This window comes from Nelumbo lutea, chromosome 4, assembly GCF_056320005.1.
Source record: "Nelumbo lutea isolate HS-2025 chromosome 4, American lotus-T2T, whole genome shotgun sequence".
Lineage (NCBI taxonomy): Eukaryota > Viridiplantae > Streptophyta > Magnoliopsida > Proteales > Nelumbonaceae > Nelumbo > Nelumbo lutea.
The window spans coordinates 10701060-10963624 of NC_142687.1; the positions used below are offsets into that span (position 1 = coordinate 10701060).

At 40.0% G+C, this 262565-nt stretch overlaps 11 protein-coding genes and 1 non-coding gene across 26 annotated transcripts; 10 read left to right on the top strand and 2 right to left on the bottom strand.

The window, feature by feature from the left end:
• The first annotated feature begins 3016 nt into the window (after window positions 1-3016).
• LOC148853879 (ADP-ribosylation factor 2-like) lies at window positions 3017-9477 on the top strand. 3 transcript variants are annotated; one of them, XM_088982379.1, is made up of 7 exons: window positions 3017-3101; window positions 3887-4055; window positions 6121-6191; window positions 6428-6547; window positions 8459-8577; window positions 8686-8767; window positions 9140-9477. In XM_088982379.1, exons 2-7 carry the CDS (start codon window positions 3908-3910, stop codon window positions 9143-9145), a joined length of 546 nt encoding a protein of 181 aa, XP_088838505.1. In that variant the 5' UTR covers window positions 3017-3101; window positions 3887-3907; the 3' UTR covers window positions 9146-9477. The 3 variants fall into 3 exon arrangements, with proteins under 3 accessions (XP_088838505.1, XP_088838504.1, XP_088838506.1); XM_088982378.1 differs by having other exon boundaries at window positions 3898-4055; XM_088982380.1 differs by lacking the exon at window positions 3017-3101 and adding an exon at window positions 3135-3281.
• A 2368-nt stretch (window positions 9478-11845) lies between these two features.
• Window positions 11846-15316, top strand: LOC148853880 (galactinol synthase 1-like). Of its 2 annotated transcripts, XM_088982370.1 has the most exons (5): window positions 12835-13384; window positions 13480-13800; window positions 13908-14042; window positions 14254-14505; window positions 15177-15316. In XM_088982370.1, exons 1-4 carry the CDS (start codon window positions 13046-13048, stop codon window positions 14473-14475), a joined length of 1017 nt encoding a protein of 338 aa, XP_088838496.1. In that variant the 5' UTR covers window positions 12835-13045; the 3' UTR covers window positions 14476-14505; window positions 15177-15316. The 2 variants fall into 2 exon arrangements, with proteins under 2 accessions (XP_088838495.1, XP_088838496.1); XM_088982369.1 differs by lacking the exon at window positions 15177-15316 and having other exon boundaries at window positions 11846-13384; window positions 14254-14605.
• Window positions 15317-26289: 10973 nt separating this feature from the next.
• On the top strand, window positions 26290-34311 carry LOC148853881 (ADP-ribosylation factor 2-like). 2 transcript variants are annotated; one of them, XM_088982382.1, is made up of 7 exons: window positions 26290-26372; window positions 27158-27326; window positions 31007-31077; window positions 31315-31434; window positions 33344-33462; window positions 33576-33657; window positions 34026-34311. In XM_088982382.1, exons 2-7 carry the CDS (start codon window positions 27179-27181, stop codon window positions 34029-34031), a joined length of 546 nt encoding a protein of 181 aa, XP_088838508.1. In that variant the 5' UTR covers window positions 26290-26372; window positions 27158-27178; the 3' UTR covers window positions 34032-34311. The 2 variants fall into 2 exon arrangements, with proteins under 2 accessions (XP_088838508.1, XP_088838507.1); XM_088982381.1 differs by having other exon boundaries at window positions 27169-27326.
• Window positions 34312-36292: 1981 nt separating this feature from the next.
• LOC148853882 (iron-sulfur cluster assembly protein 1-like) lies at window positions 36293-48038 on the top strand. The gene is made up of 3 exons (XM_088982383.1): window positions 36293-36808; window positions 37266-37320; window positions 47688-48038. The coding sequence occupies exons 1-3, from the start codon at window positions 36514-36516 to the stop codon at window positions 47848-47850; spliced, it is 513 nt and encodes a 170-aa protein (XP_088838509.1). The 5' UTR covers window positions 36293-36513; the 3' UTR covers window positions 47851-48038.
• A 2060-nt stretch (window positions 48039-50098) lies between these two features.
• LOC148853883 (galactinol synthase 1-like) lies at window positions 50099-53718 on the top strand. Of its 2 annotated transcripts, XM_088982385.1 has the most exons (5): window positions 51088-51637; window positions 51733-52053; window positions 52161-52295; window positions 52505-52756; window positions 53428-53718. In XM_088982385.1, exons 1-4 carry the CDS (start codon window positions 51299-51301, stop codon window positions 52724-52726), a joined length of 1017 nt encoding a protein of 338 aa, XP_088838511.1. In that variant the 5' UTR covers window positions 51088-51298; the 3' UTR covers window positions 52727-52756; window positions 53428-53718. The 2 variants fall into 2 exon arrangements, with proteins under 2 accessions (XP_088838510.1, XP_088838511.1); XM_088982384.1 differs by lacking the exon at window positions 53428-53718 and having other exon boundaries at window positions 50099-51637; window positions 52505-52856.
• A 3507-nt stretch (window positions 53719-57225) lies between these two features.
• On the top strand, window positions 57226-61082 carry LOC148853884 (MYB-like transcription factor EOBII). 6 transcript variants are annotated; one of them, XM_088982388.1, is made up of 5 exons: window positions 57226-57364; window positions 57462-57589; window positions 59060-59199; window positions 59296-59425; window positions 60633-61082. In XM_088982388.1, the coding sequence occupies exons 2-5, from the start codon at window positions 57561-57563 to the stop codon at window positions 60934-60936; spliced, it is 603 nt and encodes a 200-aa protein (XP_088838514.1). In that variant the 5' UTR covers window positions 57226-57364; window positions 57462-57560; the 3' UTR covers window positions 60937-61082. The 6 variants fall into 6 exon arrangements, with proteins under 6 accessions (XP_088838514.1, XP_088838515.1, XP_088838512.1 ...); XM_088982389.1 differs by having other exon boundaries at window positions 57242-57364; window positions 57542-57589; window positions 59050-59199; XM_088982386.1 differs by having other exon boundaries at window positions 57242-57364; window positions 57542-57589.
• A 58783-nt stretch (window positions 61083-119865) lies between these two features.
• PANK2 (pantothenate kinase 2) lies at window positions 119866-212532 on the top strand. 4 transcript variants are annotated; one of them, XM_088986355.1, is made up of 25 exons: window positions 119866-120124; window positions 120219-120377; window positions 120611-120702; window positions 120849-121191; window positions 122052-122264; window positions 122520-122578; window positions 124167-124283; window positions 124384-124503; window positions 124611-124705; window positions 124801-124894; window positions 132242-132373; window positions 134971-135083; window positions 135630-135822; window positions 149635-149846; window positions 151297-151341; window positions 151459-151507; window positions 151977-152059; window positions 163942-164058; window positions 165210-165273; window positions 166391-166537; window positions 166629-166787; window positions 167287-167370; window positions 210912-211106; window positions 211302-211373; window positions 212054-212532. In XM_088986355.1, the coding sequence occupies exons 4-25, from the start codon at window positions 120918-120920 to the stop codon at window positions 212141-212143; spliced, it is 2727 nt and encodes a 908-aa protein (XP_088842481.1). In that variant the 5' UTR covers window positions 119866-120124; window positions 120219-120377; window positions 120611-120702; window positions 120849-120917; the 3' UTR covers window positions 212144-212532. The 4 variants fall into 4 exon arrangements, with proteins under 4 accessions (XP_088842481.1, XP_088842480.1, XP_088842484.1 ...); XM_088986354.1 differs by having other exon boundaries at window positions 119871-120377; XM_088986356.1 differs by having other exon boundaries at window positions 119985-120377; window positions 120844-121191.
• Window positions 212533-216585: 4053 nt separating this feature from the next.
• MDAR4 (monodehydroascorbate reductase 4) lies at window positions 216586-229578 on the top strand. Of its 2 annotated transcripts, none has more exons than XM_088941128.1 (7): window positions 216586-216952; window positions 218095-218146; window positions 219876-219956; window positions 224695-224813; window positions 224951-225170; window positions 228085-228203; window positions 228675-229578. In XM_088941128.1, exons 1-7 carry the CDS (start codon window positions 216833-216835, stop codon window positions 229398-229400), a joined length of 1437 nt encoding a protein of 478 aa, XP_088797254.1. In that variant the 5' UTR covers window positions 216586-216832; the 3' UTR covers window positions 229401-229578. The 2 variants fall into 2 exon arrangements, with proteins under 2 accessions (XP_088797254.1, XP_088797253.1); XM_088941127.1 differs by having other exon boundaries at window positions 216631-216952; window positions 219849-219956.
• Window positions 229579-231130: 1552 nt separating this feature from the next.
• Window positions 231131-231202, top strand: TRNAP-UGG (transfer RNA proline (anticodon UGG)). The gene has a single exon. It is a non-coding gene; the product is annotated as a tRNA-Pro (tRNA).
• Window positions 231203-231375: 173 nt separating this feature from the next.
• Window positions 231376-232200, top strand: RPL12-A (ribosomal protein L12-A). Its single transcript, XM_088984287.1, has one exon. The coding sequence runs from the start codon at window positions 231461-231463 to the stop codon at window positions 232028-232030; it is 570 nt and encodes a 189-aa protein (XP_088840413.1). The 5' UTR covers window positions 231376-231460; the 3' UTR covers window positions 232031-232200.
• A 1715-nt stretch (window positions 232201-233915) lies between these two features.
• On the bottom strand, window positions 233916-236193 carry LOC148853889 (putative nucleoredoxin 1). The gene is made up of 4 exons (XM_088941402.1): window positions 235880-236193; window positions 235278-235757; window positions 234675-235154; window positions 233916-234582 (listed from the first exon to the last, which is right to left on the bottom strand). The coding sequence occupies exons 1-4, from the start codon at window positions 235961-235963 to the stop codon at window positions 234133-234135; spliced, it is 1494 nt and encodes a 497-aa protein (XP_088797528.1). The 5' UTR covers window positions 235964-236193; the 3' UTR covers window positions 233916-234132.
• A 6033-nt stretch (window positions 236194-242226) lies between these two features.
• LOC148853890 (putative nucleoredoxin 1) lies at window positions 242227-245021 on the bottom strand. Its single transcript, XM_088983238.1, has 4 exons — window positions 244694-245021; window positions 243836-244315; window positions 243186-243665; window positions 242227-243088 (listed from the first exon to the last, which is right to left on the bottom strand). Exons 1-4 carry the CDS (start codon window positions 244799-244801, stop codon window positions 242423-242425), a joined length of 1734 nt encoding a protein of 577 aa, XP_088839364.1. The 5' UTR covers window positions 244802-245021; the 3' UTR covers window positions 242227-242422.
• Between the last annotated feature and the right edge of the window lie 17544 nt (window positions 245022-262565).

Sequence of the window (262565 nt, forward strand, 5' to 3'; positions counted from 1 at the left end):
CTACTGCTCCAAATTGCAGCATTTGAGCTTGAGCAAGAATTTTTATTTTAAGGAACCATCCTATCTAATATGGGGAATCTTGTGGAGCTGCAGGAATTACTGGATCTCAGTGAAAATTCACTTAGGCTGTGTTTGGTTTGAAGGAAAAAGGTAGGGTCCCTTCCTTTCTCTACCTTTTCCTTCAAACCAAACATAACCTTATTGTAGACAAATATTGTATATGTTGTCTGTTTTATAGGGAAAACAGACAGTCATGAAATAAGAAGACAAATGTAGGCGTTACAGATAATGGATATCTATCTTCTGAAGTATAGAACTGTGAACCAGATAATCACGTACAAAGATGGAACATTAACAGTTTGTGCAGTTTTCAGTAGGAATGGCAATGGGGTGGGTTCAGGGGGTGTCATATTCCTCGTCCCCAATCCCTGCTGGGGATAAAATTTGTTCTCCATCCCCGATCTTCAAGAGAATGGGTTTCCTGCGGGCTGAATCCCCAAAATTTAAATAAATAAAAAAATTTAAATTATAGATAATGTTTTAAATATATTTTGATATATATAATTGGAGTCGGAGCGAGGCAGGGACCTTAATCCCTATCTCCAACCCCAACACCGATCAAGAATTCCTATTAATCCTTATCCCCATCCCTGGCCCCGGGAAATCAGGTCCTCATCAGGGATGGGAAAAATTGCCATCCCACTAAATAAAGTGCTAAAAGAATCTTGACATTTTGAAGCTTCATGGGGTTAGGTAGTTTTCACGCCATTGATATGTCATGTCAGTTAGAAATCAATATTGATACAATGCATCTGATACACTATATCATTTTTAAAATGCTTTAGAGTTTTAATGTGTTTAATCATAAATGCCATTTGAAAATCTCGATACACATCTTTGGCTGTATTGATGCATAGATGCTTTGAGCCATGGAATCAGCCAAATTCATGAAACTACTTCTTTGAGCTTGGGGAATCCAATCCAAATCATGAAATTCGGGGAACCAATTGATATGACAAACCAAACTAGAATCATAGGTTACAGAAAAAATCTCAACTTCTAATTTTAGAGTTCACTTTTGTTACTGTCCTAGCGCGGCTCCACCAAAAAATGGCAGCAAATCAATGGTTGTGATTTACTTGTTTCAGCAAAGAGCTACCACACTGTGTCACTGTCTAGCAAATGTGAATTGCTAATTTTATGGGAGCAGAGGTTATAAAGTGAGACTCGGGCCACCGAGCTTCATAAAATGGCACACATGCCAATATAAATGGATTGTGTGGTCACGATTTTTTTTTTTTATTAACTGGAATTGTGTGGTCTCAATTCATATCATATTAACATGCGAACACAGCTTCCGACATGGTCTACGGCCACACATCCCAAATATGGACCTGATCGGATCGGAATAGAAGTCTGGGCCGGATCTGCTACACTTATGCCAAGACTTCAAGAATAAAGAATCCACTACTTAGTACCTGTTAAGGAGAGAATATCCGAAAAAGCTAATATGAACGTTCCAAACATAAGAAATAGACCGTATGTACAAACGTTTATTCAATAAACATAAATTGAATCAAATACATATATTGAGTACAGCGTTAAAAATAAGTTTCTCCAACTATGCATGCACATAAATCAAGAACAAATTTTGTGAGTATCTATACTTGTCACTATGATGGGGCTAAAATGTTGAATTGATGACATAAGTGTGTTTTAATAAATTTTTATCACAAAACGTCTATAAAAACAAAACACGAGACTGGATTTTCTCCTCACACCTAACGTCTCACACGCACATCCTATCATGCATTGGGAATACCTCCTAAGTGCAAATGTCTATTCAATAAACATAAACTGAGCCAAACACACATTGTTGAGGACAAAGTTAAAATAAGTTTCTCCAACTATGCATGCACATAAATCAAGAACAACTTTTGTGAGTATCTATAGTTATCACTATGATGGGGTCAAATGCTTAATTAATGACATAAGTGTGTTTTAATAAACTTTTATTGCAAAACGTCCATAAAAACAAAACACAAACCGGATCTGCTCGGAAATGAAAAAAGTCAACTTTAGTTTTTGAGCATGGTAGATGTTTTGTGGAAGTTATTTTTTAAAGTTTTCACAAACGACTATGCATTTTTTCACTATTATGCTAATGTGGAGCCTAGTTGTCATAAACGGTTTTAATTATTACATTTATCAGTTTTATCAGCAAATAAAGTATAAATGTTTATTCAATAAAAACACATACATTGTTGAAGATAGAGTTAAAATAAGTTTCTCCAACTATGCATGCACATAAATCAAGACAGCTTTTGTGATTATCTATAACACTACGATGGGCTAAAATGCTGAATTGATGACATAAGTGTGTTTTAATTAACTTTTATCACAAAACATCCACAAAAACAAAACACGAGGATTTGCTCCTAACACCTGGCGCCTATCATGCATTGAGAACAACTCCAGTGATTATTGGTTATTATTCATAGGAGATATTCACAAGGTGGATGTAATTGTGAGGCGCCCATTTGTGAGGAGCCCCTCTTCACTTTCTCATAAATGGGTCTTCACATACAGATCCACTGTACATTGAGAATGTCTCCCATGAATATTGACTAGAAGGTACGGGAGATGTTCCCAAACCCCAATGCATGATAGGATGTTAGGATGTGCGTGTGAGGCGCTGGAGCAGATAAAATAGATACGAAACATGGAAGACAGGTGAGAGAAAAATTCCAATATAACAGTTCTAGTTTAATCTTTAATCCCACTCATCATCAAAGACGAGATTTTGCTTCCCGCGCGAAGCAGTGGCGCATGATCAAGCATTTCTAACTTTCATTGCCCATGGCGATGGCGGGGACATTCTCGTTATTTAAATCAAAGTGAATGGATATTTTAGTACAACAATCCTTCGTCTTTTTCCTATTTGCTCTTCTCCTTTTTATTTTTTCCCACTGGAATATTTCTTTTTATATCCACATTCCTCATTTTCTGAGTCTCACCCATTCTGCGCGCTGTTGTGATCCTTCTCTCTCGCCCTCGCCCTCGCCCTCGCGAAGTCGGTCCATCTGTGAAGTTTTCGGAAGGTATATCGTCGTTGCTTATTTTGATGGCAGAAAGCTTCTTCTTTCTGTTTGATTTCTTAAGCTTAAGTGACAGATCTACTAGCTATTTGAATTTGTTTTGAGTCCTTCATGCATGCCTTAGAGCATATCAACCAATCAAGGATTCGAATGATCTCTGTTCCGATTTGAGTTTTTCTGGAGGTAGATTCAGGGATTCTAATGTGCTTTTGTACAGCCGAAGGCTTGGATTTTTTTGTATTGAGTTGATAGGGGGAGCTTTTCCCTTATTATTTAGAGATCTTTTGGATCTAATAGATGTAATTGGTCATGTCGTTTTTTCTTCACCAAACAACGTCAGAATAGGATTTGAATTCTCAAGTGAGCCCAGTGAGGTTCTTTATATCTTGTATGGAGATGGCTTAGGGCTTTGCCTGTTCTCCTTTATACGGGATCGTTCTTTTAGATTTAGATCCGTTCGAATGAACAGAATTTTTACCCAAAGTTCTGTTTCGGTTGATCATTTGGGCTTTATTTGAGACTTATAAGATGTATTTGATGACTTTTTAGCCAAGGTGTTGAGGATTTATCGTTTATTGGATTCGAATGTTCTCATATTCCAAATTCCTCTTCAGAATATTGCAATTAGCCAGTTCTGATTTCTTTTCAATTATTATTGGAATCATGTGGTTTGATTCTTTGAGAAAGCTGATGGTTCTGATAATGTTTTGGCGGTGCATCGCTTTGGTTCCCATTTTGGTTTTCTCATTGCCTGATTTCATTTTTGTTTTCTTGTCTCAACCGTGGAGGGACGTCATAGCTCAAGGAGGATGGGGCTAACTTTCACGAAGCTCTTCAGTCGGCTTTTTGCCAAGAAGGAGATGCGCATTCTGATGGTTGGGCTTGATGCTGCTGGTAAGACTACGATATTGTACAAGCTCAAGCTTGGTGAGATTGTCACAACGATTCCTACCATTGGTAAGTACTCAATGTAGGATTTAACCCAATTCAAAATTTCCATTTCTTTAAGTTTTCTTTAAAATGGTGCCTTCCTATTGGTCCCAAACGACTCTTCTATTTGTCAATATGATTCCTAACTTCTAAATGACTTTTATGCGTGCACTAAATTGTGCATAATTTTGTTGCAAATCTTGAATTGCAGTGTGGAATGTGGATTCGTCAATGTTTCTACAGATCTGTCTGTTAATAGTCTAAAAGTATCTTCCACGTTAATCACTTCCGCTCTCTCTATATAATGTAGATGTTGGATCTTAAAAGAAGCAAGTGAAGCAATGGTGAAAGTAACGATGAATTAAATTCCTTGGATCTGGTATCCGTTGTTGCATGCAAATCATCATTATGATGTCATTTTATTGTCTGGATTCAACTGCTTTTTGGTGCATGGATCTTGACACGTTTATCTTATTATCAAAAAGCTACCAAAAAGGGGAAACAAAAGAAGAAACTGTTACTGGCCCATAATTCAGATTTATTTGAAGCAATATGGGAGGGAAGCCTTCAAGAGTCCTCCATTTGTTTAAGGCCCAGAGGCTATACGATGGAACCTTCTGTTATTCCACATATTAATAGATATTTATGTTATCTTGCTTGCAATGGTAAAAGAGAAATTTTGACACATAGAGCTATGGATGTGGCTATGATGCCAAGGGTGCTAATTCATTTGCATAAAAAGACTTGTAAGTTATTTTTTTTTCCATTTATGCTTTCGCCATGTATCCATTTGTCTTTGTTTTCTACCGTTGGCAATAAGATTAAGTGAAATATTATTAGTAGATGAACTGAAAACAGTAAAATTGTCTAACCTTCTAAGAAGAGAATTTACTGACTTCTATATCCATCTGAACAAGATGTTCAGCCAGATGTCATTCCTCTACCCTTTCTGATGGGGTTTCAGGACCCTGAACACCATCAGTCAACAAATCTATGGCTACATATGTCTTCCTCTTCCTTCACCTTCTCAGGAACAACAGCTGCCGATCAACCTAAGACCCTGTGATAATGACATCATCTTTGCACAAGTGGAGTCTCATCAACCAATACCCTCTCTGATGGGGTTTCAGAACCCTGAACACCATCAGTCAACAAATCTATGGCTACATATGTCTTCCTCTTCCTTCACCTTCTCAGGAACAACAGCTGCCGATCAACCTAAGACCCTGTGATAATGACATCATCTTTGCACAAGTGGAGTCTCATCAACCTATAGGATCAGAATAGACTAAAACCTTCTAATCTGAAAGCTACCACCATGCCACAAGGTTCAAGATTTAAAATTGGGTAAAGATCTGCTGGAGTGGACACCCTGATCTTCCAACAGCTTGCTGACTCTTTAGCAAGATCAAGGGTAACAAAAAATTAGCTACTTAATAGAGCTTCTTATATGTCAGCACTTGACTGTGTTTGTACTTCTCCCTTCATTCCAAAACTTTTTGAATGTAGGGGATTTCTTTCCATTTTAATAAAATTTTCTGATTGTTGCTGTCAGAAGAAATAGGAAAATGAGCCATATCCCCCCCTCGCCCCAAATTTTGGGGACATGTTGCATATTTCTGTTTAAATCGGACAAGATGATCCATTGCAGAACTTCTCATTTCATGACAACAAACTTAGTCTAATTAGTAGCTTATGCTCTCTTTTTGATGATATCTATTGGATGTTTCATGACCTTTTTTTTTGGCACAAAGTGGCCTCTCTCAGACTCAAACCTGAATCATCTTGCTTGTCAGCCCAAGATTTACAGACCTACAACTTTTGACGTTGTTGAGCTCTTTGTACATCAATCAATTCATGGTCATACTATGTGTTTTTGATATACTCGGAGATGTATAAGGTTCAAAAAATAAAAATTGTAGGTGTAAAAGGAAGATTTATTGCTCTTGTTGTTTTTTATTACGAGAAATTTGATATCTTGCAAGTGTCTCCTGTCTTTTCCTCAATGTATTATATATTTTTATCTCTTCTCTGTTTCGGTTAGAATGTAATTGTCGGTCATTTTAGTAATACAATCTGATATCTTTTGCAGGATTCAATGTGGAGACGGTGGAATACAAGAACATTAGCTTCACCGTATGGGATGTTGGTGGCCAGGACAAGGTAAGAGCTTCTGTTCTTTGTTTTAAAGTCATATGCTGGAACTAATTGTATTTATGGAATTTGCTTCCTTCCCACATAAGCTCTTTCCATTTCCTCCTTTCTTTGTTTTCTTTTTCTTATGTTTCTGTTAATTGGTCAGCTCCAAATATGTATATGGCCTTTTATCACTAGAGAGAGTCTATGGCTGAAGTGTGGTGTCAATCTAACTAATTAACATTCTAATGTTTCTTGTATAGATTCGTCCTCTGTGGAGACACTACTTCCAAAACACTCAGGGTCTTATTTTTGTGGTGGATAGTAATGACAGAGATCGAGTTGTTGAGGCAAGGGATGAGTTACACAGGATGCTGAATGAGGTGTGTTATGATTTTAATAATTGGTGTTATATTTGTGCGCATGACATATTTATAGAAGAGGAAGGTGCTAGTTAGCTTATTGATAAAGTTTCTGGCTGGTTGTAATGGAGACCTGGGATTGAATCCTGCATTCATAAGGGTTAGGGGATTTTTGGATTTGGGAGAGGGCTACTCCCATTTTATGGCCCATTCACCTAGCCATAAAAAGCATATTTGTAAAAATGAAATACTGATAATTAAAAATAAAAAACTATCAATATGAATTTGCAGCCTTTTCTATAATAGAAAATTCTCTTAATTCAGTTATATTTCTTCATTTTGTTTTATTTATGTCGTCTACTTGATTTTGTCTTCTTGGCCATATAAGCGGAGGGGCTCGCAAAAGCTAAATTATTGTATATGAAAAATGAATTTGCAAGAGGTAAGATTTTTAATTAATAGTTTTTTGGAAAAATGATTTACTTAAAATAAATAGAAATTTATGGATAATAATATATTTAATTTAATAAAATAAACAATAAATAAATAAATAAAATTTTCAAATTTGAAGTCAGCTTAATATAAGTAAATCAATTTTGTTGTTAAATAAAGAATACATATCTTTTTTTTTCTCAATTTCTTGGCTAGGCTTTGGGTTTTATATGGGGGTCGAGCTTGGGCTTAAGATCTAGGCCCGATGGTTCGGTCATGCTCAGGCTTGAGCCTGAATATGTTCCGTTGATATAAAGTCCAAACCTAGCGTGGGCTATGAATAGGTTTAATCCTAACCCCGGGGCGGAGACAGGGGGACCCCAAGGAACCATGGCCCCCTATGGCCAAGGTTCAAAGTATCGACACATATCGGCCGATACGTATCATTTCGGGAGCTCCCCAATACGCCCGTACAGAGGGTGCATCGGGGTTCTGACCGATTCAGGGGGTGGAGGAGCCTTAAACCGCCCCCTGAACTGGTTTTGAAAAAAAAATAAAAGAAAATAAAGAAAACACTATTGTTATCGCCTGATATGCCCCTACTGGCATATCGATATTTAGATCCTTGCCTACAGTCCAACAAATCTCCACTCTTCATGTATATTTTCCCACTCCCCCACTCCCCACCCTAATAGTTGCTCCCCCATATTTATTTCTCCTACCTCAATTCACTTAGATTTTGGCACCCCTCATAAAAAAATTCCTAGCTCTGCTCCTGCCCAACCCAGACCTAACCTATTGATAGCCCTAAATTACACCCCCCCTAATCCCACTTAGATTTAGCTCCACCCCAATCCAACGCAGACCTAACCTATTGATAGCCCTAAATTATTAGGCTCGGGGAGAAAGAAATAATTTGTTAGTAAAATAAATTATTAACTAATTGAATAATTTAGTAAATTAAATAAATAAAAATCTATGGATAATAATTTACTTCATTTTGTAAAATAAATAAATCAACTATTTATTGTAATAAATAAATAACTATTCATTTATTATTGGGGCATGGGTGGTCCAAGTTATCCGGGACAATTCTGGTCAATTTTCATATTTCAAATCCCCTTCCCCCTCTTGAGCTAACACTATACTAATTATATTAGATCCTTCAGACAAGAATTCTATGGCACTGATAAGAAGCTATGCAGTGTAAACTTCAGTAAATGCAAGAATGGTAAGTTGGTCTCTAGTAAAATGTGGTTGACAGTGATGTCAATGCAATAGCAACTTAGACTTTATATATGTTGCTGAGTTGAGTTTCTAGCATCATCTTCTTCTGGTTTACTGTTTGTTTCTCTGCCAAAGCCTTTCTTTTGTTGCATAGCTTCTATAGTGATACATTCTCGCATTTCTCCTCAAGCCTGTTGGTTGTGTAGGATGGACCAAAGGGATTGATGTAGAAAAGACTTGAAAAAATGGACTGACTCAAATATCTTCTTTCAGGATGAGTTGCGAGAAGCTGTCTTGCTCGTATTTGCTAACAAACAAGATTTGCCAAATGCAATGAATGCTGCAGAGATAACTGATAAACTTGGACTTCACTCTCTCCGCCAACGCCACTGGTAAATTTCTCCATTCATTTTCTGCAGTAGTTTTATATTGAATTTGGTAATTCTCTTTTAAAAAAATCCTGCAGCTGGGTTAATATTGTTGGGCTTTTTTTTTTTCAGGTACATCCAGAGCACTTGTGCAACCTCAGGTGAGGGCCTTTATGAGGGGTTGGATTGGCTTTCCAACAACATCGCTAACAAGGTGAGTGTATGAACAAAATTTCTTGCCTAGTTTAGTAAAGAGTAATAATCAAACAATAGGATTAGAAGTTGAGAACGGCTGCCAAGGAATTTCATCTAGGCTCAGTTTGGAAGGAGTAGAAATACAAATATGTACAGTACAACTACATAGAAATAATACAAAATATAAAGTTTTGCACTCTACATATTTGTATTTGTATTCCTTCCAAACTGAGCTTTAAGTTTGTACTCTTGGAGGCAAAATTGATGATTGTTTTACTAAGTTGAGGACATACGTTCAGGTTTTTGAGCTCTTAACCTGTTTTGACTCCATTCCCCAGTTTTTAGTTACGTGTAACTCATTTGTACGTCTATTTTGTTCTCTCATTTACAGGCCTGAAATATAGGATTATGGATCGTTGGAAGGGTTTTATGGATTCAGTCATAAATATTATCTAGTTTTCTTTTGGTTTTTTTGGTGTTCCTCCTGCGATAAGTCGGCTTGTGGTTGTGGTGATGACTTAATATCGCTTTACGACTTGTTGGTGACGATGTTGTAATAGGTGGATGGATGATTGAATATACTTTTTACAAGGTTTTTTGGCCTTGGGTTTTCATGTACTTTAGCTAATCCTGTTAGCTGCAACCAAAAGAAAAAGAACTGTTGTGCTCTTGCCATATATTTTTCACTGAATAGCATTTATATTAGGCTTGTAGCCATGGTTTAAAGTATTGATACGTGTGCAATTCAACTGGGGCGATACTCATGGATTGAAATTGTTTCATCTTTGCCATTTTATGGAATGGGTATTAACCGTTGCATATGGGGATATAGAGTACTTGCATATAGCCAATGCTGTGGGCATGTGGCCTGTTGGTCTGTAGAGGTGCAGGCTCTGTCCTGTTTACAAAAAAACATTTACAAATTAAGGTTGTGTTAACATGAATGCCTTTTTTATTGTTTTTTATTTGTTTTTGGAATTGCCGTGTCGGCAAAAAAACAAAAAATATCATATTTTAAAACAAAAACAAAATTTTAAAAACAATTAAGAACATGTTTTTTTTTGTATTTTCAGTTTTGAAAAAACAATCTGTTTTCAAATATAATGGTTTTGATTTATTTTTTGGACGGAAAACAAGAAATACAATTCAAGGTGTGAAACGGGTCCAATGGTTGAGGATTCAGCTGTGGAGGACGCCGAGTTCTCTGCTATTGTTTATTTTTAGTAACCAAGTTCTCTGCAATTCTTTCTATTTATTTCTTTCGGCTACTGTCGTTAATCGTTACCATCATACGCCTCCTTAACTACGCATTGGGGGTATGGATCAAATGGGTCAAATTTTAGCGCAAAGTGGTTTGCTTTCAGGAATTGAAGTTTTCCAATAATAAGAATCCCATCTTTGTCATACGATATCACACGTTCAAATTGGTGGGTCGCACAGGGGTGTTAGTACCACCTGCACCAATCGATTAGGAGATCAGATAGGCGCCCCACAGCACCTCCCACCCTGTACTGGAACATCTTCCCATGATAAATACTGGAGATGTTCATAATGCACGGTGATATGTGCATGTGAGGCGTCCTCTGGGGCACCAACGTGATCTCGATTAGGCGTTCTTTGAATCACACCCACGGCAGCCGGTAGGATAGTCCAGTTGAGTTGGGGGATTTGACTTGAGCGAGTTTAGGGTAGGGCTACTTTTCAGCCACAATTAAAAGCTAAAACCAAACTAAAACGGAATCAATATCATCCTATCAAATTATCAATCTTGATTGGTTCTATATCCAGCCCAGCCAAATGGGAGTCCGGATCACCTGCCAACAAAACACATTCCAACTCTCTATTAACATGATCTCAATTGGATCATCTCGTTCATGGAAGATCCTATAAACACTTTTATGTTTGGGATCCAATCTCATATGAGATGTGTGGCGTTGGGCCAAGTTGGTAGAGGGTTGGAATGTATTTTGCTGGCAAAAGATCTCAAATCCCCAAATGGGCCCTGATTTTGATGCTGCACGTCGTCTACCAGAAGTTAGTAGTCCACTCCTTTTCTTCTTTAATTACCTTGTTCAAAACTCAAAAGTAATAAGAAATCTACTGAGTGTGGTTTGTGGTGGATGATCCATCCTAGTTCCTACATGTCTCTGAGTCTGGACTGTTCCAGATTCCTAGCAGGCCATAGACAAATCCCCTACCTGTCGTAGCTGTAGCCTGTAGGCGCCACTGCACCAGATATTTCATACTTTTTTTGGAGTGTTACGTTCCTTCAACAAAACCAAACCCAGAAATTACATAAAAGTTATAAACCCACCACTCACTACCCAGAATTGTGATCTCATGACTCTGCATTCAGCAACACGACACGCTTACTTGGTTTTGGTGGTATTGTCTGATATTTGGTGTGGAGAGGGATGGGTATTTTGTTATCTGTACCAATTTCAGCCTCTCATGTTTGCACGTGGCTTCTTTCAACTTCTAGTTATTGCCACTATTTTTTCTCCCATCTCGAAACCCTTACAATTAGTTTCTCTATCAGAGGAGTACCATAAACACCATTGGACCCATTATCTGTGGCTTAGCATGCGCTAAAAACTCGACAAACTCGGATGAGTTCACTCGCGACTCAACTAGGTTGTGGTTATACCCCGATACAACCAGCTATTGTTCTGGATAGTGCACATATTTTCATTCTTGCTTCACAAGTAATTCATTTAATATTAATTCAATGATGCTAAGGACTCAATATATAACGTATCTAATTACTTAAGCCACATACATCATTAATTAATGGTGTCGTAAGAGTAGGGTTTTGACTGGTTCCAAGATGATTATGTCATCGGAGAAACATAGTCTATAACCGATGATGCGTTGTCTCAACTTCCTCAACCGTGAGATATGCATGTTGAAAGTATTCAATTCATTAAAAGATTGTTAGAGTAAGCTTTGAAACATTGTTCAGTCAGTTAATCATCCTATATCCTCAAATATGTGAGATTTTGATTTGAATTTTCAATTGTTTGACTAATCCAATCCAACTCAACTAACTCTCTTAAAAAAAAGTAATGACAAAAACCAGACATGATCAACAACAGGCCTGAATGTTGAGACGCTTGTCTAACAGAGCAAACCGAGTTGCACCCAAATAATGAAACCAGGTAGATAGAAATGGATAATAATTAATGACGCTTGTCTACTACGAATTCTGCATATATTGCTCACAGCTGAACCGATGCTATATATCTTGTTGAGCGGGGAGGTAAGATTCTCCGCAGGTGGATTGTATTTTCTTGTATGCATTTCGTCGAACAGGTGTTTTAGTCCCTTTCTGGGGAGAGTATATTCGAACATTCTCTCTCCCTGGCTGCACTACTCTTCTGTTTCGCAAATGAGACAGCACTGCAGCAGTCTTTGATGAGTTTGCACGCGTCCGCTGCCGTATTCCTTGGGAAAGCAAATCCATTCGCCACCGCCAGTATAGATTACTACGATCGAGCAATAGCATCGCCATCGATCACCCCATCAGCCATCCCTGAAGAATCTCTACTTACTTTCGTAAACGTCATCGTCGCATTAGTAGCAGCAGAAGCGCCAGCCTCTCACCCGTCGCCTCCAGTGAAATTATACTCTATTCCTCCTATTACCTACACTTTAATGTATGTCCGTCAATTTGGGCAGATCAACCGCTTAAACCCTCTCGCTCTACTTCACTTGCCACGTGGTAAATCTGCCACAGGTTACACCTCTTCCTGTTAAATCTGTCCAGTTGGCAATTCAGGGCTTATCCGCCACGTGTCTTGTGTTGTGTACCACCACTAAAACGATTGGTAGTGGTAGGGTTAGCATTCCTCTTAGAATCTATTGAATGGGTTGAAGGTTGAAGCCACGGCCCAGGATTTGCATAATGTTACTTCCAGTCGATGCTACGTTGCTTCTTAACATTTTCCTCGAGAGAAAACGACGACCTCATCAAATCTTGTCCATTTATTCAGATGATAAGGCTAGATCGACGGTCGGCTGCACCACATTCCCATTCGTTCCACGTCCATTCAATAATAACATTAGAAAAATCGTAAAAGCCCAAGTGGCATAAATTTAGTCCTCATTTGAGGCTTATTTAGGGGAGCCATTGTAGAGCTCAGGAACAAAAGGCGAGTAGGTTGGCGTCCTCAGCGTTGCTGGCTTACTTTCGCAACACTCCTCACCTCACCTCAGTCTCAGGAGTCAGGACATTGTCAGCAGCTTTCCAAGTCGTCTTCTCCTCCAACTCCAACCCTTAATCGCAGAACTTGAAAGCATGGCCCCAGGAGTCCCGGTGGATGCATTCACAGGCACCGGCGGCAAGGTCGCGACTCCCAACAGGGGATACTCCAAGAGGGCCTACGTGACGTTCCTCGCCGGTAAAGGTGATTACGTGAAGGGAGGTGTTGGATTAGCCAAGGGTCTGCGCAAGGTCAAGAGTGCGTACCCTCTGGTGGTGGCCATCTTGCCCGATGTCCCCGAAGAACACCGTGAGATCTTGACGTCTCAAGGTTGCATCGTCCGAGAAATCGAGCCCATCTACCCTCCTGAGAACCAAATCCAGTTTGCCATGGCTTACTATGTCATCAACTACTCCAAGCTACGTATCTGGGATGTAAGTGAATGGTTTTGTTTACTTGTTCTTTCTTTTATTTATATATGTTAAGCCAGTTATGAAGTAGTGGGGGACGGTTGATTGTGTGATTGCAGTTTGAAGAGTACAGCAAGATGGTTTACCTGGATGCAGATATTCAGGTGTTCGACAATATAGATCACCTCTTCGATGGACCAGACGGATACTTGTACGCTGTGATGGACTGTTTTTGCGAGAAGACATGGGGTCACTCACCACAGTACTCCATTGGCTACTGCCAACAGTGCCCCGACAAGGTGACATGGCCGGCTGAGATGGGCTCACCACCTCCCTTGTACTTCAACGCTGGGATGTTCGTCTTCGAGCCTTCCCATTTAACCTATGAAAATCTTCTTCAGACTCTGCAGATTACACCGCCGACACCTTTCGCCGAGCAAGTGAGTTAATTAATTAGTCAGTTAGGACGTTGGTTCATATATAGGACTGCTTTGATCGGCCTGTGTGATTAAGGTTTTCATGCATGTTAATTTCCATGAATTGATAGGATTTCTTGAACATGTTCTTCCAAAACATGTACAAGCCCATCCCTCTGGTCTACAACTTGGTCCTGGCCATGCTCTGGCGCCACCCCGAGAACGTTGAGCTCGACAAAGTCAAGGTGGTCCACTACTGTGCAGCGGTTAGTATATATATATATATATATATATATAATGTTCTTCCTGCAAATATGCCTCACAAGACTCACAACACTTGATTCTCGACCGATCTCAATTAAGTTAATCGGTTGATCGATGATGAACTGATTCGGTTAATCCATCCAAAATACTGACTGTTTTAATATGATTGATTAAAATTCTTCTCCCTTAATTCTCCCTGTTCCTGTTAAATAGGGATCCAAGCCATGGAGGTATACCGGCAAAGAAGCCAACATGGACAGAGAGGACATTAAGATGTTGGTGGCCAAATGGTGGGATATATACAACGACGAGTCACTGGACTTCAAGGTGGAGGACTCCGTTCCGGAGGAAGAGACCTTCTCAAGGCAGTCGTCGATCATGGCAGCCATGCCCGAGCCCGAGATGGCCTACATCCCCGCACCCTCTGCGGCTTGAACAAGTTGATGTCGTGCTCAGAGAAACGCTGTAATCCCTCTATCGGCTATTATGTTTTATGTAGGCTCTTTGTTGTTACAACTTAGAATTCACAAATCAATATATAAATAATATCAAGTCGATTGATTGACGATGGTCTTCGATCGTTGGCTTTTTGTTAGCATTTGCTATGTCAAAACAGCGTATACACTAACTGCAAAGTACCTTGGTGGTAATTAAAATTTTGCGTGGCGTCAAAAAATAAATTAAAATTAATTGCAGTGTCGTCGTCGTTGTTTGGCCCCACTTAAGATCATTGTCTCTCCTAGAACAGAGCCACCTGACCTGACCTGGCTAATCAAAACCGTTTGATCCATCGCGTACCTCCGGAGTCCGGACAGTTGAAACATGAAAATGCAATCAGAACCAGATAAAGAGGGCGGATCATTGGTCGAGAGAGAATCGTCCATGCGGTGACAGTGCCAACCACCCTGCGTTTGTGCTCTAAATTCTAAGGGGTGTATATTGATTGGTGTTGCATTTTAATATTTTTATCGAAAACGTTTCGTGTTGATCAATATAAAATTATAAATTGCCGTTTCTATTTTAATTGAGGGTTAATACAAATTTGTATTGAGTTCATCAATTAATATAAATTTCTGATTTATGGTTTTTCTTTTAATTTTCGCAATTAAAATGACACATATATGATGTAATGACAGGTCATGTAGGAATAGGATTCATCCTCGGATGCCCCAGCGGAAGCACAAAGCACAAGTACTCTTGCCAAAGGAGAGTGCTGTTGGGCCATCGATAGTTATGACTCATAGATCAGAGCTCTAATTCAAGGTTTAAAAGCAGCTACAAAGAGTAATATATCTAAGTTGAAAATATAGTCTTGGAGGGATATTTAAAATTTTAAGAATTTTATATCTTTCTTTTTCTTTTTTTTGTTTTTGGTCTTTTCTCTATCTACTCCTCGTACATGTTGGTGAAGATCTCTTGTCACATATTGCTTGGGAAATAGATTGACTTGAATATATTAATAGGCTTGCTTTCCCTATGGAGAGGAAAGGACCATATCCATTATATGTATGTGAGGGGGGTTGGGGGTGTGTTTTACACATGCATACCCCAATTTGAATCATTGGATCAGGGCGAGGGTGTGGTTTATGCACACCTTCATTTGAACTTTAATTTAATTTAATTTTTAAACGTCTTCTTCCTCATCTATTTATGTCTCTTTGAATTGGTGCTTGTTCTAGTGACACAATCTCTATGTCTATTTGGGTGATTGAAAGCACTCTATAAATAAAGTCTTGGTCGACCCAATGGCATAGAACACATAGCATAATTTTCTCTTTATTGTTGTTTGTTTGTCTCTAAGCATCACTTTTGAGTGGTTCACGGAGGTCTGGTAAGCACACCTAACAATAGCCTGTGGGCTGTTTTATTTTGGCAACCGATTTGCATTCACCCAAATACACTGTAAGGGCAAATGCAATTTTAAGGAGAGTGACCAAATGGTACGACTCGTCCCTCCTATTCATTGCAATTCTCAGTTTCTCAACAACTGCTCTTCAACACTACTACAACTCGATTTTTTGAAAGTGAAAGCAGTAAGTTCCATTCTACCTAAGCAACTCACTCTGGCTGGTCGTCTTTTTACAAGACAAAAATCAACCAAAAAAATTGGATCAATCAGCTCCATTATGCTCACGTTTAAAGGCTTTTGTCTACTTTTGATCAACTTTTGTTTGTTCATATAAATAGAAACCTAAATAGAACTGCTCCTACGTTAGGATATATAGCATGCAAAGGTCAACTTAGGATATTGATGGAGGGTGATTTGACCCGATCTCCTTAGAAGGTGACACGTGGACGTGACTCTGCATAAGCAACAACTCAGCATGACAGTCTGGCTACGACTGAGTAACGAGTTCGTTAAGGTCATCGCAGGTCAGCTCGCTACATTACAGCTCACCATGGAATGAGCTCGCTACAGCGTGAGCTCAAGGACCTCGGTATGTGGAAAGGGAATACTCTAAGTCAAGTCTATCCCAGCTCGCAAGCTGGGAGAATGAGCTCGCTCCAACACTTAGGCAAGAAGACTGCCCCAAAGGCAACCTCAGGCGGAATCACCTCGAAACACATCTAGGAGCTCGCTGCAAGACAGCTCGCTATGGGATAGCTCACTACAGAGTAGCTCGCTATGGGATAGCTTGCTACAAAGCAGCTCGGTGTTAAGCGACACGGCATTCTCAGGAAGCTTCTTATTTAACGAAATCGTACCCGTCAGACTGCATCACGTCTCCTGACTAACGACGTAGTCCCTGCTAGCCCGGCAGGCTACACTCACGTTTCTTGACAAGTGGTGGTGTGTCTGTCCTTTCCGGGTCGTGTCTCTCATCCGATTGGGCAGTACTCTGCAACAGTTACCTGCGTAGCCCTGGAAAATAACGGTTGCGACAGAGGGCTAGTGGCGGTTACGCTCGATTTGACAAGAACATCTGCATTTAAAGGCCCTAGGGTCGAAGGGGCAAAGGAATTTTGAATTTTACTTATCTAGCGTTATCTGCACTCTTAACTTTCTTTGCATCATTTACAGCTCTTTCAAGTGTTCTAACTTAAGTATCGGAGTATTCCCACCGAGTGAGCTCCCCGGGAATCCTTCACCTTCCTATTCTCAGGTACCGTCCATCGCCAGCTAGGAGCCAAGCATACGCCAGCTAGGAATGCCCAGATTGCGTTGCATCAGATACCACACAACTCAGTATTATAACCGCATGTACAGTAATATCTTACTATTGCAATGAAAGGCTGCCTTTTTTCTTTAAAAAAAAGAATACTCATTTTTTCATAAATTTGTATTAACCAACAATACAACAATAATGTATCAAAAACCTTCTAAAATAGAGAAAGATTCCGTTTCTCAACTAACCACCCAAACTATGTAAATAAATAAGTAAATCTTAATTGGGCTGCACTTCAACTGAAGCCCAACCCCAAATCCAAAATATTTAGTCTTAGGTTAACCTCAAACCAGGCCCAAGTTGCAGAAATTGCGGCTAACAGTCAGGGTCTTCCTTTTCTGTATTGTCTTTTGTGCTTTTTTCCTTGGCATGTTTGAACACCAAAAATATGAATTTTTCTTATTTTTTAATCTCCCAAAGTTTATTTTATTTATTTATATTTTTGCTACGCTTATTTAATTTATTTGTGTTTGGAAGGTTCTCTACGAAAGCCCACCGAGGAACAAGATGCGGTGCAAAACTTTTTGAAAGAAATTATAGTACCAATGATAATAGATTTCACATCAAAATCAAGCGATCGCCTTCGCCACAAATGGATTAATCCTACTTCGAATCTTTTCTGTGGTTATTTGCTCCTTTTTCAACAATCACCGTCCAATGTTGTGGGGCGCTGATTCGAACGAATTCACATATGCGCTTCACAGAGGGCGCCCCACAGCATATCTCAACCGTGTATTAAGAAAATCTTTTGCCCATTGATAATTTTGGGAGATATTTTCAATACACTAATATGTGCATATGGGGCGTCGCTGCAAATTCTGACTTCACATTTCCGCCCCACAGCACATCCTGCAATGCTCCATGACAGTATCAAAATTGATGATTTCATCATCAAAAAATATTTTATGCACAGTGCAGAACTCGGGAACAGCGAGAGGTGGCATATACTCATTCGAGAGAAAACACAAATGACAATGGTTTGGTGAACTACCAAGAATAAAACACTTGGATTAATGGGCCAGAGTTCAATTAATCGCGGTTAAGATACAGTGGATTTGGAATGGTACTTGGATCGTTTTCAGCCCAATAGATATTTGCCCAAAACCAGTCCACTGAAATTGGCACTTTTGGGCAGGGTTCAGGTAAGGCGGACCTAAACTTTGTAGTAATTAGTAAACGAAGAAATAATTAGTAAACAAAGAAATAACACTGAAATTGGGAAAGTAATTAAATGTGGCCGGCCTTATCTCTACTGACTCGTTAGTTTCATATATATTATCTATGAGACTTTGAAAGAGGGGACCCTCTTTCCTATGAACCGTGGGCTTGGAGGGAGGACCAACTTAGGTGGAGCTGTAGCTTGGTCCTGACTCCTGACGTAGAAATAATCACTTGGTCTTCGTTTGTTTTGCAGTGCACTTGTGGTTAAATGGGCTGAGTGTTAATTCTGGGTTTTTAAGATCTGATTTTGTTTTGTTTGTTTTAATCAATGTTTTAAATATTAACGCGGCTTAAGAGTCATGGGTCAACGGTTTGACCATTTGAGTCAAATAGGTCAGACTGTGCCATTCCATCAAATCTTTTGTGTAAGTATGTATAATTTATATATTTTATTATTTTAAAATATAATATATGTATATAAATATTATTTTATGATTAATTTATATTTTTTATTTGTAATAAATGTTAAAAATTACAATTTAAAACCTAGAAAAGGGTTTAATTAATGGCGAAAATAACAGGGCAAAGCCCCTTGAAACACAATGATCTTAAAAACTTACTATATATATATATATATATATATATATATAAGTAGGTGTAATTCATGTATTTGAGGTAGGTATACAAATTCAACATTTCTAACAACTAGGCAACCTGAAAGATATTCCAACCATCTGGTCCAATCCACGGCTCACAACTAAGGATTACTTCAATGGGCCCAAATGGTAAGGGAACTTAGAGATAGGGGGGAAAGTCGGGCAAGATTTTGGCCAAGTTTTAATTCAACCCAAGCCCAATCCTAAGAATTGGGCCTAAAGCCAATCCTGGCCCAAGTTTGAAGTCAATCTTGAACTACCCAACCTAAGCCCAACTAGCAGCTAGCACACAAATTTGATGCACTCGGGTTGATCAAGTAGTCCATACTAAAAATCACTATACATGTATGTATATATGTATGTTTTATAACAAAAAAAAAAAAATTATGCATATATACATGCATGCATACAAATATGTGTCTATATGTGCTTATATACATGTATATAATTGGACTGGGTTCAGACTACCTCAAGGCTTGGCCATTTCCATACAAATATGGTTTACTTTTGCTTCCTAGGTATTCCCATACAAATTACTCTTTTCTGACCTCCATTGACAACATTTTATTCTCACAAACAAATATGACAAAGTCAAATCTCAAAAGCAAAAGTAAAGCAGAATTTACACCTATCATATTTGCACGTCCATGCTTTTACACCGATGCAATGCAAGCAAACTGAGCCGTGAAGTTTGCATCATTATTTATGTTGTGTTTAGTATCATTACTGTTAATGTTTAGGGTTAAGCAATATAAATGGGCATGTAATTAGTATTTGAGGTTATTTATAATTGAAATAGTCATATCTTAAAAATGTATATGTGAGAGACTTTTTCTAGAATCATCAAATTAGTGTTCCTTGCTCCAAAATGACGGTTGAAACGACAATCATACCCAAAACATTTATTGTATGTTAAAAAGTTAAAAAGAACATAGTTTGATTGGAAAAAAAAGTTTGCATCATTAGTAGATATTTTCAGGAGGTATACATTTATTGTATGTTGCCGGACTTTGGATTTCAATTAGGCAGACCAAAATATTCAATTAATATTAAAGCATCTAGAGGGACCCATTTAAAGTACATTCATGAATTAGGGCTACGAAATTTGTTAAATTTTCAATGGATCGTGATGAGGGTGAATTTGGCCCTCTAATGGTATTGTAACACATGGCACAAGCGCGAACTGGTGGCCTGGTTCTGGTGCGATCTGGCCTTGGCACAGGCGTGAACTGGCGGACTGGCATAGGTGCGAGCTGGCATCCTGGCACTGGTGCGGCCTAGCGGCCTGGCCCTGGCACGAACTAGCATCCTGGTACTGGTTCGACCTGGTGTCCTGGCCTTGATGCGAATTGGCAACCTGGCACAGGCGCGACCTGGCAGTCTGGCACTGGTGCGACCTGGCGGCCTGGCCTTGGTGCGATCCTTGGAAGTTGGCTCACATGCCGAACGATCCGGAGGGTGGTCAATGTGCATGGCGGTTTCCTCAGAGAATCTCGGACCACTAAAACGACTTCTTAGAAATATCGGATACGATGCGTGAAACCCACGCCAAACAATGCCTATATAAAGGCACCAACCCCAATGGCATGGGGGGGCAAGTAAGCATATTCTAGCTCTCATATTTTGTGATTTTTAGCTTGTAGTCTACTATGAGAGTACTGGTTTAAGCATCGGAGTGACCTCGCCGTGTTAGCCACCCTGGGTCCTTTAACATTGATTCCTTGTAGGTCTCTAAGGAACTAGGAAGCTCAATAATCAATCCAGCTCGCCACCAGGTAGCTCAACTCTCTAGTCAGCTCGACACTCTGGTCAGCTCGTTACCTAATAGGTAGCTCGACACTCTGGTCATCTCTACACCTAATAGGCAACTCGGCCCTCTGGTCAACTCGTCACCTAATAGGCAGCTTGGCACTCTGGTCAGCTAGGCACACTAGTCAGCTTGTCACCTAACCTACCTAGCTCAGCCCAGTCAACTCGGCCCAATTAACTCGACACCTAATCTGCCCCCAGCTCAGACCAAATGACGAGGTACTTAATACAAAAAATTGATACAAGACAAAAAATGGATTTATCGGACCAAAACCCTAACCATAGCCCAATGTAATTGAAATTCTTTTATATACTTATTTAGGTTGTATTTAGTTGCCGTGTAAATAAATTTACACTAATGCAAAATTATGATATTGCAAATGATATGGATGCAAATTCTGATTTATTTTTGTTCCAAAATTTACCTTATTTTGTTTAATTGCAGTAAAATGAAGTAAAAAATGTGAAACAAAATGAAATAAAATCCAAAACAAAATTAAATCAAAATTTACATTATTTTTCATTTGCACTCTTAATCTCCCATACATTTGTATAGTGCAAATAAGATCACAATCCAACCAAACGCAGCCTTAGCAGCTACCGAACTGGCGAACTGTACATCCAAAATCAGTAAATGCATGCATCAATCACTTCTTTTTCTTTTCTCATCATCTCCTGTAATTCTTCTTTCCTTTTTCATGTTCATGTCGATATGATTTTGATGATGTGGCAATTGTTTTTTTTTTTGTTTTAAGAAATAAAATCATTCTTTCATACCAATACCCCCTTATCATCAGAGTAGTCTGTAGTTGTGCATTGGGAACATCTCCCGATGATAATATGAGAAATGATGATGTCATCAAATCACCACCCTTGGATTATGACTTTTATCATGAACTTCGCTATTGAGGTTAGGCTTTAATTTTGTCTCATGGTTTTGAAAATCGGACCAGATGGTTGAACCAACGTTGATTTGATTAATAATCCATTGACTCGAATGGTCAAACCATCGAATCAGACAATGAATTTTGGCCATTTATTATTTTAAATATTTTTATATTTTATTTTTTAAATCAGAATGAGCCATTCATTCAAACCGTACAATTGGACCATTTGACCCAAAACCAGTTGCCTGACCGGTTCTATATCCGGTCCGGTTTCTAAAACTTGCTTTGTCTAAATTTGATTAAACCCAAATGTTGAGTCACACCCATTTTAGAGCTTGTTTATAAAACCCACATATGCCTTCTTTTTCATAGCATCCTCTCTCTCTCTCTCTTTTCCAACAACATCGTCGCCCACACACATAAATTAATTTAATCGCTGCATATAAGTACTTTTTTTTTTTTTTTGCAATTTCATCGTCGTTTTTTTCCCTTGTTGCTTTTATGTATGAAAGAAGCATGGATATTTGTTTTTTTTTTTCACTTTTTTTTTTTTAAATTTTGTACTACAAACCCACCACTTATATTTTTGTTTAGGCTCAGTCTGGAAACAATACAAACATATGCACAGTGCAATTGTGCAAAACCGTATTTACTCTTTCCAAACTGAGCCTTAGGTAAAGACCCATCACTGGTTGGTTTACTTTACTGTTATGCTTAGCCCTCTTTTATATCGAAAAAAAGCATATGAATTCAGGTCTTTGTTCATATAATTTCGTTTTTCTCAAATTGTTTATGGGTCAGACAAATAAATACATTATGCATTTATTTATTTATCTCAAATTCTTATTGATAATTATCGTAAGTGCAAATGTTGAGTCTTTTTGTTTACTAAATATAGTAATGAAGTACAGGGTAGGCTGAATTCGATTCTTGAAGCAGTGTAGCAGGAACACTTTAATTTCCAGTTTCTACATGCAACCATGGCCATGTGGTGAGAAGGAGCCATGGAAGTAACATCTAATAAGGCTCACTTTTTAAAGAAAAAAAAAACGCTAGTTCAAATCGTCACATATTTATTTTCCTGGTTTAAAAGCTTACCACAGTGGAGGTTGATGTAACGGTTTCTGGTCACGTATTAATTTTTTGTAATGTATCAATTTTTGGTTAAGTACCTCGTCATCTAATCTACTCCCAAGTGGCTTGTGACTCAAAGGCTGAAGTGGAGCTCCCTGGTGGCGAACTACACGTGGCGAGCTACCTAGTGGCGAATTGCCTGGTGTCGAGTTGCCTGGTGGTGAGCTACCTGGTGGTGAACTACCTTGAACTCTGTTGCTCTTTTAGAGGCCTGCAAGGAACCAGATGTCAGAGGACCAGGGTGTTTACCAGGCGATGTCACTCCGATGGCTAAGTTGACACTTAGTAAAGATAGCTTGAAGAATGATATTAGAGAATGAGAGAGTTAGAGAGCAGAGGTTATCACCTCTTCCTTCAACATCTTCGCATCCCTTTGCCCCTAGGGGGTGAGGTCTTTATATACTGGAGTCCTCGTGGGTTAGGTGGAGCAGTTTCTGGATTCTCGCTGTGATGGGACCTGTTTTCGTGTTAGGTAGGGATAAAGCCACCAACTGGTAAGGTTGCCCATTTCCGCCTGACTGGGGGAATGGGTGAGCTAATAATATCGTTACAAGTCACAATCCTGTAAAATGCGGGGTACGGTGGTGAGCTCCTCGAGGTTGTCAGGTTGGCGCTTGTGTCAGGCTACCAGGTCGGTGCCTGGGCCAGGTCGTGCCAGGGTCAAGTCGTGCCGGGGCCAAGTTGCGCCAGGGCCAAGTTGCCAGCTCGTGCCAGGGCCAGGTTGCCAGCTCATGCCAGGGCTAGGCCACTAGGTCGCGCCTGTGCCAGGCTACGCCTAGTGGGACACCATCAACTTAGCAAAGGCAAGTTATTGCCAAAGTGATACAGAGTGTCACCTAATTGTTTTGAGGTGTCAGACTACATAAGGGTGAGCTTGCTGTGGTTGCACAATTGGATCAATTGAATCATATTCTCCAACAAATATAGGAAACCCCAAACCTCTTTCTGCTCCATTTCTTGCTGAATGCAATGACAACTTCTCGATCATGGACGATCTCTGGGCTATGCCGTTACTCAATAGCGATTAAACGTATAAACTTCTATAATATGATCTATGTTCATATCTATATTCTCTGAGCACTTCCTTTATGTATGTTGGTTACTAGTCATATATGGGTTGTAATACTACAATTAAGAAAATATTTGGAGAATCAAATCATAAAAATTCTTGATCCATCCCACTCTGTTTCTCAGTTAACATGAAAGAAGAAAATCAAAGAACATACATAAAATGAAAGCCTGGGAAAGGAATTAAAGGGACGAAAGACCAAAATTGATTGCCACCCACAGACTAATGCTAATTTCTTATTTACTTTTTATAGTATAATGCATGAGTGTGATTATGTGCCTCTAAAATTTCTTATTTCTTTTAGAGTCACTTAAAAATTATTGCAAAATCTTTTGGAGGTGTTCAAATGCGCCTCTAAACTCAACTTTTAAAGGCACTTTTAACTTTTTTTTAAAAAAAGATTTTTAGCATCAGTACAATAGAGGTAATCTTTTATATATATATATATATATATATATATATATATATATATGTAAAAATCCAATTTAGAAGCGCATTTATAATCCACCTGTAATTCTCAATCAAGCGACTCTAAAATATTTGTTGTCATTATTATCAACTGGAATTGTGTGGTCTAAATTCATATCATATTAACATTTGTTGTCATTATTATTGTTTTTTAAATCTTCAACCGATGAAGAGAAAATAAAACAAGAAAGAAAGGTAAAAAAATATTTAAAAAATAGATTTTAATTATATTTCTATTATATGTATATATAAGACGTCACGGTCGGTGCAAATTATTTGGAGATCCGATCTACTGCGCACACAGCTTCCGACATGGTCTACGGCCACACATCCCAAACATGACTGCCAAGGACCTGATCGGATCGGGATAGAAGACTGGGCCGGATCTGTCACACTTATGCCAAGATTTCAGGAGTCAAGAATCCACTACTTACTACCTGTTTAGGAGAGAATATCCGGAAAAGCTAATATGGACGTTCCAAACATAAGAAACAGACCGTAATCTGTAGACGGAAGCTACTCTAAGCTACTTCATATAGCTTTGTCTGAAACACAACCACGGTTCAATTAACATCTCATCTTCAATGCAGAAACCCTCCCAAACGGGCCCTTAAAGATTCCACTGCTATTCTAGTCATTCTAAGTATATATTTAGTAGAGCTTAGGTTTAGTAATTAAATAATTGTATTTGATTTGTCTTCAAAACTAAAAAATAATAATAATATCAACTATTTATGACAAATAGGCACTACTAGGTGCCATTAGTGCCACATCATCAGAACACCGATAAACGTTAAGGGTGTTTGATTCCGTTTATGTTTATTTAGTAAACGTTTATTGGCGGTGCCACATATGCACCACGTCAGCATTTTCTCTCTCTTGCTCTTTTGTATGTATGGAAATGAAAAAAGTCAACATTGGTTTTTGTGTATGGTAGATGTTTTGTGGAAGTTATTTTTTAAAGTTTTCACAAACAATTATGCATTTTTTCACTATTACACTGATGTGGAGCCTAATTGTCATAAGCGGTTTTAATTATTGCATTTCTCAGTTTTACCAACAAATAAAATACAAACGTTTATTCAATAAACATAAACGGAACCAAACACATACATTGTTGAAGATAGCGTTAAAATAAGTTTCTCCAACTATACATGCACATAAATCAAGAACAACTTTTGTGAGTATCTATATCACTAGGATGGGCTAAAATGCTGAATTGATGACATAAGTGTGTTTTAATAAACTTTTATCACAAAACAACCATAAAAACAAAACACGAGACCGGATATGCTTCTCACACCTGGCGCCTCACACACATATCCTATCATGCATTGGGAACACCTCCCATACTTATCGGTTATTATTCACAGAAGATGTTCCCCACGCAGGGTGACTGTGCCTGTGAGGCACCCATTTGTGAGGAACTAAGGAGCCCCTCCTCACCTTCTCATAAATGGGTGCCTCACAGGCGCATCCACTATGCATTGGGAATGTCACCCATGAATATTCACTAATAAGTATGAGAGATGTTCCATGGTAGAATGTGCGTGTGAGGCACCAGGTGTGAGAAACAGATCCGGTCTCTAAATCGAGATGAAACATGGAAATACAGGTGTGAGAAAAATTCCAATCTGACAGTTACAGTTTAATCTTTATCTCACTCATCATCAAAGACGAGATTTTGCTTCCCGCGCGAAGCAGTGCGCATGATCAAGCATTTCTAACTTCCATTGCACATGGCGATGGCGGGGACATTCTCGTTATTTAAATCAAAGTGAATGGATATTTTAGTACAACGATCCTTCGTCCTTTTCCTATTTGCTCTTCTCCTTTTTTTTTTTTCCCACTGGAATATTTCTTTTTATATCCACATTCCTCATTTTCTGAGTCTCTCCCATTCTGCGCGCTGTTGTGATCCTTCTCTCTCGCCCTCGCCCTCGCCCTCGCGAAGTCGGTCCATCTGTGAAGTTTTCGGAAGGTATATCGTCGTTGCTTATTTTGATGGCAGAAGGCTTCTTCTTTCTGTTTGATTTCTTAAGCTTAAGTGACAGATCTACTAGCTATTTGAATTTGTTTTGAGTCCTTCATGCATGCCTTAAAGCATATCAACCAATCAAGGATTCGAATGATCTCTGTTCCGATTTGAGTTTTTCTGGAGGTAGATTCAGGGATTCTAATGTGCTTTTGTGCAGCCGAAGGCTTGGATTTTGTTGTATTGAGTTGATAGGGGGAGCTTTTCCCTTATTATTTAGAGATCTTTTGGATCTAATAGATGTAATTGGTCATGTCGTTTTTTCTTCTCCAAACAACGTCAGAGTAGGATCTGAATTCTCAAGTGAGCCCAGTGAGGTCCTTTATATCATGTATGGAGATGGCTTAGGGCTTTGCCTGTTGTCCTTTATACGGAATCGTTCTTTTAGATTTAGATCCGTTCGAATGAACAGCATTTTTACCCAAAATTCCGTTTCGGTTGATCATTTGGGCTTTATTTGAGATTTATAAGATGTATTTGATGACTTTTTAACCAAGGTTTTAAGGATTTATCGTTTATTGGAATCGGATGTTGTCATATTCCAAATTCCTCTTCAGAATATTGCAATCAGCCAGTTCTGATTTCTTTTCAATTATTATTTGAATCATGTGGTTTGATTCTTTGAGAAAGCTGATGGTTCTGATAATGTTGTGGCGGTGCATCGCTTTGGTTCCCATTTTGGTTTTCTCATTGCCTGATTTCATTTTTGTTTTCTTGTCTCAACCGTGGAGGGACGTCATAGCTCAAGGAGGATGGGGCTAACTTTCACGAAGCTCTTCAGTCGGCTTTTTGCCAAGAAGGAGATGCGCATTCTGATGGTTGGGCTTGATGCTGCTGGTAAGACTACGATATTGTACAAGCTCAAGCTTGGTGAGATTGTCACAACGATTCCTACCATTGGTAAGTACTCAATGTAGGATTTAACCCAATTCAAAATTTCCATTTCTTTAAGTTTTCTTTAAAATGGTGCCTTCCTATTGGTCCCAAACGACTCTTCTATTTGTCAATATGATTCCTAACTTCTAAACGACTTTTATGCATGCACTAAATTGTGCATAATTTTGTTGCAAATCTTGAATTGCAGTGTGGAATGTGGATTCGTCAATGTTTCTACAGATCTGCCTGTTAATAGTCTAAAAGTATCTTCCACGTTAATCACTTCCGCTCTCTCTATATAATGTAGATGTTGGATCTTAAAAAAAGCAAGTGCAACAATGGTGAAAGTAACGATGAATTAAATTCCTTGGATCTGGTATCAGTTGTTGCATGCAAATCATCATTATGATGTCATTTTATTGTCTGGATTCAACTGCTTTTTGGTGCATGGATCTTGACACGTTTATCTTATTATCAAAAAGCTACCAAAAAGGGGAAAAAAAAGAAGAAACTGTTACTGACACTTAATTCAGATTTACTTGAAGCAATATGGGAGGGAAGCCTTCAAGAGCCCTCCATTTGTTTAAGGCCTAGAGGCTATATGATGGAACCTTCTGTTATTCCACATATTAATAGATATTTATGTTATCTTGCTTGCAATGGTAAAAGAGAAATTTTGACACATAGAGCTATGGATGTGGCTATGATGCCAAGGGTGCTAATTAATTTGCATAAAAGGACTGGTAAGTTTTTTTTTTTTTCCATTTATGCTTTCGCCATGTATCCATTTGTTTTTTGTTTTCTACCATCGGCAATAAGATTAAGTGAAATATTATTAGTAGATGAACTGAAAATAGTAAAATTGTCTAACCTTCTAAGAAGAAAAAATAGTAAAATTGTCTAACCTTTTTTGGGAGGATATTTGGGTAGGAGACTCACCGTTAAAGGATTTGTTCCCTTCGCTTTTTTCTATTTCTTTGTACAAAAAAGAGATGGTCTCAAAATTTATCTCACCTTTGGGAACACCCTTAGATCCTACTCGGGGTTTTGGGTTTCGTAGAGGACTTAGGGATGCTGAAATTGAGTCTCTTTCTTTGTTGTTTGGGTGTCTCAATCAGGTTTGTTTGGATCCCTCCAAGCCAGATAAGAGGGTTTGGACTCCTAGACCCAATGGAACATTCACTTGTGCTTTTTTTTTCAAGTCCATCTCTCAACTTCCTACTCACCAACCCTTTCCGTCAAAAGAAATTTGGTGTAAGCCAGTCCCCCAAAAAATTATGGCTTTTTATTGGGAAGTTTTCCATGGGAAAGTAAACACATTAGACAACCTACAAAAGAGAAGACCTTTTCTCTGTATTTCTCCTAATTGGTGTATCCTCTATAGAGCTCACGGTGAGGATTGTTACCATTTATTAGTATCTTGTCCATTTTCTGCAGACCTTTGGGCTTGGCTACTTTCGTTGTTTGGGGGTAGTTGGAGTCTACCAGCAGAAGTTCACATGCTCTTCAACCATTCTACCTTTTATTAGCCTACAAAAATAGGGAGAATTATGTGGAGATGTGCTCGTGCTGCCTTGACTTGGACTCTTTGGGAGGAAAGGAATCTAAGAAATTTTCAAGATAAGGAAAGGAACAACCAAGATTTGAAAGACTGTGTGTTAAACAGGGCAATACATTGGTTGAAGACCTTGGAAATCTTTCATCAATTCTCCTTTAATGACATTTGGAGAAATTGGTAAGCAGTAGCAAGGTATTCATCTTTAAAGGCCAAATCAATTACAAGCTGGTTTCCTCCACCCAAAGGCTCAATTAAGTTGAACTTTGACGGAAGCAGCATGGGTAATCCATGATTATCCGGAGTGGGGGGTGCTTTGAGAAATGAGAAGGGAGAGATTTTGTTGCTCTACTCAGGTTGTTTGGGAATTGGGAATTCTATCAGGGCAGAACTTTTAGCTGCTGTACAAGGGGTCCAATTTGCAAACCAGCTGGGGCTACAACATCTAATAATCGAGGGGGATTCCAAAGTGGTGGTGGGTTGGTTAAAAAATTCTGAAGAAGCTATGTGGCGATACAAGAATGAAATGAAGAAATTTAGTTGGTTGACAAGGAATATGTTGGTCACTGTACAATGGGTGGGGAGATCAGCAAATACCTTGTCAGATGTGTTAGCTAAGCAAGGGGTAAATAGGGAAGAATTATTTTGGGCTCAGTTGTGATTCTTGTTTCTCTTTCCTAGTTTACTTGTAAGTTTCAAGGAGGGGCTGCAGCTTGCGCCTCTCGTTGGGATGATGTATGAACTCACTCTAATCTGCTTATGAATCAATAAACTTATTATTATTCATAAAAAAAAGAGAATTTACTGACTTCTGTATCCATCTGAACAAGATGTTCAGCCAGATGTCATTCATCTACCCTCTCTGATGGGGTTTCAGAACCCTGAACACCATCAGTCAACAAATCTATGGCTACATACGTCTTCCTCTTCCTTCACCTTATCAGGAACAACAGCTGCCGATCAACCTAAGACCCTCTAATAATGACATCATCTTTGCACAAGTGGAGTCTCATCAACCAATACCCTGATGGGGTTTTAGAACACTGAACACCATCAGTCAACAAATCTATGGCTACATATGTCTTCCTTTTCCTTCACCTACTCAGGAACAACAGCTGCCGATCAACCTAAGACCCTGTGATAATGACATCATCTTTGCACAAGTGGAGTCTCATCAACCAATAGGATAAGAATAGATTAAAACCTTATAATCTGAAAGCTACCACTATGCCAAAAGGCTCAGGATTTAAAATTGGGTTAAGATCTGCTGGAGTGGACACCCTGATCTTCCAACAGCTTGCTGACTCTTTAGCAAGATCAAGGGTAACAAAAAATTAGCTACTTAATAGCTAATAATAATAAGTTTATTGATTCATAAGCAGATTAGAGTGAGTTCATACATCATCCCAACGAGAGGCGCAAGCTGCAGCCCCTCCTTGAAACTTACAAGTAAACTAGGAAAGAGAAACAAGAATCACAACTGAGCATAAGCTACGAATTACCCTGATCTTCCAACAGCACTTGACTGTGTTTGTGCTTCTCCCTTCATTCCAAAACCTTTTGAATGTAGGGGATTTCTTTCCATTTTAATAAAATTCACTGATTGTTGCTGTCAAAGGAAATAGAAAAATGAACCATATCCCCCCCTCCCCCCAAAATTTGGGGACATGTTGCATATTGCTGTTTAAATCGGACAAGATGATCCATGCAGAACTTCTCATTTCATGACAACAAACCTAGTATAATTCGTAGCTTATGCTCTCTTCTTGATGATATCTATTGGATGTTTCATGACCTTATTTTTTTGGCACAAAGTGGCCTCTCTCAGACTCAAACCCGAGTCATCTTGCTTGTCAGCCCAAGATTTACAGACCTACAACTTTCGACGTTGTTGAGCTCTTTGTACATCAATCAATTCATGGTCATATTATGTGTTTTTGATATACTCGGAGATGTATAAGGTTAAAAAAAAATTGTAGGTGTAAAAGGTAGGTTTATTGCTCTTGTTGTTTTTTATTACGCAAATTTTGATATCTTGCAAGTGTCTCCTGTCTTTTCCTCAATGTATTATATATTTTGATCTCTTCTCTGTTTCGGTTAGAATGTAATTGTCGGTCATTTTAGTAATACAATCTGATATGTTTTGCAGGATTCAATGTGGAGACAGTGGAATACAAGAACATTAGCTTCACCGTATGGGATGTTGGTGGCCAGGACAAGGTAAGAGCTTCTGTTCTTTGTTTTAAAGTCATATGCAGGAACTAATTGTATTTATGGATTTTGCTTCCTTCCCACATAAGCTCTTTCCATTTCCTCCTTTCTTTGTTTTCTTTTTCTTATGTTTCTGTTAATTGGTCAGCTCCAAATATGTATATGGCCTTTTATCACTGGAGAGAGCCTATGGCTGAAGTGTGGTGTCAATCTAACTAATTAACATTTCTAATGCTTCTTGTATAGATTCGTCCTCTGTGGAGACACTACTTCCAAAACACTCAGGGTCTTATTTTTGTGGTGGATAGTAATGACAGAGATCGAGTTGTTGAGGCAAGGGATGAGTTACACAGGATGCTGAATGAGGTATGTTATGATTTTAATAATTGGTGTTATATTTGTGCGCATGACATATTTATAGAAGGGGAAGGTGCTAGTTAGCTTTTTGATAAGGTTTCTGTCTGGTTGTAATGGAGACCCGGGATTGAATCCTTCTTCCATAAGGGTTGGGGGATTTTTTGATTTGGGAGAGGGCTACTCCCATTTTATGGCCCATTCACCTAGCCATAAAAAGCATATTTGTAAAAATGAATTACTGATAATTAATAATAAAAAACTATCAATATGAATTTGCAGCCTCTTCTATAATAGAAATTTCTCTTAATTCAGTTATATTTCTTCATTTTGTTTTATTTATGTCGTTTGCTTGATTTTGTCTTCTTGGCCATACAAGCGGAGGGGCTTGCAAAAGCTAAATTATTGTATATGAAAATGAATTTGCAAAAGGTAAAATTTTTAATTAATAGTTTTTAGGAAAAAGGATTTACTTAAAATAAATAGAAATTTATGGATAATAATATATTTAACTTAATAAAATAAACAATAAATAAATAAATAAAATTTTCAATTTTGAAGTCAACTTAATATAAGTAAATCAATTTTGTTGTTAAATAAAGAATACATATCGTTTTTTCTCAATTTCTTGGCTGGGCTTTGGGCTTAATATGGGGGTCGAGCTTGGGCTTAAGATCTAGGCCCGATGGTCCGGTCATGCTTAGGCTTGAGCCTGAATATGTTTCGTTGATATAAAGTCCAAGCCTAGCGTGGGCTATGAATAGGTTTAATCTTAACCCCGGGGCGGAGACAGGGGGACCCCAAGGAACCATGGCCCCCTATGGCCAAGGTTCAAAGTATCGACACGTATCGGCCGATACGTATCATTTCGGGAGCTCCCCAATACGCCCATATAGAGGGTGTATTGGGGTTCTGACCGATTCAGGGGGTGGAGGAGCCTTAAACCGCCCCCTGAACCGGTTTTGAAAAAAAAAAAAAAGAAAATAAAGAAAACACTATCGATATCGCCCGATATGTCCCTACCGGCATATCGATATTTAGAACCTTGCCTACGGTCCAACAAATCTCCACTCTTCATGTATATTTTCCCACTCCCCCACTCCCCACCCTAATAGTTGCTCCCCCATATTTATTTCTCCTACCTCAATTCACTTAGATTTTGGCACCCCTCATAAAAAAATTCCTAGCTCTGCTCCTGTCCAACCCAGACCTAACCTATTGATAGCCCTAAATTACACCCCCCCCTAATCCCACTTAGATTTAGCTCCACCCCAATCCAACGCAGACCTAACCTATTGATAGCCCTAAATTATTAGGCTCGGGGAGAAAGAAATAATTTGTTAGTAAAATAAATTATTAACTAATTGAATAATTTAGTAAATTAAATAAATAAAAATCTATGGATAATAATTTACTTCATTTTGTAAAATAAATAAATCAACTATTTATTGTAATAAATAAATAACTATTCATTTATTATTGGGGCATGGGTGGTCCAAGTTATCCGGGACAATTCTGGTCAATTTTCATATTTCAAATCCCCTTCCCCCTCTTGAGCTAACACTATACTAATTATATTAGATCCTTCAGACAAGAATTCTATGGCACTGATAAGAAGCTATGCAGTGCAAACTTCAGTAAATGCAAGAATGGTAAGTTGGTCTCTAGTAAAATGTGGTTGACAGTGATGTCAATGCAATAGCAACTTAGACTTTATATATGGTGCTGAGTTGAGTTTCTAGCATCATCATCTTCTGGTTTACTGTTTGTTTCTCTGCCAAAGCCTTTCTTTTGTTGCATAGCTTCTATAGTGATACATTCTTGCATTTCTCCTCAAGCCTGTTGGTTTTGTAGGATGGACCAAAGGGATTGATGTAGAAAAGACTTGAAAAAATGGACTGACTCAAATATCTTCTTTCAGGATGAGTTGCGAGAAGCTGTCTTGCTCGTATTTGCTAACAAACAAGATTTGCCAAATGCAATGAATGCTGCAGAGATAACTGATAAACTTGGACTTCACTCTCTCCGCCAACGCCACTGGTAAATTTTTCCATTCATTTTCTGCAGTAGTTTTATATTGAATTTGGTAATTCTCTTTTAAAAAAATCCTGCAGCTGGGTTAATATTGTTGGGCGTTTTTTTTTTTCTTTCAGGTACATCCAGAGCACTTGTGCAACCTCAGGTGAGGGCCTTTATGAGGGGTTGGATTGGCTTTCCAACAACATCGCTAACAAGGTGAGTGTATGAACAAACTTTCTTGCCTAGTTTAGTAAAGAGTAATAATCAAACATAGGATTAGTTGAGAACGGCTGCCAAGGAATTTCATCTAGGCTCATTTTGGAAGGAGTAGAAATACAAATATGTACAGTACAAATACATAGAAATAATACAAAATATAAAGTTTTGCACTCTACATATTTGTATTTGTATTCCTTCCAAACCGAGCTTTAAGTTTGTACTCTTGGAGGCAAAATTGGTGATTGTTTTACTAAGTTGAGGACATGCGTTCAGGTTTTTGAGCTCTTAACCTGTTTTGACTCCATTCCCCAGTTTTTGGTTATGTGTAACTCATTTGTACGTCTATTTTGTTCTCTCATTTACAGGCCTGAAATATAGGATTGTGGATCGTTGGAAGGGTTTTATGGATTCAGTCATAAATATTATCTAGTTTTCTTTTGTTTTTTTTGGTGTTCCTCCTGCGACAAGTCGGCTTGTGGTTGTGGTGATGACTTAATATCTCTTTACGACTTGTTGGTGACGATGTTGTAATAGGTGGATGGATGATTGAATATACTTTTTACAAGGTTTTTTGGCCTTGGGTTTTCATGTACTTTAGCTAATCCTGTTAGCTGCAACCAAAAGAAAAAGAACTGTTGTGCTCTTGCCATATATTTTTCACTGAATAGCATTTATATTAGGCTTGTAGCCATGGTTTAAAGTATTGATACGTGTGCAATTCAACTGGGGCGATACTCATGGATTGAAATTGTTTCATCTTTGCCATTTTATGGAATGGGTATTAACCGTTGCATATGGGGATTTAGAGTACTTGCATATAGCCAATGCTGTGAGCATGTGGCCTGTTGGTCAGTAGAGGTGCAGGATCAGTCCAGTTTACAAAAAAAACATTTACAAATTAAGGGGGTGGTAACATGAATGTCTTTTTTATTGTTTTTTATTTGTTTTTTTGAATTGCCATGTCAGCAAAAAAACAAAAATTATTATCTTTTAAAACAATCAGATGTTAAATTATTATCTTTTAGTATACAGATTATATGATTAATGGAACATGATGTTAAATAATCAGATGAAAACATGTTTTTGGAACTAGATTCAAAGAACATGTTATTAGTTTTAGTTTTGAAAACATCTAACACATACAATAAGAACATGTTTTTTTGTATTTTCTGTTTTGAAAAAACAATCTGTTTTCATATAAGATGGTTTGTTTTGATTTATTTTTAGGACGGAAAACAAGTAATACAATTCACGTTGTAAAACGGGGCCAATGGTTGAGGATTCAGCTGTGGAGGACGCCGAGTTCTCTGCTATTCTTTTTATTTATTTCTTTCGGCTACTGGCGTTACTCGTTACCATCATACGCCTCCTTAACTACGCAGTGGGGCTATGGATCAAATGGGTCAAATTTTAGCACAAAGTGGCTTGCTTTCAGGAATTGAAGTTTTCCAATAATATGAATCCTCTGAAATGGTCGAGACATTTACAATCAAAACCTCAAAAGTCAAAACCAACCACCTTCTAGGCTTCTATAATGCCATTTTGTTTAATGATATGATTTCTTTAGAACAGAAAAAAAGAAAAAAAACATGATTCATAACCCTCCCTCGGGCCCCTTCTCCAAACAGAGAGAGAACCCTGAAAAGTCATAAAGTTCTATAAGAACCAAACCATGGAAGTCCGAAATTAATGGACTTGCATTTCATTTTTTTTTAGGACTTGGGATCTCATAAGAGCATGAGATGTTTTCATTTGTGACTGTGATCTCATGTAGGTAGGTGTGGGCAGAGTTGCCGTGGGTATTAGTATTAGAACTTGGATGGTGGCATATTTTATTATAAACATTTAGACTGTATTTGGTTTGAAGGAAAGAGAGGGAAAAGGTATGAAAACCTTTATAAACTTTGTATAGATTTTTTACTTTCTTATTACTTTTCTTACTTTTTCCTTTAAATCAAACTTAGTCTTAGATGAAGCGATGAAACATTGCTTATCCATGCCGAAAAGACTCAAATCCATCAAACTTACAAAACTACCCTGGTCATAGTATTGTTTCTTTTTTGCTGGCACGAGGAATAATAAAAGGGCAAAAAGCATCCCAAAACATATTTAATTATTTATGTTGAAATAATTTCTCAAATTTGAATCCATAATCCTTTCCACGAGTTAAGATTTTATGTAAAAAACACATTCCAACCTTCTATCAATTTGATCTAACACCGCCCATTTCATTATGAAATTAAATCCACCAGAAAAAATAGGACCTGTAGATGCGTTTTATAAGCCGGAACTGAAGTGAGACTCAACATTATTTGCCATTATAGACGAAAAAATGACGATTTAACCCACGTTCAAAATTCTTACGCACCACATACAATTGGGATAGGTATCAGCTCGACATTGATGCCAATTCGTAGATAATATAAATTAGGGGTATTTCTCTGATATTTTGAATATTTATGGGTCTGCATTCATTCTGAAATCTAAAATAGACCTATCCGTACTTTTCCGTAGAATTAGTGCGGTGTACTGATTCTATGCGGGAGAACTACCAGTACCAATGGTTGTTATTTACACCACGGTGGTCCCACCGAGCACATTCCATATAAGCCGTAATATGACACTTTTGATCAGACTCAAACAGTCATTTCATCATTGTAAATTTGGCTCCTCCTATTCCTCTAATATGGGACATTTGTCACTCACTCTACTATTTAATCGAACTTCATCTTCATCCTTATCCGGGGCCACCTCCTAATTATCGTTTCACATCCTCTCCCCCTTTTTGAAAGAATCATCATCATCAGCCATACCACCACCCTCCTTGGCAGTGGTAAGGTGGTAATAGAGAAAATGCTGAGGGCTGGTTGCAAGAGATTCGCAGGGTTGGCTAATTTTAAGAACCAGACCCAGACTCTGTCTCTGCTTCGTTTCTACCATGAGAGAGTCGTTGATCACTACAATAACCCTCGTAACGTCGGATCCTTCGATAAGAACGACCCAACCGTCGGGACCGGCCTTGTCGGTGCCCCCGCTTGCGGTGATGTCATGAAGCTCCAGATTAAGGTCGATGAGGAAACCGGCAAGATCGTCGATGCTTGCTTTAAGACCTTCGGATGCGGCTCCGCCATCGCCTCTTCTTCTGTGGGTTGGTACTCCGTATTCTTAATGCACTCTTGCTTTTGCTCCTCTCTGCTTTTCCCAGGAATGTTTAGGAATTCGGTTGCTTGCCCTTCTAGATTTTCTATTCCCCCTTTCCCTGGATTATATTTATTCCCTGATTTCTAACTTTCCCGTCACTCTTCAATTGGTTAACAAAATAAATATGAGTTCCGGAATCATCACTCTTTCTATTGGTTAATAAAATTGATTAAATAAAATTAAAAAAATGAGTTCCGGAATCATCACGGGGAGCAAATTTGACTTGTGGATATATTGAACATCGTCTATTGCACCTTGCAGGTGTGAATTAAAAAGCTTGTATGCCTTAATTTTTTTTTTCTTCTTTTAATTATATCATGGATTTAAGGATTTATGGATTGTTGTGCAAAGTGTGTGCTGCTAATGTGAATGATAGTGATCTTCTGTTAAATTCTTACTTTCAGCTACTGAATGGGTAAAGGGGAAGCAGATGGAGGAAGTCTTATCCATAAAAAATACGTAAGCTCTCCTTTTATCTCTCTGTCATTTCCTTTTGTTTGCTCCTTTCATTTCGGTCTATATTATTTGTTCTATTGTTATGCTATATTTCATCGTTATCATGCGAGAGTAGGTGTTGACTATCCATGATTTGGTTTTAGTTTGGATCCTGTAGGTAAAGTTGGGGAGTTTTGAACAACCTCTCAGAGGGTTGTTCTGTATCTTTTTTGTAAACAGGTCAGTGAATAGGGTGTCTCACACCCTGGCTCAGTGCGATTTCTGGGACAGTGGGTCTTTTTGTTTTTACTGCCCAGAGTGGCTTTCTGGTTTGGCAATATCTCATCTGATTAGTTCTGGCTGAGTTGGTGTTTTGTGACTCTGTTTTGTGTTTCTGCTTTGTCATGAACACTTTGTAGCTCTCTTTATCTGGTTTAATGAATTATTTCCCTTTGATTGAAAAAAAAAAAATCAGATTAGTTGGTTCTGCGTGATGGTACTTGGTAAGAGTTACAAATTTTGGGTTGCACTTGATATTTGTTTGACGTTAGGTTATATTTGGCTGCAGTATTATTCACTCTCTTTTGTCGAGTGGATAGTAAAGTTGCGAAAAGGAATTGTTGCCGTGGGAATACTGATAAAGAAATTATCATCGTGGAACAGAAAAATAATTAGAAAACCATTTCATTTACTGTAATGACTACTGGTAGAAAGTTTCAGTGAGTGTGACTGTTGACAATCAACCAGGAGGTGGGGGTCAGAAATCATAGGCTTAAGGTTCCTATTTTCGATAACATGAAGATTAAAGCCCTTAATTAGGGTTTTAGGCTTAAGTCTAATGAGAGAATTGTTACTTCCAGGCACTTGTAAGAATATATAGAGCTCATTCTTGGAATTAGTTGTATTTGACATATGCAATATATTAGTGCAGGGAGTTTATATATAGTACTAGTTTGACCTCTTAGTTTGATTAATATTAGTACTAGCATGTAGGTTATGAGTGGGTTGGTAGGTTTATAACTTGTTTAGTTGGTATCTTTGAATTCTTAAGAGTCTGTAATAGGTAGTTTTCTGGATACCAAAAAGTAACTACTAGTGTGAGAACTTTAGGAGAGAATGGTGCTTGTAGTTGGATTTCTTTAAAATGGCAATCAGTCCAATGGATCATGTGTTTGTTTCTTGACCTGATGCATATATATTGTATGTTATAATCAACTGAGAAGATAAAGGGTGGGTTTGGTTTACTCGGTAACTTAAGGCCTTCTATTGTTTGCTTGGTTTCTGCATAAACCCTTTTTTTTTTCTTCTACTTGTATTCTCTTATTTTCAAGATTAATGGTGATGTAGCGCGATCTAGCTGCTCCCTGCTGGAGGTGATCTGGCTTCCAGATGGACGGCGGATTGAACCTAGGATATTAGAGAACCCGGGGATGCTAACCCGGCGAGGTCGCTCCGATGCTTAAGTCAATAGGCTAGTAGCGAGCTAAAATTTCTTTTGAAAGTAGAGAGCTTGATAGCAGGAAAATCACGCATACCTTGCACCCCTGGGGGTGGAGCCTTTATATAATGGACTCCTCGCGGGTTTCGCGGAGCGGTTCCGGGATCCTCGCCACGATGAGATTCGTTTCCGCATAAGTTGGGAGATAGTGCTGCCAACTGACAGGGTTTATCGAGTCCGCCCGAATCGGTTGGGGGAGATAATGCTGGCTGTTATGCGGCATGATCCCGTGAAGTCCGGGAACCGTCAGAGGGATTTTCGGGATCCTCACAGTGGCACGTCGGTATCCCCGAGCTGACGCCTTTAAGTCCTGAACTGGACTGAGTGTCGAAGTGCCTTGGCATCGAGGTGTTCTTGTTGCGATTTGGTACCGAGGCAATCTCATTTCGAGGTGACCTTGTCTCGAGGTCACTTTAGCTCGGGGTAGATACGTACTTGAGATTGTTCTGCTGCGGGCTGGTCATGCTGAGCTGTCATCTATTAGTCAGGCCATGTCCACGTGTCCCCCTGGTACGAGGTCGGGCCAAATCACCCTTCATCAATTGCCCCCACTCCCCGAGCTAGGGGTCCTGACCTGGTGCAGGGAGTTCATGATGTGACAAGTGGATTTTACTTGAGGTCCAGGCCATTTTGTCGGATGAATCGTTGGTCGGACCAATTCGGCTACTTGGCTCAACCCAGGATAACTCGGTCGCGTTTGGTTTACGTGCGGACGTCACACGATCTACAAACTTTGCGGACGTAAAAAAATGCGCTAAACCGATTTCAACCTCAGGGGTCGCGCAACCGGTTTTCTTAGGAGCCGTCGGATCGCTTTGATCTCGACTGTTGATTCTCCGGTACAATGGCTATAAATAGGAGGACCCGAGAATCATTTTCTTCGCCGTAAGTTCATTAGCCTTCGGTCTGAGGTCGCGTTCAAGCTCCTTAGCTCGGGTCTTCCAGTTCGGTGTTTTTTCGATTCGGTCTTTCTCATTGGTGAGTCTTCCCTAGCTCTCCTCTTCAATTCAGTTTGTCTTTTTCATGTCTAGTTTCAGTTTTGATAGTCTTCTAGATGAGGCCGAGGTGGGTGCCTCGACCCAGGTTGATAGTCATACCGAAGCTACTTTGGGTTTGGAAATGGTCCGTTGCCCTCCTGAGGTGCAGCCACTCCGGGAGGCATGAGAAGCCTCAGGCAATCCGGCATCCACCTCGCATCGAGGAAGCAGTAGGGGCCTTCCCAGTTCGGTCCGAGCTTACTGGCACCGGGCTCAGGTACCATGACTTTCCTGAGGACCAGGTCGCCGTCATGGAAGTGCCGTTTTTTGACCCGGGCGTTATAGTACCGAGCTACCCTTTGCTGGTAGGCTGTAGTCCGAATGTATGCTAGGTCCCATACTTCTTCCACCAGGTCGAGGTTGGTACGAAACTCGTCGTCGTTTGCTTCTTTGTTGTATGCCTCCAGGCGTAGTGTAGGTACCTCGATCTCGGTTGGGATCACCGCTTTCGTGCCATAGGTGAGGTTGAAGGGGGTTTCACCCGTGGCGGTCTTAACGGTGGTTCGGTAAGCCCATAATACACTGGACAACTTGTCTACCCATAGTCCCTTAGCTCGGGCTAAGCTAGCCTTTAGTCCACGGAGTATGGCTCTGTTCGTGACTTCAGCCTGCTCGTTTGCCCGAGGGTGTGCCATCGAAGTGAAGTTCTGTTGTATCCCCATAATACACTGAACTACTTTCCGTTGTCGGAGATAAGCACCCGAGGTAGCCCGAAGCGGCATACTATATTCCTCCAAAAGAAATTTTGTATACTGCGAGTTGTGATTGTTGCTAGGGGTTCCGCCTCAACCCACTTCGTGAAGTAATCCACTGCTACTACCAGGAATCTCCTCTGTCCTGTCGTTGGCGGGAATGGGCCAAGAATGTCGATTTCCCACTGTGCGAAGGGCCACAGACTGGTGAGATACTTGAGGTCGACAGCAGGTCGGTGGTGGATGTTGGTATGCCTTTGACATTTATCGCACTTCTTGACAAGCTCGAGTGCGTCTGCCTTCATTGTGGGCCAATAGTACCCCTACCGCAACGCTTTCTAGGCGAGAGCCCTACCCCCCCAAGATTTCGCCACACATGCCTTCATGAGTGTTGTGAAGAACGAGCTCAGCCTCTAAGGGTCGCAAGTAGCGTAGGTAGGGGAGTGTGAAGGATCTCCAGTACAACCATCCGTCTATCATGACGTACTTGGCTGCCTGGCGCTCTACCCTTCTGGCTGCATTGCGATCTGCAGGGAGGGTCCCGTGAAGCAGGTAGCTCGCGAGTGGGTCAATTCAACTCGGCTCTGCTTGTTTAACAGGAGTGACCTCATCTGCCCCCTCGAGAATGTTGGGCCGAGGTAGGTTCTCTATATACACGGTCCTCATGGTGTTGCTGTATGTGCTGGCTAACCGGGACAAAGCATCGGCTTTAGCGTTCTCAGACCTTGGAATCTGCTTGATGAAATAGGACTGGAAGCTGTGTAGAACTTCCCTGACCTTGGCTAGATTAGCAGCCATGGTGGGGTCGTGAGCTTCATAATCGCCAGTGACCTGGTTGACCACGAGTTGGGAATCACTGTAGATGATGAGGTGCTTAGCTTTTACTTCATTCACTAGAGTGAGCCCGACTAACAGTGCTTCGTACTCTGCTTCGTTATTAGACGCAACGAACTCGAACCGAGGTGCGTACTCCAGCTTCACCCTGCTTGGACCGTACATAATAATGTTTGCCCCGCTTCCTTGTTGATTGGATGAGCCGTTTACGTGGAGGATCTAGGGCTCATCGTTCCAGGTCAGCCTTGCTCTAACTGGGACTGGTGCCGCACTGGTTGAAGCTTCCTCTCTGTGCTCAAGCTCGATCAATTCGGGGATTGTGGTGCTGAAGGTACATTCTGCAACAAGATCAGCCAAGGCTTGGGCCTTAATTGCCGTCCGATGCTCGTACCGGATGTCGTACTCGCTGAGTTCGATGGCCCACTTCGTCAGTCTGCCAGATACCTTGGGCTTGAGCAGGATTTGCCTTAGAGGTTTGTTGGTGAGGATGACGACGGTGTGGGCTTGGAAGTATGGACGAATCTTCCGAGCTGCTATGACCAGCGCGTACGCCAGTTTCTCAATCTCCGGGTACCTTGTTTCGGCATCCTGCAAAACTTTGCTGACATAGTAGATAAGTCGTTGGACCTGATCTACTTCCTTTATCAGTATCGAGTTGATTACCTCATCACTCGCGGAGATGTACAACTTTAAAACATCTCCCTGCTCGGGTCGGGTCAGATTGGGATGCTAGCTAGGTATTTTTTCAGCTTGTCGAAGGCGAGTTGACATTCTTCGGTCCACTCAAAGTCTTTACTTTTCTTAATTGCCTTGGAAAAAGGCAGGCAACGATCTGCTAACTTGGACATGATGCAGCTCAGAGCGGCTATACGACCGTTCAGCCTCTGAACCCCCTTCAACTTGCGAGGTGGCCTCATATCTAGGATGGCCTTTATTTTCTCAGGGTTGGCTTCGATGCCACGTCGGTTGACTATGTAGCCCAGGAATTTGCTCGAGGTGACACCGAAGACACACTTGTTAGGATTTAGTTTCATCTTATACTTGCACAAAATTTAAAAAACACATCGTAAATCATTTATTAAAAATTTTGAAAACTGAGTCTTAACGACCATATCATCTACATAGCATTCAACCTTGTTGCCGATCAACGGCTCAAAGATTTTGTTTACAAGTCTTTGGAAGGTTGCCCCAGCATTTTTTAGCCCAAAGGGCATGACCTTATAACAATACAGTCCCAGCTCGGTTATGAATGTTGTTTTTTCTTCGTCGGCAGGGTCCATCTTGATCTGGTTGTATTCTGAGTATGTGTCCAGAAAACTCAACAACTCGTGCCCTGAGATCGCGTCCGCTAGACAGTCGATCTTAGGGAGTGGGAAACAATCATTCGGGCAAGATCGATTCAAGTCGGTATAATCGACGCACATGCGCCATTTACCATTGGCCTTTTTTACCAGAACTGAGTTAGCTTCCTAGCTCGGGTAATGGACCTCCCTAATGAAATCGGCTGCAAGGAGCTTCTCGACCTCCTCGTCGACTATCCTCCAACACTCTGGGGCGAGGTTGCGTTTTTTGTCTAACTGCCCTGATTTAAGGATCAGTGTTCAACTTGTGAGTTATAATTCTTGGATCCATTCCGGGCATATCTGCCGCGGACCATGCAAATACATCTAAATTTTTAAGTAAAAAACTTACCAGCTGAGAATGGAGTGGTTCCTCGATCGATGCGCCGATCTGGAGGGTTCTGGCTGGATCTTCTTTTGAGACCGGGATGTGGATCGTCTCTTCTGTTGGCGTAGCTCACTCCTTGGGATACTCTACAGGTTGATCAAGCTCGATATCAGCCGCTAACTTGGCTTTCCCCTTGAGAGCGGCGACGTAGCATTTGCGAGACTCGAGCTGGTCGCCTCGCACTACCCCTACTCCATAGTCCGTAGGGAACTTCATGGCCAGGTAGTAGGTGGAAACCACTGCGCAAAGTGTGTGGGAAATGGGCCAACCTACTATGGTGTAGCACGGGGAGGGAGTCGTGGCCACTAGGAATTTATGCTTGAACCTTGCAATGTTGGGCCACGTGCCGACCTCCACCAAGGGTGTATCTGTCGGCTTGAGATCGCCTTCTTGGAGCTGGAGCTTATCGAAGGCGTCCTTGAATAAGATGTTAGCTGAACTGCCTGAATCTACCTGTATGCGCTTTACTTCAAAATCATTCAGTCTCATCTTTATTACCAGGGCATCGTCATGGGGGTATTGAGCCCCGCGCGCATCATCCTCTGTAAAAAATATAGGGTCTTCGAGCCTAGGTCGCCTCGGTGGATTCTGCTCCTCACGTTCCAGTTTGTGAACCGAGGCTTTCCCTGTTGCTGAGGTGCAGCCCGCGATGATGGACCAGCCAGTACTCATGTTGATTACTCCACGGATCGGTCTTTCTTCTGGCAACTGTCTCTATGGCTGCTCACTCTACCTACTGCTGGACTCGGGTGCATTTCTTCTTTGCTCCCCCTGCCGATCTGTCTGGTTTTTATTCTCCTTTTGTACAAAATTTTTTAAATACCCGCGACGGATGAGCTCTTCGATCTTGTCACGGAGATTTCTACAGTTTTCGACTCCCCTTCTCTCTGGACTATGCTGAGGAGACTTTCTTGTAACCTCGGGCACTTATTGCTGGTGTTGAAGTGCGAGGCGAACATCTACACGAACTACACCCAACTTTTGGTCGTCCCTGGCGCGAGGTTCCTGTACCACGTGCGAGCTACTCCTTTGAATGTCATAGAGAAAGCAACGCACATGCAGGACTCGTCAGCCCCAGCTAGATGCATTTGGGACTGGAACGAGTCTACATGATCATTTGGGTCGAACGACCCATCGTACTTATCTACCGGAGGCACTTTGAAGTCCTTTGGCATCGGGGTCGCCAGGAGCCCGGAGGACAAAGGAGATGACCCGGAGAGGAGGGGAGCAGTCTTTGTGGCTTCCGAGCTTGCCTCCTCTTTACCTTTAGACTGCTCAGGCTGACTAGGTCAAGCGAGCTGGCTTGGAACTACAGTTCGACATGCCTTAGGACGTCGCCTTTGCTGCTTCTTGACTGGCTCTGCATTGGTGCTGTTGACCTTAGTGTGGTCGGGTAAAGTCCTAGCACGGAGTGGTTCGGACTGCTGACGCTGGCTGTTGTGAACGGAAGGGCCTCGCCTGGAGTCCATAGCCAGAACCCCGAACCGGTTCCCTGCAAGCGAACCTTCATGATGCGAGGGCCGAGGTGAAGTAGCTCTGGCGGGCTGAGTGTCTCCCGACCTGTTCACGTTCTGCGATGCGGGAGGAGTAACTTGCCTGTCCCTCCTGTCGCAGGACGAGACTGGCTCCCAAGGGGATGCTGAATCTAGGAAGTCTCTCCCCGGCGAGGAGGGCGAGTGTTCTGACGATGGGACTTTTGATTCTGCTACATTGCCGGATGCCGAGGTGGAACCGGCTGTTGATTCTGCTGCAGCGGTGGGAACTGCTGCTGGTAAATATGGTGTAAGACTTGTTGCTGGTAGTGCTGAAATTGTTGGACCTGTTGCATTTGGGCTTGAATAGCCCGCACGCAGTGTACCAGGTCGTCAAGCTGATGCTGTCCGACTCCAGGGTGAACCACAGATGGTTCAACAAAAGTTGCACCCACTACAAGAGGGAGTGGGGCATTCACTGGCATAGTTGCTTGAGGCATGGTCAGCGTTGGGACCCCAGCCGCAGAGAGCGGTATGGTGAACTGACCAATGCACACGGTTGGGATCTGAGGTTGCCCCCCTGAGACATTCATCTCATTATTTTGTTCGGCTTTGCTGGAGGATGCCATAGATTTTGGGTTAGTGATTCTTGGTGGAAAGAGGCTTATCGTAGCACTTCCCACAAACGGCGCCAATTGATGTAGCGCGATCTAGCTACTCCATGTTGGAGGTGATTTGGCTTCCAGATGAGCGGCGGATTGAACGTGCAAGGATATCAGAGAACCCGAGGATGCTAACCTGGCAAGGTCGCTCCGATGCTTAAGTTAGTAGGTTAGTAGTGAGCTAAAATTGCTTTTGAAAGTAGAGAGCTTGAGAGCAGGAAAATCACGAATGCCTTGCACCCCTGGGGGGTGGAGCCTTTATATAATGGAGTCCTCGCGGGTTTCGCGGAGCGGTTCTGGGATCCTCGTCACGATGAGATCCGTTTCCGCGTAAGTTGGGAGATAGTGCTGCCAACTGATAGGGTTTATCGAGTCCGCCCGAATCGGTCGGGGGAGATAACGCTGGCTGTTATGCGGCGTGATCCCGTGAAGTTCGGGAACCGTCAGAGGGATTTTCGGGATCTTCATAGTGGCACGTCGGTATCTCCGAGCTGATGCCTTTAAGTCCCGAACTGGACTGAGTGTCAAAGTGCCTTGGCATCAAGGTGTTCTTGTTGCGATCTGGTACCGAGGCGATCTCATTTCAAGGTGACCTTGTCTCGAGGTCACTTCTGTTGCGGGCTGGTCATGCTGAGCTGTCATCTATTAGTCAGGCCGTGTCCACGTGTCCCCCTGTTACAAGGTCGGGCCAAATCACCCTTCATCAAATGGCTTCTTGACTTTGGATTCAATTAGTGTCTAATGATGCTATCAAATTGTTTGTATACATCATTGGGGACTTCTAATAAACATTGTTTCACTTGCTCCCTATTTCTTGCAAGGTGGTGTTTGGTGTGAAAAACCATACCTTTGCACAGATGATGTTGCCATCATAATATGTTTTCATTCTTGGTTTCTACCATGACAATACTCCCATGTAAACACTAGCCATTCTCCACCCAAATATATAAGACAAACGAGAAAAACGAATTGGGGGGGGGGAGGGATTAGACAAAAAGCTCATATAAAATGGAGCACCTAAAGAAAGTAGCATATTTAGGCAAATCACCTTTTTGTACTCAACACATTATTAGGTCCTGGCAAAATATTGCAAGATCCTCCATGGCTGGGACTGGAGTAAGAGTAGAGTGTTCAGTGACTGGACTCATCAAGCTGAATTTTGATAGTTGTAGTTTAATCCTGGAAATTTAAGAATTGATGGAATATTTAAAGTTTGTATGGTTCATTCTTGCCATTTACTCAGACCTATTGGACATGGTAATTCTACAAGGGCTGAATTATTAGCACTTAACAGTTCTACATGGTAATTCCTCAGAATATGGTCTCACATTCCTAAATAAGTATCACTCTTTCTTTCTATCTGATGTATGACATTAAAACCTCCTGAGGATATTTGTTAGTGTCACCATGGTAGTAATGAGTCTATCAGTCTATCTGGTTCTCTCTTTCAAACATTGTTAGTGTCACCATGATATAAAAGCTGAAGAAGAGCACATATCCGTGGTCAATCCAACACAGTTGGATGTGTGGGTGCAATGGTCTAAACATGTGATACTTGCCTAATGAAATTAAAATTAAACAGAAATTGGGAGAGTCTGCATTGAGGGAGATAGTCCTCCTAAGATTTGCCTCTTCAGGGGGGGTGAATATCCTCTAGAGCAACTGCTCATAAATCAAACTTCATTCCCCCTAAATTGTCCATTACAAGGAAATAGAGTTGAAAACTTAACCAATTAAAATTGCCAACCTAAAAGGCTAAAACTTAACATTACCTACTAACTCATTAATTTATAACCACTCAACAACTAAATAGAATATAGAAATTAAAGAACATCATCATGGTCCATTGCCAACTAAGCTGTAACAAAATAAACAAAGTGTGGTTCGATGTTAGGTTGGTTTGTGTTTTAACCTGGAAATTGGAATTTCAATACTTGGACAACCATTTGAACTGCTTGGAATCTGTCTGATATGGGGCAGAAATAGTCTCTCTAGGAATGCAGGGCCGAGTTAATCTGGTCTGGTCCAGGTTACAAAGTTGGTTCTAGTTGTAACTGGTAACGTGAATTTTTGTGGAGTCCTAGTGATTGAGTTCTATTCATAGTTATTTCGGTGCCTACAACAGGTTCAACATCCTTTCTTTGTTACTTGGGAAAATTACCATCTGAGTTGTCTTTGCCATCTGCAGATTGTTCAAAGTACATGCAGCACAGTGTACAACTACAAGGACTAATCTAGTGTTGGGCCTCTTACTGTTGTGAACTACTTCCACAGGAAGTCATACACTCTGTATTCATGTTATTATTGGTCTTTTGATCATATTCAATTAGTATGGCCGGATAGCCATATTTTGTTGTCAGTTATTTTTGACTGGAAAGATGTTTTAGTTTACCTGTAGTGCAATCTGCTCGGAATAATTCTATATCCCACAGTGTTTCTGATGCAAGCACTTTTCAATGATAATGCAGGGAGATTGCAAAACATCTTTCACTTCCCCCTGTGAAGCTCCATTGCAGCATGCTTGCAGAGGATGCAATCAAGGCAGCTGTGAAAGACTATGAAGCAAAGCGTGCCAAGTTGGGGGAAAATGGTGATGAGGCTGCACCAGTTGACAAGGCTGCTGGTGCTTAATGAACAAGTACGTGTATAATTGACATGTCTAAAATTATGATAATGAATAACTTGGACCTTCTGGCTTGTGTAGCATGGTCCGTCGTTTTCCATATATTTTGTACAGTAACTTGTTTTCATGGGATAGAAGATTAAGAACTCAACAATAGTTGGGTGTTAAAAAAGGAACATGGATTTTGTTCTGCTAATTGTTGTTAATTACTTACTCCCCGACTGCTAATTTGTTAAGACTTGTGACTTTCTCCCTGGACAACCTACTTGTCCCATGATCCAGATTAGCTGTCATAGATCCCCTGTGCATACAATTACAGGGCTATGTAAGAAATAGATAAAATGACGAATTATTATTGTATGTTCCTGCTCTTCTCTAACTCGGGATTAAAATCGGTCCAAACTGGTTCTTTGTTGGTACATGGTTACCTAAAAACAGGAGGTTCTTTGATGGTAAATACTCGTATTACCAACTTAAATGGTAACTCATCGGGTGGGAGGGTGAAGGTGGGTCCTTACTCCTGCTCAACTGCAACAGAAATAAAGCAAGGAGCAAACAAGGGGGAGTTTGTTGCTAGCTATCCCTTTGGATCAAAAGCCTCTGTAGGATGGCTGATTTGTATTGTTTAGCTTTGCTTGATTAATGAATTTTTTTCTTACCCCCCCCTGTACTGGAACATCTTCCCATGATAAATACTGGAGATGTTCATAATGCACGGTGATATGTGCATGTGAGGCGTCCTCTGGGGCACCAACGTGATCTCGATTAGGCGTTCTTTGAATCACACCCACGGCAGCCGGCAGGATAGTCCAGTTGAGTTGGGGGATTTGACTTGAGCGAGTTTAGGGTTGGGCTACTTTTCAGCCACAATTAAAAGCTAAAACCAAACTAAAACGGAATCGATATCATCCTATCAAATTATCAATCTTGATTGGTTCTATATCCAGCCCAGCCAAATGGGAGTCCGGATCACCTGCCAACAAAACACATTCCAACTCTCTATTAACATGATCTCAATTGGATCATCTCGTTCATGGAAGATCCTATAAACACTTTTATGTTTGGGATCCAATCTCATATGAGATGTGTGGCGTTGGGCCAAGTTGGTAGAGGGTTGGAATGTATTTTGCTGGCAAAAGATCTCAAATCCCCAAATGGGCCCTGATTTTGATGCTGCACGTCGTCTACCAGAAGTTAGTAGTCCACTCCTTTTCTTCTTTAATTACCTTGTTCAAAACTCAAAAGTAATAAGAAATCTACTGAGTGTGGTTTGTGGTGGATGATCCATCCTAGTTCCTACATGTCTCTGAGTCTGGACTGTTCCAGATTCCTAGCAGGCCATAGACAAATCCCCTACCTGTCGTAGCTGTAGCCTGTAGGCGCCACTGCACCAGATATTTCATACTTTTTTTGGAGTGTTACGTTCCTTCAACAAAACCAAACCCAGAAATTACATAAAAGTTATAAACCCACCACTCACTACCCAGAATTGTGATCTCATGACTCTGCATTCAGCAACACGACACGCTTACTTGGTTTTGGTGGTATTGTCTGATATTTGGTGTGGAGAGGGATGGGTATTTTGTTATCTGTACCAATTTCAGCCTCTCATGTTTGCACGTGGCTTCTTTCAACTTCTAGTTATTGCCACTATTTTTTCTCCCATCTCGAAACCCTTACAATTAGTTTCTCTATCAGAGGAGTACCATAAACACCATTGGACCCATTATCTGTGGCTTAGCATGCGCTAAAAACTCGACAAACTCGGATGAGTTCACTCGCGACTCAACTAGGTTGTGGTTATACCCCGATACAACCAGCTATTGTTCTGGATAGTGCACATATTTTCATTCTTGCTTCACAAGTAATTCATTTAATATTAATTCAATGATGCTAAGGACACAATATATAACGTATCTAATTACTTAAGCCACATACATCATTAATTAATGGTGTCGTAAGAGTAGGGTTTTGACTGGTTCCAAGATGATTATGTCATCGGAGAAACATAGTCTATAACCGATGATGCGTTGTCTCAACTTCCTCAACCGTGAGATATGCATGTTGAAAGTATTCAATTCATTAAAAGATTGTTAGAGTAAGCTTTGAAACATTGTTCAGTCAGTTAATCATCCTATATCCTCAAATATGTGAGATTTTGATTTGAATTTTCAATTGTTTGACTAATCCAATCCAACTCAACTAACTCTCTTAAAAAAAAGTAATGACAAAAACCAGACATGATCAACAACAGGCCTGAATGTTGAGACGCTTGTCTAACAGAGCAAACCGAGTTGCACCCAAATAATGAAACCAGGTAGATAGAAATGGATAATAATTAATGACGCTTGTCTACTACGAATTCTGCATATATTGCTCACAGCTGAACCGATGCTATATATCTTGTTGAGCGGGGAGGTAAGATTCTCCGCAGGTGGATTGTATTTTCTTGTATGCATTTCGTCGAACAGGTGTTTTAGTCCCTTTCTGGGGAGAGTATATTCGAACATTCTCTCTCCCTGGCTGCACTACTCTTCTGTTTCGCAAATGAGACAGCACTGCAGCAGTCTTTGATGAGTTTGCACGCGTCCGCTGCCGTATTCCTTGGGAAAGCAAATCCATTCGCCACCGCCAGTATAGATTACTACGATCGAGCAATAGCATCGCCATCGATCACCCCATCAGCCATCCCTGAAGAATCTCTACTTACTTTCGTAAACGTCATCGTCGCATTAGTAGCAGCAGAAGCGCCAGCCTCTCACCCGTCGCCTCCAGTGAAATTATACTCTATTCCTCCTATTACCTACACTTTAATGTATGTCCGTCAATTTGGGCAGATCAACCGCTTAAACCCTCTCGCTCTACTTCACTTGCCACGTGGTAAATCTGCCACAGGTTACACCTCTTCCTGTTAAATCTGTCCAGTTGGCAATTCAGGGCTTATCCGCCACGTGTCTTGTGTTGTGTACCACCACTAAAACGATTGGTAGTGGTAGGGTTAGCATTCCTCTTAGAATCTATTGAATGGGTTGAAGGTTGAAGCCACGGCCCAGGATTTGCATAATGTTACTTCCAGTCGATGCTACGTTGCTTCTTAACATTTTCCTCGAGAGAAAACGACGACCTCATCAAATCTTGTCCATTTATTCAGATGATAAGGCTAGATCGACGGTCGGCTGCACCACATTCCCATTCGTTCCACGTCCATTCAATAATAACATTAGAAAAATCGTAAAAGCCCAAGTGGCATAAATTTAGTCCTCATTTGAGGCTTATTTAGGGGAGCCATTGTAGAGCTCAGGAACAAAAGGCGAGTAGGTTGGCGTCCTCAGCGTTGCTGGCTTACTTTCGCAACACTCCTCACCTCACCTCAGTCTCAGGAGTCAGGACATTGTCAGCAGCTTTCCAAGTCGTCTTCTCCTCCAACTCCAACCCTTAATCGCAGAACTTGAAAGCATGGCCCCAGGAGTCCCGGTGGATGCATTCACAGGCACCGGCGGCAAGGTCGCGACTCCCAACAGGGGATACTCCAAGAGGGCCTACGTGACGTTCCTCGCCGGTAAAGGTGATTACGTGAAGGGAGGTGTTGGATTAGCCAAGGGTCTGCGCAAGGTCAAGAGTGCGTACCCTCTGGTGGTGGCCATCTTGCCCGATGTCCCCGAAGAACACCGTGAGATCTTGACGTCTCAAGGTTGCATCGTCCGAGAAATCGAGCCCATCTACCCTCCTGAGAACCAAATCCAGTTTGCCATGGCTTACTATGTCATCAACTACTCCAAGCTACGTATCTGGGATGTAAGTGAATGGTTTTGTTTACTTGTTCTTTCTTTTATTTATATATGTTAAGCCAGTTATGAAGTAGTGGGGGACGGTTGATTGTGTGATTGCAGTTTGAAGAGTACAGCAAGATGGTTTACCTGGATGCAGATATTCAGGTGTTCGACAATATAGATCACCTCTTCGATGGACCAGACGGATACTTGTACGCTGTGATGGACTGTTTTTGCGAGAAGACATGGGGTCACTCACCACAGTACTCCATTGGCTACTGCCAACAGTGCCCCGACAAGGTGACATGGCCGGCTGAGATGGGCTCACCACCTCCCTTGTACTTCAACGCTGGGATGTTCGTCTTCGAGCCTTCCCATTTAACCTATGAAAATCTTCTTCAGACTCTGCAGATTACACCGCCGACACCTTTCGCCGAGCAAGTGAGTTAATTAATTAGTCAGTTAGGACGTTGGTTCATATATAGGACTGCTTTGATCGGCCTGTGTGATTAAGGTTTTCATGCATGTTAATTTCCATGAATTGATAGGATTTCTTGAACATGTTCTTCCAAAACATGTACAAGCCCATCCCTCTGGTCTACAACTTGGTCCTGGCCATGCTCTGGCGCCACCCCGAGAACGTTGAGCTCGACAAAGTCAAGGTGGTCCACTACTGTGCAGCGGTTAGTATATATATATATATATATATATAATGTTCTTCCTGCAAATATGCCTCACAAGACTCACAACACTTGATTCTCGACCGATCTCAATTAAGTTAATCGGTTGATCGATGATGAACTGATTCGGTTAATCCATCCAAAATACTGACTGTTTTAATATGATTGATTAAAATTCTTCTCCCTTAATTCTCCCTGTTCCTGTTAAATAGGGATCCAAGCCATGGAGGTATACCGGCAAAGAAGCCAACATGGACAGAGAGGACATTAAGATGTTGGTGGCCAAATGGTGGGATATATACAACGACGAGTCACTGGACTTCAAGGTGGAGGACTCCGTTCCGGAGGAAGAGACCTTCTCAAGGCAGTCGTCGATCATGGCAGCCATGCCCGAGCCCGAGATGGCCTACATCCCCGCACCCTCTGCGGCTTGAACAAGTTGATGTCGTGCTCAGAGAAACGCTGTAATCCCTCTATCGGCTATTATGTTTTATGTAGGCTCTTTGTTGTTACAACTTAGAATTCACAAATCAATATATAAATAATATCAAGTCGATTGATTGACGATGGTCTTCGATCGTTGGCTTTTTGTTAGCATTTGCTATGTCAAAACAGCGTATACACTAACTGCAAAGTACCTTGGTGGTAATTAAAATTTTGCGTGGCGTCAAAAAATAAATTAAAATTAATTGCAGTGTCGTCGTCGTTGTTTGGCCCCACTTAAGATCATTGTCTCTCCTAGAACAGAGCCACCTGACCTGACCTGGCTAATCAAAACCGTTTGATCCATCGCGTACCTCCGGAGTCCGGACAGTTGAAACATGAAAATGCAATCAGAACCAGATAAAGAGGGCGGATCATTGGTCGAGAGAGAATCGTCCATGCGGTGACAGTGCCAACCACCCTGCGTTTGTGCTCTAAATTCTAAGGGGTGTATATTGATTGGTGTTGCATTTTAATATTTTTATCGAAAACGTTTCGTGTTGATCAATATAAAATTATAAATTGCCGTTTCTATTTTAATTGAGGGTTAATACAAATTTGTATTGAGTTCATCAATTAATATAAATTTCTGATTTATGGTTTTTCTTTTAATTTTCGCAATTAAAATGACACATATATGATGTAATGACAGGTCATGTAGGAATAGGATTCATCCTCGGATGCCCCAGCGGAAGCACAAAGCACAAGTACTCTTGCCAAAGGAGAGTGCTGTTGGGCCATCGATAGTTATGACTCATAGATCAGAGCTCTAATTCAAGGTTTAAAAGCAGCTACAAAGAGTAATATATCTAAGTTGAAAATATACAGTCTTGGAGGGATATTTAAAATTTTAAGAATTTTATATCTTTCTTTTTCTTTTTTTTTTGTTTTTGGTCTTTTCTCTATCTACTCTTACATGTTGGTGAAGATCTTTCTTGTCCCACATAGCGGTCATGACCATCGATATAGGTTAAATTTAGATGGCGTTTACAATTTTACTAGCATTCAATTCTATTTAGTCACGACGATCAATGAGATTTGGATTTTCCACCAGCAATAACATATTTTTTTGTAGTGTTGGAATGGTACCCAAAGAGCTTTAACATATACTATAGATTACAAGGGAAGAAGTTAAAATATAACACTTAATTTTTGTTATGAATGAAAGAGTTCATTTGGTTTGTCGTTGGAATTGGAATGGTCTACTCCTATAGTCTATTTTGTTCAGACAGGAATCAAAATGAGAATTAGAATCAGCTAGAATGAGATTTCACTTCCAAGGGAGAGGAAGGGAATGGCCATTCCCACAAATGGGGGAAAGTCATTCTATCAGAAATAAGAATTGGGTCTTGATTCTGCCCAACCAAACTGTGGGAATTGAAATGGCCCATACTGATTCCTCCCATTGCAAACCCTTATTCCTGCAAATCATATGGGACCTAAAATATGTCAATATTTTTAGCAATGTGCTTGAGGGAGAAAAATTGTGTTTTTACAAAACAAACCTTTCCTATATTTTTTTCCACAACAAAGTATTTATTTTAGAATCCACAAGGAAAAGCAATTCTCTCAAATTTTATCTGGAAATATGATTTTTTTTGGCAATGTACTAGGGCAGTTAGAGTCGGTGGCTATTGAATGATGACCCAATAGCAGTGATAAATTCAGTGGAGAATGGAAACTGATGCACTCTTACTGGGTGTTTGGTTCTGCTTACCTTTATTTAATAAACGTTTATTGGCGGTGGTACATAGACGCCATCTCAGCATTTTCTCTCTCTTGCTCTTATGCATGCATCGAAAATATAAAATGTGAACTTTTGGTTTATATGCATACCAGCCGTTTCTAGAAATTATTTTTTGAAGCTTCCACAAACGGCCAAGTGCTTATTCACTGTTACACTGAAATAACACCTAGTGGTACCTATTTGTCATAAATAATTGCAATTATTATATTTTTCGATTTTACCAACAAATAAAATATAAGCATTTATTTAATGAACATAAATGGAACCAAACACATAGTTAGTCTCTTACTGTATCTAAGAGTGGTAATGCTTCCACATGATTTTTTGTTGCACAGTATGACAATAAGATTTATATTCTGGAATTGGGAAAGTAATTAAATGTGGCCGGCCTTATCTCTACTGACTCGTTAGTTTCATATATATTATCTATGAGACTTTGAAAGAGGGGACCCTCTTTCCTATGAACAGTGGGCTTGGAGGGAGGACCAACTTAGGTGGAGCTGTAGCTTGGTCCTGACTCCTGACGTAGAAATAAATCACTTGGTCTTCGTTTGTTTTGTAGTGCACTGGTGGTTAAATGGGATGAGTGTTAATTCTGGGTTTTTAAGATCTGATTTTGTTGTTTGTTTTAATCAATGTTTTAAAAATCAACTGGGAGGCTAACTTGCTTTTGCCTCTGGGTTATGGGTCAACGGAATAGGTCAGATTGTGTCATGCCATCAAATCTTTTGTGTAAATATGTATAAATATATATTTTATTATTAAAAATGTATAATTTTTAAGATATAATATATGTATATATAAATATTATTTTATATTTAGTTTATACTTTTTATTTGTAATAAATGTTAAAAATTAAAATTTGAAACCTAGAAAAGGGTTTAATTAATGGCGAAAATAACAGGGCAAAGTGCCTGAAACACAATGATCTTGAAAATTTACCCCAAATATATATAAAAAAAACAGATCACCCAATCGATAAGTAGGTGTAATTCATGCATTTGAGGTAGGTATACAAAATCAACATTTCTAACAACTAGGCAACCTGAAAGATATTTTCAAAAGTAAAACAGAATTTACACCTAGCATATTTGCACGTCCATGCATTTACACCGATGCAATGCAAACAAACTGAGCCATGAAGTTTGCATCATCATTTATGTTTAGTATCATTACTGTTAATGTTTAGGGTTAATCAATGGACATATAATTAGTATTTGAGGTTATTTATAATTGAAATAGTCACATCATAAAAATGCATGTGTGAGAGGCTTTTTCTAGAATCATCAAATTGGTGTTCCTTGCTCCAAAATGACTGTAGAAACAACAATTATACCAAACAACTTTAATCAATTAAGGCCGATGACGGGTTCATGGAAAAAAAAAGTTAAAAAGAACATACTTTGATTGGAAAAAAAGTTTGCATCATTAGTAGACATTTTCAGTAGGTATACATTTAATGTATGTTGCTAGACTTTGGATTTCAATTAGGCAAACCAAAATATTCAATTATTATTAAAGCATCTGGAGGGACCCATTTAAAGTACATTCAGGAACTATGTTATCATTAGGTTGCAAATTGGGCTACGAATTTTGTTAAATTTTCAATGGACCAAAACCCTAACCGGAGCCCAATTGAATTGAAATTCTTCTAGTCTTCTAGATACTTACTTAAGCTGTGTTTGGTGTTGCACTGATGCAAAGCTATGATAGAACAAATGATATGGATGCAAATTCTGATTTATTTTTGTTTTAAAATTTATCTTATTTTGTTTGATTGCAGTATAAATGAAGTAAAAAAAAAATGAAATAAAAGCCTAAACAAAATTAAAATAGAATTTACATTATTTTTCATTTGCACTCTCAATCTCCCATACATTTGTATAGTGCAAATAAGATCGCAATTCAACCAAACGCAGCCTTAGCTGCTACCGAACTGTCGAACTGTACATCCAAAATCAGTAAATGCATGCATCAACCGCTTCTTTTTCTTTTTCTCATTATCTCCTGTAATTTTCTTTCCTTTTTCGTGTTCCTCTATATATGGTTTTTGATGATGCGGCAAAGGTTTTTTGTTTTAAGAAATAAAATCATCATTTCGTAGCAATACCCCCTTATCATCTATTAGTGCTATAACCTTTAGCTTAGAGTAGTCTGTACTTTTTCTTTTGGCCAGAACTTTGGTCTTTTTGTCAGTTGTTTTTTTAGTTCAAATCAGTTCCCCATAAGATTGTCCCCACAATGTTCCACAGCACATCCTTGCTATGCATTGAAAACATCTCCCCGTGATAAATGATGTTATCAAATCACCACCCTTGGATTATGACTTTTATCATGAATTTCGTTATTGAGGTTAGGCTTTAATTTCGTCTCATGGTTTTGAAAGTCGGACCAGATGGTTAAACTGGTTGACTCGGGAATCAGTTTGGTAAAAAACCATTGATTTGATTAATAATCCGTTGATTCGAATGGTTAAACCATCGAACCGGACAATGATTTTTGGCCATTTATTATTTTAAATATTTTTTATTTTTTATTTTTTTTAATCAGAATGAACCATTCATTCAAACCGTACAATTAGACCATTTGACCCAAAACCGGTTGCCTGACCGGTTTGGTGTCCGGTCCGGTTTCTAAAACTTGCTTTGTCTAAACTTGATTAAACCCAAATGTTGAGTCACACCCATTTTAGAGCCTGTCTATAAAACCCACATATGCCTTCTTTTCATAGCATCCTCTCTCTCTCTCTCTCTCTCCTCCCCTTTATCTATCTATCTCTATTCTTGTATTCTACAGAGAAATGGATAAGAAGGTGTATGGAACTCGCTAGCACGATCGGCAGGTAATCTATTAACAACAACATCGACGCCCACACACACACATAAATTCATTTAATCGCTGCATGCCCACCACCAAGTTGTGTTATTGCTTTTTATAAGTCTGAAACGCACCGGAAAAAGCTGCTGTCTCCGGTGGCTTAACTACCTGAGGCCTGATGTTCGAAGGGGTAATATTACAGCCGAAGAACACTCTTGATCATGGAACTGCACGCAAGGTGGGGAAGCAGGTGAGCTTCTACGTAGTAAAATTACGTGAACACATAAGTACTCTTTTTTTTTTTCGCAATTTCATCGTCGTTTTTTCCCTTGTTGCTTTTATGCATGGATATTTGGTTTTTTTTCCATTTTTTTTTTAATTTTGCACTACAAACCCACCACTGAAATATTTGTTTAGGCTCTGTCTGGAAAGAATACAAACATATGCACAGTGCAATCGTGCAAAACCGTGTTTACTCTTTCCAAACTGAGCCTTAGGTAAAGACCCATCACTGGTTGGTTTACTTCACTGTTAATCTTAGTCCCCTTTTATATCGAAAGAGAGCAGGTCTTTCTTAAGTTGTTTATGGGTCAGATGAATAAATTATCATATATATATATATATATATATATATATATATATATATACATACATATATTATGCATTTATTTATTTATCTCAAATTCTTATTGATAATTATTGTAAGTGGAAGTGTTTGGATCTTTCTGTTTACTAAATATAGTAACGAAGTACAGGATAGGCTCAGTCTGGAAAGAATAAATTCAGGTCTTTATTCGTATAATTTCATTTTTCTTAAGTTGTTTATGGGTCAGATGAATAAATTATCATATATATATACATACATATATTATGCATTTATTTATTTATCTCAAATTCTTATTGATAATTATTGTAAGTGGAAGTGTTTGGATCTTTCTGTTTACTAAATATAGTAACGAAGTACAGGATAGGCTCAATTAGATTCTGGAAGCAGTGTAGCAGGAACACTTTAATTTCCAGTTTCTAGATGCAGCCATGGCCCATGTGGTGAGAAGGAGCCATGGAGGTAGCATCTGATAAAGGCTCACTTTTTAAAGAAAAAAAACGCCAGTTCAAATCGTCACATGTTTATTTTCCCGGTTTAAAAGCTTACCACAGTGGAGGTAGACATGAAACAGATGGTGGCTACTGGATAGCCATTCTTGAGAGTCAAGACAATAGGATGGGGATATGCACGGATATATAATTCAATGGTTTTAATTTATCGATGAGAGGATGAGGTTAGGCTTTAACTTTGTCTCATGGTTTTGAAAATCGGACCAGATGGTTGAACCGGTTGACTCGGGAATCAGTTTGGTCAAAAATCATTAATTTAATTAATAATTTATTGATTTGAATGGTCAAACCATCAACCTGGATAATAACTTTTGGCCATTTATTATTTAAATCAGAATCAGCCAATTATTCGAACTGTACAATTGGAACGTTTGACCCAAAACCGGTTGCCTGACCGGTTCTGTGTCCGGTCCGGTTTCTAAAACTTGCTTTGTCTAAACTTGATTAAACCCAAATGTTGAGTCACACCCATTTTAGAGCTTGTCTATAAAACCCACGTATGCCTTCTTTTTCATAGCATCGTCTCTCTCTCTCTCTCTCTCGCTCTCTCTCTCTCTCTCTCTCTTCCCCTTTATCTATCTATATCTATTCCAGTATTCTACAGAGAAATGGATAAGAAGGCTAACAGCTCCCAAGAAGCAGAAGTGAGAAAAGGGCCATGGACCATGGAGGAAGACTTGATTCTGATCAATTACATCGCTAACCACGGCGAAGGTGTATGGAACTCGCTAGCGCGATCGGCAGGTAATCTGTTTCCAACAACATCGACGCCCACACACACACATAAATTAATTTAATCGCTGCATGCCCACCACCAAGTTGTGTTATTGCTTTTTATAGGTCTGAAACGCACCGGAAAAAGCTGCCGTCTCCGGTGGCTTAACTACCTGAGGCCTGATGTTCGAAGGGGTAATATTACAGCCGAAGAACAGCTCTTGATCATGGAACTGCACACCAGGTGGGGAAACAGGTGAGCTTCTACGTAGTAAAATTACGTGAACACATAAGTACTTTTTTTTTTTTAATTTTGTACTACAAACCCACCACCGATATTTTTGTTTAGGCTCAGTCTGGAAAGAATACAAACATATGCACAGTGCAATTGTGCAAAACCGTGTTTACTCTTTCCGACCTGAGCCTTACGTAAAAGACCCATCACTGGTTGGTTTACTTTACTGTTAAGCTTAGCCCTGTTTTATATCGAAAGAAAGCATATGAATTCAGGTCTTTGTTCGTATAAATTCGTTTTTCTCAAATTGTTTATGGGTCAGATAAATAAATACATTATGCATTTAGTTATTTATTTATCTCAAAATTTTATTGATAATTATCGTAAGTGGAAATGTTTGAGTCTTTCTGTTTACTAAATATAGTAATGAAGTACAGGGTAGGCTGAATTAGATTCTTGACGGAGTGTAGCAGGAACACTTTAATTTCCAGTTTCTAGATGCAACCGTGGCCATGTGGTGAGAAGGAGCCATGGAAGTAACATCTAATAAGGCTCACTTTTTAAAGTAAAAAAACGCCAGTTCAAATCGTCACATGTTTATTTTCCCGGTTTAAAAGCTTACCACGGTGGAGGTAGACATGAAACAGATGGTGGCTACTGGATAGCCATTCTCGAGAGTCAAGACAATAGAATGGGGATATCCATGGATATATAATCTAGGGTTTTAATTTATCGATGAGAGAATGACCCTATTTACGTACCATGAACCCTATTACGTCCCTTTCATACCACGTGCTGTATTTCTTTTTGGTTCCATGCGCGGACAGCGATCCCATTCCAACAGCATCCATCTGTGTAGATCCCAGTCTTATAGTGGGTCGTCTAGTTTTATGGTGAAACGTGGGTCCAGTTTTATTCTCTAACAAAGTCATGATATGCACATTAGCTCCCTTCTAACTTATAATGGAATTCAGCTATAAACTCTGGATTGGTTCAAATTTACAAAAAAGAGCCCATCTCATATTGCTGCTGAAACAAGTTTCTTCTATCAATTTGCTATCTCAACTTTTGTTGGATGTGTCTCTGGTTGCCCATTAGCATTGGAGTAGAATCAGGATGGCTCGTTGTATGCTACGCCAAGTTAATTTGAACAAATAAGTCCATATATGATATATGTATCCTCGTTAATTTATATACTTTGTAATCCTCTTACATTTTTGTCATGCAGGTGGTCAAAAATTGCAAAGCATCTTCCGGGCAGAACTGATAATGAAATAAAGAACTATTGGAGGACGAGAATTCAAAAGCACATTAAGCATGCGGAGAGCTCACCCAGCCTGCAGAACTCTGAGCTGAACCCAGATCCAAGCTCAAGTCACATGTGTGGTAGCACAAATGGATCAGTTGAATCATATTCTCCAACAAATATAGGAAACCCCGAACCTCTTTCCGCTCCATTTCCTGCTGAATGCAACGACAACTTCTGGATCATGGACGATCTCTGGGCTATGCAGTTACCCGATAGCGATTAAACGTATAAACTTCTATAATATGATCTCTGTTCATATCTATATTCTCTCAGCACTTCCTTTATATATGTTGGTTACTAGTCGTATATGGGTTGTAATACTATAATTAAGACAATATTTGGATAATCAAATCATAAAAATTCCTGGTCCATCCCACTCTGTTTCTCAGTTAACATGAAAGAAGAAAATCAAAGAACATATATAAAATGAAAGCCTCCGAAAGGAATTAAAGGGACGAAAGACCAAAATTGGTTGCCACCCATAGACTAATGCTAATTTCTTATTTCGTTTTCATAGTATAATGCATGAGTGTGATTATGAGCTTTAGGCTCAGTTTGGAAGGAGTACAAATACAAATATATATAGTACCAATCTAATATAATCTCTGTTCATATCTATCTATATATTAAAGTAATGAAATCAGGTCAAAGTCTCCAAGTGACATGTGGCCTACTTACATTCAGAAGCGTGTCATTTCAAAGGTTTAAACAAAATGGATACATGTCAAAATCTGAATAGTGGTAGTTTAAGAATAGAGCCCACTAGATATATGTCAAATTCTGATTAGTGGTAGTTCAAAAAAAGAGCCCACTAACATGAAGAATGGAGCCCACCACCATGTAGAGTTGTGAGAAGTGGGAAGTTCCCATTTTCAATGATTTCCTAGAAAAAAGGAAGTTGTGCTATTAATTATTGTTAACTACTGAACTAATTTATTAAGTCCAGCTACTAATTACTGATAATAATTACTTTTAACTACATTTAATGAATTAATTACAACCATTAATTATGGTTAACTACTTCTAATTAATTAATTCTGGCTATTAATTACTATAAATAATTACTCACGGATAGGGTGGCAAATTTCCCCGTCCCCCGACGGGTACCCAGGCTCCCCAACCCGGCCCCGATTAATCTATATATGTAATTATATATAATATAATATATAATCCTATATATTATTTATAATATTTTATATAATATTTATATTATATTATTATTCATTTTTTATTAAAACATAAAAAACACTCGAAGTGTCCAGTCTTCAAGACTTCAACAGAGAGATTGACAGCGAAGAGAGAACTCTAAACCCAGAAGGGCCAAAACCAGTCTTCTTCCGTCATCTTCATCGTCGACTTGCTAATTGCTATCGCTATCGCCACTTGCCTGTTGAACATCAGACATCATCGGAACTCTATCGTCATCGACCACCAGTCTACCACTTGATGAGGAGGAAGTGGAGGGGAAGTAGGAGAGAAGATCTGAATGGGTTTTTCGGAAAATAATCTCAACAGATCTGAATGGATTTCTCGACAGATAATCTGAAGATCTAAATGGTAGTGCTTTGGGTTTTTGTTGATTCTTTGTTTTTTTTCCTATCTTCCTATTTTTCCAGTGGAGGAGTTGGTGGCTATTCGTATTTTAGAGCTCTATGGTGGTTATTCGTATCTTTTGGAGCTCTGCGATGGCTATTCGTACCTTTTGGAGTCTGTTGATTCTTTGCATTTGCTCTAGCTATTCTAGGGCTAAGAGTTTAGATTTTGCAGTGACCCTCGGGGATTCGAGTCCCCGATGGAGAATTCATCCCCATCGGGGTCGGGGATGGAGGGGGATTTTTTCCCCCGATGGGGATCGGGGACGGGGATGGGGGTCGGGGTCGGGGATGGGGAATGTAATCCCCGTCCCAAACCCGCTCCGTTACCATTCCTATTCACTGATAATAATTAATTATTGGAAATAATTTCTTATAATAATTACTGCTATTAATTATTTGCTTATAATAATTAATTAGTGATAATATTGCTCATTATTAATTCAAAAAAATAATTTCTTATAATAACTACTGCTAATACTTAATTACTGATAATTTATTAATGACAATATTGCTCATTATTAATTCGAAATGGTAATTAATAAATATTTTCATAATGGTAATAAATAATTCGGAAATAATCATTTTATATTTATATTAACTCATATTAATTATTTTGGAAATAAAGATTTAATGGTTTATTATTTATATTATAATTATTATCAGAAATTATAATTCATACATTTATATGAAATAATTAACTATATTATTATAAGTAGTTATAATTAATAATAAATAATTTCATAATGGTAATTAATAATTCAGAAATAATCATTTTATATTTATATTAACTCATATTAATTATTTTGAAAATAAATATTTATTGATAATTATTTATATAACAATTGTTATCAGAAATTATAATTCATACATTTATATTAAATAATTAATTATATTATTATAAGTAATTATAATTAATATAATTATATTAATAAATATAATTATATTATTATCATCAATAATTATAATTAATTATTACTAATACTAATGGTGATAATTATTACATCAGAATGTTAATTGATTAACGATAATTAATAAGTATTTTAATAATGTTAATTATTAATTGGGATATAATCATTTTATATTAATATAAATTCATATTAATTATTTTATAAATATATAGTTAGTGTTAGTTATTTACATTATTATTATTATAAGTAATTATAATTAATACTATTATTATTATTATGAATGCTACTATTATTATCCGATAAATATTTCATCTAGTGAAAGTTAAATTATAAAACTTTCAATTATTCAATATTGTTAAACTTAAAGATTTATAAAAGAAAACTATTATTTTATGAATTAACTAAAAATCGTAATTATAACAAATTAATAATAATAATAATAATAATAATAATAGTAGTAGTAGTAGTAGTAGTAGTAAGTTGTAATAATAATAATATTTTAATATTAATTTCAAAATCAAAACACTAATAATAAGAATATTAGTAGTAGTAGTAGTAGTAGTAGTAGTAGTTGTAATAATAATAATATTTTAATATTACTGATTTCAAAATCAAAACACTAATAATAAGAATATATTATTAGTTAATAATAATAATAATAATAATAATATATTTATTTATTATTATTATTGATTTCACAATGATTAATATATTATTAATCTATTAATAATGCTAATTATTATTAAAAATGTTAATAGAAAATTTTAATTACTTATAATTATTTGTTGAAATTACCCGTTTTAATTCAGACAATTATTAATTTCTTAAAATTATTGTTTACAGAATAATTTTAATTACTCTTTCATTAATACCTTATTTTTGAGTAATTGGTTTTTTATGTTCAATATATATATATTTGTAAAAGTCCAAATAACTTTTCATTTGCAATGCCAACCAACTTATTTTTCTCTATTCAGTTTTCCAATAGATAAAAAAATAAATTAATGATATTTACCTATTTTTACCAAAAGCTATTAATTACTAATAACAATAACTCATTGATAATAATTTCTTATAATAATTATTACTAATCCTTAACCACTGATATTAACTAATTACTGATAATATTTCTCATTATTAATTCGGAATGACAATTAATAACGATTTTCATAATGGTAATTAATAATTTTATATTTATATTAACTCATATTAATTATTTTGAAAATAAATATTGAATGTCAATTATTTATTTTAGAACTGTTATCAGAAATTATAATTCATACATTTATATGAAATAATTAATTATATTATTATCAGTAATTATAATTAACACTTATGTTAATTAATATAATTATATTATTATTATCATCAATAATTATAATTAATTATTACTAATAATAATGGTTTCTGATAAAAATTAATTACTGATTATAATACTTACTGATATTTAATTCCTAAATTATAAAAGTGATTATTATTTCAGGAATTAACTAAAAATCATAATTATAACAAATTAATTATGTCATAATAATAATAATATTATTATTATTATTATTGCTATCATTATTATTGATTTCGAAATCAATACACACATAATAAGAATATATTATTAGTCAATAATTGTATTGATTTCATAATTATGAATATAATATTAATCTATATTACTCAATAAAGACATGGAATAAAAAATATTCAAATTACCACTAAATGAATGAACTAAAAATCTGTGAGTATTCTAATTGACTTGAATTTGACGCATTAACATGCCCAAAATTATAATTTCAACCTACATTTTCTAGTTCTATCTCTCAATTACCATAATTCAAACATACCATTAGGTTATGTACAGGCTTCCCTATCTTTTCCTAAAGATAAATTCTAGTAAGTCTAGGTGCATTGTGGGGGGTTTAGACTTAAAATGTATAACCATGCTCGACCAAAAGAAATGTTGCCACCTAACTTGGAGGTGACTTCCATACTTAGAATGGCCTCATTATTCTCCTTTCTTTCATGTTTCCTCTATTGGATGGGTTTCAGAGTCCTAATTATATAATCAGTTGATTATAACCATACATGATGATGATTTGATTGTATTCATATATTTTTCATCTCTTACTTTAGAGGATGGATGCATCTACAAATGTTGTTGGGCATGGATTGTTTTTCTTAGTAGCTCTTGGAATGATTTTCTTCTTTCTTTGCCTCTTTGAATGGATATCATAAATGTTTTTTATCCAATCTTATGTCCCTAAATATTAAGCAGTATTGGTGATATTGTTGTAAACATCTATCTAAGTTTACTATTTTATAAATAGATTAATAATTTCAAAGTTATTGATACTTTTTTGGGGGTGGGTTGCTCAACAAGACATTGATTTTTTAGTGTGAAATAGTAAATTTCAAATTAAATGATACTGTAGTTGCCCCTTAGTATGGGGTCTCTTAAATCAAATAAAGAGCCTACCCTAAATGTCTATTATAAATAATTAAAAAAATAAAATAATTCAGATTAAATCAAATACGTACTTACTCAAAATTACTGAATTAAGTAAATAATAATAACAATCAATTATTTATGGAAATAATTAATAATAATAACAATCATCAAGTGCTTATTTAAGTAAATAATAAAAAATGAAATAACAATCATGAGTTATCATTAATGTTTATTCAAAGCATGCCCCATAATAATTACTAAATATAGTAATTAAACCTTGAATAAGAATCAATATTTATTAATAGTCATTAAAATTGTTAAGCCAAATCATTAATGTTTATTCTTAAATGGAAAATATGAATTAACAAATCTATTATATAAAAATTATAGTCGGTTGGAAAAAAAAACTAAATAAATATTTAAATAGTTACAAATTTTGTTAATATTATTACTAAATAACAAAAAATTTAAATTAAATACTAAAATAAATTAATAATAATAATAATGATTAAATTAAAGTAATAAACATTTCAAGTTGAATTTAAAGACCCGTAGACTGTATATGTCTTAAAAATGACAGTCTATAAATGGTAATAAAAATTATTAATATATATATATATATATATGATTAACTTTCCTTACTTAGTACGGGGTCATTCACTAGTACATATAAAATAATATAAAGTTTAAGGTTTTGCGTTCTACATATTTGTTTTTACACTATTTCCAAACGGAGCCTTCGACTTACTTTTGAAAAAATATAAATGTAAATATCTAAAGTGCAAAACCTTATATTTTGTATATATTTATTTGCACTATCTAATTTTTTTGTTGGTCAACCTGCTTTTGCTATCAACAGTGAAGGAATTCCATGCATTGTAGTCTTTAATTTACACTGATTCCCGGACACTGCCTCCTCCCAAATCCGAATAAGTGGAACAGCTTCTACTTTTATGGTTATGGGTGGAGACGATTTGCCAAATACCTACTTATTTCCAAAATTTTGAAGGGAACCCATTCACTCACTCCAGTCACTGATGTTGGGACTTCTGCTTAACAGTAACCCACATTTGCAATTGTAGCCCTGCGCATGAAACAGCTAAATCAAGGCCATTGATTTATTGCCATTGCCCAATGGCTTTTTGGTGGGATCACTGCAATACATTTAAGGCCATGATTTTAAATTGGGATCTGCTACTCACAACCACATCGCATCGTGTATCAAAAACAACTTTCATGAAAAATAACAAATCAGAATGGGAGTTATTCCTGACGCATAATTAGAATATTCTGTAAGGTTTTAAAACGTGTACTAAAAAATCAGCTATTCCCACTGGAAAAGAATTGTCCTAGTTCTACAAGGGTGAATCATGGCCCTCGATGTATAATTGATTTCAACCTTGAACTGGGGTAAGGTGGGACCACAATAATGCATGAAAGGCCATGATTTCACCCTTCTTCTGTACTTTGGTTACGTTTTGAGTACGACATGTCAACTCATTCCGTCCTCTATTTGTCTATATGGTTAAAAGAATATTGAGGTCGATTATTATTTTAACCCACACCAGTGGACGTATCATACCCAAAAATTATCCCCCAGCAGGAGTTTACATCAGGCCCCACAGCACATCCTAAGAAATGTTTTCAAATCTGACTCAACAGCTAAAACAGCCTTGAATCATGGTTTTTAAAACTGAACAGGATTGGACGGTTGGACGGGAAAATTTGAGAATTGGTCAGGTGATCAGTTTCATTTTCCTCAAAAACCGGATTTTCCCTTAAAATCATTGATTTTGGCCGGTAAATCGCTGAATCGAGTGATTAACCATTTGAATCGTTCGAATAGTTTTGATCATTTTTTTTTTATTTTTAATTTTTTTTTTAATTTCTTGTCAGCACGGGCCGAGCATTTGATTCAAATGATTGGACTGTTTGACCCGATAACCAGACCCCTGACTGGTTCGGTCACCGGGTCGATTTTAAAAACCATACCTTGAATATCCTGCACTGGCCGGTCTACATAATATATTATATACTGAACTTCCTAAAGAGTAATGCATTCGAACGTGTGTATCTCCACATCTTATACATGGTGGGTTGTCTTATGGTGGGATCATGTTGGAACCATTTTTTATTAAGAGATCCCAATTCTTTCCAATCATGCATTCATACATCGGCACAGCAAGTTTTGCTCATCATGTGCGAGCAATTTTAATGGACGTCTAATGCCCTTTTATACAAGGCTGAAAAATACACAAAAAAAAAGTAGAACAGTTTGACCGTCCAGTTTGGAAAGAGTATATACATACAAATATAAATATGTAAAATATAAATACATAATAAGGTTTTATACTATATATATTTACATTTGTATTTGTACTCCTTTGAGCACTGCCCGAGCCAAGTTAAAAAAAAAAGGGTTCTTTAACTTGAAAATTTTCCACCCATCAGAGATTTCCAGTTATTTTGGCCGTTGTTTACTTGATTAAATAATGTATGCGAGTCCAGACCCTCTACCCACACCTACCCACATGAGATGAAGTAACACATGGGAAACATTTCATGCTTTTACATGTTATTATGTAGGCAGAAATGCTTCCAATGCACTGAGGTAATGTTTTGTGGATTGTGGGTAGGAGATTCGGAGTCATTGTAATATGGGTGGGCTCAATAGGAATTAGGATTTGCTCCTCACACAGGGTGTCTTACAAACACATCTCACCATGCATTGAAAACATCTCTCATAAATAATAATACATAAATATGGAAGATGTTCCTAATACATGATGGTATATGCCTGTAAAGTCGATGTAAGACACCATGTGTGAGAAACAGATCCGATCTCGACCTCTCTCAATAGTTAGCTATTGGATGCAATACTATAGCAGTTGGAACACTTATTTTCCTGTTGGTACATATATGTAGCCATGTGGTGAGTGAAAGAAGCATGGAGATAATATCTAACAAAGGCTCACTTTAGTCAGTTAAATTTAGTCACATGTCAACTTTCACACTTCAAACTTGCCTGAAAATTATACATGAAACAGTTGCTAATCATTCGAAAAAAGAGTCAAGACAAGAGGATCTAGGGTTTTATATATCAACGAGACAATGACTAGACTCTCTTTGCTTGCTATTGAACCTCTAGCTAGAGGACCCTTTTCCATCCTACGTTTGCAGACTACGTGCACAGTGCACTCTTTTTCTTCTTTCTACTTATTTTATACCAAAGGGGATTATTCTCTTCTTTCTAGGGCTTTAGATGGGGATTAAGCCATTAACACCCTCAAGTTTATCTTATTTGGTTGAATGGCCATTAAGAGATTTGGATTATGGCATATATTTTCAACTTTCAATTGCACTTTCCGGCTCCATTTGAAAAGAGTACAAATATAAATATGTAAGGTTCAAATATATACAAAACAATACAAAATTTAACGTTTTACACTCTATATATGTGTATTTGTACTCCTTTCAAACTAAGCCTTCGTCTCAGTTTGGGAAGTGTACAAATACAAATATATTAACTACAAGGTTTTGAACTCTACATATTTGCATTTGTACCCCTTCCAAACCCAATTTGGAATGAGTACAAATACAAATATGTAGAGTGCAAATACACATAAAATAATACAAAATATAAGGTTTTGCTCTTGCTGCTACTCAATCCAAGGTGGTGCATGAACTGAGGAGAGTAATAAGATAGTTATTGCTGGTAGGGTGAGGCTGAGCTACAAGGACGAGGCGGCACTTCAAGACCTGCGATCAAGAGAAGAGAAGTAAAAGACCCGAGGAGTTATCCTCGGGTAAGTACTCCGATACTCAAGTCAGTAGGAGGTGATGGATGGCCGAACCGAGCTATAGGGATGCTAGTCCAAGCAGAATAGTAGTATAGGTGTCAGAAATTGGATCCCTTACCTTGAGTATGGAGTGCCTTTTTATAGCTAAAGACCCGTTGGGCTTCCAGGGTTGTCGAGATGAGGTTAGCAACCGAGCTATTCGGGATTGAGTCTCGTTCCCCAACGGAATCGTCATACTCCTCTTTATCCGTAGTTGTACTCATCCTTGTGACGCATAGCTAACATGGCTAAAAGGATAAGATGGGGGCCACAATAATAGCATAACTCAGTCGAGATAGGCCAACGTGGCCAAACGATGACTAGGTAGCCACATATCTCTCAGGACCAGCTCAGCCATGATTCAAACAACACTCTATATATTTGCATCTGTACTCCTTCCAAATTAAGCCTTAGGCTCAGTTTGAAAGAAATACAAATACAAATTTATAGAATGCAAAACTATGTATTTAGTATTATTTTGTATGAATTTATTCTATATATATTTGTATTTTACTCTTTCCAAACTGAGCCGGATTATTATTTAAAATGAATCTTCGTCAACACACGTGGGTGGTTTTTGATAAAACTTAATCTCATACCTGCATGGCAGAAAAGTCTCTTTTTACAGATTTGACAGCTAAAAACAAGAAAGTTGCTTTATTGCCTTTTAGATGTTCCGTAATATTAAAAGATAAAGAAGGGCACTTTAATCGTTATGAGCTATTTGAAACATGTCTAAACTCGTTGCAGTCAGGGACCACTTCGTACGATGTTACGCCTATTATCACTTTATCAGAATCAGGGTTTATTCCTCACTCCGATTTCACAGTACATCCCACAACGTTTTTCCTCGTGAATAACAATATACAAGTATGAAAGATATTTTGAATATACAGCTGCAGGAAAGTGTTGTGACGGTGACGTTGAGATAGTTACTAGTTGTATTTATTCTGCAAAAGCATTAGTAAATTGGAATTTGTAAAAACTTATAAAGTTTGATCATATACAGGTAGATAGATATAGAGACAGTTTATTGGGATAAAATCATCAAACTGTGATCTCACTGTTTCTCAATTAACGTGAAGAAGAAAAGCAAAGAACATAAGATGAAAGAGTAAGAAAGCAAAGGGTTAAAACAGTAATTTGATAGAAATTGACATGAGTAAGCTGATTCAGTGCTTTATTAATTAAAGCTCATTTCCCATGTATAGTATAATACAGGTTTGCTTTATAAAGAGCTACTTTTGTCTATTAATGAGTTTTAATATATGTAATTTGTTGGTGAACCTTCTTTTAATTTGCTAGCTATCAGGAGCGAATAAGGAATTTCAAGCATCGGTACGTAGTCTGTTACACTGATTAACAGCTTGTACTTGTATGGGTGAGATGATGTGCCAAATACCTACTTGTTTCCAAAGTTTTTAAAGGAACTCACCTCCGGTTACTGTCAAGATGGTGATGGGTGCTTCCGTTTAACAGTTTGAGCTCTTTTTCCGCAGAGAGAATGAAACAAAGTTATAAAACGTGCATGAAAGAGAAATGAGAAAATGGGGTATATAACAAAGCAACTTTAATTTTATTTCATTAAGAGTTGTATTTGTAATAATCATTGTTTTTGAATCACCATTCAGTAATCGTTCAGGTAATTGGTTCTCTTTATCCCAAAACTGATCTCAGGCCAATGGGGCGATTGAACCGTTGATCCATTCAATAATTTTTTATCTTTTTTATTTTTTATTAGAACGGATCATCTATTTAAATAGAACAGTCGAACCATCAACCCAAAATCCAGTGCTCAGAACGGCTCCCATTCCAATTCTGAGTCAGTTTTTAAAACCTTGACAATAACTAATAACATGTGTTAATTTTCATTTGCAGCAGTGAAAGTGAACCTCTCAACAAAAGATATTTTGGCAAAAGCCTACGAAGGAGGAAGGATGCACTATTGTTTCAAACACGACCATTGCAAACACAGAGTGGGACGGGAGCCTAACTCTGGAATCCCGTGGACCCAAATGCCCATGTGCAGCGGAACATGCAGTCACATGATGCATGACTATTGTTGTTGTTTTATAACTGCTACCATTGGCTTCCTGCTTTTGCTATTACTGTGCTTTTCTCAGCAATAAAAAGGGAGATTTGACATGGGCAGTTAAGGTTGCCCAAGTCAGACGAAAGGTACTCCGACCATGGGTCTTTTGTCTTTTGTTTTAACCACGGAAAACCCTTTGCAATGGGACAAATTGCCATCTCCAAAATAAGATATTTCCACATGATCGGTCGGAAATAAATAAGGCCACGAGTTCGGCTATTTAAGCTATTGAAAAATTTTTCTAAAAAACTTGGCAAACAATACCTAAATTAAGATGAGATTAATGATGATTACTTTAGGCTTGGGGTTGGAAAAGCTTCCCACTTCAGCTATTTGGGGTTATACGGGTATATGCTTGCTTTGCTGCCAATGGACCAAAGGTTGGAACCGCATTTTGATCATACAATTCCTGCCACAAATTTATACCTGAAATGACATGTGCAAGCATACTCTACATGAGTGGATGATTGTTCTTACATGGTGATATGACACAATTAATTAAAGAAATGACGTCCCTTTATCCAAATGATGAAGTGATGAAGCCTTTCATATTCTTAGGAGCTTTCATACCTTTAATTACAACTTTGAATTATACTATACATATCCATTCTCTTCTCTCTCAGTAGTTACTGCAATCCCCGCGTATACAATGTCCTGCTTTCTGCTACCCAAAAGGGTGTGTGATGAAATAAAAAAAGTCCAAAGGAAATTCTGGTGGTGTAATGTGTAAAGGAAAGAGGGACACTCAGTAGATTACGTGGACAAATATTAGTAAAACTAAAATAATTGGGGCTTAGGGTTCAGGGATCCATATAACTTCAATTTGGCCTTGTTAGTAAAACAGGCATGGAGAAGAAAATAACTTGTGGGTACAAATTATAAGAGGAAAGTACCTAAAAGACAAGAACTTCCTCAGAGCAAAATCATCTCTAAGGGGTCCTGATGGAGAAGTTTAATAGCAGGAAGAGATATTCTAAAATAAGGGGCTTGTTGGGCTGTAAACTCTACGACAAAGATACAAGTTTGGGAGGATCCTTCGCTTCAAAAGATTCAAGGATTTCAAATGGGCCCAAAGCCTCAAAACAATAGTTGTATCTGTGTTAAGGATTTAATGACAACTCCCACTTCGAAGTGGAATGAAAATTTGATTAGAAGTCTCTTCGAAGATCCAATAGTAGAGAATATTTTAAAGATTCTGATGAGAAGATTTGGCCCGACCTCACAGTTATGCGACACATGGCAAAAACAACAGCTCGGCAAAAAAGTAATCCTAAGACGTGAACACCAAGGGAACACCAGCGGACCGAACTCCCTACTAAGGGCCCGAACTCACCTTTGGCCCAAAACCAGAAAGTAATCCGAACTGGCCAACCTCGCAACAGCTCGGGATATACCTCGCCGAACCGGCCAACATTGTAACAGCTCAGGGTATACCTCGCCAAACTGGCCTTGTAACAGCTCGGGGTATACCTCGCCGAACTGGCCAACCTTGTAACAGTTCGGGGTATACCTCACCGAACTGGCCAACCTTGTAACAGTTCGGGATACACCTCGCCGAACTGACCTGCCCTATAGATACCTCCGAACTCAAGACTTCGCCTCGCTCGCCACTGCATCACCTTCTGGGCACCAAAACCAAACAAGTCGTACCATGCCTGACATTGAGGAAGTTCGTACCCGAGGGCGCCGCGCCTGACTGACTTGGGATCTGACGCTTGGCGGCCGCACTCTAAACGGCCACTTGCCACCACCACTAACACTGCCATCTCCAGTTAGAGAGACGGTTAGGCAGTGACGGTTCTGTCCCAGCAGAAAGGACGACGACCGAATTGACAAGCGCAAGGGTAATCATACCCGACCTGACAAGGGCCTTAGAGCGAGTGCGCGAAGTGATTATAAGAGCCCCCAGCCCCCAACAAACGAGGTATGCAAACTTTGCGCTATTTGGTTTTATCTTGCTTTTGAAGGATTCTAACTTAAACTTCAGAGCCGTTACACCGGGTTCCCCCTGGAGCTTTCTCATCTCCTCTATTTCAGGCTCCCTGCTACCCAGTTCAGAAGCAAGGTCATTGACAGCTAAGACCGGCTGGATCGCGCTTCATCAATTGGCACCGTCTGTGGGAACGCTTCAAAAAGCCTCCCTCCAATCTTTCATAACCCCTTTTCTTCAAAAAACCCAACACTCATGGCCTCCTCCAGCAACGTCGGACGTGGCACGGAAACAAACACCACCGGGGAACAACTTCAAGTCCCCGTTGTGTGCGTTGGACAGTTCACCATCCCCCTTTCGGTGGATGGGATCCCCAGCTTGAATGCGGCACAAGCAGTGGCGCCCGTAAACCTCCTACCACAAGCATCCCCTTTCCTCCCCCTATTGAGACAACCTTTACTGAACCGACTACCGTCCCCCTGACAGCCAACCAAAACCGGTTAGACGACCTGATGTAGTGCATGCGGGCAATGCAAGCCCAAATGCAACAGTTCCAGCAGCACCAGCTTCACCAGCACCAAGTGTTGCACAACATCTCCCAGTATCACTATCAACAGCAGTTCCCCCATCTGCCACTGAACCAACCACTACTTCCACCTCGCCACCCCGCTCTGAGGCCGGTCAAGGCCTCCCCGCAGGATGGACGCCCCCACCAGGGAAAGGCCTCCCGGTCCCAAAACCCCCCTAACAGCCAGGCCTCGTCCCCAGGCCGAAGAGAGAAAAATATCATCCCCGCCTCGCAACTCGCAGGCGGGTCGGGAACCTCGCCCGCGAGATCAACACCTCGGTGCTCAAAGCCCGAGTTCCCGCTCACGGAAAACCGATTCGACGCCCTGGCGGCAGACTACCAGCATTCTGGACCCATCGAGCTCGGTAACACGGAGGCCAGTAGCGCCAGTACAAGGCCCACTCAACAACGAAGGCGTCGGCGAAGTCGCCGAACCGCCACCCGTGTCTTGTCAGAGCTCAGAGGCAAAGAGACGAGCTCGGACAAGGTAGGAGCTGCCCCGATTCTCTCGGTTCCTTCCCCCCTTTTATCAGAACTCCTAGCGGTCCCCTTACCCAGAAATTTCAAGCTCCCACCTCTAGACAGGTACGACGGGTCCTTCGACCCCAACGACCACGTTGACGCTTTCCAGTCCCAAATGCACCTCGCCAGGGCCAGCGAATCGTGCATGTGCGTGACCTTCACCACCACCCTCAGGGGGGTAGCCCGCACTTGGTACAGGAACCTGGCCCCCGGGTCAATAAAGTGTTGGGCCCTGTTCGTGCAGGTCTTCACCGCACACTTTGTCACCATCCAACGGTGCCCCAGAACAGAGGAAAGCATCTTCGGAGTAGTCCAAAGGGAAGGAGAACCCATCAGGGGCTACATCAAGCGATTCAACGAAGCTTGCTTGCAGATACCGAGATTGGACCCCGTAGTGCAGCTCACGGCGACCAAAAGAGTGGTAACGCACAAAGAATTCAAATGGCACATGGTGGCTAACCAGCCCACAACCGTGGTCGAATTCCTCAAGCTCGCGGACAAGTTCATCAGGACAGAGGAAGAAATCAACCAATGAACCGAAGGCGGGAACAAGAAAAGAAAGAGGGAAGGTGAGCTCTCCAACCCAGTCGACAGGAAAAAGCCAGCCCGGGAGCCGAAGCCGAACCATTCGTTCCGAGCTACCCTAACAGTTCGGACGGATTACACGCCATTAAACACAAGGCGGACTGAGATCTTAATGACTATCAAGGACGCCCCGTACGTGAAGTGGCCACCTCACCTAAAGGGAAATCCGGACGAGAGAAATAAGAATTTGTATTGTAGTTTCCATAGAGACCATGGTCATAGTACCGAGCAGTGTAATAACCTCCGGGACGATATAGAGGGGCTCATCCGTCGCGGATACTTGAGAAACTTTGTACAACACAACAATAATAACAATAAGACAGGTCGGCAAAGGGAGCACGAAAAGGATGCCCCCGAGTCTAGCAGCAGACCTGTCGAACCGTTGCAGCGACAGCCTCCGGAAGAGAGGTCAGTTCGGGGAACCATCCATGTAATTGTGGGAGGTTCGGTGCTAGCAGGGTGTACCTCGGTAGCGGCCCGGACTTCAGTTCGCGAAGCGGCCCTCGAGGAACTGAACCCCCCAAAGAGACCAAAGACCGAAGAACCAATCTTCTTCACGGAGGACGACGCACGAGGCGTCCGCTACCCCCATGATGACATGCTTGTCATTAAACTAAGGATCAACGACTTCGAAGTCAGACGCGTACTCGTAGATTCGAACAGCTCAGCGGACATCCTCTTTAAATCAGCGTTTGACCAGCTACAGTTACAGAGGAGCGAGCTGAAGCCCGCGAACACTCCCCTGGTGGGTTTCAGCGGAGAGGAAGTCAGGCCCCTCGGAAAAATAATAGTATCTGTGGAAGTCGGCACATGGCCTTGTGCGGTCAGACTCAACCATGATTTCCTGGTGGTCGCGACCCCCTCCCCATACAATGCCATAATAGGGCGGCCGATCACGCATATCCTACGGGCGGTGGTCTCCACCTACTATTTGGCCATGAAGTTCCCTACGGACTTCGGTGTGGGGGTAGCGCGGGGCGACCAGCTCGAGTCTCGCAAGTGCTATGTTGCCTCCCTGAAGGGAAAAAACAAGGCGGCCAACGACCTCGAACTGGAGCGGCCTACGGAGCAAGGTGAGGAACGAGCTTCGCCCACAGAGGAAACGGTCGCAATTCCGACTTCGGCTACGGACCCAGTTCGCACACTTCAGATCGGAGCTTCCGTCGAGGAACCCCTACGAACCGAATTAGTGAGTTTTTTACTTCAAAATTTAGATATTTTTTCCTGGTCCGCGGATGACATGCCCGGTATTAGCCCCAGCCCGATAACTCACAAACTTAATACTGACCCTATAGTCAGACCCGTTAGACAGAAGAAACGCAACTTAGCCCCAGAACGCCGGAGGGCAGTCGATGAGGAGGTCGAGAAGCTCCTCGCAGCAAACTTCATAAGGGAAGTCCATTACCCGAGCTGGCTGGCCAACCCAGTGTTGGTAAAAAAGGCAAACGACAAGTGGCGCATGTGCGTCGACTACACCGACCTGAACCGAGCTTGTTTGAAAGATTGCTTCCCCCTCCCCAGAATTGACCGCCTACTGGACGCGACCTCGGGACATGAGTTGCTAAGCTTCCTAGACGCCTACTCGGGCTACAACCAAGTCCGGATGGACCCATCCGATGAGGAAAAAACCAGCTTCATAACCGAGTTCGGCCTATATTGCTACAAGGTCATGCCCTTCGGATTAAAAAATCCGGGGCGACTTTCCAAAGACTTGTAAATAGGCTGTTTCGGCCCCTGATTGGCACGAAGATAGAGTGCTATGTAGACGACATGGTCGTCAAGACTCAGTTTTCACAAGAATTAATACAAAACTTAGATTCTGTCTTCCAAATCTTGCGTCAGTTTAGCATGAAATTAAACCCCAACAAATGTGTCTTCGGCGTCACCTCGGGCAAATTCCTAGGGTACATTGTCAATCGGCGCGGTATTGAGGCCAACCCAGACAAGATAAAATCCATTCTAGATATGAGACCACCTCGGAAAGTAAAAGAAGTTCAGAGGCTAAACGGCCGCATAGCTGCTCTAAGCCGCTTCATGTCCAAATCGGCAGACCGTTGCCTACCTTTCTTCAAAGCAATCAAAGGCAAAGGGTTCGAGTGGACCTAGGACTGCCAGCTCATGTTTGACGAGCTAAAAGGTTACCTCGCTAGTGTGCCGACCTTAGCCCGGCCCGAGGAGGGCGAGGTCTTAGAACTGTACCTCTCGACAAGCGACGAGGTGGTCACTTCGGTACTAATAAAAGAAATAGACCGAGTCCAACGACCCATCTATTGTGTTAATAAAATTTTGCAGGGAGCAGAGACAAGGTACCCGCAGATAGAAAAGCTAGCATACGCACTGGTGACAGCAGCTCAGAAACTCCACCCATACTTCCAGGCTCACACCGTCATCGTCCTGACTGACAAACCTCTGAGACAAGTTTTACTCAAACCCGAGGTTTCTGGTCGATTGACGAAATGGGCCATCGAACTCAGCGAGTACGACCTCCAGTACAAGCCAAGAACTGCTATTAAGGCCCAAGCTTTGGCAGATTTTATCGCCGAGTGCACTTTCAGCCATGAAGCTCTACAGGTCGAGCCCGAGGTCCCCAGTTCGGGCGAACCCGAAGCTCCCGAGCCAATAGAGTCTAAACCCCATGAAGTAGCAGCAAGTTTGGCATCTCTCCTGGTCAGGCGAAACGCGAACTGGGATGAGGAGCCCTGGATCCTTCACGTGGATGGTTCCTCAAACCGGCAAGGCAGCGAAGCTGGAATAGTCTTATGCGGCATGGGCGGCACAAAATTAGAATACGCACTACACTTTGAGTTCGCAGCATCCAACAACGAGGCAGAGTACGAAGCACTAATAGCTGGGCTGGACCTAGCGCGAAAGGTAAAGGCAAACCACTTGGTCATTTGCAGCGATTCCCAGCTCGTGGTCAACCAAGTTACGGGCGAGTATGAAGCACGCGAGCTCTCCATGATCGCATATTTGGCGAAAGTAAAAGAGGCCCTGCTCAACTTCCAGTCACACTTCATCGGGCAATTCCCGAGGTCAGAGAACACTGAGGCCGACGCTCTATCCCGGTTAGCCAGCACAAGTCACAACAACATGAGAACTGTGTACATAGAGGACTTACCTCGGCCTAGTATTATCGGAGGGACAGAGGAGGTCACTCCCGTCTTGGAAGCAGAGCCGAGCTAGATTGACCCACTCACGAGCTTCTTGATAGACGGAACCCTCCCTGCAGAACGCAATGCGGCCAAGAGGGTGCAGCGGCAGACAGCCAAATACGTCATAATAGACGAACGGTTATACCGACGGTCCTACACGCTCCCCTACTTGCGTTGCCTGCGACCTGCCAAAGCCGAGTTCGTACTCCGTGACACTCATGATGGCCTATGCGGAGGACACTTGGGGTGCAGAGCACTCGCCCAAAAAGCACTTCGACAAAGTACTGCTGGCCAACGATGAAGGCAGAAGCTGTCGAGCTCGTCAAAAATTGCGACAAGTGTCAGAAGCATGCCAATATCCACCATCAACCTGCCTCTGATCTCAAATACCTCGCCAGCCCGTGGCCCTTTGCACAATGGGGCATCGACCTCCTGGGGCCATTCCCACCAGCAACAGGTGGAAGAAAATTCCTAATCGTTGCAGTAGATTACTTTACGAAGTGGATAGAAGCCGAACCTCTGGCAACTGTTACGGCCCGAAACATACAAAACTTCTTTTGGAAGAACATAGTATGTCGCATCGGGTTACCTCGGGTACTAATCTCCAACAACGGCAAGTAGTTCGAGGATATCAAGTTCCAAGAGTGGTGCCAGAACATGGGGATTCGGCAAAACTTCACATCAGTCGCGCACCCGCAGGCAAATGGTCAAACGGAAGTAATGAACAGAGCCATCCTGCGCGGACTGAAAGCACGTCTGGATCGAGCTAAGGGATTGTGGGCCGAAGATCTACCAAGTGTCTTGTGGGCTCACCGAACTACAGAAAAAATTGCCATGGGAGAAACCCCCTTCAACCTCACCTACGGCACTGAAGCAGTGATCCCGACAGAAATCGAAGTACCAACATTGCGACTAGAAACATACGACGATCGGACAAACAGAGATGAGTTACGTACCAACCTTGACCTATTGGACGAGGTAAGGGACCTCGCGCACATCCGGACAGCGGCATACCAGCAGCAGGTAGCTCGCTACTACAATGCCAGAGTAAAGCAACGAAGCTTCCGAGTCGACGACCTGGTCCTTCGTAAGATTATGGTGCCCGAACCCGGCGTGGGCAAACTTGGACCAAACTGGGAAGGGCCCTATAAAGTAAAGAGAGCGCTCGGGGGGGCATACGAACTCGAAACCTTGGAAGGCAAACAAGTACCTCGAGCGTGGAACATCGTGAACTTAAGGCGATACTACCTATAAACCGCCAAGCGAAGTGGACGAAATCAGGTCCTATGGGCCACGATGCAGAGCCGAGAGGAACCTCGACGTAAACAAGCAAAGAAAAGTTGGGCATATTATCAACTCGGCAAAAAATCAGTTCGCTGCAAAAGTCTTCGCGGCAAAACAGGTCGCGGAAGTATAATAACCCAGACAAGAAAGTAGCATATTCAGTTCGACAAAGAATCAGTTCGGGGAAAATGAACATTTGGGCAAAAAGATTATCTATTCCGTTGCAAGAAACAGGAGTACATTGGCCATCAGAAGGGACTTACCAAAAAAAAATATTTACATGCTCGGAGCAACTTCTTCGCCCTCAGAAGGCACTTCAACAACACCCGAAGGCCCTGCCTCTCCTTTAGAGCCCGGCTCGCCATTGGCAGCATTGGCCATCTCCTGAGTTATACGCGAAGTGGATATGGCACTAACATCGAGGTTGGGGTATGTGTTCCAGATCATCCACCTGCTCAGCTTGAACCCCCTTTCAGTAAGAATCCACCATCAGATCATCAAAGCGCGGAGAGGCAATGTAGTCTTCAACGGCCTTCTTCTTGGCGTCTTCAATGCCTTGGGAAAAAATATGTGTTCTCTCCTTGATGTCCTCCTGAAGATATTCGACTTGATGCTACAAATCCAACTTCAAGTCCGCCATGTGCTTAACAACTACCCCCATGGCCTCGGCATCACGCTGAGACCTTGCCTGCCTGGCCATTGCGACGCGAGCAGCATCTTTGGCAGCATAAGCGGCCGCCTCAGCAGCTCGGGTATTCACCTCAGTAGCACGGAAAGCCTCTTTCGCAGCATGGGCGGCAGCCTTAGCAGCTCGCGCCTATCGTAAGCTCCTCTCCACTTGGGCTGCTAAGGCATGAATTGAAGAACTCACCTACCAAAAGAAACAAGTGAGCAATAACAGTAAAAGCGACAGAAAATGAAAAAGGCAGATGGAATCTAACTTACCACCATGGCATGTGTTACGGCGCGGCAGAAGACCTGATTCAAAGGAAGATCGGTCCACGTCGCGATCTCCTCAGGGAAAGTAGCCTCCCTACTCTTCTGAAGAGCGTAGTTTGGCGTCAACACGCTCCTGAACTCCCCTTGAGCTCTCGAACCCGAGGGCCCAGCCCGCGTGTGAGCGGACCCAGAGAGAGCAGGAGCACTTGAGTATGCAGGAGCGCCCATATGAGTGGTCTCAGCGTAAGGCGCCCCAGTAGTTTCATGCATTGGTGGAGTCACCTCGGGCTCCCTGGGCAGATCCTCCAACGTGTGGTCGGGAACTTGGGGCTCCTCATCCAGGGGCAGCTCGGTACGAGTTCGCTTGGTGACCCGCTTCCTCCTCTTCATACCTTGGAACAGATGCCCCCCACGAGTTCTCTCCGCGTCCATCACACCTGCAGAAACTAGTTCGACATCAGAAAAAATAAAGGAACAAAGCAAGCAAGAAACCGCATAGCTAGAAACCTACCCAAACTCAGGCCGGCCGCACTAAGCTTGGCCTCCGTTAAGTAGTGATGGCACTTTAAACCTTGTCGTGCCCATTGCCGGAGGCCCTTCACCGTCTCTTTATCGAGAGTAACACCTGAATTAGGAGCGGCCTCACCCCACCCGGTCTGAAAGGGCCATCCTTGTGCACTTCGCACACCGAAGTAGTCCCGCTTCCACGCCTGGACATTATTAGGAAGATCGTGCAGAAGCTTAAAGCCCGAGCGAGGACAAAGGTAATACGCCCGTCTTCCCTCAAGAACAGAACCCACCTGTCTCTTGAGCATCAAGATGGAGGAGAATACCTCAAGTCTAAGGGGAAATTCTACTCGCAAAAAAGGGAAACTGTCCCCACCAGGTTCCGAATAGAGTTCGGATGAAGTTGGTCAATGGTGACACCGAAGTGGTTTATGACTTCGACGAAAAGGGGGTGGAAAGGAAGTCGCAACCCCGCAGCGAGCTGCTCTCAAAAAATCACGATCTCATCAGGACCGTGTTCCCAAGGAAAGCTACCCAAAGGAATAAAATATGTATACCCCCCAGGAAGGTTGTAAGACATAAGTATAGATTGAAGCCCCTTAGGCGTCATGGTCGAGGGACCAAACCTGTCTAGCATCCGACCTCGGCGAGAGGTAGATGCCAAACTGCCCGAAGCGGCTCGGCCTACTGGTTCATAGTCCTCGAGTTCCACCTCAGGATCACTGAGGCAGTCGGGGGATACGGCTCGGTTTGTAGAACCTACATCAGCCCTACTTGAAGATTCGTCTGAGCTATCAAAGATAGACATTGAGGAAAAGAGGTGGATTCAGGAAGGTACTCACCGAAAGAAAGTTTTGAAGGCTCCGGAGACGGGAACAAGCCAAAAAAGACCTTGGAGGCTATGTAACCAGCCTAGACGCGAGCTGAAAAAACTTGGACACGAGCTGAAAAGTTGGACGTGAGCTCAGTAGGCAAACCGTAGAAGTGACAAATCGACTGGGGTCCCCCACTATTTATAGCTACAGTAACCAAGAGCCGACCGTGCAGATCAAAGACGATCCGACGGCCCACATTTGCGTTGACCGCACGTCCCATGAGGTCGAGACGTGATTGGCGCACATCTTTCCAAAAAGAGCGAAACATCAGCGCATGTCTTCTTGAAACCAACGTCGCGCTGACTGCGCCGCACGTCTCCCTAACAGCCGCCCGCGCACGTATAGCAGTGGCACGCTTTTTTCAAGTTTGAATGACACGCGGTCACGTTCCAGCGGCGTGAATTTTTGAAATTCAAAATGCGCGGTCACAACTATCAACATTTATGAGTAATAAGCACGTTTCCCGCCTTCCCGGAAATCGAACAACCCTGGCAAAAGCAACTCGCGCAGTCAAGATTCGAAGGACGGGACAAATCCACCTACCACCTCGCGAAACTCCCCGCACCAGTGTCACAGGTGACTCCTTCGTCGCGCCATCAAGCACCTACAGTGAGCCATCCGAGTGCCAACCACGTGCTTTCATGGTGTCAACATGTGTGTCATGGGTGGGCTTTGCTTGTATCTTGTAAGGGGGACCACCAATGGCGTTATTGTAATTACTTAGTATGCTTTTCCATCATTTTGATGTTTCATATTGTCACTCCCCCAAAAGCTTAACGTACTCTTTGAGGGGAGGTAGGTAGTCGAGTGAGCTCATAAGCGTGTAAAGGTTAAGCACGAGATCCCCTCGACACTGTACTGTGTGCTTGTGCTTACCACTGATTAATGCAATACAAGTAGCCTTTTGCTAATTCGTGTGCCTTCTTGTTGCCTTTGTGTGTGTCTTTGCTTTATTTCGTAGGCTTACTCGCCCATTTCGAGTGCCGCACGGGGCCCCAAAGATTACCCCCGTGATAGTTGGTATCAGAGCAGGTGCTCCTACAAATACTCTGGACCATCTTCGTCCCTACATCAACCCAATGAAGAGCAATCGGGGCGTTTCCGATGACACACCACATGGACGGATTCAAGGCCATGACACTGACGAAGCGCCACTTGACGAACCTACCAAGACACAAGCCCCAAAGGGGCATACAACCAAAGCTAGCAAGCGCGACAAATCATTCGACCAACTAGCTACCGTGGACATGCGCCTCCTACGTTGCGAGGTGACAGTGGGAGAAACCCGAGATCGGGTTGATGAACTCCACCTCAGCCTAGAGACGGTTGAGAATGCAGTGGTGGAACTAGAAGGACGTTTCAATGGCACCTTCAGAGACATGCACACCACCATACAGAATTCGGGAGCTGGGCCTTGCCAAAGCAGCCTACAGGGCGCGCTAGACAGATTCCAAGCGCAATTGGATGAGATGACTCTCCTAAAGAGGGTAGTGGCCAACACACCAAGCACACCCTCCACCCTAGCTTCCATGAACATCAAGATCCGAGAGCCAACACCTTACTCGGGTGCTCGGGATGCTAGGGAGCTTGACAACTTCTTGTGGCAATTGGAGCAATATTTCTCTGCCACTGGCATCATTGACAGCCAAACTCAGGTACGTACAGCTGCTATGTATTTGACTGATATCGCGATGTTATGGTGGCGTAGGTGTTGCCAAGACATTGAACGTGGAATCCGTACCATCAACATTTGGGCTGGATTCAAGCGTGAGATCAAGCGGCAGTTCTACCCAGAAAATGTGGAGTACCTGGCGCGCCGAAGAATGAAGAATCTCAGACATCAAGAATCACTACATGACTATGTCAAGGAGTTTTCGGCCTTGACGCTGGAGATCACTGACATGTCAGACAAGGATCTTTTGTTCAATTTTATGGACGGTCTCAGACCATGGGCTGAGCTCGAACTCCAGCGACGTGGGGTTGAGGACCTTGCCACCGCCATGGCCATAGCTGAACAGCTTGTTGATCTGAGAACACCTAAGGAAGATGTGCAAAGACCATCCAGCCCAGGTACCAAGAGTTTGAGTGGGGGAGATCCACAATCAACCCCTACAAAGGAGAAGCCAGTGCCCGTGGACAAGTCCTACAATTACCAGCAAGGGAAGAAACCACAAGGAGGCCCAAGCTACCAGGGCCACCAATCCTCTAGGAGACCTCCTCCTGCGACGTGTTACCTTTGCAACGGGAAGCATTGGATGAGTGACTGTCCAACTCGAAAGAAAATAACTGCCCTCATCGCCAAACTCAGTGATAGTGAAGAGAGTGATGAGGAGAAACCCACAGCGGCGCCCAGAGTAGGTGCCCTCCAACTCATCAATGCCATGGTCAAGAAAGAGGCCACATCAAAGCGGCCCACCAAAGCCCACAAGGGACTGAGTTATGTAGACATCACCCTCGGCGGGAGGCCGACCCAAGCCTTGGTGGACACTGGGGCCACCCATAACTTCATTTCGCTTGCGGAGGCAAAGCGACTCGGCTTGACCACCACCAAACAAACTGGGTGGGTCAAGGCTATCAACTCTGGGGCCAAGGCAGTAGAGGGCACGGCCCGTGGAGTAGAACTCCGAGTGGGACCATGGAAGGGACCCATCAATCTATCTGTGGTTCCCTTGGATGATTTTCAGGTGGTTCTTGGAGTGGAGTTCCTCAAGCAGGCGGAAGCAGCACTTATGCCACACATCAATAGTTTGCTTATTTTGGATGAACACTCCCCTTGCATGGTTCCTGTCTCATCAGTCTTGCAGATACTTGGGAAGCAGCTTTCAGCTTTGCAGTTGTACCAAGAAACTATCAACCATGAAGACAGCTCGGCGTCAACAAGGAAGAACCCCTGTCAAGTACCTCACATCGACACTGGAACCGGTTGGGAAGTCGTCACCAGGAAGAAGTCACCCCCAAGACAGATCCATTTTCAGCGCCAACACCAATGTCAGCGCCCAAGTCAACACCAACAGCAACATCAGCTTCAACGCCAACCACATCAGCAGAAGTTGACTTCACAGCAGAAGCCGCAAGTGCCCGCAACTGGTGGGCCCAACAGAAGAAGACCCAAGGCCGTGTCAAACCTTGCCCACATCTACTACCACAAGCACCGGGGAGAGCGAGTGCCACTCAAGCCATCTAGGGACCACATTCACATCATCCCTAAGGCTAGTTCCCATAGTAGCCCTGTGAGATACCCTTGGGGAAAAATGCACGGGAATCCACACCTTAATAATCCAAAACACCATTTTGATCCTTACCTGGCCCAAACCTACCCCTTAGCCAAACAGGACCAGCCACATTCACATCAAGCTCTCAAGCACTCATCTCGCATTTACGACATACTGACTTAAGCATCGGAGCGACCTCGCCAGGTTAGCCATCCCGGGTTCTCTAATAGATTGTTTTGTAGACCACCGATCTAGATTGCCGTCCACCTAGAGTCTAGATCGTCCTCCAGCTACGAGTAGTCAGATTGTGCACCATCAATTGGCATCGTCTGTGGGAAAACGATCGAAAGGTCATTCCACCTCTTTGCAACTTCAACTTCAATGGCATCTTCCAGCCACACCGGGAAAAGCGTCGAGATGAACATCACCAAGGGCCAAGCCTAGTAGCCAACCTTTCCCCAAGCTCTTACAGTGTGCATTGGATAGTTCACCATTCTGCTCACAAGGTTTGGAGTCCCATCATTAACTGCACTACCAAGCACCACACAGGTGAGCGCCCCACTTCCCCCGATGGTAGGCGTAACTTTCTCAGATCCCTCTGTGGTTCCTCCTGGAGTGGGGAGTTCTCAGTTCCACGACCTCTCTCAATGCGTCTGGGCCATTCAGATCCAGATGTAGCAGGTCCAGCAATATCAACATTATTACTTCTACCAGCAATATCAACACCAGTTCCCTCCACTGCAGTCAAACCAACAGTCGGTTCCACCTAGCACCAAGGGCCCCATCACGGTTAGAACCTGAATCGCCTTGGAGTTAACCAGAACATCAATCGATCCCCCCATCGGGGCGTAGAGACCTCACAAGCACTAATTCCTCTCAGGAGTCAGGTCTCACCCCGAGGGAGGAGAGACGGTCAACACACTCCACCAGCCTTGCAAGGAAATCTCAAAAATAGGTCTGGGGATAGTCAACTGAATCCGCCTCGGCACTCATAGCAAGAGAATGATGGTTCGCGAGTAGATAACCAATTCAGGGTTCGAGGTGCGAACTCAAGATAGGACCTCTCCGTCCTCCGTGATAGTCTGCCCCAGAATCCCTCGAGAAACCAGGATCTGCCTCACAACAGGACCGCAACACTAGATCGAACTGACGCCGGTTGCACCAATGTCAAACTAGTAAGGAAACAACAGTGAAGACGTCGCAAGACACACCATACCTCGTTCAAGAACAACCCACCAGCAAAGCCAAGCCAATGAGAAGAGCAAACTAAAGGGAAGAAAGAAGCAAGCTCGATAGCTACAAAGATCGCTCCTCCACTACTTTGCAGGTCATCTCCCCTGTCTATCGAGCTCTTGGCGACCCCGATACCAAAAGACTTCAAAATGCCCCCGTTAGACAAGTACGATGGGTCCTTCGACTAATGACCAAGTGGACTATTTCCAGTCCCAGATGCACCTAGTTCGGGCTGATGAGTTTTGCATGTGTGTAGTCTTCTCTACTACCTTTAAAGGGGTAGTTCGAACCTAGCATCAGAACCTCACATCGGGATCGATCAAAAGCTAGTCGTAGTTCGCTGACTTGTTCACTGCACATTTCATCACCAGAAAAAAAGTGTCCGAAGTCCCAAGAAGGCCTTCTCAACCTCGGTGACACACCCACAAGCGAACGAGCAAGAAGAAGTCACTAGCAGAGTATTTCGTGGACTGAAAGCACGCTTAGCTCAAGCCAAGGGGTTGTGGGTGGACGAACTGCCTAGCGTCTTTTGGGCCTACCAAACTACCATTAAGACCGCCACAAGTGAAACCCCTTTCAACCTCACTTACGGGACATAAGCAGTGATTCCAACGGAAATCGAGGTGCCCACACTACGGTTGGAGGCTTACGACAAGGAGAAGAATGATGACAAGATCTGTACCAACCTAGATCTGGTAGAAGAAGTACGAGACCTGGCTTACATCCGAACCACAACTTACCAACAAAGAGTAGCTCAATACTATAACACCCGGGTCAGAAAATGACACTTCCGCATCGGCGACTTAGTTCTTCATAAGGTTATGGTACCTGAGCCCGGCGTTGGTAAGCTCAAACCGAATTAGGAAGGTCTGTACCGAGTAAGACGGGTGTTCCAGGAGGGCACGTATGAGCTCAAGACTCTGGAAGGGAAGTAGGTACCTTGAGCATGGAATATCGGCAACCTGAGAATGTACTACTTGTGACCACCGAACTAGAGAGAGGACTGCAAGTCACTCTCGGAAGGCTAAGGGCCATGGTGTCAAGCCGACATAAGACCTCGACACTACAACAAGTCCAGTCACCTTTACAGAATAGGGAGACAAGTCCTAGTCGCCTCTTCGGCATTGGCAAACAAGTCCTAGTTGCCTCTTCAGCATAGGCAGACCAGTTCTCACACTTGAGGCATAGACAGTTCGGATACAATCCCTACGATGTCTAGTCCACCTCAGCATATAACAACAAGTTAATCCCATTTGAAGTCAGGCCCGTAGGCTCGACACTAAGGGATAACCAACACCTAAGCGAGTAGCCCATGTGTAGACAAGTCAGGTATATACCTTACAGTGTCCGCCCACCTCTGCGTACAATGATATGAAGTTATCTCCACTTAGAGTCCATCTCGTTAGCTCGACAATTCGGGGTAACCTACACTTAGAAAAAAATTCACTCCTATTTGGTTTAGTCCGCCAGTTCAGGAGTAATCTACACTTGAAAAAAAAAATTGCACACAAAGATTACAAAAACATTTGTACTTCATTGATATGGAATTTCAGATACAAAAAAAAATCACAATAGACTGAGTTCGGTGTATTACAAAAGGGGGTCCAAGAAAAGAGGCATCTAGTCACTTCGAGGCTCATCATCCTTACTAGAGGCTTCGGCAGGAGGATCTGTCTCCATGCGGCTCTTGCCAGCATTGGTCTCCTCATCTTCATCGAGCAGTTCGCCATCACTTTCTGCTTTGGAGTCCGGATCTTGGGCAGCTTCGACGGCCATTTCCTCTGTGATCCTCAAAGTGGTTATGGCACTGAGGTCAAACTGGGGAAATTCATGTCAGGTGAGCCACTTGCTAAGTTTGAAGCCTTTGCAGTAACTCGTCGTGCCTACCTCGACCATCTCTTTCCAAAACTCTGCTGAGGACTTGTACTCCTCAATAACCTTAGCCTTGGCCTCCTCCATCGCCTGAAGAAGTAGCTCGGTTCATTCCTTCACATGGGCCTCGAGGTTCTCCACCTCCCTCTTCAATGCTGCCTCACGCTCCTCGAGCTCCTTCTCCGACATCAACAAAGTGAGCAGCTCCTTCTAGCCCGTGCATCGTTCTTCAGCTGGTTATTTTTGTTGCGAGCTAAGTTCAGTTTGGCGTGAGTTTTCCGGGAAGACTCCTCGGCTCCGAGGGCCCGCTTCAAGTTCACCTCGGACTGGTAAGCCAAGACGTGAATGGTGGAATTCAACTACCAAGAGAAGAAAACAAACGTCAGTATACAAAAATCCAAGTACAAGACAGTTTGAAAAGACAAGTCCGAGAACTTACCACCATGCAGTGAGTAGTTGCTCAGGCTCCGAGCTGAGCAACTGACAATTCGGCCCAACAAGCGACCTCCTCAGAAAATATCGCGTCCTTGCTCTTGAGAAGGCTGAATTTTGGAGTCAAAATACTCCGAACTACGTCGTCACTGCCCGAAGAAGCGGCTGCTACCGGGACGGGCTCCGAAGATGTAGCCTCCTCGGGCACGTGGGGTGGGGAGGGCTTGCCCGAGTCCTCTTCGACCAGATCTATCACAGAAGGATGATCGGAAGTTGACGGCTACTCGGGCTTAGGAATGGCAGCTGGTGGGTGCTCAACGCGAGCCTTTTTGGTGGCTCTCTTCTTCTTCTTCCTCTTCATGCTCCCGAAGAGCTCGTTGGCAGGGATGTCCATGACAGTTGCGACAAAAAGCGAGCTATCAGATACAGTACTGAAGTAAAACTAATGGGGAAAGTACATCAAACAATGACCTACCAGGATTCAGGCCAGCCTACATGAGCTTCTCCTCGGTCACAAAGTCTTCGAACATCAAGCCGAGCTCTGCCCAAGATCAGAGCGCCTTCCTTGTCTTCAAGTTCAACCTAACGTTGGGGTCCTGAATGGCTGCCCTCCAATGAGTCAGGAAAGGCCACCCCTCAATGTTGTGGACCACAAAATAGCGCCTCTTCCAGGCCGGACCTTGTTAGGGAGCTCGTGCAAAAGTTTGAAACTAGGGCGAGGTGACAGATAGTAAGTTCACCTTTGCTCAGGCAAAATACAAGACGAATTCTTCTTTATGGAAAGAAAATAAGAAAAAACGTCAAGGTCAAGGGGAAGGTTGTAATTGTGAAAAAGTGAAATGGTCTGTACGATGTTGCAGATAGAGTTCGGGTGTAATTGATCTATGATGATGTTGAAAATTTTTACAATCTCAACTATGAGAGGGTGAAGTGGAAGGTGAAGACCAGTGGCGAGCTGCTCCTCGAAAATCACAATATCGTTGTGACCATGATCCTAAGGGGATGCTATACACAAAGTTGTTGGGAAGTTTGTACCAGGCTACTAAGGTTAGGAGCTTGTCCGTCGTCATTGTCGACGGACCGAAGTTGTCTGGCGGCCGACCTCGATGTGAAGTGGAAGCCAGGTTACCTGAGGCCTCTCGCTCTCGCCGAGGTGAGCTCACCTTGGGGGGACCGTGGACCATGTCCTGACCCAAAGAAACCTCCTCCATAGGACAAGGATCCACGATCTGAGCCAAGGTACCCACTTCGGCTCCAGCGGATTCACCGCTCCCATCTAAGAGACTATCGAAGCTAAAGCTAGACATACTAAAAAGACACAGAATTGAAAAGAAAAAGCAAAGGGAGACTCACCGAAAGGAAGACCGAAGAAAGGAAAGCGACCTCAGAAAGACTTGAACACGACCTCAAAGATTGCAGATTTGCGGACTTGTGGCGAGGAAAATGAGCCCCTTAGCCCCTATTTATAGCTAACATATCCGGGGATCAATGATTGAGATCAACACAATCCGACAACTCCTAGGGAAACCGGTTGCACAATGTCCGCGGATTTTATAAAATGGCATGACATCCACACGTAACTCAGGCGTGACCTAGGTTATTCCTGAGTTGACCCGGGCGATCGAACAAGTCCGACCAATGCTTCGCCCGTCAAGGCGCCTAGACCTCGTGCCAAATCCACCTGGACTTTTCATGAACTCCCCGCACCGGGTTGAGACCCTTGACTCGGGGAGTGGGGGGCAATTGATGAAGGGTGATTTGGCCTGACCTAGCGTGAAGGGGACACGTGGATGCAACCTGATTAAGGGATGACAACTCAGCTTGGCAAGCCTAGTTCGAAACATTTGGAGCTCAGGTATTCAGCCACCTCAGCATCAAGGCACCTCAACATCCAATCCAGTTCGAAACTAAAGAATCAAAGTATCAACTCAAAGCTAACAACCCGAATCGTCATGTAACCGACTCCAGAGGTCTCTCCGATGGATCCCAAGTTACTCGAGATCACGATGATCCAACAGATTTTGACTTTTTCGAGATCACGATGAGGACTCATCCAGGCTCCGCCAAAGTAGGAAGTGAAACGATAAGCCTTATCTACGCACTGCTCCTTCAGAAACAGAACGAACCCTATCTCCACACCCCGGAGATCCCATAGCTCTTTTATGAGACCCATGACTACTCCAGTATATAAAGACGAGAACCCTCAAGGCAAAGGTATGCATGATTACTCTACTCTCTAACACTCAAGCTCTCAAGCACTCAACTCGCATTTACAGCATACTGACTTAAGCATCGAAGTAACCTCGCCAGGTTAGCCACCCCGGGTTATCTGATAGATTGTTTTGCATACCACTGATCCAGCTCACCATCCACTTGGAGTCCGGATCGTCCTCCAAGTAGGAGTTGTCAGATCACACACCATCAGAACTATTGGAAGGAATTTTGGAATATTAAAGTAGACCCAAAGATTAAAAATTTCCTCTGGAAATGCTGCTGTAATGTAGTGGCAATGAAGGAGAGTTTATTTCGAAGAAAGATCTCCACTTCAGTTGAGTGTCCTATTTGCAAGAAAGAAAACGAATCAGTTACGCATGCTTTATTCTGTTATAGCAGTATGCTATCGGGTATTTCTCAGTCTTTTAGACAGTTTCAAAGCTTTGGTGAATGGTTCAAATTTTGGATTGATGTGTGTTCAAAAGACAAGGAGAGGAAAAATGATTTATTATGATACTCTGCTCTTACTATTTGGACAATATGGAAGGCTAGAAATAAATGGGTCTTTGAAGAAACTGAGCCTAATCCTGTATTTTCTTTGAGAGGAAGCCGAAGGAGAGGAAAATGATTTCTCTGCCCGTATGGCAGCCTTCTTCTCAAGCTAGTGAAATCAGGAGTCATGGACTCAATGTTTTTTGGCAGGCGCCAGAGCAAGAAAGCTATAAAGTTAATACAGATGCAAGTTTTTTGACCTCTGGGAATGCTGGACTAGGTGTGATAATCAGAAACTTCAAAGGAGATGTTGTGGCTGTCTTTGTTTTTTGACCTGCTCTATCTACCTCCCCAATTCAAGGAGATGGTGGGAGAGCTAGGTCTCTCAAAAGTGGTGTTGGAATCTGATTGCGAATGCTTAATCAAGGTCTTGTGCAAAGGAGATGCAAGCTTGTTTCTGAATTCAGGATATTTTGGAAAAAACAAAAGTGAGCTCGTTGATCTTTAATTTTGTTAAGCGCCAGGCAAATGGTGTGGCCCATGAACTTGCAAAGAGGGGTCTAACAGAGTCTCGTTTTCAACTTGGGTCCTTTCCATATTGGATTAGGATCTTAAATGATCGAGACTTAAAAAGACCCATATATATATATATATATATATTTGTTAATGTTGATGAGTAGAACTATGGATATCATCTCAAGTACTCTCTCCCCCTCTCTCTCAAAAGGAATCAATGAAGGAGGCCCGATGGAGACTTCAAACTTCAAAGAATAAGGCTGTACTTGGTATTCTTTAATTTAAGGATTTATCTTCTTTTTGTAGTTAAAATGCATTTATGAACACTGAATTTTGAACAACAAATAGGTGATAAATCCTTAAAATAAGGAATGCCAAATGCAGCTTAGCTAAGGGCATGTTTGTTTGCCCTGAAATATGATATCTGAAAGTGCAATAATTACATTAAAGAGATATATTGGTATTGGTGAAATTTTCTTTCCTCTGAATTTTGAATGTAGAGAATGTTATTCTAAATTCTGAATTCTTAAAATTATCAAATATCCATTTTGATCCCATATATGAAAGTTTTTGTTTGTTTTTTTGGGGGTATCATTGGAAAATAAAAAGTTGTATGATTTCACTTTAAGAAAATAAGAGATAAAAGAAAATAAACACCCATTTTTCTCTTAAAGTTAAAAGATTCCTCTTAAGAGATAAGAGTTAAGAAGAAATGAACAAGCCCTAAGTCAAGATCGTATGTGTGGGCATGCAGCCAATTGAATGTTGTCAAGTGCAAGGACTTGTATCTAATTAATCAATGTATCAAAGGGCACTATTCTCTATCCACACTCCATCCACCTTAAATTGCAACTATACTTCGCCTTCTTGTATTATAAGATTTGTGATTTTAATGCACAGTGGCTTGTGGGTAGGGTGCAGGTAGAGAAAGTGAGTAAGAAATCTGGGTTTAATTACTACAGCTTCATGCAACGAGTCTGCTTCTGCTTCCGCTCTCAATCTCCTCCACGATTTGGAAGGGTGTTCGACTGGCCACGGCATGGAGTCAGAATGGACTTATCAATGAGTCAATTTTCAACTGTACTCTAACCTATCCAAATGCTTCTTTTCATTTGACTAGCTTAATTTCAATAATATTAAGTTATGTGGAGTGAGAAAAAAATAGGAGTGACAAATGGATGGACTGGATAAGGGTTGAATACTAACCCACCATGACCCATCATCAATCCTTGTTAATGGGTCACAACCCACTCTAACCTTCACCCACCCATATTGAGTGGAAAAGCACCAGGCACTAAGGCACCACTACTTGTCCAATGTAATAATTTATTTGTAGTTGTACTTTTTCTTATGATATCCACCTCCATTCAAACAATGCTCTTCTTAAGCTTTTCAATGGTTGAAACTGAAAGCCCTGAGAGTATTCCCACCATAGAAAAAACCAGGAAACTAATTTAAATTGTGCTTCGCATGCAATGGAACAAGATACTGCCATTTTGGGGAACGTCGGTTCCTAATTTTCCATTTCATTTTAGCTCCTTTTTGTAGTAACTCTTAGCTTACTTTTCTTATATTTCAAAACAAGCAAAGTAGCTAGGGTTAAGTAAATTATAATGATACATGATGTGTTAATTGGAGGGATATCCTCCATCGTATATTGATTATGGAGCGGGTTGATGTGGGCTATTCCTTATTATTTGGTCATTGTTTAGGGTGGGGATGAATTTAATGGGTCGTGGGCCCATTACCGTGGACTCATTCTCTTGTGAAAAGCTTTAGGTCCCGTTTGCTTCACAGGAATAGGAGTCTGGAATTATAATCGGAATGGACTATTCCGATTTTAACTGTTTGGTTGAGAAGAATCGGAATTCCATTCCCATTCTTATTGGAATGGGCATTCCCCCATTTGGGGGAATGGTCATTCCATGCCCCTCCCTTGGGAATGAAATTTCATTCCTGTTATTCTAATTTTCATTTCCATTCCTGTCTGAACCAAACAGACTATAGGAATAGACCATCCCAATTCTGATTTCAAAAGATTTTAATTCTAATTCTGATTCTATTTCCAATTATGAACCAAACGGATCTTTAATTCCCACCATATCCATTCTATTATGTGGCTTTTCCATTTTCTTTTGTAAATTAAGTGGCTAAGCTTATTAGAGGACCAGTTGGCAATCTCTGCTGCAAATTAATCTTAACAATCTCTTAGTCTCAGCATGATAAATGAAATTTCAAACTCCGGAACAACAAACGCCAATGCCATCTGTGTTTTGCTGATAAAAATACCCAAGCAATTAAACAAATTAGAAAAAAAAAGTTGAAAGCCTCCACCAAGGTGAAAAGGCCAAATTTGCATGGGCGCCCACATACTACACGGCCACGTGCCTTGTATGAACATTTCAGCATGTATTAGAAATATTTTTCATACTTATTATTAAGAAATATTTCTACGATTGGAATATGCCGTGGGACATGTGTAGGGCACCCATTTCAAATTCGTGAATGCCGCCTAACTTGTTAAAAGTCTATCCATTTAATTAAAAGATCGAATTTTTGGGGCACATTCTGTGTGAGGGGGCAGATGTGACTTCCAAGGTAGATATCCGAATAATAAATCAGATCGAACCTGAAAAGTCTATCCATTTAATTAACAGATCGAATTGAGATTTACCTGATCCAATCCATTAGATATGAAATATTATATGTTATATATTATTTATACATATTCTATATGTATATTATATTTATATTTATATATACATTATTATATTATATAATAATATAATATATTATTTCTATTATATCATTAAGTTTTTTTATTATAATTCAAATGTTATCGAATATCCAATAAGATACCTAAAAATTCAAATTATAATTTTAAAATTTTGATGAATTCTAATCAGATTCGGATTGAACAGATTTTTTATTAGACTAGGTATATCCTTAACCAAGGTTTAAAATTTCGATACGATACACTCGATATAGGGCGTATCGTATCGTACCTTTGAAAAATAGATATAAGATATGCACGGAAATCAAGTGTCTTGTCTTTTTCATGTGTATTAGGGTGTATCGGGACATATCAGGGGTGTATTGATAGCATATCAAAGAAAAATATATGACCAAAAACTGAAAAAAAAAATAAAGGATAAAAGCAAACTTTTTTTCCCTGAAATAAGCCTTCTTTCACCCCCAAAATGACTCTAAAACTCTAAACCTCATTCCTAGAATGCTAGATTCACAAAAATTTGCAAGAAATAAGTGTGAATCATTAATTTTTTGAAGATTTTTCAAATTTTTAAAAATTATGGTAAAAATATGCAAGTTTTTTCAATTTTTTATAATATCTTGTGATTTCTTTTTTTCTTGAATGTTTAAATTTATATTGATCTATATTTCTTACATTCAAAATCACAATTTTTTGTGTTATCAGTAGATTTATAGAAATTTCATGAAGATTTTAGGGAAAATATAAATTAACAAAAAAATTGAAAATATAATTTTTTTCTTTGACTATAAAGACTAAATATGTTTTAGATCTATGGATTTATCCATCATATACATAGAGGAATTGAAATTTCTTCTTTAATAATTTTTATTTTTTATATTTTTAGAATTAAAAAATAAATATTAATTAATTATATTTCATTATTTGATCACAACAATTGAATATATTATAATTCTATGGATGATCTATCATATTCATAAAGCAATTAAAATGTATTCTTTAATAACTATTTTTTGAATATATTATATAATGTTTATTTATTCTTGATAATTTTTGAAAATAAATAATAAATAATTGTCAATTATATTTTCACTTAGAAGTTGTGCCAATGCATGTTTTATGGTTGGATAGGAAAGTTAGGTTTTTCCCATCCCATAATACATTAAAACTTAAGAATTATAATTTATAAATTATAGTTAAGTATAAGATTTTTAATGAAATTATAATTAATTACAATATATTTTTTCATACAGCCATTATAATATATTAATTTAATGTATGTACACCTCATTGAGGTCTTATATTTAGTGTTACTGATGTATTTTTATGATTTATTAAAGTATTTATAATATTTCTAACCGTATCTTAGTTTTTCTCCGATACACATACATATTCAAAACATATCCACATACGTCTCTTAAATTTGTCTGTCCAATACATTTGACATTTCTAATACTTTGAACTTTACCCTTAACTAATCTAATCCAATCCATTTACAACCCTATCGAATGGTTAAATTTGAACCGATTAAAGTAAGCTATCGTCATGAACTGCTTGGACACTATTGAAAGTTGGGCCTGCTTTCAGTGCCCAGATGACTTATTGTGGGTTCTTTCTCCTCATACATGGTAGTATTGCTGCGTATATGTCAGGTTAAAGTACGGAAACTTGTTATCCAAAAGCCATGGGCCTAACCTAAATATTACCACCACAACCCAAGAAAGAATAAAAAAAGAAAAAGAAAAAGAAAAAAAAAATTAATAGAGGATTAAGCCTAACTAGCCCAATTGGAAGATGTTCTCAATATATAGCGGAGATATATTATAGGACGTTGTGAGGGGCAATCTTGTAGAGGCTGATTTGATCTCCCTTAAGCTGCAGCTGATTTGATAAACCCATCTACTGCCCAATCGTTTAGAGTTTTTGACATAAATGCCAATGTGACATGAGCCAGGCAGGTTCCGAGAGGATTTTATAAATTTAAAACCTTACCCGCTTCTTTAAATCTCGTAATATCTATCCATCCTAAAACCTAAAATGGGTTGGATTTTGAGAATTTAAAGTTTTTTAGTATATGAAAATATAAAATCCTTAATCAGATTGGATTTAGAATCCATATCTAATTTGTTATTATTTTTTGTATATGAAAATATAAAATCCTTAATCAGATTGGATTTAGAATCCATATCTAATTTGTTATTATTTTTTGTTATATATAAATAATAAATAAATAAAATAACACAAATAAAAACAATAATAAATGTAACTAAAAAAAGAATTTCTATTTTTACTTGACATAGAAATTGCCCAACAAACTCTTAAAAGAAATACACAACTTCTGTTAGATTTCAATTCTGTGACGCTTCCATTCATTTTATTTTCTAGCCACATGTGGTATACAGGTGGACAATCCAAATTGTCCCCACTTGACTAGTGCATGGATATCCTTATCCACGCATTCATTATCCACCCATAGGAACAATTTTTGTGATTGCCAACTTGAATTTATCTTTCTATTTTTTAATTCATTGGAAGGGAATCCCAATTCAGTCCTCACACCATCTTCTCATGAATCAAAACAACACTCAATATTGGGGGGCCAGGCCCTACTTAACATCTTTCTAGATTGTCTTGTCAAGTATCCCAGACTTACCTCGCTTAAACTCGGATTCAGTCTTCACAATGCGGTGTTCACACCATATTCACAGCCACTTGTAACTATGTATTGGGAATATCTCCATGTTCATATGTTTTTATTGATAGGAAGATATTCCTAATGCATAGCTGCAGGTGTCTATAAATACAGTGTGAGCATCATTTTGTGAGGACTGAATCTGATCTCACCTTGCCTCATATGGGAGATTCTCCCCATAAATAATAACATGATGTACAAGAGATGTTCTCCCCTCGGATTGTAGGGTCATGTTGACAGTGTCTTAAGTGGGCAAAATTGGTCAATGTTCTCAATGCATGGCTGCAAGGGCTGTGAGGACTAATTTTGTGAGAAGGAAAACCGATCTGTCTTGTGGTTAGTGAAAACCAATTCACAACAACAACAACCAAGACTTGTCAAGGCAGGTATGCTCAAGTCAGGTTGGTTCAATCAAAGACAACTATTTAGGAGTGTCAATTGGGCAGTTTTGGTTTGGATCTTGTCAACAAACCAATATCAATTTGTACAAGTTGGACAGACCAACAAGACATATTGAATTGGACCGGTCCAGACTTAACGGTCCAAAGCATTTATTAGATTGGATTGGACTTGGTCTATCTGTAATAAATTTATATTGGATTGGGACAGATTAAGCCAATAGTCCATTGGTAGAGGATAAGAACATAGGTGTCAATGGACCAGGTTTGTGTGGAACCAATCTAAATGAAAACAAACTTAAATAGATTGAACAGTCTAGACATTGAATTGGACCGATCCAAAATGTTCCATAATATTCATAGATTGGATTAGACCCGGTCCATTTGTAATAGACACACATTTGGGCTGAACCGGATTGAACCAAATCCAGTCCAATTGACACCCCTGCAACTACTAAATTCAAATTTGTTTCTAACTTTGACTCTTAAATAGGGCTGCTAATAGGAGTGCAACTTAGGTTGACCTGAATTATCATTTTACACAGCTTCAGGCTGGGTGCATTCAAACTTTTGACAAATACCCGACCTGAGCCCACCTAGATTGCACCCCTCGCGGTTAATGGGTCAGGTAGATCTGATTGAACTGAACCAAACCGATCCACTTACATAAACTAATTATGTTGTTCCAACTTCCAAACCATTTGAGACCCAAACTAATTACATATATAGATGATTATGTATATATGTATGCATATGCAAATTAATATATTACAAAGATAGCCCCAGTTTAATGCCGATCTTTCTCATGGTATATTCAATAATTTTAACATATTATCATGTCCAAATGTGTTGATTTAATAAATGAGTAGGTTTATTGTCAAAATCCTTCACTTGAACCTTCCTTTCTTCATAATTGTAGACTTAAATGAGGTGTATCAAGTGTACCATGGCTTGACGAACCTGTTATATGTTTGGCATTGATGCTGCAGATGCAGCACCTTTATTTGGAATCGTTGCTGCCAGGTAGGGTGTTCTCTGGAGCAATAACAACTTTTTCTATTTGGTACCAATTGTCTAGGAAACATTTTCAGCATTGGTACCCATTATCTAGTGCCACATCACTGCCCTATTGGCAGCAACGAGCTACAGCTCTAGGAATGGGATTGCTCCAAACCATGCCTTCCCAATTTCTATGGCATGGCTTGGAGTTACCCTTTTTTTATGAAAAAACGGGTCCAAACAAATGGTCGTTTCCTGAAGCACCATTTTTTTCCGAAATGGCACTGTTTTCTAGAGCAACGACAATGATGCTAAATAGACACATGATCTGTCGTGTTGACATCACGTTTTTGCTTGGAAGCCCATCAGCAGAATTACTCTTAAAAAGCTAATTAAGTGAATGAATTGATAAAACATGTGAAACAAATCAACATAGACATACCCTCAAAGGTGCCAACCACCCACCATGTTTTGGTTGATATGGCAATTGTTTTGAAAAGAAAAAACCATCATGTTAAGGGTAGCTGGCACCTTTCAAGGTTAAGGGCAGGACAATTGCATTTAACTTTTGTTAGACTTACAATCTATATCAATATATTAAGCTGAAATGTGTACGTAAAAATACACGAGGACGAGAGAAATAGAATTTAACAGTATTTTTTGCCTTTTTCATAGAAATTACAAGAATGTCACTCTCTACCAATTCTTTTTCTTTTGTTTTTTTTCTTTCAAATTACAAAAATGCCACTCTCTACCAACTCTTTCTCTTTTGCTTTTCTTTTTAATTATAAGAATGCCACTCTCTCCTACCAATTCTTTTTTGCTTTTTTTTTCTTTCAAATTACAAGAATACCACTCTCTCTCCTATCAAATCTCTATTGCTTTTTTTTCTTTCAAATTACAAGAATACAACTCTCTTTCCTACCAACTCTCTCTTGCTTTTTTTTCTTTCAAATTACAAGAATACCACTCTCTCTCCTACCAACTCTCTCTCTTTTCTTTCAAATTACAAGAATGTCATCTCTTTGTCTCCTTATAAATTACAAGAATGCCACTCTCTCTCCAATTAAGGGAGACATTAGCTCAACATCTCGAGTTGAGTTCAAACGGAGCCGAGTTCAAGCTCAAGTCTTTAATTCGAATTGAGCTCGAGCTAGATGACACTTCGACCACTAAGGGAGACCTCGGCTCGGCACCTCAGTCACTGAGGGAGATTTCAACTCAGCACCTCGACAATTGAGGAAGACCTCATCTCGACACCTTATCAACTAAGAGAGACCTTAGTTCTACACCTCACCTGCTAGGAAAACCCCAGCTTGTCACTTCAGCAACTGAGGAAGACCTCAATTTGGCACCTCGCCAATTGAGGGAGACCTTGGTTTGGAACCTCGACTACTTGAGAGACCTACAACCAAATGTAGTCGAGCTTGAACTTCCAATCTTTTGGTTCAAGCTCGAGCTTAATTCAAATCGAGCTCAAGCCTGATAGTTTATGAGTGAGCCCCTACAACATAGGGCCCCCTCTGCTAGTAACCATTTAAAAGGAAATAGCAACCAAAAGAATCATAAAATAAATAAAATTCAAACAAAGATAAGAAAACAAACACGACATAGAATATAAGGATGTACATGATTGGGTTTTACCACCTACTCCCATGTCGTGGGAGAGATGAAACCATTCTTCATTATGAAATAAAATGAAATAATACATGGTACCTTCTGATTCGCAACTCAAACCAACACTTAACTCGTATATATTTGTTTTCTCTTTCCTCTCTCAACCCAAAGAACCCGTATAGGATAAAAGATCTCAATAGTATACTAAAAGCAGTCCTCTCAACCTATTGTTTTTTTCTCAAACCTAGTACTAGTAGCCAGAGCAACCATGCATCACATTACGATCTAATCCAGCGGTTGAAAAATAAAGCATAACCCCAACAACTTTTTTCATGATTGTAGTGCCTCAATATATCCCACCATTGATAGAGTTCCAACCCCAATTCAACAATTGTTTCTGAAGGTGAGTGGGAAAGCTTTGGCCATTTGGAAAAAAAAAAAACATCTTGACTTATTTGGAAGATTCTTGTGCATGATGCACTACCTCATTCAACTCCTTGCCAGTCTTTTTGGCTAAAATAAAATTATTTGCAAATACTCTTTCACCCCATACCATGGTAATTTTTCATGCTCAAGAAGCTTCAAAACAAGCTAAGTTGTTTTTCCCAAACAATTAAGGATCTGTTTGTTCACAGTGGGAGTCGGAATCGAAATCCATTGGAATTGGAATTAGAATAAACTGAATAGTCTACTCTTATAGTTTGTTTGATTCATACATGAATCATAATGGGAATAGAATAAGTTGGAATGGAATTCTATTCTCAAAGGAAGAGGAGGGAATTCATTCCCTCAAATAAGAGAATGTTGTTACACCAGAAATGGAAATGGGATTCCAATTCTATCCAACCAAATAGTTGGAATTGGAATGGCCCATTTCGATTCCAACTCCAGACCCCTATTAACCAAACGTGCCCTAAAGTTTTCTCAAAGCAAACAGCATGTGGGAATAATTTGTGGATAGCAGATCCAAGTGCATCTCCATTGGCATGCATTGACCTCTAAATTCAAGGGGGAGACCTCATAACGATTAGATATTTTTTGAAGTTGGGATCCACTTGCTATTCATTAAAGAGCATCAACAATTAGATATGCTTTTGAAATTGATTGTCCTTAAGTCGGCCCCTTTGTTTTCTAAATTTTCTGATGTGCTCAACTCTTCAATAAAACCGTTTGTCTTCCAATATGATGCCCTGTTACTCCAGTACGTGGGCCCCTTTTGTTTTTTCTTTCATCAATAAAATTAAATTCTGTTTTTTTCAACAAGAAAAAGTAAGATTTCCTTTTCACTCTACTTAGTTGTACATTGCTTTCATACTTAACTAGTGAATGACCCCGTACTATATATATATTATCATTTTTTATTATTGTTTATAAACTGCCATTTTTTAAGACATTCTTATAGTTTACAGGTCCACATAACCCTTATATGTCAAATCGGTAATTATTATGGGACATGCTTTGAATAAACATTAATGATAATTGATGATTGTTATTTTATTTTTTATTATTTACTTAATTAAGTACTTGATGGTTATTATTATTATTATTATTAATTATTTCTATAAATAATTGATTGTTATTATTATTTACTTAATTCTGTAATTTTTAGAAACTAATTATGGTTAGACATTGTATGCCCTTAGCTTCAATCGAAATGATGTACCTTATGACATTTAATGTAAATGAATAAAGTAAATATTTGATTCATGTTATTATGGTGTTTTTTGTGTAATACCCTTAAACTGGACACATATGAGACTCGTGTTAGTTTAGAATTTTCACAATCGTTGGATAGATCTGGGGAGATTTATCCTACCAAGGCTGACACTGATGTGCCACCAAGTTGGTTGGGGTGGTTTGGCTCAGCTGCCAGGGTGAGACCTGAGGTACATGCAATGTGGGTTTTCTTGAAACCCTGAATTGAACAGAATTCCAATATTGCCCTAGACCTTGGAGATTTATGGGCAAAACTGGAATGTTACACCTGGCCCCTAGACTCGATTATGATACTGCACTAAGATCTTTAGAGGAGGTCAAAACCTAGGTATGTTGGGACAGTTTGAGAATTCATCTGAGTGGGTGATCATAGTGACAAGATCAGCCCCTTTGTCGGACAAAGGTAATGATTGGGGATGCACTCTCTCTGATGGAAACCAAAGCTATTGGCAGCCGATTTCAATCATTGAAATTTGTTTTTACAAAATATATTTATAAAGATATACATATATATTACGTTTTCAAAATGTTTGCAAAAAGTTTTAATTCCTGGGATCCATCTGAGTAGAGAGTGCAGCATTGTTCCTTGCAGCCGAGGGAGAGGTCCTCTCTTGTCGGGTAGTGTTTGATCATCATGGACTGAGAGGTTAAGTGTAAGACCATTAAGGGTAATACATGATTGGCTAATCTAGCATCTGCCCACAGTTTCTGGGTTTTTATAAGGTGGCTTGGCTTAGGGACCACTTAGTGTAAGTGTTGGGCCCATTAAGAGCCCATGGTGATGGGCTCAGGGTTTCACTGTCCATAACAATGTATTCGACTAGGCCTTATAACAGAGATTGGGCTGAACCCATGTGATTAATGTATAGATCAATGTTTGAATCCCATGCCATACAAAGAAGCCCAACTGGGCAACAGTTTGGAGGGTTACTGAGCACATGGACTTATTGGGTCTAAAGCCCATTTTGAACTGGTATAATATGATTAGTTAAACAAGGGCGGATCTAGGATTTGAATCAATAGATAGGATAGGGACTTATCCCTATCCACTCAGAGAGTCTAGATTCAAATAGAGATTTGGATTTGAAAAACTCCTAATGAGATTAGGAGGGCTGATCTAATCTGCAGATAAGATAAGGGTTTGTCCTTATCTCTTAAAGAGAACTCCTTATCCAAATACAAATTTGGATTGGGAAACTCCTAATGAGATTATGAACTCTCTTTAAGGCTATAAAAAGAGGAGGAGGAGGGCGAACCTCCAAAGACATCAAATCATTAGATCTTAGATCACAGATAGAGAAGACAACAACAGTGTGACTGCGCCATCTTCTCCCTGCATCCTTCTCCTGCTGCCGCCATTGCCAGTTCGATTCCCATTCTTGTAGGAGCAATCAAGAAAGGTTTTTGATATCAGTCTTTGGAGAAAGGCTGATCTGAAGTCATGCTCACAGCCTCCATCGAATTCTTGCTGAAGGATTCAGTTCTTGGGAAGAACACTGTTGATTCTGCTCCACCCTATACTATGTCATCTTCAGTTGGAGTAGTCTTTGGAGATTTCTTTGGGCGTGAACACCTTCACTGGGAGTTACTGCCATTCCATATCATGTATATTCCTCTCCTACCTTTTGGTTTCAGATCTGGTTCGGTTCTTGATTCAAAATTGATCATTGAAAATGTAGATTTTCTAAAACAGGGAATGTGATTCTCAGATGGGAGAGAGAGAAGTTTTTGAAATTTCGCCCAGCCTACCTGCAGGGTTCGACCATCCATACTGTTAATTAGAAGTAGTTAACAGTAATTAATTAGTAATTAACAATATTATTATTAGTAATTAATAGTTGTAATTAATTAATTAGAAGTAGTTAATAGTAATTATTATTAGCAATAAATAGCTGAAAATAATTAATTAGTTTAGTAGTTAACATTAATTAATAGCATAGTTTCCTTTTTTTTTTAGGAAATGATTGAAAGTGGGAGTTTCCCACTTCTCACAACTCTACATGATGGTAGGCTCCACTCTTCATGTTAGTGGGTTCTTTTCTTGAACTACCACTAACCAAAATTTGACACATGTCTAGTGGGCTCTATTCTTTAACTACTACTAATCAGAATTTGACATGTGTCCATTTTGTTTAAATCTTTGGAATGACAGGTGCCTAAATGTAAATGAGCCACATGTCTGACTATAGGGGCCTTTGGGCTGAAACCGTTGCTTTATATATTAGATAGGGATTTTTGGACTGCAATCCCCCTCACAAATCTGATTTGCACTCCAGTCCACCCCTAAAAATCCTAGCTCCACCTAGAGATGGACTAAACGGTAAAAACCCCTACTTAATAAGATAATATGGTTGCCACCTACCTATACCTCACCCCTCTATCAACCAACACATGAAACAGAACAAAATCCCTTCCATTTCTCTTTTATTTTCCCATTATTCCCTTTTCATAATTGTCAAGAAATTTTCACAAGTAATGCATTAACAATGTTTTTTTTAAGTTTTCTGTTTACACTTGTACCCACATTATTAAACAAAATTAAGTGGTAATTGCAATTATGTATGGTTTTATTTCTTTTAAAAGTAATCTGTATTTTTTCCTGACATGTCAATATACTTGTCTTAGTTTCACGTCAAAGGTATATATAGAGAGAGAGAGATGAGTGTGTGTGAGTGCGTGAATTCACGTCTGCACCTCATAGCATGTCGCAATCATGTATTGAGAACATCTCCCACTCACAATTTCGAAAGATATTTTCAATACACACTGATATGTGCATGTAGAGCGTTTGTGGGGGCAGATGATATAATCTTTGTGCAAAAGGCTTGATAAATGAATTGCTCAAATTTTAGATGCAATTTGAATACTGTAATTGCAAGAGAAAGATAACTTACAAACCTAGCACCAAAAAGACAACGCTGTAGGTAAGATCAACCAATCAAACACCAGATCTGACTAGATACACTAGAACCAGATCACACTATGTAACCCTAACCCTAGGCCCTAGCCCAGTCGCTTCACCCGAATTGGGCTGGCCAGAGAATCCTTGTGACTCGGTAGACCAATCCTGTGCATCCTTCAATTGATACTGCATCGGAGAGTGGTTGCGGCAAGTGTCAACTGACCCAAAAGGTGGATTGGCAGCTAACCGAACATTCAATTGGAAAGTTTTGGTTGGTGTTTAGACTTTAAGTGCTATCACGAGTACAACGTGGTATCCGGTGAGCACATTGACTAAAAGTAAGCAGCCAACAATCCCGTTCATATGCAATGAACTTTAATAAAACAAACTTTTGGGATGTGTCAATACGTTTATTAAGTACTTAGTCAATAGCTCAGCAAGTCTGTCCATCAGATCTTATCCAACTTTTATTCTCTTGACAGGAGAATCCGTGATCAATGCCGAGTTTGCGATCAATTCTTCTTAGAAAATCGGTTAATGGGAATTTCCCATATTCTTTTGCAGAAACCGTAAGGTCTATAAATAATTCATTTTCCTTTGAATAAATTTTTGGATGCAATCCGATGTGGGTAAATCATTTTTTCACAGAAAGGGAAAGTTGATCAAATTATTATATGATTAAAATGTTTTTATACTATTTACAAAATATTCCAAATTGAGACTTAGGCTCCATTTGGAAGGAATACCAATACAAATATATAGAATATAAAATCTTTTATTTTATATGTATTTATATTATACATATTTATATTTATAATCCTTCGAAATTGAGCCTTATTGAAAAATGCCCCTATTAAGGTAAAATATAATCATGAAATTCACATCAGTGCCACATGTAGGTGACTCATAGGTGAATATCTGCTCCTCACACAACGCGCCTCAGGACCTTATTAACACATTTCCCATAAATAATAAGATGTGACTGTAAAGTCAGTGTAAGATGCCATATTTTAAAGCAGATTCAGTCTCTTTATAAGTGCCCCACACAATCAAAAGAATGTCACTTGTCCTTTCGTACATGCCACTCCCTTAACACGTGTGGAGTTAATGGGACGGATGTTATACATTCTTTCACCGGCGCCGACATTCATTCCGACGGTCACACCATTCGGCAACATTTGAACTCCAACTACTATATATTCCAAAAATGTTGGATAAGTTCCAACTTTCTTTTTGATGAATATCAACTCATTACAGAATGAGTTTCCTTTAGAGGATTAGACAGGTTCATGGGCCGGGTAGTCCGATGGCCCGCCCGTACCCCAGTCAAGCTTGGTCATGTAATTAGGCTTGCGGGACTGATCTCGGGTCTAACACAGTATGACCGATTGTGTTTCGGGTCAGGCTCAGGATTTGTCAAAAAAATCTGGCCTGGCCTGATTCAGCATTATATGTTTTATAAAATATATAATATGTATTTTTTATATATTATATGAAATATATAAATAATATAATATTTATTGAATATATATTTTATAATTTAATATATATACATTTTTTATTATTTTCTTTATAATTTTGCTCTCTCTATTTAGTCGCTTCAGTAGTAGTAATAGTATGGGCTAAATTTTGGGCGGTCTTTTTATGAGGGTCAGGCTTGGGCCCAAGTTATAGGCTCGATGGTTGGGTCGGGATCGGGCTCGAACCTTAGAAAAATCTGTTAATATAGAGTGAAAGCCTGGGCCGACCCCTGAATAGGTCTAGAGATGATCACGCAAAACAAGAAAGGTTTGAGCGGTTTCTCAAGAAGTATCAATCAGGGCTTTGCTCTACCTATTCTTGAGGTGCTAGTGCCATGTTTGAAGCTAAGCATACTCGTGAGAGATGGCCGGTAAGTGAGAAAGATATGAGAGGGACGAAGTTCATTATCTATTGAATGTTGTTGAACATTGTAATGTGGAGTTTGAGCTCATTCTGAACTTCTAGTAGAAGGGATGGAGATGGAAGAAATAGGGGTAGAAGTCGAGATACCATCGAGCAGGGATATGATTTTGGGTTTTGGATGATAAGTAGACTGCAATCCACTTCAAAAATCTGAAATTGCAGCCTCCTAATCTATTAATAACCCCCTATAAACCGCATCCTACCTATGGATTTAGCATCGATCCACGGTCAAGATTCATCCCACCTGTATAGTGGGGATCAGATTTCTAGGGTGGACTGAACAATAAAAATCCCTTTGGGTTTTTGGGCGAGTTTAGGAGTTCACGGGATGAGATAACACACGTTAAGGGAGTGGCAATGTGCGAGAGGATAGGTGGTATTTTTTGATTGTGTAGATGCCTCTAGGGTGAGGTTGGGAACTCATAATTATTTGGGTCAGCCTCAAATGAAAAAACTTTGGCTATTGGGGGACCAACAGCCTATATTGAAAACATTTTTGAGAATGCCATATTATCATGAGAGTGGGGTAAAAGAGTAATTGTACCTTATTTCCTTTTGACCAAAAACATGAACATGAACGTGAATTGGTGAACGTATCCAATCCAAAAGTGTTCTTAACAAAGGCCCCATTTGATGTCTTTTTGCACGGTCTTTCGACTATTTACAAGCTGGGTAGACCATGTCGTAGTCTTTTTTTCCATTTGGTTTTGTCACCAAAAGCCAATGTACAGAAAAAAAATTACCAAAAGCCTATTTTAGACTGATTTAAGGAAATTCCAAATAAAGTTTTTCATGTCTTTCTCACTTTATTGTGATAGATAAAAGACATTCAATGGCCAAACTAGCTTTAGGCTATTTAGAACTTAGTGCAAAAGCTTAATACGTTTTTAACTGTCAAAATGTCATAAGATCTTTCCAAACAGAATTACCAATGTCTCGAAAGTTATCCCGCCCCAATCATTCATGTTCCCTAAGGGAATCGGAATTTGCTACTTCAACGTAGTACATATGTCGCCATTAGTGACATCATACAAATTTGAGATGTACGGCTGTGAAGTCTGGTGTGTAGGTGGGGGAAGCGTACTGTGGGTAGAAAGCACTAGATTCGGACTAAACAGGATCTATTACTCACACTTTGGCGCGTTACATGTACATTCACCGTGCATTGGGAACATCTTCATGTGAATAATAATTTAAAAATACGGGAAATGTTCCCAATACATGTGTGAGGCGCCCTCTGTGAGGAGCAGATCCGGTCTGGATTCGGACTCTGCTGGGAGACGAATTAAGTGGGGATCCGGGATGAAAATCATGGGATATGGTAGTGTTTCCTTCTCTGTCCGTTACATGTTTGGTTCCTTGCATCCTTTATTTTCCAAGTTTCTTTTCCATTTTTCATTCTTTGTTTCTTTCTTTTAATATCGCAAGCGATGACGTTTTGTATTGTATTGGAGTGCAAGTTCAGTTGTATATAACCTACCATTCAACAGAGCTTCTTATGCAGAATTATCCAAACGTAAGCATCAACTCATACCCACGAAAGTAATAATAAGAAAAAAAAAAAGCAGAATGTGGTAATCACTTCATCAAAATGCTTGATTTAATTTGGTGACTAACCCATTCCACCATTAACTAATTCTCGTCAAAGAGAGATATCAAGTTTGGAACAAAGGATGATATACGACCCACCATTTGACCACCATATATGAATAAGTTAGGCGGCTAGAAGCTGGACTAGCTTTCTGCCATATATTGGGTTTCATTGACTAGGCCATATTCTATGTATGAATGAGAATAAATATTTAACAAATATATACTTATGACGACTGTGAAAACAGAAGCTTAGAAATGTGGTTTTGCCATTTCTCTACATCTAATTTGGGTTCAAATTATCAAATTCTTTGACCTCAACTAAAAAACCAGTAAAGTGTTAAAAAAACCAAAAGCTTGTTGCCAATTATCTTTTTTATTTAATACAATAATAGAAACAAGAGCAAGATGAGTAATTTAATGGAGAGCATACAACAATATCTTTTCAAAGCAGCTTATTATAGATAGTTGATTTTCTATTTATGGCTGTCATTGTATGTCTATATCAACACATTGGTTTTTACTTTTATGACATCAGTTTATTGGTTACAACTTTTTTTATGGCAAGTTACTCTACGTTTCACGTGGCAAGGTAAAATTAAATACTGATGGTGATTGTCGAAGAAATCCAGGTATAGGAAGGTGGTGGTGTTTGGGTTATGGTTGAGTTGGTCCTACGATATACGTGTCCGCCCAACTATCGCCCTGTCATATCATTCTAGCTCAGCCACATCGGCCTAACTCGGTTAAGCTACACTATTACTATGGTACCCCATCTTATCCTTTCAGCCATGTCAACTACACGTCATATGGATGGGCACAACTACAAATAAGGAGGAATAAGAAATACGACTCTACTGGGGAATGGGACTCTATCCCGAATACCTCAACGACTAACCTCATCCCGACAACCCTAGAAACCCAATCCGATTAGGACACGGATCTTCGGCTATAAAAATGTACTCCATGCTCAAGGTAAGGGATCCCAACTTTTGATACCAGTACTACTACTTAGCTCGGACTAGCATCCTTATAGATCGGCCCGACCATCCACCATCTCTTACTGATTTGAGTGTCAGAGTACTTACCCAAGAATAACTCTTCGGACATTTGACTTCTCCTTTCTTGATCACAGGTTTTGAAGCGCGGCCTCGTCCTTGTAGCTCAGCCCCGCTTTGTTAGCAAGGACTATCTGGTTGCTCTCCTTAGTTCGTGCACCACCTCGGATTAAGCAACATCAGATTGGCACCGTCTGAGGGAAATGCACAAAAAGCCTTTTCCCAAAAATCTTTCATTCCTCACCGCGCAATCAAGATGCCCTAGAACTAGTTTGAACGATCAACAGATTGATCCCCATCTTGGGAATCTCGGCACCACAGCTCTCCACATTAAGAAATTCTACAGCCTCCATCAGTACTTGATCCTGTACAGTCCCAAGCAATGCAAGAGAGTCGATAAGATCTTCAAGATGATGCAGACACTAGGATGTGCGGCACTGCCCAACCGGGCCGTCCCCCCTCACGCCTTGATGGGTACGAAGGACGACCCTCATCCCGAGGACCCCAAAATGCGTCGGCCAGAAAAGCGGGGAGCGCGGTCCAAGTGTGAGAAGCAAGACACAGCAAGGTAGTATGCCTCCACGGCCCACTCTTGCAAGCCCGACAACCACACACACAGTTGCGCTATACCGTCATGCTAAATCACCGTGCTATACAGCTGCACTACACAGTCACGCTACACAGTCGTGCTACACAGCCGACTGACAGACACACGCACGACACATTGCACATACATCATGTAGGCTACACAAAAAATGTTGCGCAACGCGGGCAACGCAGCACTAAATCAGCAGACCTACCAGTGGGCATGACACGGAGTTCGATAGTGTATCACCGACAAAGAAAACTGACTTAGTCGACCTATAACGGATCAAGCCCTTAACACATAGCTAGTAGCTAGCTCGGCAGCGTATAGCAGAACATCTAACTCGGCTAATCAACGGCTAGATCCCAAATTGGAGAAGATCGCTCCTGCCTCTGAGGCCAGAGGGTGGTCATCTCCATACTTCGGCGACAAAACGTTGCAGAGACAGCTGAACAATGGCTGACCCACGAAAGGCCCCAAAGGCTCCTGAGACCAGAAACTAAGCATCCCAAAGATGAGAGCTCAGAATATACTCCGGCCTCACTAGCCGGAGACTAAAGATCTCGGTCAACCCCAGACCTCGGCCAAGGTAAGGCTGAGGAACAAACTCGTATGTATGCACACAAATTCAAAACAAAACAATATCATTAAGTTAAGCCATCAATACAACAGGTTAAAGCTCAGCATACCGAGCTATCAAAGAAGGAAAAGACAAAAGAACACAAAATTCTAAGAGCAACTCGCAACTGTTCAATCCTCGGCAGGGCAATCGACAGCAATGTCGACCAAGGGAAGTCGCACTACACTTTGGCCGAGCACTCCACCCTTCGACTTCGGAACTGGGGGAGTGGTGTTCGGATTCTAAAACTTAAGCTACAAATTCCTCGGTTGAAGAATAGAGAGCCCATCCTCGGTGCAGCATCAGGGGAGCTCGGCCCAATGGCTTAACACCTTCCTCAGTGCAGCACTATCGAGCCTCGGAGAGACCCAAACTTTGAAGCTCGAAACCTTCCTCGACACTGCACTGCCGAGCCTTAGAGAGACCTAGAATTCGAAGCTCAACACCTTCCTCGGTGCAGTGCTACCAAGCCTCAAAGAGGCGCAAACCCCAAAGCTCGGCACCTTCCTCGGCATTGCACTACCGAGCATCAGAGAGACCTAGACTTCAAAGCTCGGCATGGCACTACCGAGCCTTAGAGAGACCCAGACTTCGAAGCTCGACACCTTCCTTGGTGAGGCATCAGAGAGACCTAGACTTCAAAGCTCGACACCTTCCTTGGCACGACGCTACCGAGCCTCGGAGAGCCCCAAACTTTGAAGCTCGACACCATCCTCAGTGGGGCATCAGAGAGACCTATACTTCGAAGATCAGCACCTTCCGCGGTGCAGCGCTACCGAGCCTTAGAGAGACCCAGACTTCGAAGCTCGGCAACTTCCTCGGTGCGGCGATACCGAGCCTCAGAGAGACTCAGACTTCTAAGCTCGGCATAGCGCTGCCGAGCCTTGGAGAGGCGTAGACTTTGAAGCTCGACACCTTCCTCGGCACTGCATTACCGAGCATTAGAGAGATCTAGACTTTGAAGTTCGGCACCTTCCTCGGCGTAGCGCTATTGAGCATCGGAGAGACGCAGCCTTCGAAGCTCAAAACCTTCCTCGGCGCGACGCTACCGAGCATCAGAGAGGCGCAGACTCTGAAATTCAGCACATTCCTTGACATTGCGCTACCAAGCCTCGAAGAGACCCAAACTTCGAAGCTCGAAACCTTCCTTGGCTCGACGACTCAACACCTTCCTCAACACTGAAGCTCAACCTCCACCAAGAATTGGAAAGCCCCTCCTCGACAGCCAGCCGAGCTAAGCAACCATGCAGCGTTTTAGCAAAGAAGGCCTCACTCTGTCCTAGTCAAGCATGCCACTCTTCGACTTCAGAACTGGGGGAGTGGTGCCCAGATCCCAAAATTTCAAGAATAAGTTCCTCAGCTGAAGAGCATACCCTCAACTTCGAAGCTTGGCAAACCACAACCGAGCTTCACAATAGCTCGGCACCTGCAAAGCCCCCAACTTCGAAGGTCGGCAGACCACAACCGAGCATCATAATAGCTTGGCACCTGGAGGCCCTCAAACATCACAATAGCTCGGCACCTAGGGGCCCTCAGCTTTGGAGGTCTTCAAGTCATAGCCGAGCATCACAACGACCTCAGTTCCACAGCCTGGCAACCCCAAAGGAACCCGTCTCCGTAGCTCGGCACCCCATGGCCAAGCATCACAACCTCAATTCTAGAGCTCGGCCTCCGATCGACAGCAAAAAGCCTTTCCTTAGCATACAACCGAGCTAAGCCCCGACTTCGGAAGCTCAGCACATCATAGTCAAGTATCGCAGCGGCCTCAACTCCAAAATTTGGTCCCAACTCCAAAGATCAACGCACCACAGCTGAGCATCACCACAACACAGAAGCTCGACTTCCACTTGGAATCAGAGCCGTTCCTCGACTCCACCAGGAGGACAGACTTGGAAGCTTAGTTTGACACCTCAAATCTTGGCTGAGCTACGCAACCGCGCAATACTTCGGGCCAGGCACTCCCCATCCTCGGCTTCAGAACTGGGGGAGTGGTGTTCGGACTTTGAACTCAGAGCTCTTAAAGTTCTGCAACCGGAAATGGAAAGATTCCTTGGCCATTTTCCATATTGCCCGGTTCTCAAGATTGCGACAGGCACTGAGGAACACCAAAGGGGCCAAATGCCCATCCAGAAATCAACATGAAGTTCTTCAACCGAAGAACAAATTGGACTATTTCATTCCTCAACTTCAGAACTGGGGGAGTGGTGTTTAGGTCATGGCTGAGCTAGCCCTACGAAACACATCGCCGCCCAACTATCGCCCAGCCATGTCATCCTAGCTCGGCCACGCTAGCATAGCTTGGCCAAGCTATGCTATTACTGTGGCACCCCATCTTATCCTTCAAGCCACATCAACTACACGTCGTATGGATGAGCATAACTACGGATAAGAAGGAATAAGGAAAACGACTCCGCTGGGGAATGTGACTCCATCCCGAATACCTCAGAGGCTAACCTCATCCCGACAACCCCGGAAGCCCAATCCGATTAGGACACGGATCTTCGGCTATAGAAAGGTACTTCGTGCTTGAGGTAAGGGATCCGAACTTCTGACAGCAGTAGTACCACTTAGCTCGGACCAGCATCCTTATAGCTCGGTCTGACCATCCACCACCTCTTACTGACTTGAGCGTCGGAGTACTTACCCGAGATAACTTCTCGGGCCTCTAACTTCTCCTTTTTTTTATCACAGGTCTTGAAGCGCGGCCTCATCCTCGTAACTCAGCCCCGCCCTGTTAGCAACGACTATCTGGTTGCTCTCCTCAATTCGTGCACCACCTCGGATTTAGTAGCATCAGGAGGTTTGATTCGTAACGATGAGGATAGGTTTCTCAAAGCTTTTTCAAGCCTTTATGATATTTGTACTCTTCAAGAAGAAATTAAAGCTCTTTGAGATGGAATTAATATGTGTACTCACCACGATTATCTTAATATCGAGGTTGCAATGCGATAATTCTATTCACAAGTCTCTTCAACTCAACCTTTATTCCATGGAGTATTAATTACTATCTAGTTGAAATCAAAAGGCTCATTGATTCTTGCAATTACTCAATAAAGCATGTGCATTGTGAAGTGAATAGACTAGCAGATTACTTGGCTAAAATGGGTGGGTTGTTGGAAGGATTCACTAGCTTCATTGCTATTTCACATATCCCATATCAAGTAAGAAAGTAATTAATTTTTGAAGATTTTATAAATTTACCCATTTTAAGAGTTAGATAATCTATTCATGGCTTTTTTGTGGGTTGGGGTAAGAGGTTAAGGTTGAGAGATTTGTATCTTGGGTTTGGGGTAAGGCAGGCTAAGTCCTCCACTGTTATAGCTGTTTTTACTTTTGATAATGCATGGTTAATAAATTTAATGTGGCCGCCCCTCCACCTGGAGTAAATTTTGGGGTTAAAAAAAACTTTTTTTTTTATATCATGTCTTTCTAGTATTATGGCCACCGAACCAAATGTCCATTTATATATAAACCTTGTTTGCTTTTCAGGGAGTTACTTATCCAAGTAAATGCACTTGGGTAAATGTTTTCTGCGAAATATTTATCTGGATAAGTGCATTTACCCATGTTCTTTTATTTCCCAAGGAAATAAGAAAACGATCACTTTAATCATAAAAAGTCATTATTAAAAGGGACAATTTTGTCCCATCCAAGTATTGAAAACTTTTTGATGAAGCAAAAAAAAAAACAAAAACAATGAAGCAAAAAAAAAAAAAGTGTTGACAACTTTCCCCTAGGTGGAAATGTTATTTATCCACATAAGAGATGGGTATCACTTACCCGTATAATTAAGTGATACCCATGGACATTAATTTTTTTATGAACCCTACATAAATCTAAAAAAGGATTTTGATCAATAAGAACCAAAATCCTATTGACCAACTTCCCTCTCTCAAAACCCAAACAATAATAAATCCATAAAGTAAATAGATGGTAAATCCTATGAAATGAATATTATATTTGTATGTGTATGCATGAAAGTTTATATGTACATGGGATGTTTAAATATTTGCTTTACTACATGAATGTTAACAATCATCTATATGCCTCCGTATGCACATGATCATGATCACTGACACATGTAAATTATATGGTCATATATGATACATGCGTTTCTAACCATATATCCAATGTCAAATGGCTAGACAGGTGATTAGCCTTTAATTCTTTTGAAATCCTTTCATTTTCGTGCACAGGGCTTTAAACGAGAAGTTTGATCGCCACATAAATGGCATCTTTGCTACATAATGCCCATACTTACCTTGGCCGCACGTCAAGACCATTATGCCAAAACTATATCTATTATATTTTTTCTCTTTTCTCATTCCCAATTTTTTTTCTTTCTCTGCATGTGGCAAAATCTAATTTCCCCAAGATGCTTTTATATAATTTCTTACATGCCTGGGACAGAGGGAAGATATCTACTCACAATAACTTATGTTTGGTCGTAGTGCAAATAAGAGTTAGATACAAAATTTGCATTCAGTTTAGTTTTGCACTATTGGTTTGTAATTATGATTTGCACTTCAATCTCATATAAAATTTGTACTTTTTTTTGTCTCATTTGCATATATTAGTATTGTAAATTTTGTATATAAAAAATTGATACAATATTTATACTACCCTCCTCCTATCAGTTCTCTCTCATATAAGGTGGTGACCACATCCTCTTGCTTCCTACTTTATTACCAAACAAGTAACCCTCTTACCTCCTTTCTCTTATATATAAGGTGGATCCACAACATTTTCCTTTTGCGAAAGTAAATAATCAGAATTTGCGTTCAGTTTATTTGCACTCCCATGCATTTACACCAATGCTATATCAGTGATCGAATTGGTTATAACTTGTAAGTTTTTCTGATATCATGCTTTCTTCAACATATGCTTTATATAATAATTGATCGAATTGGTTACAACCTCAGTTTTTATCCAAACATCCCCAATATGGCCTTTGTCGTTTATCAGTCATCACCCAATTTAGGGTTTGGGTTTTTAGTAATTGATATAATCGTTTCTGGCCACGTACCAATGTTTTGTGATGTAAATTTTTTTTGGCTAAGTACCTCGTTATTTGACCCGATGGTGATGTGCCTTAGTGATAAGCTACTTGGTGGCGAACTGCCTGGTGGAGAGCTACCTGGTGGCGAACTCCCTGCTAGGCGGCCTGTGACTTAGAGAATGGTGGAGCTCCCTAGGCAGCACAACCCGACTGCCCTCAACATGAGGTGGTCTTCTTTCCTTTGTAGGTAGTGGGAGCTGTGGGACCTGCGAGAACTCCATCTTTTCCTCCTCTTTGTAGGTGGCGGGAGCTGAGGGACCTACGAGAACTCCATCTTTTTCTCATCTTTGTAGGCGGCGGGAGCTGAGGGACCTGCAAGAACTAAATCAGAGGACCCGGGGGTATTTTCCCGGCAGGGGCTCTCCGATGCTTAAGTTAGCACTCTGATTGTAGAGAGCTTTGAAGATAATATTGGAGAAACGAGAGAGCTAGAGAGCAGGGATTACCTCCATTTTTTCCCTCTCTTTGTAGGCGGCGGGAGCTGAGGGACCTACGAGAACTGAATCAGAGGACCAGGGGGTATTTTCCCGACGGGGGCTCTCCGACGCTTAAGTTAGCAATCTGATTGTAGAGAGCTTTGAAGATAATATTGGAGAAACGAGAGAGTTATAGAGTAGGGATTACCTCCATTTTTCCCCTCTCCTCTCCCCTTCGGGGGGGGTGAGGTCTTTATATACTGGAGCCCTCGCAGGTTAGGTGGGTGAAAAGCCTCCAAACGGTAAGACTCGTCACATCCCGTCAGAACCGGGGTACGGTGGTGAACTCCTCGAGGTCGTCAGACTGGCGCTTGTGTCAGGCGGCCAGGTCGGCGCCTGCGTCAGTCGGCGGGTCGGCATCTGGGCCAGGTTGTCAGGTCAGTGCCCGTGTCAGTCGGCAGGTCAGTGTTTGGGCCAGGTCGTCAGGTCGGCGCCCGTGTCAGTCGGCGGGTCAGTGTCTAGGCCAGGTCGTCAGGCATGAGATCTTCCTACGATACCCCAAACTACTCCCGTACCGAGCTTCTCTACAAGTGACGAGCTGCCTATGGCGAGTTGCCTGTGGCGAGCTACTTATGGCGAGCTGCTTGTGGCGAGGTGCCTATGGCAAACTGTTGCCTGTGGCGATATGCCTGGAGGCCATACTTAGTTGGCACGAAGTGCCACATGTCACAATTCCACTGGAGGGCTAAATCTGCCCTCATCAGTAATAGTCAGAAGTTAAAAGTAACTTGCAAAGCCCAATGCTGGTTTGTTGAATTTTTGACTTTATTGTTGTTGTTATTATTGTTATTATTTGATCTTGAAAATATTGAATAATCAATTATGTAATATTGCATATTTGCATGTTTAATAAAAGACAAAAAAACATCAATCAATGGCTCGAATGGTCTAGGAATTTTCTTTTGGAGGGTAAATTTAATGAGATAGAAGTAGAAAAGGTAAGGTATTGGGGAAAATGGACCAAGAAGGATTGGATTTATTATATATTTTTTAAAGAAAAAAATAAATAATTTTTATTTATTTTGGGAGTTAGAAGAGCGTTAAAGAGTGACACGTTGTCAAAGCCAATGGCACAATAACTATGATGGTCATTGGTGTCACTCTAAAAAATCGAGGCGAGGCCAGGAATAGCATAATTGGTGCATTGGTGCACTGGATGAATTGTCCCAGCCGTAGTGCAGTTTCGAGCCCTGCTATTATTATCTTTATAATACAATAGCTAATAAGTGTACTGGAATCCATCTCTGAAATTGCAGTCCCCTCTTAGTAGACCCCCTAATAAACTGCATCTCCACCCCTATAGGGTGTCGGGCAATTATTAATAAAAAAAAAAGTAAGGCGAAGGATTAAACAGGTGGTATTTCTAGTGGGCCTCACCATCACCTTGCTGTATCCCCACCCTTGAATTGCCGCATCATTGTCCTTTGGGCAGTGGTCAGATGTGAAATCAGTTCTTTTTACAAAGAAAAGGAAAATTAATGTCACAATTTATTAACTTTGTAGGTATCAATTTATCATGTCTATACCAGGGCTGCAAAATGGGTTTATATTTATTCAAATTCGATTTGATTAAAGTAGTCTAGTTATATCCATGGTTTTTTAAAAATGACCCAGAGACAATGGTTTGCTAACTAAAATCAACAGTTTTAGGAAAAATCAAAACCGATCACTTAACCGATTCCTGATTTTTCCAACCCAATTTTAAAAACCATAGTTTTATCTACTTATAAGTGGATCTAACGCTAATCCATCCTAATTCATTATCTAGTAAAAAGACACTCATAGATGTGTTTAACTTTTTGTTGACCCATATGGTTGAGCTGGTGAACGGGTCACCCACTTTAGATTAGTCTCTAAGGCTATGTTTGGTATGAAGGAAAAGATAGGGAAAGAAAGGGGAATTAATACAAATGATGAAGGCAGATTTGGCCCTCCAATGATATTGTGAAACATGGCACCTCGGAACAATTAGGTGACACCCGGAACCACTTTGGCAACAACTTGCCTTAGCCAAGTTGATGGTGTCCCACCTGGCGGCCTGGCACAGGCACTGACCTGGCGGCCTGGCCCAGGCGCGACCTGGCGACCTGGCACATGCGTCGACCTAGCGACTTGCAAGACATGCTCGTTGACGAATTCATCATGCATATCCAAACACTCCCACGATCCTTGGAAGTTGACCCACATGCCGAACGATCCGGAGGGTGGTCAACATGCATGGCGGTTACCTCCAGGAATCTCGACCACTTAGACGACCTCACAGAAATCTCGGATATGGTGCGTGAAGTCCTTGCCAAACAATGCCTATATAAAGGCACCAACTCCAATGGCATTGGAGCGACCTCGCCAGGTTAGCCACCCCGAATCCTCTGACATTTGGTTCCTTGTAGGTCTCTGAAGAGCAACGAAGCTCATCAATTCAGCTCGCCACCAGGCAACTCGACACCTGGTCAGCCAGCACCTCACAGGCAGCTCGGCACCTGGTCAGCCCGACACCTCACAGGCAGCTTGGCACCTGGTCAGCCTAGCACCTCACAGGTAGCTCGACACCTCACAGGCAGCTCGACACCTGGTCAGCCCGACACCTCACAGGCAACTCGACACCTGGTCAACCCGACACCTCACAAGCAGCTCAACACCTGGTCAGCCCAACATCTCACAGGCAGCTCGGCACCAGGTCAGCCCGGCATCTCACAGGCACCTCGCCACCTAGTCAGCTCGACACTATAGTCAGCTCACTACCTAGCCTGTCCAGCTTGACAGCCAAAGTTCACTTCGGCCTGAGTCATCGACCACTTGGAAGCAGTCCAAATGTGGAGGTACTTAGCCAAAAATTGATTCTTCAACACGGGTTGTAAAGGTTTATCTACCTTTTCCTTCCTTTCCCTTAAACCAAACATAGCCTAAATGCTAAGTTAAAGAGAGGAAAAAGTGAAAAAACATATTGACCCATCTGACCTGTTCAATGTGTTAACCAGATTTTTGTATTATTTTGAATGTTTTCCATTAATGAAAAACAATTTGAGTTATGAAAAGCATTTTAAAAAGGCCATACCAATACAAGTTCACATTGACACCCCCACAATATATCCCAACTGTGTATTAATCAGGCTCCGTTCGGAAGGATTACAAATGCTAATATGTAGAGTACAAAACCTTATATTTTGTATGTATTTGCATAGTAATAACATGTACGGGAGATGTCTACAACACATCCCAACTGTGTATTGAAAACATCTTCCTAATGATATATACAAGAGACATTTCCAATGCATGTTGAGATATGCATCTAGGTTGCTAGTGGACATGGCTAAAAGAAGGATGACTTCCACCGAAAACCAAAAAACACGGGTATGGATATTTGGAGGTCGGATATGCTCCTCACATCAACTTCATAGTGCATCATAGGCATGCATTGAGAATATCTCCCGGACATAATGTTATCATTAGTCATGTGGCCAGCTCAGATATGCTCCTCACAAATGTGCGCCTCATAGGCACATCCACCATGCATCGGAAATATCTCCGTGAATAATAACTAATAGCATAGGAGATGTTTACAATGCATGTAGAATGTGCGCGTGAGGCACATTCGAACAGCCTGTAGAATGTGCGTGTGAATAGCAGATCCGGTGTGAGTGAACACAAATCAACATATAGCTGAGATCGGCTTCAGTCGGTGCATGTTCGAACAACCTTTACAGCCTTACTGGGAATGTCTAAGTACCTATCACCTATGTAGTTTACTTCATGGGTGATATTCCCAGTGCAAGGCCCGTTCGAACAGCCATACAGCCTTGCATCGGGAACAGCTCGTTGGGTGTGGGGAGCCAATCCGAACTCACTTTCAAGATATATTCATGTTCTTCGTCTTCTTCATTGTTAACTAATAACTTCCTGAAATTCCCATTCAGGCTTCTAATGTCTGGGCTGTGATCACTAACCAGCCATCACTGCTGATGAAGGGCCAAGAGAAGTGGAAGTGTGAAACCTCACGAAAATGACGGTTGGGGTGGTTACAACTTACAGAGATTTCTACGTGTTTTGTAGGGGGGCTCTATCTATTTTCGATGGTATTTAGTATTTACTCATCTGGGTTGGGTTTTTCTATTGTTTATTACGTGATTATGTCGGCTAGTTTCTTAACTTCAAAGTATAATAACTTGAGGGTTTCAAATTGTTCGCCCATTCCTTCACCTTTAGCCATCATTTTTATGTGGGTTGACACTTATCCTCAATAAAGTATAAACAATAAAAGGAAAAAATAGGTGAATTCCTTCACCTTTATTTCGTTATCTTGCTTCAGGTTTCTTCGAAGCTAACAGCAGGCAGGCGATAAATGCAAAGAAGCTGCTTTGATTTTTGCCTTTGGGTTGACTGGTTGATTCAACCACTTGGGTATTGATTTTTACTCATCAATACTGTCGGGTTTCTGTTCTTGCTTTGATTTGAATCTGAAAAAAAGTATTTTTTATTATTTCTACATTTTCCTATTCGTTTTTAATTATTCTGAATCCGTTGGTCTTTTTGGCTCATGAGTAAAGGACAACCCCACCAAATACGCTTGCACAAACAGTTGGGGTTAGGCAGCAGGTGGAGGGAAGTTTGGATTAATGGCTGGCCCAACTGAACGCCCAGTTCTTGAAAACCACTATATAAAGGCGGCGACTGAGGAGAATAGCGATAAGAACAAGGAAGACGAGGAGGAGAAACAAGGGGGAAGAGAAATGGCGCCGCCGGCTGCCAACCCAATTCATCGATCGACCTCGCGGCCTCAGCTCGACCTCAGCGGCGCAGCTATTCAGGGGAATTTTGAGGAGAGAGATCCAACAATTCTGTTGCCTAACCAGTCTGATGATATCTCTCATTTATCTCTGGACATTGGAGGTGAATGTCAATATTCTTCCTTTTTTTTTTTTTTTTTTTTCTTTTTTGAGAATATTCCTTCTCGTCACTGTTAATTCATTTTCTTACTCTTTTGCTTCTCGGTGGATCTGGCGTGGTTATGTCTTCCTTTTCTGTCATTATTTTCCTGGAAATGCGTATCCGAATCTAGTAACTTTATGTTCTGTTACTGTTGAATTTTTGTGATTCTTGGGCGGGTCTGGTTTTCCCCTCTCCCTGTTTTGCTAATACCATGTTTCATTTTTTGTGCCATTTTCTATGTCCTTTCTTTAGCTTAATGTTTTCTGATTGGTGGCCGTTTTTCTTTTCCTTGATTATTTAGATCAGTTTTACCATCAAGTTTCTTAGTTTTTATTCTTTTGGTATATAATTTTTGGTGTATTTTATTATGTTGCTCGCCAATTTAGGATTCTTTTCGAAGTGAAAGTGGCTTAGATTGTTCTCCATGTTTCCTCTGCAAGTATGCAATTTATTATTTTTCTATGTAGCTGACTAGCTTCTGGTATAGTTTGAGGAACCAATTCCTATGTGGCTTTACCTATTCTGCCACCTATTACATCTGTATCTGATTTTGAAGTTGTTTCTTTGGGTTCATTGTGATGAAGTTTCAGGGTTAGTTCTAGTTCTGCTTTAGAGCTTGAAAATTTGAAATTATAAAACTTCTATATATGCTTAAATTGGTTGAGAACCATGATTTTTGGACGATGAACTAAAATGACATTTTTCTTATTAGTTATTTCTCATTTTTCAGCTTTGGTTTCTTCTCAGAATTGATTGCTTCTGGTTTGACAAAATAGATGTTTTATCTTGATACTCCAGTAATTCCATTTTCTTGCTGGCAGGATCACTGATTAAGTTGGTATATTTCTCAAGACACGAGGATCGCTCAGTTGATGACAAGAGGAAGAGATCTCTAAAAGAGAAACTGGGGGTTTCTAATGGTAATAGGAGAAGTTATCCCATTCTAGGTGGGAGGCTCCATTTTGTGAAGTTCGAGACAAGCAAGATTAATGAGTGCTTAGATTTTATTTCTTCCAAGCAGCTTCACCGTGGTGGTATGCCTTACTATTTTCCTTTTATTTTTTGACTATGTTTCTTTTTTCCTTTTTTTTTTTTTAAATTGTGAAACATAGTAAAATATATTAGCTTTTTAGTTGATATTTGTTGCTGAAGTGCCTAACGTACAATTATTTGGAATTTTGTTTTAAAGTTTCCAAGAAATAATTAAGCCTTTTTACTACGCAAGTTTCAAAGAAATACTTAAAATATTTTTAACACATGGTTAATTGTGGTAAGTTTCTTATTGACAGGGACTGATTCACAATGTTGGCATTCTGGGGCCACAGCCAATGAAGATGCAATAATTAAGGTAAACCTTGTACCGTAGATTACTTTTGGCAATTACTAGATTCTTATTTTCAAGCAGTTTGTTAAATATTTATCCGAGCTACACCAAAGAAGGAACTTAGGCCTTATAAAGGATCTTTTGGAATCCTAACAAATTGATCAACATAAAAGACGGAAGTCGGGATGGGATTGCACAAGTCATTAGTGTTTGTTGAGTTGTCAACTATTTAACCTAGAACTGCTCTGCTAGATTTCTCAACCTATTCCTCTGTTACATATTCATGCTTTGCTGAAAAAAAAATCATACTCCTAAAGACATTATAAGGCTCTCTCCTGCATCACCTAAGGACATGTTTCTCATCATTAAGCAATAAAAGAATCTGCTTCATAGGTTTGCTAGCTTAGCTACCCTTCATCAAAACTAAAATTTGTATTAACTTCTCTTTTTTTTTTTGGTGACAATAATGGAGAGATCTGTTCTGGTTAGTATACTTAACTTAAGCTGTTTTAGTTCCATTAAGAGGTCTTAAGATGCTAGCAGATTTCAATGATTTATACCTTATGGATTGATAATGAAAACTGTTATAGGAAAAGACCTTTTCAAACCTTGGTCTCCTAATAGAAAAGCAACCTATTGCATCAACCATGAAGAATGCAAGATTTGATGGAGATTCATGGAAAGATAATTACTGAAATGGACCAACTATCAACTGATGTTTTTTTTTTTAATTTATTTATTTATTTATAGCAACCACCAAGATGGATATTGTCCCCCCTACATGCACACGCACAAAAAATAGGATGAAGGAAATGGTCATGAAGTAACATAAATAAGAGAAATGAGAAAAGGATTTCTTTGGAGCTTCTAGACACTACATAATATTTTTATATTCTTTTATTTTATGTTATTAATAGCATTATAACAGATCATTACACTAAATTATTCATCTTGCGGGTTTATTATTATTATTATTATTATTATTATCACTATTATTATTATTATTATTATACTATTTCTTTTTTATTATTTTCTTATTTGTTTGGGTTCAATTGACGTATACGTTGTCATCCTCTTTCTAGGACCAAAACAAGGGCTCAGCCCCAATATTTTCTATGTTTTCTTTTCTTCTTTTTTCTTCTCAAAAATATGCTGATTTTCAATGTTTTGATACGAGGTTTATACTTTATGCTTATTTCATGTGGATTATGGTAATTATTAGTTAAAGATACTTGCTTATTACTATGACATCTATGGAACTGTCCTAGGATTTATACTTTTTATTTTCAAAAAACTTATCAAATAGGTCCTAGGCACCAGCCTAGGCAACTAGGTGACAAAGTGCCCTGTTGCCTAGCTTTGCCTTGGTGACTTGAAAACTATGGTAGCTTCATATAGTCATTAACTTTTCCAGTCATCAATATGGTCTTTTTCTCTCTGTAAATATTTGCATAGTTTGGAATAATATCGGCATAAGAAAATTGTGAACTACAATCAAAGAACTGGTCTTCTGTCTGCTTGGACGCCTTGGAGTTTCTAATTGTTCTTAATGTTTGTTTATTTCTTTTCTTAATGGATGTTGGTAAATTTATTAGTTAACATTTCTGTGAAGGCCACAGGTGGTGGCGCATACAAATTTGCAGACCTCTTCAAAGAGAGACTTGGAGTTAGCATCGATAAGGAAGATGAAATGGATTGTCTGGTAGCTGGAGCAAATTTTTTGCTTAAGGTGTTCTTCTATCCTTTGGCTTATGGTTGTTTTTAATTAAGAATCTCCTTCTGCTTATAGTTGGCTTATGGTTGTTCTTCATTAAGCTTACTTTGTGTAGGCAATTCGTCATGAAGCTTTCACACACATGGAGGGTCATAAAGAATTTGTCCAGATTGACCATAATGATTTGTTCCCTTATCTCCTTGTTAACATTGGATCTGGTGTTAGCATGATCAAGGTTGTGGTCATCTTATTTCCTGCCTAGTTCACTTTTGGTATTCAGTGACCTAAAACTTACTGTTCAAGGAGTTCTTGAGGATCTCATATTTTCTTCTGGTGGTATAGGTAGATGGTGAAGGGAAGTTTCAGCGGGTTAGTGGGACCAATGTTGGTGGTGGTACTTATTGGGGCCTGGGAAGGCTTTTAACAAAGTGCAAAAGGTCCTCCTGGCTTTCTTCTATTTATAGTATATCCTAGCTCTTTTTTTTTTTTAATTTTTTTGTCCATGTTAACTGACACCCATATCTAATTCCAGTTTTGATGAGTTGCTGGAGTTGAGTCAACGTGGAGATAATAGGAAAATAGACATGCTTGTTGGAGACATCTATGGTGGCATGGATTATAGCAAGGTAAAGGTGATAGTTTTTTAGGGTCCGTTTGGTTCATGGGACTAGGGATCTGGATCGGAATCGGAATCGGAATGGGTCATTCTGATCCAACTGTATGGTTGGGTGGAATTGGAATCCCATTCCCATTTCCGCTGGAATGGCATTGCCCCATTTAAGGGAATGGTCATTCCCTCCCCCTCCCTTGGGAATGAAATCCCATTCCAGCTTATTCCAATTCTGATTCCAGTTCCTATCTGAACCAAACAGACTGGGAATAGACCATTCCGATTCCAATTCCGACTGTGAACCGAACGGACCCTTAACTATAATTGTTTGTATCCTAAAAGCATGGTAGGAGAAATTTCATGTACATAACCAAGGAAATTGCGATGTTATGTCAATTATGATTGTGAATGATGTAACAAGTCCTGGAGCACCAAGTTTTTGATTCTCAGTGGATGAGTTTAAATAAAGACTACCTAAATTGGATATTATAGATCAGTCAAGAAGGACTATGCTGATATTTCCCTAACTTATTCTTGTTCCTATGCTGCTAGCAGTTCAGCTGTTATGCAAACAATCAGTAAATTTGAAAGACATGCTTGAGAGGCTGCCTGAGGAAAGCCTTAGAATCTGACCACCTATCTAGGATCTAAGATGCAAAGATACATATGTGGTGTGTACATATTATGCATGTGCATTTGTTTATCAAGAGTAAAATTATGACAACATCAATGAGGGTGTTGTAATAAGAAAAAAAATGACAATCAAATGAAAAAGGAATAAAAGTTAAAGGCAGGAAGGCAAGAAGAACCTCAGAAAATATAAACCTACATGTGCTTGTGTGGTAAAAACTGATGAATTAGCCTTTCTTTTCTGTGCTTAAGTTTTACATTGGTTAGTCAGACTTGAAATGCCATTAGAAAGAAACAAAGACCAAAACTACAAAACACACACACACACACACACACACAACATTGGTGTAGAAAAAAGTCTTCACATTATTGAATTTTTTCTGTGTTTTGGCAAACCTGCTAATGCTCATGCTTCAAATTGTGTGGTGCATTTGAAGCTGGTCTTATACCAATTTTGTGTGCCTAATATAGGCTTTATATCAAAAGACATGAAAAGGTCATGTATTATATATAGCTAAATCATTGTTTCTAATTCCACCAATTAATGAAATTCATGTTATCCATTAAAAAAATCTTGAAAAAGGTCAGATGAAGACTTACTATCATAGTCATATCAATTGATATGCATTTATGATTCCACTAAAATCTTAGCTTTAGAACCAGTGTTGTAAGACTCGAACTAGACACAAAACCTGAATGCTTGCTGGGTCACAGGTCAAATGGTTTGACCGTGAGTCATAAATAACATATAATATATTTTTTTTTAATTTTAAAACACATGCAAAAGCTGTGACTAGATGGTTAGTTTCTTGATTTTTGATGCAAGCAACCAGGGTTCAAGTCTTGCAACTTACATTTTATTCAAGATATATGCGCATTTAATGACTATATATTAAAGAGACATAAATAGGCATAAATAACAAGATATTATTAATGGTAACAAGTTAACATGCATAACCAAGAGGCCATGAGTTCAAATCTTTCTATTTTCATTTTAAAGTTTCTAGTGATTTAGTGGCCTGAGCAGGTTGTGAAAATCAGCTGGGTCATTGAAACCCATCTGTTTTTCAACAGTTCTCTGGGTTTGACTCAGCCCAGGTTTTATGGTCCGACTGTTCGGTCCTGTCTGAGTCTTTCAACACTGTTTAAAACAAATACCTAACTGAACTTCTAAAAGTCTACACAGAAACTCATATTAGAACTCACTATATTGCTGCTGCACAGGAAAATCCAAAAAGAACCAAAGCCGAATTGAGTCTGTGTGTGGTGACACATTGTTGAGTCTATTATGGACCTTTATTTTAATTCAATCAAAGACTGGTTGAAAGAAGATTGACTGAACTGTCAAGTGGATAACCAAACTACAGCATTTGTTATTTATATTATGATTCGGCCTGCCTTTGAGTTCTGTTATTTTCATAGCAGCCAAGAAGAAAGAAGGAAGAAAGAGAGAGAAAGAAAAGTCTGGTTCAAATTAGGGAAAAGATACATCTCCCATTCGGCCAGACATGTTTTATATTATTAATATAATGGAAAAGACACATGTGCCCTTATTTAAGTGAGGGACACTAGTTCTAATATAATATTATAGACCAACAACCTCAACATAAGTATAAAGATAGAAATACCCCTACACTAACACTCCCCCTCAAGCTGGTTAGTATATATCATATAATCCCAGCTTGTTACATATGTAGTCCATTCTTCCCCAACTCAACCCTTTTGTAAATAAGTCTGCCCACTGGTTTCTTGTGTTAACATATGCATTGTCTATCACTCCATTCAGCACCTTCTCTCTCACAAAGTGACAGTCAACCTCTATGTGCTTGGTTCTTTCATGAAACACCGGATTAGAAGAAATATGAATTGCAGCCTAATTGTCACAATAGAGCTTCATTGGAGTGTTAATGTTGTATCCTATCTCCTATAGAAGGTTTCTTAGCCACACTAATTCACAAGCAGTATGTGCTATAGCTCTATATTCTGCCTCTGCACTACTTCTCGCCACGACTGTCTGCTTCTTACCTTTCCATGTCACCAGATTACCCCCAAGAAAAGTGTAATAATCTGTGGTAGACCGCCTATCAGACATAGAACCGGTCCAGTCAACATCAGTATACCCTTCTATTTCAAGTTTTCCACCACTTTTGTTTATCAAACCACGACCAGGGGCCCCTTTTAAATACCTCACAATTCTTAGAACCGCATCCCAATGAGGAACCATATGTTTCTACATGGACTGACTTACCACACTAACCGCAAATGAAATATCTGGCCGAGTAATGGTTAGGTAGTTCAGTTTACCTACAAGTCGTCGGTATCTATCAAGGTCTTCAAACACTTCACTCATATCACTGCTCAACCCAATATTTGTTTCCATAGGTGTTTTAGTTAGTTTAGCACCTAACAAACTTGTTTCTTCCAGCAAATGAAGCACATATTTCCTCTGACACAAATTATTACCATGCTTAATCTTGCTACTTCTATCCCCAAGAAATATTTCAATTTACCAAGGTCCTTTGTTTGAAAATGTTCCTGTAGAAAAGTCTTCAACCTGTCAATGCCCATTTTATCATTCCCGGTAATAACAATATCATCTACATACACCACCAATAGGATTTTTCTTGTCTGAGAGTCATGACTGAAGACAGAATGATCAACTTGGCACTGTTTCATACCAAACTTCTTTACCACCTCATTGAACCTACCAAACCATGCTTGAGGAGATTGTTTAAGCCCATATATAGCTTTTTTTAGTCTGTATACCTTACCATCCTCCCCTGAGCAACAAACCCTGGTGGTTGCTCCATGTAGACCTCCTCGAGCAAATCACCATGCAAAAAGGCATTCTTGATATCAAGCTGATAGAGGGGCCAATCATGCATAGCTGCAAGAGAGATCACAACACGAACCGACCCTATATTAGCAACTGGGGAGAAGGTCTCTATGTAGTCAATACCATAGGTTTGGGAGTACCCTTTTGCAACCAATCGAGCTTTCAGGCGCTCAACACCACCATAAGGCAAATACTTAACAGTATAAACCCACTTACAACTGACAGCCTGCTTCCTAGGAGGAAGAGTGGTAAGGTCCCAAGTATGATTATGAAGTAGAGCTGAGAGTTCTTCCTCCATTGCATGGCACCACCCTGGAGAGGCAAGGGAAATAGGATGAAGGGTGTAGGTGCGTTTACCTTTCCGCAAGGCAATGGGAAGATCAAGATCAGATACTGGGTTCGGGGCTGGTGTGGAGACAAATTCTGGATCTGTTGACATTGATGGATACAGAGGAGTAGCAACCGGTACATGTGGGCGATGTGTATATACTTGACGAATAGGTGGGCGTTCAACAGGTGGTGGCACTGGAGGCAAGGACTTGGTCACAACTGGAAGAAAGGGAACAAAATCAACAATTGGAAGTGGAAGAGGGGGAGGTGATGAGGAGGAAGAAGCATCACCGGACCCCAAGAAAAATGGAGTAAACTCAAAGAAGGTAACATCAACACACACAAAGGAACGTCGAGAACTAGGATGGTAACACTTATACCCTTTATGGGTCCGAGAATAGCCAAGGAAGATGCACTTGATGGATCGTGCATCTAACTTGTCCTTCCCGGGGCCCAGATTATGGACGAAGCAGATACACCCAAATACCTGAGGAGAAAGAGGAAACGAAGACAAGGTGGAAAACAAGGTAGTAAATGGGGAATGACCATCAAGGATAGACGTGGGCATCCGATTAATCAAGAAGCAAGAAGTAAGCACCGCATCACTCCAAAAGGGTTTGGGAACATTCATGTGATGCATGAGGGATCGTGCTGTTTCCAAAAGATGATGATTCTTTCTCTCAGCCACCCCATTTTGTTATGGGGTGTAGGTACATGAGGTTTGATGTATAATGCCATGTTGGTCCAAGTATTCTTGAAATGATAAAGATAAATATTCACGACCATTATCAGAACGAAAAATTTTAATGTGAACACCAAATTGATTGCGAATCTCAGCATAAAATTTCTGGAAGATGGTAAACAATTCACTTCTTTTCTTTAAATAGAGCCACATCATCCTTGAAAAATCATCAACAAAAATGACAAAATATCTATATCCATTGTATGACATCACTTTATAAGGACCCCAAACATCTGAATGAACCAAAGAAAAAGGACTCGACACACGGTTATCAACCCTAGAACTAAAGGGAACACGATGGTGTTTCCCCAACTGACATGACTCACAATCTAACACAGAAAGTTGACTCAACGAAGGAACCAAAGATTTCAAAACTTTCAGCGAAGAATGACCAAATCGACAGTGCTACTAGAGAGGAGAGAGAGATGACTGGAGAGCTGTTGATGTTCTTCCACCACCGTCAAGATAATACAATCCACCAGCATCATGCCCTCCACCAATCTTCATCCCCGTCTTGAGATCTTGAAAAACACACATAGAAGGGTAAAAGGTAATAGAACAATTAAGTGACTTGGTCAGCTTACTAACAGACGTAAGGTTAAACGGAAATTTAGGGACATACAAAACTGAGGATAGGGATACAGGGTCCAGGTCAACATTACCAACACCACAAATGGAGGATGTGGAACCGTTAGCAAGGGTAACAAATTGTGATGTTGAGCAATGAGAGAGGGAATAAAACACACCTGGAGTTCTAGTAATGTGATCAGAGGCTCCAGAGTCAATAATCCAGGGATTGGGAGTGGATGCCAAACAAGCCATACCTGAGTGTGCGAAAGTAGTCGTATTCTGTTGAGATGTGGATTGGACAAACCTCTCATACTCATCACGGGAAACACTCACCATCTCCTTCTCGGGACCATTTGTGGATGTAGGAGGCATCTGATCAGCTGAACGATTCTCCTATCTGAAACTGGTGTCACTAGTCATGGCATGATTGGCCCAGGTTGAGGGTGGACCATGCAAGTCATAGCAATAATTAATTGTATGTCCATCCATAAAACAATGAATACATCTCCTCGGACCCGAGCGACGTCCTCTACCACGAGCTCCCCCTGAATCTCTACCTCCAATACGACCACCACTACGGTTATATGTTGGTCCACCCTCACCACTCCGGCCATATACCGGACCACTGCTACCACCACGGCCAGACTGAGCTCCTCGAGCTCCACCTCTAACACCACGGCCCCTTGACACTGCAAAGGCTGATCTATCTGAGACATTAGAATTCTCAGTAGATCCAAAAGAAGTCATCCGAAGTCGAGCAAACACCTCTTCTAAGGAAGGGAGAGCTGACCCTCTTAGTATTTGAGCTCGCATTGGTTCATACTCAGATTTCAGCCCCACCAAAAATCGAGTCACATCAAGTTGTTCTCTCTGTTGTTGCTGAGTTTTGACATCAGAAGTGAGGGGGTGATAAAACATTCAACTCATTACGAATGTTTCTCATACTAGCATAGTACTCCTCAAGACTCCGGTTGCCCTGCTACAGATTAAAGTATTCTTGATACAGCTGATATACTCTGGTTGTATTGTCTTGACCATAATACAACTTCTTTGCAAGGTCCCACACAACTTGGGCAATGTTAAGAAACATGAAATTTACACTAATCTTGGGTTCCATACTATTCCGTAACCACGTGATAATCTGTGCATCCTCTTGTTCCCAGTCTTCATACTCATGAGAATCAGTGGAGGGTTTCTCCTCCCTTATGTGTTTCACCTATTCTTTGCTTTCAAAAAAACTTTTACAGATTTAGCCCAAGGTACATAATTCTCTCCATTCATTTTAATGGAGGTCATTTGAACATTCAGGTAGTCAGTAGGTATCATCACTTTAGATTTGCTATGACTGTTATCTCCAATTGCTGAATTCTGTTATCACTGAATTTGACACACTACACACTACTTGATCACACTGATTTCATTACTTGTTATTGCTGAAGGTTGCACTCTTTACACCACAAACCCTACCCTACGACTACCTGAAATCTCACCACTATATGAGAACCACTCCCCCTTCGAATTACACAAAAAACAGCATAAACCCTAGCACACACCAGAAGAAAATCAGTCCATACAAGACACCCACTGCACCACACGAATCAACCCTCTTCTCTTCATCGATTAGGAGAGGGCTTCTTAGAAACCACAACAACCGACCATGAACAACACAACTGGAGGCATAGAAACCTCCAAGGGAAGAGGGCGACCACTCCTTTTTAACCCTTTCCCTTATCTCCAATCGATGGCAGAGAAATCAAGAGAAAACCCTAGATTAAGTGCGCAGAGAACAGAAATCTGGGCAGATCCGAGTTGCTTAGTTGAGCTCTGATACCATATTATGATTCGACCTGCCTTTGAGTTCTGTTAGTCTGATAGCAGCCAAGAAGAAAGAAGAAGAAAGAAGGAAGAAAGAGAGAGAGAGAGAGAAAAGTCTGGTTCGAATTAGGGAAAAGATACATCTCCCATTCGGCCAGACATGTTTGATATTATTAATATAATGGAAAAGACACGTGTGCCCTTATTTAAGTGAGGGACACTAGTTCTAATATAATATTACAGATCAGCAACCTCAACATAAGTATAAAGACGGAAATACCCCTGCACTAACAATTTGTTATTGTAGAATGAGTCAATTTGTCATTTCAGCTTTAGTTTAGTGTGCTATTTTTTTAGTTCTTGACATTGTATTTATTGAACTTATTCTGTTAGGTTTCCATCTTAATATGATGAACTTACTGATTTTTTAATGGTTACAGATTGGCCTGTCAGCGTCGACCATTGCTTCTAGCTTTGGCAAGGCAATTTATGAAAATAAGGAGCTTGAAGACTACAGACCTGAAGATATCTCCTTATCCCTTCTACGAATGATTTCATATAATATTGGGCAGGCAAGTTGCATTAGATCAACCTTTTAGTGTGCTATGTTCAAATCATGCTTTATTAAGCTGCTAACATCTGGGGCTCACTTTAGGAGTCAGTCCTAGTGAAAAATTATAATAAGCCATTGGACTCTGACCTTCCTTGTTCCCACTTACACAATGTTGGCAGGGGTGGATTCGAGCTGAATACTTGGCTATTCGAGCTTGGCTCATTGAAGCTGTATTAGGCTCGAACTCGACTGCAAGTCAATTAAAAAAAATACACATATAAAAATATTTTTTATTTTACATACAAAAAATTAAGAATTATAAAAATTATTTACTATTATACATAAAAATAAAAATATTATTATTTAAAATAAAAAATATTTATATGTATATGTATGTATGTATATAGTAAAAAATATTAATTTATTATACTAGGCTTGCGAGCCTTATGAGCCAAGCTTCACTAGGCTCGGTTTAAACCGAGCCGAGCTGAGCTTTTCACGAGCCGAGCTTGAATAGCTTGTGAGAAGCTCGGCTCGTGGCCACCCCTAAATGCTGGTCATGGCCATCTGGGGTCTTGAGAGGTGCAGGCTGAATATAGACCTAATCTCTGACACTTTTTTGGGTGGTGTGAAGTAGCTGCTCTCAGACTCAAAACCACGTTCTCATGCTTATTAACCTAAGATGTTCCCATTGCACCAAGCAATGACCCCGAGTTAGATCTAAATAGATATTGTCAAATTATATAAGAGTTGCAGACCTTGTCCAATATTTGAATAGGGAATATATATTATATGTGCACTATGTATAATTCAGCCATGTAAAACTGCCAACACATTTCAAAAACCAATGTGTAAAAGAAGCTTTCCCATGCCTTCAATATCTTTATCCTAAAACCTTCTGTAGGGTATCTTTCCTTTCCTTTCTTTCCAAAATTCCATAGCATGTGGCAGAAGAGATGATGCTTTATATGATCTTAGCATCTGATCCACCTGCAATCGATTGCCAAGCTGGAAATAGTGCAATTGCACTTGCCTGCCAAACCAACTTTTTGAGGGAAAAACTTCCATATATCCAGTTTAGTGCCTTCTTGCATGTAGAGAATAGATGGTTGACGCTCTCCTTTTCTTTGTTGCACATAAAGCATTTGCTTCCATATTGTAGTCTCTGCTCTTAACATGACCTAATCATTGAAACACTTCAGTGCCACAAAATATACAAATGCGTCAACCCTTGGAGGCACTGGATACCTCAAGTTCTTTCTAAGCAAGAAACCTCCAGATTTATTCAACTATCCTTGACACGGGAAGGATTTATTATGGGGGCCCTAACAGTATGACAGGTCTGATGAAGTGGAATTCTGGGGTGCCATGGGATTATCTTATGCTAATCATATACTTGATGAAAAAATTTACAAGATAGGCACCAACAACATGCTTCTTTTCCCAGGTGACTGCTGGTTACCTTTCTTGTACTTTCTATTTTTCTTCAATAATTTTTTATTTACCTTAAAAAAATAAATATACAATACATTCACAAAGTGGGGTAAATCGATTAGGATTGATATTTAGAAGTGGACTTTTTCATGGAGATTCATGGGATCTTAAAGGTAGTATAAATGGGTAACTAGATGAGAGGAAGTTGAATAAGACAGTTCAATCGTGTTTGTGGAAGACCAACTATACTAATGAGAATGAGTGTTTCGGTGCATATTGATGGCAAAAAATGACATGGGCTTGGTAGTGAGCAAAGACCTAGAACTTCTCATTTGGCATAAGATATGGCCCTCAATAGAGTAGAGTTAGTAGCAGAACAGGATTTTTTTCTCAATCCCAAATTGCTGGGATAGGAATTAGTTAAATTGAGTGTATAAATGTGCATGTATACACTTGTACAAACTTGCATTTTTGGACAAATCCCGGACCTTGTAGATGATTACAAAATTCTTTTCTCAATATTGTTGTATTCTCATTGTAAATTATCTTTTGGAAGCCAAGTGAGCTTCAAAACACAACTTATTATTTTCAATACCTTTTTACAAAGTGATTTCTCTCAGCATTCTTAAGATTTTATTTTCTTCAAGCTGCTACCAATGTTGGATTTTGATGTTTGAAGCATATTAATGAGAGTGCTTTCCATATTTTTGAAGAGTCTGATCTCTTGTTAATGCATATTGTTGTACTACATCAAACTTGCAAATTCAGAGTCCAGCTATTTAAGAAAGCATTTAGGTAACATGTGATTGTTATAGACATTCATGTGAAGTTAATCTACAACTTGTTTTTTATGATTTTTCATTTTGGGGTGTCTCTCATGATCTTAATTAATTTGATGCAGTTGTTGTACTATGTGCTATTTAGGAGTGTTTAAGTGTCATATGATTTTTATAGACATTCATTTGAAGTTAATCTACAACTTATTTTTTATGCCTTTTCATTTTTGGGGGATGTGTGCCATGATCTTAATTAATTTTGATGCAGTTTTTCCTTTTTGATTTTCATTCATCTAAAATATTTCTATATTTGGTATTTAACTCATGAAGACCGACTAAAATTGGTAGATGGGCTGGCATATAAATTGGTTTCTTAGTGTTTCTAATTTGGATTCCTGCTTATCAGATCTCTTATTTGAATGCACTTCGGTTTGGGATAAAGAGGATATTTTTTGGAGGATTCTTCATAAGAGGCCATGCTTACACCATGGATACTATTTCTTTTGCAGTTCATTTCTGGTAAGTATAAAAATAAGTACTAAACTTTCAAGTATTAGAGTATAGTAGCCACCCTTTTTTCTTTTAGTTTATTAGATAGTGGTAATGAAACTAAACTGGAAAAATGTTGGCTCATCAGATGCTTTCCAACTCCTAAGTTTTCAATGTACTAAAGTTTGTGCCTTTAAATTCCAAGTGACAGCTTCACGAGTCTCTTGAGTTTGTTGTCTTTCTTGTTATTTATTTATATTGTAGGAGAGGAGAAGGGGGGATCACATTGCTTGTCTCATTTGTGAGGTGCTGGCATACTGGAGCTTCAAAGTGTGGAGATGGCTTATAAATTCCTCATTTCAAGTTTTTAAATTAGAGTCCCAATTTCCAAGTGCTCTTACTCATTAATCTATCTTTTAGAACTCTTGCTTATGTTTGAGGGCATTTTGGAGCACAAAAGTTTGAAATGAAGTAACTTTGAGTCATGTCCATACTTTGAAGCAAAATGGTGTCTAGACCTCTTAAAATAAGAAGCTAATGACAACCTCAGTTGAATATTTTACACTTGTTGTTTAGGTCAAAAGGTGAGGCAAAAGCAATGTTTTTGCGGCATGAAGGGTTCCTGGGAGCTTTGGGTGCATTCATGAGCTATGAAAAGCATGGACTTGATGTCTTGATGGCCCATCAGTTAGTGGAACGATTCCCAATGGGTGCACCTTATGTGGGAGGAAAAATTCATGGCCCGCCACTTGGGGATTTGAATGAGAAGGCAAGTATATATTGTAATATTTAGTCAGCTCAGTTAATGTGTTTGATTCTATCAGATTCAGATGTAGAAAGTCAGACATGCTGCTGTTAGATGGCTGATGGCCTAAACTTTGTTCTAGTATCTCAATTTTATCTGGTCAGATGTGAACTTAAAAGAAGGTGATAGACTGCATATCTGTCTACACATGCCAACTTTGGCTGCTCTATTAGTTCCTCTACCTCATTTCTCTGAAATGAGCGGTTCCCATAGCAAATTAATAAAATGATACATACTATTGATCAGGGGTTGAAGTTATGTAAATTACTATTAAATTACAGAAAACTCATGGCGGAGGAAGATTTCCTGGCAATAGTGGGCTGGACTGTCCAAAACAATCCAGGATAATGCCAACATGGACATGGTGTGTGTGTGTGTGTTCTAGGGGTGGGGGTGTTTAAAACAGTTAGCAACAGAATTGGGGGCTCAAGTAGTATGAATACATTGCTGACTAAAAAAGTAGTATGAACTATAAAGACAAAGATAAGTTAATAGCATGGCAGATGCCTTAGCCAAACAAGAGACAAGCAGAAATCAACTTTATTGGAGGGTTGCAACTCGCAACTAGGAATCTAGTTCCCTAGGTTTGTATATATGGATTATGATGGGTGAGTTAGTGTAAGGCTACCAAGGATATCGGGGCGTTTGGAACAAATCTTTCTACATTCTACATTCTTTTTTTTTTCTTTTTTATAAATATTCTACATTCTTTCCTTCTTTTATTAATAAAATGTGGACAGTTGTCAAAAGGAAATTGACACATACTGTTGATGACAAAAAACATTAAAATGCATATTATACTCAAAATGTAATTGTACCATTGATTAATAAAGTGAAATAATGAAATAGAATGTTCTGTAAAATTCAAATAGGTAGGACTAATATTTGTTCCAGGAAAAATCTATGTTGACTGTTAATGCTTACTTTTACATTCCTTTATAACTTTTATTTTGGTTGAAACACTACCAATAAAATTAACGTAGTGTTTTTTTTGATTGGTAACAGTAACTTCATTCAAAAACATTAATTAAAACTTTAAAAGTACATCTACCACACATCCTGTGATGGTGTTGACCATTTAAATAAAAAATTATGACATAGCCCAGAAAGGATCTCCCCTAGTAACCCCTTGTTTAGCTAGTGTGTCAGCCAACCCATTTTCTTTCCTTCTAAACCATCTAAATGTCACATCAATCTCCTGTGAAAGACACCTTATTTCCTTCACACTCTGCCTATGAGTCCATAACTTATCTTCTTGCATCCACCCTATTACCAGTCTTCCAGCCCCCTCAACTTGCAACAGATCACTTCTTACGGGTGCTGTAGATGGTCTTCTTTGCACCTGACCAAACCATCTTAATCTACTTCCTCTCATTTTATCACCTATTGGCGCTACTCCTAGGTTCTTTTGAACGACTTCATTTCTGACCCTATCCCTCCTAGTTTGTCCGCTCATCCATCTTAGCATACATATTTCAGCCACACTGTTTTTTTTTTTTTGGACTTTTTTTTTCTCGACTGCCCAGCTCCATACAGCATTGTCGGCCTTACAATTGTTTTATAGAAATTTCCTTTTAACCTGAGTGGTATTCGCCTATCACATAAGATTCCAAATCCTCCCCTGCATTTTTCCCATCCCTATGGGTGGCATCCTCTTCAATCTCTTCCCTATTATGAGTTATTTTTTAACAAATGAAAAGGAAAATAAAAGGCCTTAACATTTCATTTAAAGTGACATACAATGAGAAGGGAGCACAAAAGAAAAATAATTAAAACCACCTTTGAAAATTCCACATCCACAAAGGCCTCAAATATACATTGCAACTCACAGACTTGATAAAACCGCCAACAGAACCAGGAAGCCAACAAACACTACCAACTGATAAAAAAGAGAAACCTTAAAGTGGGAAATGACCCAACTGACACAAAAATATCCATTTAGGTAGGGCCACATCCATTTTATCTAGTATTGATAAATTGTCATGTAATTGCTATTAACATTCGGTTTCATCCATACAAAGAGAGAAAAGAGGATATCAGAGGTGCATGTTTAAAATGATACTTCCACCTCCAAAGAGTAACTTTTATTGAAAGGGCAAATATTATGTACAATTAGAGTATTGCCCTTAAGACATTATACAATTACAAAACAATTAAATGAAAGGAACATATACATCCAGTCCTATCACATCACTGTATAACACAAAAACTAGTTACATTGTGCCTTAATGGTTAGAGATCTGTTATTATACTCATCTGTCAGTAGTAGAGCCTTTCTAACCACACTATAGATGGAGAACCTGTGAATGATATGAACACTACTCAATTGATCCTATATGTTCAAATGGTCATTTACAGAGATATGATAATTCTAAGCATGGTGTTACATCAGGGTAATTTTGTCCTGATATTTACATAAACAGGGACTATAATGTTGTTTTCTTTTTAATCAGGAATAGTAGAAATATTTATGAGTGGTCAATTGACCTGCAACTCTTGTATTCACGCACAAGCTCCTGTGTCTTCTCTCTTTTCATTAAGCTTTCACTCTGAATCTGTAAATTAGTGCTTCAAGTATATGTTAAAAGTTAAAACATTGAGAGCAAGAATCTCAGTACAACACAAGAAGTTTGCATATAAGAATTAAGATTGGTTCAAATTCATTCCAAAAAGTGAAATGTATACTTAATACGAACTATACTGATGAATCCTTTGGAGCAAGTATGCAAGCTACCACTGTGTGAGTTCATGATTAAGAAAATGAAAAAAGCAAGGTTTAAAATGTCGATGTCGATGGAAAAGTTGCTTACCAAAATATAGGACATATGTCGGAAATGTCGATGGGAAATCTTGTAAAAATTAGAGACAATGTGGAAATATGCGGAAATATGCAATGATATTTTGTAAAATGATAAAAGAAGCATTAAATACATATTTCTAGACTATTATCTTATTCCCTACCATTATATAAAGCTAAGAAACTAAGATCAATAACAAATTAGTAAATGACGATTTACTGATTTATTATGCATTTTGATGTTTTTACAAGGTTATCCGATATTTTCTTTTCTTATTTTTAATTTTGATTCATTATAAATTCTAATATATTTATTTCACTCTAGTAAATAGAAATACATTTATTCTGATTTTTTAAATATTAAAGTTATAATACATATGTTTTATTATAAATTTAATAAACTGATTCTCCTTTTTGTAGTATTGAGATTATGATAAATTCCGATTTCTTATAAAACTTAATGAATTTATTATGATTTTTAATACTAAATTTATAATAAATTATGATTTAGTATAAAATTTAATAAATTTATTCTGATTTTTTATATTAAATTCAGAATATGATTTATTATAAAATTTAATTAAAATTTTATGATTTTAATAATATTTTAAAAACACTAACTAGTTAATATTTTATTACTTGAAAAATATTTTATGTTTTATATTATAAAGTAATTAATTTATTCTTTTGTTTTTTTTATTTTTTGTTAATTATTTTTTATAAATACTTTATTTGAAATATTAAATAGAAATTATTAATGGAATAATTTATATTAATATACTGTATTATATTAATATAATATACTAATATATTATATTGTTAATGTACATTAGTCGAAATCCTGTTGACATAATAGGAAAATCTGTCGTTTTTTTGGTTATTTGGACTGATTTGGTCGACGTTTCCGAAATATAGGAAATGTCCACTGAAATAATGTAATTTTTATATTACCGTCCATTTTCATGTCGGTGAGCCTCGACATCGACATATGTCAGGCGACATTAGCGAAATGTCGCGACATTTGAAACCATGGAAAAAAGAATAACTCCATAATAAAGGAGATAAATGAATGGGATTTTAATTCACTTCACTTGTTATTTTCTATTATATGATGCTAAAAATAAATTTAATTGAAGGGAAAATTCAGAAACTTTTTTATTTATATATAATTCTCAATCAAATCTAGAATAAATTGTAACGGAACAAAAGAAGTGCAGACACTGAGCTGTTAGCAGTGTTAAAAGGCCTTCAACTTGCTGCTGAGATAATTTGGTGATTGAACGGGACTCTGAAGTAGTCATTTCTTTGCTAAATTCTGGAAAGGAAGTTCCTTGGGTACTTAGATGCTTGATCCATGAGGTTTTCTCCTTCGGAAGACTGATGAACTGCTCGTTCAATTGAGTTGCAATAAGTGCAAATGAAGCTGCATTATAGATTTGCCAAACCAGGAGCTTCAAGATCTGAATTGATTTGGGGTTGTCTGGGTCCAGGTTCTTTGTTGTAATAAGGTCATAGAACTCATAATGTGATTTTACTGATCTGCTTAGGCTGTTGTATCAATTTCTTTTTACCCCTGGGGTCATTTCTTTATTTATTTGGAATGGAATTTAATTCTGCATAAATGCTCATCATGCTTAGACTGCCTAAATTTTCCTTTATTTTGGACTTGACTAAACTCTTGTTAAAATGTCAATTTGATGATTTTCAGATTGTACAAAAGGTAGATAAACTACTTCAGCTGTAACTTTTTCCTGATAAAACGTTTCCACTTCAATATGATGACTTTTGTCCTACCATTTAAAGTGACGTGCATTGTCCTATAGGACCATCAAAAACTGCTCCTAATTCTCTAGAGAGAGTTGTTAGTTTCAAAAAACAGGAACTCCATGTGCCAAATTTGCTATAATAGTCCTGAAACCAAATTGTAGCCCTATATTCAGATTCAATAGTCAACCTTGCAACACAGACTACTTGTTGCTCCTCCATGAGACTAAATTGCCACCAATTGTGTATGGTAACCCAGGGTAGAAAGCCCATCATCAATAGAACCAGCCTAATCTACATTTATATTTTATCAATTACATTTCTATATGCTTCAATCTGAAGATGACCATGCCACCATGGTTGAAATAAAGTGTTCCTTTACCTGATCAACCTTGAATACACAATTCCCTTTCAGTTGCTTCCATATGGGATATTCAGGGTGGATGCATAAACTAACTACACTGGCATCATAACAGATATCTAGTTGAGTAAAACATAAGTAAAAAAGCCTCCGAATCAACTCCTAAACTTTTTTTTTTGATAGAAAAAAGGAGATTTTTATTAAAATTAGCCAGAAGTATTACAGAAATGGAGGGGATCTATGAGGTTATAGCTCTCACGTACAACAAATATTAAAGAGGGAAAAATTCTCTAAAACAGAAACAATTTCTTGAGACCGTTCAAGAAAGGTGGCTCAATTATATTTCACCATTCTGATCTGGAGAACAGTGTTATCACTCATTCACAATTTCTGAAGTTATTCCTGGTTGGCTTGGCAGTGCATAGGATTGAAATTAGAAAAAGAATCCAAGAACCTCTCTAAGAACCAATAACAGGCCCCAAGGAATTAATCACAAACCAAGCTGGAAGCAGGTTTCAAAGCCCTCAGATCTTTTTTTCTCCGATCTGTAATCAATAGGATTTCATTTCATTATAGAAGGAGAAATTACAGTACGGATTTAAGATCACTTTTTAAAGACATATGAGAGACATAGCTTATTAAAAGTTACAAATTTAACCCAAGCCCCCAAAATTGATCCCTATATACCCCTTATTTTGCCAAAGTATCAGCCATCCCATTTGCTGTTCCTGAACCCACTTGAAACTTGCCTCAAGATCCTTTACTAAGCAACACCTGGACTGCTTGTCGTCCATCCAGGAAATTGCTAATTTGGATCCCCTTCTATCTCCAGGTTCTTGAACCCCCGCTGCTTTGCTAGTTTCAGACTTTGAAGTAAAGCTGTTATTTCTGCTCTTGCCGAGTTCCTTACTCCTATTGGCCCTGAAAATAGGGTTACCACTTTCCCTGCATCATCCCTGAACACTCCAATGTCTGACAGCCCGGGATTTCCTAGAGAGCTTCCATCAAAGTCTAACTTTAGTCCATTTGGTTGAGGAGGCTTCCAGTCCAAGACTACTTTCTTTCATAGTGGCTGAATATGCTACTTCATATGAAGCTCTGATAACATCATCCACTGCCACCAATTTGAAGGCTTCCATCAAAGGCCTCATATTGGACATACCCAATTCAGCAGCTTGAATGGTAAAGAAATCTGAATAATATCTAGAATGAAATACTAAAAGGTCATGATATCTTTGAAAGATAATATAGATCAAACATGACAGCACAAGAAGGTGGTGGGGAATTCAGCTTTCAAGGACCTTTTCCCCTCTCTTTACTCAATCTTTTTGTTCAAAAAGAAGGTGGTGTCTCAGTTCCCCCCTTCTCCTGTCCTCCATCTATCTCTTTTTGCCTTTTGGTTCAGGCTGGTTCCCCTAAAATTATGGCGTTTTGTTGGGAGGTGTTTCTTGGGAAAATCAATACCTTGGACTGTTTGCAAAAGAAAGGGCCTTCCATGTGCTTGTCTCCTAACTGGTGCAATCTTTGCAAAACAGACAGTGAGGACTGTTTTCATTTATTAATATCCTGCTCTTTTGCTTGAGCTATTTGGAATTGGATTTTTGCTTTGTTTGGGTGCAGGTGGACCTCACCTATAGATGTTTGTTCATTGTTTGAACTCTCCTTTGTGTGGCCCACTAAAAGAGGGTGGAACATGTGGAAATGCATTAGAGCATCTTCTCTCTGGACAATTTGGGAAAGAGGAATGCAAGAATCTTTCAAGAAAATGAAAGAAGCATCCTTATTGTCAAGGACTGCATTCTGACAAAAACAATTTTTTGGTTGAAAACTATGGATTCCTTCCAATCCTTTTCCTTTGATGACCTTTGGAGGAACTGGTCAGTTGTAGCAACTTGCTCTTCCAGGAAAGATAGGGTAATTGCAGATAGGATTCCTCCTCCTGAAAGATGTGTAAAGATGAATTTTGGTGGAAGTAGTCAGGGTAACCCAGGACCTTCTGGAATAGGAGGGGTCTTGAGAGATAAGGGTGGTAACATCTTAGCCTTATTTTCTGGTCCAGTGGGTTTGGGATGCTTTAATAGGGCTGAACTGCTAGCAGCCTTACAAGGTATTTAAACTGCACATCAACTTGGTGTGGAGAACCTAATACTTGAAGGAGATTCTAAAGTTGTTGTGGGGTGGCTGACTAGTTCAAATTCAGTGGTTTGGTGCTACAGGGACCTGATAAAGAAAGCTAAGTGGTTAACTAGAGTAGAAGATCAAGACTGTAATCAGTCTTGAATCCTAAAAGGTTTTAGGTTTGTAAAACAAAAAAGAAGATGAGAGAAAAATGAGAGAATAGAAGAGAAGCAAGAGAACACAAGTTGCTGAAAGGAGGGACAGATTCTAACAGATCTGCCGCCGCCACTCTCTTAATATTTATAGGTTTATGTTTAGTACATGATGAAAGGACACATCTGCCCTTACATAATAAAGAAAGTAAATAAAACTGAAATAAATAACAGCTGAATTAGCAAACTGACTCAAACTGACACTACTATAACTAAAACAAATACTGCTGTCCTACGAACACAGTGGGGACCACTGCAGTGTTCTCTACACTCCCCCTCAAGTTGGGAGTAGATATCTATCATTGCCCAACTTGGATAGGTCTGTCTCTAACTTCTTCCTTGGTATAGCCTTGGTGAGGATATCCGCGAGCTGCATATTGGATGTGATGTACGGAAGACACACTTCTTGTGATATAACTCTTTCTTGCACAAAATGTCGATCAACTTCGATATGTTTAGTTCTGTCATGCTGCACTGGGTTGTGGGCTATATTAATAGCTGCCTGATTATCACAATACAACATTAAGGGCTTTTCATAGTCAATACCCAACTCTTCAAGTAGTAACCTCAGCCATAAGATTTCAGCCGCTCCATTAGCCATTGACCTGTATTCCGCTTCAGCACTGGAGCGGGAAACAACACTCTGCTTCTTACTCCTCCAAGAGACAAGGTTACCTCCCACAAGGGCACAATATCCAGAGGTAGACCTTCTGTCATCAACACTTCCAGCCCAATCGACATCTGTATAGACTTCCACCCTCATGTGATTATTGTTCTTGAGTAATATACCTCTACCCAGGCATCTCTTCAAGTATGCTAATATTCGTTTTGCCGCAAGAAGATGAGAAGTTCTAGGGGAGTGCATGTACTGGCTGACAACACTAACTGCATAGCTGATATCCGGCCGAGTGAGACAGAGATATAGAAGCTTTCCAACCAACCGTTGGAACATAACTTTGTCCTCAAGAGGGTCCCCACCCTCTGCACTGATCTTGTGATTTTGTTCGATGGGTGTATCGGCCGGCTTAACACCCAGCTTTCCAGTTTTCGCCAACAGATCTAGAACATATTTTCTCTGAGAGATAAAAATCCCCTGCTTGGATCTAGCAACCTCAATACCCAAAAAATACCGTAGTGCACCAAGATCTTTTACCTCAAACTCTTGATGAAGGAGCTGCTTGAGAGACTCAATCTCATGACTGTCATTTCCTGTCACCACAATATCATCTACATATACTGCTAGTAGTGTCAGAGAGGACTCCATCCTTTTGATGAATAGTGTATGATCTGACTGGGCATGTACATAACCAAACCTTCCAAGGGCTAATCGGAACCTATCAAACCAGGCTCTAGGTGACTGCTTCAAACCATACAATGCCTTGTTCAGTCGGCAAACCTTCTTACCTGTCTCTGTATCATAGAATCCAGGAGGCAACTGCATGTAAACTTCTTCTTGTAAGTCTCCATTCAGAAAGGCATTTTTAACATCAATCTGAAACAAGGGCCAAGAATGATTTGCTGCAAGGGATAACAAAACTCGAATGGTGGTCATCTTGGCTACTGGGGCAAAGGTCTCCAAGTAGTCTATACCATAAGTCTGAGTGAATCCCTTTGCAACCAGCCGGGCTTTGTACCTTTCAATAGAGCCATCAACATTATGCTTCATAGTGAATACCCATCTGCATCCCACCGGTTTCTTTCCTTTTGGTGGGTCAACCAGTGTCCAGGTATTATTCTTCAACAGGGCATCCATTTCGACTTGCATTGCATCTTTCCATTCTGGAACCGATAAGGCTTCTTGCACTGTTCTTGGAATAGGGACATCGACAATGGAAGTGAGATAGGACCGGTAAGATGGTGATAGACGATCATAAAATAGGAACTGTGAGATGCTGTGAGCTGTAGAAGTGGTGCAATGTCGTTTCCCTTTGCGAATGGCAATAGGGAGATCAAGGTCATCCACAGGAGGGGAAGTGGCAACAGCGAGAGGTATCTCAGTAGGCTCTGGATCTGGAGCCGCAGAAGGAACTGGATCTGGCCAGGACTGCCGAAGACTAGGATCAACCTGCCTGCATCGCCTGTGATAGACTCTCAACTCCGGCTCCCTCTGACCACCCTCACCACTACAACCTTCATTACCCAGTGGAATAGGTAAAGGAACAACCCCACTTCACTCTCACTGCTCAAAAAAGCCCCACTTCCACTCTCACTGCTCTCCCCCTGAGGAAAGAAACTCAAAACAGCCCCACTTTTACTGCTCTCCCCCTGAGGAGAAACCCTAGGATAATAGGGTGTCTCCTCAAAGAAGGTGACATCCCTAGAGACAAACCGTTTCCCTGAAACCGGATCATAGCAGCAATAACCCTTTTGAGTTTGTGCATAACCAAGGAAAATGCATTTGAAGGCCTTAGGGTCAAACTTGGAATGATGAGGCCCGAGAAGCTAGACGAAACATGTACAACCGAAGGTTTTAAGGGGAACAATGAACAACTCCTTGTCTGGGTAAAGAAGGGAAAAGGGGGTTCTCATATCAAGGACCCGGGAAGGAACTCGATTAATGAGATAAACTGCCGTGAGGATAGCATCACCCCAGAAGCGAATAGGTACATTAGAGGTAAACATAATGCTTCTAACCACCTCCAAGATATGCCTATTCTTCCTTTCAGCAACGCCGTTCTGCTGTGGTGTATAAGGGCAAGTGCTCTGGTGAATAACTCCATGGCTACGAAGGTAGGAGGTCAATGGTTGAGCAAAGTATTCATTTGCATTATCAGATCTGAGGACTTTGATTTTAGTTCCAAACTGAGTGAGAATCATCTGATGGAAGTTTTGGGTCAGAGCAGGAACCTCATCCCGAGAACGCATAAGATATACCCAAGAAAACCGGGTATGGTCATCAACAAACAGTAGAAGATATCTGTATCCACCCATAGAAGAGATATGATATGGCCCCCAAACATCAGTATGCACAATATCAAAAGGGAAATTACTCCTTTTATTACTTAAAGGATAAGAGGTTCTACAATGTTTGGCAAGCTCACAACTCTCACACCTCAACTCTGATAGCTCAACAGACTCAAATAAAGCAGGAAACAGACTCTTCAAAGACTTAAAAGACGAATGACCTAATCGGTTATGCCAAAGCATAACCGAACTCACAAACTGGGAAACAAAAGACTTCTTATCCATTGACTCTTCCCGTCGGGTACTCTCTCCAAGCAGATAGATCCCGTTCGTCTCACGGCCAATTCCAATCACCTTCCTCGTCTCCAAATCCTGAAAAACACATCGGTTAGGGAAAAAGGTTACTGAACAGTTCATGTGTTTGGTAATACTACGAACTGAAAGGAGGTTGGTATCAAGCTTAGGAACATGCAAAACAGAAGATAAAGAGATAGTGTCCGATAACTTGATGTCCCCCTTGCCCGAAATGGGAGCAAGAGAGCCATCAGCAATGGATACTCTATCTCGGCCAGAGGACAAGTGATAAGAAGTAAACAAAGATGGCAAGCTAGTCATATGGTCAGATGCACCTGAATCTATTACCCAATAGTGATCAGTATTACCTGGAGCTGAAGCATGGTAAGCTGAGGCTCGAGTACCTGAATGTGCAAATGCAGATGTAGCAGGAGTTGATGGGGACTGGGATGGCTGAGCTGAACTTCCAACTTCCTTTTCCAACTGTATGTGGGCAGCCCAAACAACAGCTAAAGTCCCCAGGGATGTACCTGATGAGGATGTTGAATCAGTGTTCACTGCCATATGAGCATTACCCTTCTTATTTCTCAGTTTTGCTGGGACCAAGTGAGGATGTAGCTTCCAACAAGTATCTTTTGTGTGCTTGGGTTTCTTGCAATGTTTACATACCAGATCCCGTTTATCTTCCTTCTTTCGGTCCCTTTCTGAGTCACCCCCTGGCTTGGGTTTAATAGCTGTCAAGGCTGGGAAAGAAGGCTGAGGCTGCATCATAACTTTCCTCCTGGTCTCTTCACTATGCACCAAGGAGTATGCTTGAGAAAGGGTCACACTATCTCTTGTCAATATCTGTTGTCGCACAATGTCATATTTTGAATTCAAACCAGCCAGAAACTCAAATACCCTATTCGTCTCAACTTGTTTTCGGTGAGTCTGTGCATCTTTGGGACTCTCCCACTCAAGGGTCTCCAGATGGTCAATCTCATGCCACAAGGATTTCAAGGTAGAGAAGTAGACAAAAACTGGCTTCTCTCCTTGTTTAAGGCTGTTCACCTCACACTTCAGTTCATAGGCTCTGGCAACATTAAGGGGTTGGGAATAGGTTTCTTTCACAACATCCCATATTTCTTTGGCTGTCTTTGCCCACAAGTAATTTCGACTGATATGTGGTTGCATGGAATTACACAGCCATGCCATAACTAAATAGTTCTCTTGAACCCACTTGGTGTATATTGGGTCCTCCTTGGAAGGTTCTTTCACATCTCCCAAGAGGTAACCCAGTTTTCCCCTTCCTCCAATAGCCATCATGGCTGATTGTGCCCACTCCAAATAATTTGACCCATCAAATCTCATAGTTGTAATCTGAAACCCGGTTTCAGATACATTACCATAACTGTGGTTTCCAAAACTACTATCTCCTTGACCCTTGAACTCCATCTTTGATCAAGATTCAATGGCTACAAACTGTTAGAGCAATTATACCAGAAAACAGAGTCAAGGAAGTAAGTCTGAAAGCTTATCCGGAACTGATCTGATCTGAAACTGATATGCTCCGGTTAGAAATACCAACACAAAGCCGATGTGATTTGAAACTGGTCTGATCCGATCAGGAATACCAACACAAAACTGATATGAAATCAATCGCCTATCAATCTGAGATGCTGTTCTCTGAAACCACTACTGTGGGTTCCACTACTGTGAGAGCAAAAATAAGGTTTCAACTGTAGGTTTGAAGAAAATTAGTGATCTGAAATCACTAAAGTGCTCAGCTGCACTCTCCAAGCAGTTCGCACCAGTGGGACTTGTCGTAGGGCACTGTGAAACCCTAAAAACTAATCCCCTTTGAAGAGGAGGGTTCGGCCCAACAATCAAACCCTAGACACAAACTTAATCACAGTTCGGCAAGCCAAACCCTAGAGCAAACTTGAACACAGTTTGGCCCCTCTTTCTAGATAGGTCCAACCTATCTCGGCTGATTGCAATCTCTAAAAATCAGTAAAGAAACAAACTTACTGATTACCTGCCTTCGGTGTACTGTCTTCTAGGGTTACCTGAACCCTAACCTTCGCTGCCTCTTCCTGATTACCAACTCTCTGTAGGCTGCGGCAAGTCTTCAACTGCTGCGAACCTCTCCTGGTAATCTCCAAGATTCAGCCGCCGAAAAACTTCTTCAAGGCTTCCAGCCCTAGCTAGTTCTCATGTGATCGGCTGGACTAGATACACATGAGAAGCCCTAGATAGGCTCTGATACCAAGTAGAAGATCAAGACTGTAATCAGTCTTGAATCCTAAAGGTTTTAGGTTTGTAAAACAGAAAAGAAGATGAGAGAAAAGGGAGAGAATAGAAGAGAAGCAAGAGAACACAAGTTGCTGAAAGGAGGGACAGATTCTAACAGATCTGCCGCCGCCACTCTCTTAATATTTATAGGTTTATGTTTAGTACATGATGAAAGGACACATCTGCCCTTGGTACTTACATAATAAAGAAAGTAAATAAAACTGAAACAAATAACAGCTGAATTAGCAAATTGACTCAAACTGACACTACTATAACTGAAACAAATACCGCTGTCCTATGAACACAGTGGGGACCACTGCAGTGGGGCCCACATCAGTGTTCTCTACAACTAGAAATATGAATATCAGCCTACACTGGGTGGGAAGGTCGGCTAATGTGTTAGCTGATTGTCTTGCCAAACATGGGGTCAATAGGGAAAGTTTGTACTGGGCTGTTTTGTAATTTAAGGAGAGGTTGCACCTTGTGACTCTCCTTGGAATGCCTGTACTATCTATCATTTGATTAATAAAATCACAATTCAATTATCAAAAAAAAAAAAAATGACAGCACAAACTTCCCTACGTAGCAAGAAGAGGAGACCTCATCATATCCAATCAAATCAAAAACACAAATAGGTAGCTGACATCACTTAGGATCGTTGGATCCACCAACAGCTTTGACAAGAACTCTAGTAGCATAAATCTGAAGAGGGTAATAATATGGAGACTTGGAAAGCATTGTGATCTGAGTGGTCCAGTGGGTAAAAACATTGCCACTCTTTGCTCCTTTTTCATTAGAGGACATCATGAGGGGTTGGAACCACAGTTGAAAATTGAGTAAACTAACTCTATTTTGTTAAATTCTTTGAACTCATGTTCATTATAATGCTCCATCATTCTTATGCTGCCAAAAGTATTATTGAAAGAAATTTTGAAGATGGAAGTGTGTTAAGGAGGAACAAAAGAAACTTAAAAGGCATAGATTTTAATTAATACTTCTAATAAAAGTAACAAATTCTTATAGATATGCATGTTGTGGATTTTTTTATGCAGATTTCATGGATGGAGAAGTTTGTCCAGAAGGGGACTGAAATTATTGCTCCAGTGCCAATGGCACCACCTGGAACTACTGGGCTTGGAGGCTTTGAAGTACCTTCTTCCAAGGGAGATACTCTCCGCTCTGATGCAAGTGCTGCTTTAAATGTTGGTGTGCTTCATCTTGTGCCCACATTGGAGGTTTTTCCATTATTAATGGACCCAAAGACGTAAGTGTTCTATTTTGTGGCACTTACTGTATTATTTGAATTAGGATTTACAACCCCTTTTCTACAGAACAGGTATAGTTTATATAATACTATTTTGTCATATAAAATTTCCAAAAGAGGTGTATAACTTTTGGGCTTCCCAAGTTGAAAAATAAAAAACCTGGTTTTGTCATGGACCATGCTTGATATAGTCATTATATAGGTTTCACTTCTTGATTTCTATTTCTAATGTGCCATTACTTGTCTTAATTGTTTCATTTTCCAGAGTGATTAGGCTTTTTTTTTTATTTTTCACCCTAACCTTAATTGTGCTTGAGTTCATGGCCCTCATTTATTTTTTCCTATACTATTTTATTAAGTTGAATCTATTTGCATACTTTATTTTTTAACCAGACAAAGACAAGAAAGAAAGACAGTAGGGAAGTCTTAACAGGGTTTATCTTCATTTGTGCGTCATTTTCTTCTTACTGCAAGTTTTAAGACTGGAATCTGAATAGAGCAATATTTACAAGTGAAGGAGCAAATCTTTCATGCACTTAAGATCCTTCCTCTCTTCTGAAATGAATTTCATTCTCCTTAGAAAATGCCAATTTTCTAGCTAAGTGAGGAATGGGTAGACCTTTATTTTCCATGATAAACTTTTTTTGCAATTTGGGTTCTTAGAACATATTATTACCCTCTTTTTTTTCTGAGAAAGGTATGTATAAGTTGTATTGCTGTAAATAATTAACAGTTCTATCAACATAAAACTAAGAGAACTAATAAAGGGAAAAGTTCCTTATGATTTTCCTTTTTATCCCATATAGATATCGAGAGAAAATTTACATTTAGTGAATTAGTCAAGTCAAAACAAAAAGTAATAACAATCACAGATTTCAATCCAATCAACCTATGATGATAACCAGTTATGGCAAGGACACTACTGGAAAGGTGTTAAACAAGGAGGTATCCAATGCAATGCAGCACCCATGTATGGTATTCTGAAATTGTAGCAATGAATGGGTGCACAAAGTTCTGAAAAAAAAAGTTACCTTAAGCATCTGTTAGAGAAATGTTAATGAGAAACAGACCTTGAAAGGATCTCCAAAACCTTAACATATGGTAATGAATGAGGTTGCAATCTAGAGAATGGATTAGTAAAAAAAGAATTTCTAATTATTTATTTGTTTATTATATTTTTACACTTTTGAGTTCCAGTAATATGAAGGGAGAACCTTATAAAACATGTCTTTTGTGTAATGTGAACCTCAAAGCATGAAGTGTGCTACATGTGTGCTTCATACTTGAAGGCATGATTTTTTTAGGTGATTTTTCCCTTGTGCTGTATGCTCTCATTTTTTCTTATGCTTGAATTTGCAAGGGCTCTGCTCCTGTTGAATTACATTGGATTTGATCTTTTTGTAACCTAAATAAAAATTGGATGCTCCTAAAGCTTTAGACTTCTATGCAGGTATGAGCCTAACACTATTGATCTCTCAGATCACAATGAACTTGAGTAAGTTGAAAGAAAGCCAACTATTTACTAAAGTGCTTGTAGTAATTTAGCACCATGATGATTAAAGTGCAATTGGGATTGTTCTTTAGCTCACTTGGGAACTATATTTTCCTGTAGGTATTGGTTTACTGTGTTATCAGAACATCTTCCTGACCTTGTTGATAAGGTAGACATTCTTTTCTTTGTCGTATTACCCTAGGGTGTTTCTTTATGAGCTGATATAGTGAACATCTTGTTCTTATCAAGGTGTGGAGGTAATGTGCATGATTGTATCTGCTCCAAATGTATGGTTGTGTAAAGTATTCAAACACTAAATGCAGCTGTGACGTATAAGGCGGATTATCTTGGTGCAAATGATTAAAGTATTCATGTGAATCCATGTTTATCCCGCAATGTTTGCCAGTCTTATGCTTTTACCAATGTGCATATACTTCTCCCTGTCCTAATCCTGTTGGAAATATTTCCAAGAGCCAAACTTTAGAAAATAACTGCCTTTGACTTTTTCTAGTCATATTTTCTCATATAACGCTAGCACAACTGCACTTTTTTCCTTATAGGTCTTCTACTTTATAGTCCTTTGAAGTTTAGAAATAAGATGGTTCCTGGAATTCTAACTTTAGTGTGTTATTTGATAGGCAGTTGCCAGTGAAGGTGGAACAGATGATGCAAAAAGAAGGGGTGATGCTTTTGCTCGTGCATTCTCTGCCCATTTGCGAAGGTCACAGTCCTTTTTATATGATTTATTCCTCATGCACAATATGGATTGAATGTTGTGGTATTCTTGTTTGTCTTTTTACCTTTTGTTTTTATAGGAAATAAAATAAAATTTATTAAAAAGGAAAAAGATAGGATATATTATCAAGTGATAAGATATCGCTGAGACAGAAAATCTCAACATAAGCATGAAAAAACAAAGCACCTGTCCAACAAAACTCAAACCCCTACAAAAACTTGTTGAAAAATCTGACTTATGGAGAAGCTGGGAAGGTGTTGCAAGAAGCTCTTCTAGAAAGGAAAGAATAAATGTTGCATGGCTACTCCCACATCAAGACTCAATGAAACTGAATTTTGATGGGAGTAGCAGGGGGAGTCCATGACCTGCCGGTATAGGAGGGGTTGTGAGAGACATGGAAGGTGTTGAGCAAGAGCAAGTGATAGACAAGAGGAGAGAAGAGAGGGAGAGAGGAGAGGAGAGCCGAGAGGACTGAAAGCCCCTATTGAACTTAGGGGGCGAAAGAATGATCTATTATTATTTACACTAGTACAGCCGAACAGTAATCAAAGAGGAAATTACATCAGTACCCTTATGGTACTAAACCTGAATACATAAACATAAACAACTGACAACACTCCCCCTCAAGTTGGAGCATAGATATCAATCATGCCCAACTTGTCACAAAGATCATGATGTCTGGAAAGGTTTAAACCCTTTGTAAAGATGTCTGCAAGCTGGTTCTCAGAAGTGACATAGGGGGTACACACCGCCTGTGATAACTTTCTCTCTGATAAAATGCTTGTCAACTTCGATGTGTTTTGTTCTATCATGTAGCACCGGATTGGCAGCAATGCTTATAGCTGCTTTGTTATCACAAAATAGAGTTATAGGTTTGGTCACTGGAAAACCCAACTCCCCCAACAAATTCTTTATCCACATGCCTTCAGCAACCCCGTGGGCCATAGCACGGTATTCAGCTTCAGCACTGGATCTAGCTACCACATTTTGCTTTTTACTTCTCCATGTAACAAGGTTCCCTCCTATGAAGGTGTAGTAGCCACTAGTAGACTTTTTGTCACTTTGGGATCCAGCCCAATCTACATCTGTATAAACTTCAACTTTCAAATGTCCATGCTTTTGAAACAACAAACCAGTACCCGGATACTTCTTCAAATATCGGAGGATTCTCTCTGCTGCTTCAAGATGAGAAGACCTAGGAGCATGCATGAATTGACTAAGGACACCAACAACATATGCAATGTTTGGGCGAGTCATAGAAAGGTATAACAATCTCCCTACAAGTCTCTGAAACTGTTTCACATCCTTGAGTGATTCAGCACAATTGTCACCTAATTTATGGTTGGGGTCGATGGGAGAGTCAACTAGCTTCACCCCCATCTTTCCAGTGTCCTGAAGTAAATCTAAGACGTATTTCCTTTGAGAAATGAAGATACCCTTCTTTGATCGGGCAACTTCAATTCTAATAAAGTATCTGGCAGGTCCTAGATCCTTCACTTCAAATTGAGTTGCAAGGAAAAGTTTCAATTTCTGAATTTCATCCTCCCAATCACCAGTAACAATTATGTCATCCACATAAACAATTAGAGCAGCAATTTTACCTTCTCCTTTTTTCATGAACAATGTGTGATCTGACTGACATTGCCTGTATCCTTTCTGCTGAACTGCCACATGGAATCTATTGAACCAAGCTCTTGGTGATTGTTTCAGCCCGTATAAGGACTTCTTCAACTTGCACACTTTCAGTTCATTGCCTTGGGCTAGAAACCCAGGAGGTTGAATCATGCACACTTCCTCTTCAAGGTCACCATTCAAGAATGCATTCTTGATGTCCAGTTGGTGTAAAACCCAATCCAGATTGGCTGCAAGAGAGAAAAGGACACTAATGGAATTCATCTTGGCAACGGGGGCAAAAGTTTCAGCATAATCAACTCCATACACTTGAGTAAATCCCTTTGCCACTAAGCGAGCTTTATACCTTTCCACTGCTCCATCCGCCTTATGTTTGACTGTGAACACCCATTTACATCCAACTGGAGCCTTTCCCTTGGGAAGATCAACAAGTTCCCATGTGCCATTTTTGTGAAGGGCATTAACTTCTTCCCTCATGGCATTTGTCCATTCAGGAACTGAAAGAGCTTCTGCCACATTCTTAGGGATAGGGACACTGTCAATAGTAGTAAGGAAGGCACGGAATGAGGGTGAAATGTTCTCATAGGAGACAAAGTTGGACTGTGAGCGGACGGTCAAGATCATTAGCAGTAGAGGAATCATTTTCAATAGGTTCAAGGACATCATTGGGAGCTAAAATACCTGAGTGAGTATGATCCTCCCTCGAGGAGTCTGGTGGCACAGGAGGTTCAACTTCCGGATTCTCTATAGCTCTTGAATTTGGCTGGCCTTTGCGACGGCAAGAAAAAACACGAAAAGTTGGAGGGTCAGGGAGAGAGGGAAGTTGAACTAGTTTCTCCTCATGTCTACACTCCCCCTGAGGAGAAACAGGATAGAAAGGCTCATCTTCAAAGAAAGAAACATCAATGGAGACATAGAATTTACGAGAAACAGGATCAAAAACACGGTAGCCCTTTTGAGTGAAGGAGTAACCAAGAAATATGCAAGGTATAGCACGAGAGCCCAATTTCCCACGGGTGGGAGACAGATTTTGGGCAAAACACCGACAACCAAAGACACGAGGAGGAATAGAAAGAAGGGGAGCCTTAGGAAAGAGAAGTTGATGTGGGGCTTTGTACTCTAACCGACGAGAGGGCATACGGTTTATAAGGTAAGTGGAACAAAGAACAGCTTCAAGCCAAAACCGTTTGGGAACATTCATATGAAGTAGTAAACCTCGAGCCACTTCAAGGAGATGTTGGTTCTTCTGCTCGGCCACACCATTTTGTTGTGGTGTGTGGGCACAAGAGCTACCGTGAAGGGAACCATGCGAAGCAAAAAATTCCGTGAGGTCACTATGAAAAGATTCTTTTGTATTATCTGATTGGAAAATTTGGATTTCAGTTTGAAATTGAATGAAGACCATCCGCTGGAAATCTTGAATGATTTTTGGTACTTCTTCCCTGGTTCGCATCGGATATACTCATGTAAATCTAGAATAATCATCAATGAGGGTAATGAAATACTTGTAGCCACTCTCAGATGGTAAAGTAACAGGGCCCCACACATCAGAATGAACAATGTGAAATGGAGATTCAGATTTACTGTCTTTGAAGAAATTGAGTTCTACAATGTTTATTTTTTTTTATGAACAGAAAGTGAGGGATTGTTATCTATATGTGGACTGTAAGAACATAATTGCTGTTCTCTTAGAAGTGATTGCTTATGGATTGTAAAGACTCTGCAACTTTAGGAACCACCTCTAATCAAGGTGGTTTGAACAGTGGCCATGATACATTAAGCATTCCAATGACTATTACTCCCTTGGATGGCAGAAATTACTTGGCTTGGTCCAAGGAGATGCGGCTGTATATTACAACTAGGGGTAAGGCAGGATATATCAATGGGAAAGTAAAGGAACCTAGGGCCGGTACTTCTGAATATGATAAGTGGGACTCAGAGAATTGCATGATTATGTCATGGATTTTGACATCCATGTTACCCTCCATTAAGCAGAACTTTATGTGGGCTGAGATAGTTAAAGAAATATGGGAACAAGCAAAGGCAACATATTTGGAACAAAGACATTATGCTAGAATCTATCAACTTCAAGCAGAATCCTCAACATGTAAACAAGGGGAAAGGAGTTTATTAGCTTATTATTCTGTCCTCACTTCAGTCTGGAAAGAGTTTGATTACTACCAAAGTATTGAGTGGGAAAGTGAGAAAGATGCCACAACCTATAAACAATTGGTCTTTCTCAACAATGTGTCTTTGCTTTTCTATTGGGACGCAATCCCATGTAAACAGGGGAAAGGAGTTTATTAGCTTATTATTCTGTCCTCACTTCAATCTGGGAAGAATTTGATTACTACCAAAATATTGAGTGTGAAAGTGAGAAAGATGCCAAAGCCTATAAATAATTGGTCTCTCTACAATGTGTCATTGCTTTTTTATTGGGGCTCAATCCCATGTATGAACCCATTCGAGTATAGATTTTGGGCAGCAAAGACCTTCCTTCTGTCCAAGAGGTGTATGCCCTAGTTCAATATGAGGAAAGTAGGGGTTGACTATTAATGTTCTTGAGGGGGAGACTATTGCTTTAGCGGTGAGAAATAGCACAAGTTAAACAAGAAAGGGGGAAGGCCAGAAAAGAGTGGATGATAAAGATAAATTGTGGTGCACTCATTGTCAGAAATCCAGGCACACCCGTGAGACTTGTTGGGAGTTGATTGGGAAACCAAAGTGGGCATAGGAACTAAGCAAGAAATCATCATAGGGACAAACCAACAGAGTAAGAACCAAATCAGAAGAAATTCACCTTAGCAAACTTAGCATCTAATGAGTCTCAGAATGGCCTTTCTACCGTGAATTCTACTTAGGATTTCCTCCCTAGTTCTGATCTCAAGGAGGATATTATCAACTCCTTCTGTGACCATTTGGAATAGTATGGTAGGACTCTCTGTCAGGTAGATGCTGGACCTACACCTTCGACTTTTGCTTCCTCCTCAGGTAACTTAGCCTCTGCTTTCCATGTATTTACTGACACTCCAGAATCCCCATGGGCTATTGATTTTGGTGCTTTAAACCATATGATTGGTAAGTCGTCCCTTTTCCAATCATACACTCTTCTCTCTGACAGAAATAAAGCGAGGTTGGATAATGGATCCTTCTCCTTGATTGTTGGTCGAGGATCTATATCTTTTCTATTTGGTCCCCCACTATTAAATGTCTTACATGTCCCAAAGTTGCCTCTTAATTTGTTATTCATTAGTAGTATTACTTATACCTTGAACTATTCAGTGACTTTCTCCACATTCTTGTAATTTTCAGGATTTGACCTTCAGGATGAGGATTGGTAGAGGAAACATGGTTTATGCCTCTATGTGCTGGAGAATAAAGTTGGTCTTGCAGTCTCAGTCTTTGAGTCAGTCGAGTAAGAAACAAGTTATTTTGTAGCACCATCGTTTAGGCCATTTGTCTTTCGAGTCCTTGAAATACTTGTTTTCAGAATTGTTTGTTTGTGCCAGTCAGTTATTTTCAGTTGCCAAGTATATTAGTTGAGTAAGCATTGTAGAACTTCATTTCCTTTACGTAATAAAAGATTAGGTTTTCCTTTTTATCTTGTGTATTTTGATGTGTGGTTAGACTTCCATACTTATCTATGATTAGGCTAGATATTGCATATACAGTAGGAGTCCTTGAAGGGATGAGAGATCCATCATATGGATGGTCGAACCCTACAGGAAGGTTGGGCAAAATTTCAAAAATTTCTCTCTCCCATGTGGGAATCACATTCCCTATTTTGGAAAATTGCATTTTCAATGATCAATCTTGAACCCAAACCATACCAGATCTGAAAGCAAAAAGGGAGTGGAGGGATATGTCTGATACAAAGTAGTAATAACCTCCAATGAAGGTGTTCACGCCCAAGGAAAGATCCAAAGACTGCTTCAACCGAAGATGACATGGTGCAAAATGGTTCTTCAGCAAGAACCGAATTCTTCAGCAAGAATCTGATGGAGGGCTAGTGAGCTTGGTGACATGATCAAGCTCGGATCCAAGAGCCTCAAGTTCATTGATGTATCCCATCATCTTAAGACAATGGTCATGGACATGCTGGTTCTTGGACATCTGTGCGGTCATGAACTGTTTCAAGACCTTCTGACGAGTAGAACGATTATGCTCCTCATACATTGTCCTCAAACTATCCAAGATATCCTTGGACAATTTGATCTGGTCGAACTGTCGCTGTATCGGATTATCTAAGGAAGCTATGATGTAGCAGTGGGCAAGGGAAATTTTTTTTCCCATTCTTGATAGTCCCTCCTACGGGCCTCAGAAGCCCCATCACCTGGACGTTCCGGGGCAAGTTTTTAGCTACCTTGTCCAATTTCTCGGACGTCAGGACTAGCATAAGGTTACAATACCGGTCATCGTAATTTGGGCCCTTAAGTTTGTTGTCGTCCAACAATTTAGCGAATTGTCCGTTTAATATTAGTCCACAACCTTATTTGATTCATGTTGTCTACATAGATATGACTTTTAATCTATGTCTCATTTCCATTTATTCATCTCTGAGATTTCCCTCCTATCTTGGTGACGGAGACTACGAATTATGTCTCTGGAAATGTGGGAAATCACATAGGGTGCATTTGGCCAACTGTTTCAGCTGCATAACCCCACCACCTTTCTGTGAAGGATCATATCCACTCATCTTATGAGCTTTCCCTTTGGCCTCTGTGAGACAAGGTTCATTGCCATTTTAGGTTGAACTTTTTTGTCCAGTGAGTGCTCACCCATCATATTCGTGAACGCCAAGGTACCGTGAGAGAGTCTTCCATTTTAGGATAGGCCCCTCCCACATCGGTCTATGATGCCCCTATCATCTTATGAAACAATCCAACAGATCCAACAACAAATGGATAACCCAATTTTATGGTGCGTTTCCTCGTTACTAAAGGACCCATCTTCATCCTAATGATGGAAGGCCTTTAGAGAGTTCATCATATGAATCTCCTTATCATATGCTTTCATATTTCAGTGGAGGGAATGGAAGATTACACCCTAGTTTAATTAAGGTCAAACCAGAGTGGCTCCCATTGACTTTCATAAAGCTAGATTTAGATGGGCCCTAAACGGCTAGGGTTCCGCACAGTTCCTCTTGGGAAGGAAGCTGGTGTGGGGCCCACCACGAAGGGAGATCATCCAACGATCTTAAGGACACCATGGCAATGATTTGCATTCATCCATGGTGTGCACAAGAGCCACTATCGTATCAGCATGGGCCAAGTACTTATGTCCCATGAACGTTGCACATCACACATCCATACATCACATGCAGGAAAACCATAATTGATCCAATCAATTAAATAACTGTAAAACCCATGATTCAAGCCCATAAAGATTCATAATATTACTGATTAATATTAACTAGGTATATGGGCTGAATTGCAAAGAGCAGTTCGGCCCATATAGCTTTTATGCTGAAATGGGCTAAAGCAGTTTTAACATATTAAAACTGGGTTTTATAGGTGTGGGCTGAATTGCATCTTGCAATTAACCATCAACTCCTGGACCCATGAGTGAAGAATTAGGGCTGAAAACAGCCCCTATCGAACCACAGATTCGGTCCAACCAGTTTGGTCAAATCTAGTTCAAATGGGTCTAGGGTTTGATTTTTAATTCAAAAACTTGATCTGAAATTAAATTACCGAAACAAGACATTCAAGAATCAGTAGGAGGGCTGTTCGTAGGACTTCTACCCTACAAAACAAAAGTTAGATCGCAGCATGCAGTTTCCAAAACTGCAAATCGCAGATAGTCGAACCCTAATCTGTGAAAATCTCCTCCTTGCACTTTCTGCTTCAACTTTGAATGGAACAGCAGATGCGCAGATTTCTTACGGCACTCAAGATTTCGATCTCCACTGTACGAATAGCCCAAAAATCAAGAAAAATATATAGAACAATTCTAAATATAAATCAGATTTATAAATATTTAATTTTAGATCAATCGCCCAAAATCTGGGAACAAATTTCCCATAAATCGCTAATCTGCGCAAATCGGGTAGAACACCTTCTGCCCATTTGTGCAGTTCTAGATCTGGTTAATTTTGGTTCAAGATTTGAACCTGGGCTCTGATATCACTGAAGGGATGAGAGATCCATCATATGGATGGCCGAACCCCGGAAGAAGGTTGGGCGAAATTTCAAAAATTTCTCTCCCTCCCATGTGGGAATCACATTCCCTATTTTGGAAAACTACATTTTCAAGGATCAATCTTGAACCCAAACCAGATCAGATCTGAAACCAAAAAGGGAGTGGAGGGATATGCCTGATACGAAGTAGTAATAACCTCCAATGAAGGTGTTCACGCCGAAGGAAAGATCCAAAGACTGCTTCCACCGAAGATGACACGGTGCAGGATGAAGCAGAATCAGCAGGATGGTTTTTCAACAAGAACCGAATTCTTCAGCAAGAATCTGATGGAGGGCTAGTGAGCACGACTTCATATTACCTTTTTTGCCAAAGGGTAATATCAAGAAATCTTCTTGATCGCTCCCACAGGTGGAGATTGAACTGGTATGGCGACAGGAGCAAGAGAGGGAGACAGTGTAGTCAAACTGTGTTGTCTCTCTTTAGAATTCAGCAGTCAGTCAGATGATTTCTAATGTTCTCTGAGGGTTCACCCTACTCTCCTATTTATAGCCTTAAAGAGAGGTTCTCCTAATCCCATTAGGAGTTTCCTAATCCAAATATTGTATTTGGATCTGGACTCTCTTTAAGAGATAAGGATAATCCCTTATCTTATCTGCAGATAAAGATTAGCCCTCCTATTCTAATTAAGAGTTTCCTAATCCAAATCTTTATTTGGGCTTTAGGCCCATTAAGTCCATCTGTTCACTTAGCCTTCTAACTGCTGCTTAGTTGGTTATCCTTGTATGGCGTGGGACCCAAACATTGATCCACACATTAGCCACATGGGTTCAACCCAGCCTCTGTTACAAGGCCTGGCCGAATTCACTGTAGTAGATAGTGAACCCCTGAGTCCATCACCATGGGTTCTTAATGGGCCCAACATTTACACTAGATGGTCCTTGGGTCAAGCCACCTTATAAAAACCCAAGGACTGTGGGCAGATGCAAGATTAGCCCATCAGGTATTACCCTCAATGGTCTTACACTTAACCTCTCAGCCCATAATGATCAAACACTGCTCGACAAGAGAGAACCTCTCCCTCGGCTGCAAGGTACATTGTTGCACTCTCTACTCACATGGATCCTGGGAATTAAAACCTTTTGCAAACATTTTGAAACCGTAATATATATATATATATATATATATATATATATATATATATATATATATATATATGTATGTATATATCTCTATATAAATATATTTTGCAAAACAAATTTCAACGGTTGAAATCAACTGCTGGCAGTTTAGGTTTACATCAGAGAGAGTGCATCCCCGATCATTCACTTTGTCTGACAAAGGGGCTGATCCTGTCACTATGATCACCCACTTAGATGAATTCTTGGACAATCCCAACATACCTAGGTTTTGACCCCCTCTAAGGATCTCACTGATTGGCATATCAAAGACAACCCAATTTGACACCTAGTTTAGTATCATAATCGAGTCTAGGGGTCAGGTGTAACATTCCAATTTTGCCCATCTATCTCCAAGGTCCAGGGCAATACTGGAATTTTGGTCCGGTTCAGGGTTTCAAGAAAACCCACACTGCATGTACCTCGGGGCTCACCTCAGGTCTCACCCTAGCGGCACGTCAGTGTCGGCCTTAGCAGGATAAATCTCCCAGATCTATCTAACGGTTGTGAAGATTCTAAACTAACACGAGTCTCATATGTGTCAAGTTTAAGGGTATTACACAGAAACACACAATAATAACATGAATCAAGTATGTACCTTATTCATTTACATTAAATGTCATAATGTACATCATTCTGATTGGAGCTAAGGGGCTACACTGTCTGGCAGTCCTTAGTTCATGCATGCACCCAAAGCAGCTCACCTATAAGCAACAGACAAGGTTCTTATGTGCCTGAAGAAATTCCTAGGGACATGTCTTTTCTTCAAGAAGTATGGACATATGAGAGTTGATATTTACACTAATGCTGATTGGGTAGGTTATGTGAATGATAGAAAATCCACAAGTGACTATTGTACCTTTGTGGGGGGAAATTTTGTTACTTGGAGAAGTAAGAAACAAAGTGTAGTTGCCAGATCTAATGCAGAAGCAGAATACAGAGCCATGTCTCAAGGAGTTGTTGAAATATTATGGATTAAAAATCTTTTAGGTGAATTGGGTTTCCTCTGCTATCAATGCTGTAGCCAATCCTGTTCTCCATGATAGAACCAAGCACATTGAGGTAGATAAACACTTTATCAGAGATAAATTGGAGAAGGGAGAAGTGTGCACTCCATATATTAGCTTTGAAGAACAACTTGCAGATGTTCTCACCAAGGGATTGAACTCCTTGTGGCATTATGATCTTTGTGACAAGTTGGGGATGATTGACATCTACGCCCCAATACTTGAAAACCCAAGCTGGGGCTGAACTACAGCTCAAACAAGAGAGAAAGAACCAAAAAGACCACTACAGAAACAACCCCCTTCTCTTTTATAAGACTCAAGGAGAAGCCAATTAAAATATTTGCAAATGAGCCCCTAGAATGTTTCCCTTTCACAAACAACTCTTTAAGAACAAAGCTAACTTCAAACAAATCCCCCAAAAGAAAACTTTTGTTACAAAAAGACCCGAGAGACCAAAACCCAATAGATGTCCACCCACCTACCCCTAACCACAATCTAAATTTTAAAATGACGAGAGTACCCCTGGACCCAAACTGTCAACAAAGCTACCCAAAAACAACAATTTGGAATCCTACTACAAAAAAAAAACATGCATTTTTTTATTCTCTTTCTTTCTTTTTTTTCCTTTCATTTTTTTGGTCTCATCAACTTTTGTCTTTTCTCCTTATTTATTATGTTCTCTAGACTATAAATATAAAGATGATGCTGCCAGCCAATACTTTTTGCCTCTCTAATCTTTTCTCTTCTTAATAAAATTTTCCTTTTTTTTATTACCAAAAAACTTCTATCTGTACATCTCTAGATTTTAATGGCAGTTCTCCGAGCTACTCAACATCATCTGAGCAGAATTTAAAATTTTCTTCCTCTCCTATAATGGACTGAAACCTATAATGAACAGAAGAGGCAGAGCAAAAAGCGAACCCCTAGCTGCTCCTCCACCATCATAAAAAGCCCAGCCCTTGCAAGTTGCATTATCCTGCTGGATATGAACATCAATATACATTCTGTCCATTTGTAGCTTCTCTATCTAGGGAATCAACTAGAGAATGTGAAGACCTTAAGATTCAAGAAAGAAGCATGCAGACTTCTAGCAAAAACCATTACTTCTCTAATTTGATGGTAATGCTACCAAGGGCCCATTGTGAAATTCCTCATCCACCCAAAAATGATGCGAATTTCCTTTTACGCCTAAAGTGACTCCCATCCTTGAGCCTTGTAAAATAGATTATCTCACTCAAGTGAATGCCCACCCTATAATGTCTCCATGGGGGAACCAACAAATCAAAGGGTCAAATAGTTTGAATCTTTGGGTCAGGTTGCCTTTTGGCTTATAATTCCTACTTTGCAGCTTCCCTTACGCATGATATTAAGAAAGAATGTCTTGTTTCTGACCTGTTGGTTAATGATGGTTGTCAAAAACTTCTGTCTGGGGAAACATAGTTGCTCATAATTTGTATTGTTGACCTATTTCTTTTGTTACCAATAAAAAATAAAAAAAAAGAAAACTTATGGAACATAAAGGGATATTGTTGTACATACATTATGTCTACTACAATATTGTTTTTGCTTTCCCTGTTAAAGAATTGCTCAAGATTTAATTATTTAAATAAGCTCTATCTCTGTTCTGCACATTAATGCGTGAAGGTTGTCATGTCTGGAATCTATGTCTATGTTAGAAGCACTCGTGTTAACCATGTTCTTTTGTCGAAAGTTATAATTGCTTGAAAACCTCACAAAGAATTTTAAAAATGATTTTTTAATACGTAACGGTGAAATCTTTATTAATTAAATGACAAAGAATCCTTAGATTCTATAAATGCTAGTGAGTAACATTTTTGGTATCTTGTTTAGTGAAATTTGATAATTCACAGTTCAGTAATTTTCACATGCAAACATTTAACTCGTCAAATAGGTTGATGGAGGAGCCAGCTGCTTATGGAAAGTTGGGACTGGCCAACCTTTTGGAACTGAGGGAGGAGTGCTTGAGGGAATTCCATTTTGTTGATGCCTATAGAAGCATAAAACAGAGGTAGTGACATAATAATAACAGCTATTTTCTTTTATGAACATGTGGATTATTTCTTTGTCCTGAACACAGATTTCTATGCATGCATGCATGCATGACATAAACATTTCTTGTTATCTTCTCTTTTACCATAACTGGTAATCCTGGATAAATCATCGTTGGGGGTAGTTTCTTGTATCAATAGATGTCTCATTTATTTACTTTTCTATGAACTGTTTGTAAATAAGATTCCTGGACAATACTGCATGTATTACAATCTCTTCTAACTGTTAAGTGATCAGGAAACTTTGTTGGTTGTTAAAATGGAAGTAACAAGTACAAGAAAACAAAAGGTGTACATGCACCCCTCATACAAAATCATGGGGCTCAAGAAACATGCTTGTCCCATGTAAAGATTGAAAAGCAACTGGATGATTTTAAATTAGGTAGCATTCTTGGGAAGTTGAGCATGATCGACATCTAAGGTCCATGTGAAAGAAGTGTACACATAAATGCACTCTACTATTCTATACATAAAGGCAGTATGGTAATTGTATCTCATTCCACCTTCCCCAATTGCCCACATAACCACTGCCTTTATGCAACTCTACATCATCTTTCCTTTCTTCTTTGGCAAAATAAAGAACTAGGGTTTAAAAAGGTTTTTCCAATTGGAGTGTCCCACCTGCAACCAAATAAGGAGAATTATATACAAATACCAGACAGTGGACAGGAGACTAGTAGGTAGTTTCTCCCCTTGCATTACAAAGAAAACAAAAATGTGGAGATAAAAATCAATAAGGTTTCTCTTCCGAAGGGTTCCATTTTAATTTAATTTGTTTCTACTTAGTTTTCTTGCCTAACTTTCTATATTGTCTTCCATTCTCTTTCCCTTCTCTTTTTCAGTAAGGTTTGTATATTATCAATATGAGGAAATATAATGCATGCTTTCTAGCATATGGTAATTTATACTCAAATATCCTCTTATATTTCTACAAGTGTTTGAAACATAGTTCCAGTATAAATTCACTACTCTTTTAACATTATTCTAAATGATCTATCATCTGTTTTTCATAGTATTGGCTTAATGTTTGCTATTGAAACATCAGACAGACTTGGCAGTATATTCTGATAACCAAATATATTTATTTACTTTTTACATTTGGATATGCTAGGGAAAATGAAGCGTCTCTTGCTGTTTTACCTGATCTTCTCATGGAGCTTGACAGTATGAATGAGGTATGTGTAATAATGATCTTGTGTAGGCTATGTGTGAGAATTTTCCATTTAGTGTGGGGACTTAGGTTTTTGTTTTAGTGGTTATGTCATATTATCTACCAGAACTGGAAAATGGTTCCAGTCCCACATTCTCCCCATCCCCAACTCCATCCCTTCGATATAAGATTAGGTAAATAATAGGGATTTTTATAATTTACAGAAATTCTTATGAAACTTTTTTTTAACAGAAATCTTCTTTATGTAAATCCTGAAATATAAGTCTGTTGTGGCTGTTTATTCTTTTGTAGGGGTGCTGAGTGTATATCCTGTGTACAGGCCCTTGGTGTACAAGGATCTTTTTTGATTAATGAATACTTATACTTTTACCTTTTTTAAAAAAAGAATAAGCAAATAATTAAATTATAACAATACTAATAATATTTTGCCAACTATATGAAAGCTTTAGTGCTTTGTGTTGACTAAAGGTAGAAAGCCAAGTTTTAGATTTGGATTCCAGATGTAAGATAATGGAATTATTACTGTAATTGATGTATCATTTGCTTCTTTTGTTCAACAAACTATCTACTTTACCTTTTCTCAAAAAGAAAAAATATTACTGTAAATTTTCAGCCAGTATCATAATAATGACAAAATTTTCATTGTCGGTGGAAATTATATTATTGACTACAATCTCCCGATGCTCGATGCAGAAGAACTATTCTCCTGCTTCATCATATAGTGATTTCCAGATGATTTAGCTTATAAAATTACATGTAGAATGTCCTATGATAAAGGATTGACCTTGATTAAGAAGGTTGTTTCTCTGAAGATTCCAATGCAAGTTTGCAAGACAATGTAACAAATGCCAGGAGAAAGTATTAGAGGGAGGACTATGTTTTCCAGGAAGTCCTTATTCATACATACCTTTCTACGAAAAACATTTTTGTGTAACTTAAATACATTTTTGTTATTTTCATTTGTTTTCTGTATTTTATTTTTGCAACCTGTGTTACTTGATGAACAAAAGTGACTATAGTAGTGGTTGAGTACATAGCTCAATTAGGTAATTGTTTCTGTTATAACTATTCTTAATGTTTCCCACATTATGCTAATTATTAATATCTTTTCTAATTTATAGGAGACAAGACTGCTAGCCCTAATTGAAGGTGTACTTGCAGCAAATATCTTTGATTGGGGTTCTCGTGCCTGTGTGGATCTTTATCACAAAGGGACCATCATTGAAATATATCGAATGAGTCGCAAAAAGATGCAACGGCCTTGGCAGGCAAGTGAAGCAAAATGTATAACTGTAGCATTAGGAGTCCATTTTTCCAAGCGATTTTCTGTACCTGATAATTAGCTTTTCTTGCTTTCAGGTGGATGATTATGACATCTTTAAGGAGAGAATGCTGGGTTCTGGAGAGAAGAAGCCTAGGCCACATAGAAGAGCATTGCTGTTTGTGGACAATTCAGGTGCTGACATTGTTCTTGGGATGCTTCCACTGGCACGGGAACTGCTTCGCCGTGGTACAGAGGTAAATTTGTTTGATGGTGTTACTAAACAAGGTCTAGAATCTTCACTTTTGGTATTGTCTTCTACAACCTTGTTTAGAATCTTTGTGTTGGGACTAACTTTTAGAACTCATTGTTTGGTACATGTCCTGCCCCACTTGCCTGAGACATACAGTTATTAAACATGAAATAGGCTATATATTAAAGAGCTGTTAGCATATAGACTCATCCATCTTTATATAAAATGTGTCCTATAGACTAATTGTTTTCTTCCAATCTCACCATTGCCACGTCCAGAAACAATCATTGTAATGTCATTTCAATCCATCCAATCTGAAATTTCACCAAACCTTGGGAATTGTATCATTTTTTTCGAGGATTTGCACTTTCTGATGGTTTGGTGTTCAAAGGTTATATAGTCCACCATGCCTTGTAGGTTTAATTTCTTCTGCAATTTATTTTTTCTTGTATTATTATCAGGAAAATTGCTCAAGTAACAGACACGTGTACAAATTTGATCAGGTTGTTCTGATTGCAAACTCCCTTCCTGCACTAAATGACGTAACTGCAATGGAACTTCCTGAAATTGTAGCTGAGGCTGCCAAGGTTTGTGGAATAAAGAGTTACTTGTTTTTCCTCTTTATCTAATATTTCAGTATCTATTAAAACATATTTTTGTCAGATGTGTATTGACAGGATTATCAGCACAAAATGAGATCTAAGTATTAAAATGTACAAAGGATTGATTTGTTGAGGACCCCTCACATAGGGGGATGTTTTGGTATCATCAGATTGTAATATACTTCAAGTAGAAATCACTGATTGTAGATTTAGTTGAATTTCTTGTGAAAGGAAAGGGGAGGAAGATAAAGATTTCAGTAGTAGAGAGGAAAAGAGAGGGAGAAAAGAGTAGGAAGTCAACCAGGATTTTTAAATTAACCCTAGCCGCCAACCCCTCATTATATTTATACTTAACTTAAAGGATGATATATTACAAGGATGCCCTTAGTAGGGCGGCTACTAATGTGGCTGAACAGTCACAACTTAAAAACATAAACTAATGGGCCTAAAGCCCAACAACTTCCTAACTAAATACCCTATCCTGGATTGGCATGACCATACAAGTCCCATCTAAGACCAATCGACTTGTCAAAAGCATGGTTCACAATTTCAATATTGATGGACATTTTACCCTGTAAAGATGAAGAAATTTCGGAAATATTCGCTAAGATCTTTGGAAAATCTAAAAAATCAAGAAAGACTTCTGGAAACATGGGCTTAATTATTAAACCTTCAAGGAATCATTAGAATAAGTATAATTACACATTTATGGCTCAAAAAACCATAGCAAAGAACTATATGAATCAAATAGGAGAAAATTGAGACTTTACTGGTATCTTTCTCTTTTTCTCCCTTTTAGTCTTTTAACTATCTTCTCTTCATTATGTTGAGAATATTTATGTGAAAGGGTATTATTGTCTTTTACATATGTTTATATTTGGGCGTCCAAGTAGGGGCATACTTGTAATATTTTTCAAAAAGATATAGTTTTTTAGTTTTGAGGGTGTGAACAATGACACACCACTCTTCTTCAACAAATCTCTTTCTTCTTCCTCTTCTCTCTCTTATCCCATCTCCTATACTTTCTATTTGGTATCAGAGCACCTCAAGGATCTTCTTTTTAGAGAAAAGTTTAACCAGATTTCATTAAAATAAAAAGGAGTACATGAGAGGATGTACAAAGCAGGGGAGAACCCCAAAGATTACAAAGGAGGAATCCTATCACTATACAGATTTTCTAAGCAAGCACTCAATTTAGCTAAGCAATCTGCAATAGGATTAAATTCCCTTGGAATCCAAAAAGGTTTGCATTTAAACTGTCTAGGGAATCCTTTGCTTCTGCCAAATAATGGCTTAACCTCCAAGGACCCCCTTCATTGTCCCTTAACCATTTGATGGCATTTGCTGAGTCCCCTACGATGGAAAGATTCTAAATACCCAAACTTTTAGCTATTCTGATTCCAATGAGAGCAGCCAACACTTCAGCCTTAGTTGAGTCAGTGAAACCGATTGGTCCACTATAAACCCAACAAATGTTACTGAAGAAAACTGAAGAGAGAGCTTGGGAGTTCGGCAATGAGGGTTTGAGAATGAGAGTTTCGAACTTACTCTCTCTCAGCACCCTAACACTATTTTATTAAGATAGGTTTGAATAATTACAAGGAGGCCCTTAGTTGGGCAAGAATTTACAAAGAACTTAATATAGACAGGATGGGCCCAGAATAAGGCCCATTACAGAAAAACATAAATAATAAGAAAGAATAAACAGCCTATGGGCCATTCGGCCCTTCTTCTCTACATTCCCCCTCAAGCTGAGCATAGATGTCAATCATGCCAAGCTTGCTGGTATCATGCTGAAGTTTTGCCTTGGGAATGCCTTTGGTGAGAAAATCTGCTAACTGTCCTTCAGATGTGATGAAAGGAAGACACACTTCACCCGAAGAGACCTTTTCCCTAATGAAGTGTCGACCAACTTAAATATGCTTGGTTCTATCATGTTGCACTAGGTTGTGAGCAATGTTGATGGCAGCCTGATTATCACAATACAACATCATTGGCTTGTCATATTCAACCCATAGTTCTTACATCAATGATTTTAGCCATAATAATTCATAAACTCCATGTGCCATGGCCCTGTATTCAGCTTCAGTAGAAGACCGAGCAACAACCGATTGTTTCTTGCTTCTCCAAGAAACAACATTACCAGCCACCAAGCTGCAATGCCCAGAAGTAGATCTTCTGTCATCAATGTTTCCGGCCCAGTCAGCATCGGTGTAGGCTTCATGTTTCATATGACCATGCTTGGCAAACAGAATACCCTTTCTTGGGGAGCCCTTCAAATAACATAGGATTCTCTCTGCTGCTGCCATATGAGTGTCTCGGGGAGCATGCATGAATTGGCTAATGCAATTGACTACATATGCAATATCTGGCCGAGTCATGCATAGGTACAAAAGTTTCCCAAGAAGTCTCTGAAAGATTCCTTTGTCTTCTAACAATGTCCCTTCTGAGGCTGAGAGTTTATGACTCATATCAATAGGAGTAGCAACTTGTCTAGCATCCATCTTTCTAGTTTTAGAGAGAAAGTCAAGAACATACTTCCTTTGGGAGATAAGAATCTCATCCTTGGATCGAGCCACTTCTATGCCAAGAAAGTATCTCAATTCCCCCAAATCTTTAATCTCAAACTCTGTATGGAGAAAAGATTTTAGATCATGAATTCTTGAAACATCATTACCAGTCACTACAATATCATCTACATACACAATGAGGTATATTGCCAGAAGTCCACTCCTCTTCACAAAAAGAGTATGATCGGACTGTGTCTGCACATAACCAAAGTTAACAAGTGTTGTTCTAAATCTCTTAAACCATGCTCTAGGGGACTGCTTTAGTCCATAAAGAGATTTCTTCAGCCTGCATACCTTCCCTTTCATATCAGTTCCATACATCCTTGGAGGAAGAGACATATAAACCTCCTCATGTAATTCACCATTCAAAAATGCATTCTTCACTTCCAATTGATAAAGGAGCCAGTCAAAGTGAGCAGCTAAAGATAGAAGAACCCTCACAGATGTCATCTTGGCAATAGGTGCAAAGGTCTCCAAATAATCAATCTCATATGTCTGTGTATAGCCTTTTGCAACCAGCCTGGCCTTGTACCTTTCAATGGTGCCATCAGCTTGGCATTTGATAGTAAAGACCCACTTGCAATCGACTGGATCCTCCCCTTTTGGCAAATCCACCACTTCCCATGTGTCATTCTTGTGTAGGGCATCGATATCAGATCTCATAGCATCCCTCCATTCTGGAATCTTAAGAGCTTCTGACACAGACCTGGGAATAGGGTTAGAAGCAACAGAAGAGAGATAGGCAAAGTATGAAGGTGAAAGCAAACTGTAAGAAAGGTGCTTGGAAATGCAGTGTGCAGTGCACTTCCGTTTTCCTTTCCTAACAGCAATGGGAATATCAAGGTCAGGGAACGATGACTCCAAAGGTGCTGAAACAGTATCTGTTGTCTCTTCTGTGACTGGAAGTGTATGAGGCTCATGTATTGTAGGAGAAACAGCATGCACATTTCTGGATCTTTGCCTTTGATACACCTTGGGATTGAGGATAGGATGAGGAGGTAAAGAGGGAAGAACACTGGGACAGGTAGAATGGAATGACTGATCCGCCCTTGATACATTTGAAGGAGAAGCAGACACATCAAGAGACTCAATAGGGACAGGAAGAGGAAGAGCAAACACCTGTGACAAATCCTCCCCCTATGGACAATGTCCTTCTGGAGAGGAACCATAAAAGGGGGAAAGCTCATCAAAGGTGACATCCATTGAGACATACCGAGTGCCAGTCTTTGGATCAAAACAACAATAACCCTTCTGTGTGGGGGAATAACCAAGGAAGATACACTTTTGAGCTTTGGGTTCAAATTTATGCCTTTGGACACTTGGAACATGTACATAACAGGTGTAGCCAAAGACACGAATAGGAACAGGAAAAAGGTCATTGTCTGGATGAAGGAGATTGAAGGGAGACTTAAACCCCAAAACCCTGGATGGCATACGGTTTATAAGGTAGGTAGCAATAAGAACAACATCACCCCAAAACCTTGTAGGGACATGTGAGGCAAATAAGATACTTCTTGCAACTTCAACAATATACCTATTTTTTCTCTCAACAACCCCATTTTGTTCTGGGGTCCTAGCACATGAGCTTTAATGAATAACCCCCATGTCAGAGAGATAGCAGGATAGGTTCTTCTCAAAGTATTCTTTTGCATTGTCATATCTGAAAATTTTAATCCTGGTATCAAATTGGGTTAGAACAAATTCATGGAATTGTCTTAGAAGTCTTGGAACATCATCACGGGATTTCATCAGGAATATCCAAGTGAACCGAGAAAAGTCATCAATAAACAGGATAAAATATTTGTAGCCACCCATGGAGGGTAAGTGGTAAGGCCCCCACACATCAGAGTGCACAATATTAAAAGGAAAATATCTTTTATTGCTCAAAGGATAATTGTTTCTACAATGCTTTGACAATTCACAAGACTCACAATGAAGACTGGACAAACTAATTCCCTTAAACAGTTCAGGGAATAGATGACTCAAGGCAGAAAAAGATAGATGACCAAAACGACGATGACACAACATAATCCGACTAACAGACTCTGAAGAAACAGATCCGAGAGCAACATTCCCAAGATGATCAGTGCATTGTCCCGGAGTATCAAGCAGGTATATTCCGTTCGCCTCATGCCCACTCCCAATCACCTTCTGAGACTCCAGATCCTGAAAAACACAGTAGGAAGGAAAAAAAGGTTACACAACAGTTTAGTGACTTGGTTAAACTACTTACAGACAACAAATTTGTATTTAATTTAGGTACATGAAGGGCAGAAGGTAGGAACAAGGAATTCGTAGCCTTGATGGTTCCCTTACCAGAGATAGGGGCAAGTGAACCATCAGCTAAAGTGATTTTATCATGTCCAGGAAGCAAGTCATATGAAACAAACAAGGTAGAAAGATTGGCCATATGGTCAGAAGCACCTGAGTCAATAATCCAAGGGATCTTGAGATTACCTGAAGTGGTAGCATGATTAGCAGAAGCCCTTATACCTGAATGAGAAAATGCAGAAGAAGCAGAATTTCCTGAAGGGTTGGAAGGAGAAGTCACATCACCCAACTGACTGATCATCTTCCCAAACTTTTCATATTCTGCACTCATGGCTGCCAACTGTGCAGAAGCAGACATCTCTTCACTATTTGGCCTGGCAGCTACATTTGCACTTCTTGATCTTTTACTATCATGTTTTTTCTGAAACCGAATGGGAACAAGATTAGGATGTAGAGTTTCCAGCACTTGTCTTTGGTATGCTTCAACTTCTTGTAGTACTCACATATAACTTCTTTCTTTCTTGTGCCACCAGAAGTTCCAACATTCCCTTTAAGTTTAACCCCCATATTGGCAAAGTGATCACTAATATCAGCCCCTTGAACCTGGACAGCCCTTCTGCTCTCTTCACTACTCACCAATGCATAAGTTTGTGATAACGAGACAAACTCATTGGAAAGAATATTTTGTTTTGTGATATCATATCTTGGGTTTAGTCCAGTTAAGAACTCAAATACCCTGTTCCTTTCAACCAATTTTCTGTAGGTCTCTGCATCATTGGTGGTGTCCCAAGTTACAGCTTCTATAAGGTCAATCTCTTGCCATAGAGACTTCAGGGTTGAGAAATATACAGCAAGAGGCTTCTCCCCTTGCCTTAAATTCTTTACATCACTTCTCAATTTATATGCTTGGGCCATATTGAGTTTTTGGGAATAGGTTTCTGCAACACTGTCCCAAATTTCCTTTGCTGAGTTCATCCATAGGTAGTGTTGGCTAATTTGTGGCTGCATTGAGTTCACAAGCCACCCAATGACAGTGTAATTTTCTTGCATCCACTTCTCGTAGGATGGATCATCTGCTGGGGGAGCCTTCTTACTCCCGAAAATGAACCCCCACTTTCCTCTACTACATACATAAATCTTTACTGATTGTGACCATGCCAAATAATTAGTTCCATCTAGTTTAACTGTGGTCACAGTCAATAAGAAATCACTTGGAGTCCCTTGAACCAGTCCATATTCAACACCACTTTTGTTTTCAAACTCTGAGGAGTACATCATGTAAGCACTTCAAATATGATTTCAGATGACTTCTACAAGTATACTGAATGAGGACGAGCAAGAACCGAGTTCAGCCGACCACGAGAAGGCAATACACTGAGTTCAGCCTTCAAGAAGTAATCAGAAACTTCTAGGCACTGAGCACTCAGCCGAAGTACCTTTTCAAATCTGGACTTCAAGGTAACCACCAAAGAAATAACCAAGAAGAGTAAATACCAATTGGTATTGCTGAAAAGGCCTTTTTACAAACACAGTGTGGGCAATAGTGACAACCCCACTGTCAAAAAAAAGAAGAAAAAAGGCCTGAAGAACAGTTCGTACAGCCCCCCAAAAACAGCCAAATATAAGTAACAATCCACAGCCTTGTTACAAGGATGTTTCGGCAGTTTTGATAGTCCAAGAAGGAGTGAAAGCAGCCCAGAAATTTCTGGGTTAAACCAGATTCAATGGCAGCCGAAGGTAGTACAGAACAACCAGAAATTTTCGGACACTTCAACAGTCCAAACACATCAGAAAATAACCCAGAAATCTAAGCACAACTTACAGTTTCGAGCTTTAAACCAGAACCGAGCTGTTCCCCTTCCTTTTTTTCTCTGATTCTTCCTGGTCACCGAACCACTTCTCCAAGAGATTCTAGTCTTGGGCACTTCCAATGACCTCCAAGAATCAGGCAACATGAGCCTAAGCTTCCAGCCCTAGAATATTGAAGTTCAGGCCTGCTCTGATACCATGAAGAAAACTGAAGAGATGAGAGCTTGAGACTTCGGCAATGGGTTTGAGAATGAGAGTTTCGAACATACTCTCTCTCAGCACCCTAACACTATTTTATTAAGATAGGTTTGAATAATTACAAGGAGGCCCTTAGTTGAGCAAGAATTTACAAAGAACTTAATATAGACAGGATGGGCCTAGAATAAGGCCCATTACATAAAAACATAAATAACAAGAAAGAATAAACAGCCTATGGGCCATTCAGCCTATCTTCTCTACAGTTACCTCTTTCATTCCTTAAGAATCCCCCTATTCCAGCAAACCCTGGATTGCCTGCAGGACTCCCATCAAAATGTAACAACATTCCACCTTCACTGAGTGAAACTGGATGTCTTAAGGGAATCTGAGTGGAATGAGGGAGGAAGAGAAAAGTTTGCAAGTTTCTGTTGAAGTCATTGATTGAGAGATCTTGGAATAGCTCTGAATTAGCAGCCCAAAAGTTACAGTGATAGGTGATGTCTGAAAGTAACTCTTCTAGATTGTTTCTATCTTCCCAGACACCCCACATAACTGCATGTAACACCATTTGCCAGTATGCTTTGCCTCTTTTGCTTAGGCCACAGCCTTGCCACTGATGAACTAAGTCTTGAATATGTTCTGGGTTGACCCAATGGTATCCTATCAGATTTAAGAAATGCAGTCGGACATTTCGAGTGAATTTACAATGAATAAGAAGGTGGTTAGCTGTTTCTCCATCTTGCAGGCACAAACAGCAAGCATGGGGAGAAATGTAAAGTCTTCCCAGACTTTTCTTCTGAAGGAGGTCACATGTATAGACACGTCTCCCATATAAAGAAGCACACTCTAGAAGGGGGATGTGTTTGCACCAGATTTTCTTGAAGGGGAAACAGGACCTGTGTTCACCTGTTGAAAGTGCCTTGAACAGAGCACCTCAAGGATCTTGGGAATGCTCTTTCTGCTGAGTGCCGTACCCAAGAAGGCCTGCTAATGTCAAACCGCTGCCAAATGACATCAACAATTCATATAGGTGGCAGCAACAACTCTTGAAACTTATACTGTTGGATGCGCCCTGATTTTAGTTTTTTTTTTTTTGTATGATTTTTACATCCATTTGAAGCCTTTATGATTTTTCCTTTGTTTTTTGGACCAAAATTTGCAGAAAATGCAGATATGATGTTTGGAGTTTTTTTGCACATTTAAAATATTTTATTTGCATGGAACCTAATGCTCTTGGGTCATTTCAAAGGTCTGGAATGTTAGGAAGTTGTTTCACATTTTTCTGAGCCCTAGATAATTTTTGGGAAAATTTTTTTCTCTTCCTATTTTGTCGACAGCCAGTTTTTGGCCTCCTTTTTGGGTCTCAGCCAAGATTAGACCTGTATATTTGGGTCTTGTGTGTACCAGTTGATTGTTGGAGTGTTGTTGGGCTGTCAAGAAATAAGATTGTGAGAGATGGAGTTGTCTAAGTCAGTCCAGATTGTTTTTGTAATGTTTCCTAGAAATCTTAACACTGCTAGTGGCATGATAACCACCCACCATAAAGTTTGACAGAACCAATTTTTTGGAATGGTCTCAATTTACAAAGCTTACCATTGGATGTGGGGCCACTCTGTCCGTAGGGTAGAATGTACCTAGTCTATCTGTTATGTTATTCTGTTATTCTAGTTCTGTTATTTACGTTTCAGTTTTTATATTGTTAAGTGTTATGATGTAAACACCAAGGGTAGATATGTCCTTTCATGTAACTAGCATAACATATAAATATTAAATTGAAGTGGCAGCGGCAGATCATTGAGAATCTGTCCTTCCTTTCAAACCTGTGTTCTACTGTTCTCTCACTCCTCTTTCTCCTCTTTCTTCTTCACTTTCTCTTCTGTTCGAACCTAAATTTTCTTAGTGCCCAAGACTGATAGCAGTCTTGAACATCTTCATGGTATCAGAGCCAGGTTAGGGTTTCTCATGTGAGTCTAATACCAACCGACCACATGAGAATCTCTTAGGACTGGAAGCTGAAAAGGTGGAGTTCGCAGACTGATTCTTGGAGATCGCCAGAAGTGCTAACAGCTGTTGGAAGCTTGTTATGGTTGCGGAGTGTTGGTGGTCAGGAAGGATCAGAGAAGACTAGGGTTTGGGTGACCTTGGAAGGCAGCGAACAACATCCTATTGTAAGTTTTTTTATTTTCTGAGAGATGTACTATCAGAGAAGATAGGTTGGACCTATCTAGCAAGGGCGGTCGAACCAATCTAGGGTTTTATCTTTCTATTCTCTAGGGTTTTGTCTTAACCCTGCGGCAAACCCTAGTACATGACTGAACCTTGTGATCTAATACTGCGGCAAACCCTAATAGTTCTCTCAACATTGATCAGTTTTAGGGTTTCATATTAACCCTAATACAAGCCTTATCCGTACGGTACTGTCTGGAGTGTACGGATGAGAATTCACTTTAAGGACTGATTAAAACCCTAATTTTGCCAAGCATATCAGACCTATTTTTAAGCTGTTTTCAGAGTTTTTTGGGGTTTTCAAACTCCCTTAAGGGGTTAGAGCTCTACGGACAGCTACTGTTGTGGTTGCTAGTTGATTTCAGATCAGAGTTATCCCAGTTTTGTGCACATACACTATGAATACAGATCATGCCTATATTGTTTTTTGATTGTGATTGGTAGTCCAAGTGTTGTTTTAAGACTTGATCGAGATGGAGTTTAAAAATCAGGCAGAAGGCAGCTTTGGGAACATCGGTTATGGTAGTGTTCCTAAGATGGGTGGTCAGATTACAACCGTAAATTCAGGTGCTCTAGCTTCAGCCTACCATGCCTCAGCTCCAGGTACTACTGAACCTTGTTGGGTAATAGATTCAGGTGCATCCGACCACATGGCTAGCTTGCCTTCACTGTTTACCACTTAACATTTGTCATCTGGTAGGGATAAAGTATCTATTGTTGATGGCTCCCTGGTTCCTATTTCTGGGAAGGGGGACATTAAGTTATCAGATACGATCTCCTTGTCTTCTGTCCTACATGTTCCTAAGCTTGATACTAACCTCCTTTCAGTCAGTAGTATTACCAAACACATGAACTGCTCAGTAACTTTCTTCCATAACCGGTGTGTTTTTCAGGACATGGAGACGAAGAAGGTGATTGGGACTGGCCATGAGACGAATGGGATCTATCTGCTCGGGGAGAGTTCTCGTCGGGAAGAGTCAGTGGGTAAGAGGTCACTTGTTTCCCAGAGTGTGCGCTCGGTTATGCTTTGGCATAACCGATTGGGTCATTTGTCTTTTCGGTCCTTGTTGTCAGATGTTTATGTTTATGTATTCAGGTTTAGTACCATAAGGGTACTGATGTAATTTCCTCTTTGATTACATTGTTCGGCTGTACTAGTATAAATAATAATAGATCATTCTTTCGCCCCCTAAGTTCAATAGGGGCTTTCAGTCCTCTCGGCTCTCCTCTCCTCTCTCCCGCTCTTCTCTCCTCTTGTCTATCACTTGCTCCTGCTCTTGCTCAACATGGTATCAGAGCAAGTTCGTCCAGGCCTGAAAACAATTAGTTGAGGTCATTCTCCAATGCCGAGTAGGTTGCCTCTTCATCTCCTAGAAGTTGTATCCCTGATGCTCGACTTCAAGAAGGAAGAAGGTGTCGACCTGACTGTTCAGCTTCCTAGCGCAGAAAAGAGTTCTGGTACAGAGTCTTTTCGTATTCCAGCCCATATGCTGTTTTCATTGATTGCTCGGCTGTAGAGAGGCTGTCACCTGATGTACGAAGAGGAGGTTCTGGTTTGCAGAGAGGCTGGAGTTCAAGAAGGTACTATCCATCTGCTGTTCGGGTGCCCTGGTATTCAACTGAATCTGTTTTTTGTTGTTTTTTCTTCTTGCACCCTTTGATGGATTGTTGATGCCCTAAAAATCCGAATGTGGTGTTCTCCTCTGGTGTGTCACTACTATTCGGCTACATTGTTGATGGACTGAAGTTTTTTTTTTCCTTGACTGTTCTTGCTGTTCGGCTACATTATTGATCTCAGTGACTGTTTGGCTACCCTGAAGTTGGTGTCAGCCGATTAGGTGTATGGTGAACTATCACCTTGTGTCTCTCTTTCTACTAAGGAGTTGTATGAAAATTGTAAAACCATAGGTCATACAGACCTGGTTATGTACTGCATTGCAGTGTTTGTATGTTTGTTCATTGGATTCCTACAAAAATTGTAGGTCATACAGACTAGTCCAAGTGCTGTAGCAACAGTGCTTGTTCTTGGCTCTCTGTGAAACTGCAGGTCAGAAGTACCTAGTTGTATGCTGAAATAGCAAGTGCTTCTTCTTTTGTGAACTGAAGGACATAAGATCCCTTTTCTGTAACAGCTCTGTGAGGCAGTGTGCCTTGGGTGTTGTGTGTTCTTAAACCTGAAATCATGAATAGTGAAGATTCTGCCACATCTGGAATCTCCACAATGCTGAATGGAATAATGAGTTGGGGTGGTGACCTATCCTTCCCTATGGCTGTTGTTCCTCTTGATGGATTAAATTACCTAGAATGGTCAAGAGGGATCAAGTTATACATCATTGCAAGAGGGAAGATAGGCTACATTAACGGGAGGATAAAAGAACCATCCTCCGGGAGTGCTGAATATGATAGATGGAATCAGGAGAACAGTATTGTTATGTCCTGGCTCTTGGTTTCCATGCAGCCTCAAATCAAGAAGAATTTCATGTGGGCTGAAACTGCGAATGAAATCTGGGAACAAGCAAAGTCTACATATTCAGAATTGAGACACTATGCCAAAATTTATCAACTGCAGACAACATCTTCTACTTGTAGACAGGGGGAGAGGAGTTTATCGGTCTATTACTCTGACTTAACATCTGCCTGGAAGGAGTTGGATCACTACCAGAGTGTGGATTGGAAGTGTGATGAGGATGCTAAGAAGTACAAATAGATAGTCTCCCAGCAAAGGGTGTTTGCATTCTTACATGGTTTGAATCCTATGTATGAATCTATCAGAGTTCAGATTCTCAGCTCTAAGGATCTCCCTTCTGTTCAGGAAATCTATGCTCTTGTACAATCTGAAGAAAGCAGGAGAAATTTAATGAACAGCCCTGGTGGGGATGATGTTGTGTTAGTTGCAAAAGGGGGTGTATCTACTGGTGGGGGATCTTCCTGGAAAGGAGATCTCCAGAAAAAAATAGAAGATAAGGAAAAATTGTGGTGCACTCATTGCCAGAAACCCCGACACACCAAAGATACCTGTTGGGATCTTCATGGGAAACCAAAATGGGCTCAAGATCTAACTAAGAAGCAAAGTTCAGAGGTGAATAAGAAGTACGGACAGCAAAATACAAAGAAACATCACATGGCCAACATGGCTACTCGGGAGCATCAGCCTACCATTTCTACTATGACTCAGACACATCTCACTGGACCTGACCCGGGGGAGGACATTATGAATTCCTTCCGTGACCATTTAGAGCTCTATGGTAGAGCAATTCGTCAGATGGATACTCCTCCCTCAACCTCATTTGCATCAATGTTAGGTAACCCTGCCACTGCTTTCCATGTTGCTTCTCACACCCATGACTCTCCATGGATCATTGATTCTGGAGCATCAAAACATATGACTGGTACGTCCTCTTACTTTCAAACCTATCACCCTCTTTCTGGAAGAGACAAGGTGAGACTAACCGATGGATCATACTCTTCCATAGCTGGTCAAGGAACCCCCTCTCTTCCTCTTGGCCTTACCCTCTTTGATGTTCTTCATGTTCCAAACTTTCCCATTAATATTTTCTCTGTTAGTAGTGTTACTAATTCCTTAAATTGCTTAGTGACTTTTTTCCCTTCTCATTGTGTGATTCAAGATCTAGCCTCGGGGAGGACGATTGGTAGGGGTCGTATGGCTGATGGACTTTACATGCTGGAAAATAAGGCTGATCTTCATGTTACAAGGTCTATGAGTCAGTCCTGTAAGAAAAAAGTCTGTTTATGGCATTGTCGTCTTGGTCATTTGTCTTTTGAGTCTTTGAAAGTTGTATTCCCAGAACTGTTTAAGTCAATGTCTATCTCTGACTTTTCTTGTCAAACGTGTCAGTTGAGTAAACATTGTAGAACTCATTTTCTTCAAAGACATAGTAAATCTGAATCTCCATTTCACATTGTTCATTCTGATGTGTGGGGCCCTGTTACTTTACCATCTGAGAGTGGCTACAAGTATTTCATTACCCTCATTGATGATTATTCTAGATTTACATGGGTATATCCGATGCGAACCAGGGAAGAAGTACCAAAAATCATTCAAGATTTCCAGCGGATGGTCTTCATTCAATTTCAAACTGAAATCCAAATTTTCCAATCAGATAATGCAAAAGAATTTTTTCATAGTGACCTCACGGAATTTTTTGCTTCGCATGGTTCCCTTCACGGTAGCTCTTGTGCCCGCACACCACAACAAAATGGTGTGGCCGAGCGGAAGAACCGACATATCCTTGAAGTGGTAAAAAACAAAATGTGGTAGCTAGATCCAGTGCTGAAGTTGAATATCGTGCTATGGCCCACGGGGTTGCTGAAGGCATGTGGATAAAGAATTTGTTGGCGGAGTTGGGTTTTCTAGTGACCAAACCTATAACTCTATTTTGTGATAACAAAGAAGCTATAAGCATTGCTGCCAATCTGGTGCTACATGATAGAACAAAACACATCGAAGTTGACAAGCATTTTATCAGAGAGAAAGTTATCACAGGCGAAGTGTGTACCCCCTATGTCACTTCTGAGAACCAACTTGTAGACATCTTTACAAAGGGTTTAAACCTTTCCAGACATCATGATCTTTGTGACAAGTTGGGTATGATTGATATTGTTAGAGTGAGCCGAATAAGGGTAATTTAGTAATCTTATGTCAGTTAAGTACTTTGCTTATGTGGCTGTTTTATTAGAGTACTCTGCCCCACACTTAAGTGAGGGCAGTTTAGTCTTTGTAAGTGTAATTAGAACCTAATAAACACAAGGGGGTCGACTGAATGGGAATCTAATCAGTTCGACTAAACCCTCCTGTTCTCTCTTTCTCTTGTCTTCTTCCTCATCTTCTTCTTCCTTCTTCACTGGTTCGGACTACTGTAGCTGCTCCAAAACATGGTATCAGAGCAAGGTTTCTGACCTGCTTCCGCTTGCAAAGCATCTCAGCTGTGTTCGTGACACCCTCCTCTTCGTTTCTAGTTGGTTAATGGAGAGAGCTGGTTCGCCCTAGGTCTAAGACATCACAGTTCGTTGCTCTCTGCTGCGCACAGTTTTCTTCATCAAGGAAGGTGATTTCATCAGTGAATGGTTGGCTGATACTCTCAAAGGAAGGTTGGTTATTTAGTCCTCTTGTGTTGCTGGTATTTCTGGGTAGGAACCCTTCAAGAATCAGTTAGTACTGATTAGAACCTAGAGAACTAGGTTCATTGTTGCCCTAAAAAGGGCTGTGTGTGCAGTAGCCGAATGGTGTAGGGCTGCTGTGAGTTGTTGAGTGGTGTTAGGGCTGCTGTAGGTGGCCGAGTGGTGTAAGGTGGAATGCAGTGACCTTGCCAAGCTCCTTGTGGTCGTGTAATGCCCTCTTAAGTGTGTTAAACAAGTCTGAACTGGGTGTAGCAGTTTGACTGTGTTGTGGTGCTTGTGATGCGCAATTTTTTTTTATTGAGTGGTTGTAAGAGGGGCTACTGTTGTATTGTGGTGCTTGTGATGCTTATGTGGGTCGTAGGTGTGTGAAGTCAGCAATAGTGTAAAGAAGAACAAGTGTGTGCTCCCACTGTTGTGTTTAGGGGCTGCAATAGGTGCTGAAGTATCAAACTGTGAACAACATCAATCAGCTTGTAGCTGAGAAGTAAGGTTAGAGGCAACTGTGAAAGAGTACAATGGCAGCAATAGGAGATGGCTACAATGATCAGAAACCTAATGTGGTAATTTCCTCCGACTACCTAGGGGTACAAATGACCTCAATTAAGCTGAATGGGGAGAACTATGTTCCATGGGCCAAATCAGTGGAAGTGTTTCTCAAGGCAAAGAAGAAAGTAAAGCATGTAAGAGATGAAAAGCCATCGGAGGACTCTCCAGGGTTTGATGATTGGGAGCAAGAAGATGCTCAAATCATGACTTGGCTGTGGAATAGTATGGAACCTAAAATTAGTGCCAACTTCATGTTTCTTGATATGGCTAAGGATATATGGGAGCATGCTAAGAAGCTATATTCTGGACAAGATAACACAACAAGAGTGTATCAGCTTTATCAGGAGTATTTTGATTTACAACAAGGAACCAAAACACTAGAAGAGTACTATGCCAACATGAAGAATATAAGGAATGAACTCAATGTCTATCACCCCCTTACTCCAGATATTAAAGTTCAGCAACAGCAAAGGGAGCAACTAGATGTTACAAGATTTTTAGTGGGGCTGAAGTCGGAATATGAACCAGTTACAGCCCAAATATTGGGGGGGGCTCTACTCTTCCTACACTTGAGGAAGTATTCTCAAGGCTTCGTAGAATCTCTTTGGGACAGACAGAGAACTCTACACAGTCTGATAGATCAGCACTTGTGACAGCTCGAGGGGTTGGATATAGTACAAGAGGGGGAGGTCATGCTCCCCGAGGAGGCCGTGGCAGTTCCATGATTAGTCGGGGTGGTTGTGACTCAGGGGGAGGCCGTGGTAGAGGGAAGAATAACTCTACAAGGAAATGTACTCATTGTGGTAGAGAGGGACACAGTGAATTTCTATTATGATCTACGTGGCCCTCCCTCTAAATGGGCTAATCATGCTGTAGCGGGTGAGGTTGATATCAGTGACAGTAAACCGGCAGACCGAACTCATCCCACATCTACATCTACCTCTGGGAGGGAAATGGTGAGCGTACCGCGTGATGAGTATGAACGGTTCCTTCAAACTACTTCACAGCATACCACTGCCACACTTGCCCAATCAGGTATTGCTTGCATGTCATCTAAAACCTCTCCCTGGATTATTGACTCTGGAACCTGAGATCATATGACCGGGACTCCAGGTGTGTTCTCTTCTCCCTCTGAAACCTCCACATCACAAACTGTTACACTTGCCAATGGGTCCTCATCTCCCATATGTGGTGTTGGTAATATTGACATGGCTCCTGTGCCCTTATCATCTGTTTTATATGTCCCTAAGTTTCCATTCAATCTTATGTCTGTTAGTAAAATAACCAAAGCTCTTAACTGTTCCGTTACCTTCTTTCCTTCCACCTGTGTTTTTCAGGATCTCAAGACGGGGAAGAAGATTGGTGGGGGGCATGAAGCTGGTGGACTGTACTATCTTGACGGTGGTGGATCTTCAATTGCTCTTCAGACTTCACTTACTCCTCTACAATGGCATTGCCGACTGGGACATCCATCTCTCAAGGCTCTCAAGATTTTGGTCCCGTCATTGAGTCATTTGTCAGTTTTGCAATGTGAGTCATGTCAGTTTAGGAAACATCGTAGTGTGTCCTTCAGTCCAAGAGTTGAGAGTCGTATGTTGAGTCATTTTTCTTTGGTTCATTCAGATGTTTGGGGTCCAAGTATTTTGTCTCCTTTATTGATGATTGTTCAAGAATGACATGGATTTACTTAATGAAAGAAAGAAGTGAATTGTTTTATATTTTTCAAAAATTCCATGTTGAAATACGCACACAATTTGGTGTTCCAATCAAAATTCTCCGTTCAGATAATGGTCGTGAATACTTTCTTACTTCATTTCAACAGTATTTAGAACAGCATGGCATTATTCATCAGACATCATGTGCATACACCCCTCAACAAAATGGGGTAGCTGAACGGAAGAACCGTCAGTTTCTTGAAACTGCTCGGTCTATTCTTCACCACATGAATGTTCCTAAACGTTTTTGGAGTGATGCTGTACTCACTGCATGTTTTCTCATTAATCGGATGCCCTCCTTCATTCTTCATGGTCGGTCCCCCTTCTCTATCTTGTTTCCCACTTTATCTCCATTCCCATTAATTCCTCGTGTCTTTGGTTGTGTGTGCTTTGTCCACAATCTGAGCCCTGGAATAGACAAGCTAGATGCACGCTCAATTAAATGTGTCTTCCTTGGCTACTCACGGACTCAGAAAGGGTACAAGTGTTATAATCCCATTACCCGGAAGTGCTATGTCTGTCCTGATGTCACATTTTTTGAGTCAGTCCCCTTCTTCTCAAGTCCTGAAGCACCCTCGTCTACACCCGCACTTCCTCTTCCTCTCCTTGTCAGTGATCCAGTTCCACATGTTGTTGTTGGAGTAGACTCATCACCTCATCCCATGCAGATCACCACCGAACGTCCACCAATCCGGCAAGTGTATACACGTCGAACGGCACCGGCCCCTCCTCCAGCTTCTACCTCATCTGCGGATCCTCTCATGGCTCCTATTGTTGAACCCTCAAACCTTGATCTACCCATTGCCTTACGGAAAGGTAAATGCAGTTCTACCCTCCATCCCATTTCCAATTTCGTTTCATTATCTCGTCTTTCTACATCACATCGCCAGTTTGTTTCCCTTTTATCCTCTATTTCCATACCTAACAATGTCCAAGAAGCTCTCAGTTCACCTGATTGGCGGAAGGCAATGGAGGAGGAACTTTCTGCTCTTCAACATACTCAAACGTGGGAACTTACTACTCTCCCACTTGGTAAGCATGCTGTGGGATGTAAATGGGTGTATACTGTGAAATACTTGCCAGATGGTAGTGTAGAGCGTCTGAAGGCCAGACTTGTTGCTAAAGGTTACTCCCAGTTGTTTGGAGTAGACTACATGGAGACATTCTCTCCGATGGCTAAGATTGGTTCTGTTCGTGTACTAATTTCCCTGGCAGTTATGTATGATTGGCCTCTGTTTCAGCTTGATATCAAGAATGCCTTTCTCCATGGTGATCTTGTGGAGGAGGTATATATGGAGCAACCACCTGGGTTTGTTGCTCAGGGGGAGGATGGTAAGGTATGCAGATTGAAAAAGGCAATTTATGGGTTGAAACAATCGCCGCGTGCTTGGTTTGGGAAGTTCAGTGAAGTGGTGAAGAGTTTTGGAATGAAGCAGTGCCAGGTAGATCACTCAGTGTTCAGCTATGACTCAGAAGCTGGGAAGATTCTATTAGTGGTCTATGTGGATGATATTGTCATTACTGGTAGTGATAAATTGGGGATTGGCAAATTAAAGGTATTTTTGCAAAACCATTTCCAAACAAAAGATCTTGGAACATTGAAATATTTCTTGGGAATAGAGGTTGCCAGGTCAAAACAAGGTGTAAATCTGTGCCAAAGAAAATATGTTCTTGATCTATTGGAAGAAACAGGACTGTTAGGTGCAAAACCGGCTGAGAGCCCTATGGAACCAAATGTTAAGTTGAGCAGTGATACAGGAGAAGTATTTGAAGATCCTGGAAGGTATAGACGACTAGTGGGGAAGCTGAACTATCTAACTATCACGAGACCCGATATATCCTTTGCAGTCAGTGTGGTGAGCCAATTCATGTAGGACCCTCGTATACCTCACTGGGATGCAATTCTTAGAATTGTGAGGTATCTGAAAGGAGCTCCAGGCCGTGGACTATTGTATAAACTAGGAGGAAAACTTGAAGTAGTGGGGTATACAGATGCAGACTAGGCAGGCTCAGTGAATGATAGAAGATCTACTACGGGCTATTGCACATTTCTTGGAGGAAATTTTGTGACGTGGAAGAGTAAAAAGCAGACGGTCGTGGCCAGAAGTAGTGCTGAAGCTGAGTATAGGGCCATGGCACATACTACCTGTGAGTTAGTGTGGTTGAGGAATCTTCTACAAGAAATTGGGTTTCACTTGGATAAACCTATGAGACTGTATTGTGACAACCAAGCTGCACTCCATATCTCATCCAATCCTGTATTTCATGAGAGAATAAAGCACATAGAAGTTGATTGCCACTTTGTGAGGGAGAAGGTCCTTGCTGGAGAGATAAACACAGAACATGTGGGCTCGAATGATCAATGGGCAGATTTGTTTACAAAAGCTCTAAACTCAGGGAAAGTGAATCATCTATGTAACAAGCTGGGATTATATGACATATATTCTCCAGCTTGAGGGGGAGTGTTAGAGTGAGCCGAATAAGGGTAATTTAGTAATCTTATGTCAGTTAAGTACTTTGCTTATGTGGTTGTTTTATTAGAGTACTCTGCTCCACACTTAAGTGAGGGCAGTTTAGTCTTTGTAAGTGTAATTAGAACCAAATAAACACAAGGGGGTCGACTGAATGGGAATCTAATCAGTTCGATTAAACCCTCATGTTCTCTCTTTCTCTTGTCTTCTTCCTCATCTTCTTCCTTCTTCACTGGTTCGGACTACTGTAGCTGCTCCAAAACAGATATTTATGCTCCAACTTGAGGGGGAGTGTTGTCAGATGTTTATGTTTATGTATTCAGGTTTAGTACCATAAGGGTACTGTTGTAATTTCCTCTTTGATTACATTGTTCGGCTGTATTAGTATAAATAATAATAGATCATTCTTTCGCCCCCTAAGTTCAATAGGGGCTTTCAGTCCTCTCGGCTCTCCTCTCCTCTCTCCCTCTCTTCTCTCCTCTTGTTTATCACTTGCTCTTGCTCTTGCTCAACAGTCCTTAAAGAGTCTGTTTCCTAATTTGTTTGAGTCTATTGAGTTGTCCCAGTTGCAATGTGAAAGCTGTGAGTTTGCTAAACATTGTAGAAACTCTTATTCATTGCGTAATAAAAAGAGTAACCGTCCTTTTGATCTTGTGCATACGGATGCTTGGGGGCCATATCACATTCCTTCTATGGGTGGGTACAGATATTTTTTGTTATTTGTTGATGACCATACCCGGTTTTCTTGGGTTTATCTTAGCGTTCACGAGATGAGGTTCCCGCCCTAACCCAAAACTTTCACCAAATGATCCTAACCCAGTTTGATTCCAAGATCAAAGTTCTTAGATCTGATAATGCAAAGGAATACTTTGCTAAGCCATTGGCATCTTACCTTCTTAATCATGGGGTTATCCATCAGAGCTTTTGCCCTCATACACCTTAGCAGAATGGGGTTGCCGAAAGGAAGAATATGCACATCTTGGAGGTGGCTAGAAGTCTTATGTTTACCTCCAATGTCCCTATTCGCTTCTGGGGTGATGCTATCCTCACGGCGGTATATCTTATTAATCGGATTTCGTCCCGGGTTCTTGATTTGAGATCTCCTTTTTCCCTTCTATACCCACATGAGGAGTTGTTTTCTATTCCCCTTAAAACATTCGGTTGTACCTGCTTTGTTCAGCTTCTCGGACCCCATCACTCCAAGTTTGAACTCAAGGCCTCCAAATGCATTTTCCTTGGTTATGCACAAATTCAAAAGGGATATTGCTGCTATGATCCTATCTCAGGGAGGAAGTTCGTCTCCATGGATGTCACTTTCTTTGAGGAGACACCCTATTATCCTCGAGTTTCTCCTCAGGGGGAGAGCAGTGAGAGTAGGGGTTTAAGTCCTTGTCCTCTGAGGGAGAGCAATGAGAGTAGGGGTTTAAGTCCTTGTCTTCAGGGGGAGAGCTGTGAGAGTGGGGTAGTTCCTTTACCTATTCCATTGGGTGATGGGAGCTGCAATGGTGAGGGCGGACAGAGGGATCAGGAGTTGAGGGGGAGCTGCAATGGTGAGGGTGGTCAGAGGGATCAGGAGTTGAGGGTCTATCACAGGCGGTGCAGGCAGGTTGATCTCGATCATCAGCAGTCCAGGCCAGCTCCAATCTCATCTGCGGCTCCAGGTTGAGGCATTACAATCCCAGGACCCACAGAGACTTCCTCTATTGTTGCCATTTCACCTCCTACAGATGACCTTGATCTTCCGATTGCTGTCCGTAAAGGGAAACGACATTGTACCACATCTACAACCCACTGTATTTCCCATTTTTTATCCTATGATCGCTTATCTCCTACTTACAGGTCCTACCTTAGTTCCATTTCCAATGTCCCTATTCCAAGAACAGTGCAAGAGGCCCTATCTGTCCTGGAATGGAAAGATGCAATGCAGGTTGAGATGGATGCTCTATTGAAAAGTAATACCTGGGAGGTAGTTGATCTGCCCAAAGGAAAGAAACCAGATGGGTATTTACTGTGAAGCATAATGCAGATGGATCCATTGAGAGGTATAAAGCTCGATTAGTTGCAAGAGGGTTTACACTGACTTATGGCATAGATTATTTGGAGACAGTTGAAAAACAGTCCTAAAAGTAGGTACTGTGTTTGAAACAAAGGAGACTAGCAAGAGAGATTAGAGAAGAAGAGAGAGCTGCGGCAAGGAGAGTTAGAGGCTTAGAGTTTCGAACATAACCTCCCTCTAACTCTCTAATACACTTTTATTAAGTTAATCTTTTAGTAATTACAAAAGAGGTCCTTAGTTGGACAAGAAATTACAAAAAGAGGAACATAAAAGAGTATGGGCCCAGAATAAGGCCCATTACAGAGAAGAACATAGAGATAACATACAGTAACAGCCTATGGGCCATTCGGCCCATCTTCTCTACACTCCCCCTCAAGCTGAGCATAGATGTCAATCATGCCCAATTTGCCAGTGTCATGATGAAGTCTTGCCTTGGAGATGCCTTTGGTGAGAAAGTCTGCCAATTGGCCTTCAGAGGTAACGAATGGAAGGCACACTTCTCCAGAGGAGACTCTTTCTCGGATAAAATGTCTATCAACTTCAATATGTTTGGTTCAATCATGTTGTACCGGGTTGTGAGCAATGTTGATGGCAGCCTGATTATCACAGTACAACATCATGGGTCTGTCATGATCAATCCCAAGTTCTTCCATTAAGGACCTTAGCCATAACAATTCCGAGACCCCATGTGCCATGGCCCTATACTCTGCTTCTGTAGAAGATCTGGCCACAACAGATTGTTTCTTACTCCTCCAAGAGACAACATTACCAGCCACCAGACTGCAATATCCTGAAAAGATCTTCTGTCATCCATATTTCCAGCCCAATTAGCATCAGTATAGGCTTCAAGTTTCAAGTGGTCATGCTTGGTAAATAGGATTCCTTTCCCTGGAGAGCCTTTCAGATAGTACAAAATCCGTTCTGCTGCTGCCATATGAGTATCTCTAGGAGCATGAATGAATTGGCTAATGCAACTGACAGCATACGCAATGTCTGGTCTAGTCATACACAGGTACAGGAGCTTCCCAAGAAGTCTCTGAAAAACCCCATTGTCTTCCAACAGAGTTCCATCTGTAGCTGAAAGTTTGTGACTCATATCAATGGGAGTTGCAGTTGGTCTTGCACCCAGTTTTCCAGTTTCAAACAATAAATCAAGAACATATTTCCTTTGGGAAATAAGGATCCCATCCTTGGATCTGGCAACTTCTATGCCAATGAAGTATCTCAACTCCCCCAGATCCTTAATCTCAAATTCTGTACGGAGGAAAGACTTAAGAGCCAGAATGCCTGAGGCATCATCACCAATAACTATAATGTCATCAACATACACAATGAGATACACTGCCAAGGATCTACTTCTCTTCACAAACAGAGTATGATCCGACTGTGTCTGAACATAGCCGAATTTAACAAGTGCAGCTCTAAATCTCTCAAACCAGGCTCTAGGAGATTGTTTGAGACCATAAAGAGATTTCTTCAATCTGCATACCTTTCCTTGCATATCTTTCCCATACATCCCTGGGGGAAGGCACATGTAGACTTCCTCATGTAAGTCACCATTCAGGAATGCATTCTTTACATCCAACTGATAGAGAGGCCAATCAAAGTGAGCTGCCAAAGATAAAAGAACCCTCATAGATGTCATCTTGGCAACAGGGGCAAAAGTCTCCAGGTAGTCAATCCCATATGTCTGTGTATACCCTTTTGCAACAAGCCTAGCCTTGTACCTCTCAATAGTTCCATCAGCCCTGTATTTAGTGGTGAAAACCCACTTGCACCCAACCGGATCCTTCCCTTCAGGCAAATCCACCACCTCCCAAGTACCATTTGCATGTAGAGCATCCATTTTGGTTTCCATAGCATCTCTCCATTATGGAATCCCAAGAGCTTCTGAGACAGACCTAGGAATGGGGTTAGAAGCAACAGAAGAGAGATAGGCAAAGTATGAAGGAGAAAGCAGGTCATAAGAAAGGTGTTTGGAAATGCAGTGTGCAGTACATTTTCGCTTCCCTTTCGTAACAGCAATGGGAACGTCAAGGTCTGGAAAAGATGATTCTAAAGGCATTGAAGCAGTACCTGTTATCTCATATGTGATTGGGAATGTATGAGCTTCATCTGTTGTAAGGGAAACCACTTGCTCATTCCTGGATCTCTGCCTTTGATACACTTTGGGATTATGGATAGGGCGTGGGGGTAAAGAAATAGGGTCCCCTGGACAAGAGGTATGAAGTGATTGATCCTCCTTTGACTCATTTGGTGAGGATACAGGTTTGTCAAGAGACTCAACTGGGACAGGAAGAGGAAGAGCAAAAACTTGTGATAGACTCTCCCCCTGTGGACAAAGTCCATCTTGAGAGGAACTATAAAAAGGAGAAAGTTCATTAAAGGTAACATCCATAGAGACATGTCGGGTGCCAGTCTTTGGATCAAAACAACAATAACCCTTTTGTGTGGGGGAGTAACCAAGGAAGATACATTTGTGGGCTTTCGGTTCAAACTTGTGTCTTTGCACACTTGGAATGTGAACATAGCAGGTACAGCCAAACACACGAAGAGGAATTGGGAAGAGATCCTTGTCTGGATGAAGAAGACTGAAGGGGGATTTAAACCCTAGAACCATGGAAGGCATACGGTTTTTGAGATAGGTAGCAGTAAGTACAGCATCACCCCAAAATCTTGTGGGAACATGTGAGGCAAACAAAAGGCTCCTTGTAACTTCAACATGTCTATTTTTCCTCTCAGCAACTCCATTTTGTTCAGGGGTTCTAACACAGGAGCTTTGATGAATAACCCCCATGTCCGAAAGATACAAGGATAAACTCTTCTCAAAATACTCTTTTGCATTGTCAGATCTGAAAACCTTAATTCTGGTACCAAATTGAGTTAGAACAAGCTCATGAAATTGCCTCACAAGTCTTGGGACTTCATCCCGGGATTTCATTAAGTATATCCAGGTGAATCTAGAGAAGTCATCAATGAACAAGATAAAATATCTATAACCCCCCATAGAGGATAAATGGTATGGCCCCCACACATCAGAGTGCACAATATGAAAGAGAAAAGAGGATCTTTTATTGGTCACAGGGTAATTTTTTCTACAATGCTTTGACAACTGACAGGACTCACAATTGAGACTGGACACACTGACTTCCTTAAACAGTTTTGGAAACAAATGGCTTAAAGCAGAAAAAGTTAAATGACCCAACCGACAATGACTCGACATAATTTGACTAACAGACTCTGAAAAGGTAGAACCAAAAGCAACATTCTTGGGATGATCACAGCATTGGCCAGGGGTGTCGAGCAAGTATATTCCATTCGCTTCATGGCCACTCCCAATCACCTTCTGAGACTTCAAGTCCTGAAACACACTGTGAGAAGGGAAAAATGTTACACAACAATTCAATGATTTGGTCAGGCTATTTACAGATAACAAATTGATATTTAATTTAGGCACATGAAGAGTGGAAGGTAAGAGTAAGGAGTCTGTAGCCTTGATAGTTCCCTTGCCAGAAATAGGGGCAAGAGAACCATCAACTAAGGTGATTTTGTCACGGCCAGGAAGTAAGTCATATGAAACAAATAAAGTGGAAAGGTTGGTCATGTGATCAGAAGCACCTGAGTCTATGATCCAAGGGGTTTTGTGTTTACATGAGGTGGATGCATGGTTAGCGGAAGCCCTTATACCTGAGTGAGCAAAGGTGGCTGAACTTCCAGAAGGGATGGATGATGAAGATGCACCTTCAAGTTGACTGATCATCCTTCCAAACTTCTCGTATTCAGCTTTCATGGCTGCCAACTGTGCACTGGTAGATTCAACTTCTGTATCTGTGCCTGTGGCTGCATGTGCATTTCCTATCTTTCTACTATCATTCTTCTTCTGGAATCTGATAGGTACAAGATTGGGATGCAACTTCCAACACTTGTCCTTTGAATGTTTTGGTTTCTTACAATATTCACACACCACTTCTTTCCTTCCTGAGCCACTGTGAGCTTTTGTAACCCCTTTGGGTTTAATTCCCATATTTGCAAAATGATCATTAATACCAACTCCTTGAACCTGCACTTGCCTTCTACTTTCTTCACTGCTGACCAAAGTATATGCTTGTGACAATGAAACATCTTCCTTGGACAAGATGTTTTGCTTTGTAATATCATATTCAGAATTCAGTCATGTCAAGAACTCAAACACCCTATTCCGTTCAACCAATTTCTTGTATGTTTCAGCATCCTTAGGGGTATCCCATGTCACAACCTCTATCAAATCAATCTCTTGCCATAGAGAATTCAGGGTTGAGAAGTATGCTGCAAGTGACTTCTCCCCCTGCCTTAGATTTTTCACATCACTTCTCAGATTGTAAGCTCTAGCAACATTCAACTTCTGGGAATAGGTTTCTGCAACACTATCCCAGATCTCTTTAGCCGAATTCATCCACAGATAATGTTGACTAATTTGTGGCTGCATTGAGTTCACAAGCCACCCAATCACAGTGTAGTTTTCTTGTACCCATCTCTCATAAAATGGATCATCCTCTGGAGGAGCTTTCTTGCTCCCAGAAATAAAACCCCATTTTCCCTTGCTACAAATATGGATTTTCACTGATTGTGACCAAGCTAAGTAATTGGTCCCATCAAGCTTGACTGTAGTTACAGCTAGCATAGAATCGGTTGGGGTTCCCAACATCTGCCCATATTCAGCAGTATTCTTGTTTTCAAAGTTTGAGAAATCCATCATGCAAAGTTCGGTGATAATTCTTTTCTTTTCTGTTTCAGCCTCCAAAAGACTCCCAACAACCTCCAAACACAAGATATTTCTGATTCTAACAGTCGATGTCCCAAGAGGAAGGCAAAAGAAATACAGTCCTTGAGAGACCTTCTGTCGAACACTCAGTGTGCAATACTTGACAGCCCACTGTTTACTGTTTCATCCTTCAAAGTATAGGGAATGAAGGGTACTATTTACTGTTCCAGCCTTCAAGAAGGGACTGGAATGAAGATGAGACTAGTGCCTCTTAGTTTTAACAGTTTCAGCAACTTCCCAACCCAATAATCAGCCGAATAGGACCTCCAAAAAACAACCCAGAAATTTCTGGGTAGGAGCAGTCCAGCAACAGTGGCCGAATGATGCAGTCTTAGTAGCAGTGATTCCAGGGGTATTTCGGCTACTTGATAGTCCTGAAAAGAGATAAAAACAACCCATAAATCTCTGGATTAAGTCAGACTAGAGGGTAGCCGAATAGTAGCACTGTTTTCAAGGAAACTTCGGCCCTTTTAATAGTCCAGAACAGTGAAAAATTAACCCAGAAACAACTGAGCAAAGACTTACAGTAAGAGAGTCTCTGGTTTGTACAATAAACCAGGCCGAACACTTGTCCTCTAGGATGACTTCGAAAAACCCTTTTCTCTGATTTTAAATCAGGCAAAGCAACTTGTTCTCTGATTCTTCCTGGCCACCGAACCCTTCTCTAAGTGTGTAGAAGCTTGGGAACCCTCCAATGACCTCCAAGAATCAGGCGGATGACTGTAAACTCTCAGCCCTAGAACCTCCTCATGTAGTTGGCTGGACTAGAACCGCATGAGGGACACGCCAAGCAGTGGCCTGCTCTGATACCAAGTTGAAAAACAGTCCTAGAAGTAGGGACTGTGATTGAAACAAAGGAGACTAGCAAGAGAGATTAGAGAAGAAGAGAGAGTTGCAGCAAGGAGAGTTAGAGGATTAGAGTTTAGAACATAACCTCCCTCTAACTCTCTAATACACTTTTATTAAGTTAATCTTTTAGTAATTACAAGAGAGGTCCTTAGTTGGACAAGAAATTACAAAAAGAGGAATATAAAAGAGTATGGGCCCAGAATAAGGCCCATTATAGAGAAGAACATAGAGATAACATACAGTAACAGCCTATGGGCCATTCAGCCCATCTTCTCTACAGAGACCTTTGCCCCGGTAGCCAAGATGACCACCATTCGAGTCCTATTATCCCTTGCAGCAAGTCACACTTGGCCTTTATACCAAATTAATGTGAAAATTGCTTTTTTGAATGGAGATCTATAGGAAGAGGTTTACATGCATTTGCCTCCTGGATTATATGATGCAGAAACAGGTAAGAAGGTTTGTCGGCTCAACAAAGCTTTGTATGGTTTGAAATAGTCACCTAGGGCTTGGTTCGATAGGTTTAGACTAGCCCTTGTGAAGTTTGGTTATGTACTGACCCAATCAGATCATACTCTATTCATCAAGAGGGTGGAGTCCTCCTTGACACTACTGGCAGTATATGTTGATGATATTGTGGTTACAGGGAATGATAGCCATGAGGTTGAGTCCCTTAAACAGCTCCTTCATCAAGAATTTGAAGTGAAAGACCTTGGTGTACTCCGGTATTTTTTGGGTATTGAGGTTGCTAGATCCAAACAGGGGATTTTTATCTCTCAAGAGGAAATATGTCCTAGATCTGTTGGTAGAAACTGCAAAGTTAGGTGTCAAGCCTGCAGATACACCAATTGAACAGAACCACAGGATTAGTGCAGAGAGTGGGGAGCTTCTTGAAGACAAGGTTATGTTCCAGCGATTGGTAGGAAAGCTCCTATATCTCTGCCTCACTCGGTCGGATATTACTTATGTTAGTGTTGTCAGCCAGTACATGCATTCTCCTAGAACCACACATCTTCTTGCGGCAGAAAGAATTTTATCCTATTTGAAGAGATGCCCGGGTAGGGGTATACTGTTCAAGAACAATAACCACATGAAGGTGGAGGTCTATACAGATGCCGATTGGGCTGGGAGTGTTGATGACAGACGGTCTACCTCAGGATATTGTGCCCTTGTGGGAAGAAACATTGTCTCCTGAAGAAGTAAGAAACAAAGTGTTGTCTCCCGATCTAGTGCTGAAGCAGAATACAGGTCCATGGCCAACGGAGTGGCTGAAATCCTATGGCTAAGATCTCTACTTGAGGAGTTGGGTGTTGAATATGAGAAGCCTCTGATGCTGTATTGTGATATTCAAGCAGCCATTAATATAGCACATAATCCAGTGCAGCATGACAGAACCAAACACATTGAAGTTGACCGACATTTTGTACGAGAGAGGGTCTCATCTCAAGAAGTATGCCTCCCTTACATCACATCCAGTATGCAACTAGCAGATATCCTCACTAAAGTTGTATCAAGAAAGAAGCTAGAAGCGGATCTATCCAAGTTGGGAATGATAAACATTTACTCCCAACTTGAGGGGGAGTGTAGAGAAACGCTGTGGGGCCACTCTGTCCGTAGGGCAGAATGTACCTAGTCTATCTATTATGTTATTCTGTTATTCTAGTTCTGTTATTTACATTTCAGTTTTTATATTGTTAAGTGTTATGATGTAAACACCAAGGGCAGATATGTCCTTTCATGTAACTAGCATAACATATAAATATTAAATTGAAGTGGCGGCGGCAGATCATTGAGAATCTGTCCTTCCTTTCAAACCTGTGTTCTACTGCTCTCTCACTACTCTTTCTCCTCTTTCTTCTTCACTTTCTCTTCTGTTTGAACCTAAATTTTCTTAATGCCCAAGACTGATAGCAGTCTTGAACATCTTCAGAGAGAGATGTAAGATGTTTATTACAGGGAAGGAGGGAGAGGTAAGATGGGATTCTTATAGGCAAGGAAGTGAAGCTGAAACCTGAAGACCCGAAGTTTCCCCAAGTGGGAGCAAGAAAATTCATTGGTAATGTCTTGGCTGGTTTGTTCTATGCAACATCATATAGCTCATAACTACATGTTTCTTTCTACTGCCAAGGATATTTGGGACAAAGTTACTATTGCCTATTCCCAAATAAGAAATACAACTAGAGTATATCAGCTTTGGAGAGAGGCTTGTAGTATGTGTTAGGGGGAGAGGACAATGACCATGTATTTCTCTTCTCTACAACCACTTTGGGAAAAAGTGGATCACTTGAAGGCCTTGGAATGGAAGGACCCTGAAGATGGTGAGCAGTACAAGAAGTATATTGAGAAGAACAGAGTCTTCGATTTCTTGGCCGGGTTGAATCCTGAATTTGAGTTTACTAGGCAGCATATTCTTAGTGCTAACATTGTCTCCCTTGCAACCGCTTACTCCCTAGTGCAAGGATAGGAGAGTAGGAGGGCTTCTATGATGCAACCTCTTGTAACTGCCCATTCAGCATTTTTGGGTTCTAAACCTAAGCAAAGTGCAAGTACATAGCCAAAGAAAGGGCTATAGTAATTTTTGAGTATTGTAAAAGACCCAAACATACAAAGGACAAATGTTGGAAATTGAATCCACACTTGAAGCTTGAAATGTATAAATCTTGGAAAAAGGGTAATGCCCAGTTGGCCACTGTTGGTGGTGATGTTCATCCCTCTGGAAGTCCACCCTCTCCTTATGACTCCTTTGATGTAATGGATAAATTTTGGAGTTTCTTGATGCATTTGGAAAAGAGTGGGACACCCACTTCTATTGGGTCTAGTAATGCCTCCACTGCCTTTGCTAAAACAGGTACTACACTTGCTTGTTCTCCATCCCTGGATAGCTCTTGGATTGTTGACTTTGAGGCTAGTGCTCATATGATTGGTACCTTCAAGCTTTCACCTCATACAAGTTTGCTCCAAGGAAGGGTAAGATTACAGTTGCCGATGGATCTTAGACTCCAATTTACCTCAACTACATAAAAACATACTTTTTGTTAGTTCTCTTACAAAATCCCATAATTGTTCTATGACCTTATTATAATTCGGCCTACCTTTGATTTCTGTTAGTCTGCTAACAGCCAAGAAGAGAGAAGAAGAAAGAAGAAAGAAAGAGAGAGAAAGGAGGAGAAAAGGAGAGAAGAAAAGTCTGGTTCGAATTGGGGAAAAGACTCTTCTCCCATTCGGCCAAACATGTTTTATATTATTAATATAATGGAAAAGACACGTGCCCTTATTTAAGTGAGGGACACTAGTTCTAATATAATATTACAGATCAACAACCTCAACATAAGTATAAAGACAGAAATACCCCTACACTAACACTCCTCTTCAAGCTGGTGAGTATATATCATATAATCCCAGCTTGTTACATATGTAGTCCACTCTTCCCCGACTCAACCCTTTTGTAAATAAGTCTGTCCACTGGTTCCCTATGTTAATATATGCAGTGTCTATCACTCCATTCAGCACCTTCTCTCTCACAAAGTGACAGTCAACCTCTGTGTGCTTGGTTCTTTCATGAAACACCAAATTAGAAGAAATATGAACTACAGCCTGATTGTTACAATAGAGCTTCATTGGAGTGTTAATGTTGTATCCTATCTCCTGTAGAAGGTTCCTTAGCCACACTAATTCACAAGCAGTATGTGCCATAGCTCTATATTCTGCCTCTGCACTACTTCTCGCCACGACTGTCTGCTTCTTACTTTTCCATGTCACCAGATTACCCCTAAGAAAAGTGCAATAATCTGTGGTAGACCGCCTATCAGACATAGAACCGGTCCAGTCAGCATCAGTATACCCTTCTATTTCAAGTTTTCCACCACTTTTGTATATCAAACCACGACCAGGGACCACTTTTAAATACCTCACAATTCTTAGAACCGCATCCCAATGAGGAACCAGAGGTTTCTGCATGAACTGACTTACCACACTAATCGTAAATGAAATATCTGGCCGAGTAATGGTAGTTCAGTTTACCTACAAGTCGTCGGTATCTGCCAGGGTCTTCAAACACTTCACCCATATCACTGCTCAGCCCAGTATTTGTTTCCATAGGTGTTTCAGTTGGTTTAGCATCTAACAAACCTGTTTCTTCCAGCAAATCAAGCACATATTTCCTTTGACACAAATTAATACCATGCTTAGATCTTGCTACTTCCATCCCCAAGAAATATTTCAATTTACCAAGGTCCTTTGTTTGAAAATGTTCCTGTAGAAAAATCTTCAACCTGTCAATGCCCATTTTATCATTCCCGGTAATAACAATATCATCTACATACACCACCAATAGGATTTTTCCTGCCTGGAGTCATGACTGAAGACGGAATGATCAACTTGGCACTGTTTCATACCAAACTTCTTTACCACCTCACTAAACCTACCAAACCATGCTCGAGGAGACTGTTTAAGCCCATATATAACCTTTTTTAGTTTGCATACCTTACCATCCTCCCCCTGAGCAACAAACCCTGGTGATTGCTCCATGTAGACCTCCTCGACCAAATCACCATGCAAAAAAACATTCTTGACATCAAGCTGATAGAGGGGCCAATCATGCATAGCTGCAAGAGAGATCACAACACGAATCAACCCTATATTAGCAACTGGGGAGAAGGTCTCTGTGTAGTCAATACCATAGGTTTGGGAGTACCCTTTCACAACCAATCGAACTTTCAGGCGCTCAACACTACCACCAGGCAAATACTTAACAATATAAACCCACTTACAACCGACAGCCTGCTTCCCAGGTGGAAGAGCGGTGAGGTCCCAAGTATGATTATGAAGTAGAGTTGAGAGTTCTTCCATTGCACGACACCACCCTGGAGAGGCAAGGGCTTTCTGGACATCCTTAGGGGCAACAACTCAAGATAACAAAGAGATAAACTGGCGATGGGAAGCGGAAAGGTGAGTGAGTGAAACATGATTAGAAATAGGATGAAGGGTGCAAGTGTGTTTACCTTTCTGCAAGGCAATGGGAAGATCAAGATCAGATACTGGGTTTGGGGCTAGTGTGGAGACAACTGCCGGATCTGTCGACGGTGATGGAGCCGAAGGAGTAGCAGTTGGTACATGTGGGCAATGTGTATACACTTGACGGATAGGTGGGCGTTCAACAATTGGTGGCACTGGAGGCAAGGACTTGGTCACGACTAGGACAAGGGGAACATAATCGGCAACTGGAAGTGGAAGAGGGGGAGGTGATGAGGAGGAAGAAGCATCACCGGACCCCAAGAAAAACAGAGTAGACTCAAAGAATGTAACATCAGCACACACAAATGAACGTCGAGAACTAGGATGGTAACACTTATACCCTTTTTGGATCCGAGTCAATACCCTGGAGTTCCAGTCATGTGATTGGAGGCTCTATAGTCAATAATCCAGGGACTGGGTGTGGATGCCAAACAAGCCATACCTGAGTGTGCGAAAGTAGTCGTGTTCTACTGAGATGTGGATTGGATAAACCTCTCATACTCATCACGGGGAACACTCACCATCTCCTTCCCGGGACCATCTGTGGATGTAGGAGGCATCTGATCAGCTGAACGATTCTCCTATGTGAAACTGGTGTCACTAGTCATGGCATGATTGGCCCAGGTTGAGGGTGGACCATGCAAGTCATAGAAATAATTAATGGTATGTCCATCCATACCACAATGAGTACATCTCCTCGGACCCGAGCCACCTCCTCTACCACGGGCTCCCCCTGAGTCTCTACCTCCGGTACGACCACCACCACTCCGGCCATATATCGGATTACTGCTACCACCACGGCCAGACTAAGCTCCTCGAGCTCCACCTCTAACACCACGCCCCCTTGACACTGCAAAGGCTGATCTATCTGAGACATTAGAGTTCTCAGTAGATCCAATGGAAGTCCTCCGAAGTCGAGCAAACACCTCTTCTATGGAAGGGAGAGCTGACCCTCCTAGTATTTGAGCCCGCACTGGTTCATACTCAGATTTCAGCCCCACCAAAAATCGAGTCACATCAAGTTGTTCTCTCTGTTGTTGCTGAGTTTTGACATCAGAAGTGAGGGGGTGATAAAACATTCAACTCATTACGAATGTTTCTCATACTAGCATAGTACTCCTCAAGACTCCGGTTGCCCTGCTACAGATTAAAGTATTCCTGATATAGCTGATATACTCTGGTTGTATTGTCTTGACCATAATACAACTTCTTTGCAAGGTCCCACACAACTTGGGCAATGTTAAGAAACATGAAATTTACACTAATCTTGGGTTCCATACTATTCCATAACCACGTGATAATCTGTGCATCCTCTTGTTCCCAGTCTTCATACTCATGAGAATCAGTGGAGGGTTTCTCCTCCCTTATGTGTTTCACCTTCTTCTTTGCCTTCAGAAAAATTTCTACAGATTTAGCCCAAGGTACATAATTCTCTCCATTCAGTTTAATGGAGGTTATTTGAACATTCAGGTAGTCATAGGTATCATCACATTAGATTTGCTATCACTGTTATCTCCCATTGCTTAATTCTGTTATTACTGAATTCGGCACACTGCACACTACTTGATCACACTAATCACACTGATTTCATTACTTGTTATTGCTGAAGGTTGCACTCTTTACACCACAAACCCTACCGTACGACTACCTGAAATCTCACCACTATATGAGAACCACTCCCCCTTCGAATCACACAAAAAAAAAACAACATAAACCCTAGCACACAGTCTGGAATCCCATCATACGATCTGAAAAATTCTTCCTATTTGATGCATAACAAAAAAAATATGCATAGAAATCTCTTACCTCATCACCCGAAAAACAAACCACACAAGAAGAAAATCAGTCCACACAAGACACCCACTGCACCACACGAATCAGCCCTCTTCTCTTCATTGATTAGGGGAGGGCTTCTTAGAGACCACAACAACCGACCACGAACTGTACAACTGGAGGCATAGAAACGTCCAAGGGAAGAGGGCAACCACTCCTTTTCAGCCCTTTCCCTTATCTCCAATCGATGGCAGAGAAATCAAGAGAAAACCCTAGATTGAGTGCGTAGAAAACAGAAATCTGGGCAGATCCGAGTTGCTTCGTTGTGCTCTAATACCATATTATAATTCGGCCTACCTTTGAGTTCTGTTAGTCTGCTAACAGCCAAGAAGAAAGAAGAAAGATAGAGAGAGAGAAAGGAGGAGAAAAGGAGAGAAGAAAAGTCTGGTTCGAATTAGGGAAAAGATTCTTCTCCCATTCGGCCAGACATGTTTTATATTCTTAATGTAATGGAAAAGACACAAGTGCCCTTATTTAAGTAAGGGACATTAGTTCTAATATAATATTACAGATCAGCAACCTCAACATATGTATAAAGACAGAAATACCCCTACACTAATAGACCTCTTTTCTACTCATTGTAATTTTGAGGACCTGAGGATGGAGAGGAAGTGGGCATGAAGCTGATGGAGTCTATCTTTTTTGACAAAGCTATTGAGCAGAGATTTCTATGCCAGGTTGAGTCTAGTCAAAATGAGAAATTAAGTCTTTTGAAATTATGGCACTTTCGCCTTGGCCACGTGTCTTTTGGCTCTATAAAACTCTTATTTCCTAACTTGTTTGTTTTGTGTCAAATTTGAGTCCTCAATGTGAAGTTTGTCACTTGTCAAAGCAATGTGGAACCACATATTTTACTAGTAGTAGAAGCAAAGTTGCTTTTCATTTGGTACATAATGATGTCTGGGGTCCATATACTACTTGCATGGGTGGATACAAGTATTTTATTCTCTTCATTAACAACTACTCTCGGTACACTTAGCTATATTCGATGAAAACTCAAGATGAAGTTCCTATAATTGTTCAAAGCTTCCTTAATATGGTGGAAACACAATTTGAGAAGAGGATTAAAATATAGATTAGATAATGCCAGAGAATATTTTGAAAAGCATTTGAAGGTTTTTCGTGAAGAGAAGTAATTCACCAGAGCTTATGTATTTGTACTCCACAACAGAATGGAATTGCAAATAGAAAGAATAGATGTGTGATAGAAGTTGCTAGAGGGCTATTGTTCTAGATGCATCTTCCCACTTGTTCCTAGGGAGAGGCTATTGAAATAGTTGTTTATCTCATTAACAGGCTCCTATCTAGAACTCTTAGTCTATAGTCCCCTCATTAGCTTCTTTTTCCTGATGTACCAACTTTCAATTTACCTCTTAGGGTCTTTAGTTGTGTTTGCTTTGTTCATGATATGAGTCCTTGTAGACATAAGTTTGATCCTAAGTCGATAAAGTGTGCCTTTCTTTGTTATTCCTCTATCTAGAAGGGATACAGATGGTTTGGTCCTCATTCTAAAAGATATGTATCTAAAGATGTCACCTTTCTTGAGTCTTCTTTCTTTCAATCATCCAGTCCTTAAGGGGGAGTGTTAGTGAAGATCGGAATCCCTCGTCTTCCTTTTCCTATTCATGTAACCCAATGCCCATCTTCTTCTTCTCCTACGTGTAATATCCCTTCACCTCCTCCTCCTCCTGTGTGTCGGCCTCAATCTTGGCAGCAATTTTTCATTAGGCAAAGTAAAAAGGCAACTCCAGAAGCTGAATGTTCACTATAATCTTATCACGCAAACTTAGGTAATCTTGAACCTACAACCCTTATTCATTTTGAGCCTGCTAGTACCTCTGACCTTGATCTCCCCATTGCTATTCGAAAGGGAAAAAAGAGATGCATCAACTACCCTATTACTAATTATGTTTCTTATGATGCTCTCTCACCATCCTATTGTGCCTATATTTTATGCTATTTCTTTTATTTCCATTCATCACAGTGTTGCAAAAGCAAGCAGTCACCTCAATGGAAGGAGGCTACGAACTTGGAGATGGAAGCCTTCATAAAAAATCAAACCTAGGAAATTGTTCCCCTTCTCAAGGATAAGATTCCAATTGGATGCAAGTGGGTGTACACTATTAAACACAAGGTTGATGGTTCGATTGAGAGATATAAGGCTCGTTTGGTGACAAAAGGTTATACTCAGACCTATGGCATTGACTACCAGGAGGAATTTGCTCCTATGGCAAAAATGAATTCTACCCGAGTCATAATGTCCCTTGCTACCCACTATTCTTAACTGTTAGAGTGATCCGAATAGGGGTAGTTTAGTAATCTCATGTCAGTTAAGTACTTTGCCTATGTGGCTGTTTTATTACAGTACTCTGCCCCACACTTAAGTGAGGGCTGTTTAGTCTTTGTAAGTGTAATTAGAACCTAATAAACATAAGGGGGTCGACTGAATGAGAGACTAATCAGTTTCGACTAAAACCTCATGTTCTCTCTTTCTCTTGTCTTCTTTCTCATCTTCTTCTTCCTTCTTCACTGGTTCGGGTTACTGTAGCTGCTCCAAAACATGGTTTCAGAGCAAGGTTTCTGACCTGCTTCTGCTTGTAAAGCATCTCAGCTGTGTTCGTGACACCTTCTTCTTCATTTCTAGTTAGTTAATGGAGAGAGTTGGTTCGCCCTAGGTCTGAGACATCACAGCTCGTTGCTCTCTGCTGTGCACAGTTTTCTTCATCAAGGAAGGTGATTTCAGTAGTGAATGGTTCGCTGATACTCTCAAAGGAAGGTTGGTTATTTAGTCATTTTGTGTTGCTGGTATTTCTGGGTAGGAACCCTTCAAGAATCAGTTAGTACTGATTAGAACCTAAAGAACTAGGTTCATTGTTGCCCTAGGAAGGGCTGTGTGTGCAGTAGCCAAATGGTGTAGGGCTGCTGTGAGTTGTTGAGTGGTGTTAGGGCTGCTGTAGGTGGCCGAGTGGTGTAAGGTGGAATGCAGTGACCTTGCCAAGCTCCTTGTGGTTGTGTAATGCCCTCTTAAGTGTGTTAAACAAGTCTGAACTGGGTGTAGCAGTTTGACTGTGTTGTGGTGCTTGTGATGCACAATTTTTTTATTGAGTGGTTGTAAGAGGGCCTACTGTTGTGTTGTCGTGCTTGTGATGCTTATGTGGGTCGTAGGTGTGTGAAGTCAGCAGTAGTGTGAAGAAGAACAAGTGTGTGCTCCCACTGTTGTGTTTAGGGGCTGCAAATAGGTGCTGAAGTATCAAACCGTGAACAACATCAATCAGCTTGTAGCTGAGAAGTAAGGTTAGAGGCAACTGTGAAAGAGTACAATGGCAGCAATAGGAGATGTCTACAATGATCAGAAACCTAGTGTGGTAATTTCCTCCGACTACCTAGGGGTACAAATGACCTCAATTAAGCTGAATGGGAAGAACCATGTTCCATGGGCTAAATCAGTGGAAGTGTTTCTCAAGGCAAAGAAGAAAGTAAAGCATGTAAGAGATGAAAAGCCACCGGAGGACTCTCCAGGGTTTGATGATTAGGAACAAGAAGATGCTCAAATCATGACTTGGCTGTGGAATAGTATGGAACCCAAAATTAGTGCCAACTTCATGTTCCTTGATACGGCTAAAGATATATGGGAGCATGCTAAGAAGCTATATTCTGGACAAGATAACACAACAAGAGCGTATCAGCTATATCAGGAGTATTTTGATTTACAACAAGGAACCAAAATACTAGAAGAGTACTATGCCTGCATGAAGAATATTAGGAATGAACTTAATGTCTATCACCCCCTTACTCCAGATATTAAAGTTCAGCAACAGCAAAGGGAGCAACTAGATGTTACAAGATTTTTAGTGGGGCTGAAGTCGGAATATGAACCAGTTAGAGCCCAAATATTGGGGGGCTCTACTCTTCCTACACTTGAGGAAGTATTCTCAAGGCTTTGTAGAATTTCTTTGGGATAGACAGAGAACTCTACACAGTCTGATAGATCAGCACTTGTGACAGCTAGAGGGGTTGGACATAGTACAAGAGGGGGAAGTCATGTTCCCCGAGGAGGCCGTGGCAGTTCCATGATTAGTTGGGGTGGTTGTGACTCAGGGGGAGGCCGTGGTAGAGGGAAGAATAACTCTACAAGGAAATGTACTCATTGTGGTAGAGAGGGACACACAGTGAATTTCTGTTATGATCTACATGGCCCTCCCTCTAAATGGGCTAATCATGCTGTAGCAGGTGAGGTTGATATCAGTGACAGTAAACCAGCAGACCGAACTCCTCCCACATCTATATCTACCTTTGGGAGGGAGATGGTAAGCGTACCGCGTGATGAGTATGAACGGTTCCTTCGAACTACTTCACAGCATACCACTGCCACACTTGCCCAATCAGGTATTGCTTGCATGTCATCTAAAACCTCTCCCTGGATTATTGACTCTAGGGCCTCAAATCATATGACCGGGACTCCAGGTGTGTTCTCTTCTCTTTCTGAAACCTCCACATCACAAACTGTTACACTTGCCAATGGGTCCTCATCCACCATATGTGGTGTTGGTAATGTTGACATGGCTTCTGTGCCCTTATCATCTGTTTTATATGTCCCTAAGTTTCCATTCAATCTTATGTCTATTAGTAAAATAACCAAAGCTCTTAACTATTTTGTTACTTTCTTTCCTTCCACTTGTGTTTTTTAGGATCTCAAAACGGGGAAGAAGATTGGTGGGGGGCATGAACCTGGTGGATTGTATTATCTTGATGGTGGTGGATCTTCAATTGCTCTTCAGACTTCACTTACTCCTCTACAATGGCATTGCCGACTGGGACATCCATCTCTCAAGGCTCTCAAGATTTTGGTCTCGTCATTGAGTCATTTGTCAGTTTTGCAATGTGAGTCATGTCAGTTTGGGAAACATCGTCGTGTGTCCTTCAGTCCAAGAGTTGAGAGTCGTATGTTGAGTCATTTTTCTTTGGTTCATTCAGATGTTTGGGGTTCAATCAAAGTAGTCTTATAATGGGTACAAGTATTTTGTCTCCTTTATTGATGATTGTTCAAGAATGACATGGATTTACTTAATGAAAGAAAGAAGTGAATTGTTTTCCATTTTTCAAAAATTCCATGCTGAAATACGCACACAATTTGGTGTTCCAATCAAAATTCTCCGTTCAGATAATGGTCGTGAATACTTTCTTACTTCATTTCAACAGTATTTAGAACAGCATGACATTATTCATCAGACATAATGTGCATTCACCCCTCAACAAAATGGGGTAGTTGAACGGAAGAATCGTCAGCTTCTTGAAACTGCTCGGTCTATTCTTCACCACATGAATGTTCCTAAACGGTTTTGGAGTGATGTTGTACTCACTGAATGTTTTCTCATTAATCGGATGCCCTCCTTCATCCTTCATGGTCGGTCCCCCTTCTCTATCTTGTTTCCCACTTTATCTCCATTCCCATTAATTCCTCGTGTCTTTGGTTGTGTGTGCTTTGTCCACAATCTGAGCCCTGGAATAGACAAGCTAGATGCACACTCAATTAAATGTGTCTTCCTTTACTATTCACGGACTCAAAAAGAGTACAAGTGTTATAATCCCATTTCCAATTTTATTTCATTATCTCGTCTTTCTACCTCACATCGCCAGTTTGTTTCCCTTTTATCCTCTATTTCCATACCTAACAATGTTCAAGAAGCTCTCAGTTCACCTGATTGGCGGCGGGCAATGGAGGAGGAACTTTCTGCTCTTCAACATACTCAAATGTGGGAACTTACTACTCTCCCACCTGGTAAGCATGTTGTGGGATGTAAATGGGTGTATACTGTGAAATACTTGCTAGATGGTAGTGTGGAGTGTCTGAAGGCCAGACTTGTTGCTAAAGGTTACTCACAGTTGTATGGAGTGGACTACATGGAGACATTCTCTCTGGTGGCTAAGATTGGTTTTGTTCGTGTACTAATTTCCCTGGCAGTTATGTATGATTGGCCTCTGTTTCAACTTGATATAAAGAATGCCTTTCTCCATGGTGATCTTGTGGAGGAGGTATATATGGAGCAACCACCTGGGTTTGTTGCTCAGGGGGAGGATGGTAAGGTATGCAGATTGAAGAAGGCAATTTATGGGTTGAAACAATCGCCGCGTGCTTGGTTTGGGAAGTTCAGTGAAGTGGTGAAGAGTTTTGGAATGAAGCAGTGCCAGGTAGATCACTCAGTGTTCAGCTATGACTCAGAAGCTGGGAAGATTCTATTAGTGGTCTATGTGGATGATATTGTCATTACTGGTAGTGATAAATTGGGGATTGGCAAATTAAAGGTATTTCTGCAAAATCATTTCCAAACAAAAGATCTTGGAACATTGAAGTATTTCTTGGGAATAGAGGTTGGCAGATCAAAACAAGGTGTAAATCTGTGCCAAAGAAAATATGTTCTTGATCTATTGGAAGAAACAGGACTGTTAGGTGCAAAACCGGTTGAGACCCCTATGGAACCAAATGTTAAGTTGAGCAGTGATGAGAAGTATTTGAAGATCCTAGAAGGTATAGACGACTAGTGGGGAAGCTGAACTATCTGACTATTATGAGACCCGATATATCCTTTGCAGTCAGTGTGGTGAGCCAATTCATGCAGAACCCTCGTATACCTCACTGGGATGCAATTCTTAGAGTTGTGAGGTATCTGAAAGGAGCTCCCGGCCGTGGACTATTGTATAAACTAGGAGGAAAACTTGAAGTAGTGGGGTATACAGATGCAGACTGGGCAGGCTCAGTGAATGGTAGAAGATCTACTACGGGCTATTGCACATTTCTTGGAGGAAATCTTGTGACGTGGAAGAGTAAAAAGCAGACGGTTGTGGCCAGAAGTAGTGTTGAAGCTGAATATAGGGCCATGGCACATACTACCTGTGAGTTAGTGTGGTTGAGGAATCTTCTACAAGAAATTGGGTTTCATATGGATAAACCTATGAGACTGTATTGTGACAACCAAGCTGCACTCCATATCTCATCCAATCCTGTATTTCATGAGAGAACAAAGCACATAGAGGTTGATTGCCACTTTGTGAGAGAGAAGGTCCTTACTGGAGAGATAAACACAAAACATGTGGACTCGAATGATCAATGGGCAGATTTGTTTACAAAAGCTCTAAACTTTGGGAAAGTGAACTATCCATGTAACAAGCTGGGATTATATGACATATATTCTCCAGTTTGAGGGGGAGTGTTAGAGTGAGCCGAATAGGGGTAGTTTAGTAATCTCATGTCAGTTAAGTACTTTGCTTATGTGGCTGTTTTATTAGAGTACTCTACCCCACACTTAAGTGAGGGCAGTTTAGTCTTTGAAAGTGTAATTAGAACCTAATAAACATAAGGGGGTCGACTGAATGAGAGACTAATCAGTTTCGACTAAACCCTCCTGTTCTCTCTTTCTCTTGTCTTCCTCCTCATTTTCTTCTTCCTTCTTCACTGGTTCGGGTTACTGTAGCTGCTCCAAAACATTAGCCTTTGTATCAGATGGATGTGAAGAATGCATTCCTTAATGGGGACCTCCAAGAGGAAGTTTACATGGACCTACCTCTAGGAGTGAGTATTCCTAATAGGTAAGGGAAAGTATGCTGTCTCAAGAAGTCTTTGTATGGGCTCAAACAGTCACCTGGAGCTTGGTTTGACAGATTCAGAAAGGTGGTGTTAAAAATTGGATTTTCTCAATCTCGAGCTGATCACACTTTGTTCATAAGGAATGTTTATAACCGAGTGATTATGCTAATAGTGTATGTGGATGACATTGTTGTCACTGGGAATGACCCTTTAGGAATTACCCAATTAAAGTCCTTTCTTCCTTCTGAATTTGAGATTAACGAATTTTTATTTCGCAGGAATACTTCCTGGGAATTTAAGTTGCAAGATCATAGAAAAGAGTTTTTATTTCACAAAGAAAATATGTTCTTGACTTGCTCCAAGAAATTAGAAAACTAAGGTGCAAGCCAGTTGAGACCCCAATTAACCCCAACCATAAGCTGTGTTGTTGATAGAGATCCTTTTCTAGATAGAGGAATGTATCAAAGATTGGTTGGTCGCCTTCTTTACTTGTGCTTGACTAGGCCAGATATATCCTATGCAGTTAGTGTGGTGATATATGCATGAACCTAGAACCTCTCATATGCAAGTTGTCAATAGGATTCTTGCCTATTTGATGGGATGTCCTAGTAAGGGAATGTCATATTCCTACCATGGGCATATGAAGATTAAAGCTTATATAGAAGCAAACTGGGTAGGGTATGTTGATGATAGGAGGTCTACATCTGGTTATTGTGCTTTGGTAGGGGGCAATGTGGTATCATGGAGAAGTAAAAAGCAACCAATTGTTGCCCATTCTAGTGCAGTGGCAGAATACCATGCAATGGCCCTTGGGTTATCTGAATTGTTATGGTTAAAAACCTTATTAATTGAGATGGGTGTTCACACTGAAATCCCAATGAGACTTGTGATAACCAAGCAGCTATAAACATTGCCCATAATCATGTCCAGCATGATCCCACAGAACACATTGAAGTGGATAAAAATTTCATTAGAGAGAAGATAACTACGAGAGAAATATGCTTACCCTTTGTAAGGTCAGAAGACTAACTTGCTAATTGTCTTACTAAGGGAGTTCCCAAGTCAAAATATGATAGTAATTTAGGCAAGTTGGGGATGATAGATATCTATGTTCAGATTGAGAGGGAGTGTTGAGAATATTTATGTGAAAGGGTATTATTGTCTTTCACATATGTTTGTATTTGGGTGCCCAAGTAGGGGCGTACTTGTAACATTTTTCAGAAAGATGTATTTTTTAATTTTAAGGGTGTGAACAGTGACACCACTCTTCTTCAACAAATCCCTTTCTTCTTCTTCCCCTTCTCTCCCTTCTCCCATCTCCTATACTTTTTACTCAGTAAATATGTCAATTAATTGCCATTTTGACTTTTTTTTTCTTTTTGTTACTATATGTTTTGATTAATTTGAGAAAGTTCTTTTGTAGTTATATGCATTTTTTTACCTTTTCTTTTGAATATAGTGACTTAGTAAGTGAACAATATCAAAATAGTAAGCCAGTTATCCTATCACCAATTCCCCACAGGTCGCTTAGGAAAATATTTTAACAAAATATCAAAAGGTTTTTAATAACATTCTAAAAATTTAAACCTTATCAATGAAATGATGAAATCTGAAATATCACCAATTCCCTATGGTTCTTTTAGGAAAATATTTTTAAAATTATAATGATTTTAATGAAATGTCGAATAGTTTTTAATCATATTAAAAAAAAATTAAACTTAAATATATAGTATATCAATGAATCTGAAATATTGCCAACATATTGGCAAAACATTAGAGATATTTGCAAAAAAAAAGGAATTCCCAGAAAATTTTGTTTCACCACCTAGCAAAATGAGGATATTTCTCCAATTTCTTGGATATTGTGAACCATGGTTAAAAGTGCACTTTCATGTAGAGGCCCTCGTTGAATTGTTACACTTGTTTGAATATCACATATATGCTTAATGGGTTCCTTTTTATTTGGTGTAGAAATTACCAGTAATGAATGAAATGTCAAAAAATTTTGATGCTGTAGCAAGAAAGTAGTTTTACTAGCTATTAAATAGATAGTAGTGATGATGCAAATCTAGAAAATATGCAAATATTTAGAAATGTATAAAGTTTAAACATAATGAATACCAAATCATAGACTGAAAGTCTGATTTCTGTCTTCAAACCATACACCCCATTTATATTTCTTTAATATTTCTGATTCATCTGCATAGCAGGCTTTATAGGTTTCTGTGTTCAACTGTTGTGTCAAATTATTGCGGTCATTAAAGAGATGCAAGGTTTTTTCTTTTTTTTCTTTTTTCTTTTTTTTACTTTAAGTTTAGAGACTATTTTGGGTTAAAAATCTGAAAAACTCGATCTATTTTCAAGCTGTCACTTTTCTTCTTTGTGTGTTGAGCTGCATTAGTCTAGAACTTTCTTGTGTTCTTCTCATTCATTCTTCTACTCCGCAGCATTGTGATATCCTTCGCAAAGCTGCTGAAGCAGGAGGTTTGCTTGTAGATGCAATGATAAATGTCCAAGATGATTCTAAAGGGAATTCATCATCAGTTCCTCTGATGGTTGTTGAAAATGGGTGTGGAAGTCCATGCATAGACCTCCGGCAGGTCAGCTCAGAGCTAGCTGCTGCTGCAAAAGATGCCGACCTGGTAGGATATAATACAATCCTCTGATTCTATGCAGCTTAACCTTTGCTTAAGTATCTTTTGTTATCAGTGTGGATTTACTGGGGAATTGGTGGGTTTGACTTTGTTCCTTGGGAAACTGCTCTAAATGTGAAAATAATGGTAACTTAATGGTAGATGAGCTCAAATCCTGCATTTTGACATTATTGGATGCTGCAGGTAATCTTGGAAGGAATGGGTCGTGCTCTTCATACTAACTTCAATGCTCATTTCAAATGTGATGCTCTAAAGGTAAGATTTTACTGTACCTGATAGCAAGATGAATCTGATAAGCTAATTTCCAGAGCTGTCATATTCATTTACAGTATCGTGGAAAGAAAATTCAAAGTATATTGCTGCAGGAATTTTAATGTTGCCAAAGCAATACTCTGTTTATCGGAAACTGGCATTCCTGAGATTCCATTGCACTAGGAATATTGAAAACAAACTGGAGCAATATAATTTGCCAGAATTTTAAGGCTGATTACTGAGAAAATGCTCATTGATTAATGATATTGTTAATCTAATCAGGTTAGTTACCAACTTGAAGGGATCTTTGTGATAGTCACCAAATAGCAAGTTCCAAACCATAGTGATCAAAACTAGATGGTATTGACCAGAAAAATAAGCTGTCCCAGGACAATCTGCTTTACCTGACATCCATCAAATTTCTTACTTTGAGCCGGTTCAGACTGCAATGAGTGTACTGGTTCTATTTATGCAATCCCATCAACACACTTAAACCAATTTGATAGGGGTATTTACATTTAGTTTTGAAGATATGGCCCAAAGGCAACCACCCTAGATGTGTTGCAGGAGTACTACACAAGTTCTTTGCTGTTTGACATGCATCAATGATGAATCTTTTAAAGAGTCATAATTCTAACGAAGGAACAAAACCCTTTTTTCTGCTACTTTTTTCTTGTCAACAGCTTGCAATGGTGAAAAATCAGAGGCTGGCAGAAAAATTGATCAAAGGAAATATATACAGCTGTGTCTGCCGATATGAGCCATTTGCTTGAAAGCCCCCGTCATCAAAGTTAAAATTTTACTTGTTTCATGTCTCAAGTTGAGTGGTGAACAGTTACGACTTTGCAGAATGACAACCTCTGAGTGTAAAAAGTTGGATATAAGTCTCCTTTAGGCTGGATTGTGTCTTGGAATTGCTGATTGGAGGGGAATCGGAGCACCAAATATCCAATTGAATCAGGTTGTCATTTTCTTGACCCAATATTTATCTTAAAAAGTTATGTAAGAAACAGTTATTTAAGATATTGACTATTGGAAGGACAAAGGGAAGTTGTATAAATCATGGAGTAACGTCCAGCTTACTGAGCGTTCAATGATGAAAAACAGTCTTTTTAAGTTTCAAATGGTTTTGAATAGAGAAAGGTCGATTGAGCTCGCCCAATTTGTTGCAATCTTTGATCCTGAAGATGAATGGTGAATGAAATCCAGAAATGATTTAAACGCTCATCCTGTCCGTCTGTCGTCTTGGCTGGTGAGAAGTATTTCCTGTCTGAGAATCAATGCAAAAGTTACCAAAAACAGTTTCTCAAAAGGAAGAGTCCGTGCCAAGTGGCATGGAGTCCGGTTGTGGCATCTCGTTTCAGATCCTAGAGTAATTGGGTATGGTTTTCACTTTTCATTGCTGAGTTTGGAAGGAGTACAAATGCAAATATGTAGAGTGCAAAACCTTATATTTTGTATTATTTTGTATGTATTTATGCTGTATATATTTGCATTTGTACTCCTTCCAAACTGAGACCTAGGAGCACAGAGATGTACTTTGGTTGTTTTCAATGAGATTTTGCCTAGTCAACCCATTTTCTACCTTCTGATCAAAATGCACATGCCACCAATCGTCTTCCAATTGGAGGATTCATAACTCTTGTAAAAACCTTTCTTTTGAAATATTTATCAAAAAAGGAAAACATGGATAGGATGCTGAAGACAAGGGTTTACCAGATTCAGATTCAAGCATTCAAATCGCTTTAAAAAAAGCTGGATTCAAATCGCAATTCAGCAAGATTTTGCCCATCATATACGACAAACAAAACCTATGTCTAAACTTCTCATATTCTGCTATACCATGTAACATGTATACAATCACTTCGCTTATTGGGCCATTTGGGTGGGGGGATTCTACCCAATTGTACTCCGATCTGATCATCTCAGGCGCTGACGACCGTTTTGACAGATGTATCGGAGGTACGAACCCATCCCTCTCATCTCATCTCTCTCTCTCACATCATTTATTTTTTTAACTTTTTTTTCAATACAAAACACAAACTGAAGGACCATTGGCGACCACCCGATCCGATAGAAAACCATTCCAGAAGTATCTTACTTGCACTCCTTGTTCACCTCTTCACTCCCAGTATGCTTTCTCCATTAGAAACAACAGATCTTCAACCGATGCCAACCCATAGAAAATATTCAGAGCAGGCTTCTGGTTCTTGTCAGGACCATCACTAAAGTCAACGTAATCCTGTTGAATAAACCTCAACAGGGAAAGACTCGCGCAGGTTGTGGCTGATAAAAGTTGAAGCCAATAGAGTAGCTTATTGATGTTTCGCAACAGAAGCACCCATCCTGCATAGCTAAGCAAGGGGACATCTGATGTTGCCCATATCCGTAATGGGAACTTCTGCACAACCCGATTGTTGGGTTTTGCCATATTGAAGCTCTCTTTCACATGTCGGTTGTGGTGGCTCAATAGCCCGATTGAGGTAATTGGAAGGAAAACCGCTTTTACAGTTCGAACAAGTGGGAGTTGGATTTCAGTACCTAGGTAGACTGATGTTGCCATTCAAGTTCACGACTTCGGCTGAAAATCATGGCTCCCTTGATTAAGACAATGGTGGTGACGAACTAGAAATCCATCTTGCCTAGTTTGATAGCAAAACCACCCAGAAGAACAACAGTTGCCCAGATGAAAGATAAGGCTCCCGCGACACTGGCTGCTTTTTTCAAGAGTTGCAAGGCAAATGGAAAATAGTGTCAGCTTCTTTTTAGGCACAAGGTTAGCTGAAAAAGTGGAGCTGGAATTGCTGCTCCATGGTCTTCCAATTGGGCTTGCTCCATCCTACCAGAGCAGATTTTGAGGAGTTTCCCTCAGTTGCGCAAGAACTTACCAACAGAGAAGTATGGAAACTATAAGATCAAGTGCTTCTGTAGGAGATGAGAGCTTTGACAGTTGCAAACTGAATTACGAAAGAGACAGATAGTAGATTCATTTCATTGCTCTACTGGTTGTATGAGTTGGGTGGTCACCAGTGATCCTTCCGTCTGTGTTTTGTATTGAAAAAAAAAAAAAACAAAGGATTTGAAAGAGAGATAAAATGAGAGAGACGGGTTTGTAATATCTGCCGGAACAACCGTTGGTGCCAGAGAAGATTGGATTGGAAGAGTGCATGGTTGCACAGGCGCCAAGCCGAGAGTCGAGATAATAAGCGATTTGGAGCTAACGGGAGTTACGGGATGAGTTAACGGCCGTCCCATTAGCTCCACACGTGTTAAGGGGAGAATGCGTGTGGGAGGACAGTTGGCGGCCTCTCATTGTGTGGGGCATTTTTGGGTTGCTTGGCTGTGGGGCACAGATTTGAACTCTTCTCAAAGGCACCTATCTTTTTTTTGGTTTTTTTTTTTATTTTTTAATCTTAAAATTGATTAAAATAACTCAAGTGACCAATCACTTTTAAGACTTTTAGTACTCCTCATTAAAATGTCATTAACTCTCTCTCCCCTCTTTCCTATTAATTCTTTTAATTATCTCTCGTCATTAATTATGCCATTAACTCTCTCCTTTAAGAATTCAAGCCTCTCTCTCTCTCTCTCTCTCTCTCTCTCCATTACTCCATTATTCCATTAAATTGCATCAAATTCATTAACTTTATCTAAATAACTTCAATTTAACAATATATTTGCACTAAACTAAAATTATCAATAAAGATTAATTATATTGAAATTGAGATATTCAATAATATATTATTATGCTAAACAATCTACTTCCATTTAAAATTATATTCCATTTGAATATATTAAGAATTTATTAACCATAATAAAAAATAATTTAGTAAGTTAAATAAATAATTATTTATTATTATTATTATTGATAAAATATTTTTATTCATATCATAAAAATAATTTAATTAATAAAAGGAATTTACAAATGAATATCAATTTAAAATTAATATAAAAGTAATACAAAATTATCTAACAATTATTAGTTTTATAATCAAATTTTATTAATAAAAAAAACTTAAGTTCCACTAAAAAATAAAAAATTTACATAGTTAATTAAATTTAATAAAAACTTAATATACTTTTAAACATAGTTTAATTATTTTTAAATCAATTTAAATTCCATTTAAAAATAAGTAAAATTATAAAAAGTTCCTTGGGATTTCTAACAATCATATGAAACTCCCTAGTTTTTTTTACCCCAACAAAAACCTCCCCTATTGTTTTGAAAAGGGTGCAAATACCTTTTATAATTAAATTTTATTAATTTAAAACGAACTTAAGTTCCATTAAAAAATAAAAATGTATATAGTTAATTAAATTTCATAAGGAAATTAAATTTAATAAAAACTTAATATACTTAAATAAATTCAAATTTGACTCACTTCAAAATTTAATAAAAATATTAGTTTTAAACATAGTTTAATTATTTTAAAATCAATTTTAAGTTCCATTTATAAATAAGGAAAATTATAAAAACCTCCTTGGGTTTTCTAACAGTTCTATGAAACTCCTTAGTGTTTTGGCCCTAACAAAAACCGCCCTTATTGTGTTGAAAAAATGTACAAATACCTTCCTTTAGTCAGCATTCCAAATAAACAAATGTTGATGTAATGCATTAATTTTACTTCATTTTTTACTTTTTAGATTTGTCTAAGAAGAATAAGGAGAATTATACTTTGGAAGTTGTTTAGCAAAATAAATTAGTTGAGGACTGGAGGGTAAAATTGAAACTGTAAGTTATGTATAATAATACATTAACAATGACTTGGGTGTCTTAGTAACTTCTTTTTATAATTTTACCTAAAATAATAAAAATTAGCATTAAGATTAAAAAAATAATATAAATTTATATAAAGAATAGAAAATTTGCCACTCTCATTAAATCACAACTTAAAGACATAACCCAAAACTTAGCTGAACACCATTTAATTGAAAATGTCATAAAACTCTAACGGGTTTGACCAGATAGGCTTTGCTTGATGATGGAATCATCGCGAGTTATTCATGTGGTGTGGTGGGGTGGGGTCTTTACTTGATCGGATGGGCTGCTCCAAAAAACAAAATTCCCAACAAAAGAAAACAAAGGAATCCCAATTCCCATTCCGCTAACTGAATGGCCAAAATGGATCCACATGTATGGTACCCGTTTGGTTCCTTCTCTGCTGAGTCGTGACTGCTGAGTCTCTTGACTGCTGGAGGGGTAATATGGTAAATTAAGCATCATATCTTCTCATCAGCTGATCGGCCTCAGCCCACATATATGAATATGTCACAAAATTTTCTTATTTTTCTCTCAAATTAACGTGAGAGATGGACTACTGATGGATTGAAATTAAAAGTGAGATAGAATATGCGCAAATCTTCAAACCACTAAGTCTGTTGAGTCGGATTCGAAACAGACCCTGACACACGGAGGGGAAGAAAGAGATTTAAGAGAATAGGAGAGAAAGATAGAAATTGGGATGGGAAGAGCATTTGTTTATGTGATTCTTGGCGGAGGCGTCGCTGCTGGTTATGCAGCTCTTGAATTCTCGAGGAGAGGAATTTCTCGTGGTGAACTCTGTATCATCTCCGAAGAACCAGTAATAACTTTCTCCTTTGACCCCATTATTCTGGGTATCTTTATGTTTAAGTAAGAAAACTATTTTCCTGGGCATTAGCTCTTCTGTTGGGTGACATATTGGCTGTTTTATTTCTAGTTGGAGTTATTGCTTTCTGTAATCCTCACGATATCCAACAATTCACATTTCAGCTTATTATAATTCGTTTATTAATTGATGTGCAAGAAAAAGCTAATGTTTTAAATTCTTTAACTTTGTTTTTTACTGTGGAAATCTCGAAAAGAAGCTGCTGATTTTCGCTTCCTTTGCTTAATTTTTGGTTCTTTTGTAAGATTTCAGAGTAATATTGCGTTTGTCCATTTCCAAGTTATCCCTGTACGTCTATTCTATATGCATGTTATTTCTTATTAGTTATTACCATTGTTATAATTACTTCTATAACTATTATTGTTGTTATCATTATTATTATTACTGCCAATTGATCTTTCGCTTTGGTTCTTACCTTGTACATGTGCTCTTCTGGACTCCTCTTTCTGTTGGCTCTCCCTTCATCTTATTAATGTAGCTGTCCTACTTCACTCACGTTCTAACCAAAGCAAAGTCTCACCTTAGTCCTAAGACCGAAGGAACTTTTTCCATTTTTACCAAGCGAGCCATAGCAAGCATGCCTGCAAAACTGAAGAGAAACAGTTATATGATTAGTCATATGACTTGTAAGTTTAGAAGAGTATAGATCCTCCTGCACTTCTTGTGCACATGATACATCATACTTGTAGACTTGGGTATAAAATCACCACTGGAGATATCTGCCAATCAATCTCCCGGGGAAAGTTAACCTTATTGGGTACATGAATCCTGTTTTGCCTTTCTGTTCTGTTTAATGCCATATCCATTGTTAAATTATGACTGATTAATTCATTTCTTACTACTTCGACTCATGTCCTTTTTGGTCTGCCTGCCCCTAGCCCTTCCAACCCCTTCAACTTGCAACAGATCACTTCTTCTTATGGGTAGTGTAGGTGGTTTTTTGTTCATGTGACCATTTGGAATCAGCATTAGATGATAACTTACATTCTTGATTTTACTAATCCTCAAAATTGTTTTTTTTCCCAGTTAGCCACCTTAATATGGAGCTTCCTAACGATTTATTATGTTTCTGGCAGGTTGCGCCTTATGAAAGGCCTGCTTTAAGCAAAGGATTTTTACTTCCAGAAGGTATCTTCTTTTCTTCTTGGACCACCCCCCCCCCAAAAAAAAAAAAGATGTCCTATTTTGATCTCTGTGCTGCTCATTCGGAAAGGATAAAATATAGCAGATATTTTTTTATGAGAATTAACTTCAACTTCAACTGTTACTCAAGACGTAATTTTTCAGTGTCAGAATGTGTTGAGACAGTATTACCTATACAAAGCATGTGCAAACTGTGCCTTCAACAATTGGAGGTCCTGCTGTTCCACCAAGAAAAGTACCCTGTGAATACCCAAACCATATACTTTATGCTAAGTTGCTAACAGTATTTTGGTTTCCTTATGGCCTTAAATCAGTGATAAGGGAACCCACCTTGCCCCTCTTCTAATATTTATTGTTAGTTTTCATATGGGTTTTACAACTTATCTTGGATGGATAACCACATATGAAAAGCATTCCCACTAGTCTCTAGTTGTAGTTATTTAGAGATTGTTTGTAGCTTTTCTCTTCAAGTCTGGAGCCTAATTGGTTCAGCTCAAGTCAACTAGCTGGGTTGGCCACATGAATTGTGTTATCACCATTCCATGGATCCAGCCTATCTCTATGATATCTCAATGGAAGATTTGAGTGAAACTTCTATCCCCAGGTTCTTTTGGCATTTTTTTTTATCAATAACAGAATCAATTTCAGGCTCTTTTGGCATTGCAATAATCTTTACAAGGAAAAGGGAGGTATCAAGTTGTGCGTAGCAATATTGTCAGACTTGTAGCAGAAAGAGAACTATTTTGGTGAATAGGTTACAATTGGATGGTTCAACCATTCAACTCATTCAAATAAATAAAAAAGTAAAAAGTTAAAAAGTTTTAAAAATAAAATGGTTGTAGATTATCTTTAAATCTATTTTACATCAAAATAAGCTTAAAACAATAAAAATTATAAGGTAAAATACATATAAACACATGTAAATGTAGGAAGCTTGACCAAGTCAACATTTCTAAGAGCCAGACAACCAAAAAGTCCATTTCGGCTGCTGCTTCCAGTTCTGGCAGTCCAACTGTCCAGTCCGGTGATCACTCGAAGTCTGACAACATTGGTGCATAGTGTCTGTGATAAGTCAGCATATGTTCCTTTTCATGGAAATTCCAATTTTTGGTAATCTTTTCTTCTTATCTAACCTTTCCCCAGTTCCCCCTTTGTGCATTGGGTGGGGTAAACTTTAAAATATTCACATTCAAGCATTGTATGAAAAGGAAGATATTGGTAAATGAAAATATTTATCCTATCTATGAAAAGGAAAATATTTTAGATTTTCTTTCTTTAAGGGGTTGCTTGGTGCAATTGTAAAATCTCAGGCTGACAAGCATGAGAACATGGATTGAAGTCTGAGAATGTCCACTTTGTGCAAAAAATAAAATGAAATAAGAAAAGGAAGAATGCCATGCATTAGGTCTGTATCTTGTCTTATCCCTCCCAATACCCCAGATAGCCAGGACCATCATTGGGTAATGCCATATGTCCCTTGCCCACTTGAAAGGCATGTTTTTTGGGAAATAGAAAACCTCCACTGCAATTTTTTGTCCAATTCATAGTGGTTCTTCTTTTGTTCTTCAATATAACCATTTTTTCTTTCATTATTCATAAATGAATAAGGATAAAATTTATGATCAACTGTTTCCTAGATTATCTCTTATTTTGGTTGTTTTATTTACATCAGTTAAATTATGTGTAGTCTACTCAGTGCAAGTCTTGATTGCAGCTCCTGCACGTCTCCCATCTTTTCACACTTGTGTGGGAGCAAATGAGGAGAGATTGACTCCAAAATGGTATAAGGAGCATGGTAATTATTCTATGACCCACTTATCTTTCCTGTGCTAATGAAACTTTTTTATATGGTATTTTTTGTTCTTTTTAGTATGAGATTATCTTGTCATTGCGATGTCTTTTCATGATTATTATTGTCAATGTTGTAACAACATTAGCCAGCAGACGGCCTATAAATCAATTTTCTGATGAAAATAAAATTGAGTCTAGCAATTGCAACTGCATCAACTGTTTAAACGATAATTCGTGTCATGATAGCTTAGGAATAATATGCTCTACCTAGAAGAGTTATTAGAAATGATTAATTACATTATTGCAACTGCAATGCTCCATGTATACAAGTATTCCATTCAAAGAACCCTAAAAGTAAGATTCATAGACTACAATTCCTATTTAAATACTACTGAAAAATAAAATTGTTTATTTTCATATTCTTGTAAGTAGGGAGGGTAAATAGTAAATAAATAAATCTAAAGCCCTGCACTATTATCCTAGGAGTGTTGAGAGTCCAGAATGGGTACTTATCACTTTAGAGGAGGTCATGCAACATAGACATCTAACAATATCCTAAACCTCAACCACATTGGTTAAAGTAGGATTTTGTGTTTGAGCAAGATTCAAGGTTCTATTTGGTGGGTCAAAAGAAGTGCAAACTCCTTTACTTATGCTCTTCCTAAACAAGGGGTGGGTCAAAAGGACACTAGTTCAGTTCAATCTCAAAAAGCAACCAAATTGTTGAGCTTACCACCCCTGCCTGCACCCAAAAGGATTGTCAAATGACAGTTTTCCTTCTTTGACTCTGTGGAGTCCTTATAGTTGCTGGATTGGGAATAAGCTATTAAGTTAATTCCAATCACAACTTATAACTTTGTTCCTTATAAGCCATTTATTCAAGCCTGATCATACAGGTGGGTTATAATAGTTTAATTAAGAAAATAGGCCTATAATAATGCCCACTTAAGTGGGCAGATATCCTTAAATTGGCTTCAGGGAAAGATGGATTCCAATCACAATTTATTAAATCTTTAATTAAAAGAGGGCTTGCAGTAGAGCTAGTTTAAGTGGGCAGCAAGCCCTAAAAGGTTTAGGTCCATGTTAGTTAAGAGTGGCCTACCTAGACATCTAAAAATCTAGCCCCACCTTCTCTTATTTATGAGGTGTTCCACTTCTTTGATGGGACTCCTTAAATTTAAGTGGGATGAACTGAAACATGGCACCCTGGAGGAGGGGGGGATTGTGGTGGAGGTAACCTAATCACCTTGTTTTCTATATAAGCTCATCTCATACAAGGAGAAGGGGTTAATGCCATTTTAATAACTAAAGTTCCAGCAACAAGAGAGACAAAACAAAAGGAGAAAGAGAAAGGGAGGCATGGAGAACTAAAAAACAAGGAAGAAGTCCAGCCTAATTTCCCAAGTCAGTGAAGGTAGGAAAGAAGATGATCCTCCTCTATCTCTTCACATTATGTCTATAACCTCCTCTACGAGGAGGGTTGTCCGTTCGGACCGTTCGACCTGGGAACCGGACCCCCAAACGGTTCCCTGTCCGGTCCGATTTTAAAAACCTTGTTGTGGAGAGAAAAACCACCTAAGCCTTGTTCATGAAACTTGGCTAACTATGATCCCTACATGACTGCTATACATAAAAAAATGTTATCTATCTCACTATCTGTATATTCCTTATGGTTTGTCTCAAACTAAAGAGAGAATATGCACTAGATTTTTCAAAAGAAAATTCTGTAATTAAATTACACTTGATTTATGCTGTTCATTTACACTTGTAAATCAGAATCAAAAGATTTTTTTTTTCTACCCTTAGCTACTACTTACTATTCTAGTGGGTGAATTATGTTATGTGAGAATCACCATTTTTTTTCTACCTATGGTTACCCCTCTTCCTCTCCTTTTATTCCTTTTTCCCTTGGTCCTACATAGCATCCTCATATGTCTTTGAAAACTCATTTCTCTCCTCTATTGGAGAAATAAGGCTGCTCATAGTCTTCTATGGTTTTCATTTCCTTCTTGAATGTTGGTCCTTGTCTAACACTTTAAAATGGCCATAAGCCATATAGGTGCTCTCCAATCCTATATATCCATCTCAGTTTAATTCTCCCATCTTCTATTTGGTTTGGTTGGTTTGTTGGTAACTCTTATACATTTTCTAGTGGAATGCTGTCATGTCAACCCTGGTCCTTTGGCTTTATTAACCTATGATATTGGTCTTCATTTTGAGCTTCATTCGCATAACCGCATATTTTTCTTTTGCAATCAGCAAATAAAACAGTCTTTTACATCTTTGTTGATTTAATTTGCAGTTTATCCCTTTTCAGCATTCATGCATCAAGTTTAACTAATTATAACCGATTATTTTCATGATAAGGCAAACAAGGATAGCTACATGACTTTCATTGTTACCCACAAAGAATAGAAGGGATAGCAGGACTTACACATGAAACAGGTTTCTGTGGAGAACTTGTGACTGCTGTAACTCTTGACCTCAAATTGGTAATTTGCCAAATTATTTGAGAAAAAATATTTTGTCTGGTAAAAAATTTGTGTTAAAAATACAAAATATCTTTTTACATAATATCAATATTTACATATGTACATAAAATTAGAAAATCAAAGAATCAAATTCCATGTAACCTGAATTTTTAAATCTGGAATGTATTATACATGAACATCTATTTTTCCCCTTTTCTTTTACGTATTGAGTCTCTTTTACCGATTTACTGATTTTTTTATCAATAAAAGAGAGTTTTATTTAAATAACCAAACAGTGCAAGTTTCAAAAGTTTTTGCCAGATTAAAGCTGGGAGTCTTTGGGGTGGTTCCAAAGAAGAAGGGGAAGAAGACAAAGAAAACCTTTCAGATAAGAAAAGAAAGTTTGGTTTAAGATATCAGAGGCAATGAGGAATTGGGTAAAGCATGGTGTTTAAGTCCCATCAAATAGGTTTCTGGGTTCATGGTAGGTGTTTTTGTTCTAAAGTTGAGATAAAAGGTTAGGTGGGAGTTCTCAGTTTTGCCTGCTTGTATGAGTTTCAATGGAAGGGGGTGTTATGTTTTCTCGGGTTTTCAGCTTTGGGTGGGGTGGGTACCTCAAAATGTAATTGATTTTCAGAGCTGTTTTTTAGTTATAAGGGGTTAAGCTGATGTTGTTTTCCTGGGATTGGGTGATGTCTTATCACCCGTTTGTATCCTCCTTTTTTTTGTTTCATTAATAAATTTTCTTCTTTATTTATCTTCAAAAAAAGAGAGTTTTATTTAAAATAGGTTTAAAATAAAGCTTTACAGCTTGTAGATGGGAATAATGTTCCCAAACTAGTACATATTTCTGTCCCACTTTACTGCGTAGCCCAAAACAATTGTTGCCTCAGTGCCCCTTGTTTGGCAAGATAATCAGCTAGCCCATTTGCACTCCTTCTGACCCATTTGCACTTCCCTAAGTCCTAGCTGCTTAGCTAGCTTCAGCCCTTGTATCAGTGCCAATAACTCAACTTTTAGTGAATTGCCAATGCCAATTGGTCCTGAGAACAAAGCCAATATCCTCCTTCAGAATTTCTGATTGCTCCTCCTATACCTGACAGTCCCGGATTTCCAAGAGAGCTTCCTTCAAAATTCAGTTTAATCCTGTTGCTTTCTGGAGGTTTCCATTCCATCCTTAACTTTCTCTTTCACTCTTGAGGATAGTGCTACTTCTGTCCAGGTTCTTAGAATGCCTGTGACTAAGAAATCTTGGAAGCTATGCAAGGATTTTACCCAATGAGCTACTTTAACTTTTATGGTGTCAATCACTTCCTTCACTGTTCTACTTTTTTTTTCCAAGAAAATTCTGTTATTCCTTTCTTCCCAAACCACCCAGCAAATAGCTGCCTTCATAGCTCTCCACATTACCATCCCTCTTTTCTTTGGTGGCTCAGGGAATCTCGGTTGAAAATTCTTGCCACATCTTAAGGGGGAACCCACCTGCAACCAAAGAGAATACAAAAGAATTCCCCCTTTTCATTCTTCAAAATAAACTAAACGTGAACCTTTCCTATACCAAATTTTTGTCATATGCTGAATTTCTAACAATGTTCTTGAGATCCCTAATATGTGGATCTTGCTGTGGCATGGTTCTTCACCTTGTATATGTGAACCATATTTTCTGGGGAAAGATCAAAGTTTGAACTTGTTGACTAAAAGAAAGGATCAAAACTTCATTTCTTAATACCTCCTTATTGGCATGAGGCATTCATTCAAATCGATGGTGCTTTGTTTCTGCCTGAAGTTACAAACCTACCCATGCACGAGAAGACAAATAAATGTGTTTCCAAAAGAAAGAGAAACCATAAAATCTAGGGTTTAATGGCACTTAGGAATTTTTTGTTTAACAAATACGAAATATCATGATGCACTTATTTTCTCAATAAGAGTAGTGGAAATATTTCTATGCAGGTTTTCACACATGCAATCAAGATATTAATGAGTGCCGGCCTTTTAACGGAAAGAGTTGAAAGATCTATAATTATGTCTTATGGAACTTTATTTCAGTTAAAACAATTTTATACATCTAGCATGTCAATTAGTTTCGAATCTAATTCATTTTATATTACCCATAAGATTTCTCTCTCTGTCCTTTTTTTTTCTTTTGGCAATTCATGCAACTGCATTGTCTGACTGGCTAAAAAAAAAATTGATCTTGGTTAAATTTGATGAATTTGTTTCTCATCATTATAGCCAACTAATCATTGGAAATTGGATCTTCCTTCAAAGGAATTGAGCTAGTTCTTGGAACTCGAGTTAAGTCTGCTGATGTGAAGCGGAAGACATTGCTAACAGCCACTGGAGAAACCATAAGTTACAAGATTCTTATCATTGCAACTGGTGCTCGGGTGCTAAATCTAATCTGTGAATTCTCTACTTTTTTTTTTCTCTTTCTAGTTTCAGCATTAACTGGAATCCAACGTTATAAGAAATTTTAATGGGCATTAACAGTTGATTCTAATAGTATTGCATATATTTGTTGTAGGCCTTGAAGCTTGAGGAATTTGGAGTGAATGGATTAGATGCTGAAAATATTTGTTATTTACGCGATCTAGCCGATGCAACTAGGCTTGTTGGTGTGATGCAATCTTGCACTGAAAAGAATGCTGTTGTCATTGGTGGTGGATATATAGGAATGGAATGTGCTGCTTCTCTAGTTATAAATAAAATTAATGTAACCATGGTCTTCCCAGAGGCTCATTGCAGTAAGTTACTCTTCATCAGGTTCGGTGTGGTGTTTCTTGTTTTTATTATTAACCCTTCATAATAAACTTTTTATGTATCTACAGTATTCTACAAGCCAATATTTTGTTTTAAACATTTTGATAACCCAAGTTCTCATGTGGATTATATTCATGATTAATTATAAAATTTCATTACAATTTTCTCTTACAGAAATTCCATCCTTTAGATGCCTTCATCAATCACCATACATCACATTATAGTGTTCTAGTGATTAGAAGATGCCTTGATAACACAAGTTCAGTAAATTTAGAATATATGTCATGAAAATAATTTAGTAGCACTAAAATGGAACAAATGCAATTCAGGTTTAACAATAACAAAAGTGTGAATGAGGTACAATTTGGATTGGTAATCAACATATGCATCATACTCAATCTTTGCTACCCTTGTCTAATTATCCATGGTTAAGGAGAGACTAAAGAGGATTTATTTTGATAAGTGACTGAATTGCTTTATCATTTTTTGTAAAGAATAAAGTCTGTACAAAGTATTTTACATCACAGGTAGACTGAAGAAGAGAGGATTATCCCAAATCTCCACTACAATCAGCTAGAAACCTTACCAAATAAGCCATTCAGCATCTTCTAGACTGAAGAGGATGATACCTACAAAATTTAGAGCTAGTGGAATGAAGGGGAGAGGTTGGACCATCAGACGAGTGTAGCAGACATGAACTTGCTGAGATGGACGAGTGGTAACAATAGAAGTAGAAATATGTGCATTCATGTGATCCTAAGAATAGCCCAAGAAGTGACAAATGGGTGAAAGTAAACTAAGATAATTGCATTATTATGGTAGTAGACCACCCACTTTACAAGTAAGAATCTGTCCTAATGCAAGTTGAGGATCTTAAAAGAAGTGGAGAGAAGGCCAAAAAGGACATTGAGCCCGGTACTGAGAAAAGGCCTCATAACTCATAATTAAAGGAAATAGCCATTCCTTTTCATATGTGAAGTAAAAACTGGATTAAGGAAAAGGAGCCAGAGGGCAAAAGGACCCTTTATGAAGAGATAGAAGTATGGTAGTATAGTTCATATATAATGATGTATTAGAAATTTTATTCAAACCATAGTCTTCCTTACTTATTGGCTCAGATTCTTTGAGGGCTAAATACAGCATTTAGCAATGTTTGTGTTGATTAAACCCTAACAAATTAGAAAATAATAACAATAAATTAGTATATAAACACATTAAATGAATATTTTAGTTTAATAATGTCTATTTTATAATTATAATCTCAAAAAATTAAGAATATAAAAGTATGTTATAATGCAGTGTACAAAACTGCTTGGTGATTAGGTGAGGCAAGCCTCCAAGGGCGCCTTGTCACTTAGGCGTTGCCTTGGCAACTATGATTCAAATTGAATTTGATCATCAACAACTGAAAAATGCTTGAACTCCAAGCCATGGAAAACCAACCAAAAAAAGAAGGCCAGAAGATAATCATCCATTCAACATTCCCTGCTCCAAATACTAGGGATAAGGATTTGCTTAGTTGACATGATCTGCACATCTAGATATTATATAAATATTAAGTACCCATTATATACAATATTTATAATATGTAATGCCATGCCCTTGTGCTCACACCCATAGTACATTGTAAGGAATCAAGCCTGGACTGGGTCAAGTACCCCAACCCTCAACCCAAACCCAATCTAGACTGAAGTTGTGGTTTGTATCCTGTTTTTCCAAGCCCAAGTTTCAACTGAACTAGTGTCCTAGGAATATAGTATTTCTTGGTATTCTTGTATTCTCCTTGTTTGGAATTTATAATGCAGTCTTAGATTGGTTTACAGAATAGTCAATATGCTTATGACACAAGATTTCATATCATAGTTGGGGATCAAAGAATATGCAAAAATATATGATGTACTTATACTCCTTGTACATTACTCTTGTAAATATTGTTTTTAAGCAATAAAATTCTGTTACTGCTCAATGTGAGAGAGTAGATACACGTTTAAGGATTTGAGAGAGAACACAAGATCCAGCGACAGAGGATCTTGTTGGTTGAGGATAATACAATCTCGCAGAGCTGAGCAAGATCGTATATCTAGAGTTAGCGGATGATCATGACCTCAATGCAAGATGGTCTCATGCGAGGCTCATTGCAAGATTCTAGCGTCTGGGATCACACTTAGGGTGAAACGTGTCGTCACCTTAGGGAAACCGCGAGTTGGTTGTACCTGATATCCATGCGGACATGTGTTGTTCCCTGTGGCTCCCAAGAGCATGGTCTAACGACCTCATGATCCCCCCAGGACACGTGTCTATTGGGTATGAAAAGATGGGGTTTTCTTCCCGCATGTTTGTTAAAGCAAAGAAGATTCAGGAGCGTACAGAACCCTGCAAGTAGCCTGGATCCTCGATTCTATAAATAGGGGGTGAGGACCCCAACCCTAAAGATTGGACCCTTTTCCCTTAGCTATTTTGGTCCTAATTATCTTCCTTGCTTTGCCTTTCTTAGCATTCTCATTCTCAACTTCAAGACCTACAAACGATCTTCATCCCATTGACTTACACTCAAAAAACAAGTTGGGGGATCAAAGATGAAAGCAATGTGTGCATCGTTCTTATTTTGATCTTCTTCACTCTGACTCTATTCAGTTCAGCCTTAACTATTTGGGATCAGCCACACAAATCCTATCCTGTGGTTGTGCTTTTTTTTTTCATGTCTTAATTTTTATTATCTAATCCCTGGTATTTTTTATATAAGTAATCTAACCCCTGATACTCTTGTGGTTCTTTTTGAATTTTCTAGCAAGACTTTCATCATTTTGAGTTTTTTTAACATCAAAACTTCTTGGAAAATCTATCTGTTATATGATCAAAATATAGCAATATTTAACTCTATCTTCTCTTTATTTTCAGTGGCTCGTTTATTCACTCCCAAGATTTCAAGTTACTACGAGGATTTCTACAAGTCTAAAGGAGTGAAGTTCATTAAAGGCACTGTCCTGTCATCATTTGAAAATGACTCCTCTGGAAAGGTAAGTATTGTGCCATTACATAACGCAACATTCCTTGAGGGCATAATTGCTTGCGTTAATTCAAGGCTTGAAACGGGTGGAGAGATGTGATTGTTGAAGGGGACTGCCAGATTGTAATAGGTTAGATGAAAGCACAAAATCATCTTCCATGGAAATTTAGGCAGTTAGTGAGGGGGCCAGTAGCAACTGGAATCTCGTTGAATGCCTCGTTTAATTGGGTTCCTAGGTCTGCAAATTTGCTGGCAGATTCTTTAGCAAGACTGCAAGAGCAGGGATAGGGAAAGAGTTTTTAGTCTGGGGCTGCCCAGTCTAGGCTGTAATTTGCAACTTCTTATATATATATATATATATATATATATATATATACTCTGTACATTGCATGTGCCCTTAAACTAGTATATTTATTACCACACTCCAGACAATTAGTCAGCATTCACTTTATCACTATGTTTGTTCTTCTTAATTTTACAGGTAACAGCAGTTATTCTTAGAGATGGGACAAGGCTACCCGCAGATATGGTTGTGGTGGGGATTGGAATCCGCCCAAACACAGGTCTTTTTGAGGGTCAGATAACTTTGGAGAAAGGAGGAATCAAAGTAAACGGGTGGATGCAAACAAGCAATAACTCAGTCTACGCCATTGGAGATGTTGCAGCTTTCCCAGTCAAACTTTTTGGTGAGATCCGAAGGCTTGAGCATGTTGACTCAGCTCGGAAGTCGGCAAGACACGTTGTTGCTGCAATAATGTCACCGGACAAGACTGGTGATTTTGACTATCTACCATTCTTCTACTCCAGAGTCTTCACATTGTCTTGGCAGTTCTATGGGGACAATGTAGGAGAGGTTGTACACTATGGTGATTTCTCTGCAGGAATCTTTGGAGCTTACTGGATCAATAAGGGCCAATTAGTCGGAGCTTTTCTTGAGGGTGGAACCAAAGAGGAGTATGAAGCCATGGCCAAGGCTACCAGGCTGAGACCCATGGTAAAGGACATGATAGAGCTGGAAAGACAAGGTCTGGGTTTTGCACTGTCAATTACTCAGCAACCAATACCGCCACAACCTGTTGAGATCACCAGCTCAACGCTTGCTTTGGAGAAACCAATGTATGCGTGGCATGCAACAGCTGGGGTTGTTTTGGCTGCCTCCATTGCTGTGTTTGCATACTGGTATGGAAGGAGACGCCGGAGGTGGTGAAAGCTACAATTGGCTTTATATGTACAGCTCCTAATGTTATTCAATTCTGTAATATTCATGTTGTAGCATCCATTTGGTATAGAAGATCGGAAACGCATGATAGTACTTTGTAAACATTTCTTCTTCTTGAGAAAGTATGACATGAATTTCATCATAAAGTTTTATAATTTACCAAAAATTGATGGTTATATATCTACACCATTGTTTTAGAGCATATTGTTTTCTGTTTTTTGGTTAAAGGATGCCTCATTGATAGATGAAGGTATCAACATTGTTTTAAAGCCTTGAGGCGAGACATATATTTTGCCTCAAGGCTTAAGCCTCAAAAACCAATCAGGGAAATCAAATTCTATTAGTTTCTCTTAGTGTTTTGGGAAAGTTCAATGTAAAATGGGCCAATCAAGTTTTTAGTTTTTCTTGGATATATCAAGTGATTTTCCGTATCCAATTATATTCTTTCTTCTAAAGTATTGATTGACCATAAATCTTATGTCCAAATATATGGACGATTCTTCATATGTTTCCTTTCTTCCAAATTGGCCATTTAAATTATTTGAGAACTAAACATTTTTAAACATGAAATATAAAATGTTTATAATTATTAGTTGATTTGTTATCATTTTATTTAATGTTTAACCACCGAAGTTCATTGCATATAAATTTTTATTATATATATATATATATACTTCTATCATTTTAATTTGCGACTATGATATGAAAAAGATATGACATCTGAAAAACAACTGATCAATAAAGTGGATCATAAACCTAATATAGCAAATAAGGTGTTCTTTATCAAAATTCATGGATTGTTCTAAACTCTTTCCATACCATATCTTTCCCGCATCATAAATTTACTCTAATATATTATTATATGAATTTTATCAATTTATAAACTTTAAATAGATTTATTCTTAAGCTTTGAGACTTATGCCTTGAAACGCCTCGAGGCATAAATGCATAATACACCTTTAGTATTAAGAGGAATTACAACATGAGAATCAGATTCTAGAATTGGTGTCAGCCATCGAAGAGTGTGTCCCGTCAATCTTAAAGAAGGGTAATGTGGAAATATATTGGTCGATCTTCTGATTTCTGATTTCTGATATGCTTGGAACAGGACTTGATCATAGGTCAATGTCGTTGCATACTCCCAACCCCTGTGGTTTTGCCTTTGAGTAGTACTCCAGCGTGGGAGTGCAGCACTCCAATTGATAATAGAACCCTTTTCACAATTGATCTTCACTCAACCTTCTGGCTCCAATCCTCGAGGGGTACGTAAGTTTCAGCTCAGACAACAGACGAAAAGCCGATCATCCCTGGCCTTGGAAGACTTCCCAACAAATTGATTGCATGTAGTGCGGCCTTTGGTCATCTTGGACGGTTCGTATCCATTTCCATGAATCTTTCGCCAACTGACGTCCATACGCCAACTGATGGTGGTTCAGTTGGTAGGTTTTCTGACTCGTCGGAGTAGACCTGGGATGAAATCCCGCTGCCATTAGGGGTTGGGGGGGTTTATCCAGTGTTGTGTAGTCCATGAAGCGAAAAAGAAAAAAAAAAAAATCTTCTGATCCATACTCTAGAGCATTTGCCATCTGGTTTCCTGAGCAATTTTTCTTCCACCATTTTTGTCTATTAGATTGTAGAAAATCGAATTTTTAATGGGAGTTCAGAATAGGCATCGAACAATTTGAATATATTTTAATATGTCAATTTTACTATCAACTGGGCATTTGGTCTAGTGGTATGATTCTCGCTTTGGGTGCGAGAGGTCCCGAGTTCGATTCTCGGAATGCCCCATTTTATATTTTTTATCAGACACGTGTCACGGGCCGAAGCCGGAAATCGGAAATGACTGCAAAAGAAAACGTCGTTAGAATTTTCTAGTAAACTTACAAGGGTCTAATCGTCAATGGATAAAGATAGAATGGCACTTCCGTTAATTTGGTTGTTACAAATGCTGAAATGCCTTATCCTATCTTCTTGGTTCTTCCATTATCTCCATCGTATCAAACTATCAGCCATCTTTGCCCAGGGAAAAGGGGGAAGAAAGAAAAATGGCATCGACACTCTCAACACTTAGCCTCCGTTCTCCGTCTCATTCTACTCCCTACTATGCTTTTCCTTCCCACTCATCCACCATTTTTCCAAGGCAAAACCTAGAATTCCCAATCCGAAGCCCTAAACTCGCCCGCAGAGCCAACTTCCTCCCTCCCATTTCCGCCGTCGCTGTCCCTGAGAAGATTGAGAAGCTTGGGACAGAGCTCTCAAACCTCACCCTAGAAGAGGCTCGCAACCTCGTCGACTATTTGCAAGATAAGCTAGGCGTCTCCGCGGCCGCCTTCGCGCCGGCAGCAGTCGCCGCAGCACCTGGCGCTGCAGCGGAGGCGGGTCCTGCGGCGGTCGAGGAGAAGACCGAGTTCGATGTTGTAATCGAGGAGGTCCCCAGCAACGCCAGGATCGCGACGATCAAGGCTGTAAGGGCATTGACGAATCTGGCGTTGAAGGATGCAAAGGAGTTGATTGAAGGTCTCCCGAAGAAATTCAAGGAAGCAGTGTCTAAGGAAGAGGCGGAAGAGGCGAAGAAGCAGCTCGAAGAGGCTGGAGCGAAGATCTCCATTGTTTAGAATGATCATACCCGCGGTGAATGTCCCTCATTTTTTTTTCTCAGGTAGAACAGTTCTGGGAACTACACTGTTCGTGCTGATTTTCTGTTGTATTTCTTGTTAAATTCGCCTCTCGTTGTTTTTTATTTTTTCGGAGATTTTGAATTAATTAAAATGTTTTTTTTATGCTATCATGAGTCCTAGTCATGTTTAGCTGCAATGGTGTGGCTGAGTCCTCAATTAGGATGAAAGTTTATCCATTCTTCAGACTTCAGATTGCAGATCAGTGTAATATAATAACATATCCCCATTCGAAGTTTTTGTTCAAGGAATCATTTGTCCACTTCAATTCCTCCATTATCTTTCCAACCAAAAACACCCTAAACAGGCAAAGATTGAGGGGATAAAGAGACTAGTGGTCTATTTTCGGATACGTGATCAATCTTACGGATTCACCATTCGCTGGACGGGCATGAATTGGTCACGTCACATCATCCCTCCATGTAATAGAAACTTGTAGTTCGTCTTCATCCAGAGAAGAAACCTAATTCATAACACTAGAGTAAACTATAAGCCGGTAATGTAAGCGACTGTGTGCTCGTTCTGCTTTATTCGGTCGTAGATCGGGCAATCGTAATGTTTATGACGAACGGACATGTTCTTCATATCTAAAACCAAGGGAAGTGTTGGGAAGAAACTACACAAACTATTTCTCTCCCAGAAATAAAATCTTGTAGATATTCAGCTATCACAATTCCAAATAAGATATTAACAAAAACAATCATAAGCCAAAGCAAAGAGAGACACACACGATATTTAACGTGGAAAATCCCTCCAATGTGAAGGGTAAAAACCACGGGGCTAAGGAGACCTAACCAAAAATCTCCACTAATAACTTGAGGTAACAATTACAGCAATTCAAACACCACAATATGCTCACAAACTTAGAGTAAATACAGATTCTCAAACATACAAACGAGAATACCAAAAGCGGTAAAAATAACAGTCAGAAAAACTCACAAACACGGCTACTGTTCATGCCACAACATGGAGACCTTCACTACTCCAAATCAGATCTACACCGTTCCGATCGTAGGTCTGTGAGTTTCGAACAATCCCACCAAATTTCAGCCAAATCGAACCACAAATGACCCTTGATCAGAATAATTGATGAAGACTACCGCGAAATGTTTTCTTTTCCCAAACAACTACGAGTTGCTTCTGTTCGACCTCAAATAACCGGCGATTCAGAGCTCCGATCAAAGATCCGACCGTTCAGAATGAAGAAAAATGAGTTATCCACTTACTATCCAAATTTCTGCTCGATCGGACGATGGATCGTAAAGTTTCGGCCATTTGATGAACTCTGCGCACTGAGAAATCTGCACAGTATTTCGATTTCTCTCTTTTTTTCTCTCTTCAACACGCCGCGCACAAAAGAAAATCTAACCCTAGTTTTTGTTTTTCTTTTTTTTTTTTTTTTGAAAAAAAAAAAACAGTTGGCTGAAAGGAGAGTGGGCTATAATATGAGTCAATATCCCATAATGGGCTGGGCCCAACAGGAAACAGGGCTAAATCAAGTATACTTTCTTCAGGGATGAGTGGTGTAGGATTTCAGTCTTTAAGTCAGTTGGAAAGAAGTAATTCCTTCATCTCATCTTTGATGAATTATTAGATTGTAATGAAACTGTTTGAACTTATCCCTGAATAAAATGAAACAATGTGCTTATGCCAATGTATTGGTGATTAGTGAGGGGTGAGATCCTTTATCTTAATTCATTCAGGGAGATTGTAATCATCTAACTTATATATATATATATATATATATATATATATATATATATATATATATATATATATATATATATATATATATATATATATTTTATCAATAAGAACTCAGATATTTTAAAAGATTATTTCATTTATTTTATAGCACGAGCAAACATTCTTGGATTTAACTTCCATCAGAATTCAGAAGAAGATTAGATAGAAGTGAGAAATCTTCCCTAAAAGCTAAAACCATGGCCTCATCGGTCAACACCTCCCTCGTTACTTATTTTTTTCACACTCCACATGGTAACATGACAGGGTTAGACAACGCCAAGAGGGAACGAACTAACTCAAGCTTTACGGCAAACCTCTCCGTCACAGACCCACCCGTCCTTTGCTGCTTCGAGTCGTTCCTCTATCTGCTTCACATGCTCATCAGTGAAGGGATAGGCAGCTGCGCCGTGAGTCATCAGAAGATCTCTCGCATCCATGGTGACGGTCCGGCCACTGGGGCCGATGGCTATGACAGTAGGAATACCCTCGATCTTGAACCAGCGAGACAGAGACTGCTTTCTCTCATCACCATAAGGGAGTGCCAACCACGGCATGCCAGAATAGAAATCGTCGAACGACTTCTGGTCACGATCACTGGATATGAAAATTACTTCAAATGCATCATCTTTGGCTTTGATTTCATGGTATGCCTCGATTAGCTTTGGTAGGAATGCGCGACAAGGAGGGCACCAATGTGCCGAGAAGTAGAGGAGAATGTTCTTCCCAACAAGTTGGGACACCTGAACCTGAAAGAGCAAATCACCAAGTAATTAATTTTATACAAGAGACAGGGTTGGGAGTAAAACCACTATCCACTAATAAGGGATCATTTTACTACCTTAGCATCACCTTTTCCGATCACAAAGTCTCGATCAGCAGAGACCAAAATTGACTCCAGAGTCTGAGCTTCCCGTTTTGCCCTCTCTATCTCCGCAAGCTCTTCCAACTTTTCCGGCGAGAAGGGGTAAGCTAGAATACCGTGATCTTCGACCAGTTCGGCAACGTTGGAATTGATAGTCTTTCCATCAGGCCCAACTATCACCAGGGTCGGAAGAGCTCGAAGCTCGAAGTATCGGATTAGCTTTTCGCACAGCTTGTCCTTAAATGGCAAGGCGAACCATGGCATGCTCTCAAAGTCTTGTCTGAAGGATTCCTCTTCGTAATCTAGGGAGATCAAAACCACCTCAAAAGCCTCTCCATTCTCCTTAAGTTCCCTGTAAATTTGAACGAGTTTTGTAGTAAATTCGAGGCATGCAGGATGTGAACCAACCGAGAAATATAGACCCACCATCTTTCCTTCAAGCTCCGATATGGGTATCTGATGAGCAAAGAATGTACCTCGGAATCAATTAAGAGGCTAAAACAGTAAACCACACAAGTCATAAGCAATGAATGATTCACATGTCCACCTGAGATGGGTGTGGGCTTATTGACTTTGTACCTTGTTTCCGTCGTTGGAAATCACAAAATCGCGGGAACTGGAAGCCAAAATGGAGCGCAAGGTCTGATCCTGCTTGGCTGCTTCTTCTTCCTCTTTCAACAGCTTGATCCTTTCCAGTGTAAAGGGATAAGCTTCTGCACCATAGTCTCGGACAATCTGGACGGCGCGTTCGCTCAAAACTTTTCCGGTTCCATCAAGGACCACAAGGTTCGGAATCCCCCTCACCTGGAACAATTCTTTAAGACGTTGACGGGCACCCGAATCCGCAAAAGGAATGGCGAGCCACGGCATTTCGGAGAAGTACTTGCCGAACGAATTATCGTCTCTGTCGGAAGAAACGAAAACGACCTCGAAATCGCCTTTCGAGGAGAGCTCTTGGTACACCTCTGCTAAGATTGGGGTAAACCGTCGGCATGGACCGCACCATGAGCCGGAGAAATAAAGCCCCACGGTTTTTCCGGTGAGATTATCAATTTTGATCTGTGGATATGTAAAGTTGTAAACAGAAGATGACGTTTCTTTAGCAGTGGAAGAAGAACACATGATGCACATTCATTCATCAGCTGGGAACGAAAGAAAAGGAACAAATGAAGAGACGATACCTGGTGGCCGTTGTTATGCACGAGGAAGTCCCTCTCTCCAGTGCTGAGAAGGGAACTCAGATCATGAGAATCGCCTTTAGCCATCCGTGCTCCTTGGGTTGTTTCAGACTTTCAGTTTGATTGTTTTCACCAAGGGTAGAGTCTCTTTCTTGTTTATAGGTAGAGAAGCTGAGAAGTTTCTTTGCTTTTGCTGCAGGAAGGGGACCCAATAAATAAATAAATTACGACGACTTCAGAGTCAATTGCTTCTTGGATATATTCTACAATAGTGTAGAATATGCGGTGGTGACGAGGAAGGCCCAGCAGTGGTACATTAACATTAGTAAATAAGGCATTACTACACATTTATTTTCTAAGGATATCCTTCTTAGAGGCTAATCTATTTCCCTTCATCATATGACTCACGGCCATGGCTGTTCTACGACTGCCTTTGAGGCAATTTTTGGTTTCACAGAAAATAAGAGAGAGTTTAAGGAAAGTTCTTATAAAATTTCTTAAGAACTTTCCTTCAAATTTTCATTTTTGCGGGTTGCAATTGGGTCAATCTTATCCACTGAATCAGCCTCCATGTGAATACAAGTTGGATATCCAATTTGAAGAACTCAAATCTATAAACCTGAACTCCCATACCAGAATCTAGATCCATTTAAATTCTAATAAATATTCAACCTGGCGTTCACATCTGCACCCCACAAGGGCACGCCCCTCAATGCCCCATATCATATCCCATCTTATATTGGGAATATCTCCCAATAACAAGTACAAGAGGTGATGAGATATCACTGGGAGATGTTACCAATACAAGGTGAGGATGTGCTATGGGACATTGTGGGGCGAAGATGTAAATTCTCCTTGAATAATTATTTATATATATATATATATATATATATATATATATATAAAAGAGAAACAAAAAAATGGACAAGTTTGTAGATGTGGCAGGGCATGCAATCTATAATCTTTATTGACTAAAGGGTTGTTGACCTTTATTCAAGCATCGAGATTAATTCATTGGTATTTGGTGGTGGTTTGTCGATAATACCTAATATTCCACGTCCCAATCCGACATTTGATTCTACTATCTTAGATTCAGATGAATCATATATAATTTCAGATTGAATTTGGATGGGGTGAATAGATTCCAATTAAAATTTTGATAGGATTCAGATAACCCCCATCCGATCCGATAAAAATCCAATTTCAATGTATAATTATATATTAATTTATTATATAGTATAATTATATGTTTATATGTTATATATAATTCTGTTGATGCCAAAGTTTGCAACAAAGATTAACATGGAAAGTTGCTAGAGACATAGGCTGATAGAATGTTACCTCAGCTAAAAGCGTGTCATTTGTACAAAGGAATGTTAGAGGCCCTAGAGCGATATCTTGAACGTCATGTTAATAATGTCAAAAATAGAGAAAATGAGTTGAAGAACTCGATTAGAGATGATATGAGGTGAGGTGAGATGAGATATACCACGGTGTCCAAGTGTGTGTCTTATGTATAGTATCTAGTGTAGTGTAACGAAACAAAGAGGGGCTTACTTACTTATAAGAAAGGAACTTCACCCAAGAATGGGCACGTCATCCACAAGTGGTTGGAAGTAGGTCCGTTTATTAATAGGGGTGTCAATGGTAGTCAAAAATCTGATTTTGAATTCGAGATTTGACGTAATCGAATCGAATTCAGATATCTTTCTCATATTTAATAATTAATCATATCCGAATTCGTATATGACCTGATTCAGTTTGATAAATATTCGAATTTGACCGATTATTTAAATTTTATATATAATGTATAAAATTTTTAAATGGTTTATATAACTTATATATATAATTAAGTTATATAAACAATTTATATATTTATGTACTTTATATAAATAAAGCATATATTTTATATATTTATTAATTAACTAAAATGATTAATTGGTCAAATCCAAATCGAATCGAATATTTGAATATTTAATCGAATTCGAATATTAATTTTCAATATTCGCCGGATATCTAATCAAATTCGGATATCGGATTTTCTAATTGGATTTGAATTCAGCTATTGCCTTATTCAATTTGAATTGGATCCGTTTACCCCCCTATTGTTACACCTTGGTTGACACATTATGTGCATATGGTAGGCAATGGGCCTACTTTGAATGCAGCATTGATGCTCTAATAGATGTCCATGTGTTTGCTTTCTCGAATATACATATCAAGAGCCAGTATCAAGTCGACCTAATCATGTTGGGTCAGCTCAGCTAAGTCAACTATGTTTAGGTGAGCTCGACTAGATTGGTTCAGCCAAGTCAACTAGGCTTAGGTGAACTCAACTTGGCCGGTTCAACCAAGTTAATTGGCTCGACGAAGTAAACGGATTTTAGGTTAGCTCGACCTTCTAAGGTGAGTTTGGTGAGGTTGGCTTGACTAGGTCAATTGTCTTGGCCATGTTATCTACTATCAGTTCGGCCAAGTCAACTAGCTCATCGAAGTTAGCTTATCTTACGTAGGGATGCAAATAGATCGGATCATATTCGAATTAGGATATATTCGAATCGGATCGGATCTGATACGACTCAATATGAATTTGAATCATCGGTAAGTTGAATCTTTGGATTTAATATGATCTGATTTGTTTTCTTTAAAAATTAATAAATTATTAAAAGAAAAATAAAATATACTAATTTAAATAAAGTAAAAACCAAAAATACATGTATTTTTTTAATTATTTTCATCATATATATACATGTTTTTTATAAATAATATAACAAATTTATAAAAATATAATATAAAAATATATTTATAAATAAATAAATAACATATATATTATATATATTTATATATATAAATATATAATATATATCAGATAAGATATTCTTGGATTAGATAGAGGTGATCCAAATTCGACCAAATAGGATCGGATCATGATCCGGTCCCATTTGCACCCCTACTCCTAGGTAAGTTTGTCCTTTTAATTACTCTTAGGTCAATTAACTACTTTGCTCCCTAGCCTATTACCACTTGACGATTCTAACTAGTGGTCAGTTTTGGTCATATCAATCATAATATATTAAAATATTTATTCGTTTTCATTGAATTTTAAGTATTGTTTTAAATAAAAGAAATTTAAAACCTTGCTTTGAATAAAAATTTAAAGCCTTTAATGTATTTGGTACATAATTGGGTTTTTAAAAAGAGCCCGAATCTCTTGCCCATGTCTATCGACATAATATCACAATCACACATGGAGAACATCTCATCCTCCTACATAGTATTATGAAAGGAGAGATGTTCTCAATTCATGGGGGTAATGTGTTGTGAGTAGAGATGGGCAAAATTCTCGTGGACAAGAGATTTGAAATCTTTTAAACAAGACATCTTTATATGAGACCAGATCTGCTCCTCACACATAGCACCTCACAGGCACATCCAACCATATATTGAAAATATCTCTCGTACTTATGTGTTATTATTTACGGGAAATGTTTCTAATGCACGGTGGGATGTGCCTGTTAGGCGCCCTGCGTGAGGAGCAGATCCCACCTCTCTTGATTGGGTCTAGAGTAAGTCCATTGAAATTGGATGAAATCCAAAACCCGATGAAAATCAACTCTAATAGTCTAATGCATTATTCATACATCCTATCATAGTTCGTATGGGATTTGGATGTCATTAATTCTTTAGGCTCAGTTCAAAAGAAGTATAAATGCAAATTTATAGAGTGCAAAACCTTGTATATGTATATGTACAATACATATTTGTATTTGTACTCTTACCAAACTGAGTCTTATGGACATTTAAAATAAAAAAAAAAATTCTTTATCAGATTAAACTTGGATTTAGATGAGGAAAAATTCCGACCTTAGCGATTAACAATTTGGTTCCCGAAACTTAAAATACGACGATCCATTATTCAAATTTTCAATTGGCGACAATCCGATAACCGGCATTAATCACTGTCGGTAAAGGCATAAAAAGACGCAAATGCCCATCTTATTTTTGACATCACCACCGCCGGTGTATCGCACATGGTTCCCAAAACTGGGCTCCGACACCATCTCAGAGTACGGTTATAGACAAGACGCCACCACCATTCATCAAACAACTATGGATGAAACTCTTCTTAGACGGCCACGCTAAACCCAGAAGGAAAAGCGAAAGAAAATTTTAGAAAGAAAAAACACAAATTGAATCCAAAGTTTGTCATTTTCTTTTTTTTTTCCAATTAATTACAGTTAATTCTTTATTTTTTTCTCTTTAGTTTGCATCTCTCTCCACCTTTTTATATAAGAAACGGAAGTTTGAACAAAAGTATAGGTATTAAATTCACATTGAAAACAAACTCTATTTTGTCAATTCCACAGAGGTTCATAATAGTCACCGTTACCATCACCGATCACCGTCAGCGAGGTAGGTAGCTACCATTACTAAAGTCGCCCTTCATGTCTCCATCCTACCCAAATGTTGTCGAGCAACCGATCAAAGACACGTGTGATTCTTGGGATAAATTTTCGATTGTTGAATCCAATACATGCACTGACTGCATTCCTCAAGTACTCGCCGGAAAACCTGGTCCACATCCACCGGAAGAATGTCGGCCGGAGGAGTCCACGAGAAAAGACATGGGCTAGAGGTAAGCCCAGGCATCCTGCTTGATGAGGCGGTTCTTGATGGAAATCTCATGGCCGGACTGAGAACCGGGGCCGGTCGGAGACTGGACTACTGCGCCAGGGGATGAAAGCATCAAGTCCTTCAAGGAAGTATAAGTTTGTGATTGTAAAGAGACAAGCTCGAAATCAGTGGGCAACGACAACGACTTTTCGCCGTTGGGAAAGCTTGAGCTCAACACTGGGGGGAGATCGAGCTTTGTGTGGAGCAGTGAAGAAGCTATCAAGTTCCTCCGTTGGAGTGCTGACAAAGTGTCTGGTTTGATTGACCCCATCGATATAGATAGAACAGAAGAACAGAGCCCCACAGACAGAGACACAGAAGAGGTTTGAATAGATTTCACCTGGTTTGGCTCAACCGTCTTCGGCTGGGACTCACTCACCGGTGGAGAATCCGGAAGACATGGTTTTTGGATTATGGCTTTCTGCTGCTTGCTCTCTCTTTTGCTGTTCGCGTTTTGATGGGCCTATATTTGATGCTTGAGCCCCATCCACTGCTGTACCACCTCTCATATAGTTGGGATTTAGAGATATACCGAAAGATTGACTGATCAATTAAGCCCTGTCCCAACGACGAAGGATTATAGTTAAATTCTTAACTTAAGAACTTACTGAAAGATTGACCTGCTTAGTACTGCAACATTGGTCATTGCAATCTTCGGAGCAGTGGCTGGGGTCTTTGGAATGAACTTCTCAATATCATTGTTTAACGAATCAGAAGCATTTAAGTGGGTTCTTGTAATCACAGGAATATGTAGAGTTATTATTTTCTGTTCATTTTTGTGTTTTTTTCAGGTACAGCAGACTCATGCCCTTGTAGATGCAACAAAAGTGAGAGAGAAGGCAAGGGAATCTCTCTTTTAGGCATATTTTAAATCCGAAACGGTCAATTTTGATATTATGAAATTATTTAAAATGCACCTTATCTCACGTGATACTTTGAATACGCCAGTTATTAAATTGTCGCAAATTAAAAATCGGAGCACTGAATTTATTCAAGAACCAAATTGTCACTTGGCCAAAGTATAGGATAACGATCGAGAATTTTCCCTTTAGATGAATCCCGTCCGATTACAAGCCTATTAGTGGTTGCAGTACATGTCCTTTCATTATCTCAAACAATGAAAATATGGAAAGCATTGACCTTTAGCATGCTAAAGAAAATAATTGTCTTAGACAAACTAAATCCAAAATCCTAAAATCAGGCCTCTAGATCAAACTATCGCAGCACCACATTTTCTTACACCGGGTCAGGTTAGGGTTTCGGTGGATCGCACCTCTCACCCACGAGCTCGGATCTACATGTACCCACAATACACTACAGTCCTTGTGCATAGCGAACATCTCTTCCATAAATGGCAACTGAAATGATTCTGATATGTGTATTGTGGCTACAGTAGTGGGTAGCAAATCGGACCTGCTACTCACCGCTATTGTCCCGTTATTTTTCTCATGGCGAGTAACAGGTATCACTCTCCCTTCGAAATCACATCCTCTGTTCCATTGGCAGTGGAACAGAAAATTTTCTGTATCAAGGGGAGAGGATGTGAACAGTGAACTCTCTCCCTTTATTCCAATGCATTCTATATGTCTCTTGACTGATTGAATTAGATGGTTCAATGTTGGCCATCACAACATAACCAAGGGTTTGGAGAAAGAGAGAGAGAGAGAGAGAAGGAATTGATAATAGCAAACTATTAATCAAACTGGACAGTTCTTAACACCACAACCACAACCTCTTAGGCTCTTACAGACATAGCCCATAGCCATATATAGCCATGGAGGCAACTCAAAACAAGCCAAATAGAAAATAAATAGAAATACAGAATCCACAAGTTCCAACAAGAAAGTAGAAACGAAAATCACAAGTAACTTGTTAATTAGCTTTAAAACAAACTTCCCCATCACAGATCCATCCTTCTTTGGTTTCATTGTCACCATTAGCATTCTCCCCTATAGCATCATCACTGGCCTTGAGTGCGCACTGGGGGTGGAGATCATAGTCGCACTCCTTGCAATAGAAAGACCACCCAGTGTTTACTTCCGCACACCCATCACAATTGTAAATCCTACGACGAGTAAGGATAAGCTCATGCTCATGGAGTGGGTGCTTCACATTCTTAGGCCACCCCTTTGCAATTTCCTCTAATTGCGACTCAACCTCCTTCACACGCTCATCTGTGAAAGGATAAGCATCAGCTCCGTGTGCCATCAGCAGATTTCTTGCACCTGTTGTAACAGTCCTGCCACTGGATCCAATGGCTACGGCAGTAGGGATTCCAATAACCTTGAATCTGCGATTCAACGACTTCTTCCTCTCGTCACCGAAGGGGAGTGCCAACCAAGGCATACCCGAGTAGAATTCATCGAAGGAAGATTGGTCACTGTCGCTCGAGATAAAGATTACCTCGAATCCGTCATCCTTTGCCTTGATCTCATGGTATGCCTTAATTAGTTTGGGCAGAAAAGCACGGCATGGAGGGCACCACTCCGCCGAGAAGTAGAGCAGGATATTTTTCCCCAAAAGTTTTGACACTGGAATCTGAGATTATTCAAGACAAATTTCAGTCAATAGTGACGATAAATGCTAGCTCTTCATTAATCTGATAAAACCGGTATGCTAGCTAATTGTCTCTTACCTTGGCACCGTCCTTCCCAATCACGAAATCCCGATCCCCTGAGACCAAAATTGATTCGAGTGTCTGCGCTTCGAGTCTGGCCTTCTCAATCTCTGCAAGTTCTGCTAACTTTTCAGCTGTAAACGGGTATCCCTGAATACCATGTTCTTCGATGATGTTGACAGCATTGGAATGGAGAGTTTTTCCGTCAGTCCCAATTATAACCAGTGTGGGAACCGTCGAGAGCTCAAAGTATCGAACCAACTTTCTGATACTCTTGTCCTTGAAGGGTAATGCTAGCCAAGGCACGATTTCAAAACTTTTCTTGTATGATTCTTCGTCGTCGTCACGGGAAATTAAGACAACCTCAAAGCTCTCTGCTTTCTCCTTCAATTCATTGTAAATTCCCACGAATTCCTTGGTGAATTCTACACAGGAACCATAAGAAGACGAGCAGAAATATAGACCCACCACCTTCCCTTCAAGCTCTGAGACCGGAACCTATTACAGAAAAGAGATTAGGGAATTTCGTAGTCAAGGCCATGGAAATGGCTGTAAATTATGAAGATTGAGCTCTTGTTACGGCAGTTGATCAATTAATGCTGCATTCTAACAAAGAAAAAAATACTAGTAAGGCGTAGAGAAGATGGGTGGTGATTCTTTAAGCTCACCTTGTTCCAGTCGTTACTAATCAGAAAGTCACGAGAGGAGGAAACCAAGATAGATCTCAGTGACTGTTCCTTCTTGGCTGCCTCTTCTTCCTCTTTGAGTTGGTTGATGATTTCCGACGTAAATGGATAGGCTTCCACGCCATACTCTCCAATGATCTCAACACCCTCTTGAGTCGAAACCTTCCCATTTGCGTCGAGGATCACAAGGTGTGGTATCCCGTTTACTTGGAAAACTCTATCCAAGCGATCGCGGGTGTCGGAATCAGAGAACGGAATTGCGAGCCATGGCATCTTGGAAAAATACCCATTGAACTCCTCCTCATCCTGGTCGGCAGACACGAAGACGATCTCGAAACCGCCCTTCGCCGAGAGATCGTTGTAAACATCTATAAGTTCTGGAGTGAATCGCCGACACGGCCCGCACCATGAAGCCGAGAAGTAGAGTCCAGTGGTCTTGCCGTTCAAATCGCTTATCTTTACCTGCAATTTTCAAAGCACGACTTATTCGATTTGGCTGAAACACCCTTCCAGTAGTTTACTAATTCCTAATTTAAGAGAAACTCTAGTTTAATTAAACTATTGCTGCCATGAACCAGTTGAAGTCTGAATGTCAAACCAGAATTCATCCGCATAATTCAATTATCCAATGAAAGGCAGTCTATATTTAGGCGGCGGAGCGGGAAGGAAGATATTCAGGAGCAAACGAGTGTTTGATTAATTAATGAACCCACTGAGATAAAAGATTTCTCGAAAATAACGAGAAACCACTATTTGAGAATTGAGATGAGAGAGACGGACGAAATGAAAACGATAGCGTGATATGAAATACACTAACTACTGGAACGGGAATGGGCAAACCTGATCGCCATTGTTCCGAACGAGGAAGTCTCTCTCTCCGGAGGAGAGAATGAATTTCAGGTCATGCTGAGAATCGCCGTCAGCCATCCCCGCAACCGCAATTTCCATTTCTTCTGCCGTTTCTTTTCACTCACTACCAACGCCAAAGACAAAGATGAATGAGCTGCCTTGCCTCTGACAGGGGCAACTCGCCTATTCCTATTTATAGAAGATTCTTCTACGTGTGCGGTTTTCTTTTTCTCTTTTTTTCAATTTCTTGTGGAGTAAGAAAAGAGACCGGATCTGCTCTTCACTCGCACCTCATACGCATATCGTATCATACATTGCCATTGATAACCTCTTCCGTACTTACAAATATATTCCCAATACACGGTGGATGTGCATGCGCTGGAGCAGATCCCGTTCCGTAAGGAAAGCCCCGGTTTTCGCATACAGACAAATAAACCGACTGTCGAGTGTTGACTGGGATATCATAAAAACAAAAAGACTGATTAAAAAATGATCAAGAATCAACTATATTAACAATTAAAAAGGGACAAATTTGAAATCTCTGATGAAGTACACTCGTCTCTCAAACTGCAATAGAAATAGAAAAAAGACGGGGATAGATAAGTTAATTTCAACGAGGAAGCTTCCTAATTCTTATCCGATGACATATTACGAAAATGAATTTCTAGATATATACTCTGGGGCGAATCCGGTCTGAAGCAAGCCCGGCCGCCCAGGGATGGCAATTTTGAGACCACATCAGCGCCCCAACATTAACATTTCAGCGCATATTACGAAAATGAATTTCTAGATATATACTTTGGGGCGAATCCGGTCTGAAGCAAGCCCGGCCGCCCAGGGATGGCAATTTTGAGACCACATCAGCGCCCCCACATTAACATTTCAGCGTAATTCTTATCCGATGACATATTACGAAAATGAATTTCTAGATATATACTTTGGGGCGAATCCGGTCTGAAGCAAGCCCGGCCGCCCAGGGATGGCAATTTTGAGACCACATCAGCGCCCCCACATTAACATTTCAGCGTAATTCTTATCCGATGACATATTACGAAAATGAATTTCTAGATATATACTTTGGAGCGAATCCGGTCTGAAGCAAGCCCGACCGCCCAGGGATGGCAATTTTGAGACCACATCAGCGCCCCCACATTAACATTTCAGCGTGCATTGGAAATATCTTTCTGTCATTTAGATTAGGAAATGTGAGGCACTGATATGAATTAGGCATCGGCACGCAGATATAAATTTAGCATCGGCAATCCAAGTATCCGGTTTCTCACAGACTCAATATGGTTAGAGATGGAGATTGCGTTGACGGGGATGGAAAAGAAAATGAACTTTTTACTACACTCTAATACTGATTATATATATTAAATATATATAATATTATTTATATTAAAATTATATTTAAAAAATCTCTCTTATTTTAAATAAATTATTTTTTATGAGTAATTTTATTTTAAAATTTTTGGAGATTTGGATCCCAATGGAAGAGACCAATAACGAGAATCGAGGTCAGAACAAGAATTTACAAATCAAGATCAGAGATATGGAATATCTTCCCAACCATGAATCAGCCTCCGCCCCGTTCCATTCCTAGCTCGCTGTCCACCCAATTCTTGCATTTTTTTAAATGGGAATAGGTTCCAATTTTTAGTGATAACTAATAACGCAACTTCGTCAATATTTAGAAGAAATTGCCACGTAATTCTGCATCTTCTACCATCAGTCGTCATTCGTCAATGGGAATGCGTTGATTCCGCAAATTAAAGCTTTAATCATACGCGATATGGTTGGTGCAGGATAAGAGATAGATTCGAAAAGAATGGTCTTTTTTCTTTCCTTTTCTTTAATAAAACATAAGGATCTACACAAATCGGGGGTAGTACGTTCCCGCAAATGAAATCCAACTCCTTAAGAGGGTTAGAAGGATCAAAATTTAGACTGCCATTTGGAGAAGAATTTGCTGCACCTGCAATCCAATCCGCTGCTTGATTTACCTCTTTGAAGATATGCTTATAACAAATACCTCTCTCGAACTTTTTCCTGACTTTAAACAATCCTTGATGATGTTTCTCAAATTCCATGGAAAGCAGTTGCCTGTCCATTGAGACATTCCGGATTAGAGTCTCCCTCAATGACAATCTCGTCCAAAACAAGATTTTTTACTTTGCCCTCAACCCAAGTTCCTTTGAAAGGACCACTTCGGTATGCCAAGATTGATTAGAGAAGTTCTTGGGCTTAGAGAGGTATTCTTCGGTTCAGTGAAAGAATGGTCTTCAGTAGTTGAGTTGAGATGCTTATCATAAATTTAAGGTTAATTGAATTAATTTATATGGTGGGATTATTATAAATTAAATCGGTTCTATCCCTATATAATGATTGATTTCAGTGAATTTTAATTTCAGAATCCAGAAAAAAATCAAAACTGCATTTTTCAAGATCATGGTTTTTAAAACCGACCCGGTGACCGAATCTATCAGGGTCTGGTTATCGGTTCAAACGGTTGACCCATTTTAACAAAAAAATTTAAATAAAACTAAAAAATTTGAAAAATAATTAAAACTGTTCGAACAATTAACCAGCCGGTTCAGTGGTTTGTTGACCAGAATCTACTATTTTGGGGAAAAATGAAATTGGTCAGGTGATTGGTTCCTGATTTTTCCGATTCGGCCATCCAGACCGGTCCGATTTTGAAAACCATGTTCAAGATAAATCAACTCTCAATTTTCTCAACCGGATTCGGCTTCGAAAAATCCCAGTTCTCAATTTTATCAATAGGATATTCATCCAAAACTGAAAAACCAAAAAACTAAACAGAATCGATGAAATTAAAACCAAAAAAAATCTGATTAATTAAATCAATTAATCAATTGATTTCAGTTGGGTTTAGATTCTTGGTCTTCTAAAAACCGAAGAATCAGTTTTGTTTAAAAGAAAAGAAAAAAAAACCACTGTTCGGTTGAGTACCCATACAACGAAAAGGTTAATGAAAGAGAGTGACAGTAGGACCCAGAAAGAGTGAAATCGGTTCAAAAAAGGTTTCAAAAACATATAATATAAGGGGGTAAATGGGCTATACAATCCATTCCCAAGCTCTAATGAAGTTAGGATTTGATCCAAAATTTTAACTACAATTGGCCAAAGACCTTTAGACAGTAATTTACATGGATTATTTGTTACTGTAACTAATAACAATAATTCCGACATCACCCGAACTCTCCTAACACCTTTCTTTGGTTGAAAAACTGAATGTCTTTACTTCCATTCGTAACTCCTTAAATAGGAGGTTACATAAGGAGACTCCTTGTTGGATTCGGCTAGGCTAGGTAATCCAACTTAACTCAAACTCCTAATAATAACACAACTCTTAAGATAAGATAAGATAAGATAAGATAAGATAAGATAAGATAAGATAAGATAAGATAAGATAAGGGATGAGGAATGGGGTAGCTGGCATGAGTTGTTGAGTAGAGCTGATGTGGCAAGATAAGAGCAGATCCACTCTGATGAGCTGTCATGTGGGCCTCGCCCTACTGCTGTTGTTGGGCGGCGTGCGCCTCACAGTGCTGCTACCGTGCGGTGCGGTGCATGTTGCGCGCTGCTGGGCAGTGCGTGCGACGCGCTACTGACCGGTGCGTGCGCGCTGATTGGCGATGCGTGTTGCGCGCTGCCTGGCGGTGCGTGCTGCTGTGCGGTACTATCCGACAATGCGTGCTGCTGCGCGGCCTGCTATGTGTGCCGTTGCCTATGACTGCGTCGCAGTGTGCTACCCGTCAGTGTGTCCAACATCACACCCCTCCTGGACTACGAGCTTGTCCCCAAGCTCGAGTTCGGGGTAGGCACTGTGAAGATCGGTCCAGGGGATCCAGGTGGCCTCAGCTAATGGTAGTCTATCCCATTCCACTAGAACCTCGAAGGTACCCTGATTGATGCGCGACCGTACAAGAGCTCGAGGTTGGAGGATGGGCCTGTTCTCCTTTAGAGGGGGTAGAGGGGGCACTTGGTTTGGGGAAGTCCCTGAAAAAGGCTTCAGGAGGGACACATGGAAGATGTCATGGATTCTATTGTGCTCTGGTAGCTCGAGTTGATAGGCAACCTTCCCGATCTTCCTGAGAACCTTGAAGGGCCCGTAAAATTTTGGGGCTAGCTTGGGGGGTCCTCGGCGCTTGAGGGAGAGCTGCCGGCTCGAAGGTGACTTCGCAGTGGTGCTGATCGTAGGCGTGCTTCATGCGCGCCTGTGCTTGCTGTAGGCGCAAGGAGACTTCGGCCAAGAGGACGTTGCAGTCTTGGAGGCTGTGGTCTACTTCTTCCAACCGTGTTGAGCCTGGTTTGTACGACAGGAGACGGGGAGGGTCTCGGCCATATACCACTCGGAAGGGAGTCGTGCCAAGGGAAGAGTGGTAGGACGTGTTATAACAGTATTCGGCCCACATAAAGCACTCCACCCAGCGTCTGGGCTGGTCTCCCACAAGGCAACGGAGGTACATCTCTATTGTCCGGTTCACCACCTCTGTTTGGTCGTCCGTCTGTGGATGGTAGGAGGAGGAGAAGGCGAGCTATGTTCCCTGCAATCGGAAAAGCTCCTTCCAGAAGGCGTTGGTAAAGATTGAGTCCCTATCACTTACAATGGACTCGGGTAGCCCATGTAATCAGAAGATGTGGCCAAAGAAGGCGTGGGCCACTGAGACCGCGTTGTAGGGGTGAGATAAAGGAAGGAAATGGGCATACTTTGAGAAGTGGTCCACCACTACAAATATCACCGATTTCCCTCCAACCTTGGGTAAGCCTTCTATGAAATCCATGGAAATATCTGCCCAGATTTGAGTGGAGAGGGAGAGGGGATGGAGAAGGCCTGCTGGGTGCAAGTTTTCCCACTTCTGTTGTTGGCACGTTGAATAGTTCTGGATGAAGTCCCGTACCGAAGCCTTCATGCCCTGCCAGTGGAAATCTACATGGATGTGGTGCAATGTCTTCTGGATACCCTCATGTGTGGTGTTGTGTATGCTGGAGATAACGAAGGGAATTAAGGGGCAGTCGGTTGGAAGATAAATTCAGCCCTTGTACAGTACCAACCCGTCCTGTATACTCCACTTGGAGTTGGTCGTTCCCGCCTGTATTGTCTTGAGCAGATTGCTCCATTTGTGTGACTGTGGAAGTTCATTCCGAATGTCTTCCAGCAGGGAGGCTCGGGGCTGTGAGATCGTATGGAGTAGCATGTCGTCTTTGTGACGAGACAAGGCATCTGCGGCATGGTTCAAGGCCCCAGCCTTGTAGTCTACCCGGAAGTCAAATCCAAGTAGTTTGCTGACCCAATGCCGTTGTGGCGAGGTGGTGAGCCATTGTTCAAGCAGATATTTGAGGCTATAATGGTCTGTCTTGACTATGAAAGATCTGCCCCACAGGTATGGCCTCCAGTGCTGCACTGCCTTAGCTAGGCCAATAAGTTCTTGCTCGTAGGCGGGCAACTTAAGGTGGCGGTCGGCCAGCTTGTGGCTGAAAAAGGCGATGGGGTGCCCTTGTTGCTATAATATCGCACCTATGCCGGTGCTGGAGGCGTCACACTCCACTGTGAACTCAATATCAAAGTTGGGCAACTGTAGAACTGGTGTGGAGGAGAGGGCTTCTCTAAATTTTACAAATGCTACTTCAGTTGTACCATCCAATAGGAAGGCGTTTTTTTTAGCAGACTTGTTAGCGAGGCTGCCAGTAGTCCGTAATTGTGAACGAACTTGCGGTAGTAGCCAGTCAGCCCTAGGAAACCATAGAGGGCCTTGGTGGATTGCAGTCTGGGCCATTCTTTGATGGTCTGAATCTTGGAGTCATCCACAGTGACCCCTTGACTGTTAATCACATGTCCCAAGTAAAGGATCTTGCATTCCTCCCCAAAAGAACATTTTGACCATTTGAGGAAGAGCTGATGGTGCTACAAGAGTTCAAGAACAATTCGTAGATGCTGCACGTGCTCCACCCAAGATTTGCTATAGACTAGGATGTCATTGAAAAATACCAAGACAAATTTGCGTAGATGGGAGTGAAACACCTCGTTCATCAGGGCCTGGAACATGGATGGCGCATTGCTAAGACCGAAGGGCATGACCAGGAACTTGAAGTGGCCATGGTGTGTTCTGAAGGCCATTTTCTCTACATCTTCTGGGGTCATTCGGACCTAGAAGTATACTAACTGGAGATCTAGCTTGGAGAAGTATTGCGCTCCATGGAGTTCGTCTAACAGCTCATCTACGACTGGAATGGGAAACTTATCTTTGACCATCCGGCTATTAAGTTCTCTGTAATCCACACAGAATCTCTAAGCCCCGTCTTGCTTGGGCACTTAGAGAATTGGGGAGGAGAAGGGGGAGCGGCTGGGGCGGATGATCCCTTGTTGTAACATGTCTGTGCACTGCCTCTCTATTTCATCTTTCTGCCTATGTGGGTAGCGATAGGGCCTAACAACAACGAGATCTGATCCGGTTATCAGAGGGATTCGGTGGTCACAAGCTCTAGGAGGGGGAAGCCCCTTGGGCTCCCTGAATACTACAGAGAAGTCCGTAAGGAGCCTTTCTATATCTGTTGCGCGTGAGTCCCCACCTTGGAGTGTATGTAGCTGCGCCCTTGTTCTTATTCTGGTTCCCCGCCATGTGACTGGTTTGCCATCCAAGTAGAAGGTCATGGTCAGGGTGGCAAAATCCCACAAAATTGGTCCAAGCGTGATTAGCCATTTAACACCTAGGACAATGTCAAATTCGTCCAAGGATAGTATGAACAAATCTACTTGGAAGGACTCTGTTCCAACCTGAATTCCGGTGCCTTTACAAATTCTAGGGTTGTGAACTCTTTCCCCGTTTGCCACGGCCACCTGTAATTGTGGTCTTCTTTCCATGGGTAGTTCTAACTTGCGAGCTGCCTATTCTTTAATGAAATTGTGGGTGCTTCCCGAGTCTACCAGAATACGGACTGGCCGCTCTGCTATCAATGCTCTCAGTTGCATGGTCTTGACCCCCGTAATGGCATGGAGGGAGATTTCTAGTTCTGATGTTGCAGGTTCGCCCTCTTCCTCTTTGGGTTCTTCTACTAGAAGATAGAACAACTTCTTACACTTGTGGCCCGCGGAGTACAAGTCATCACAATTGAAGCACTACCCCCTTGCGCGCCGTTCCGCCATCTCGGCTCGGGTCAGCCGCCTAATGGGGGGTGCAGACCTGCTGCTCCCTATGCTTGACGTTGTTCTGGAGGGGTTGCCCATAGGCAGCCTTGGTTCTTTGCTGGTGATCGAAGAGGGAGTCACTCCTATTGTCTTCGAAGGCGCCCATGTTGATGTCAGCCGTCCTATACTGAAGCCCCGTGGGAGATCTGCATCTTCCTTTCGAAGGCACGTGCAAGGTTCATGGCTGTGACTAGATTAGGGGGGTGCTGCATCTCGACGTCCACCCTTAGGGGTTCCACTAGCCCTGCTGTGAACATGTCGACTTGTTGGTCTGGATGTACCGAGGCTGCTCTGGCGAGAAGAGTTTGGAACTGGAGCTGATAATCCGCCACAGTCCCGATCTGCTTGAGGTTGATCAGTTTGCCCAGCGGGTTGCTTGTCAGCGGGGGTCCAAACCGGAGGAGGCAATAGGATTTAAATTGTTCCCAACTAAGCCTAGGTTCTTCCTTCTCTAGACGGTAGAACCAAAGTTGTGCCTCTTCTGTGAGGTGGAAAGCGGCTAGACTGACCTTGTCTCTATCATCGGTGCGCTGGTTGCGGAAGAACTGTTCGCAGTGGTGCAACCATCCCAGTAGGTCTCCAACGCCATTGTAGGATGGAAATTCTAGCCGACTGTATTTGGGAATAACAACGGCAGTCGGTGGCCACCTGATGTTCGCCAGACGCTTCTACTCAGTCTGGTCTGCGGCTGTTGTTGGTGGCGGTTCCTTCTGAGTTTCTTTCCCTATTGGCTAAGAACGTCTCCAGCAAGCGTCAAAGCTCCCAGACATCATCCTTGACCTCACGTACCTCCATGCTGGTCTCTGCAAGTTTGTGTTCTAGTTCGTGGACCTTGGAAGACAGTGGCTCTTGTTCCCCCATGACGGTAGGCTCTGATACAAGAATGTTATGGGCCCACGCATAGGATCTTGTCACGGGTCAGTCCACCGGGAGAGACTCTTTTCTTCCCTTGCCCTTGCCCTTGCCCTTGCGTACAGGCCCTATTGTGGCAATCGCGTGGGTGATTTGTCCAAGAGATCACCTGAACTCTCATAACACCTTTCTTTGGTTGAAAAACTGAATGTCTTTACTTCCATTCGTAGCTCCTTAAATAGGAGGTTACATAAGGAGACTCCTTGTTGGAGTCGGCTAGGCTAGGTAATCCAACTTAACTCAAACTCCTAATTACCTACTCCTAATGATAACACAACTCTTAAGATAAGATAAGATAAGGGATGAGGAATGGGGTACCTGGCGGCAAGTTGGCGAGTAGAGCTAATGTGACAAGATAAGAGCGGACCCACTCTGATGAGCTATCATGTGGGCCCCGCCCTACTACTGCTGTCGGGCGGTGCGTGCCTCATAGTGCTACTGTCGTGCGGTGCGGTGCATGCTGCGCGCTGCTGGCCGATGCGTGCACGCAGACTAGCGATGCATGTTGCACACTGCCTGGCGGTGCGTGCTGCTGTGTGGTACTGCCAGGCAGTGCGTGTTACTGCGCCGCCTACTGTGCATGCTACTGCCTATGACTGCGCCGCAGTGTGCTGCCCGTTGGTTTGTCCATAACATCGACGTTGGTTGTTGGAACTCTGAACACAGTACTGGCAATGGTGGTTGTCGGTGCTACCCTTCTAGTACTAGCCTGAGATCGGCTCCGAAGGATGACGAACGGTGGCGGAACCACCACGACTATAGTCGATGCTGCTACCTCGATCACTTCTTTGTTATCTCCTTTAGATTTCTTCTTCTTGTTACAGTTGGCACTACTGCTGTTTAGTTCTTCATCAACTAACAAAGTTTCTCGTATTTTCGATTTTCACCACTCAACTGCTCCTCTTGTGGTCAAGCTACTCCTGTTGTGGCCGAGGAAATCGGGAAGAAGAAAGGGGATGATAGAAAGGAGAAGAGAAAGAAGAGAGATCGGGGGAGAGAGAGAGGAATTGGGAAGTTCGTTGTCGTTGTTCGTGTATGTTGAGGTCAGGGAAGATGAATAGTGTTTTTTTTAATACTTATTACAATGGTAATATGGGAATTAAAAAATATTGCAACTGTGCATTTCTAGGACGGAGGTCTTTGTCTCAAAGTCATAGTAGAAAGGGGGTCTTTGTCGCAAAACAAAGTACAGGACGGTCTTTGTCACAGACCCCATAATATAGGGAGGTCTTTGTAATTTATTATTCTTTGTGACAATTATTTATTTATCATGCCAAATAGGAAAACAATTTCACTTTTGGGTTAGTTTTAAATTTTATATTTTATATCCATTATCAATAAAAAATTGAAAACAATTTTTGTTTATCGTGTTTGATTTTTAATTTGATTAGTATAAAATACTTGAGATGTGTCCAAATGTTTTCTATAGAGTTTTATATATTTTTCATAATTTTTATATATTTTTCCATTTTTTATTTTTATTATTTAATTAAAAGATCAACGGTTAATACATATTGATGAGGGGTGATTTGGCTCGACCTAGTAAAGAGGGGACACATGGACACGACCTGACCAAGAGATGACAACTCAGCTTAACGTAACCAGTCTGCAGTAGATCGAGCTCGGGTACCCAACCACCCCGAGCTAAAGTGACCTCGAGACAAGGCCGCCTCGAGATGAGATCGCCTCGATAATAGATCCCAACAAGAACACCTCGATGCCAAGGCATTTCGGCACTCAACCCAGTTTGGGACTTAAAGACATCAGCTCGGGGATACCGACATGCCACTACGTGGTGGTCCTGAAAACCCCTCCAACGGATCCTGGGCCTCACGGGATCACGCCACGTAATAGCTAGCACTATCTCCCCAACCGATTCGGACGGAAGTGATGAACCTTATCGGTCGGCAGTGTTATCTTCCAACTAACGCGGAAATGGGTCTTATTGTGACGAAGATCCCGGAACTAATCCACGAAACCCACGAGGACTCAACTATATAAAGGCTCCACCCCGGAGGTTCAAGGTACGTGTGGTTTCTATGCTCTCTAGCTCTCTACATTCTTAAGCTATTTCAGCTCGCAACAAGTATACTAACTTAAGCATCGGAGCGACCTTGTTGGGCTAGCAAGCCTGGGTTCTCTGATCCTATTCTTGCAGATTCAACTTTACCCGTCGTCCGCCTAGAAGCCAGATCACCTCCAGCAGGGAGCAGCTAGATCGCACAGCATCACATATAATCCAAAATGTTGAACCATTGACTTACCACAAGGAAAATGATTTCATTTCTAGGTCAGGTTTAAAATTTATATTTTATTTCCTGCATCAACAAAACAAATATTATGTATCACTCTTATTTTTCTTTAATATGATTCATATACAATATTAGATAAGTGTCTAAATGAATTTTTTACAAAATTTTTGTATTATTACATAATGCCTTTTTGTGTTTTTTTTTTCAGTTTTTACATAATTATGATATCAAGGATTGACACATTTGACTCAAAATGTTGAATTGATGACTTGCTACCACAAAAAAAAAAACCTTTTTTAATGGTTTTAAATCTATATATCATTCTAACATTAATAAAAATAATTTTTATTTATCACACTTATTTTCTTTTATATGATTAATATAAAGTATTAGAGATGTGCTTGATATTTTTATATTTTTATTTTAAAGTTTTTTATTTAATTATGACATCATGGATCAACCCATTTGACCCAAATGGTTGACTTGCTTACTTTCCACCAAGATAGAAGAATGGTTCCATTTTTTGGGTTAATTTTAAAAAGCATGAAAGAGTGGGCATTAATACTTTAAATGTAAGACTTGATGATAGGGAATTAAATGAGGAAAAATGTAGTGGTTCAAATTACATTCAGTGCCCTTACAATTAAAAAGTGACTAAAATTAATTCTCAAAATATTTTTTTGTTTAATATGAAGAATATATAATATTAACGCATCTCCAATTTTTTCTATAAAATGTATAAAATATTCTATATTTTTATTTTTTATTATTTAATTTATAGCATAATAAAAGTTACTTATTTACCATGTGGAAGTGTAATTCCAATATATTGTTTGGATATTGATTTTTAATATTGTAGTCAAATCAACTTATTAGATTGACCAACCCACCATCAAATTTAGGATTATAAGTCTATTAACCACCAAACCACTTTCCTGTAGTGACCTAACGAATTAAACCATTGAACCATTTGACAATGTTAGTGGGGTCATGTGTACATTAATGCTCTTTTTCTGTCCTAATTTTTATCCCATTTCCATCATTAATTAAAATAATTCTCCTTTATCACACTTTTTTCTATAATGAATATATAATATTATAGAATGTTCCTAAATTTATCTACAAATTTCTACATTTTTTAGAACTTTATGTATTTTATTATTTAACAATAGGAAATTTGTCTAAAACTCACCATGAGTTTTCAGCAATTCTCTTAAACTCACCACAACTTTTCAAAATGTCTAAAACTCACCATGTCACTAACTTGATGTTAAACAGGCTAACGGGTGTTAATATATTACCATTTTAACCATCTTAGAAAAATATAAAATATATACAAAATAAATTAACAGGTGTTAATATATTACCATTTAAATACTTAGACATGAAAAAAGGAAAAAAGTTCAAAAGTATTTTCAAATATAAAATACATAAAAACATAGAAACTATAAAAAATATAAAAAAAAATAGAAACTGCAAACAAAATAAAAAAAATCAAATTATAGAAACTATAGAAATTGAAAAACAAAATTAGAAAATAAAAATTGTAGAAAAAACATTAAAAATTATAGAAAAACACATAAATTACAAATAAATAACAAAAAAAACAGAAAATTTTATAGATTGTAGATTATAGAAAATGTAAAAAAACAGAAATTATAAAAAGCATTGGAAATTATAACAAAACACTAAAAATGCAAAAAACAAGAAAATTGAAAATTGAAAATTGAAAAAGACCATTTCTCCTCTAACTCACCATTCAAATGTAATTTGGTCATGAAAATTGTTATTCATGCTAACATGGACACCTATATTAAGAAGCATTAACGTTGCACTAACAGAAGGTGAGTTTTTGAAAATAAAAACTTACTGACATGGTGAGTTTTAGACATTTTGAAAAGTTATGGTGAGTTTAAGAGAAATGTTAAAAACTCATAGTGATTATAGACAATTTCCCTTAATTATAACATCATGTGTTGATCCATTGAACATAGACAGTTGACCTAGTAACCCACCACCTGAATGGAAAAACCATTTTGCTTTTCTGGTTGATTTTAAATCATGTATTCCATGTTCACCATTAATAAAAGCAATTCTTATTTTCACATTTATTTTTGTTTAAAATGATGAATATGTAACATTAGAAATGTATCGAAATGCTTTATACAAAGCTTATACTTTTCTTTGAGTTTCTATATATATTTGTAATATTTATTACTTAGCTATTGCATTATAGATTGACCCATTTGACCCGGAATGTTAGATCGTTGACCTACCGTCTTGATATGAAAATGGTTTCATTTTTAGACTGGTTTTAAAAATTTTCATTTCATTTATATCATTAATAAAATAATTATTATTTATCACACTTACTTTTTTTTATATGATTAATATATAATATTATAGATGTGCCCAAAATTGTTTCATATTTTTTGTATTGTTCTATTTAAAAATTTTTATTTTTTAATTATACATCATGGGTTAACCCATTTGTCCTAAAGGTTGAACCACTAACCCACCCTCTAGAGAGGAAAATGATTTCATTTCCCATCAGTTTTAAGTTGTATATTCCAAGTCCATAATTAATAAAATTATGTCTATTTTGTCATATTTAACTTTTTAATATGACAAGTATAGAATAATAGAAATGTGTCCAATTTTTCTTTCAAAAATTATTTATTTTCTATAATTTTTTGTATTTTTATATGTCTAAATTTGTATTATTATTTATAACATTATGGAATTATCCATTTGACCCAAATAGTTGAACTACTTACCCACCACCTAGATGGAAAGTATGATTTCATTTTTAGGTCTATTTTAAAATATAAAATTTTATTGTATTAATAATTATTGTATATGAATTTATTAGTAGAATTTAATGATGAGAAACAAAAGTATAAATGTTGGATTCAATGGAAGAGAGAGAGAGAATATTTAATGTCTTAAATGTGGGACTTAATGAGAAGTAATTGAATGTACTTAATAGTATTATTTTAATTACATTTTCAACCCTCTCAATGAGGACGGACTAAATTCAAGAGGAGGGGTATTTTAGTGAAAAATTATAGAAATCTAATACCACATTCACACTTTAATAAGTAGTATACATAGATGCAGATATAGATATACAAGACCCACATAGACACCACATGATTCATTTATTGCTCTAATTAATAACAATAAGGGGTCAGTTACAAATCAGTAACTTGTACTTTAGGCGACTCAGTTTGGAAAGAGTATAAATACAAATTTGTAGATTGCAAAACCTTCTATTTTGTATATATTTGTACTGCATATATTTGTATTTGTACTCTTAAACTGAGTCTAAGGGGCAGTAACAATTAAGGGCTTGAACTTTTAAGTGAGATAATTTTGTATCTCAAAGTTTTAAAAATATACATTTAAGTCTGAGTCCATTAAAACCAACTTTACAATGAGAGTAAAATTATAAAAAAGTTCATATTTAAATTCTCTTTTCCTTACTAGCTTTCGTTTTACTCCTTTTTTTTTCATATGAAACCATCTCTCTACTTCTTTCCAACAAAGAAAAAAAAAACATTTGAATGGAACAACAAAAAACAGTAAAAAAAAGAAAATCTGATTATGGATTTTTTGTAATTTCACATTTACTGTATAATATTAGTTTTAACAGAATTGGACTCGAGTATATATTTCTTAAAGTTCAACTACTAAAATGTCACAGGGTACCCATCCGTAGTAATTTACCCTAACAATAATCCACATCAACTGACAAACCTTCACAGGTTGAGTCATGCCATATCATTTTTTCTCATTTAACTGAAGGGATTAATACAGTAATACCAAGCCAAAATGGACCAGATCTTTACCTAGTTCAGACTCTTTCAAACTGAAGTTCAACATCTTTTCCATATAAAACAGATACTTGTCTTCATACCACAAAAGTTAAATTACAGTATTTGCATCGTGTATATGGTGCATGCTCTTACTTTAGTTATGGTAAGGAGACCGCATTTGTTCCTCACACCCGGCGCCAAATATGCATATCTTACTATGCATCGTAACATCTCCCATACTATATGGAAGATATTCTCAAAACAAGGTGAATGTACATGTAAAACGCCTAATGAAGGATGATTTGGTCCGACCTCACAGTTATGTGACACGTGGCAAAAGCAATGGTTCGGCACAAAAGCAAGTTTAAGGCGTTTTCACCAAGGGGAGAAACCAGCGGACCGAACTCCCTACTAGGGGCCCGAATTCACCCTTGGCCCCAAACCGGAAAATAATCCACTGGCCTGCCTTGCAACAGTTCGGGATGTACCTCGCCGAACTGACCTGCCTTGCAATAGTTCAGGACATACCTCGCCGAACTGACCCACCTGGTAACAGCTCGGGATACACCTCGCCGAATTGGCCTGCCTTGTAACAGCCCGGGATACCCCACGCCGAATTGAACTGCCCTATTCATACCTCTGAACTCAAGACTTCGCCTCGCTCACCATTCCACACCTTCAGGGCACCAAAACAAACAAACCGTACTATGCCTGACACTGAGGAAGTCCGTTCCCAAGGGCGCCGCACCTGACTGACTTGGGATCTGACGCTTGACGGCCGCACTCTAAACGGCCACCTGCCACCGCCACCTGACACCGCCATCTCCAGTTAGAGAGACGGTTAGGCAGTGACGGTTCTGTCCCAGCAGAAAGGACGACGACTGAATTGACAGACGTAAGGGTAATCATACCCGACCTGACAAGGGCCTCGGAGCGAGTGCGCAAAGTGATTATAAGAGCACCTGCCCCCAATGAACAAGGTATGTGAACTTTGCGCCATCTGGTCTACACTTTGCCTTTGAGAGATTACTGACTTGAGCTTCGGAGTTATCACACCGGTTTCCCCCCGGAGTTCTCTCATTTTCCCGTTTCAGGCTCCCCGACGCTCCAGCTCAGAGGCGAGTTCATTGACAGCTAAGACCGACGAATTACGCTCCATTAATTGGCGCCGCCTGTGGGAACGCTTCTAAAAGCCTCCCTCTAAATCTCTTTTATCTACCCTTCTTTCAAAAAACTCCAACACCGAAATGGCCTCCTCCAGCAGTGCCGGACGTGGAACCAAAACAGCCACTACTGGAGAGCAACTTCATGCTCTAGCGGTGTGCATTGGGTAGTTCACCATCCCCCTTTCAGTGAATGGGATCCCAAGTTTGAATGTGCCACATGCGGTGGCACCTCTGAACACTCCCTCGCTGAACATCCCTCTCACACTCCCCATCGAAATGAACTTCGCGGAACCAACTGTTGTCCCACTGGTAGCCCGCCAAAACCAGATAGATGATCTGATGCAATGCATGCGGGGAAAGCAGGCCCAAATGCAGCAATTCCAGCAACACCAGGTGTTGCACCACCTCTCCCAACACCATTATCAACAACAATTCCCTCAGCTACCCTTGAACCAGCCGCTCCCCCCCCCCCGGCACCCTATTTCAAAGCCGGTCAAATCCTCCCCCCAAGGTGGACGACCTCACCAAGGAGAGGCTTCCCGACCGCAGAACCCCCCTAACAGTCAGGCCTCATCCCCGGGCCGAAAGCAAAGAAAGATCACCCCCGCCTCGCACCCCGCGGGTGGGTCAAGAACCTCGCCAACAAAGTCACCTCGGCGCTCCAAGCCCGAGTTCCCACTCACGGAGAACCGCTTCAGCGCCATAGCAGCAGGCCAGCAATCTGGGCCCATCGAGCTCGGCAACACAGAGGCAAGCAGCGCCAGCACCAGGCTCAGTCAAAGAAGGCGCCAGCGAAGTTGTCGAACTGCTACCCGCGTGCTACCCGAGCTCAGAGGCAAGGAAGAAACGAGCTTGGGCGAGGTAAAAACCGTCCCCATTCTCTCAGTTCCTTCCCCCCTTTCAGCAGAACTTTTGGCAGTCCCCTTGCCTAGAGATTTCAAACACCCTTCTCTGGACAAGTATGATGGGTCCTTTGACCCCAACGACCACGTCAACGCGTTTCAGTCACAAATACACCTCGCTAGGGCAAGCGAGTCGTGCATGTGCATGGCCTTCACCGCCACCTTCAGAGGGGTGGTCCGCACCTGGTACTGGAACCTAGCTTTCGGGTCAATAAAAAGCTGGCCCCAGTTCGTGCAGATCTTCACTGCGCACTTTGTTACCAGCAAAAGGTGTCCAAAAACCGAGGAAAGTATCTTCGTGGTGATCCAAAGAGAGGGAGAACCCATCCGGAGCTACATCAAACGATTCAATGAAGCATGTTTGCAGATCCCTCGGTTAGACCCCGCGGTACAGCTCGCCACGGCCAAAAGAGGAGTGACTCACAAAGAGTTCAAATGGCACATGGTAGCCAGCCAACCAGCAACCATGGCTAACTTCCACAAGCTCGCGGACAAGTTTATGAGAACAGAGGAAGAGATCAACCAGAGAAACGAAGGTGGGGTTGAAAAAAGAAAAAGAAAAGGCGAGCCCTCCAACCCCGGCGACAGAAGAGGCCATAACCGAGAGGCGAAGCCAAACTAGCTGTCCCGAGCTCCCTAAGCAGTTCGGACGGATTACACGCCATTGAACACAAGACGGACCGAGATCCTGATGACGATCAAGGACGCCCCTTACGTAAAGTGGCCACCTCACATGAAGAGCAATCCCAACGAGAGGAACAAAAATTTATATTGTAGTTTTCATAAAGATCACGGTCATAGCACCGAGCAATGTCTCCGCGACGAGATAGAATGACTCATCCGTCGCGGGTACTTAAGAAATTTTGTACATTATGACAATAGTAATAAAGCAGGTCAGCAAGGGAAACACGGGAAGGATGTCCCCGAGCCGAGCAACAGACCGGCCAAAACCTTGCAGCGACCTCCCCCAGAAGAAAGGCCAGTCCGGGGAACCATCCAAGTGATAGTGGGTGGTTCGGTGGTGGCAGGATGCACTTCGGCGGCAGCAAGGACGTCAGTACGCGAAGCAGCCCGAGAGGAGCAAAACCCTCCCAAGAGGCTGAAGAAGGAAGAACCAATCTTTTTTATAGAAGACGACGCACGAGGTGTTCATTACCCCCACGACGACGCGCTCGTCATAAAGCTAAGGATCAGCGACTTCGAAGTCTGGCGCGTACTGGTAGACAAAGGCAGAAAAGCGGACATACTATTCAAATCGGCGTTCGACCAGTTGCAGTTGCAGAAAAGCGATTTGAAACCCGCTCACACTCCTCTGTTAGGCTTCAGCGGAGAGGAAGTCAGGCCCTTGGGAAAAATAACAGTAAGTGTGGAAGTCGGCACATGGCTGTGCGCGGTAAGACTCAACCACGATTTCCTACTGGTCGCGACCCCCTCCCCATACAATGCCATAATAGGGCGACCAATTACGCATATTTTGCGTGCAGTGGTCTCCACCTATTATCTGGCAATGAAGTTCCCCACGGACTTCGATGTGGGGGTAGCGCGGGGCGACCAACTTGAGTCCCGCAAATGCTATGTAGCCGCCCTAAAGGGAAAAACCAAG

Excerpts from the sequence above, each read along its gene's own strand:
- LOC148853881 (XM_088982382.1), top strand. The coding sequence starts at position 27,179 with ATGGGGCTAACTTTCACGAAGCTCTTCAGTCGGCTTTTTGCCAAGAAG. Across the intron at positions 27,327-31,006 it reads CACAACGATTCCTACCATTG|GATTCAATGTGGAGACAGTG; the intron begins GTAAGTACTCAA and ends TATGTTTTGCAG. Across the intron at positions 31,435-33,343 it reads TACACAGGATGCTGAATGAG|GATGAGTTGCGAGAAGCTGT; the intron begins GTATGTTATGAT and ends ATCTTCTTTCAG.
- LOC148853883 (XM_088982384.1), top strand. The coding sequence starts at position 51,299 with ATGGCCCCAGGAGTCCCGGTGGATGCATTCACAGGCACCGGCGGCAAG. Across the intron at positions 51,638-51,732 it reads CCAAGCTACGTATCTGGGAT|TTTGAAGAGTACAGCAAGAT; the intron begins GTAAGTGAATGG and ends GTGTGATTGCAG. Across the intron at positions 52,054-52,160 it reads CGACACCTTTCGCCGAGCAA|GATTTCTTGAACATGTTCTT; the intron begins GTGAGTTAATTA and ends ATGAATTGATAG.
- PANK2 (XM_088986355.1), top strand. The coding sequence starts at position 120,918 with ATGGCTGGCCCAACTGAACGCCCAGTTCTTGAAAACCACTATATAAAG. Across the intron at positions 124,706-124,800 it reads CTTTTAACAAAGTGCAAAAG|TTTTGATGAGTTGCTGGAGT; the intron begins GTCCTCCTGGCT and ends ATCTAATTCCAG. Across the intron at positions 135,823-149,634 it reads TTGGGGATTTGAATGAGAAG|ATTTCATGGATGGAGAAGTT; the intron begins GCAAGTATATAT and ends TTTTTTATGCAG.
- RPL12-A (XM_088984287.1), top strand. The coding sequence starts at position 231,461 with ATGGCATCGACACTCTCAACACTTAGCCTCCGTTCTCCGTCTCATTCT.
- LOC148853880 (XM_088982369.1), top strand. The coding sequence starts at position 13,046 with ATGGCCCCAGGAGTCCCGGTGGATGCATTCACAGGCACCGGCGGCAAG. Across the intron at positions 13,385-13,479 it reads CCAAGCTACGTATCTGGGAT|TTTGAAGAGTACAGCAAGAT; the intron begins GTAAGTGAATGG and ends GTGTGATTGCAG. Across the intron at positions 14,043-14,253 it reads TGGTCCACTACTGTGCAGCG|GGATCCAAGCCATGGAGGTA; the intron begins GTTAGTATATAT and ends CCTGTTAAATAG.
- MDAR4 (XM_088941127.1), top strand. The coding sequence starts at position 216,833 with ATGGGAAGAGCATTTGTTTATGTGATTCTTGGCGGAGGCGTCGCTGCT. Across the intron at positions 219,957-224,694 it reads AAAATGGTATAAGGAGCATG|GAATTGAGCTAGTTCTTGGA; the intron begins GTAATTATTCTA and ends CTTCCTTCAAAG. Across the intron at positions 224,814-224,950 it reads TCATTGCAACTGGTGCTCGG|GCCTTGAAGCTTGAGGAATT; the intron begins GTGCTAAATCTA and ends TATTTGTTGTAG.
- LOC148853882 (XM_088982383.1), top strand. The coding sequence starts at position 36,514 with ATGCTGAGGGCTGGTTGCAAGAGATTCGCAGGGTTGGCTAATTTTAAG. Across the intron at positions 36,809-37,265 it reads CATCGCCTCTTCTTCTGTGG|CTACTGAATGGGTAAAGGGG; the intron begins GTTGGTACTCCG and ends TCTTACTTTCAG. Across the intron at positions 37,321-47,687 it reads GTCTTATCCATAAAAAATAC|GGAGATTGCAAAACATCTTT; the intron begins GTAAGCTCTCCT and ends ATGATAATGCAG.
- LOC148853879 (XM_088982379.1), top strand. The coding sequence starts at position 3,908 with ATGGGGCTAACTTTCACGAAGCTCTTCAGTCGGCTTTTTGCCAAGAAG. Across the intron at positions 6,548-8,458 it reads TACACAGGATGCTGAATGAG|GATGAGTTGCGAGAAGCTGT; the intron begins GTGTGTTATGAT and ends ATCTTCTTTCAG. Across the intron at positions 8,578-8,685 it reads TCTCTCCGCCAACGCCACTG|GTACATCCAGAGCACTTGTG; the intron begins GTAAATTTCTCC and ends TTTTTTTTTCAG.
- LOC148853889 (XM_088941402.1), bottom strand. The coding sequence starts at position 235,963 with ATGGCTAAAGGCGATTCTCATGATCTGAGTTCCCTTCTCAGCACTGGA. Across the intron at positions 235,155-235,277 it reads TTTCCAACGACGGAAACAAG|ATACCCATATCGGAGCTTGA; the intron begins GTACAAAGTCAA and ends TTTGCTCATCAG. Across the intron at positions 234,583-234,674 it reads TCGGAAAAGGTGATGCTAAG|GTTCAGGTGTCCCAACTTGT; the intron begins GTAGTAAAATGA and ends TTGCTCTTTCAG.
- LOC148853884 (XM_088982386.1), top strand. The coding sequence starts at position 57,339 with ATGGAACTCGCTAGCACGATCGGCAG. Across the intron at positions 57,365-57,541 it reads CTCGCTAGCACGATCGGCAG|CCGAAGAACACTCTTGATCA; the intron begins GTAATCTATTAA and ends GTAATATTACAG. Across the intron at positions 59,200-59,295 it reads CTCGCTAGCGCGATCGGCAG|GTCTGAAACGCACCGGAAAA; the intron begins GTAATCTGTTTC and ends TGCTTTTTATAG.
- LOC148853890 (XM_088983238.1), bottom strand. The coding sequence starts at position 244,801 with ATGGAAATTGCGGTTGCGGGGATGGCTGACGGCGATTCTCAGCATGAC. Across the intron at positions 244,316-244,693 it reads TTCGGAACAATGGCGATCAG|GTAAAGATAAGCGATTTGAA; the intron begins GTTTGCCCATTC and ends TGAAAATTGCAG. Across the intron at positions 243,089-243,185 it reads TTGGGAAGGACGGTGCCAAG|ATTCCAGTGTCAAAACTTTT; the intron begins GTAAGAGACAAT and ends GAATAATCTCAG.